This window comes from Sitophilus oryzae, unplaced genomic scaffold, assembly GCF_002938485.1.
Source record: "Sitophilus oryzae breed Bouriz unplaced genomic scaffold, Soryzae_2.0 scaffold_1178_pilon_pilon, whole genome shotgun sequence".
Lineage (NCBI taxonomy): Eukaryota > Metazoa > Arthropoda > Insecta > Coleoptera > Curculionidae > Sitophilus > Sitophilus oryzae.
In genome coordinates, this window is record NW_022145813.1 from 1181525 (window position 1) to 1469882 (window position 288358).

The 288358-nt window shown below is 32.1% G+C and overlaps 4 protein-coding genes across 8 annotated transcripts in view; 2 read left to right on the plus strand and 2 right to left on the minus strand.

The window, feature by feature from the left end:
* Positions 1 to 86247: 86247 nt before the first annotated feature.
* Positions 86248 to 87366, minus strand: LOC115890233 (melanoma-associated antigen B10-like). The gene is made up of 4 exons (XM_030910411.1): positions 86989 to 87366; positions 86744 to 86927; positions 86477 to 86691; positions 86248 to 86412 (listed from the first exon to the last, which is right to left on the minus strand). Exons 1-4 carry the CDS (start codon positions 87205 to 87207, stop codon positions 86296 to 86298), a joined length of 735 nt encoding a protein of 244 aa, XP_030766271.1. The 5' UTR covers positions 87208 to 87366; the 3' UTR covers positions 86248 to 86295.
* Positions 87367 to 88285: 919 nt separating this feature from the next.
* Positions 88286 to 186110, plus strand: LOC115890806 (zinc transporter 1). Of its 2 annotated transcripts, none has more exons than XM_030911158.1 (9): positions 88286 to 88530; positions 149222 to 149412; positions 150149 to 150371; positions 160776 to 161035; positions 163653 to 163912; positions 167384 to 167512; positions 167573 to 167678; positions 177850 to 178059; positions 184856 to 186110. In XM_030911158.1, exons 2-8 carry the CDS (start codon positions 149236 to 149238, stop codon positions 178051 to 178053), a joined length of 1359 nt encoding a protein of 452 aa, XP_030767018.1. In that variant the 5' UTR covers positions 88286 to 88530; positions 149222 to 149235; the 3' UTR covers positions 178054 to 178059; positions 184856 to 186110. The 2 variants fall into 2 exon arrangements, with proteins under 2 accessions (XP_030767018.1, XP_030767024.1); XM_030911164.1 differs by lacking the exon at positions 88286 to 88530 and adding an exon at positions 139282 to 139433.
* Positions 186111 to 193015: 6905 nt separating this feature from the next.
* Positions 193016 to 213618, plus strand: LOC115890820 (zinc finger protein 711-like). Its single transcript, XM_030911170.1, has 5 exons — positions 193016 to 193499; positions 194244 to 194399; positions 199434 to 199586; positions 203995 to 204617; positions 212171 to 213618. Exons 1-5 carry the CDS (start codon positions 193293 to 193295, stop codon positions 212772 to 212774), a joined length of 1743 nt encoding a protein of 580 aa, XP_030767030.1. The 5' UTR covers positions 193016 to 193292; the 3' UTR covers positions 212775 to 213618.
* Positions 213619 to 227471: 13853 nt separating this feature from the next.
* The window catches only part of LOC115890830, a 253104-nt gene continuing 192217 nt past the window's right edge, over positions 227472 to 288358 (minus strand). For 2 of the 4 annotated variants that reach the window (XM_030911182.1, XM_030911192.1), the window contains 8 exons: positions 256436 to 256510; positions 252740 to 252806; positions 252560 to 252687; positions 252325 to 252406; positions 247048 to 247391; positions 243347 to 244986; positions 232468 to 232833; positions 227472 to 230591 (listed from right to left, as the gene is read on the minus strand). In XM_030911182.1, the coding sequence (XP_030767042.1) occupies positions 230099 to 230591; positions 232468 to 232833; positions 243347 to 244986; positions 247048 to 247391; positions 252325 to 252406; positions 252560 to 252687; positions 252740 to 252806; positions 256436 to 256510 (3195 nt within the window). In that variant the 3' untranslated portion in view covers positions 227472 to 230098. The remainder of the gene's footprint in view (positions 230592 to 232467; positions 232834 to 243346; positions 244987 to 247047; positions 247392 to 252324; positions 252407 to 252559; positions 252688 to 252739; positions 252807 to 256435; positions 256511 to 288358) is intronic. The other 2 variants (XM_030911185.1, XM_030911197.1) reach the window with 2 other exon arrangements.

Here is a 288358-nt window from a genome sequence, read left to right on the forward strand (position 1 = left end):
CAGTGCCGTTGCCGAAGGATATATTGGCGAGTCCATTGAAAACAAAATACAAGTATATAATAAAATAATAAAGTCTGTCGAGCCATCATCGTCCAACATTCCCTCAAAAATCCCTTTGCAGCCTTTGCCAAGGAATGACCCAGCGACCTAATCATATTCGTCCGAATATTCTCTGACTATTACAGAAAATTATGAAAATATAAGGGATAGTTCAATAATTAATTTTAAAAACTTTTCCAAAGTTACCATTAATTATAATTTTAATAAGTAATTCAATTTTACTGTTATTTCAAAAATGTAAAAAATAGAAAACTTGTTCACCTGTTATTGTCATTAAATAATATTGTTGGAAATTTAAGTAAATTTACAAAGAATATTTGTTATTTTGGGATATGCAGTCGTAGAAAAATTATAGTGTGCAACACGTTTGAAAAAGGCTCTTTGCACACTCGTGTGACTTATGGTGTGACAATAAACCGTCACACCCGTGTGCAAAGAGCCTTTTTCAAAACTTATTACACAGTAAACTATTAATTATAACGCATAAAATACGATATACTATTATATTATAACGCCCAATTAATTACACAATATACTATTATATTATAACGCGTAAAATAAAAAAAAATAAAATTAGGTTTTTACACGTAATATTTGATTCACTATTGCAAAATTTGTATTAAAATATCAATATTTTTGATAAACACGTGGACTGCCCATAAATACACATTCGCGTCACTACGTATTTCTAAGCCGTTATCACTTTTCGTTACCACTAGTTCGTGTGTCAAGGCCGTTACGCTAGCTCATATCTATGTTACGGTTTTGAATTTTTACTACCAGTATGCGTAAAGAAGTTTTACATCAAAAATTTTGATAAATCATGTCCTAAAATGCGTTAGCAATTAGTAATATTTACTACTCTATTATTTAATTATAATTATTTATTATATTATATTATTATTATAACACACAAGTAACCACAAAACTACAACATAAAAAATCTATACACAAATAAACTAAAATTCGTAAAATAAATGGCAAATAATAATAATTATTATTTTTGCGCACACCACTGGCACTAGCAGTTGATTGCGTTTGTCGTCGAATGCCCAGCCCGTTCAACGTTCGATCACTGAACCAAAAGTCGACATAAATATAATGAAAAAGTTCATTAATATAATGAATTAAATCATTAATTTTGAGCCGATGAACGATTTCATTGGCATAATGAAAAGTAATTCATTAACTCTATGAAATGTAAGTTCATATAATTAATAAACAGTGTTCATTAATTTGAAGAACACATTCACTGGTACAATGAACAGATGTCATTAATATAATGTACCTAAATCCTTATATTAATGAACCGTATCATTAATACAATGAAATAATTTCATAATCTATTTTGTTACACATTTAAAAGTCGACACTATTAGTAACTCTTGTTACACCGTATAACCGATGATGAAGATCGCTGTCATTGATATGAAATGTCATTGATAGTCATTTCCCAGCCAACTACCTGAAATAATTCTACTATAAATAGATTTCCATTTGAACAAGCCCTTAGCTACAAAGGTAACAAAATTACTAATAGTGCCGACTTACTTACGAGCACAGTAAATTTTTCCATTAGGGATTAATAATAAAAAACAAGTGCAATAAACTAATAATAATTTATTAAACTCGATATAGCATATACAAATTAAAAATTAAAAAAATCGAATCGACGAAGAGAAGAGTAATGTTATTATTAATTTTAGGGTAAATTATAATAAGAAAATTAATAATTTACCAGTCGATATCCTGAGGGATTTCTATAAAAAGACCATTTCGTCATTATATTAGCTGTATCCTTAGACTTGATAACGTCTAGATGAATTTGCAACAAACTTTCCAAGCGAGGGCTTGAAGGCAGGTTTCAACATCTTCTTCCGGTTCTAAAAGACGTATATCAAAATAATTAAAATGCCAAATATTAAAATAACATTCGAATTTACCACAATCAGTTCCATGCCTCGATTTGTTACTATGTTTTTCTTCTTTTTGTTTTTTATCTTCTGAAACATATTTGGAAACCGTTGTTTTAATGAATACCCACACAAGAGATCTCACACAGCGGAATTTGATTTGACAACACAACAAATTAACTACAATACGATAGAACTTTTATTTAAAATATTTCAAATATTGAAGAGAACACTTACCGCTCTAATGAAACTAAAATCTCACTGAATAACTCAACCACACAGACGTTATTAAAGTGCCAAAGTAACCGATCAACATGGCAGACATTTAAGCCCTAATATTTTATTCATGATATTAATAACCGCGTACATTAATATAATGTAGTGTGTTCGTTGTATTAATAACATTGTTCATTGTCACAATGTACAACTCATTAATCAATGATTTAGTACATTAATATAATGAATATGTGTTTATTAAAGTTTCAGCACTAAAATAAAGAACGCGTTCATTGGAACAATGAACGCGTTCATTATATTAATGAAAATCTTACATTAAGTTAATAACCAGATTTTCATTATATTGATGAAATTAGATTTATAGTATTAATAAATCGGACATCGATCTATGATTAACAAATCATTATATTAATGAAAAAAATCATTGTCCCAATGAAACAACAGTTAATAATCAATGTTCATTAATATTATGAACAATATTTTTTTCAGTGATCCTAGCATATCTTTCATCTTGGTTTTTTCAACGCTAACCGCGCCGATCTTGCCTATCTCTTTCCCAAAGGATTCATTGTTGAACGCGTCGGGAATTTCAAGAGCTTTTTCGTTGCTAATCAACAGCTTAATAGAAACTGGAGATCTGCCGCTTCATTTGTCTGTTTTTAATGGACACAAATCGAAATAAAAGCTTCAAACGGTAAAATCGGAAAAGCTCTTCACACTCAAAAAAGCCCAAAAATCGCTGTCTGTGTGGCCATGGGCTTAGGGCCTTGACAATAGCCAGTACCTGAGACGGTTTTACAGAGGTTTTTTACATTTTTCCTACAGTATCTGCATTCGCCGTTGTTTCTTAGCTTCAATCTACTGAGGTGTTTGTTGAGGAGACAGTGTCCTGTTAAAAACCCCGTCGCAATCCGAAGATTGTCCTTACTTAAATGTAAGATCTTAATGGTGAATGGGGAATTTTATTTACTCTGTATAATACACTGCCGGGCATAAAATTAGGTTCACCTCCAAATTTGCGATTATTTTTGAAATTTTCGGGTTTTAGTGATTTTTACGAAATATGGCATAGTTTACTCACATAATTCAATGATTTTATCGTGATTTCGCTTGGATAAAAAAAGTTGTTATGGTTTTTTCAAAGGTTTGATAAAAAAAAGGGCCCCTCTCCTAAATTCCTTAGTCCCATTATCAGCGTATTTCTGCATTCCATGTATGGTTTATCTCTCAGTTGCGGATTGGTTGCGTTAGTATTGATATTGTGTTAAGTAAAATGTCCATAAATCCTGTTGTTGCGGCACGAATTGTAGCGAGTCTAGAAGAAGGCCATGGACAGCGTGAAACTGGAAGAAACCTGGGTGTGAGTCTTTCCAGTGTGCAAGAAATGTTTCAACGGTACGAAGAGACTGGTCTGCTCACCCGAAGACCTGGTTCGAGACGAGGAAGGAGTACAACAGTAATGTGTTAAGAAACCGAACGAGTACAGCAGTTTCCCTACGAAATCATTTGCAAGAAGTTAGAAATGTAAACATAAGTGAGTGGATAGTTAGGAGGCGACTTCACGCTGCTGGACTATCCTCTCGAACCATGGCTACCGCACCGCCCCTTTCCCGTGATCATCGAATTGCAAGATTGACTTTTGCACGAGAGCACTTGGCTTGGACAATTGAAGATTGGAGCCGCGTATTGTTCTCCGATGAGGCACGATTTTGTCTGACATGTTCAGACAGACGTGTGAGAGTATGGCGACGACAAGGCGAACGATATGCTGGAGTATGTATCGCCGAATGACTTGCATTTGGAGGAAGATCAGTTATGGCATGGGGAGGCATATCCTTTCAGGCTCGCCCGGAGTTAGAATTTTAGAATTTAGAATGAGTGGGAGGGGGGTAATCACTTCGACCTTACAGATCCATTGTGTCCCCCTTTCTTGAATCATAACTCATCATACAGTCCCAGGGCTTTGACAAAAGCCAGTATCTGGGACGGTTTTATAGAGGGTAGTTCTCCATCTCCAATATCAGTCGTACCAAAATTCATGGCACGAATGGTTGTCGTCTCGGCGCACTCAGTGATGAGGTGTACTGGTGTTTCACCATCTTCCCCACAAAATCTGCATTCGCCGTTTCTTCTTAGTTTCAATCTACTGAGGTGTTCATTGAGGAGACAGTGTCCTGTTAAAAACCCCGTGACAATCCGAAGATTGTTCTTACTCAGACCCAGGAAGATCTGTGATTTTTCTTGATCATAAGCCCTCAGAAACTTCTTCGAGTGTCTTAGACCATTGCAAGATTTCCATTTCAGGTTGCGGATGGAATCTTCCAAGTTCTTGAGTTCCGCCTTGAGTTGGTTACCACTTGGAAAGCAGAACGGTTCTGGTCGTGTTAGTGGGGTGTTCGCTCCTTTTAGGAAAGGTTTTTAAACCCTTTTAGCTAGGGCTAGATTATTTGCTTTTTCATTGCCTTCTATCCCTTGGTGAGCAGGCACCCAGTGTAGGAGGACTTTGTTTTCTTTGCCTAATTTATTCAGCTTCTCTATGCATTCTTTGACCAATTTCGAATTGATTGATACTGAGTTGATCGCCTTTAACGCTGCTTGACTATCAGATTAGATGGCTATTTCTTGTTTCCGATAGTTCCTATCTAAGATAAGTTGTACGGATCTCTCGATACCGTAGATTTCTGCCTGTAGGATACTAGGGTAAGTGTCCATTGGTTCGGAGTAATTAGCTCTCGGCCCAAACACTCCGATTCCTGTTCCCGTATTGGTTTTGGAAGCATCAGTATACCAAGTTATGGTATGGTCTTTTAACTGCTGGGCAAGCGTTTCGCTCTTCCAATCCTTCTTATTGCTCAATACTACATTGACATGTTTGTCAAAGTTGTACGTTCTTGGCATATCGTCCACTGGGAGTTGCAGGAGTGGTTTGGTTTGGTTTGGTTTGCAGGAGTGATTTGGTTTGATTTCCTTTTTGAGGGTGTTCCAAGCCCCTGATCTGACAATTCTCCCAGTACTAATTCCGTTTGTATTGTATTTGACTAAGAGTGGGTCCCATAGGGGACCCTCCTCCAAGTGGTAACCAACTCAAGGCGGAACTCAAGAACTTGGAAGATTCCATCCGCAACCTGGAATGGAAATCTTGCAATGGTCTAGGACACTCGAAGAAGTTTCTGAGGGCTTATGATCAAGAAAAATCACAGATCTTCCTGGGTCTGAGTAAGAACAATCTTCGGATTGTCACGGGGTTTTTAACAGGACACTGTCTCCTCAATGAACACCTCAGTAGATTGAAACTAAGAAGAAACGGCGAATGCAGATTTTGTGGGGAAGATGGTGAAACACCAGTACACCTCATCACTGAGTGCGCCGAGACGACAACCATTCGTGCCATGAATTTTGGTACGACTGATATTGGAGATGGAGAACTACCCTCTATAAAACCGTCCCAGATACTGGCTTTTGTCAAAGCCCTGGGACTGTATGATGAGTTATGATTCAAGAAAGGGGGACACAATGGATCTGTAAGGTCGAAGTGATTAACCCCCCTCCCACTCATTCTAAATTCTAAAATTCTAGGGGACCCTCCACTGAGGCCGCGAGGGCCTATTGTGGCTCAGTTTCTACAAGCTCTAATTTACAAGAGCATCAAAGTTCATCCTCAAGACCCAGCCTCTTAATATAGGCCGTTATGTCTGAGGGCGATATGTCTCCTAGGTCTGATAGGTCTAGCATGGGTTTGCCAAACATCTCAAACCTGGTCCTGCTCCCAGCGGGGCAGGTACACTAATTCCGTTAGTGACCATTCTAATCATTGTCGCATTGGCATATCTACCAATGACAATGTGCAGTGGTGTTAGATCTAGAATGACCTCCATTGCTGCTGTTAGACAGGTTCTCATGGCTCCTGTGATGCAAACACATGCTAGTCTCTGGACTTTGCATAGGTTTAGGCTTGCCGTCGCCCGGAGTTAGTGTTCATCTTGAATGGGACTTTGAATGCGAACATCACCAAAATCCTAGAAGACCCTGTTGTACCATTCATGGGTTTTCTTGGGGAAAAGGCAATTTTGATGCAGGATAATGCACGGCCCCACACTGCTAGGATGACTTCTACGTAGCTCGATAAGGTTCATATCACGCGATTTGTTTGGCCACCGCGAAGTCCAGACTTGAGTCCCATCGAGCATATTTGGGATTAGATGAAGAGACGTTTACGGAGACATGTACCGGCTCCCAGAAACTCTCAAGAGCTTCGTAATGTACTGGTGCAGGAATGGGAGGATCTTCCGCAGGGTGTAATCCAGAAGCCAAAGCATACCGCGTCGTCTACAAGCGGTTGTCACAACTCGAGGAGGAAATACTCGGTATTGAAACCTTGAGATGTTTTTTCTTTAATTTATGAACTATGCATTATTTCAATAAACCGTTAACAAAACCATAACAACTTCAAGCGAAATCGCGATAAAATCATTGAATTATGTTAGTAAACTCTGCCATACTTCGTAAAAATCTCTAAAACCCGAAAATTTCAAAAATAATCGCAAATTTGGAGGTGACCCTAATTTTATACCCCCGGTAGTGTATTTATATATTATTATACTGCATAATATGTTATCATTTAGTTGGAATAGAGTAACAGATTGACAGTTATCTAATTTATCACTAACTGTCGCTCTCTACCAAAACAAATATGTTTATTTCAAAATAATATTTTCTGTTATTATTTACTTCATTATTTTTAGTTTTAATTTTACAAACATCTTTTACTTACTTATAATATTTTAGTGATTATTTTAAAGTGCATTTAAAGTTTCTATACTTATGAATCAATATTACAAATAAAATCCATCTCTAAAAAACTAATACGCTGCAAAATGGGTACAGAAATTTCAGCACTAATGTATTGATTTTACGGTTCAGCGAACTACACCATACCATCTATTTATTGATAGGATTTTCTAATAAAAGCAAACTTATTTTTTCAATAAAAAATAAATTGATGCGAAATATGTTTTTTTAATATCTACGATAATATAGTTGATTCAGTATTTATATTAATTATAGGTATGTAGAATATTTTTTGTTTCAAAATAATTGGTTGTATTTAACTGATCATTGATAATTAATTATATATAAACATTATATTCTTTATAATATTTGAATTCATAACTGGTTAGGACGTGATAACCATATTCTAATAAAAATTTTATGTTGAAATTAAAATAAACAAATATAGTTGGTATTTATATTTAATATAATAAAATTATATAAGAGTTTCTTGCCTTGAACTGCTAATATAGAAATTAATTCCACGCTGTGTTCGACATAATGTGGATCAACCTGCTCTCACTACCGGTTTCGGGGCCCTACCCCATCATCAGGTGAGCTTGGGTATTTCCACAATATGTCGAGCACAGCGCAGAGTTTACTATCGATAGTTGTGCCTCGGTGGTACGAAAGTGCTACCATTGCACGCAGGCCGCTATCTCGCGATGCGGGACTTAATATCTTACCGCTACTTTACGACAAGTCGTCTTTATATACTCTGCGCTGCAACCGCAACTTTCTATCTTTTCTCTAACCGGAGATATTAAGAGAACAAATCATGTTAGACTGCCGCTTAGGATTATATGGTCTAAACATATAGTAGTAGGCTAGGAAACAAAAAGGGGTAAATTGGTTACGTCAAAATATCAAAACATATATTTTAATTTCAATTTAATATCATTTAATTCTTATTTATTCATGTTCGTTCTTGATTTGACCCCATGTATTAAAACCCAACGGTATATTGAATCCGATGACCTAGCTGGCCATGGAAATATGCCACTCCAGCTATCTATTAAAGTTAGTGGTATCCAAGAAGCCCCACACATTCATAGCAAAATAAGTAGTATAACTGCATTCATGCTGTTGAAATTGCAACAAATGCAATTTTGTAATGATGGATCCCCTAACAAAATTGATAATTCATCTCGTAGAAATTATAGATAGTTCATTTCATTCAGATAATTAAAAAAGTTCAATCATTCTCCATCCTAGAATTCCTGAACTACTTGGATCATGGGTAGATTTGGACCAGTAGTACATATACAGGGTGAGTTTCCTACTATGTTCTCTATGGGTATCTTGGAAACTACTGGAGATAGAAGGTCGGTTAAATAGGGAAAGAATTGCAGTTTTGTGGGATCATAAATATGCGCATTGAAACATATGTGCATTTTTGAAAAAGTTAATAATATAACAATATATTAATAATATAAAAATATATTTTTATATTATTAATATATTTTTATATTATTAATATATTTATATTATAAATATAAAATAAATTTTATATTATTAATTATTATAATGCCAACTAAGTGAAATTAACCAAGAAATATAAGAATTGGCTATAACTCAGCAATTTTTCCAAAAAAACATATTATAGCTATATCGGTGAAAAGCTTAAAAAATGGCGCTTTTTATGAAGTCATGGCCAACTATGGTTTCCATTTAAAAAAACACAAGTTTGTGTCATATGTCAATAATGACAGACTTTAGAGAGAAACGGGGAACACAGTCTAATTAAGTATGTGATTATCTACAACTTTTATCTGAAAACTTTTTGTCTAAAATAGATTATAATGGAAATAGAGACCATTTTTAAAATAGCCGAAATTTGTTTTTTTCGAAATATCTAGTAAGCCATGAACTTTTTCAAAAATCTGAAAGGCGCATATTTATGACCCCACAAAACTGCAACTCTTTCCCCATTTAACCGAGTCTTTATCTCCAGTAGTTTCCGAGATACCCATAGGGAACATCGTAGAAAATCACCCTGTATAGCTAAGATTCGCACCTTCGGTGCTATATTAAAAGTGACCCAAACGCCATAAACTTTATAGTATAATAATAAATATTACAAACAACAGGTAAAACACGAAAACAAGTGAAATCAAGGACGAACTTGGATTAATAACTAAATGACGTTACATGAAATAAATCCCTAGTTTTCGGCCATACGAAATTCGGCTGTTTTCTGTTAAAAGCAACATGGCGATACAAAATTCGTAGAAACTTTAATAAAATTAATAATCGTCCGACTTTCGGACATATTAATCTGAGGACTATCCACTTATAATTAACCAAGAATTCGTAAATATTGTATGGATGGAAAATAATTTTACATGAACACGTTTAAAAATGTATTCATTCAATAGTCATTTTTTTGAGAAAACGCCCGAAATTCGGATCCATGAAAACTGTACTTAAACGTTTTGACATTTTGACGTAACAAATTTACCTCCTTTTCGATTCCATTTCGATTCCTATACAATTAATAATATAATCAAAGCATCATCAATTTATGAAAAGTTTATTTTTCAGCCCGATTCCACCAAATGTGACAAAAACTCCAAAAATGAGAAGGCGCTGAAACGAAGCTTTAATAACCTTTCAAATGATGTGCTACTCGACCCCGCATTACATTTAAGATTTTAAAGGTGGATATCACCCCCGCGTAGGGTTTGAATTAGGGCTTTAAAAATAGTCGCATCTTATTTCCCCTTTGAAAAAAAAGTAGAGGTGTTTCACCGTTTTGTCCTTTTCACACCAGAAATGCCTTTAAATTGCCTTGTTTCGTCTGAACTGGGACACCCTGTATAATAGCCTTGGTAGAACGGTAGCGAAATACATGCATACATCAATATATGGCGATAGAAAGTTCAATTATTCGCTTGTTAATGGCTTTAACCAAAAGCTAGTTTCAAGCAAAACCACACAGGACGCTGTTGTTTCATAATTACCAATGTTACCTGAAAGTTGAAAATTAATAAATAATACTGATATTTTGATAATGAGACGCATGTATAATAATGTCACAAAATATACGAAAGTTATATTTTCTAAATTGTCAATTTTGTGTTTATAAGATACAATTTATTCAGTTCAAAAGATGTTCATTTAATTCATCGTAAAATACTTATACAGGGTGGCGCCTCTCATACGCCGGCGCCGCGGAGGCTCCAAGGCAAACGACAGTTTGTACTGAAATGAAATTTTGTGAGCATATGTAGGTTAATTCAGAGCACTTTTTAAAAATATAGAGAGTTCTACATGGTGTCCGCAAAAAAAAGTTACATATCAAAGTTGTGTTTTTTGTAATAGAACACCCAATATATTAATTCATTTTTATGGATTCTGGGAGAAAAATAAAGGTGAGTTTAATAGAGAAGTAATGGACTAAAATAAGTTTTTGACATATTTAACATTTTCTAGAAATAAAGAACAATTTGTAAATTATAATACTTCCCCTAGGAGATGCAAGACCTTGTCGTTGGTGGGGAAGCTCCTGGTCAGGTGCTGGGGGAAATCCCCCCTAGCACTTGGTTTGGTCTAAGAAGCATCTCACTCATCGTCTTGTCCCTGACTGTAGTGTCGTGGCCAGGGAATTGCACCAAGACATATAACGATACCGGGCGGGGCTACGGACAGCCTCAACCTTGGGGCATCGGAGGGCACCTCATTGTATTTTACCCCTTACTTCTACATGCGGGGCTCTGTAGAAGTGGACCGACTGTCCCAAGCGACTCATGGGAACACTATGAGATCTGGTAATAATAGTAATAAAAACATCACCGGTGAAGCTGTGGGGAAACCCCCTAGCGACACTGGGAACAGTAACAATGAAAGTTCCAAGGGGTCAAACCCAAAAAGAACTACAGGAGAGGTGGCTGACACTTGCGTGAGACCATCCTCCGCAAGTGACATACAAGCTACTACCAAACTTTACAGAATCTACTGCCTCCTCCAAGGGTCGGGAGCCTACCTCCTACCTCTAAACCCAACAGGCGACACAAGCTACCGTTTCGTCTACCCGGCCTGGGTCGTAGCTCCTCGACTGTGAAGGACACTTCTCCGTAGGAAGTCCTGGGACTGTATGATGAGTTATAACTCAAGAAAGGGGTACACAATAGATCTCTAAGGTCGCAGAGATTAACCCTCCTCCCACTTATTCTAAAATTCTAAAAAAAATTACAATAAAACTACCTAAATTGGAATTTACCCGGTATAGCCTAATATGTACTTAAATTAACTATTGTACTTTATATCAAATTAAAACTTGATCCAAAAAGTTATACAGGGTAAGACAAAATTAATATTGAACATTGGTCGCCTTTAAAAGCATGTTACTCTTTTATTTTAAATGGAACACCCAGTATATTATTCCGATATTCAATGGAGAATTCATGTCTCTTCAAAATACTGTTAAGGTTGCCTACCCTTCAAACAAAGATTTTCCTAGATATTTTCATTTACATGATTTGATCTGAGTAGATCTTTATTATTTGATAAAATCTAGGTGGCTGTGATATGTCTGACGTTACTTCAACATAGCTGTCTAATTAATCCAACTTTAACAACTAGTTATCATTTTTTGTCAGTTAAAACAAAAAAAATCTCAAAAATCTGCGGAAAATGCAAATTTATCCTACATAGAGAGAATTGATATGATTTTATTAGTTGGTGAAAGCAGTGTGCATTCACCAATTAATAGAATACTTAATTGCTCCTGATTTTATCTAGTCTGGTTTTTTTAATTATTGTAATAATTAAAATATGTTTTAAACGTGTATCTTTTTATAACCGTAGAGTATTTTACTCGGCAATCTTTATTTTTTGTGAACTAACAAAAGGTCAGCCACCTAGATTCTTTCAAATAATAATCTGATCTAAGATCATTGATCACTGATCTAAGATCTACTGACGCAAAATCATAAAAATTAAAATAGGAAAATCTTTGTCTAAGGGGTAGGCAACCTTAATAATATTTTGAAAATATATAAGTTCCCCATTGAACACCGAAATACTATACTGGGTGTTCCATTTAAAATAAAGGAGTAACTTGCCTTTATGTATCTGCATCACAGGTGCCATGAGAACATGTCCAACAGCAGCAATGGAGGTCATTCTAGACCTAACACCACTGCACATTGTCGTCGGTAGTTATGCCAATGCGACAATGATTAGAATGGTCATTGACGGAAACAGTACTGGGAGAATTTTCAGGTCAGGGGCTTGGAACATCCTCAAAAAGAAAATTCCACTTCTCCAACTCCCAGTGGATGACATACCAAGAATTTACAACTTTGAGAAACACCTCACTGTAGTATTGAGTAATAAAAAGGATTGGGAAGAAAGAAACGCTTACTCAGCATATAAAAGACCATACCATCACGTGGTATACTGATGCTTCCAAAACCAAAGCAGGGACAGGGATAGGAGTATTTGGGCCGAAAACTAAATACTCCGAACCAATGGGTACCTAAACCAGTATCCTTCAGGCAGAAATTTGCGCTATCGAAAGATGCGTATAATTTATCTTAGATAGGCACTATCGAAAACAGGAAATTGCCATCCTATCCGATAGTCAAGCAGCACTTAACCTACATATGCTGCCAAAATTTCATTTCAATATAAACTACCATTCTCCTTGGAGCTTCCGCGTATGAGAGGCGCCACCCTGTACAGATATATAAACATATCATTATCCTAGTGTCCTAGATTATTATCGAAATAATTAAAAACACAAAAATAACATCAATTCATTTTAAAAGTAAAAAAAACATTTTAAAATTATTTTATGGGAATAGCTTGTTTTATTGGAAAAGTTTTTTTATGCAACTGAAATGTTTGACTTTCTAAAATAAATTAAAATATTTGACGTAAAAAGCCGCGTCAATAGAAGTTTTATAAACGATATAAAGTTTAATAAAATTGAACTAAAAATGTATTTTATGCTTGGTTTGATTATATTTGTTTAAAATTAAATAAAATTAGTTAAATTATTAACCTACTAAATTTCCCTACAGAGCATCCTGATGATCCTCTGTAGAAAGAAGTTATATATTTTTTTCCATAGCAACTGTTAAAATTGCCTTATATCTATCAAAAATAGTAGATAAAATAGTACTTTAACCTCAAGGGTAGATTAAATGATACTTTAACAGCGAGGATAGGTTAAAAACTTTATTTCTTCTCGCACGTTTTTAGTTGCTTCCATTTTTGAAAATTGTTGTATTCCTTTTCATAAGTTATTCGGGATTTAAATGGAAGTAGTTTGGATATGGCGTTTGTCGAGTCAGCCTGAATATCTGTTGGTAATTTACTTATTTCGTTTTGAGCCATTTCTTGCTCCAATTCAATCAGCAATCGACACGAAAGAAAATTAAAAAATATTGACTCAAAACTGACAACCGCTGACAACTAAAGATATTTATTTGTCAAATTACATAGAAACCAACGCCAACCCAGCACAATATTTTTTCTACTCGTAATAAATTCCTTGAAATAATTATTTCTGAATATTTTTTAAAACGTAACTCGCTATGGAAAAAAATATTATTTTATACACGACTATAAAATTGCAGGAAGACGATAACTCCCGAAATTAATTCACTCGCGATTTCATCGCTGGTGAACTAATCTTTTCGATCGACGATAAAATACCATTTTATCGTCTTATATAAAAAATAACTATTAGTTTACCAAACAGGACCTGATTTATTTATGTCAATTTTAATCCAAATTAAAGCTGAAACTATAGCCGAAGTCAAATTTCGTCTAAGACAAGAAATAAAAGAATATCATATAATGCGAAATTTGACAAAAAAAAAATATATATATATATATATATATGCTGTATAAGTATGCTATATGTATTTGCTTAGCAAAAAATCCTTTTCGATATAACTAGAAAAAAAAGTATTGTATTCTACTTAATTAGAACATTGCATGAACACAGTTTCGATTATTGCAGGAAACGCAGTCTCCTATATACGAGTATTGCCGCTTGTTGCTATATTGACCGCGATTGTGTTTTGCTAACCTCATTAACAGCGTAAACAGCTTTAATTATCGAAGGGTATCAAAGTGCTAAAAAGAAGCGTGCCCTTTCAAATATTAATTATAACATGGGTATTACATCAAACAATGTAAAATTAACTATTATTCTAATACTGTTATAGATATAATTTTATTTATACAGGGTGTTTCAAAAAATATGTGCCATCTCTCGTGGGGAGATTCCTCACGTAAAAATAAGATTTATTTTTCATATCAACATAGGTCCGATTCTGCTTTGTTTCGTAGCTACAGGGTGTTAGGTTAGGTCTTAATAATCTTTCGATTTATTATAATTTCCTTCCAAGTACTTTTAGTGATTTGGATGAAATTTTGGCGGTAAAAGTTACTATACCTAAGTGTTGTAATTTAATGCTAAAAAAGTATCAATAAATTTATCAGGGACGTGCATATGGGTTATCACTGGAATATTTTTCAAAAAAAATATGTGCGCCACTGACTTTTTTCTTTTGATATCAAAATTGTGTAGGCCGTTTAATGCCAATTAAAAGTTATCTCTTGATATTTTGTCCAATTCGGCCTCCTTGATGAGATAAACGCAATTTTATTAATCACAATCAATAAAATTAAAATAAAAATAAAATTAATAAATTTCACAATATTATTACTATTAGTCCAACATTCAGCAGTTTCAAATAAAAAAAATTATGGTATTTAAGATAATTACAAAAAACCTAATTTTAAAAAGTTTTAACATCCTGTAACTCTAAAACTATGCCTTTCCATATCCATGTTTATAGGAACTTTTTTTCATATTTTTTGATGAGGAATCAATGAGTACTTATTTAAAACTTGCGCAAGTTAATGATATTAAAAAATGTTAAATATAGTAATGTTGCTATTGACTTGGACCAAGGCAAATTAATAAAATTGCGTTTATCTCATCAAGGAGGCCGAAATCGACAAAATATCAAGAGACAACTTTTAATCGGCATTAAATTGCTTACACTATTTTGCTAACAAGAGAAAACAAAGTCAGTGGCGTACATGCTTTTTTTATAAATATATTCTAGTGATAACCCATATGCACGTCCCTGATGAATATGTCGACACTTTTTTAGCTTTAAAATATGTCGCTTTATAGTTACTTTTAGCATCAAAATTTCATTCGAAACGCTAAAAGTACTTGGAAGAAAATTATAATAAATCAAAAAAATATTAAGACCTTAACACCCTGTAGCTACGTAACAAAGCAGAATCCGACCTATGTTGATATGAAATATAAATCTTATTTTTATGTGAGGAATCTCCCCACAAGAGATGGCACATGTTTTTTGAAAGACCCTGTATATATTTTTTATTAACAATAATAAAAAATTAGAACTTAACCAAAATCTGAAGATGCAACATAATGAGAAAAGTATTAAACTTGAGAAGATATTTCTTCTTTTTCTTACCGTGTAACGTGAAAAAAAATAATGAATTCAAATCATATTTTACAATTAACAATTAACAAGTGCTATATGAACTTAAGATTACTCTATTCATATAAACAACTATTATCCCACGAAATGAGAGTGAGACTCTGTCAACAGCAAGTTCTCTCCCGATTATTATATTGCATTTCTGTCTATTAACCGAGTCTGGACAGTATCGCTGCCAGGCGACTTCACGACAAAAAATTCAAAATATCTGCTGTAGATTTGTGTATAACTTACGATCATGTATCAGCAGCTATTCAAAATCTTAAGTGGTTAAGGGTAGAAAACACTTACATATATAATTTTTATCGTCGCTCAAACGTGTTATAGGAACTTCATTGCCTCCCTATTTAAGACAAAAATTAATTTTTAGGCAAAACATACATAAGTTGGATTTAAGAAATAAAATTTTTCTTACTATGCCTCTACATAGGACAGCCATGTTTGGGAAGTGTTTCACCTATAATGCTGTCAACCTGTTTAACGCCTTGACCAAAGATTTAAAATCATATACAGGGTGTCCCAGAAATGAATGCAGATATTTTAAGGGGTGGTAGATCTGGTCAAAATAAACATATTTTCTCTTTACCATTTTTAAATTAAATTGAAAATAAGCGAGTTATTTAACTTTGAAAATTTAAAAAAATAATCGTAACATTTTGAGAACCGCCGGCAGATATCGTCAACTACATCCAATTACCCGGATCAAGCCCGGATTTCAGTTAATTCGACGCACTGTGTTGCCATAGGGACAAGAAAGTATATGTTAAAAGTAAGTCATAAAATCACAACACACCTGAGGAGTTTGCAGAGATGCATTACATTTTTAAGATTGTGATATTATTACATAAAATAAATTAAAAGTTAAATATTTAATAATGTGTTAAAAAAGATACTTATGACAGATCGATGTAACTGTGACAGTTCTCTTTTTCGATATACACTTAACTAAAATACACTTCACTGTGCTGCTTAACTTGTACATGCTATTATAATAACTACTAAAATAACAGTCCCCATTTTTAACACATTAATTTCATATAGGCCTCATCACAATTTGAACCACTGATTTACAAAACACCATGAAAAGCACACATTACTATGAATACCTTTGTGAATGTCTCTTATCGCCACTTTCCGAACTACTTTTAATCTTAGAAAATACATGTTTCACCCAACAATTTTAAATACGTATTTTGTTTTTTCGCTATTTTTTCTATGTATTTCAACAATTCTATCGACAGCGCAACCGTCGGGTCGGCCGTCGGCCAAGAGAGCGGCGCATCACTGGTAACTGCTCCTTTGTCGCGCCGCCGTGTCGAGCTTGCGTCATGCGAGGTTGCCGTAGTTTCAACAATTTCAAATTCAAGACACTCGAAGCAATCAAATTCTTATTAAATTTTAAAAATAAAACAGAAAAACATGAAAGAAAATAAACAAAACACAAATGAATTGGTTATATATAAGGTCACAAAAAAGAAATTTCTAAAATGTTTACGTAATTCAGAATTCAATACATCGAAAACAGCCCGACGAATAATCAATTCATTTTTGTTTTATTTATTTCCTTTCATGTTTCTCTGTTTTATTTTTAAAATTTAATACGAATTTTATTGCTTCGAATGTCTTGGATTTGAAATTGTTGTAACTACGGCAACGTTGCTTAACATCGTCGTCTGACGCAAGCCCGCCACGACGGCGCGGCGACCGGCGACTCAAAAGACCGGTTCACACGCGGCAGTTCTTGGTTGACGGTTAGGCTGTCGATGGAATTGTCGAAATACATCGCCAAAAACAAAAACCGAAATACATCGCCATCAACAAAATAGCCAAAAAAACAAAATACGTTGTCAATAATTGTGGAGTGAAACATGTATTTTCTTAGATTGAAAGTAGTTCGTAAAGTGGCGATAAGAGACAATAATTCTCAACATTTATTCATTCAGAAAGGTAAAAAGGTGTTTTGTAAAACAGTGGTTCAAATAAAACAGAGAAACATGAAAGAAAACTAACAAAACAAAAATGAACCGATTATTCGTTGGGCTGTTTTCTAAATTTCTTGAATTGAATTCTAAATTACGATAAACATTTTAGGAATTTCTTTTTGTGACCTGATTGTGAATAATATGAATAATTTTATTAAATTTATTCCAAAATAAAGTTATTTTGCAGCATAACAAAGATTTTCGTAAACGTCATAAACGTAATGTTTTAGTTAATTTTCGGTGGTTTTTGTTAAGTTTTCATTGAAAGGAGTAAGTACTACAAATAATTAATGTCAATTTTTTTTATAATTATTAATAATGAGCACTGATAAAAGATTAAATTTAACATTCCCTAATTTTTTTGAGTAGAAATTTGTCTATGAATTTATAAATGTAGAACTATGTTCCGCCGAACTATGTAGAATGTGGATAACATAGGAGCTTGAAACACTGCAAGGTTTAGATACACCGTAGGGAAATCTCAGGTGAATAAACAAGTGGCACTAAAAAGTTTTTTCAAATTTCCCGGAAAATGTCAAGAAAAATTTTAAATTTTCAGCTTTTTTTTTCGCAAAAAAAACCTCATAGGCGTGTTTCTGGGGTTGAACTATACTACCAGTTAAGTTTTTTCTATAATTATTAATAATGAGCACTGATAAAAGATTAAATTTAACATTCCTAATTTTTTGAGTAGAAATTTGTCTATGGATTTAAAAATGTAGAACTATGTTCCGCCGAACTATGTAGAATGTAGATAACAAAGGAGGTTGCAACACTGCAAGGTTTAGATACACCGTAGGGAAATCTCAGGTGAATAAACAAGTGGCACTAAAAAGGTTTTTCAAATTTCCCGGAAAATGTCAAGAAAAATTTTAAATTTTCAACATTTTTTTTTCGCAAAAAAAACCTCATAGGCGTGTTTCTGGGGTTGAACTATACTACCAGTTAAAATATTTGCACTTATTTCTGGGACACCCTGTATATTCATACACTCAAAAAAATTTAAAATCATATTTATTAGATATTCAAAAGGATTAGGTTTAGGTAATTATTTAATACTGTTATTGTGTAACTTATTTTTTTTTTCTTTCTTTTAATTTATTATTAAAATATTTATTTATTAATTTATTAATCATTATCTTTTCGTATAGATCATTAGATTATAATATTAGTGTTAGACTGTAAGCATCACTGTAATTTTTTGGATTAAGTGTGAGTGGCTTTTTTAGCCAGACTTCGCCCATTTATTTATTAAATAAAGCCATTTTTTTTTCACTGCTCAGAGCAGGTTTAAAGCTGCCGGTCCATGGGGACAAGACAAGGTGCTATTGTTAATCACCTAGAAACGAACGAACAATGTTGGCAGCATCAAGCAGCACAGATTTCTGCATTAGGCGGTAAGTATTTTCAGGTATTCCAATTACTTTTAATTGTTCTTTCAGGTTGACCGGGATAATTCCAATGGCTGAAACAATCAAGGGGACTACCTGCACCGATTCCATTTGCCATATATTTTTTTATTTCTATTCTCAAATCTTGATACTTTGTTATTTTTTCTGTAAACTTGTATATTGTTGTTGTTAGGAATATAGAAATGTCAATTAGTAAAACTATTTTTGAAATTTTATTTGTAAGCGTGATATCCGGTCTGTTACTTCTAACGGTTGTAGCGTTTTTTTATAAACATTACCACTGCGAACGGCAGCTTTTCATCGGAGAGCAGTCGTGGATAAGGTATTTCACTGGAAAGAACTAATTAATAACAATAAACAAAAAAAATACAGATATTGGGCGCCAGGCATGTACAGAGAAAGAAAACACAGTTGTATATTACTTAAAACTAATGACTATATTTATTCATGATGGACTGTGATGGTAAATAGCATTGTACAATTTTAATAATTATTATAGATGGTTATATGTCAACGAAAGTGGTGTTAAGAATTGTACTAAATATCTATGAAAACAACTATGATAAAATACAAGACATGTAACGTTTAAGAGAATATATGAAATGTAGCATTACTTTAATTAATTTGATATACTTTATATGATGTTAGTGCAATAATATCTATAAAAAAGTAATACTATTACAAGGCGTAATGTAATGAAATCTAAAATCTAAATCATATTGTAATTACTAAATCGACATAAATGTTCTTAATAATCTAACCACTAAATATAGTCTGTACGATATTATTTAAAATGTACGTTATTAAGTTAAGACTGAAAATCGACTGAAAACCAGAACCTAAATCTACACATAGCAGTTCTTGAGGCAATCCTGTTTCGAAGAGTAGCAGCGTGAGGTAGGCTCATATCTCTGTACTGTCTGTCGGCGATCCTGTTGGCCAAAACAACAAAAAAGGGGCCAGAATGAGGACACCATGAATCAATACAGCTGTAGCTACTAGGCTTAGAAATGGGAGCGAAGCAGAATGGGGCTTACGCTGTATCCATACTGTGGCAATATGGGGACACTACCCGTACCTTGGAACACTACTAGGACCTTGGATAATGTCCGTAACTTGGACCATAACCTTGGACCATAACCTTGGACACAGTCCGTCCATAAGATAACGGTACAGGGGAACACTACCCGTACCTTGGATACTATTAGGACCTTGGATAATGCCCGTACCTTGTAAATAGTCCGTACTTTGGACCCTCGAAATACGAAACTCTTGTTTAAAATCGAACAAGGTCTAACAAACAAAATGAACCTACCTCGAATTACTTCCGAGGGCTCACTAAATAATAAAGAACATGTCCTTTCTTCCATACCATTCTGGAGGACAAAAGAAAAGGGACGCCAACGTGCCAGCAAAATACAAATTCAAGTTAGGTTGGGACATCCAAAACTCTACCCTAAAAATACGCAGTAATAATAACGAATCAAAAAAGATAATATCTCATTTTTACCTGTAACTTCGAAATAGCAGCTGATTCAAATTATACAGCAAGATTTTTATAATTGCAGTTTCTCGAAGCAAGGATTTTTTGATGGTGACAGTCGGACGGTCAAAGCTATGGGTCAAAGCCAAGTGAAGTTAAACACTGGGAGAGTCGACAGTCGATGTTGACAGCGTCTCCACAGAACAGTGAAACGATAGCAGGGTGCCGACTAGAGAACGTAAAAATTACGCGTCAAATAAACTATCCGGCCTGAACGAGAGGGAATCCGGTGATGATAGGCCCAGACATCATATATTATATATAAAAAAGACATGTAACGAACTAAAAACGTTACACGGTTTTATTTGTTAAGATTGTTTTATCCCAGTATATTTTGAAACTATTATTTTCGACTACGGGTGGTGGATGGTATTTGTAGTAGGGCTCTTGGATTTCTCGGTCAATGTTGAATTCTTTGAGGATCTCCAAGTAGATGATCGATGCGACTCTGTTGTGTCTTTCCAGATACTTTGTACTCGCCTGATTACTGCACCCTGATAAAATGTGTTCTATGTTTTCACTTCCAGAATCACATCTACGGCACTTATCTGATATATTCTCCTTTAGGATGAATTTCCGGTAGTTGCGTGTTGGAATCACTTGGTCTTGCATAGCCACTATGAATCCCTCGGTTTCTGGGTAGAGATAACCCGATGTTAATCAGTGCAATGACGCCGCCTTTTCAATGTGATGTTGATCTAGCTCATTTGGGTACCGCCCGTGTAACTCCTTGGCTAGCTATTTTATTAGTGATTGATGTAGTAGTTGGAAAGGCATCATATTGTTTACTACTGAGGTTCAAGGGGGTGTATTTGACATCAGCTGAAGACACCGTGACGTAAAGGTTGCTGTTCTTGGTATAAAAGTATTCTCTGAGGCTCTTAAAATAAAGCCATTATTATTATTATTATTAATGACTTGGCAATTGCACGGCGAGATATTTTACTATTTAAAATACTTTATTCTTAAGTGGAATCTTATTGGAGGTAAGATTTTCCTAGATATTTTCATTTCATATGATTTGATCTTGAGTAGATCTTTATTATTTGATAAAAATCTAGGTGGCTGTGATATGTCTGACGTTACTTCCACATATAGCTTCGTCTAAATTTAACCAACTTTTTTAACAACTAGTTATCATTTTTGTCAGTTAAACAAAAATCTCAAAAACTTGAAAATGCAAATTCCCATCCTACATAGAGAGAATTGATATGATTCTATTAGTTTGGCTATAAGCAGTGTGCATTCACCAATTAATAGAATACTTAATTGCTCCTGATTTTATCTAGTCTGGTTTTTTTAATTATTGTAATAATTAAAATATGTTTAAAACGTGTATCTTTTTATAACCGTAGAGTATTTTACTCTACAATCTTTATTTTTTGTGAACTAACAAAAGGTATATCACAGTCACCTAGATTTTTTTCAAATAATAGTCTGATCTAAGATCACTGATCAGTGATCTAAGATCTACTGACGCGAAATCATAAAAATTAAAATATCTAGGAAAATCTTTGTCTGAGGGGTAGGCAACCTTAATAATGTTTTGAAGATATATAAATTTCCCATTCAACACCGGAATAATATACTGGGTGTTCCATTTAAAATAAAGGAGTAACTTGCCTTTAAAAGTGTCTAATGTTTCATATTAATTTTGTGTCACTCTGTATAACTTTTCGGGTCAAATTTCAATTTGGTTTAACATACAATGGTTACTGTAATTAAATATCAGGATATGCATGGTCAACTAAAATTTAGGTAGCTGTTATCGAAATTTAAAATTTACTCTTCATTTTCACAAAATGTGAAATATGTCAAAATCCTTAGATTTTATGTATGTGCTTCTCTAATAAAACTCACCTTTATTTTTTCCTAGAATCTGAAAATCAATTAATATATAAGGTGTTCTATTAGAAAAAACACAACTTTGATGTGTCCTTTTTTCAGGGACACCCTGTATAATTCTATATATTTTTATAAAATGCTTTCAGTTATCCTACATATGCTGCTAAAATTTCATTTCAATATAAACTACCATTCTCCTTGGAGATTCCGCGGCGTATGAGAGGCGCCACCCTGTACAGATATATAAAGATATCATTATCCTAGATCAATATCGAAATAATTAAAAACACAAAAATAACATCAATTCATTTTAAAAGTAAAAAAAACATTTTAAAATTATTTTATGGGAATAGCTTGTTTTAATGGAAAAGTTTTTTTTATGCAACTAAAATGTTTGACTTTCTAAAATAAATTAAAATATTTGACGTAAAAAGCCGCGTCAATAGAAGTTTTATAAACGATATAAAGTTTAATAAAATTGAACTAAAAATGTATTTTATGCTTGATTTGATTATATTTGTTTAAAATTAAACAAAATTGGTTAAATTATTAACCTACTAAATTTCCCTACAGAGCATCCTGATGACGCTCTGTAGAGAGAAGTTATAATTTTTTTTCCATAGCAAGTGTTAAAATTGCCTTATATCTATCAAAAATAGTAGATAAAATAGTACTTTAACCGCAAGGGTAGATTAAATGATACTTTAACAGCGAGGATAGGTTAAAAACTTTATTTCTTCTCGCACGATTTAGTTGCTTACATTTTTGAAAATTTTTGTATTCCTTTTTATAAGTTATTCGGGATTTAAATGGAAGCAGGGGCGCATATACGGGAGGGGTAAATTACCCCTCCCAGAAAGAAATTAATTTATTTTAATTATTACTTTCGAAAATCGACAACTATGAAACTATGAACCTTTCCCGGACACAAACGGTACATTGTGAGACAGGAAATTGTAGAGAGAAACATGCCCTATAACATAGGATACAACATTTTAATGAACAGTTCTTTCCATAAAATCAATAAAATGAAAAATGTACAAAATAATATACATGTACTGATTTCTTTCGAAAATCGACAACTATGAAACTATGAACCCTTCCCGGACACAAACGGTACATTGTGAAACAGGAAATTGTAGAGAGAAACAAGCCCTATAACATAGGATACAACATTTTAATGAACAGTGCTTTGCATAAAATCAATAAAATGAATAATAAACGAAATAATATACATGTACTGATTTTTTTCGAAAATCGACAACGATGAAACTATGAACCCTTCCCGGACACAAACGATACATTGTGAGACAGAAAATTGTAGAGAGAAACGAGCCCTATAACATAGGATACAACATTTTAATGAACAGTCCTTTGCATAAAATCAATAAAATGAATAATATACGAAATAATATACATGTACTGATTTCTTTCGAAAATCGACAACGATGAAACTAGGAACCCTTCCCGGACACAAACGGTACATTGTGAAACAGGAAATTGTAGAGAGAAACGAGCCCTATAACATAGGATACAACATTTTAATGAACAGTGCTTTGCATAAAATCAATAAAATGAATAATATACGAAATAATATACATGTACTGATTTCTTTCAAAAATCGACAACGATGAAATTATGGACCCTTCCCGGACACAAACGGTACATTGTGAGCCAGAAAATTGTAGAGAAAAACGAGCCCTATAACATAGGATACAACATTTTAATGAACAGTGCTTTGTATAAAATCAATAAAATGAATAATATACAAAATAATATACATGTGCTGATTTCTTTCGAAAATCGACAACGATGAAACTAGGAACCCTTCCCGGACACAAACGGTACATTGTGAAACAGGAAATTGTAGAGAGAAACAAGCCCTATACAGGGGCGCATATACGGGAGGAGTAATGGGAGTAATACCCCTCCCAGAAAGAAATTAATTAATAAGATGAAATTTGGTATAAAATAAAATTGTTACAAAAAAGTTAATAATACAAATTAAAACAGAATATCCAAACCAATCCAAGTAGATTTTTTCCACAGTTACAATACCTTCCAACAAAAATTTAATTCAAATTTAGTTTTTTTTTTTGAATATTCACACTACCCCTCCCAGACTCAATCTCTAGATGCGCCACTGAATGGAAGTAGTTTGGATATGGCGTTTGTCGCCTCAGCCTGTATATCTGTTGGTAACTTACTTATTTCGTTTTGAGCCATTTCTGGCTCCAATTCAATCAACAATCGACACGAAAAAGAATTAAAAAATATTGACTCAAAACTCACAACTAAAGAGACAGCTTTATTTATTTGTCAAATTGGATAGAAACCAACGCCAACCCAGCACAATATTTTTTCTACTCGTAATAAATTCCTTGAAATAATTATTTCTGAATACTTTTTAAAACGTAACTCGCTATGGAAAAAAATATTGTTTTATACACGACTATAAAATTGCAGGGAGACGATAACTCCCGAAATTAATTCACTCGCGATTTCATCGCTGGTGAATTAATCTTTTCGATCGACGATAAAATACCATTTTATCGTCTTGTATAAAAAATAACTATCAGTTTACCAAACAGGACCTGATTTATTTATGTCAATTTTAATCCAAATTAAAGCTGAAACTATAGCCGAAGTCAAATTTCGTACCAATTATCGGCACCTTAAGCACCTTGCATACCAGAAGCACCATTTAAATTAATTTAGTAAATAGAATCTCGGAAGATGCCACATTCTAATTATTAATTTGGCTAATTAAAGGTATCATACTACGAAAAAACAATTTATTTAAACCTAAAGAGAACACATAAAATTTACAAACGTATTTAAATACAAAATATGCTGTGCTTGTATTATCGGCATACTAAAATAAATCAATGTTCTAGTTTTCGGCACACATAAGACCAGTTTATCGGCACAGAAATGAATGGTTTGAATATTATTAACTAAATACTAATATTAGGTACCTATTCAGTCTTTATGATCATTTTTAACTACGGTATATCAGGGATATTTGACATTTTTTGACAAATATTCCCGATTGAAGAGTTGTTTCCAAAATAGGCGCGAAAAGGTCTTTGGTAATCTTTTCACTTTCATTTTCTTTTCTCCATCGGTGCACGCTCTTTTTCCATTCAAGTTTTAATGGCCGAAAAACTGTTACGTCCAATGGTTGTGGAATATGTGTTGCGTTTGAGCAAAGAGCTATAAGAACAATATTATTTTTACTGCAAAACTCACTGACGGCCATCGTTAGATGGGATGTATGTCCGTCCAAAAACAAAATAACGGGGAACTGAACTTTTTGGGCGACTAGCCAAGGATAAAATATATTTGCGATGTACTCAAAAAATTTTACACCGGTCATCCATCCATTTTCTGACTTTCCTATACCCCAATGTTCTGGTACTTTTTCGGCAACTGATTTGGGAACTCTTTTGTAATTAAAAACGATCATTGGTGGTAAAATTTGACCGGAGACACTACAAGTTACCAAAGTCGTTACTCCTTCTCATTATTACTTACAAATGAGTAAACTGTTCTATCATCCTTTCTAACTAAAACTTTGTCTCCTGTCCTCTGTTCTAACTAAAACTTTGGGACTGAGGAAAAAAGCCGTTTCGTCGCAATTAAATACGGGACCAGGGTCATTAGTTATACGAAGATAGTTCGACTCCTCTAAGAAGGCCGCTACTTCTATGAACCACTGACGAATGCGATTTTCTCTAAGGCTATTTCTTGCAGATGAGAGGTTTTGAGAAATCTTTGTAGCCAGTTCTTGATGCCTTCTAAGAAACAATTCGTACCATTTACGTCCAGGCCTATTGTCTGTAAAATTATTCGGTCTATTCAGTTCTTTAACCAATAGCTGAACACTATCTAACAACATTGTTTTTGTTGCAGGAAATCCACAGGCTGCAATCCGAAATAGCCATGCTACCAATATATTTTCTTCTTCTCTTATTAGTATGGTTTCTGGTCCACATTTCTTCTCTAAAGCCGTTCGCCTTTAACTTTGTAGGGTCGACTTGGATACTAATAACTTACCAGCTGCTTTAAATGGCATTCCAGATCGAATGGGGCTATCAGCGTTATTTAGGTCTTCCACAGAATAGAGAATCGGTTTTTTCTTTTCCATTGTCGTGAAATTTAAATCTAAAAAAAAATAATTTCTAATTATCGGCACGTGAGTGTATGTATTATCGGCACTACTATTATGTCAAAGTTAGGTTTAATTCCAATAAAAAAAGGGGTGCCGAAAATTGTAAATGTGTAAAATCTCGTGGCTTGATATTCCATAGAATGACCAAACACTTCTTTTGGTACCTTAAGAGCTAAAGACAAAATCAACCTAAATACAGTTCAATGCGTATAACCAATTATCGGCATATCTGCCAAAAATTGGATCATTCACTAATATTTATGTATACCCATTATCGGCACCCATTAAATAGTCATAAAAGCTACAGAAAAGCAGTTTTTGACAAGCAATTAATAAAAATAATACATCCTAACTATATGAGACCCAATTAAACGCTTATAACAAACATTATTCAGAAATTATAACACAATATAGGTTACCTGTTTCTTAACACGTAACCAAGAAAAGTTTTATACAAGAGTTTAGCGCACTGACCAGTATATATATATATATATATATATATATATATATATATATATATATATATATATATATATATATATATATATATATATATATATATATATATATATATATATATATATATATATATATATATATATATATATATATATATATATATATATATATATATATATATATATATATATATATATTAGACTGCATCCCCAAGACACCTGTTTGAATATTTTTCTCAACTAGTCAGTCGCGTAGACTACCCATCTCTTTATTATATATATATATATATATATATATATATATATATATACATACGGTTTCACAGCTTGATCCGCCTTCCGGTTCCTTGCCGCCATTGCCTTCTGTCCATCCAATCATCGGCTTGTAAATTGCGCAATGACATTGCCTTTGTTACCCCCTTTAACCATGTCTCTCGGGTCTTCCTCGTTTTCTTTTTTTCCAGTTGGGATCCATTTCATTATATTCTTTGGTAGCCTTTCTTCTCCCATTCTGTTTACATGCCCATACCAGATTAATTGTTTTTTTTTTGGATTTCTTCTATGATGGTTATCTCTTTCTTCGTTATTCTTCTTATTTCTTCATTTCGCACTTTTTCCAATTTTGATTTTCTTGCCGATCTTCTGAGGAAGTCCATTTCAGTTGCTAAAAGCTTTCCTTCCATGGACTTGCTCATCTGCCATGCTTCAGCGCCATAAGTAAGTGTGCTCTTAACTATAGCTAAAAGTATATAATATATGCGGGTTTTTGTTGTGGTATTTATATTTTTTTGCCAAAGAATAGAATTTAGTGCCCCTGTAATGTTTCTGGCTTTGTTGATTCTATTATTGATGGTATTGTCGCTTTTTCCATTATTATGTATGTTAGTACCTAGATAATATGTGAATTCTGTACATGATTTTATTTTGTTGCCGTTTTCCATTTCTAGGTCTTGTCCTTTGTTGCCCACGCATAGATATTCTGTCTTTTTAAAATTTATTTGTAAACCCCATCTATCATACCTACTCCTCATTTAATTTTCTAAACATGTACTCAATGTCATCTACATCTCGGGCCAGTATTACTTGATCGTCGGCGTAGTGAATGGTATATATTGTTTTATTTTCGAGTGGTATGCCCATTCCACTACATTTTCGTCTCCATGGTTCCAATGCTGCATCTAAGTAAATATTGAATAAAATTGGAGATAGACCACATCCTTGTCGGAGGCCCTTACTTATATTAAATGATGTTGTGAGTTCGGCTTCAATTTTAACTCGTGCTAGCGGGTTTTTGTAGATTTCCTTTATTAGGGTAATATTTATTGGTGACCGGTCGAGTCCGTGAAAAAGTTGTTTTATTGGGATACAAAAATCATGTGTATCTGTCCACCTATAGCCAACACTTTCTCACTTATTTGTGTTATGCAGAAAATATTATCTACCGTTAAGCGACCGGCTCTGAAACCCGACTGCTCTTCTGTCTAGTACAAATCATAGTCATTTGTTATTAATGTGCTAAGTATTTTTCCATAGAGTCTATACAATGAACAGTTAACAGAAATACCTATATAATTCTCACATATGTTAATTGCGCCTTTTTTATGTATTGGAGTTATCCATCCTTCGTTCCATTCCTGTGGTATTTGTTGACCATTGATACAATTTTCAAAGAGTGTTTTAATAATATTGTGGAGTTTTGGTGTGCCACATTTTATTAATTCATTGGGGATTCCTCCTGGGCCGGCTGATCTTTTATTTTTAAGTTGGGTAATTGCCGTTTTTAATTGATCTAATTCGATGTTAATTTTTTCACCTTCTAAATTAAATGGTAGTTCATGAATATATAAACTATAATGGTAGTAGGATGAATATAAATTACAACCAGAAGAACTACCATTTAGAACTTTTATTTAATGATCTTGCCATAAATATCTTATTTTTTGAAATTATGTAGAATTAGTGGCGATAATTGGGGTGGTGCTGATAATAGGTACGTTTACCTTATGCTATATGTATTTGCTTAGCAAAAAATCCTTTTCGATATAACTACAAAAAAAACTATTGTATTCTACTTAATTAGAACATTGCATGAACACAGTTTCGATTATTGCAGGAAACGCAGTCTCCTATATACGAGTATTGCCGCTTGTTGCTATATTGACCGCGATTGTGTTTTGCTAACCTCATTAACAGCGTAAACAGCTTTAATTATCGAAGGGTATCAAAGTGCTAAAAAGAAGCGTGCCCTTTCAAATATTAATTATAACATGGGTATTACATCAAACAATGTAAAATTAACTATTATTCTAATACTGTTATAGATATAATATTATTTATACAGGGTGTTTCAAAAAACATGTGCCATCTCTCGTGGGGAGATTCCTCACGTAAAAATAAGATTTATTTTTCATATCACCATAGGTCCGATTCTGCTTTGTTTCGTAGCTACAGGGTGTTAGGTTAGGTCTTAATAATCTTTCGATTTATTATAATTTTCTTCCAAGTACTTTTAGTGATTCGGATGAAATTTTGGCGGTAAAAGTTACTATACCTAAGTGTTGTAATTTAATGCTAAAAAAGTATCAATAAATTTGTCAGGGACGTGCATATGGGAATATTTTTCAAAAAAAAAATGTGCGCCACTGACTTTTTTCTTTTGATATCAAAATTGTGTAGGCCGTTTAATGCCAATTAAAAGTTATCTCTTGATATTTTGTCCAATTCGGCCTCTTTGATGAGATAAACGCAATTTAATTAATAACAATCAATAAAATTAAAATAAAAATAAAAATAATAAATTTCACAATATTATTACTATTAGTCCAACATACAGCAGTTTCAAATAAAAAAATTATGGTATTTAAGATAATTACAAAAAACCTAATTTTAAAAAGTTTTAACATCCTGTAACTCTAAATCTATGCCTTTCCATACCCATGTTTATAGGAACTTTTTTCAATATTTTTTGATGAGGAATCAATGAGTACTTATTTAAAACTTTCGCAAGTTAATGATATTAAAAAATGTTAAAGGTTGCTATTGACTTGAACCAAGGCAAATTAATAAAATCCGAAATCGACAAAATATCAAGAGACAACTTTTAATCGGCATTAAATTGCTTACACTATTTTGCTAACAAGAGAAAACAAAGTCAGTAGCGTACATGCTTTTTTTAGAAATATATTCTAGTGATAACCCATATGCACGTCCCTGGTGAATATGTCGACACTTTTTTAGCTTTAAAATATATCGCTTTATAGTTACTTTTAGCATCAAAATTTCATTCAAAACGCTAAAAGTACTTGGAAGAAAATTATAATAAATCAAAAAAATATTAAGACTTTAACACCCTGTAGCTACGTAACAAAGCAGAATCCGACCTATGTTGATATAAAATATAAATCTGGTACATGTTTTTTGAAAGATCCTGTATATATTTTTTATTAACAATAATAAAAAAATTAGAACTTAACCAAAATCTGAAGATGCAACATAATGAGAAAAGTATTAAACTTGAGAAGATATTTCTTTTTTTTTCTTACCGTGTAACGTGAAAAAAAATAATAATGAATTCAAATCATATTTTACGATTAACAATTAACAAAGACGTGCTATATGAACTTAAGATTACTCTATTCATATAGACAACTATTATCCCACGAAATGAGAGTGAGACCCTGTCAACAGCAAGTTCTCTCCCGATTATTATATTGCATTTCTGTCTATTATCCGGGTCTGGACAGTATCGCTGCCAAATCGACTACAAAAAATTCAAAATATCTGCTGTAGATTTGCGTATAACTTACGTAAATATGATCATGTATCAGCAGCTATTCAAAATCTTAAGTGGTTAAGGGTAGAAAACACTTACATATATAATTTTTATCGTCGCTCAAACGTGTTATAGAAACTTCATTGCCTCCCTATTTAAGACAAAAATTAATTTTTAGGCAAAACATACATAAGTTGGATTTAAGAGATAAAATTTTTCATACTATGCCTCCACATAGGACAGCCATGTTTCGGAACTGTTTCACCTATAATGCTGTCAACCTGTTTAACGCCTTGACCAAAGATTTAAAATCATATACAGGGTGTCCCAGAAATGAGTGCAGATATTTTAAGGGGTGGTAGATCTGGTCAAAATAAATATATTTTCTCTTTACCATTTTTAAATTAAATTGAAAATAACCGAGTTATTTAACTTTGAAAATTTTAAAAAATAATCGCAACATTTTGAGAACCGCCGGCAGATATCGCCAACTACATCCAATTACCCGGATCAAGCCCGGATTTCAGTTAATTCGACGCACTGTGTTGCCATAGGGACAAGAAAGTATATGTTAAAAGTAAGTCATAAAATCACAACACACCTGAGGAGTTTGCAGAGATGCATTACATTTTTAAGATTGTGATATTATTACATAAAATAAATTAAAAGTTAAATATTTTTTAATAATGTGTTAAAATTTTAATAATGTGTTAAAAAAGTTAAATTAAAAAACTTACCCAACGTTAAAAAAGATACTTATGACAGATCGATGTAACTTCTGTGACAGTTCTCTTTTCGATATACACTTAACTAAAATACACTTCACTGTGCTGCTTTACTTGTACATGCTGTTATAATAACTACTAAAATAACAGTCCCCATTTTTAACACATTATTTTCATATAGGCCTCATCACAATTTGAACCACTGATTTACAAAACACCTTGAAAAAGCACACATTACTTTGAATACCTTTCTGAATGAATAAATGTTGAGAATTATTGTCTCTTACCGCCACTTTCCGAACTACTTTCAAGCTAAGAAAATACATGTTTCACTCAACAATTTTAAATACGTATTTTGTTTTTCGCTATTTTTCCATGTATTTCAACAATTCCATCGACAGCGCAACCGTCGCGTCGGCCGTGGGCCAAGAGAGCGGCGCATCACTGGTAACTGCTCCTTTGTCGCGCCGCCGTGTCGAGCTTGCGTCATGCGAGATTGCCGTAGTTTCAACAATTTCAAATTCAAGACACTCGAAGCAATCAAATTCTTATTAAATTTTAAAAATAAAACAGAAAAAACATGAAAGAAAACAAACAAAACACAAAATGAATTGGTTATTGATAAGGTCACAAAAAGAGAAATTTCTAAAATGTTTATCGTAATTCAGAATTCAATACATCGAAAACAGCCCGACGAATAATCAATTCATTTTTGTTTTGTTTATTTCCTTTCATGTTTCTCTGTTTTATTTTAAAATTTAATACGAATTTGATTGCTTCGAATGTCTTGAATTTGAAATTGTTGTAACTACGGCAACGTTGATTAACATCGTCGTCTGACGCAAGCCCGCCACGACGGCGCGGCGACCGGCGACTCAAAGGACCGGTTCACACGCGGCAGTTCTTGGTTGACGGTTAGGCTGTCGATGGAATTGTCGAAATACATCGAAAAAATAGCGAAAAAACAAAATACGTTGTCAATAATTGTTGAGTGAAACATGTATTTTCTTAGATTGAAAAGTAATAGTTCGTAAAGTGGCGATAAGAGACAATAATTCTCAACATTTATTCATTCAGAAAGGTATTCAAAGTAATGTGCGCTTTTCAAGGTGTTTTGTAAAACAGTGGTTCAAATAAACAGAGAAACATAAAAGAAAACAAACAAAACAAAAATGAACCGATTATTCGTTGGGCTGTTTTCTAAATTTCTTAATTGAATTCTAAATTACGATAAACATTTTAGGAATTTCTTTTTGTGACCTGATTGTGAGTAATATGAATCATTTTATTAAATTTATTCCAAAATAAAGTTATTTTGCAGCATAATAAAAGATTTTCGTAAACGTCATAAACGTAATGTTTTAGTTAATTTTCGGTGGTTTTTGTTTAATGTGTTTTTTTCTATAATTATTAATAATGAGCACTGATAAAAGATTAAATTTAACATTCCTAATTTTTTCAGTAGAAATTTGTCTATGAATTTATAAATGTAGAACTATGTTCCGCCGAACTATGTAGAATGTGGATAACATAAAAGGTTGCAACACTGCAAGGTTTAGATACACCGTAGGGAAATCTCAGGAAAATAAACAAGTGGCACTAAAAAGTTTTTTCAAATTTCCCGCAAAATGTCAAGAAAAATTTTTTTTTCGCAAAAAAAACCTCATAGGCGTGTTTCTGGGGTTGAACTATACTACCAGTTAAAATATTTGCACTTATTTCTGGGACACCCTGTATATTCATACACTCAAAAAAAATTAAAATCATATTTATTAGATATTCAAAAGGATTAGGTTTAGGTAATTATTTAATACTGTTATTGTGTAACTTATTTTTTTTTCTTTCTTTTAATTTATTATTAAAATATTTATTTATTAATTTATTAATCATTATCTTTTCGTATAGATCATTAGATTATAATATTAGTGTTAGACTGTAAGCATTACTGTAATTTTTTGGATTAAGTGTGAGTGGCTTTTTTAGCCAGACTTCGCCCATTTATTTATTAAATAAAGCCATTTTTTTTTCACTGCTCAGAGCAGGTTTAAAGCTGCCTTATCGGTCCATGGGAACAAGACAAGGTGCTATTGTTAATCACCTAGAAACGAACGAACAATGTTGGCAGCATCAAGCAGCACAGATTTCTGCATTAGGCGGTAAGTATTTTCAGGTATTCCGATTACTTTTAATTGTTCTTTCAGGTTGACCGGGATAATTCCAATGGCTGAAACAATCAAGGGGACTACCTGCGCCGATTCCATTTACCATATATTTTTTATTTCTATTCTCAAATCTTGATACTTTGTTATTTTTTCTGTAAACTTGTATATTGTTGTTGTTAGGAATATAGAAATGTCAATTAGTAAAACTATTTTTGAAATTTTATTTGTAAGCGTGATATCCGGTCTGTTACTTCTAACGGTTGTAGCGTTTTTTTATAAACATTACCACTGCGAACGGCAGCTTTTCATCGGAGAGCAGTCGTGGAAAGGTATTTCACTGGAAAGAACTAATTAATAACAATAAACAAAAAAATACAGATATTGGGCGCCAGGCATGTACAGAGAAAGAAAACACAGTTGTATATTACTTAAAACTAATGACTATATTTATTCATGATGGACTGTGATGGTAAATAGCATTGTACAATTTTAATAATTATTATAGATGGTTATATGTCAACGAAAGTGGTGTTAAGAATTGTACTAAATATCTATGAAAACAACTATGATAAAATACAAGACATGTAACGTTTAAGAGAATATATGAAATGTAGCATTACTTTAATTAATTTGATATACTTTATATGATGTTAGTGCAATAATATCTATAAAAAAGTAATACTATTACAAGGCGTAATGTAATGAAATCTAAAATCTAAATCATATTGTAATTACTAAATCGACATAAATGTTCTTAATAATCTAACCACTAAATATAGTCTGTACGATATTATTTAAAATGTACGTTATTAAGTTAAGACTGAAAATCGACTGAAAACCAGAACCTAAATCTACACATAGCAGTTCTTGAGGCAATCCTGTTTCGAAGAGTAGCAGCGTGAGGTAGGCTCATATCTCTGTACTGTCTGTCGGCGATCCTGTTGGCCAAAACAACAAAAAAGGGGCCAGAATGAGGACACCATGAATCAATACAGCTGTAGCTACTAGGCTTAGAAATGGGAGCGAAGCAGCATGGGGCTTACGCTGTATCCATACTGTGGCAATATGGGGACACTACCCGTACCTTGGAACACTACTAGGACCTTGGATAATGTCCGTAACTTGGACCATAACCTTGGACACAGTCCGTCCATAAGATAACGGTACAGGGGAACACTACCCGTACCTTGGATACTACTAGGACCTTGGATAATGCCCGTACCTTGTAAATAGTCCGTACCTAGGACCCTCGAAATACGAAACTCTTGTTTAAAATCAAACAAGGTCTAACAAACAAAATGAACCTACCTCGAATTACTTCCGAGGGCTCACTAAATAATAAAGAACATGTCCTTTCTTCCATATGACATTCTGGAGGACAAAAGAAAAGGGACGCCAACGTGCCAGCAAAATACAAATTCAAGTTAGGTTGGGACATCCAAAACTCTACCCTAAAAATACGCAGTAATAATAACGAATCAAAAAAGATAATATATCATTTTTACCTGTAACTTCGAAATAGCAGCTGATTCAAATTATACAGCAAGATTTTTATAACTGCAGTTTCTCGAAGCAAGGATTTTTTGATGGTGACAGTATGTCGGACGGTCAAAGCCTTTGGTCAAAGCCAAGTGAAGTTAAGCACGGGGAGAGTCGACAGAAGCGATGTTGACAGCGCCTCCACAGAACAGTGAAACGATAGCAGGGTTGCTGACTAGAGAACGTAAAAATTACGCGTCAAATAAACTATCCGGCCTGAACGAGAGGGAATCCGGTGATGATAGGCCCAGACATCATATATTATATATAAAAAAGACATGTAACGAACTAAAAACGTTACACGGTTTTATTTGTTAAGATTGTTTTATCCCAGTATATTTTGAAACTATTATATTCGACTACGGGTGGTGGATGGTATTTGTAGTAGGGCTCTTGGATTTCTCGGTCAATGTTGAATTCTTTGAGGATCTCCAAGTAGATGATCGATGCGACTCTGTTGTGTCTTTCCAGATACTTTTTACTCGCCAGATTACTGCACCCTGATAAAATGTGTTCTATGTTTTCACTTCCAGAATCACATCTACGGCACTTATCTGATATATTCTCCTTTAGGATGAGTTTCCGGTAGTTGCGTGTTGGAATCACTTGGTCTTGCATAGCCACTATGAATCCCTCGGTTTCTGGGTAGAGATAACCCGATGTTAACCAGTGCAATGACGCCGCCTTTTCAATGTGATGTTGATCTAGCTCATTTGGGTACCGTCCGTGTAACTCCTTGGCTCCCCAAGTAGCTATTTTATTAGTGATTGATGTAGTAGTTGGAAAAGCATCATATTGTTTACTACTGAGGTTCAAGGGGGTGTATTTGACATCAGCTGAAGACACCGTGAAGTAAAGGTTGCTGTTCTTGGTATAAAAGTATTCTCTGAGGCTCTTAAAATAAAGCCATTATTATTATTATTATTAATGACTTGGCAATTGCACGGCGAGATATTTTACTATTTAAAATACTTTATTCTTAAGTGGAATCTTATTGGAGGTTTACTTAGTAATCAAAATAGTAGATTATACTAATATATTAAATCCTTAAGTGACTCACTGATTAATCACGATCCTGCTCAAACGTAAGAAGCTCAATTTTGGCATACAGGTTGATTCTAGAGTGTACAGGTTCGATAAGAAGGGATTTTTCGTAATTCCAGTTCCAAGGGGGCGAAACCACCCCTCAAATATTACAATATTTTTTATTTAAAAAACGGTCAAGTTTCCGAAAAAACGCTTAAACACGTATATTTTATTTTGTTTTTTTTACATTATTTAAGATTTTTTAAAAATGTATACAGGGTGTTTCGAAAAATCTGGTCATTGATTAATTACGATCCTGCTTAAAGGCTTGACGTAAAAAGTTGATTTTTGGAAAACGGATTGACTTTAGGGTGTAGAGTTTTTCGGAAAAACTCTTAAACACGTATATTTTATTTTGTTGTTTTACATATTTTAAGATTTTTTATAGATTTATACAGGGTGTTTCATAAAATATGACCATTGAGTAATCACGATTCTGCTTAAACTGCTTGACGTTTAAAGCTGATTTTTGGCAAACGGATTGACTGTGGAGTGTAGAGGTTCGATAAGGAGGGGTTTCTCGAATCTCAAATTCCAAGAGAGTGAAAACGCCCCTCAAATATTACAATATTTGTTATTTAAAAATCGGTTAGTCTTTCGGGCAAACACTTGGACACGCATAATTTATTTTGTTTTTTTATATATTTTGAAATTTTTTAAAAAATCATACAGGGTGTTAGGTTTAAAGTTGGGTAATTGATTAACCACGATTCTGCTTAAACTGCTTGACGTAAAAAGCTTATTTTTGGCAAATGGATTTTTCGAAAGTCAAATTCCAACGAGATGAAACTACCCCTCAAATATTACCAAGTTATATAATAATATCGCCATATTGTTTTTTCTCATGCTGATATAAATGTGAGAACATTTTATCCAGTTTGTATGTTAATGGAAATTCTTGCTTTGCTTTATCATCACCATTACAAATGATTAATTCGACGCGAACGAAGTCGCGGGTACACGCTAGCAATCACTATAAATGTTGATAGGTAAAAGATTAGTTAACAATCTATTACAAAGTTGTTGAATAGTTACGTTCATAGACTAGCTAACTAAAATAGTAAAAAAATTATAAACAAGCTGAAAACTGCTGAGTAGCACTGGATGATGCCTTTTTTCGATCATATGGTATTATTTGGGATTAAATTTATTAATTCGTAATAGCAATACAATAATGTAAATCATGTATTTATAGCCTTGTACGAATAATGAATTTATCGATGTAGTCTGTTCAATAATTTTATTATTAATAAAATAATATTACGGCTTGCACATTCTACACTAATCTATATTTACAAAACAATGCATGTTAGTAGAACAATTGCATTGAAATTATTTTTAAAGCTGGAGACATAATGTATTATTTTCTTCTAACGTTTCCGATACATGTTTGTTATCCTCGTTCTCGGTATATGTATATTATTTCCTAGTTATGGATAAACATTTCTATGAAACCTTTGTCAGTTTGAATCTAGAATAATAACTCTATGAGTTTATTTTTTCTGTATTTTATTCATTACATTTGTTACTACATAATAATAAACTACTCAAAACAACTATCGCATATTTTCTAAAAAAAAATATTAATTTGAAAAACAAGACACTTTGAATTCCCTGATTTAGATTTTAAATAGTATAGATACTGTAAAGGGAAATTCAATACAATAAGCCTACGCACTAACCTGTAATTTTTAGTCGGCCGACTATTTAGTTGCAAAAGTAAAAACAATACATACTTATGGAGCCGATCGGCCGACTATTTGGTTGCATGTGAGCGCGGCTTCATAAAAATATATTGATTACAAATATGCAACTAAATAGTCGGCCGATTAAAAATTGCCTGTCAGCGTATAAGGGTATGCAATGCAATCAAATTTTGGTCCGATCGGCTCCATAAAAATGTGTTATTTTCGCTTTTGCAACTAAATAATCGGCCGACTAAAAGTTACATGCCAGTGCGTGCCCTAAGTATCCTAAAAAACTCACAAGAGAAAGGCAGGAAAATGCATGCTTCATTTAGAAATGTAGTAATTACTTTTATTCAAATATGCGATAATAATTGTTTTGAGTAGTGTAGGTTAGGTTAGGTAAGGTTGCTGGGGTTTGGGTTAGGTAACGCATTAGGTATGTGATTATCTACAACTCTTATGTGAAAACTTTTTGTCTAAGATACCGTATGATCGAATAAAACGGCGTCAGCGATGGCTATGAAATGACTATCGATGATATTTCCCATATAATTTTACATATAAAGTGACAGCAATCTTCATTTCATAGACATCGTTGACGCCGTTTTTATTCGATCACACGGTAGATTATAATGGAATTAGAGACAAAAGTTTTAAAATAGCCAAAATTTGTTTTTTTCGAAATATCTAGTAAGCCTTGAACTTGAAAAATCCGAAAGGCGCATATTTATGACCCCACAAAACTGCAATTCTTTCCCCATTTAACCGACTCTCTATCTCTAGTCTCCAGTAGTTTCCGAGATACCCATAGAGAACATCGTAGGAAACTCACCCTGTGTAGTATTTAGAAACTAACTATTATTATTATTTGACTAGATTAATTTGATTAATAAGACTCGATTAATTTAATTTAAAATAAATTTGACCAGATTTTTTTTTCGTATATTCTACTACCAGAAAACCAAAATTATATGATAATGCACTTTTCAACGAAGTTGAAGGAAGATATATAGTGTATCTATCACAATACTTAATAGAATTACTACAATTAGAAGAAAAACAATAAGAAAAAATACCTAAATACCTTCACCTACTACTCATCTACAAAATAAACTAATATAATATCTTATAAAAACACTACACAACTACTTCTTGTATTCTACACTGAAAAAATTATCAAACTTACTAATTAATCAAACAAAAAGAAAAAATAACCAAATTATCCCTTCACCTACTACTTAACTACAAAATAATAAACTATAAAAACACTACTAAACTATTTCTGGTATTCTACACTAAACATTATAATTAAACTTAATAAAATTAATCTAATTTTACGCTATAACCGTTGTAGTGGTTGTACAAAGAAATAAGAACATTTTTTAAAACTAGAAGAAACAGAACTTCCATACGTGCGACCAGTATAATAAATCAAGCGGACAAAGAATATAAAATATTTTAAAAATGTGCATTCAGAAAGAAAAAATATCTCGAAAATTATCTAAACAAACATTTTTTTTTCTTATCAGTGAAAAGCATCGGCCTCGTCAGCCTTGCGGAATTTGTCGGGTATTTACAATGGTCGAATTGTATAATTACCAGCTTTTATAGCATATCTAATAGAAAAAAAGTATTTGGTCGATTAGTAACCAATTGGCACAGTCCGAAAATCATCGATTTTTATTTTCTCTGTTTTTATTGGTCGCTTCAAAATTCATAGTAACAAAAAATATTTTTCTGTAGTAAAAGACCGTGAAATACACCCCGCCATCTGGTGCTTTACATCCATAAACGTCTTAGGTTGAGCTACTTTAAAAATCCATATACAAGGGTTTTACCAAACCTTCCTCTCATTCTTTCTTTGCGTTAAAGCACTTCCAGCTCTTTGCAAAGTTCCCGATGTCGCTGATGTTGGCTTCTGCTGCTTCCTATAGTCCCTGCAAAAAACCTTGCCCTAAAGTTTTAAAGCGTCGGTATTCCAGTGCCGGACAGTGGCACAGCAGGTGCTATATGGTTTCTTCTTCCTCTCCGCATTTTCTGCAGTCGTCGTTGGAAATTTTCCATCTCACGAGGTTTACCCCCGTGGGACAGTTTCCAGTGACGCCACCTACAATTATGCGTACTAGGTCCTTTTTGTGCTCTAGTAGTTGTTTTGTCTTTTTGCTATCTACCACTGGCCATAGTCTTCGAGCTGTAGCGCAGTCCTCACGGTGTTGCCACGTTTCTTGCTGCTTGGCTTTGATGGCAGTTCCTATAGCCTCATTCAGTGTGTTGATCGTCACAAGTGGTGGGTCATCTGCCACGGCCTCTCCACTGGCCCCGTCTTTGGTGAGTCTGTCTGCTTCCTGATTGCCCACCAGTTGAGTAGTGTATAATTGAAACAATTTTTAAGAACTGTATTTTTTATAGTCCGTTCAATCTAGATATTCGAAGGTATATAAATTTACAACAAGCTGAAAATGCTTGTAATTGTTTAAAACATAATTAAAAAGACAAAAGTTATAGATCATAAAATTCTCTATAAAAAAATGTATCATTACTTTTTTCCTTAGAGCCACTGTTTCTGAGATATAACGAGTCATAGAGTTGTAACCGTCATAATATGCACACGTTTCCACGCTACCTATGAGGTAGTGTACTTAGCGCGTTTTTTTTTAACTTGGGATTGAAAGTTGGTCGACAATACATTAGAACCAATTCAAACTTTACTCCCACCTGCGCCGGAAAAACTGCTAAACACAATTTTTTGCAACTGTAAAAAAGGATGCAGTGTTACCAATTTACCTCTTTTTGTTTCCTAGTCTACTACTATAATTTTTAGACCATATATAATCCTAAGCGGTAGCCTAAAATGATTTGTTCTCTTAATATCTCCGGTTAGAGAGAAGATAGAAAGTTGCGGTTTGCGCTGATATTTTTCAAATTTTGTGCTCTATTTAACTGTGCAAAGAGAAATATAGCCTCCTATTTAATTTTTTTACGCAAAAGCGCAATATCTGTTATGATGTCAAACAGCGCCCTCTAGCTACCACGAAAGAAATTGTGGAAACAAAATTTATACTGGAGATCGTTAAGGAAAAAAAGCTCTTTTAAACGAGGCCTAGTTTGTTTAAATCGCATAATCTAAACCGGAGTTATCCTTATTTTAATAAAAGCAAGTTTAATCTTCCCCCACCACTTTATTTTATGAGATAGAACAAAATACTCTATATCAAAAAAAATACAAATTTCTCGATTATTACAATAGTCATATTTGAAATACCTCTTCACCTGCATATTTTTGAGAAAAACCCTGTTTTCTGATTGGCTATAAGAGAAACGCCCCCTAGCGGGCATTTTTCGAACTTTTTCGAAATTATTAGAATTTTTTTTCCAAAGTTACACGATAAGTAGTTTCTAAGAAACAGCCGGCGTCCATTCTTTTATATTCTATAATAATTTTTGTCTGAAGTAATTTTATGGTAAAACTTATTGGTTTTGCTGAATATCGCGAAAAAACATTTTTTTTTCGAGATTTTTGACCGTTGGCCTCTCATAATTTTTTTTCCAGGCACCGGAATGATTTTGAAATGGTATTTTTAATTATGTTGTAAACAATTATATACACGCACTTTCTCTTATTTCCTTGATCTAATTTGACCAAACTATTAATAAAATCTAAAAAAAACATTTTTTCTTTATAACGATAAAAAATAAATTCGTCCACTATAAACACAGTATCGAAGTAATTTAATATTCCATTTCTATCGTCAACAATATATCGTCAGTGAAACGCGATAACCTGCTAACTCCATTTTTTACGTTAATAAGTTTTTTTATACTATTAGAAAGAGAAAAAAATACTCTATAAATAGGCAAAGCAAATGCATTTTTTCCCATTAAAGAAAATTTGCTATTTTAACTCAATAAAATCTGCTAACTCCTAATGATTGGAAATAGCCACCGAAATACTGCTATCTCCGTAATTTCCGTTACGATCACGCTAAAGCAAACACACGATTTCTTATTCGTATGTTTCTTTTGTACAGTATGTCAATCCAGGGTCGAACTAGGCCAAAGGGACCCGGGTGGCAATGTAAGCAATTTTTCCCTATTATATACAGGGTGAGTCTTAAATAAGTGCAAATATTTTTAGGGGTAGTATATTTCGACCCAAGAAACACGATTATGAGTTTTTTTGCGCGAATTCTTTTTTCAAATTTGAAATTAAAAAAAAATTGGAATTTTTTTTAATTTTTAGTTTAAAAACATATTTTCTTTGTAATATGGCAATATAGGTAGTAGATTAGATTTACAAGAAAGAAAATCCAATGATTTTCAAAATTATAGCAAAAAATTGGAAATTTTAAAAGTGAAATAACTCGGTTGTTTTGGATTTATTTGAAAAAACGGCAAAGAGAAAATATTATGTTTCTTTTATCGAGATCTATCTGTAAATACGGGGTATCCGTAAAGGTTAAGGGGAAAAACGAAATTTTCTATATACGAGCAATTCATCGGCGTGCTATAAAAAAATAGTTTAAATAACATTACTTAGTTGTACAAGAATTTCCATAATACCTAATCAGTTTTATTTTTTTAAACGTTTTTTCCACGTAAATGATACATAATTTTTATAAAAATTAAAAAAATAAGGAGAAAAGTAACAAAAATTTAATAAAATCACGCACTATTTTTCAAGTCCGGTCTATACTACCGTTATATATAAATTAGGATAAGCATGGAAGGATTCTACCATATCTTCTAAGAATTATAAGTTTAATTTTTAAATTATTTTCAACCTAACCTACTTCAGTTCTTTAAACATTTATTCGTTTTTGGACTTGTATGTTTTGCTTCTAGACCGACGATATTCTAAATATATGGTTATGGATATCATATTTTTTAAATTTAATTCATTATTTCTAAATCTGTTTGGGTAATATTCAATTCCATTTTTAAAATTTCAAACAATTTTATTGTGTATCAACAATTTTTTTTTTAAACAATATTATCGTGTATCTCCAGAAGTATATATTTATTTCTTATTTCTGCAAGACGAATATCTGCTATCTCCCTATTTTGTCTTGTCTGAAAAAAATTATGTAACACGAAATATTGAGTTTTATTGTTCCCCAGCAAATATAATTCTCATCTCTTTATCATATTAACGCATGAAAATACTTCCTACATGTGTACATATTTTTTTGTATCGTTTTTTTGCTCTCCTGTAAAATTAGAAATAATGGAGTTCGCAGTTTATCACATTTCACCGACGATATTTGTTTATATTCCATTAACAATATTTATTAACAAAAGTATTAAACGCATATCGAATCGTGTATAACTAGATTATCGTGTACTGCCTGTCTAATAAACATCAAGGGTAATACGATTTCAGATTCGAAATGAAAAGCAGAATTTTTTAAATACATAATCGAATTTTCCAACTATTTAAATAACGAAGTTAGTGATATGCGACGGCATTCGAAACTTCGGATAAAAAAAATAATTATATCAACCTGTGGACGAGGATGGCCGTGAAAGTGTAAATTTATTTTGACGTAATCCTAAGGCTATGTTTCCACTGGAGGAATACTGAGCATTTTTGTTTTCGATAGTTTTAAATTGCTTCAGACAAATAATACAATACGATCGAAAAAAAACGGCGGAAGAAATAGCTTGGAAATGACGATTACTGTTTTTTATACAGGGTCCAGGAATAGTGCGTCGGGCTTCTGTAGCTCTCAGAATAACAAAAATTGAGAATTTTATTTAAGTGCAAAGTTAAAGCACGGCATATAAATCACACGGCAGGCTAACTCTCTTTGGCGGGAATGCTACGCGCATACCGTCGCGCACGCCGCCATTAGGGTTTCCATCAACAGAAAGTAACCAGTGTCGTAGTTTCTTTCATCGACTGCGCACACTTTCGGCTGATTCGAGTCAGTAGCGTACGGATTAATTTATTTTGTTTATTTCTTGAGTTATATTTTATAGTTGTTGTTTTATTTTTGTTTATTGTGTTATATATTTGGTTTTTCTAGTTTATTTTCGTTTCTTGTGTTATATAATTTATTTTTGTTTTTCTGAACATTTTTAAATTGTTAATTTTACATGTTTTTAAAATGCCTGGGCGAAGTTGTGCAGCAAAAACTGCCCGAGTAGAGGACTAAACTGCAATAAAAGTTTCTTTCTGTTTCCTAGAGATCCGATTAGGTATGTATATACATATGTGATTAATTATTTTAACATATTTTAGTTAAAAAACAGTAGTATACATATTGGGACATTCAGCTAAATAGAAAGATCTAATTAAAAATATACAAGTTCAGCATCTATATTAAATGTTAACAAACTTATATACAGGGTGAGTCTTAAATAAGTGCAAATATTTTCAGGGCTGGCAGATCTCGATAAAAGAAACATATTTTCTCCTTACTTTTTCAGATAAATCCAAAATAACCGAGTTATTTAAGTTTAAAAAAAATGTTTTTTTTTTAAATGTTGAGTTGAGAGCCACCGGATTTTTTCTGTATTTGCATCCCTTTTAGTGCCGCAACCATAGAGTAAAGCCGTAACTATGGTAATATCAGAGATTAAGAAATTATACCGTGGGAAAATTTGCGGTGAACAGGCAGTTCTAAAAAGTTTTCGAAAAATATACAGGGAAGTTAAAAGAAAATGCACGATTTTCAATATTCTTTTTTAGCGAAAAAAAAACTCATAAACGTGTTCCTGGGGTCGAAATATACCACCCCTGAAAATATTTGCACTTATTCAAGACTTACCCTATATGTATATAAAATATTAGCAAGATTAAAATGTTAAATATTTAGTAAAATTTAATGTTGTATCTAGACATTCAACATTAAATTTAAAAATAATTATATTATTAATTTAAATAAAATTATAAAAATAAATAAAATGAGTATATCGAAAATAACAATAGATTAGTAACAAGTTAACAATACATTTTTAGGGCAAGAACATGGGCAATTGCATCTAATAGAGAAGACTTGGTTGAAGATATAAATAAGGCCCAGAAAAGGTACAGGTTGTGTTCTGATCATTTTGAATTTAAAATGTTTATAAATTCACTTTGTAACCGTATAAAATACAATGCGGTACCTACTTTGTTTCCTGCCATGAAAAAAATCTCTCAAAGTTTCTCAAAAAAAATTGTGATTAATTTGTGAAATTTGAATATTAATAAAATTTGCTACGCCCATTGATGGGCATAATTTGTACGTAGCCTCTTTATATTGTTCAATAAATATTTTATTGGTATTTTTTTAATTCTTGTTTGTAACTCCTGGCATGTTTTTGTTAGTTGCATGTTTTTGAATTTTAATTGTCTATTCTCTACAGTGAAATATTTAATTGATTTTTTTATTTTTACTTTTCGAGAAGTATGCGCGGTTAACGATTCATTTGTTTGGACAAAAGTATTGTAAATAAAATTCAGTTTCAGTCAATTACAGTATTTTTTTAATACGACCCTGTCGTATTTTCTGAGAAATTTTTTAATACGTTTTAATCCGGCCCTGACTAGGAAACCATAATGGCGCCGACAAGGTCAAATTTTATAGAAATTTTAAACAATGGAATCTGAGTAGAGTTGGCGTGCCGATTGTTTTATGTGCCGTGGTTAAAGTATGTACGAAGATGTATTTCGGGAAAATATTTGAACTTTTATAGGGTGGCTCAAAAAATGGAAATGAATTGGGATAATTTTTTTTAAATGGAACACCCCGTATATTATCATTTTTTTATTGCTTTACATAGTCCTAAGATATGACTAAATATATTTCAATAATTTCAGAGATATTAATAAACAAATAAAAAATATGTATTTTTCAACCTTTCTTAAAAAAAATAATTACTAAACCAATAGGTATTTACTTTAGATGATTTATGCATAACTTTGCTATAAATATCGTCATCTTAAATCATACAGGGTGTTCAAAATTCTACACCAAACTTTCTAAGATATTAAATAATTTTTCTTTGTTTTTTTTTAAATGGAACACCCTGTATATTATTTTCCTATTAGATGGAGTGTTAAAAAATGAACATTTTTTGTATTTATTTATTTTTTGTTTATATTTAGAGTATTTCAAATTTTTTAATAGTTTCGCAGATACACGCAGTATTATTTCATATGGCTCTTTCGATGGTAAAATACGAGAGAAAAATCATTGGGTGGTTTTGATAAAAATGTACTGTGGAAAATTCCATATGAAATATAAAAGCGCGAATATCTGCGAAACAGTTAAAAAAATTTAAATACTCTAAATACAAAACATGTTAATTTTTTAATTCTCCCTCTATTGAAAAAAAAATATACAAGGTGTTCCATTAAAACAAAACGAAGAAAAATTATTTTATATTTTAGAAAGTTTGGCGCAGAATTTTGAACTTCCTGTATGATTTACAATTACCATATTTACAACAAAGTAAGAACAAACCATCTAGTAAGTAAATACCTAATACAGCATTGATTTCAGAACAGTTCTTGTATTTTTAATAATTTTTTTAAGAAAGTCTGAAACATTCAGGGTAAGTCATTATTGTTTAATTTTTGTATTTTTAACTGTTTTTGTCAATAAATAATTATTATATAATTATATAATTAAACACCAGACCTCACACCAAGAATAAAATTTACTTAAAAAAAGTTATTATTATTTGAGTAATATGTATCAGTATTTTATGTTCTGCAAAATAAAACAGATGATCAAGACTGAATAGTCTTCATTAGTCATCATCAGCAGATGATCGCGACTATCATTCAGTCTTGATCATCTGCTGATGATGCTAACATGGTTAGCGAAACGCGCGTCCAGTGTAAAAGTAAAAGTGTTTTGGTGTATTGTGGTGATTTAGTGTTTTATTTTGCTGTGTAACACAACCATAAAATAGATTACAGTGGGGGGTTCCAACTCCCAACTGTAATCTATTTTATGGTTCTATTATACCAATTTTATATATTAATAATAAAATAAACCATAATTTAATGTCGTCTTCATAATTATGAAATGCGTACTTATGTAGTAGGGCATCAATAGACTTGAACAAAAACCCTTATAGACCATGGGCCACATATAAAACCCTCCCCTCCCCGTGGGAATTTGTGTGTGGGAATTTATTTTGTTTGTTTTGCCATATAATTTAAGATTTTAGTTGTTTGCCTCATATCAATTACAGCATAGTCCGGTAAAACACGGAAAACCGAAGAAAAACGGTAAAATTTTTCACTTAGTTTTTGATGGTGTGTTTATTGTGGAAATAGTAAATCATCAGGTTCCAAATTCTTAATTTTATTTATTTATAATATGAAAAAAACACAGAATTTTAAATTATGGATGCAGGCATATGATAATAAACGAATCAGAAAATTCCAAAATTCCATCTGTAATCAATAGCTTTCTTTTTCATCTTCATCATCCTCATATAGTATATCAGTAAAGTTAAAGGATGGTTCATCTCCATCTTCAAACTCATCTGGATGATAGATTTCCAAAACATCAGTTAGTTCGGGCGGCAACGGATCCCCTTTGATCCAATCAATTTTCAGTTGTCCATTTTACAATTTCCAGCCATGTCCCACTGTCCCACAGCCATGTAGCACTGGTAGTTTACACGACGGATGTGGTTTTCAAGAGAAGCTTTGCAAGGCGGTAGTAAACTTAATTCAACACCTTGTGGATCTGGTGACGCAGATGTCACTATGGGAGAGTATTTTTGTGTGAACAAATCGTACCATAGCTTATTTATATCTGTGTATCCTTTATCAGTGTACAAGTAACACACGAATTCCTCTAGGTCTGACTTTAGACTTTCTGTAAGTGTAAGTGATTCTCCTAATGATATAATGATAGGCACGAATTTAAAATATTTTTCTAATTTAGATTTTACCGACAACTTTCCACGCCGAACAAAAGAACTGGTGGTGTCACATCCTGATAATGCATGCATATTCAACATAGCATGACTCTTTGCTACATCTAAATATCCAGAAATAGTGGTGACATTAATGACCCTTCATTTGTGTTTCCAACCCCTGTATCAAACAGTAAAACATTTTCAATTTCGTTGGCGTACCTTAACAGCAACATAAAAACATCTGTGTGTGTCTGGTGACCTAATTCTGATAGGCAATTTATCTTGAAAAGTTTGAGAAGCATGGAAGCAATGTAAAATAATTTTAGTATCCGTTTCCTCTTCCGAAGAACATAGCTCTTCTTGTATGTACAGTACAATTTACAGTTAAACCGTCTTCGCTAGTAAACAACGTGCACTGGTCATTGTGTGATAAGTAAACGTCTTTACCATGAAAATAGTGGGCATATTTGTCTTGTATTATATAGGTTGACCAGTTGTTCTTTGTTTTTACCGTTACTGAGGAATTTTTTCCAATCGCGGGGTATTTTGGTCTTGGACGACCCTTTTATTAGGAATGTTTTCCCAGACCCTCTTCTTAGCCTTCCAATGTTTTTAATAGATATATCTAAGTAAGTATCTGTCACAAAATCTATCCTTATGTTATTTTGAAAAGCAACTTAATATTATCTCGGCAAGCTCACCAAAGGTTTCTGGAATGTTATTGAGAGCTTGAAGTTGTTGTTATTGAATGTGATTGTTATTGAGAGCTTGAGTGTTATTGAGAGCTTTCAGTCTCCAAGTTGCTAAACTTGTTTTCATAGCTTTTTGCAAAAAGTTTCATAGCTTTTTGCAAAACAATATAAAAACTCTATCATTTTAAGAGTTTTGATTATATAGTTTTCTTTCAATAACTTATGTGTACCTTCCGTCTGAATCGATACATTAAATATAGTAAATAAACGATTATTTAAAATCTAAATCCTACTTATAAAGTCGCACAAAACAACAAACTTATTTTCCAACCGAATACTACTTCCAAAGTTGAAGGAAAGTCGCGATCTTTTTTTAAATTTGACACAGTATGTTCTATCGATCGGTGCTGCTTCTATCTTTGTCGTCCGTCCCTCGTCCTCCACAAATTCATTCACAAAAGTTACGTTTAATCCATATTCAGACCTATTTTAAGCACTTTAAAGCGTTTCACGAAACACAGATGCTTAAATATTCCTTTAATCATTGAGCGCGTCTAATTGATTTTATTTTTAGACGCAAGTACTTTCTAGCAATTAAACAGGGTTTCTACAAATATTATTTTAGGGTTTTTATGAAATTGAAGAGAAATAGTTTTTCGTATTTGTGGATATTCTGTAGGAACAGTTAGTTTTAAAGTACAATATACTTTTTCTAGTGCACCGATTTTGATACATACATACATACATACTGCCATTACTCACTGACGAGTATTCGACACACATCAGGAGATGGTCACGTAAGACATTTTCTTTCATGACCTCCTTTGTGACTGAAAAGCCCGATACGTGATGTTATCTGCCTACCGCACTCCGGACATTCAAAAATCTCATTGCTTTGTTGCCTCTTTACCTTTTGGTTGTCGCTGTTAACTGAGTTTACAATTCTTCTCCATTGAGTTCTATTGGGAGCTGCTTCTTCCCACTCATTCTGCATGTTAATCCTCTTTAAATTTTCGTGGAAAATGTCCTTGTACCTTTTCAGTTGTCCACCAGACCTCCTCCTACCGTCTACAAGCTCACCGTAAAGCATAGATTTTGGTATGCGGTTTTCTTGCATTTTGCATACGTGAGCAGTCCATCTTAAGCGAGATTTTGTAACCGTGACTTCTCTCAGTTAGCTTTTTCAAGGACCGATACGTTTGAGACATGATGGAACCATCGGATTCTTAAGAGTTGTCTAAGGTGTCCCTGTTGCAACTTGTTTAATGCGATCATGTGTCGGCGGTACGGCACCCAGGTTTCGCTCCCATATGTAAGAGCGAGTAAGAAAAATATAATATTTTTTTTTGTTTATATAGCATAATATATGAATGGTGTTAATATCAATTTAATATTCAAACAACATTAACAAAAGAAGCTAAACTCACCTTAGATGCCGGGACACTTGTGTATTGCTCTCACTCTATGATCACGCAATTTGCAATCTATAAAAATAAAATATACTTGAGCATCACTGGAAAACGCACATGATCACATCACCATAATCGAGTATATAAAATAGTTAAATATTTTAATATTTTTTCGTAGCTAAGCGACAAGGCGTCTGTCCCACACAAAAAAGGGATGGCCACAAAGCGACATAGTTTAATATTGTTGTTCCGCAGCTAAGCGAAAAGGCGTCTGTCCCACGCACAAAAGGGATGGCCACAAAGCGACAAAGCTTATTATTGTTGTTCCGCAGCTAAGCGACAAGGCGTCTTTCCCACGCACAAAAGGGATGGCCACAAAACGATATAGCATAATATTGTTGTTAAACAATTTGGGTCATACGTAAAAATATAAAACACTCCAAAATAAGAATACTAAATACCATTTGATAATTTGCCAGGTATTATAAATCACACCCAATAAATATTACTAAAATACTCTTTGATAAATAGCTGTCCATTACGTATCTATAATAAATAACACTAAAACACTCTTTGATAAACATCTATCTTTTAACTAAACTATATTAAAATGCCCTTTGATAAACACTTGTCTACTATAAAACACACACACAGAAAAGTAATACTAAAATACCCTTCTCTATCTACTACTAAAGCTCAATAACTGTTAACTAAATAATATTAAACTACTCTCATAAAAATCCCAGTAATGCCCGTGAGTGAACAAAATACACTCACCTGTATAATACTTCATTCCTTCTATTCAGTCCCAGAAATATTTTCCACACAATTATAATCTGAATTTAATATTTTTTGATAAATGTCGACGTCAGTCAAAATAATCATCAACAATGCAAACAGCATCGTCTAGGAAACGACAATTTATAATTTCCATTGTAATGCGGCCAAGAAAAGTCAATTAGAGATTCAAATAAAATGTTATTTCTTAAAATAACACAATTTAATATAAACAATTTTTTTAACGGAAAACAAGACTCTTACACATATAACATGGTGGGGATTATAATTGCTCGGTACACTGCGAGTTTATCGCAGTTATCGATTTTGATGATTCTTTAAGCAATGTGTAGATAAATTATTTGACCACAACACAAAAATTAAATATTTCTAAATGAAAAATACAAACAAAAGAAGAATAAATAATCAGCATCATCATTTTCAGCTTAATCAACCATTTCCAATTATGGTGTAGCCTCCCTCACATATTTAGATAGTCTTTTTGTAGTTGGGCCCATTGTTGTTTATTGTTGGCTATGTGGGCCCAAGTTATCCCTGCTTATTTCCTAATATCATAGTAGAAGAAAAAGAGTAGTTGCACTCTCCCAAATATTTTCTGCCAGTTTTTACAATCTGCCGAATATCGGCAGATTGCAGAGCGTTTCAGTTGAGTTCCGTTCGTCGACCTGCGAGGTTCGAGCGTTGCGTCCCAGCACAGAGACGGATTGACAAAAAATAAGTACCTTACTGTGTGCTGCTATTGGTTGTAGTAATAATTCAAAAAATTGTGCTTTGGGTTTTTTTTTGAGAGTCATTTGTGATCATGTTTGTGTTCAGGTTAATTTTCTCATGACTGATTACTACTTAATAATTTGGTATTATTTTCATTTAAACCTTAATTTTTATCGATTTTACTTTTGACGACAATCCGCTGCTTGCTGTTTAACGAACTGCATCATCATTGAACAAGAATTTGCTAGTACCGAAAGTATCGAAAAAAAAACTGGAAATGCCGGTTCCTTAGAGGCATGGTACCGAAATTACCGGTTCCGAAAAACAGCTCCAGTTCTGGAAACGCTATAACGTACTATAACCGTGAATCGCCCTGTACAAGGTAAGTTTTAAATAAGTGCAAATATTTTTAGGGGTAGTATATTTTGGCCCTAGAAATATAAGGATTTTTCTGCGCAATTTATTTTTTTAAAAGCTGGAATTTTTTTTATTTTTTAGTTAAAAAACATAATTTCTTGATAATATGGTAACTAGGGTTCAGAACCGGAAATTCACGGTTCTTTGAGATATCAAAGAACCGGCACTCGAAATTATTAATTCCCGGTTCTTTCGGTACCTTCGGGACCCGGTAACAATAACTAACCAATTATTCTTTTATTGCGTGAGAAAGTAGTGATGCTATTTCTCATTGTTCTTGCTTCTTTCCTCTTTTGAAATTTCTGTAATATTTATTAGCAATTATTGAAGTTTAAATATGTTATTTTATTATTTAGTACAATGTGTTGTTCAATGTATGAGTTATCCAATGAAAATCACCTAACCAATATATTACTACAAAACAAACACATTAAAGTTAAAATTAAACTTGTTTTAAATTAAAAAAAAGTTGTAGAAAATCTTTGAAATAGATAATAATATAAAAATATGTCATTATATATTTTTTCCGCATTTCTTCCCATCAGAAGATTTTCAGATACAAAAGAATCTGATTTTTTTTTCAGATACAAAAGAATTGTTACTTACACGAAGGGGGACATGGAAGGAGCCTCCACGATTGCAATAGTGTATCAAAATTAGTAAACAAAAAATACTATTGTTGGCGTCCCCTGGAAACGTCTTCTTTTAGACGGCCAATCCTTCCACCACCGGACCGAAGTGTACGAACCAACATGAGAAATAATCATCAAGGGTTCTTCTCAGAACCGACCTTGACGATGGCGTCCATAAATATAGAGGGTATTACGAATAGCAAACAGGAATTATTATCCGATTTTTGCAGAATTAATAAATGCGATGTTCTGTGTATTCAGGAGACACACAGGGACCACACACAAAAACAACCTAATATCCCTGGCATGCGATTGGCCATTGAACTACCTCATAACAAACATGGGAGTGCAATCTTTGTCAAACCTGACAAAGTAATTACATCAGTTGGGTCATCAAACACAAATAACATCGAAATATTAACAGTGGAAATTGGAAATTACACTGTCACTTCCGTCTACAAGCCCCCGGCAGAAACCTTTATCTTTACACCACCATTGAATTTCGATTCTCAGAAGGTTAAATTCGTCTTGGGTGACTTTAATAGCCATAGCCCAGCCTGGGGATATACAGATTCCGACACGAACGGAAGCCTGGTCGAAGAATGGGCAGAATCATGTGATCTTACCCTTATACACGATAATAAACTTCCACATTCTTTCCACAGCAACATCTGGAAACGTGGATATAACCCCGATATATGTTTCACTAGCCTCGCATTGGAAGGGCAGTGTATTAAAAGAGTATACCATCCCGTGCCTAAAACTCAGCACAAACCAATAGGAATTGACGTATACGCAGCCGTCAGATCACCAAATATTCCATTTAGGCGTCGGTTTAATTTCAAAAAAGCCAACTGGCAGAATTTCTCTAGTGAATTGGATTCAGCTATTAGTGAACTGGAGCCCATACCAAAGAACTACGAACGATTTATTGATCTAGTGAGGCTAGTCTCAAGACATACAATACCAAGGGGTTGCAGAGAACAATATATTCCTGGTCTTTCTAACGATTCTAGAGAACTGTTAACCAGGTACAAAGAACTCTTTGAGAAGGATCCTTTTAGTGAAGACACGCTAGAATGTGGCTCAATGTTAATGCAAGAACTGAGTAATTCCAGACAGCAAAGATGGATAGACAAGATAGAGCAAATTGATATGACTCACAGTAGTAAGATCGCATGGAATTTCCTAAAAAAACTTGATGGCGACCCAATTGAAAGGAAACAAATCGGTAACATCAAACCTGACCAGATTGCCCACCAGCTGCTGAAGAATGGAAAGCCCGAAAAGAGAACTAGAATACCAAGATTAGAGAGAGATCGAGCAAACGAGATTAACATCCTGGAGAATCCCTACAGTTTAAAAGAACTCAATTACGCTTTAAACAATATGAAAAACGGAAAGGCAGCAGGCGTAGACGATTTGTGTACCGAGCAGATTAAAAACTTCGGCCCAGCAACAAAAATGTGGGTTTTGAAATTTTTTCAAGAATGTACCGACAGCCACAAAATCCCGAAATCTTGGCGAAAATCTAAAGTTGTAGCACTGCTGAAACCGGCTAAAGATCCAGGACTGGCCAGTAGCTACAGACCGATCTCCCTGTTGTGTCATTTGTACAAAGTTTACGAGCGAATGATTCTCAGACGCATGGAGAAAATCGTAGAATCGAAACTTATTCCTCAGCAAGCGGGCTTTAGGCCGGGAAAATCATGCACTGGGCAGGTCTTGGCTCTTACAGAGCATATCGAGAGGGGATACGAGGAGAAGCTGATCACTGGAGTCGCTCTTGTCGATTTAACCGCCGCATATGATACCATCATTCATAAACACCTCCTAACTAAAATATATGCTACAATTAAGGATTATAACCTGGTAAAAGTGATCGAGACAATGATGCAGAACCGACGCTTTTGTGTCACTCTGAACAATAGTAAGAGCAGATGGAGAACTCAAAGGAATGGGCTGCCCCAAGGAAGCGTCCTGGCGCCAATGCTATTTAATATATATACCAACGATCAACCTCTCCCTGCCTACTCAAAACATTTTCTTTATGCTGACGACCTGGCAATAGCTGTACAAGATACCAGCTTTCACAGCGTCGAACAAAAACTGGAAGGTGCACTTAACACAATGGCTAGTTACTACGACCGGAACTCACTTAAACCCAACCCTTCCAAGACGCAGGTTTCCGCTTTCCACCTACGCAATAGAGACGCTGCAACAAAGCTTAATATCTTGTGGAGAGGTAGTTTGCTGGAGCATACAGAAAAGCCGAAGTATCTCGGAGTGATACTAGACAGGACCTTGACATATAGGTACCACTGTCAGAAAACTCGCCAGAAAGTCAGCGCTAGAAATAACATTTTGAGAAGGCTAACTGGAAGCAAGTGGGGCGCAAATCCATCTGTCTTAAAAACAACTGCACGGGCTTTATGTTTTTCAACGGGAGAATATGCCTGTCCTGTATGGAATAGATCGAGCCATGCCAAACAAGTTGATGTTGCTTTAAATGAAACGTGCCGAATAACAACAGGGTGTATGAAAGCAACAAGCTTATTTCAACTTTACAGAGCCTCCGGATTTGCAGCTCCCTCACAGCGGCGCAAAGCGGCTGAACACACTGAAAAGTTTAAACAGATGTTCGACGAGCGCCATCCGCTTTTTGGCGAGTTCCAAGGATCAAGCAGACTCCGATCTCGGAAAAACTTTTTAAAAACTGTTCAAGAAGATCCACCGCTTGATTATCCTCTTAGAGAAGAAGATTCTGCAGGCCAACATCTTGATTGGGTCACGTGGAAGTCCCTAAACCGCATCAGAACAGGAGTAGCGCCTGTTAAAACCAACAAAGCGAAATGGGGACTTATCACGGATGAGACACAAAATGTGAATGCGGCGAAATCCAAAATATGGAGCATCTGCTGTCATGCATAAGATGCCCTCATACATGTACCCTTGAAAATTTATGGAACGCCGATGAAAATGCTTTAGACGTCGCCCGGTACTGGGCTAAAGAATTTTAAATTATAATTGTACATTATGTACCTATATGGTCCGGATACGAAAAAGAAAAAAGAAAAGAAAGACTTACACGAAATGTGAAATGATCTGTCAAGTCGATGATCAATTTTTTTTATTTGATTTTATTGTGAATTCATATTTTCCTAAATACATCTCTGTAAAACTATGGCGAGTGCCACGACTATACTTTGCCTAGTTATAGACCACGGCTATACAGCTACGTCAGTGGTCACGGGACGCGAGAACAAGGTCATATAAAGGGGCAGAAAAAGAACAAAGGATTTGACAAGGAGTAAAGCTACTAGTTTCCTTATACTATATACTAATATCATGGTCCCATCTCAGGTTCGGTCTTCTTCTAGGTCTCTTAATTCCTCGTGGGTACCATGCTGTAATTTTCTGTGATCTGATTTTCTTGCCAGGTGTCCTGACCACTGCCATTTGAGAGATTTGACTCTATGGATGACATCTATTACATGGGTCTTTTGCCGTATCCACTCTATTCTTTTACGGTTGCTCTTGGTTATTCCCAGCATATTTCGTTCCCTTGAATGCTGTACGACCTGCAGTTTCCTTATGATGTTCGTTTTAAGGGTCCAGGTTTCGCATGCATAGGTCATGACTGGGAGTACACATTGGTCGAATGTTTTCTTCTTGAAAGAAGACTTATAAAAGCTAATAAAAAGTAGTATAAAGCTTGTAATAATATCAGTCAAATGTTATTAAAAATCTGTATTAGTTTTTTGATACTGTCCCAAAACCAGCCCAGCTCTACGTTAGTCGAACGAAAGGAAAGGCCCTGCTCTACGATCATCGAATGAAAAGAAGAGAGGAGAACTTCCAGAACAATGCGATCTTCGTCACGCATCAGAATAATTCAATCATGAGCCTTCTGGGCTATCTATTTCACTCCTATAAGTAGCGATGACCACCGTGTAAAAGGGACAGACTATCACAATTAGTTTTAAATGTTATACAGGGTGAGCCATAAATAAGTGCAAATATCAGGGCTGGTAGATCTCGTAAAAAGAAACATATTTTCTCTTTACCATTTTTAAAATAAGTCCAAAATAACCGAGTTTATTTATTTTGAAAATTTTCAAAAAAAAACATTTTTTGCTTAAATTTTGGGAACCATTGACTATTTTCTGAGCTTTCTTTTTTGTAAGTTTAATCTACTATATATTTTGCCATATTATCAAGAAATTATGTTTTTTAACTAAAAACTAAAAAAAATCAAAATTTTCAATTTTTTTTCTCGAAAAAAAACTCATAATCGTGTTCCTGGGATCGAAATATACTACCCCTAAAATACTTCCACTTATTTAAGACTCACCCTGTATAGTTAGTAAGTGTTTGTAAGTTAACATTTAGTATAACTGAGATAAACAATTATCTTCAAATATTCTCAAAATTGTCTTGATCTTAAGTGTTATTTATTACGATACTTGTGACCTGAATTAACGATATATTTTAACAGTTTACATAATTGAGAAATATATGATGGCCTGTTTGTATATCAGAATATTTTTATAAATAAGTTAATTCTTATGCTCTCAAAGTTTCTTTCCTTTAGAACAATGATTTTCAATGTCGCTTTAACAATTTTTAATGCAAAAATATAACTTAAAAGAATAATTAAAAGCTCTTATAAAAAATATATAGCTTGTAATCATTCGGATATTAAAAAATCTGTTATTTTTTTCAAACGATATTCTTTTTAAAAGGTATGGAAAATAACGTTTCTTTGATGTATGTGACGCCTTCGGCAAATTTAAATTACTTTCTCTTACCTTGCACCCACGAGCGTATATTCACAATATTCAAAGTAAAATGGAATAAACAATAACTTTAAAAATACCTTTGGTTTATTAAAATTTTTATTTTATTAATAAAATATCTGGTTTGTGTTCGTCTAATTACAATAAGTTAGGAGTTAATACTATAGGATTATCAGACTTAATGCAAAATAGGATGACTATAGTTCTATACAGGGTTGTTCACCACTTACGACTCGGAGTATTGTAGCTAAACGATTAGATTTTTACAAATTGTAACTTTTGGGTTCGTTGAAGGACTATTAGAGCTACAATTTAAAAATATTGTTACCAGATACAGAGTGTCCCAAATAAATAAAAAAATATCAAAGTTGTATTTTCTTAAATGGAACACCCTGTATATTATTACATTTTTAGTTTCTACGATTAAAATAAAGGTAAATTTGATTAAGGTTTATTACACTTAAACCTTACCGTTTTTGAAATATGTTCTATTTTGTCAAATTGCAGCAAAAATTTTAAGGCTCCATTTCTCCAAGGGGGTATCAAAGTTTTTATTACTAAATATTTACTGAAGTTTATTTATTGATCAGTTATTGCGTTGCAATAATAAAAATAATACCACCTCATACAGAGTGTCTAAAAATTAATTTTAAATAATTTCTAGCTTTAAACGACAATAACTTGTTTAATTTAAATGGAACGCACTCTATATTTTAGGAGAATCAGATGCACAATTTAGTTGTCTATCAAATTGTATTATACCATTTTTTACCCTTCAAGTTTTCGTAGAAAATGCATTTTCTTATAATTTAGACCTCATTTATCAATATACCCATGGAATATTGACATTTTAGATTGTTTTTAAAGCAACAAATGTACAAAACGTACAGGCTATTAATATTATCGTTTTTAGCAAAACGATAATATTACCAGCCCATTTGTATGCAAGAAGAAAACTATTTAAATCTTTATAAAAGAGTATACCATTAATTAAATATACTACCATTATTTCCGCCCAAATACTGATTAATTACATACTTAATTGTGTTCGTTAATAAATTATTCTGAATAAATGTGAATTTGAATCAGAAATGATTATAATAATAAGTTATGAAAAATGAACGTCTCTAGCATTTGTGAAAAAATTAAATATTTTTAAGGTGTTACTTTTTACCATACTGTCTAATACACATACAAAATTCAGTTTTTTAGTATTTGCAGCAATTATTATTAGTCAACGCAAACAGACAATTAATATAGTTTGAATACTGGAATCATATTAATTGGTCCTCTTTAACAAATATTTAAACAGTTTTTTTTTATTTTTTAATGAAATAAACGAACTATATCGACAATATTAGTATCTGTACTCTTTAAAAATTTGATACATCTTTAAAAATAAGCTAAAATGTCAGTATTCCATGGGTATATTGATAAGTGAGTTCTAAATTACAAGAAGGAAGATAGGTAAAAAATGGTGTAAGACAATTTGATAGACAATTAAATTGAGCATCTGATTCTCATAAAATATACAGAGTGTTCCATTTAAATTAAACAAGTTATTGCCGTTTAAAGCTAGTAATTATTTAAAATAAATATTTAGACACTCTGTATAAGGTAGTATAATTTTTATTATTGCAAGACAAAATTCAGTAAATATAAATACTTCAGTACAATATTTGGTTTTAAAAACTTAAATACGCTTAGAGAAATAAAGCATTAAAATTATTACTGTATTTTGACAAAAACCTAAATATTTCAAAAACGGTAAGGTTTAAGTGTGATAAACCTTAATCAAATTTACCTTTATTTTAATCGTAGAAACTAAAAATGTAATAATATACAGGGTATTCGATTTAAAAAATACAACTTTGATATTTTTTATTTATTTGGGACACTGTATCTTGTATAAATATTTTGAAATTGTAGCTCTAATAGTCCTTCAACGAACCCAAAACTTACAATTTGTAAAAATCTAATCGTTTAGCAACAATACGCAGTCGTGTCGTATGTGGTGAACAACCCTGTATATTTTAAATAAAAAAATTAGCAATTTTTTTAATTCTTTAAAAAATCAACAAGCAACCATAAATCACTAGTTCTCATATCTTAATGGATATTTTCTTGACAGTCGCTGGCAATTGTTGGCATCAGTCGATTATAATTATATGGCTGACATAGGCAGTCTTCTTCGCAGTCATTGGCAGTCGCTTGGCAGTGACTATTTTTTATCACTTTACTGTTATTTTTAACTCTAAAATTATTTAATTTTATTCTGTTATCTGGGTTTTCCATCGCTGTTGTAAACGTTACTTGTGATTAATTAACGATATTATATTTCAAGTTTACATAATTTAAAAATATATGATGGGCATTTATATATTAGGATATTTTTATAAGTTAATTAATTTTATGTCCAAAATTTCATTGCTAAAACAAAAAAAATATATAATATCTTATTCCATTTCTAAACGAACTTAAAATAAAAATTATAATTTACTTTTTAGTTGATTCTGTTACAAAAAATGTATTTTTAATTTTTAAAATATAATTTATTACGCGTTACTTGTAACCTTAATTAACGATATATTTTTACAGTTTACATAATTTAAAAATGGGTTTGTCTATTTGTATATTAGATACCGTATGATCGAATAAAAACGGCGTCAGTGATGGCTATGAAATGAAGATCGCTGTCATTTTATATGTAAAATTAAATGGGAAATGTCAGCGATTGTCATTTCCCAGCCAACTGGACGCCGTTTTTTTTTTTCGATCATACGGTACTTTTCATAAATAAATTACATATTGATTACAAACGTTCATTGTTAAATCCAAAAAAAAAATAAACATTTTTAAATATTTGTAAACCAAAAATATAAATTTAAAGAAGTATGATAACCTATTTTAAGAATATAAAGCATGTAATCATTTGAATGCTATTAAAAAAATCTATATATCTCTCAAACGATATTATTTTTAAAAGGCATGAAACATAACGTTTCTTTGATGTATGTGGCGCCTTTGGCAAATTTAAATTATTTTCTGTTACCTTGTACCCACGAGTGTATATTCACGATGTTCAAGGTAAAATGAGATAAACAATAACTTTAAAAATAAGTTTGATCTGTAAAAATTTGTATTTTTTCAGTAGAATATCTGGTTTCATTGTTGTGTTTATCTAATAAATTAAGCGTTAATATGCACAATTATCAGACTTAATGCACAATAGAAAGCTTAGATAATTACTTTTAAATAAAAATTTGCCTACCCATTTAATTCTATAAAAAACAAACAAGCATTCGCTACTTCTCATAAAAAATACTTATTGTCGGGTGCACCAAAATTCTTAAATATTAAACAATAAAAAATTTATAGAGATTTATATGTGTTAATATAGAAATTCTCGGATATTAATTTTTACAGAAATTTCATTAGTTTGAGCATTTAGAAAACTTGAGCTAGTATAAAAGTATACAACAAAGCTCTATCTTTTTTATATACAGGGTGTCCCAGAAATAAGTGCAGATTTTAACTGGTAGTATAGTTCAACCCCAGAAACACGCCTATGAGGTTTTTTTTGCGAAAAAAAAATGTTGAAAATTTAAAATTTTTCTTGACATTTTCCGGGAAATTTGAAAAAACTTTTTAGTGCCACTTGTTTATTCACCTGAGATTTCTCTACGGTGTATCTAAACCATGCAGTGTTGTAACCTCCTATGTTATCCACATTCCACATAGTTCTACATTTATAAATTCATAGAAAAATTTCTACTCAAAAGTGAAATGTTAAATTTTCATCAGTGCTCATTATTAATAATTATTATAGAAAAAAAACACATTAATTATTTTTAGTGATACTTACCCTTTCAATGAAAAACTTAACAAAAACCACCGAGAATTAACTAAAACATTACGTTTATGACGTTTACGAAAATGATTCATCATATTATTCACAACCAGGTCCCAAAAAAGAAATTCCTAAAATGTTTATTGTAATTTAGAATTCAATATATCGAAAACAGCCCAACGAATAATCGATTAATTTCTGTTTTGTTTGTTTTCTTTCATGTTTCCCTGTTTTATTTCAACCACTGATTTACAAAACACCTTGAAAAGCGCACATTACTTTGAATACCGTCTCTTATCGCCACTTTACGAACTACTTTCAATTTAAGACATGTTTCACTCAACAATTTTAAATACGTATTTTGTTTTTTCGCTATTTTTTCGATGTATTTTGACAGGCCGACCGTCGCGCGTCGGCAAAGAGTGCCACGTGTGAACTGGTCCTTTGAGCCGCGCCGTCGTGGCAGGCTTGCGTCATACGACGATGTTAAGCAACGTTGCCGTAGTTACAACAATTTCAAGTTCAAGAGATTCGAAGCAATCAAATTTGTATTAAATTTTAAAATTAAAACAGAGAAACATGAAGGAAACAAACAAAACGAAAATGAAATTGATTATTCGTCGAGGCTGTTTTTCGATATATTGAATTTTGAATTACGATAAACAATTTAGAAATTTTTTTGTGACCTTATCAATATCCAATTCATTTGTGTTTTGTTTGTTTCCTTTCATGTTTTTCTGTTTTATTTTAAAATTTAACAAAATTGATTACTTCGAGTGTCTTGAATTTGAGAAGTATTTGGCTTGCAACGGCAACCTCGCATGACGCAAAGCTCGACACGCCGGCGCGACAAAAAAGCAGTGAGCAGTTACCAACAAGTGATGCGTGGCTGTCTTGGCCGACGGATGGTTGGGCTGTTGACGGTATTGTCGAAATACATCGAAAAATAGCGAAAAAGCAAATACGTATTTGTTGAGTGAAACATGTATTTCTTAGATTGAAAGTAGTTCGTAAAGTGGCGGTGAGAGACAATAATTCTCAACATTCATTCATTCAGAAAGATATTCAAAGTAATATGTAATATGTGTGCTTTCAAACGTTTTGTAAATCAGTGGTTCAAATTATTGATGAAGCCTATACGAAAATAATGTGGTTAAGTTAAAAATGAGACTGTTATTTTAGCAGTTTTTATAGTAGCACGTACAAGTAAAGCAGCACAATGAGATAATGTTAATTAAGTGTGTATCGAAAAAGAGAACTGTCCCAGTTACATCGATCTGTCATAAGTATCTTTTATAAAAAAAAAAAGTTTTTTAATTTAACTTTTAAACATTTTTTTTTTTTTTTTTTAAATAATAAATATATCACAATCTTAAAAATGTAATGCATTTTTGCAAACTCCTCAGGTGTTGTGATTTTATGACTTACTTGTAAATATATACTTTCTTGTTCATATGGCAACACAGTGCGTCGAATTAGCTGAAATCCGGGCTTGATCCGGGTAGTTGGATGTAGTTGGCGATATCTGCCGGCGGTTCTCAAAATGTTGCGATTATTTTTAAATTTTCAAGGATTAAATAACTCAGTTATTTTCAATTTATTTTAAAAATGGTAAAAGAAAATATGTTTATTTTGACCAAATCACCACCACCTCTTAAAATATCTGCACTCATTTCTGGGACACCCTGTATATGCTCATAATATATATATATATATATATATATATATATATATATATATATATATATATATATATATATATATATATATATATATGCTCTGCTGCTATATATATATATATTATTACTTTACTGTTATTTTTAACTCTAAAACTATTTAATTTTATGCTGTTACCTTTTTCTCCATGTTGCATAATGTCACAATAAATTGTTGTTACATTACTAATTAATCATAGCCAGTTTTAACAGTTTACATAATTTAAAAATGTATGATTGTCACAATGTTTTCATAAGTAAATTAATTTTTATGTCCAAAATTTCATTGCTAAAAACGACATTTCTAAACCAAATATAAATTAAAAAAGAAAATAAAAGATATTATAAACTCAAGATCTAAGGTCTTATTTTCGACCGTGCATGGGCGAATATCTTAGCACGCAAAGGGCAAGCAACAATAAATAAATAATTGTGAACTTATAACTGACAGAATTATAAGATATTGGCACCAAACCTTCAACTTTAGCGTCGATTCCGCAACAAGGGACTTCATACCTAAGGGTGGGGTACCCGTTAAACTAACAAAAAACTCTTCAGTTTTGAACGATATAAATGTCGCATGTTTTGAATGTATTAAACTATAAACCAAGGTATGAGAACAGTTTCTATATTATTATTTCTCTTTTATTAATGTTCAGGACAGCATAGTTAGATTCTCTGGAATAGTGATCATGGTTTCCTCTGCCGTGCTCTTTGTGAAATGTGAATTCCAGGCAGAGTAAGGCACTCCTTTCATTTCATTTAATAAAATAAGTGGGGCTATTTACAATTTGGCGTTTATTTACATAACCTATTCTCCTTAAATTTCCAAAATATTCTTCTGAGGCGCATCCGAGGTAATCTGACAAAAGAATCATTAGCACAACGTAGGTTCCTTTCGTTCATTTAAATTTCTTGTTGCACAGTTGGCCAAAATATTACCGCTTCAACTTTGTTGACAATTTGGGTTGTATACGGAATAAATTTTAAAAATAATTTTTGCAGATAATCAAATAGCAAATTATTAAAATTGATTAATTTTTTTTTTTTTTTTTTTTTTTTTTTTTTTTTTTTTTTTTTTTTTTTTTTTTTTTTTTTTTTTTTTTTTTTTTTTTTTTTTTTTTTTTTTTTTTTTTTTTTTTTTTTTTTTTTTTTTTTTTTTTTTTTTTTTTTTTTTTTTTTTTTTTTTTTTTTTTTTTTTTTTTTTTTTTTTTTTTTTTTTTTTTTTTTTTTTTTTTTTTTTTTTTTTTTTTTTTTTTTTTTTTTTTTTTTTTTTTTTTTTTTTTTTTTTTTTTTTTTTTTTTTTTTTTTTTTTTTTTTTTTTTTTTTTTTTTTTTTTTTTTTTTTTTTTTTTTTTTTTTTTTTTTTTTTTTTTTTTTTTTTTTTTTTTTTTTTTTTTTTTTTTTTTTTTTTTTTTTTTTTTTTTTTTTTTTTTTTTTTTTTTTTTTTTTTTTTTTTTTTTTTTTTTTTTTTTTTTTTTTTTTTTTTTTTTTTTTTTTTTTTTTTTTTTTTTTTTTTTTTTTTTTTTTTTTTTTTTTTTTTTTTTTTTTTTTTTTTTTTTTTTTTTTTTTTTTTTTTTTTTTTTTTTTTTTTTTTTTTTTTTTTTTTTTTTTTTTTTTTTTTTTTTTTTTTTTTTTTTTTTTTTTTTTTTTTTTTTTTTTTTTTTTTTTTTTTTTTTTTTTTTTTTTTTTTTTTTTTTTTTTTTTTTTTTTTCCGGCGGTCCAGTTAAAGTCTAAGCCGGTAATAACGTCTGTCACCCGCAACAATGACTATTTATTGTCAGTTGGACTTTTCAAAATTGGGAAAATAGAACATAGCGAGATGTCGCGAGAAATTCCGTTGTACAGGAGGAAGCGGCTGCGGCTACTCAAAATTATACTTCCGAATAACCAAGAGAGAGATATTCAGCCAGGAATATGACAATTTTTTGAAGTGGCGGCAGGATAGAAGTATAAACAGCGTAAATGAAGCGGCATTGCTGGCTTATGCTAAAAGAATGTCTGAAATGTAATCTCCTACATCACTGTGGACAAAGATATCCATGCTGAAGCTTGCGTTTAGAGTATATGAAAACATCGACATATCAAGGTAAAAGCCATTATATTCTTCGATATTTAATCATATTCATCTAAATTATATTTGTTCATAGATTTTGTAAACTGTTCATGTTTCTGAGGCGCAAAACGAAGGTTATTCACAAAAAGCCAAAGTTCATTCGGAGAGTGACATAAATAATTTTCTAGTGGATGCCGATGATTACACCTGGATACTCGAAAAAATTGTATAGGTGCTTGGTATTCTTGGAGCTTGTAGGCCGGCAGCGAGCCTTTGGGTCACTTACAGTTGATGATTTCGAAGATTCGGAGAAAAATATTCTTTCTTCATTAAGAAATACTAAAAATAAGAAAGATAGGAAATTTATTATTCCAAAAACGGGCCTTCCGTTTGATGCCTATGGTTTATACTAAAAATACATCAACCTGCGTCATCGTAACTTTGACAATCCGAAATTTTTCATTGGTTACAAGAAGGGCAAGTGTGTTTAAGCAAATCGTCGGTTTACATACCATCGGGAGCGTACCGCAGAAATTGCAAAAAATTTTTTGAACTTGGAGAATCCAGGACGTTATACAGGGCATTCATTCCGTAGATCATCAGCAACCATGCTCGCCGAAAATGGTGGGGATTTACTATCGCTAAAGGAGCTAGGAGGATGGAGTCTTCAACAGTGGCAGAAACTTACATAGAAAAAAAATCAGTTTTCCAAAAGAATGAAAATAACAAATCAACTTTTTCTATGATTTAGATCCAAAAATAATGTGTCTTTAGTGGATACAAATATTTGCCATTCTTCAGTTGCATCATTTCTTTCTATAAAATCTGTAAATCCCTGGGAAGGATTACAGATTTCTAAGAACAACAAGTGCACTTTTAATTTCCATGTTCATTATCATTGAAAAATGAAATTTTAGTATTTAAGACATTATGTATTTGTTATCCTTACTTGTGTTATTGTTCAATAAAATTTGTTATTAAATAGTAGTGTTTATTGCTCTAAAAAATCTGCAGTATGACGAAAAATCTAGAACGCAACACGGCCGATAAAAAATAACGGCCTTGGCTGCTTATGATCCTCGGCTATCGCCTCGGATCACAAACTTCAGCCCGTCCGTTATTTGTTGTTTGATGGCCTTATTAACGTTAATAACTATAAACAGTATTTCTAATATTTCCTTAGTTATGAGGGGGAATGTTCCCAATCTTGCTGAAAGTATATTTCACGGTAAATTAGCCTAAAGCGATTATCTAAATTTTCCGATACGATAGATTATTTTTACGTATACACGTATTCCAAGATTTACAAAAAAAAATAAAAAAAGAAAAAAACTATTTACAAATTTAGCGGTAGGAGAGTTAAGTTTCCCTAATATATAAAGAATTTATACGGCTGCCCAAAATAAAACAGAGGACAGATAGCGTCTATGGTACAAAGAATACAAGTTATGAATTGCGCAGGTTGGTCGCTACGTCACAGGTGATAACAGGCACTATTGGTCAGCACGCTCCGCGCCCCAGTTCAAATCGTCAAGATATTGTTATAACCCTGTTTTTTTTGTTTATATACCGTCATTGAATTACCGCTAAGCAAGTTACTGTGGAGCAGTGCATAAGGAGTCGGGTTAGGAAGCGAGAGACCGGAGTTCGAAACTCGGGCCGGAACATCAGTTTTATATTTTTTTGTTATCCTATAGTTTTATTTTTGTAGTATAAAAAAAAGAACTATTTATTCTTTATTTTTTAATCTCCGTTATTAATATAAATTGATTGTTAGTACAATACCTCATTTATTAAAATAATATTCTACTTTTTTTGAAATGTATCGGGCCCTAATTGTACCTAAAAGTAATATATTTTTAGTATATACCATTTTGTAAACCATTTAATATTTCAGTCACTTAAAAAAGTTAATTTTTTTTTAAATTAATTAAATTAGGATTATTTTAAAATTTGAGCTATATAACCCTTGATGGCATATTCTGGGTATGCAAATACTTCCCTTTAAATTTTGGGTGTCGTTCAACCGAATTATTCTCTCAAAATCAGAAACATCTACATATAAAAAGAAGCACAGGTCACTAATTATAATAAACTTCACCCTTTGTATTACTTCCACTAATTATTATAAACTTCACCCTTGGAATTACTTCTATTACAATTACAATACGTTCATCTGCATTGGCATTTCTACTTTTCGATGGGAAACATACACTTTCCAAACATTTTTTTAAATGATGCTAAACAATTCTTCTTGTGGTTACTTTTCCATAGATACCCTCATCTCTGTCCTCATCTGAATTCAGAGGCAATAAAAATTGAAAATTATTTACCATTTAAAACATCGCAAACTAAAAAACCTACTAAAACTACTTAATAACCCAATTTTATACAGAATATTAGAAATAAAATTTAGTTATTTTTACCTATTATCGTCCAAATCCATGTAAATAGATAATTATTATTTTAAATATATTTTGGAACTGCTGGTTTTATTAAATTAAACGAACTTAAAAGTCTTAAAAAAATAAACAATTTTCTTTTAACCATTAACCCCAAAAAATGCAGTTCTCCTGTCAACTTTCTTTTATTTTTATTTATTTCATTATATTTCCTAGTGACGTCACAGGTGGTAGGCGCAAACTTAACGAAACTAGAGCCGCTATCGATCATACCTTGTATTCTTTGTTACCATGGATAGCAGTATAATTTTAATAATTCTTTAGTTTCTTTATTATCAATCATGGCCTACTTAAATAAAAATATTGATCTTGTTAATAAAAATCTTTTTAAATATTTCAGTTAAATAGTGAAAATTAAATTATAGAGTGATATATATTTCTTTGAGAAGCCTATAGGCAAGACAGATCATATGATTTATAAATATAACAGGGTGTTCCATTTAAAAAAACATAACTTAAAATAAAAAAATATTTTTCAACATATTTTTTTGGTAGAAAAACAGACTACGCCAACTGTATTTCTACGTAAAAAGTTCTACAATAACCAGTTTTCACCTTCTCGATAGCTTTTACCAATAACAAAAGATACAGGGGGAGTCCCAAATTGCAAAATTTCCAAAAAGACCCTGTAGCTTTCGGAACGAAGAAGGCTATGAAAATTTTGTTTACGGCATCTTTCGTTTAACAAAAAAGAGACACAGGTTTGTGCAAACCGCACCCTTCTATCTTCACTAATAACGGAGATACCGTATGATTTCAACTAAAATGGGACACCCTGTACATAGTAATTTAATTTTGGTGGCCGGTTATGGGCTTGGTGCATTCTCCGCCGGTGCTGCCACCATCGGAGAATATCGTAAATAACTGATATATACAAACGGATTCAAAATATACAACACGGGTTCAAATAGGGAGTATACGAAAAATTTATTATACAGGGTGTTTCATAAAACATGTGTCATCTCACGTGGGGAGATTCCTCACGTAAAAATATGATTTATTTTTCATATCAACATAGGTCCGATTCTGCTTTGTTTCGTAGGTACAGGGTGTTAAAATCTTAATAATATATCGATTTATTATAATTTTCTCTCAAGCACTTTTAGTGATTCGAATGAAATTTTGAGTTAAACAGTCACTATAAGTGCTACATATTTTAAAGCTGAAAGTGTCAATAAATTCATCACGGACGTGCATATGGGTTATCACTGAAATATTTTTCATAAAAAAATATGTGCGACACTGATTTTTTTTCTTTTGATATCAAAATTGTGTAGGCGGTGTAATGTCAATTAAAAGTCATATTTTGTCGAATTCGGCCTCGTTGATGAGATAAACACAATTTTATTAATCACAATTCATAAAATAAAAATAAAATTAATAAATTATGTATTTTACCTAATTTATTATTAAATATTATTATTATTAGTTATTATTACTATTAGTCCACCCTACGGCAATTTCAAATACAAAAATAATGGTACTTAAGGTAATTACAGAAAACATAATTTTATAAAGTTTTAACATCCTGTAATTCTAAAACTATGCATTTCCATACCCATGTTTATAGGAACTTTTTTTCATATATTTTTGGTGAGGAATCAATGAGTACTTATTTAAAACTTTCGCAAGTTAATGATATTAAATTTTTTTAAAGGTTGCTATTAGACTATAATCAAGACTAAGTAATAAAATTGCGTTTATCTCATCAAAGAGGCCGAAATCGACAAAATATCAAGAGACAATTTTTAATCGGCATTAAACTGCTTACACTATTTCGCTAACAAGAAAAAAAAGTCAGTGGCGTACATGCTTTTTTTTAGAAAAATATTCCAGTGATAACCCACATGCATGTCCCTGGTGAATATGTTAACACTTTTTTAGCTTTAAAATATGTCGCATTTATAGTAACTTTTACCCTAAAAATTTCATTCGTATCACTAAAAGTACTTGGAAGAAAATTATAATAAATCAATTTTTTTTTAAGAGTTTATCACCCTGTAGCTACGAAACAAAGCTGAATCGGACCTATGTTGACATGAAAAATAAATCTTGTTTCTACCTGAGCAATCTCCCCACGAGAGATGGCACATGTTTTATGAAACACCCTGTGTTAAACAGCCTCTACACTATACGGAGAACTCTTCGAAGCAGGTCAAGGTCGCATTTCGTCGCCCAACTTTGTCGCATTTTCGTTTTTTTGATCCATTTCGATTTGCCTCTACCTACTTTCGATTCTTAAAAGCGCCTGAAAACTACTCGTGAGGAGGGCGTGGGGGATTTTTTTTGTATCCTGTTGCCTCGTTCAATTTTCTTTCGTTTTGAACTATTTACAAAACATGGCTGTATCTGTACCCGAGGCAAAGGACTTCAATCAATCTGCCGGAATATAATTACAATATGTTTATTATTTAATTTTATTATAATGACTTGGTATATTGTACATCTTATGATTGTTTATGCAGCTATAATTGATTAATATAACAGTAGTATCGCTTGATGAGTAATACTGGCGACATCATCAATATATCGAGCGGATTGGGAAAATTATTGATTGACCCGATGTCATTAAAAGATACTTTTATATATGTTATGGCTACAATGGATACTTGGCTAGTTTTCAAACTAGCCAGCTATTTTGCAAACAAACAGCACAACCACCACCGCAAACTAACACCTAACCCACAAAATAACAGCGTTTTTTGCAAAATAGCTGGCTAGTTAGAAAACTAGCCAAGTATCAATTTTAGCCATAGGATGTATATTATAATAATAACATGTTTTGATTTGTTTTATAAATCCATTCAAAAATAAGAAATAATTAGACGATTTTTTAAATGGTTTAATACCGTGGATTATAACCTATAAACGGCGGACGCCAGCACAGTTAGTCACTGCGTATTGCCCTGCAGTTTTACGATTTTAAGTTCTGGAAATATATTATTTTACTATATTGTTTAGAAAATGATTAAAACTAAATAATACCATCGGTAACTGTTTTCTAAATTCACTGCTTTTGATTTTTCATATTTTAGAACAATTTTCCTTTTTTCATGCATAAATTGATACAAAAACGAAATTCTTTCCCGTCATAAAAAATAACAATAAAGACGCACTCGAAGACGCATAAATTCCATAAAATAATTTTCTTATTTAGTGTGATTTTGCCTTCTTGATCGTCAAAACTGGTGTTAAATATGGCAAATTTTGATGTTTTGGAAAGACTGAACGGTGTTAGAAGGTGTTTAAATATTGAGAAATTCATCAGAGTCACAACTTTATTGCAGGAGGGTCGGTCGCAACGATACGTGTCGTAGCTTGTTCATGTTACATAATCGGTCATTTCCAGACTATCCAATCGACACAGAGAATATAGTTTTGTGGTCCGCTGACCATATTTTCAACGAGTAAGGCAGATAACGAGGCGGGAATATCGGTATCTTGTTCAAACCGCTCTTCGTGAAAGAACACTTACCGCAAGAAACCTACAAAATCTTCTTCTTTGCTACAGGAACTCGAATTTCAAATCAGACTGTAAATAAGAGGCTGCATGAAGTTAACATTCGATCAAGGTGAGCAGCTGTTGTGCCGCATTTAACTGTTAATCATCGTGGGACACGAAGAATATTTGCTAAAAAACATCTTCACTGGGGCGTAGATCAGTAGGGGCACGTCCTTTTTATGGACGAGTCCCGTTTTCGACTAAGTTATAATGATGTTCGGCGGTGAGTATACAGAAGACGGAATGAACGGTATCTGGACACAACAGTCAGAGAAGCGATTCATTTTGGTGGAAGTTCCGTCATGGTATGGGGAGGTATAACTTCAAATGGGCGTACGGACTTACACCATAGATTTGCCGCTCAGCATGATCCAGAATTCATCTTACAACAGGATAATGCCAGGCCTCATACTGCAAGAGTAGTTACTCCATTGAGCACCTTTGGGACCTACTAAGGAGAAGACTACAAAGTCGCCAACAAGCACCAGATCTTCAAACTTTGGGAGAAAATCTTTGAGAGGAATGGAACGCCTTTCCTCAAGAGATTATTCGGAGCCTCATTCAGTCTATGGCAAATTGGTGTGTTTGTACGTAGAAACCGCGGAGGACACACACATTATTAGGAAAAAAAATTTTTGGTTCGTTGAAAATTAAGATAAAAATTGTTTAGCATTGTTTTCGATACATATTGTAGTCATTCATAACGTAATAAAAATACAATTTTTAGCAGTTTAGCAAATTTTTTCGTCATAAACACCAAGGTTTATATGGCTAAATTTATATGTTTAAATAAATATATTTTTTTTGTTTAAACGAAATTTATCAAAGTGATCCCTAATTCGTTTTAACTAGTTTATATTTATACACTTGCGTGCATAGAAATCGGCCCAAGGCAAACTTTTGAAGTTAAGTATATATTTTTTAGAATCTATTTGTCAGATTAAGAAAACATATATGCTGTTTGAAAGACAATTTCATATTCTTTGAAAAGAGTTTAGAGATATTAATTTGTATTTTGGTTTCTTTGGATTAATATTATTAAATTAATGTATGAAACAAATTAACGTTTTTTATTACTAAGAGGTATGTTATTATTTATTTATTTATTTATGGCCAATTAACTAAATTAAAATTTCAATAATGGGTATGACCCCCTCTTGCTCTAACAACATCTCTCATACGATTTGGCATAGATTCGATCAAATTTGATATTGTTTCTTGCGGGATGTTAAGCCACTCTTCCTCTACTGCAACAATGAGCTCTGGGATAGAAGTTGGGGCTCTTCGTCTAGCACGAATTTTTCGTTTTAGCTCATCCCATAAATGTTCTATCAGGTTTAAGTCTGGACTGCATGCTGGCCATTCTATAACCCGAAATCCGACTTCTGAAATGCAATCCCGTACGATTCTTGATGTGTGTGCCCTCGCATTGTCATGCATAAAAGCGAATGCGTTTCCAATGTAGTCGACGTCAGGTACTACATGAACTGCTAAAATCTCCTCAATATACCTAGCACCAGTTAAACTTCCTCTTCCGTGCCGACGGTCGCCCCAACAGATGAAAACTGAATCGGTTCGCACAGTCATAGAAATTGCACCCCAGATCATGCAGGAACCACCTCCATAAGTAATCCGCTCCTCAATGCAGCATTCTGCGAATCGCTCACCGGGCCGCCGGTACCCTTTTCTTCTTTGGTCGCTACCATAGAGGCATATCCGGGTCTCATCTGAGAATAAAACAGATTCCCATTATTCTAATATCCAATTCAGATGTTCCCGTGCAAAAGGCAGGCGTGCTTCACGATGAGCTGGGGTAAGTTTTGGACCAATTGCCCACTGACTTGGACTTACTGCCCACTGACTAATAGTCACTCCTCGTGTTTCGCGGAACTGTTGTTGCACCTGAATAGCATAAGACGCCGATTTCTTAACACTGTTAACACAATAAAGCGGTCATCACGATCCGTTGTATTTCTTTTTCTACCAGTTCCAGGTCGCCTACAAAAGTATCGAGTATCCTCATATGATCCTCATATCGTTCACACACTCTTCAAACCGCTCCGCGTGTCATATGTAGTTGCCGAGCTACAGCTCTCTGTTTAAGTCCATTCTCGATAAAGGCGATTACTTGGGCGGCTTTTTCCAGTGATGTGTGCATTAAATTGAAACACTAATCAAACAATGAAACACAACTAATCAAAGAATAAAAGAACAATGTGAAAATTTCGATTACAAAGGTAGTAATTGCAATATTTGACAAGTTTGATATTCTTATTGTCACCACAACACAAATACCAAAGACAAATACCTCATTTACCCATTGCTACGCATATAAACGATAAGTACTCTGGATAAATTTATACTCATATTAAAGAATGTTAAATTGTCTTTGAAACAGCTCATATTTTTTACTTGCTCTGATAAATAGATTCTAAAAGACACAGTTAAAACCAAAAGTTTACAGTGGGCCGATTTCTATGCACGTAAGTTTAGTTAATTTATTTTTGTTTCTTTAAATATTTTGACTAAAAGAAAATATGTAAAAGTGGGCAACGCTGTGCCGGTCAAGCTTAATCACGTGACTAAAAGTTTATTTGATATGAACTATAGATAAAAATTAATTTATTTATAAAAATATTCTTTTACAGAAATAGCCCATCATATATTTTTGAATTATGTAAACTTATTAAATACCACTAATCGATACTTTCCTATCTAAACTTATTTCATTCTTCTATGATCACCATTGCCCGCCTACTTTACTATTTTTCGGAACACTATCTTTTTTCCACCCTGTTTACAAAGTGAGATAAGTGCAAATATTTTCAGGGGTACTATATTTCGACCCCAGAAACACGATTATAAGTTTTTTTTTTTTTTTAGTTTAAAAAACGTTATTTCTTGATAATATGGCAACATAGGTAGTAGATTAAATTTACAAGAAAGTTTCAAAATTTAAGCAAAAAATATTTTTTTTTTGCAAATTTTCAAAGTAAAATAACTCGGTTTTTTTTTATTTTTTTCACTAGAGAAAAATATGTTTCTTTTATTGAGATCTACAACCCCTGAAAATATTTGCAGCTTATTTAAGACTCGCCCTGTATATTCCACTAGTTCGAATTTAGTTTTTTTGTTTTAAGGGTGCGTGTGTTTATTAATATTATTTTGAAAATTATCCCGAGTCGAAGACGAGGGATAATTTTCAAAATATTCATGAGCGAGAAAAAATGTCCGGATTTAATTTCACCTCGTGTGGTATTCGGTAAGAAAATTCCACACCAAATTGTGTTTGAAAATCAATATAATCAAAAATGTGTATTTTTCGATTTTTGGTCGAATTGATTATTTAGTTACTATGACAACTAAGTGACACCCAAACCTAAAAACTATTTCAAAGTTTTGAAGCTGTCAAGCGGCACGGCTTAAAAAAATATTTGCTTCGGTCATGAAAGCAAAGAAAATATTCGCCAAGAGATTAAGCAGTTGACCCCTCGTGAATACTAGGGAAATCGAAGTCAAGCGTATGGAAGCAGTTTATGTAATTTCATCTCAGCTTTGTAATTGAATGTATCAAAATTATCATCATAAACAACAAAAACCTTGACTCTCAAAAAAGATATTCTGTCATTATAAACGTCAAAAGATTTCCAGTATAATTCGCTGTTGGGTAACAAGGCATGGCAAATTTTCACTTATAATATGGTCAAAGAGCTGGACTATTTGCGGGTGCTTTGAGGGTCATGTTCATTTCCTTCAACTTCGTCTTACTGCCCACTGACCAATAGTCACTCCTCAAAGTTTCGCGGAACTGTTGTTGCACCTGAATAGCATTAAGACGCCGATTTCTTAACATTGTTAACAATAATAATAAAGCGGCTCACGGTCCGTTGTATTTCTTTTTCTACCAGTTCCAGGTCGCCTACAAAAAAGTATCGAGTATCCCTCATATGATCCCTCATATCGTTCACACACTCTTCCAAACTGCCCGCGTGTCATATGTAGTTGCCGAGCTACAGCCTCTGTTTAAGTCCACATTCTCGATAAAGAAGGATTGTCAGCGGCTTTTTTCCAGTGATGTGTGCATTAAATTGAAACACTAATCAAACAATGAAAAACACAACTAATCAAAGAATAAAAAGAATGACGTGTGAAAATTTCGATTACAAAGGTAGTAATTGCAATATTTGACAAGTTTGATAATTTTATTGTCACCATTAAACACAACGAATATAAAGACAAATATCCTCATTTAAGACGATTGCTACGTTTCCTAAAATATAAGTGCCCGAAAGAAAATTTCCAGTAGTCAATTTATGCTTGCGTGGTATTCTGGTAAGAAAATTTCACACCTTAAATTTGAAAAAAAGATATTAATCCAACATGACATTTTAAAATAATTTCAATTTGTTACAGTTGGCCAAGGTATTGATGTTTTTGACATTATTATGTGTTTGTCATTTTTGTTTTGCGATTCTGTTCATTGTAGTTCAGCTTTAGTTAAATAAAGGCGGCAGGAAAGCTATATTTTTAAGAACATGGCAATTTCGAAGAAATTCATATGTAGGTATATTCTTAACATATTTCCTTAAATAAAAAATATTACTAATAACTTTAGTTACATCAAATGCTAAACTCAAATGGGTAATATTTCAATATATAGACATTGTAGTTCATTCACATTATGATTGTAGATCTTTATAAAGTTTAATACTTTTTCAACTGTCAAAAAAATTTCCACTAAAGTTTCGTGGCGCCTCGAAAAATTTTCGGAAATTCTTTCTCAGTTGCCATGGCAACTGTCAAAAAATTTCCACTAAAGTTTCGTGGCGCCTCGAAAAAATTTCCGGAAATTTTCTCAGTTGCCATGGTAACTAGTCAACATTAAAGCATGTTATTGGTTGAAAAGTAGAGGTGTGAAATTTTCACTAAAATTTATCCGTTGCCATGGTGATTTGTCAAAAAAACACGTTTTGATTGGTTAAAAATTACAGGTGTGGAATTTTCAAAGTAAAATAACTCGGTTATTTTGGATTTATTTAAAAAACGGTAAAGAGAAAATATGTTTCTTTTATTGAGATCTACAACCCCTGAAAATATTTGCACTTATTTAAGACTCGCCCTGTATATTCCACTAGTTCGAATTTGGTTCTGATTTCCAATCTATCAACACCGGCAACACTGGATCGACGTAAGCCAAGAACTGGGACAAAGAAATAGCACCATTCATATATTTCGGTGGCCCGACGTATACTCGGTATAAAATTTGGGGGAGTAACTAAAATGATTATTTAGTATGATTAACTTTCGGAGAGAAAATAACATGAAAAGTGTATGCGCACACAGGAAAAATATTTTTTAAAATGTCTTAAAGGATTTTGGTTCGTATAATAATTGTCAAAAATAAAATTTGTATTATATAAGCAGAGAGTATAGACTTGGAGAAATGTCATCAGTGTATTTTATAAATTAAATTGATCTAAAAAATTGGTTTATTCAAAACATTTATTATTTACAAGCTTTTATTTAACTAGTGTTAGTTCGGGCTAAAATGAATGAGAATATGGCATACAAAATGAATATGAATCACTTCTTGGCGTTCAATTGGGCTCAAATTTGGTATACTTCCGGTGACAATGCAATATTACGGTACCATAAAGTTGGTATGAAGATAGAGTGGCCAAGGGAGCTAGTGATGTCTTACTCAAATACCGACGTATTTGAGTAAGTAAGCGGTATTTTTTTGCGTCGTGTCGCGCTCCACAACGAAACAGGAACCTATTACTGAAGAACAACGATCATAATAACAACGAAATTATAAATTATTTATAATTTGCATATAAATTATTTATAATCGCTCTTGGAGTTGGCGTGAACCGCAGTAACTGTACAGAGTGGGTCAAATTCGACGCTTTTAAATGGAAACACCTTTTCTATAGGAGATAGACAAAAACTAATATCGGTGTCTGAAGCTCAATTTTTGTCAAAAATATTATGGTGAAAACCGCATATCGATATCTGTTACCGTTTCGGAGTTACGGGGTGTTTTTCAAAAATATGCATTTTTAACAAATCGCTGTAACTTTTTTGCTATGGAAAATTTTGTATTTTTATGTAAACATTTCCAAAGCACCTTTTTACGTAAAATTTATTGGTTTAAGTATATATTTTTTTTTAAATTAATAATTTAAGAATTATCAACAGAAAATTTAATTTTTTATATGGGATACCCTGTATATTTTTAATTTATTGAAAATAATTTAAAATTACCTTTCCAAAAATATAAAACACTTGATATTTTGGTCGCTTCCTCTTTGAGATATAGAGTATATAAAAATTCGCTCGCTTTAAAGAAGTAGGCTTTGAACGGCCCCGGCTGTAATCCAAAAAAATTCTATCTGTGAGCATCAATTAAAACGAAAATAATATTTGCTACGAGAGATGCAGAATTTTATAACAATTTAAAATATATTTAACCAACATCAACACATTTAAACTATATCTAATAACAATAAAAATAAATAGCAAACCAAGACATGATATTTTGCTACAGGTGTTCGACATACCGACCGTCTTCTGTTATGGACACTGGACACACGGGACAGTTTTTGAACATTTCTCGCGGAATCATTAACTCAGTGGGGGTGAAAGATACCCTATCATAACTACTAAGTATTTCTAATTCTTGTCTAGATTATACGGAAGAATAAGGAGCCTTTATTCTTCCACAAATATATTAGATCTATGGGCACTAAGTCAGGCGGCCTCGACGGCCAACGGCTGGGATCTTGGTTAGCTATTCAATTATTCTTGAAATTGGCTGCAAAAATTTGCTGATAACTTCAGCGTTCAGAGGCGGTGCGTCGTCTTGCTGGAAAAATATGTTCCATTAAGGGCATATATTATCATCAATAAGGGGTCCAAAGCCTACTAGTTAAAAGTGGCGAACTTTTAAAAATTCTGTATTTCGAAGGGAATTATAACAAAATATCAAGTTTGCTATATTTTTGGAAAGGTAATTTTAAATTCTTTTCAGTTAATTAAAAATATAGAGGGTGTCCCAAATAAAAAATCAATTTTTCTGTTGATAACTCTTAAATTATTAATTTAAAAAAAAATATACTTAAACTATTAAATTCTATGTAAACAGATGCTTTGGAAATGTTTTCAGAGAAATACTAAATTTTGGTTGTGAATACTAAATTTGTTAAAAATGCACATTTTTGAAAAACACCCCGTAACTCCGAAACGGTAACACATATTGATGTGCGGTTTTCATCATCATGTTTTTGATGAAAATTGAGCTCCAGACACCTATATTAGTTTTCGTCTATCTCCTATAGAAAAGAGTGTTTCCATTTAAAAGCACCGAATTTGACCCACACTGTACATACAGGGTGGCGCCTCTCATACGCGGCGGGGACTCCAAAGAGAACGACTGTTTGTATTGAAATGAAAATTTGTGAGCATGTGTAGGTTAATTCAGAGCACTTTTTAAAAATATAGAGAGTTCTACAGGGTGTCCCCAAAAAAAGTTACATATCAAAGTTGTGTTATTTGTAATGGAACACCCTATATATTAACTGATTTTCGGATTCTGGGAGAAAAGTAAAGGTGAGTTTTTTACAAAAAATGTAAGATTTTGACATATATAACATTTTCTAGAAATAAAGGACAATTTTTAAATTACAATAAAAGTTACCTAAATTGGAATTTAGCCGGTATAGCCTAATATGTAGTTAAATTAACTATTGTACTTTAAATCAAATTAAAACTTGATCCAAAAAATTATACAGGGTGAGACAAAATTAATATTGAACATTGGTCACCTTTAAAAACATGTTACTCTTTTATTTTAAATGGAACACCCAGTATATTATTCCAATATTCAATGGAGAATTTATGTCTTTTCAAAATACTATTAAGGTTGCCTACCCCTCAAACAAAGATTTTTTTTTGTTGATGTTTAATCATGAACAATTTTGAATTTTAAAATTTTGATCATCTCACACACTGGTTAAAGGTCTAGTATTTAATATTTAATATTTATAACTCTTACATGATTATATCCATTTACAATTTTCCTATTGTAAACTTTTATTGATAACGCCTTTTTTGTGTTCTGCAATGACTATGTATGTTTTATTTGTAATTTTAATGACGTAATTTTTTTTTGAATTGATTTGTATTGTATGATATTTTTTATTATTTATATATTTTTTGTGCTTTTGTTTGTTTTGTAAATGCTTTGTCGGTGAAGCTATTTAGGCTTTTTGTACAATAAAGCGTTGTTTATTGTTTTATTTATTTTTATTTGATACGTTTTTGTACCTCATAGTATTTCTCTGACTAACTATATAGGCAGTAATAGTGCTTTATACTACTGACTGAAAAAATTCAACTAAATTTTAATGTTTTTTTTTCTCTAAAACGGTACGGAAATTTGGAAAAGTATAAAGGAAATTAAATATTTAAAACAAGCCAAAGTTTTTATGAAGAATGCATTTTTTTCTCAAAATGTTAATAATAAAAAATGTTTTCCTCTTGTAAAGACAATCCGGGGACATACTTTAGATAAAAGATATAAAATAAAAGGTTAATAATTTTACTTTAAATAGACCATTATTCCTAAAAATAACTGACAAATTTCAAGAAAATCGTCTACAGAGTATTTGAGATACTTACATAAAAAACTATTTTCTGTTTGATGTTTAACATCCTGTATCTCTAAAACGATGCCTTTCCAGAACCATGTTTACGGAAACTTTTTCCCATATTTTTTGATGAGGAATTTCCTGCTGAAATTTTGCCGTATATTTTTTGAATACCCTGTATACATAAACTAATCGGCATTTAACTGAATATTAAACCGAGAGAATCCAATTAAGATGAAAAAAAAATGAATTTATTTTAGAACATCCTTCCAAGTTCGATTTTCTCAAAAATAATGAAATAACTTTTCTATAACTTTTGCTAAACTAAAGCAATAAATCTGATAGTGTCAATTTCCAGCGACGAGACTTTACGGTGCCGAACGAAGAAAAAAAATATCAGAAAGGACGGGTTTTCGCCTTCTAAATATAAGAAATAGAAAATATTTTTGTGGAAATAAAAGTAACTTCTAGTTAATTTTAAATTAATAAAATTATAAATAATAGAGGTATTATTATACTGACGGTCGTATACATCAGGGTTGTTTACCACATACGAACTCGGAGTATTGTAGCTAAACGATTAGTAGATACTCTCAAAATGTTCTCTGAACTTCCTGAATGCACATTAAACCATCTTACTACTTTAATTAACGAGTCATTCCAAAAAGGAGTTTTTCCAAACTGCCTTAAGACAGCAAAAATTATTCCTCTGTATAAAGGAGGTGATAAAGATGAAGCTTCGAACTATCGACCAATTGTGCACTCCTGCTCACATTATCTAAGATCATTGAAAGATTGGTTAAAAAAAGGTTTCTATCTTTTCTCCTTAAATATAAAATACTTACTACCCATCAATTTGGATTTCTAAGTAACAGTTGTACAAATGATGCTATGTTCGACCTTTTTAATAATGTATACTCTAGTCTGAATAACCATCACTCTACAGCTACAATTTTCTGTGATTTCTCTAAGGCTTTCGATTGTGTAAATGATAATATCTTAATTAACAAATTGCAATACTATGGTTTCAGGGGAGTGCCGCTCGAATGGCTTAAGTCATATCTTGGCAACAGAAGGCAGCTTGTGAGGATTGATACGTCTATGTCTTCTTGTAAGCCTATAGAATGCGGTGTCCCTCAGGGTTCAGTACTTGGCCCTATTTTATTTCTGGTGTTTATCAACGACATTGCAAATCTGGACATTAGCGGTAAAATCTGCCTCTTTGCGGACGATACTAGTTTCACTTGGAGCGGCCCAGATGTTGCGGCGCTATATGATACTATATCCAATGACTTACGCACCATTAAGCCTTGGTGCGATTCTAATCTCCTATGCCTCAACCTATCAAAAACTAAAGTTTTGTCATATAAAAGTACTATACAACCTTTTGTACTTAGCAACACTACTATTGACGTCGTGGACTCTGTGAAATTCTTAGGACTTCTTGTAGACAACTCGTTAAAATGGGACTTTCACATTGAAGCTCTATCAAAGAAACTAAGCGCTGCCTGTTTTGCGCTAAGATCAGTTTCTAAGGAACTTAACTTCTCAACCTCTAGAATAGCCTATTATGCCCTTTTTGAGTCACATCTTCGTTATGCCCTTCCATTCTGGGGTACTTGCTGCGCAACAAAATTTGATCGTGTTTTCAGACTTCAAAAAAGAGCAGTTCGATATTTATTGGGACTGAACAGTAGAACTCACTGCCAGAATTTCTTTAAAAATTTGAAAATACTGACTCTTCCTTCTTTATTCATTTTTGAATCCGTTTGCTTAATCCGCAAGCACATATCTGCTATTCCCGAAAGGCCATCTCATAACTATCCACTTAAGAATGCAGAGCACGATCTTTATCTGCCAACCCCGAGCTCAGAACTAGTTAAAGGTTCAATACTGTACAATGCCAAAAAAATGTACAATCATCTGCCTTTGAATATCAAATCGCTTTCATTCTTTCCCGTATTTCGCAAAGCTCTAAAATCATACTTACTGGAGAGAGCCCTATATGCGGTAAACGACTTTTTTGTTGATGTTTAATTTTATGAACAATTTTGAATTTTAAAATTTTGATCATCTCGCACACTGGTCAAAGGTCAAGTATTTAATATTTTATAACTTTAAAATTATATCTATTTACTGCGTACTGTTCTAAAATTGTCCATGTATATTCTTTTTGTAATTTTAAAGACTTAAATTTTTTTGAATTGTATCATTTGTATTGTGTATTTTTTGTTGTTTGTATTTTTTTGTGATTTTGTTGTTTGTGAGTGCTTTGTCGATGAAGCTATTTTGGCTTTTTGCACAATAAAGCGTTGTTTGTTTGTTTGTTTGTTTTTGCAAATTGTAAGTTTGGGGTTCGTTAAAAGACTATTAGAGCTACAACTTAAAAATATTTTTACAAGATTCCGAGTGTCTCAAAAATAATAAATAAAAAATATCAAAGTTGTATTTTTTTAAATGGCACACCCTGTATATTATTACATTTTTAGTTTCTACGATTAAAATAAAGGTAAATTTGATTAAGGTTTACCGCATTTTAATCTTACCGTTTTTGAAATATTTAAGTTTTTGTCAAAATACAGTAATAATTTTTATGCTTCATTTCTCTAGGCGTATTTAAGTTTTTAAAGCCAAATATTAAGGCTTCATTTCTCCGAAGGTATCAAAGTTTTTAATACTAAATATTTAGTGAAGTTTATTTATTGATCAGTTATTGTGTTGCAATAATAAAAATTATACTACTTTCTACAGAGTGTCTAAAAATTTATTTTAAATAATTACTAGCTTTAAACGATAATAACTTGTTTAATTTAAATAGAACACCCTGTATATTTTATCAGAATCAGATACACAATTTAATTGTCTATTAAATTGTATTATACCATTTTTTACCTATCTCTTCAAGTTTTCGTAGAAAATGCCATTGTCTTATAATTTAGACCTCATTTATCTATATATATATCCATGGACATGACATTTTAGATTATTTTTAAAGATGTAATAAATTTTTAAAGAGTACAGATACTAATATTGTCGATATGTCGTTATAGTTCGCTTATTTCATTAAAAAATAAAAAAAAACTGTTTAAATATTTGTTAAAGAGGACCAATTAATATGATTCCAGTATTCAAACTACATTAAGCCCCATACTCACACTTCGCTCCTTCCTCGCCTTACTTCCTCGCGTTCCTTCGTCCCTTCGCTTCCTTCCTTCGTCCATTCGATGCTTGGAAATTAGTCAGTTATGCAACAACACACCACAAAATATTTTTAATATAGCAGCTACATGTTTAATACGAAATATCTAGTAACCTCTAAAATTTTTAAAAAATCCGAAAGGCGCATAATTTTTATTTTATAAAACTGCAATTCTTTGTCGTGTCAAAAATAAAAATTGAATTTTAATTATATATTTTTTTTAATAAATCCGAATATTTCAGTATCATGTACAAGGTATATCAGTATGAATGTACAAGGCGAGTCAACAATAGAGTAAACTTTATTATGTAATTTATATCGAAACCATGAAATATGACATACTAATTAAACGTTAATGATGTCAATCGCCATTGCTTCAGATATTTTTGTAAAGGCATCATGTACATTATTTCTATTTTTTTATTTTTGTCGCTACGATTACATAAATATGGACATGCATTTTTTCACAAATATGAAGACAATATTGTTTTTTTCTTCGATTTTTTAGACTATTGTGTGTGAATTATTTTTATATCGACTGGCGATAGCTAGATGTACAGGATGTCTCATTTGTGTGTGTTTTATGGGGTTTCTGGTTTATGAGTAGAGATATAAAGATGCTGTTTTCACATCATTGTTCTACTTATTATGAAACTAAATATGCCACATAAGAAATAAGAAATAATTTTAAACTAAGAAAGCTAGGATAAATATGTATTTATCCTAGCCTTCTTAGTTCAAAGTTATTTCTTATTTCTTTCTTTTACTTTTTATTTTTTAATTAGTAGAAATTTTTGCGTTTTTCGATAACCTTTATATCTCGATTATCTTATAACTTATCGAAAAGGTGAAAAGGGTCAGTGATGGGCGGTGGGTAAGTACCCAATTTGTAGATAAATAAAATCTGGGTATATACATATGTATATACCTGTAGATTTAGATGAACATCCTAATTTTAATAAAAGGAGTTTCCGACGACCGCATAATAAATACCCGGTATAATACCGGGGAATAGAAATATACCAATATATAATATCTATAATATATATATATATATATATATATATATATATATATATATATATATATATATATATATATATATATATATATATATATATATATATATATATATATATATATATATATATATAAGAAATATTGTAGATATACTCGTATTCCTGACATTACTGGTATTATATCGGGTATTTACTATGCGGTCGTTGGAAATACCTTTATAAAATTAGACTGTTCATCTAAATGTACAGGTATATACCGGATACCCTGATTTTTGTTTTGTTCTACCTATTGAGTACTTATCCACCGCCCGTGTCTCGTTTTTCAGGTAGAATGGCAGTGACGAAAGTGGTTCTTCGTTGGGAGCTGTCTATTTCGAAAATTGACTCAAACTTATGTTCTTTTTTTTAAACAGGACACTATATATTATTTTTTATTTTATTTGCCTTGTTATGAGCTTTCGAAAATTATAATATACTCTATATTTATTTATTTAGGTACTGCTAAACTGCTAAACGGCTCTTATTTTATTTAACTTAATTTTACCAGATAATTTTGCTTTGCATCGTGATATTTTGATAAGCTACACGGAAACTGAACTTGTGCTGCTTTTAAATAACATGCCAATAACCAACATTTTACGTCGAATAAATTAGTTGTTTGTTTTGATTACCTAATTTAAACCGGCCGACTATGTAATAAAGTTGCATTTTTACCCCGTTTATGAAAATAAGTATTTTAGAAAGCTCGTAACAAGGAAAATAAAATAATATACAAAATATCGTATTTAAAAAAACATATAAGTTTTAGTCAATTTAAAAAAAGACAGATTCCAACGAAGAAATAGTTACGTCACTGCATTCTACGTGAAAAACTGTACGGGAGACCGTTTTCACCTTTTCGATAAGTTATGATACAAAAGGGATCGAAAAATGCAATAATTTCAGATTCGCCCTGTATTTTAGGAAGTAAGAGAGCTAGGACATATCTGTATGTAGCATCTTTAGTTTCATAAAAAAGTAACAGCGTAATGTGAAAACCGCATCTTTGTATTTCGACTCATAAACGAGAAACCTTGCAAAACACACGAAAATGGGACACCCTGTACAGACGTACTGCCAAATCAAGAAATCAACTACGAATCAAATCCAAGATCGATTTATATATTTTATATATTTTAATATTTTTTAGTGATAATTCCTTTGCTACTTCCTCCAAAAACCGACAATACGTGAAAGGAGCGTTTTGAGGAAGTAAACGGACGAAGTAGCGTTTTGACGAAGGAGGAAGGAAGGCATAAACTCGATATTTTCCCATAGTAAATATATGATTTTTGGATGAAGGGACGCGAGGAAGGAACGAAGTGAAGTAGCGAAGTGTGAGTATGGGGCTTTAATTCCAAATACTAAAAAACTGAATTTTGTATGTGTATTAGACAGTGTGAAAAAAGTACCACCTTAAAATAATTATTTCATATTTTGACGAATGCTTATTTATAACAGAGACGTTCTTTTTCATAACTTATTATTATATTGATTTCTGATTCAAATCCATATTTATTTAGCATAATTTATTAACTAACACAATTAAGTATATAATTAATTAATATTTGGGCGGAAATAATGGTGGTATATTTAATTAATGGTCTAGGTACTCTTTTATAACAATTTAAATAGTTTTCTTTTTGTATACAAATGAGCTGGTAATATTATTAATTCTCGTTTTTAGCACCTGTACACTTTGTACATTTCTTGCTTTAAAAACAATCTAAAATGTCAATATTCCATGGGTATATTAATAAATGAGGTCTAAATTATAAGAAAATACATTTTCTACGAAAACTTGGAGGTATAGGTAAAAAATGGTAAAATATAATTTGATAGACAATTAAATTGTGCATCTGATTCTCCTAAAATATACAGGGTGTCCCATTTAAATTAAATTTTACCGTTTAAAGCTAGAAATTATTTTTATTATAACACAATAACTGATCAATAATATTTAGTATTAAAAACTGATACCACAGGATACCCTTGGAGAAATGAAGCCTTAAAATTTTTATTGCAATTTCATTAAATTGAAAATATTTCAAAAACGGTAAGGTTTAAGTATGATTAACCTTAAACTAATTTACTTTTTATTTTAATCGTAGAAATTAAAAATGTAATAATATACAGGGTGTTCAATTTAAAAAAAAATATCTGATATTTTTTATATATTTGGGACACCCTGTATCTTGTAATAATATTTTTAAATAACTAATAATAAATTTATTTTCATATCTTATTTCCTCTAAAATGGTAGAGAAATTTTGAAACAAATAAACGGGAATAACAATTTTAGAACAAGTTAAAACTTTTATAAAGAATGCATTTTTCTCAAAATGTTAATCTGATAATATACTTATAGATGCCCGACACACTGTTGCAGGTTGCAGCACATAGTATAGTAATATTTTCTTTCTATTGTAAATATAAGACATCTTTGAAAGAAAAATATGATTGTGAAAAACCTAACATTTCTGCTTAAATTAAAAAAAACCTCTGTTGCATAATAAAATATTTATTTATATTTGCCTTGACATTAACATATTCAATCGTCCAGAATTTGAGTTTCAACAATTTCATTTTCTGTTTGACTTGGAAGAGATTGATTCCTAGAAATCTCGTATTGATTGGACCAGTCTTTTGGCAGCCTATCTTTGTATATCTGAAAAACAATAAATTACCAACATTTGTTATTTGTTGTATGTCTAATGTGTTAAACTACTTACCTGACAAACAAATTCTAAAACAGCCATCTTTGAAACTTCTTTTTCTGCTCTAGCACCCCACTTAAATGTTTGTCTCCTTGATTTGATATCGAGTTCCGATTGCAGGTATTGTTTCTTTAATAATATTTTTGTAATATAATCTTTTACTTTACCAAATATTGGATGATCAACTTCCACATCAATTCCAAGAGAATTCAGAAAACTATATAGTGAAACTACAAGTAAAATTTATATAAAAAAATACATTTTAAGTATAAATGTTCATACCATCTGAAACTGAATTATTAGACATAAATATGTGGGCTAGAATTAACAAAATCAATATTCTATTAACATCATCTGGAATATCTTCTTCATTAGTGTTCTTTATGTGTGATAAAGTATTTGTAATAATGTAAGATTTTTCTTTCCCTTTTATTGTGTCACATATTACCATATTATATCCATAGACCTTAAATTATAAATACAAATTAAAAAAAGGAAAATTATAAAATCTCTTCACAACTGCATACAGAATTTAGTATTTCGTTCGTTCGGGTAATAATGTCTTCATATCGACTGGTTTTGTGTATAACGTTCTTCATCAAATCAGATTTACTGAAGACTGTATGTTCTCCACCTTTATAAATAATATACCGAACAAGATCATTTACAGTGTCTTCTATATTCCCTTCAACCAATGAGTTGTTTTGGCTAAGCTGACTGCTTCGATTAGTTCTACGTTGTGACATTTTAACTTTAAATTACTAACAACTTAAAATACAAAGCTTAAGCTACTTAAAGCCTGGGAATATAACAATATCCATAAAATAAATCAGAAAAATTTACTGACGGCTTGTTTTGGTTTAAAAAAATAAACAACAAGACAAAATTGACGTAAAACTGACATTGACAAACAAGTGTCGCCGTTGCCGTTACCAAAGCAAAGATATAGAGGTAGGGAGAAAAAGCATGGGCGTGGACAAAATTTCTAATTATGGTGGCCGCCATGTTTGCGCCTTTGTTCGCGCATATTCTATAGGGGGAGGTCAGAAACTAATAGTGATTATAACAAACCATCTTAGTTAATCTTAAAAATATGGCAAAATATTATTTAGATTACTACCGTAAATCACACAGTACCTATTACAGTGGAATAATGATCTTTTGATCAAGACAAGAACGAAACAGAAAGTACTATAAATAGTAAAATTACTAAAACAATCATTAAAGTAAATGATTATCATAGTTTGGCGCACTGGGCATGTATAAATTAATATTTCTGTATTAGTTATTACAAAAGTTTACAAATAAGAATGTCTTATTTTTTATTTTAGTACTACGAACCATCATTAAAATACTAAACAAATAAAATAAATAAAATTTACTAACATAACTACCTACTAATTATTAAATGATTACACATACTAAAAACAGTTCAGAAGAATACCAAAGCCGTTTATACTCGTATCTCAATTTATAAGTCCAAAAAAGCTAAAAAATTAAAACACATGCCCAAGGGTGCCAAACTATCTCAAAAAATCTAAAAATTCAGAATATCGATAGAACTAAATAATAAATTAAACTGAAACAAATTAGAAATTATCAGCTGTGATTATTACTTATTTGATTCCCCCTGTAGGCGTAAGCGGTACTCGTCAAGGTTCATTTCCTTACCTCTATATTTTTGGTTTCATCAGAAAGTAACTTTTTTTAAGTAGATCTGTGGTTTTATCAAAAAGCACAGCTCTAATATGCATGTATTACTGGTTGACTACACTAAATTCAATTAAAAAAATGTGAAACGTCAATTTTCTGATCCGTGATCTGTGTTCTGTCAGTTTAGTAGTTTAGTAGATATTTTTTGATGTGCTTAGTTGAAGAAAGTGAATTTGCATTTGTTAAAAAAAGAATTAATTATAAATATTAAGGAAGCGTTTGTGCTTCGTTACTTAATGTGTGTAAAATCTGTTTGAAGTGGAGTAATAAATATTTTTCTGAAACTGACTCAAAGTGCTGAAATATTTAATTATTCATTATATGGACTGAGGACAATGTGTTATTAAAGGAAGAAGGTAAGGATTTATATTTAGTTAAATACCAAGAAATAGCTTGCTATAGATGTGAAGCATAGTCATTTTATTCTACGTAAAAATATAAGTATTATTAAATTCTTAAACCGGTTTGGAAACTCTTAGTAAATGTGCCAGTGGTTTTATATTATTTGGAAAAATAGGTTTATATCTGGTATTTACATTGATAGATTATTATGTATTATTTTTAGTGCTATTTTTCAATGACTGCGATGTTTTTACTCTGTTCTATAGGTAGAATACAATGAAAAGAATTTTAAAACTATTACCTGTTATGAAACTCTATTGTCAGTACCACTTGCCTAGCCTAGATTTCTCTATTTTTTTACAAAAATTGAACAGTTTTATGTATATTATTCTTAAGTCTAGTTTGTTAAAAAATAATACCTAATAATGTTGTGCATTTATTTTTGATTACTAATTACTAGGGTGAGAAATTGTATTCAGACATTTTAATATATGAGAAAGAGAAGCAGGTATACCTAGCTAGAAATAATTTCTTTGATTTTAGTTACTTGAATACATTCAAATGATTAAATGTATCTATCAGAGATATAAACATGAAATTATTACTTATAATCAATTAGCAATCAATACTATGCACTTTGTCATAAAAAAGCTAAATTCTTTTTTATTTGAAATAAAAAAATGGAGCTATTTTGTTATATATATATATATATATATATATATATATATATATATATATAGATTTATTAAACCGCTTATACGATATATATATATATATCTTATTTATTGCCAATTAGGTACATGGCCAATTGAACTTGATTAATTTCATCAGTTATTAATTATTTTATTGAGGATTTACTACCAATGACGTTTAGTTTGTTAAAATTATTTCCTTTCAATAGAGGTAGAAAAGAAGGACCATGGTAGTTGATTTATGATTTTGACAAAGCACAATTTGAATTTAGAGCTTATATTTATGTTACTTATTTATGGTTGAAAAATAGTAATAATTAAGAATGTTTTGACAATTTTATTTATTTATTTGTGTGTAATTAGCAGGGTGCAATGATTTAAATCAATGGATTTTTTGTTTTAATCATGGATTTAAATTAAAAAAAATCAGCTAATTTAAATACTTATGATAAATCGAAAGATAACTGTAAAAGTTAGAAAAACTTTTCCTATAAAGCTATAAAAAAGTATTCCTATATCAAATATGGCCTATGAGAATTAAGATATTCTTTGGCCCTATTCATCAAAGTTACAAGTACAAAGTTACACTTGCTGTTGTAACGTTTAAATATTTTAATAGATCGAAAAAAAATTAAAAAAGGTATATACCGTATGATCGAATAAAAACGGCGTCCAGTTGGCTTGGAAATGACGATCGATGGCATTTCCTATATAAATTTACATATAAAATGACAGCGATCTTCATTTCATAGCCATCGCTGACGCCGTTTTTATTCGATCATACGGTATAAAAACACATATCCCTAATATCTATTTATCTATTAAAATGTTTGACCGATTTTTGAAGTTATTTCGTGGGAATCCATTACACTTCTAAATAGCTGAGATTTATTTTGAAATTGGGAAGTGCCAGAAATCCGGTATTTCAATACATTTCATTCCCAAACTCTAGTGCAGGACTAGCTTCTTCTGATGTCAGGTTATATTTTTATTCCCGAGGCCTAATCAATGTCAAAAGATAAGCTGGAGTCAAGGTTATTTTATACCTTTTTGGAAACAGCTGAATGTTGATCAAGCTAACTTCCACTTTCCCTAATTTATCTTCTAGTTCATTCCAAATTTCTACATTTTGTTCGGCAATAAGTAAAGCACTTTGAACATTAGATGGTACCAATTTTATTCTCAACTTAAGACAGTCATGACTATTACCAAAAAAATCCCTTTGATCTAAGGGGCCGATTTTTTTGGCGGAAATAGGGGCATCTCGGCCAAGTTTACAGAATAAAATATATCGGCAACGGATATGGAAAAAAGACAACGCGCCGTAGGAATGTTATTATTATCGATATCGGGCAGATTTACGAAGATTTAGCCATTTAGGATAGGACTTTAAATAGAAAATTGATTAAAATCAAAAGAAATCCGATTAAAATTAAAAAAATCTGATTAAAATAAATAAAATTGATTTTTTTTATTTAAAAAAAAATCATAATTTTTTTGCACTCTGGTAGTTAGTAGGTATACATACCTTAGTAGAAGAAGAAAATTCTAACTAACCCTGGGGCGCTATTCTGTACAATCGTCGGTAACGGTAAGTTACCGACAGCTATCGGTACGTATTTGTATATAGTAAACATGTGTTGCTTGTTGTTGTCATAGTTACCGATCGGCCCTATGACAGATATCGCGAATTTGTACCGACGACTCTCGGTATCTCTACCGTGAGGTTAACAAGGGCATGGTAGAGATACCGATTTTCGTCGGTACAAATTTGCGATATCTGCCATAGGGCCGATCGGTAACTATGACAACAACAATTAACACATTTTTACTATATACAAATACGTATCGAGAGCTGTCGTAACTTACCGATATCGACGATTGTCGAAGCCGTGTACAGAATAGCGCCCCTGGGGCGCTATTCTGTACAATCGTCGGTATCGGCAAGTTACCGACAGCTATCGGTACGTACGGCCAATGAGCGTCGTGTTGATTGTTGTCATAGTTACCGATCGGCCCTATGACAGATATCGCAAATTTGTACCGACGACTCTCGGTATCTCTACCGTGAGGTTGTCAAGGGCACGGTAGAGATACCGATTTTCGTCGGTACAAATTTGCGATATCTGCCATAGGGCCGATCGGTAACTATGACAACAACAATTAACACATTTTTACAATATACAAATACGTATCGAGAACTGTCGTAACTTACCGATACCGACGATTGTCGATGCCGTGTACAGAATAGCGCCCTTGGGGCGCTATTCTGTACAATCGTCGGTATCGGCAAGTTACCGACAGCTATCGGTACGTACGGCCAATGAGCGTCGTGTTGATTGTTGTCATAGTTACCGATCGGCCCTATGACAGATATCGCAAATTTGTACCGACGACTCTCGGTATCTCTACCGTGAGGTTGTCAAGGGCACGGTAGAGATACCGATTTTCGTCGGTACAAATTTGCGATATCTGCCATAGGACCGATCGGTAACTATGACAACAACAATTAACACATTTTTACTATATACAAATACATATCGAGAGCTGTCGTAACTTACCGATACCGACGATTTTACAGAATAGCGCCCCTGGAGCATGCTTCCTTAACTATAACCGCGACTATAACTGTAACACAAGTTTTTATAGAAAAAAAAATACGGAAAAAATAAAATTTGGAAGGTAATTTTATTTTTTTTTGTGTCCCAAATAAAAAATAAATGTTTTTTTTGATAACTATTTAATTATTAATTTAAAAAAATAATTAAACCATTAAATTCTACTTAAAAAGGTGCCTTGGAAATGTTTGCATAAAAATACAAAATTTTCCATACCAAAAAAGTTACAGCGATTTGTTAAAAATGCACATTTTTGAAAAACATACCGTAACTCCGAAACGGTAACAGATATCGATGTACGGTTTTTACCATCATATTTTTGATAAAAATTTAGCTCCAGACACCTATTTTTTGTCTATTATGTATATGTTTTCGTCTATCTCCTATAGAAAAGGGTGTTTCTCTTTAAAAGTGTCCAATTTGACCCACCCTGTACAGGGTGTCCCATTTTAGTTGAAATCATACGGTATCTTCGTTGTTAGTAAAGATAGAAGGATGCGGTTTGCACAAACCTGTCCCACTTTTTTGTCAAACGAAAGACGCTGTAAACAAAATTTTCATAGCCTTCTTCTTTTCTGAGCTACAGGGTCTTTTCGAAAATTTTACAATTTGGCACAGCCTCCGTATCTCCGTTATTGTGAATGATATCGAGAAGATGAAAACTGATTCTTATAGAACTTTTTCTGTTGAATACAATGGCGTAGTCTGTTTTTCTACGAAAAAAATATTTTTGAAAATATTAACTAAAGGTATGTTTTTTTCAAATGGAACACCCTGTATATTTATAAATCCGTTATATATCCGTTTATAGATCCGTCTTGCTATGAGCTTGTCAAAGATATACATATGTCACTCTATATTTATTTTCACTATTTACTGCAATATTTAAAATATATCATTTTTTTATTGGTAGGCCGTGATAAATAACAAAAAAATCAGAATGGTATGTACTAAAATAGTCATACACATATTAAAATTTTATTTGGTATTGATATATTTTACTTTTGAACTGTTACCACTGCATCTCTGAATATATTTTTCTTTTTTTTATAACGGAATTTATTATAGCGGGATGAGTTTGCAAATATCTAAAAGCATGCATTATTAGCATTATTAAAGCATTATACAGGTGTTCGACATTGTTAGTAATTAGTCGACTTATATTTCACGTAAATTAGCTAAAGGAATATCTAGCAATTCCGATAAGATAGCTTCCAAGATTTACAAATAGCGGTAAAGATTTAACTTTCCGTAATATATAAAGAATTTATTAGTGGTTCCCAAAATAAAACAAGAGACAGATAGCAGTATACTTTTAATAATTCTTTAGTTTCTTTTGTTATCAATCATGGCCTACTAATAAATCAAATATTTGAACAAAAACTTTTAAATACTGCTGTAAATAGTGAAAATAAATATAAAGTGATATATATTTTTGAGAAACTTATGGCAAGCTAGATCATATAATTTATAAATATACAGCGTGTTCCATTTAAGAAAACATAAGTTTAGATCATATCTTTAAAAATATTATTTTCGTAGAATAACAGACTACGCCACTGCATCCTACGTAAAAAGTTCTACAATAAACAATTTTTACCTTCTCGATACCCTTAACAATAACAGAGATACAAAGGGTGTCCCAAATTGCAAAATTTTCAAAAAGACCCTGTAGCTCAGAATCGAAAAGGGCTATGAAAATTTTGTTTGCGGCATCTTCCGTTTGACAAAAAAGTGGCACAGGTTCGTGCAAACCGCACCTTCTATCTTCACGAATAACGGAAATACCGTATGATTTCAACCAAAATGGGACACCCTGTACATTGAAAAGTACTAGTCGAAATATTGATTATAAGTTAAATTTTACTGCAACTTTAACATAGTTATCTATATCTTGTTATCTTGACAACTGATAACATGGTAATTTACAGAAATAGTCCGAGCTCATCTTAAAGTATCTTAAGATATCTCATTATACCTAATTGAGTGTAGCATGTTATCTTTATAGATAATTCCGAGGACAATTCAGATACAGATAATACTCTATTTATAAAATTAAGAATGCATTCTTTTAAGTACAATAGTTACAATCTTTTACCATGAATATCGAGATGAATATACTATAATAAAATGCATAATAAAACAAATTAGATTATTAAAATATACAAATAAATAAATGTTTATTAACAAACTTGCCAATTTTTACAAAAATAAAAGATAAAAATACAACGACATCCTTATTATATTTTTAATTTTCGATCAGCATCTACTGATTTGGTCATTTTAGTAGTGTGGTCTGGAGTTTAACGTGTAAGACAGAGAGTAATATTAATGACCGGTTGGCAGACAGAGAGACAAAATCAAACGCGGCATACAGGGTTGCTGGTTTTTACGTTTGTAGGAAAATTTGCGTAGAAAAAAAAGTAAACTATTTTAAAAACTTTCATGTATACTGCTGAAATGAAGATAATATATCTAAGCTAAATATAATTTATCACATCTGTAGTAAAATGAGTATCTAATTGTGAAAAATAAGGTTGGGTTGAATCGAGTACTCGAGTTTCAAGCGATTGCAATAACCGAGTGATCGCTCGAGCGAAATATCACAAATACGGTTTTCTACCCGTCGCACAGTGCTTCGAACATATGGCTCTAGAGGACAAAAATCCAAAACTTCTCTTTTATTGTAAGCAATTTATTCAAACTAGGTTTATTTGACACAAATGATGAGTACTCTCATTGTACTAAATGATGATGTTCTTAGTCCCACGTTTATGAAAAAAAAATCTTATAAATAATAAAAATATTGGAGCTGTGTTCCATCTAAGCAAATAATAATTTATAGTATGAAAACGGTGTAAGTATTAAATAAATTCCTGTGATAAAAAAGAATTGAAATAACATTAGAACATGATTCCTACAATATAAGCCTAATACGTAAGATAAGATAAAAATGTTTTTGTTTAATGAAAAAGAAACATTAATGTTATATTTAATTAAAAAAAAAACTTAAGATACTATAAATTTACTTTAGGACAACAAAATGCATAGATCGTAACTACTTTGATTCAGAAGAATTACTGCTGACAGAATCTTCCAAATTTATAGTATCCAAATCAGGTAGATGAAGTATCCTCACATATAAGATATTTCTGTACATCATTTTCTAATATGTTACTTTTTCGCGTTGTTACTGTTCATTTTGTCGCTATGAGGGGTTCGGATGTTAATAGTTACCTCTTTAATACAGCATATCCATATATTATTTTTTCCTTTTCTTGGGTATGAGATTATATAATAAATTGAAAGATGGACACTTTTTTTATGCGACGTTTCGCTCCAACATAGTGGACTTTTTCAGGCACCAGTGGTGTCTCATTTGACTGGAAGGTTCATCAATATCTAATAAGAACATATTTTTTGAAATACAAATAATTTTGAGTTCTTGTCTTTATGATCAAGCCAAGTATAGCCAGATCGGCATTGCTTATCAATTTTACTCCATCTGAAAAGTATTATAAAATAAAGTTCGTCGCAAGCAGACGCAGGTGAACTATACAAAAATTAAAAGTGTATGAATATGGGAACAAAAATATTCAATAAATACGATATGTTTTGATATGTTTTTTTTAAATGCCTTTTTGAAGTTTGAAAACGTAAAATTTTTATACCCATTTAAGAATCATCTTAAAAAATAAATAAGAACTAAACAATCACGAACTTGTTTAGAAATAAATTTAAAGTACATACCTTGTTTAACAATATCCATAGTGGCTTTCAATTAAGTACATACCCGTTTAACTTCATAATATACAGAACTACTATGAATGTTATTCTTTTCACTGATGAGATAATGATCGCAAAATTAATTTTTAGTGAAAATATTTGCTAACAAAAACGCTGTTTATGAAAAATAATATACAGGATGGTTGAACATTGCTATAAGTATAAAATTATATATTCAGATATTAGTAAATTTTGACTTATTTTTTGATTTTTGTCCATGGGACGAAGCACTGTGCGTCGCTTGTAAGTAGTAAGTACTCGTTAACGCCAAGCGCCAAGCAGTAAGTTGCGTGCGCAGGGCACATATTCTTTCGGTGATGAATGGCAAGTAGCAAGCGGCGAGCGATTCGCTTGATCGCCTGGTTTAGTTTATTTCAAAGCATTGTCGATGTAGGTCGTAAAATGTCCCTCAGATACGCAACGGATAAATACATATATATGGCGTCGTATAAAGTTGCTATACTCTGTTTTTTTTTTCTCAGGTAAGATTTCGACAGACGATGACAGAAGAAAAGCAGATGACGTCCCATACCAATCTATTTATTTTACTAAAAAAAGTTTCTAATAATTTTTAAGTTAACTATGGATGGGTTTAAATATAAATCCGTCATACGTCGTCTCTTGTTGTTTTTAACCAGATCGTATTTCAATTTTATTGGTTTGACGGAACGATGAACGACAAACGGATGCCGATGCGTATGAACTCGCCTTTAGATTTTTGACGCTTGTCAAAGTCTTGCCAAATTGTAGGTTATAATTTTGTGTCAACTTTTGTCAAATACCCTGCGTTTTGGAAGATGATGCATTTTGATTCGTGTTATTACGTGTGTTTTGTGTCTTTTGAAGTCAAGTGGAGGAAAAATCAAGTGAAAATTAACTGTAGACCCAGAGCACAGTTTATGGTTCATACTCGCTGCCCAGGCAGAAAGTCTTATACACCAATAAAGTTACCATTAATAAAGTTCGTATACCATCTCGTCGTAGATAAGTGCATCTCGAATATGGTAGAAGGAACCTACTAAACACATACTAAAAACTGGAGTAGCTGTAAAATATCGACATCACACGATAGGTAAATAATGGATTTTAGTACTGCAGAAAAATAATATCAAAAGGTACTGGTTTAAAAAAATTAAGATTAAAGTTAAGTAATCAACCTTTAAGGTATAAAATTTGGTAAGTGTTATTATTAATAAAATAGTTTGTTTTATTTATGTTGTTTTATTTATTCCTGTAGAATATTACAAATTTGTATTTGTACATAAGTTATATTGATAAATATAATCGTAAATGCGGGTTTCAAAGTTTCATAAAGCTTGAAAGTAAGAAATAGTTCTTTTTTATATTTTTTTGGTATGTGGTGTCTTGTTCTTGTTTGTTTTGTATTAACACACCGTTTTTTTGTTAAATAAAATAACTCGATTACATTTTTTCAATTTTATACAGTTTTTTTCACAATATTTTGAAGTAATCACTTGTCTTGTCAGTCAAATTTTGAATATATTAATTTCCTGCTATGTGTTCCAGTTGTACCAACTTATTTCTTTGTAAAATAAAATAAACTACTTTGAAAATAAAATGACAGACACATCTATCACTGTCACGGATCTTCTCGTTGGACAGACTATACCTGGAATGTATGTAGAAAATTCGCTCGGCTCTTTATCGAGTATGTCACATTAAAATCGGATTTCAATTTATTTCATTCTAGGATCGCTTGCGTTCGTCGCTTGGTACTCATCACTTTTTCAATAATCGAGTACTCAATCGAATTTTTGCTCGAGTTATTCCATAACTAGTTGGAACCTTATGGTGCGTTTATACTTGAGCACGCACGCACTGATCCTCCGCGAATGCTCAAGTGTAAACGGCTGTGCGCGCACGCTCACTCTGAATCTGTCTGTGCGCGAGCATCCGCGAACGTGAGCCGTCTGGTGTCGGTTTTTGGTCCGTGATCAAAGGGATTTTATGTGTGCGCGAACGCTCAGTTTGCACCGGCAATATGTTTTGTCTGCGTTCGTGCGTGCGTGTGTGATTTTTTTTCGTTTTCTTTATTAAAATTATGGGGTGGATCATCAATTATCAATTATGGGATGAATCTTCCTTATTATTAATTGAAGAATGTGAAAAGTTGCCTATATTATGGGATGTTAAACATTCTTTGTATTATTAAAAAATAAAAAAAAACGCATGGCAAGACCTTGCAAATAAAATTAATATTGAATATGTCGATATTAATGAAATTGCTATTCTAAAATTTGTATCTTTTGTTCGTAATTTTTGGTGTTATTAAATTTTGTAAATATTCAAAGTCGGGCCTGGTCATTCTTGTAAAGTTTTTGAACTTATCATAGCCCTCCTCAGACACTAAATTGTTGCAGTAAATTATATCGATTTCTAAAAATTTGGGTTTGCCACCAGCGACGATATTTTCGACTTTTCTCCTTTTTAATAATTAAGCTGCGTTATGAATGACTGCAGCCTCGACTATTTCTTGGTCATCCATTATTTTCACCAACACAACTCTGCTGTGCGCCCACAAATGGATCACTTCATTCGTCGAAAAATAAGTTTTTAATTTGAACGGAGCCGAGAGCGCGAACGAATGCCGTGCACGCTCAGCTCGTGCGTGCTCAAGTCTAAACGCACTATTAGATGCAACATTTTCCATAAACGCCTACTTGTGCGGTTTGAACTTTTGATTCAAAATCCGGCAATACCGCATAGAAGAAATGTATCAATCCAACTTTACTTTCTTTTTAATACATTTGATTTCCATTAAGCTGCCTACATCACTGTCTTACACGTTAAAATCCAGACCACACTTCTAAAATGACCAAATCGGTATAGTCTCAAACATATTAGACATAAAAATTATTATTACCTATTAACAATCAATCGTCCAAAAAATAAATTATTTTTGTATTAGCCATATTTGGAAAAAATATATTTTTATATGAATGACATACGACATAGGTAAGTACATGGAATAAATAAAGTCTAGTATAAATAATTGTCCAATTCCAATTACAATTGTGTAATATAAAGATGTCCAAGCCAATGTTCTAATAGATGATACACCTATGGAGAGAGTACAAAAATATAAATATCTTGGCAGTTGGTTGACCGAAAACTTGGATCAATCAGCAGAAATAAAAGCTCGAATAGAAATAGCCAGAGCATCCTTTGTAAAACTCAAAAAATGTCTCTGCAGTGAAGACATCAACTTAAAGCTTAGATTAAGAATGCTAAGGGGTTACATATTTGCAACTCTACTCTATGGTTCATAGGCTTGGACCCTTAAAATAGAGAAGCTTGAGGCATTCGAAAGATAATGTTATCGGCGTATGCTGAGGATTGCATGGACTGACAAGATTACAAATGTAGAACTGCGACGCAGAATTGAGAAGGACGAAGAGGTGATTAACACCCTTAAAAAGAGAAAACTTGAGTACTTTGGACACATAATGAGAGGACCTAAATATGCCCTGCTGCAGAACATAATAGAAGGAAAGATAAAGGGCAGAAGAAAGGAAGAAGAAGAACAAGGCTCAGGAATTTGAGAGAATAGTTTGGAATGACTTCAAACCAGTTATTCAGAGCAGCCGGTAACAAAGTTAGAATTGTCATGATGATTTCCAACCTCCATTAGGAGATGGAACCCGAAGAAGATAAATAATTACTAATTTTTGCTAATGCTGTAGTATTTTTCACCACATCTGCCGTCACTATATGCTTTAGAACATACGGCTTTTATGTGTATCGCGAGTAACAGTTTGCATACAATAGTTAAAAAATGTTCAAGTACGTGAATCGATTTTTACTCTCCAAGTTGATATCTCATTACGTGCGATAAATACATCCTAAACCACTCAAACTAAATGAAACACGAATAAAGTACAAATATATTTCAGTACGGTCTTAAAAATCTATTATATTTTTATTACAAAAGTTTGTTTCGTGTATAGACATAGCTCTTATCGTAACCACCTCTTATCCGCTCTTAACCTTAAATACAGCTTAGAATAAAAAAGTAGCATTTGGGTATAAAAAAAACTATTAGCGTTGATTGAAGAAATAAGAAGATGCGCCACCTTATGGGCGATTTTGTGGCACAAAACCTGTCCGAGATTGTAGCTGACGTTACCGTCAGCATGTCCAAGATTTCGTTTAGCTGGTTTAGCTCTGCGCCGCACATTGGTTCAGATTCAATAAAATCGACGCATAGGGGGATCAAGAAAAAAATTTCGATAATTTCAACAATGATATTATTTTCAACAGATGATGGGTCCGTTTATTCAAATTTATCACGATCCACTTTTTAATCGTAATACAAAAGCGTACGGGAATGTTGTTTTCGTTAGATTTTGTAGTTTAAATATATCAGTTATTTGCTGATAATGGTTTAGTGTTGCTAATATATTTTGGTTCTTAGTTCAGAGACTTGGAAATAAATTAAATTATAATGGATTTTGAAGATCAAGGTAAGTACTTTTTAAGAGAATTTTATTAACTTAAATATTTTTTTTATGAAGCTAGTAGTTACCACAAACATAGCAGAGCGTTCCTTTGAAAAAAATTAAACTTTGAAATTGTGTGCAAGAGACCCCGAGGTAGATGATATATAAATTAAAATTTTAAATTGACCAGTAGTCTGATTTTTGTTCCATGGATAATTTCTTAAATTATATTATTATACTAATATTTTTTGAGTAACTCTGGAATGGTAAAAGTGTAACTACAGAGACTCACATGTTCCTCCCGTACTCTATTCCTTTTATTATAGGAATAATAAGCCGCAGATCAATATGTGAGCAGTTTTTGAAAATGGGTTTTAATAATAGGTCAGAAGCGGATATTATTGATGAAATTATTTCATTTTTGTGTGATAATAATATTCCTAACATATTATCGAAAAATAAGCAAATTGAAAATTTTGTTTATAAATGGTTAGAAAAGTGGAGGAAATGTAGTTATACTTGGAGCAGTTTTATTTCCAACAATTGTCTCTGGCTGAATAAAAATTTACTTCAAATGGAAGAGAATCAATCTTTTGATGACCCTGGCCCTTCAAGAAGATTTTTTTTTCAGAGAATTGTCCAAGTCCCAAAAAATAAAGAGACCAAAGGTATACATATATTGCCAAGGAATTAATTTATAATGTTTACAGAAAAAAACATGTTTTTTTTTTATCTACATAATGCTGCAAATATTGCATTAATGCTTTTAATTAATGGCAAAGATTAAAAATCAATTTATTTCTAGAAATTAGAGATTCTTACACCTCGGAATCTCGTTTCTAATTTAAGGAAGGAACATAACAATAAGACGGGAAAAGCAGTCCAACTAGGGTTTGAATTCCCAGAGAAAGTAGTTGCCACTAAAATAGGTGAAGATTTACCCTCAGATGACATTCATATGGCAACAGAATATTATTGTCAATCAGATAGTGAAGAAGAACTAGAAGAAAGTGGTGGTGAATCATGTCATGAAGAAAATGAGTTTGAAGACTCCATTTAACGCATATTGCAATTTATGTTTTTTTTCTTTAATTTAGACCAGATAACCTAATGGGTATTCTTTTTTTGACTAGGTTCGAAACATTTTTCGAACCCTTTTAAAAACTATAATTTTTTAATAAAATTCATAGAAAATCCCCCTTTTTTAATATTTTTATACTAAACAAACATAGTCTGAAATATATTTTGTTTATTCCTTGGACTATCTTTGTCATGTTAATAAATCCGCCATTAAACCTAATAAGTCTAGAATTTGTAATAAAATTAAAAATATCCTATGCGCCACTTTTTGGCAATCTGAACCACTGTGTGCCGCTGCGCGCTGATACAGGGTGTTCCATTAAAAAAACAAAGAAAAATTATTTTATATTTTAGAAAGTTTGGCGTAGAATTTTGAGCACTCTGTATGATTTAAGATTATGATATTTATAGCAAAGTAAGGATAGACCATCTAAAGTAAATACCTAATATAATTTTGATTTCCGGACAGTTCTTGTATTTGTAATAATTTTTTTAAGGAAGGTTTGAAAAATAAATATTTTTTGTTTATTTATTAATATCTCTGAAATTACCGAAATGTATTTACTCACATAGGATTATGTAAAGTGATCTGAAAGGAAGCCAAAAATACAATAATATAGAGTGTTCCATTTAAACAAAATCATCCCGTTGCACTCACACTTTTTTGAGCCAACCTATACAAGTTAAAATATTTTCCTGAAATACATCCTTTTACATACTTTAGATTTGTACTTAAACAAAATTCCCAAGTTTTTTATTCTAAGAACTACAGATGCCCAACGCACTATTGCCGGACCCTGTACAAAAGAGTCCGAGCAAATGGGTCAAGTGAAACTAGGAAGATCTCAAATATATATCAGGGGATCGGAGTTCAAAAAACCTTAAACCAAAGTTTTCCTGTTTTCCTGCTTAGTAGTTAAGACGTTTAAGACATTTTTTTTTGTTTAATACAGTTACAAAGTCAAATACACACAAACGAAAACGTTTGTCAGGTAATTCAGGTTTGTTTGAATTTGCTGGTTGTTTTCGGTGGAGACGCATTTGCAAATATTTATGACATAGGGATTTATTTGTTTTCGTTTATCAATCGATAGAAAATAAAATAAATATTGACCATTAAAAGGACCACGAACATTAGTGAATATGTGTAAATAGAATTTTTGTGGGATCTTAAAAATATCTCCAAATATTTTTAAATAATCTACAATTATTAGTTTTTATATGTGGCGTCTGGCAAAAGTTTAAGCTAAAGCTCTCATTTTTTGAGCTTAAACTCTCGTTTGAAAAAAATGGACACCCATATTCTACGTGTCTGTTTCTTGTTTTTTTCTTTTTCTAATAAACGGTAACAATTTAGAAAAGATGCAGCACAGAAGGCAACTTTATTTCTTATTTTAAAATGAGACAATTTTTTTTCCTTTTAAGCCTGTTTTACATTGACAATTTAATCGTGAATTTCTTTATGAAGTAGGTTGGTTTACACTAGCCATAAACTTCGCCAACATACGACTTCCGGTATCCGGATCATCTTTACAAGAGGAAAAACTTTTTTTATTATTGACATTTTGAAAAAACGTATTCTTCTTAAAAAATGTTGCTTTCGGCGTCCAGTTTGGCTGGGAAATAACTATCGATGACATTTCCCATATAAATTTACATACATATGAAATGACAGCGTTTTTTTTTCGATGTATTGTTCAGTTTATAGAGAGCAAGTTTATAAAAAATGACAAGCATTTACAAACGTATGTAAACCTCTTTGGCAATGTTTCTTTGGTGTTAAGAGAAATTATCAATTGCTAGTATTCAATGTTTTACCTTGTATATTTTTAGGGTTCCGTACCCAAAGGGTAAAAACGGGAACACTATTACTAAGACTTCGCTGTCCGTCCGTCCGTCCGTCTGTCACAAAGGTCTATCTTATGAACCGTTATAGCTAGACAGTTGAAATTTTTACAGATAATGTATCTATGTTGCCGCTATAAGCAGGGCCGTTCCTGGCGAGCGTGCAGTGCGTGCACGCACGTAGGCGCAACATTTTGGGAGCGCAAAATCGAAGTGTCAATCAGTACTTTGTAACAAAAAACCGATACGCTTCTTGTTAATAAACAAATACTTAAACATCCAGTTTGACAAATATAGGAAGAGACTTGGGGATAGCACCGGTCGCGCACACGATAGAGAGAGAACGCATTCGGCGGAAGAGAGATGCAGTTACGCTACGACAAACCTGATTAAAGCAAATTTGTGTGCTGTCCTGTGGTGCTGTCCACTGCTCATCGAGGGGCGTCTCTTATTTTATATTTCTCACGTCTCTAGCTATACTTGTTAAGTCTTACATCATAGGATAAAGTTTGCTTGGCGTCTTTTTTGCGTTGGCCGCACCGAATAAACAAGTCTAGGGCAATCTGCCGGCAACACATTAATAAATTGCCTTTATTTTACAGAAAAAAAAATACATAAGACGGTAACGAAATTGCAAGTCTGGCGTAGTCTCATTAATCTCATCTATTTATTTTTCATTTTATTGATTTTTTGGAAAGCACTGTTCATTAAAATGTTCTATCCTATGTTATAGGGCTTGTTTCGCTCTACAATTTCCTGTCTCACAATATACCGTTTGTGTCTGGGAAGGGATCATAGTTTCATAGTTGTCGATTTTACAGAAATCAGTACATGTATATTATTTCGTATATTTTTTCATTTTATTGATTTTATGGAAAGCACTGTTCATTGAAATGTTCTATCCTATGTTATAGGGCTTGTTTCTCTCTACAATTTCCTGTCTCACAATATACCGTTTGTGTCGGGGACGGGATCATAGTTTCATAGTTGTCGATTTTCGAAAGAAATCAGTACATGTATATTATTTCGTATATTTTTCATTTTATTGATTTTATGGAAAGCACTGTTCATTAAAATGTTGTATCCTATGTTATAGGGCTTGTTTCTCTCTACAATTTCCTGTCTCACAATATACCGTTTGTGTCGGGGACGGGATCATATTTTCATAGTTGTCGATTTTCGAAATAAATCAGTACATGTATATTATTTCGTATATTTTTCATTTAATTGATTTTATGGAAAGCACTGTTCATTAAAATGTTGTATCCTATGTTATAGGGTTTGTTTCTCTCTACAATTTCCTGTCTCACAATGTACCTTTTGTGTCCGGGAAGGGTTCATAGTTTCATAGTTGTCGATTTTCGAAAGAAATCAGATCAGTACATGTATATTATTTCCGATTTTTAGTTTATTGTTTTTATGTATTTCATGTAAAATGGGTCAGTTTTTTTCTTTAGGGTACTATTTTTGTTACTAAATATTTTTGTGGTTTTGTTTGTTTTCTTTATTTAATAAATGTTTTTATACTTTAATTATTAGAATAGTTTTTTGACATTTCCAATTACATATTGCTCGTTTGTCGCAGAATATAAATTCTTTAAATTTTTGAGATTAAGATTAAAATATATAATTGATTTAAATATAAAAAGGGCGCACCAAAGAATGCTGCACGTAGGCGCCAGATATCCAAGGAACGGGCCTGGCTATAAGAACAAATATTAACAACAGAATTAAATAAATGTTTATCAATAAAAAAGTACTTTCACTAAACATTATCTTTTAAGTAAGAATTTTACGTAGAATCTTTCAAGTCCTTTGGTTAGAGCGTTAAGACCTTAAGCTAGAGGTGTGTAGTTCGTGAACGAACTAGTTCCAATGAACTATTCTGACCCCGGAATGAAAGGAACTAGTTCCTGGTTTCTCAAAGGACTAGTTCCTCAGGACCTATTCCGGGATCGAGACTGTGTCGGATATAGAATAATATGCGACGGCGACGGATCGGCTAGCGCGCGTTGCCCGATGGTAGGCAGAAGTGGGGAGTGCCAGACGTACGTTATCGGATCCGGACCAGTGTTGCCACACCCTATTTTTATCGCGTACCACATTCTAAACTAAAAATGTACCACTTTGGTACAATTTTTTAAAACACAACAAAATGCATCTGCAAATGACTTTAAGCGGTTTGGCCGTTGTGAATTTCTTCATAAATTTCTACATAAAAAAACTTCATGGAGAAAGACACAAATCGAGACGAAAAACATGAAATAGAAATTCAGAAAACCCAATTTTAAGTATAGGTTGAAGAAATTTAATTCTAATACTACACACGATACTTGGAAAACTTAAATTTTATTTAAAAAAACGCAAATATAGAAACATATCAGAAACAGCAAATTTCCCAAAAAAAAGTTTTTTTGGGTTATTTAATATAGGCAACCATAGACTTACAACGTTTACACGTCGTCAATAAAGGAATTTTCAAGTTTTTTTTCGGTTATTTAATATAGGCAACCCTATAGACATTACAACATACGTCGTTAATTAATGCGGATTGTCTCCGAATGGTATCGGTAAGCGCGTTTAATGCAATATCAACGACAATAATTATTAAATATCTATTCATTTTCGGTGCGCGTGGGCAGTAATGTACCAAAACATCCTGGATTTGAAAATGTTTTACCACTGTACCAAATAGAATCAATAGGATCAAATTTGGTACAAATGAACCTATCTAATCACGAAAGTGGCAAAAAAAGTCGTAACACGTGGGTTTTTTTGTTACATTAATAAAACATCATTCAATATTACAATATTCAATATATTAAGATAGCTATTCAAAACATGATTTAAGAACTTCTTAAGCCTATATACCGATTATATTTTTATAGTTTACACTCCTCAAACATTACTATACCTAAAAAGTACAAAAACAATCGAAACGAGATCAAAACATAAACAAAACTTTTACTTTTTCCTTTCATGAGGGACCGCGTCTTCTCTCTTCAAAACCAACAGTAATCACCCATCATGGCTGGATCCCATCGTCCTTGATAACGAATTTCCATTGTCCTTATGTCTTGATGGAATCTCTCACCTTGCTCATCACTGACAGCACCCATATTTTCAGGGAAAATGACAAATGAGAATGGAGAAAGTGAATTTTTAAAGACATTCGGGCACCAAGCGATTTATAAGCATCTAAAAGCTCATTAACCAATTGTTCGTAGTTCGCATCCTTATTGTTTCCCAAAATCCCCTCACTACACACTAACAAATGAGGTCCATGCTCTGAGTTCCTGCCTGGTAAGCGTGTCTGTGAAATTTGTGTCGTCCAACAATTTCCTGATTTGTGGTCCAATAAAAAGCCACCCTCTTTCAATTTGGCATCACTCAACTGGGGGAAAGACTTGCCTTAGGTATTTAAATCCATCACCTTCTTTATTCATAGCTTTCACAGAAGTTTTTCATGAGGCCAAGTTTGATATGAAGAGGAGGCAGGAGGACGTCTTTGGGGTCTACAAGAGGATATACTTGACATTTTGGGAACCCGGTTGAAATTCACTTCTTTCTGGCCAAATTTTCTGTACATAATGATGATTTACTGCACGACTGTCCCACAAACAAAAGAAAACAGCAATATTTTGTAAATCCTCCCTGAAGTCCCACTAAAAATTCCTATAACTTTCAAGTCCCCACATATCTGCCATTTATACCTGTTGTAGTTGATTCTATCTAAAAGCATGCGCATATTTTCATAAGTTTCCTTCATTGTCACTGAATGGGCAACTGGTATAGAGGGTTTTAAATTTCCGTTATGCAATAACACAGCTTTTTAGGCTATATTTCGACGAATCTATGAATAAGCGCCACTCACAGGGAGTGAATGTTCTATAGAAAGTTCCTGCATTAAGCCATCGATATCAGTACATGCACACAACGAATCCTCCATACTGTAGAATGCAGAGAACGGAGCATTTCTTTTTCTAAAAAGTGGTGATTTTTGTTTCATTGGCTAACAGATTCCATTCCTTAAGCCGGGATCCAGAAGTTCTGACTGCTGCTTTGATAACCCCAAGTCACGCACTAAGTCATTCAACTCGCTTTGAACAATCAAATGTGGCTTGTCGGAACCGCCCTCTCTGGGGTAAAGGTAGGATCAGGATACACTGGTCTCCAGAGCTGTTTGATTCAATATCTTCCTTATCTTCCAAAACAATACCTTGCCAGTCTAAGGGCGCGATCGGCACTGGGAGATCTGCACCATGAAGAACAGGTCGTATGGCAGACGGCAAATTGGGATACTCGATCTTGTGCTTTTTTTTGGAAAAACCTTCGAGTTTTCGTCAGGCAAAAATAGCAATCGTCAAAATGGTTAGTTGGTTCTCGCCATACCATTGGAACCGCAAATGGCATTTTTTTCCTCTTCCCTTTCATCCACTGCACAAGCGACACGCTACAAGTAACGCAGCACACATGAGGAGCCCACTGCTTGTCTTGATCTCAACCAAAACTCCAAAATACTTGAAGTAGGCTTTCTTCACATTTTCAGAAAATGGTCTGGCTTGTGATTGCACCATAAATTCTCCACAAATGTAACAAAAAATCGATCAGGAGACACTTTACAACTGCGGCGCGTTTGACTTGACATTTTCGTACTATTTATCTACACGCATAGAACAACTCACGTCGAAAATCAACTGAAAACTGAACTCTCTTATGTTTTTCACAATATATTATAGTGCACAAAATGCGTCCCTTTCAATCATCCCATCATAAAATTTACCTGTATGTAAACGAATCTACCTAGACTTAATACCTGACATCTATAAAATTGACTACCTGCAAAAAAGAGGCGTAATTAGGCAACTGAAAAGTGGTACGTGTAGGAGCTTCAGGAGTATTTTTTCTGTTATTAGAAGCATATTTTTATGAAGAAATTCTGCAACTGACTCGTGTTACAAAAATCATGTCGGCCTGTGTTATTATTGTACCAAAACATCCTGGATTTGAAAATGTAGTACCACTGTACCAAATAGAATTAAAAGTATCAAATTTGGTACAAATGTACCACTGCGGCAACACTGATCCGGACCTAGAGGAACTAAACTAAATAAGACTAGTTTACGTACGAACGGATCGGGCCAGCGCGATCGATGCTAGGCAGGAGTGGGGAGTGCCAGCCTTATGCCGTATGTTATCGGATCCGGACCTAGAGGAACTAAATAAAAGACTAGTTTACGTATGGATCAGCACTTGTGTCTAGCCCTAGCAGGCAACTGTTAAGCCCGACCAATCACGTTAGAGTTTTTGACAAACACGAATTAATTAACACACTCCAAATAACCACGCTAACCAACCTGATTGGTCAAGCTTAATAGTTGACTGCTAGAACTAGACACTTCTTGGATCAGCCAGCGTGATTGATGCTAGGCAGGCGTGGGGAGTGCGAGCCGTATGTTATCGGATCCGGACATAGTGGAACTATTAAAAGACTAGTTCACGGGAGTCTATTCAGTCGGCAGATCCGAGATATAATACAAGGCGACGACGATGGATTCGGCCTTGTCTATTGCCGGATCCGGCGCGGCGTAATTACTACAGAAAATTGTCGTGGATACTGTTTTTGATTTTTAGTTTGTTTTTTAAATATTTTATGGGAATGTTTCACTTTAAATCCCTAAAATTAAGAAATATCTGGAAATATGAAGTAGATATTCTGAATTTTTAGACAAAAACAAAAAGCTTGAAGTGAGGAAAAATGCAGTTTTTCGTAAAATTTTTGTAATATTTGCTCCAATTGATTTGTGATATAGTTTTTTAAATTCTGATTTGAGTTCTTTTTATTTTTTTTTATCTGCTATAAAACTTACCTGTATGTTTTTAACATACACAATTACACGTCTCGTTATATCTCCGTACATTATAAAAATTATACCGATCATACTGTGAATAGTTCTGACTGACAACGAAACGCATTAGCAAGCAAGGGGGATGTCAATGTTAGTCAGGAACTATTGTGAACTAAAGACCTAATTCAAGGAACTATTCCTATGGAGGAACTAGAACTAAGGAACTAGTTCTTCCTAAGGAACTAGAATTCCCACCTCTACCTTACGCTGCTATGACGTTGGAGCCGTAGTAAGGCACTTTCGAATCCTAGTCAAGGCGGTTTTTTTTAATCTTTTTTTTTAATTTTTACATATTTTTACATATTTATTTTTACTTTTTACATATTTATTATTAATTAATACAATTTTTAGTAATGTGTTTCTTCATTTTTTTTTAAATTACTTATACGCGCATTCAAAATTTCAGCTAAATCGGAAAAAAGTTTATAATAATATAGTGTCTAATAATGTATAGATAATGAATGGTCCGGAACCCTTCGTGCGCGAGTCCGACTCGCACGTGACCAATTTTTTAATTCTTAATTTATAATTAGTTATAGGTATATACCGTATGATCGAGAAAAAACGGCGTCAGCGATGGCTATGGAATGAAGATCGCTGTCATTTTATATGTAAATTTATATGGGAAATGTCATCATGTTCATTTCCCAGCCAACTGGGCGCCGTTTTTTTCGATCATACGGTATTTATGTTCTCGCTCTTGTTAGTGCAAGAAAAAAATCTATTTTCAATTAGGTTTACCAAGAAAATCAGTTAAGGACAAACCATATTCTACCACAATAAAATCGATAAAACTTATTGTTTAACAACAATCTAATGTTTGCTTACTATTTAGAATTTGGGTTAGTAGAAAGAGGCCTGATATGAAAAATATATTTAATTTAGCTAGGTAATCAATGTTAACATAGATTTTATTTTAGCTATACCGGGTGTTTCTCAATGTATTAGTATATATTCTTTAAACTGTGATTATAGTGCCCGGATTTTATATTTTATTGTAAATTAATTGAAGCAATATTTAGCTACGGAACGCTTCTGTTTGATATTGTATAGGGATTCATAGAATTTTTCGTTATAAACAATTTAATTCTAATTAGCACTATCTGTGTGAAATTTTACACTAAAAATACGTGTCTGTCTTCTTCACATATTTAACGTTTTCTAAAAATGAATAACAAATTTCAAACATCAATAAAAGCTAGTAAAACGGAGTAACTTCGACAGCGGGGGTAACTTCGACATGTATATTATAATGCTTTTTTTTCACGTTTTTGTTGTTTTTCAGATGTTTTTGTTGTTTTTCAGGTTATCCAAAGTTTTTTCTATTGTTTTTATTTGTTTTTGTTTTCTATCGTATTTTAATAACCTTTTTGTATTATAATTTTGTTTTATTTATTTACTTTTATTATCTTTTTTATTATAATTTGTTTTTTTCTTTTATTGTCATTTAATGCAGTACTCCGAGTATACAAATAGAAAGGCGTGGATCAAGTGTGTCACCTGTGGAAAGTGGGTTTGTGGATATTGCAACGGTGGTTCCAAACAAGTGAGATACGAATGTCCTCCGTGTTTCGACGATGATTAGAATTTCGTTCCTAGTGTTTGCTTTGTTTTTTATGTTTTAAACTTGTTTTAAATGTTGTGTATTTATGTTTTTTACTTTGTTCAATGAGTTTTAGTTAAGTTAAAATAAAGTCTTTTAAGTTCTGTTAGTTCAGATGCAAAATGTGCTAGGTAGGTATACCAAAGTTTCTGAAAATAGATGGATGTATTTTTTTGTTTCGTTTCTTTAATTTAGGCCTATAAAATATTCCCTAAATTTTCTAGTTAATAAATCATAATGAATTTTCTTTTTTTTTTTGGTGTCGAAGTTGCACTGGAGACGTCCAACTTCGACTTCATGTAGAATTTTGCCTGGTGTCGAAGTTACCCCAGATGTGGGGTAACTTCGACACCAAAAAAATAAAATAAGAAAAAGTAGAAGGAGGGGTGGGGGAGTTGTTTGTTCGGCTATGAAGAACAAAGGCTTCAATTGTTACGACGACACATAAGTCGCGGTTCTCAAGACAATAGTTTTCTTCACAGAGCACGAAATACAGGTGAAACCTGTCGAAGTTACCCCGTTTTACGGTACTTAAATTGTAAATTACCCTTATATGCAGTTAAAATAATAAATAATAATAATAAAATAAATATGGATATAGCGTTCATCATATTAATAATATTTCAATAAATTTCATGATTTCATTGCTTTTCGTTTTTAATATATGTATGTATTTAATATTAACATAAAATAATTAATTTCGTTTTTCCGCCATCTTTGTACTGCATTCAATTCGGACCACCCTATTTATACAGGGTGAGTCTTAAATAAGTGCAAATATTTTTAGTGGTAGTATATTTGTAGTATATTTCGACCCCAGAAACATGATTATGAGATTTTTTCGCGACAAAAAAATTTAAAAATGTTTTTTGGATTTTTTTTAAATTTTTGTTAAAAAATATTATTTACAACAATAATATTAACAACTAATATGGCAACATACGTAGTAGATTAAATTTACAAGAAAGAAAATCCAGAAAAGATTCAGTGGTTCTCAAAATTTTAGCAAAAAATCTTTTTTTTTGGAAATTTTCAAAGTAATAACTCGGTTATTTTAGATTTATTTAAAAAACGGTAAAGAGAAAATATGTTTCTTTTATCGAGATCTACCAGCAAAATATTTGTAGTGATTTAAGACTCACCCTGTATACAGGGTTTTCCGAACTGTATCCGGGAAACTTCGCCAGCATTCTGCAGATAAAAATAAGTAAAAAAGTTCGTATACATTTAAGTCCTAAAATGCTTCGTTTCGGCGATACAGGGTGTAGAAGTTTCATTTTTATTTCGTTTTTTTTTTCATATAATTTCTGAACTAACGTTAATATTTGGATGAAAATTGGGATTATGACACATTTGATTTTTATGTCAATATGGCTCCTTGTAGGGAGTTTGTAGGGGGCACCACCTACATGTATTTTAATGGTAACTTTTCGTCCGTACCTGTATGAAACTACTTAGTAAAAAAATATACATATCCGTAATTTTTACGAAAAAGTGTCTCTTGTTCAAATTCGCTATGAGTTCAGCGACGGACCGTCCGCGACTTCGAGCAAGTACCATGAGTTTTAGCTATACTCTCTGTATTTATTATTATACAGGGTGGTCCGAACCATTAGCGTAACTAGCAATTTATCCTGGGGTGGGCCTGGGGTGGGGGGGGGGTACTGGGGTTGAGCTCAGGGGGGCCTAGGGCTTTTGTTTTTTTAAAAATGAAAAATAATTTTAAAAACACATTTTTTGAATATAACGTTTACATGAATTTCTCTATCAATAAATTTCATAGATTTGGTTGTCAAACCGTGTTCCTGTAATAATAATAATAGTAGCTCCCGTATATAGCGTTTAACGCCTTGGGAGTAGCAAGGTACAGCTTGCCATACTAGAGTCGTTCGGTGTACAAGGAAGGTAATGTGGCTAGTACTACGCTTCAACCGCCTATTATTACTTCAGGATTGTGAATCCCAAGTACTCATTTAAGGCTGAGTCGACCTAGGTACCCAAACTATTTTTATTTTAATAAAAATAGTGGGCTGATGAAATGCCGGCTGTGGGATTCGAATCCACTACCTTCACATTGGTAGACGAGAGCCTGTACCTCTATGCCACCGGGCACCTTTCTGTATATTCTGTGGGTTCCTGTATATTACTTAAATACATACAAATTGAAAAAAAATAAAATTAACATATTTTTTGAACACAACAAAATAATACTAACTAAACAAAACTGATTTTTACTGCATCACAAGCAAATAAAAATTAATAAGTAGCCAAGAGTTATAATTCAGGATTCTCTGGGGGTGCCCAGCAGTACCTGGAGGGGGCCGGCACCCCCGGGCTTCCCTGTAGTTACGCCAATGTTCCCAACTGTATTCCGGAAACTTCGACAACATATTCTGCAGATAAAAGTAAGTAAAAAAAATCGTATAAATGTATGTCCTAAAATGCTTAGTTTCGGAGATATAAGGTGTGGAAGTTTCATTTTTATTTCGAGTTTTTCCAAATAATTTCTGGAAGTAACGTTAATATTTGGATGAAAATTGGCGTCTGGGAGTTTTTTGACATAATATATTTGGGGATTTTGATGTCAATATGACTCCTATTTGTAGGGGGCGCTACCTACATGCGTTTTAACTGTTTTGAAGAGTAATAACTTTTCTCTCGTCCGTACCTGTATAAAACTACTAAGTGAAAAAATATACATTTCTGTAACTTTTTACGTAAAAAATGTCTCTTGGTAAAAATCGCTACGAGCAACCGTTCTCAAAATATTTAGAATGTAAATAGCCAATACAATATTTGTCATTATTGACAAAAAATAAACGTTGAGTTGATAGCTATTTGACTGAAAAGTAATTTATTCTGCGAAAAAATGGTAATAAAACAGTTTAAAAACTTACATAAAAAACGTCGTAAATGTATATTTTTTACTCAGTAGTTTTATACAGGTACGAACGAAAAGTTATTACTCTACAAACCAGTTGAAAAATATGTAGTTGGCGCCCTCTACAAAAAGGAATCATATTGACATCAAAATCGAATTTCTCATGTCAAGAAACTCTCAAGCACCAATTTTCATTCAAATATTGACGCTATTTCATAAATTATTTGGAAAAAATCCAATTAAAAAATAAACTTTTACGCCCTGTATCTCCGGAACTAACATTTTAGGACATACATTTATAGGAACTTTTTTACCTATTTTTATCTGCAGAATATATGCTGCCGAAGTTTCCGGAATACAGTTCGGACCACCCTGTATCATAAATCTCCAATGTTTTTGTGCCAAAGGTTCAACAGAAACTGTTTTATCATAATTTTTTCCAGAGAAAATTATGATTAATTTAATAAAAAATAAAGTAAAAATAAAAGTTGTCAAATTTATCATTTCAGTCGAATAACTAGATCTAGACAACATAAGGTTTGTTCCCAACATGTTTGTTACTTCTTCCAAACCGGTGTTAATGCGCAGGTCTCAAATAATGCAGTTCCTTATCGATTTCAAACTGTCTGAGCGAACAGCGAATCCCCTACTCTTCTTTTTTGATCTAAGAATACCACTAATTTTAACTCCTACTTAATACCGAATAAAGAAGAAAACGAACAGGGAATTAACCAAAGACATCTGTTAATGTTTTTGGTTTTGTTCTTTTTAATGTTTTGTAATTTTGATTCTTGGGCCTGACCCGTTCCTCCATTAGCTCTTCTAGGTCTGTGTCTGTATCCAAAAATTCGGACGCCTCATTTCTTTTCTTTATTTTTTCAAGAAAAAAACACTAAACAAAAACAACACACGTTTTGTATGTTAAGTTTACCAATATTAATGACGTCGGGTAGCAATACGCATGCGTCGGACACTTTACTTGCAAAAGATCCGCGAACAGGTCTGACTGTCAGCTAACAATCAGAATTTTCTGTGCGAACAGCGTACTGTTGGTTGGAAACCAATCAAAAATTTCTGTGCGAACGCGTTTTACCCTATTGCGCATGATTATCTGTTGGAAATATGTTTCTTACAGCTGTGAGAACAAACCTATAAATGTTTATTTTTTGTCCTTGGTGACAGGTATTGACTATTTCCATTTTAAATATCTTGAGAACGGTTACTCGTAGCCGATTTGTACCAAGATACTTTTTTTACGTAAAAAATGTCGTAAATGTACATTTTTCACTTAGTAGTTTTATACAGGTACGGGCGAAAAGTTATTACTCTTCAAACCAGTTAAAAAGTATGTAGGTGGCGCCCCATACAAGTAGAAGTCATATTGGCATAGAAATAAAATTTCTCAAGTCAAAAAAGACCCAGACACAAATTGTCATCCAAATATCGATATTAGTTCATAAATTATTTAAAAAAAAACTAAATAGAAATGTAATTTCTGCACCCTGTATCTCCGAGACGAAGAATTTTGGGACATACATTTTATAGGAATATATATATATATATATATATATATATATATATATATATATATATATATATATATATATATATATATATATACGAACTTTTTTACATATTTTTATCTGGCAAAATATGCTACCGAAGTTTCCCGAATATTCGGGAATCCTGTATATTTAGTGTGATTATTTCATTTATACAGACTTGTCCAAAAAATATGCTAGAGAAAAGCATGTTGTTATATTGTTTATACTTTTAGCTACACTTAACACTTATTAATGTTAACGACTTGTTTGAAATTGATAAATTTGCGCTCTCTGTACTATTTAATATGGTTTAATTAGTTACAATTAGTATTTAATTTGGTCTAGCAGCTATGAGAAATTACTCTTCTGTCAACTTCTATTTAGTTTCTTTAAATTCGTTTGATATTCAGCACAAGGTTTACTGTATAGGAATTGTGCCAAGGGCGTCATAATAGTCTGATAGGACCTAAAGGGTTAAAATACTTAGGACATAGGGTAAGGAAGTGAACAAATTATACCGTGTGTTGTGCCGGCCTGGACATAGGAAATCCTATATAAATTGAAAAATTATCGATAAAAGTTTCAAATTATATTATTTGAGGGTGAAAATTGTATGAAACTTTTTCAAGAACTCATTAATGTATATAATGTGACGCAAATTAGTTATTTTGAATTTCAACGATTTTGTTAGTTCTCAAAAACAAAAGTTAATTAATAGGCTTAGTACATTCTCCGCCGGTGCTGCCACCATCGGATAATATCGTAAACAATGGTATATACAAATACACGGGTTTAAAAGCGAGTATACGAAAAATTTATTATTTAATTATTCTAAAAATGTTAGGATGTATAATATTTGTGAAAATTCTAAGAATAAAAATAAAAAAGTAAATATTTTGATATTTTCAGAAGGTCTACCTAACTTGTATTATAATTTATTATTCCAGCTAAAAAAAATTAGATTATAGATCAACTTAGATTTTAGATGAACTACGATAGGAAGCGAAATTTTTTATAACGAGGTATGTACCACCACATTTTTATGACGATCGTTGACATCCCTCATATAATTTTACATATAAAATGACAGCGATCTTCATTTCAGTTGGCGCCGTTTTTTTCTCGATCATACGGTACTAAACACAAATGGAAGATGGCTGCCAGCACCAACAATTTGAATATTTTACTTTCCACTGGTGTGCATAAGAAAATGTTGCCTATATTATTTGCTTGCTGGAAAATGGAGTTACAACATTTGCGTACTATACCGGGTGCGTCTCAAAAGTGGCTCACCACTATAACTTTTTTTTATTTTTTTGTATATGACATAAATTAGGATTGATTGACGTATTCAATTGTTTTCGGTCACTTCCTGTTTCACCGGAAATGACTACAACTTTTGATTTTTAAATGGCACCCTCGGTATTTTTTTACTCTATTCGATAGACAATGACACTCTGAATCGAATGACATATCATATGTCAACTTTTGACATTTTCGCATATGGTTTATTTGAAATTGTAACATGCGGTTTATAACGACAATTTGACTCGAACTACCAAGTGTGTGGTATCAAATTATTCGTAAAAAATGTTTTTTCTAAATATGCTAATGAGCCACCCTCGTCCCATTTGAAAAAATTGAGATATAGTCTGTCCAACGAGAAGATCCTTGACAGTGATAGATGTATCTGTCATTTTTTTTCAAAGTAGTTTATTTTATTTTACAAAGAAATAAGTTGGTACAACTGGAACGCATAGCAGGAAATTAATATATTTAAAATTTGACTGACAAGTGATTACTTGAAAATATTGTGAAAAAAACTGTATAAAACTGAAAAAATGTAATCGAGTTATTTTATTTAATAAAAAACGGTATGTGTTATAATACAAAACAAACAAGAACAAGACACCACATACCAAAAAAATATAAAAAAGAACTATTTCTTACTTTCAAGCTTTATGAAACTTTGAAACCCGCATTTACGATTATATTTATCAATATAACTTATGTACAAATACAAATTTGTAATATTCTACAGGAATAAATAAAACAACATAAATAAAGCAAACTATTTTATTAATAATAACATTTACCAAATTTTATACCTTAAAGGTTGATTACTTAACTTTAATCTTAATTTTTTTAAACCAGTACCTTTTGATATTATTTTTCTGCAGTACTAAAATCCATTATTTACCTATCGTGTGATGTCGATATTTTACAGCTACTCCAATTTTTAGTATGTGTTTAGTAGGTTCCTTCTACCATATTCGAGATGCACTTATCTACGACGAGATGGTATACGAACTTTATTGATGGTAACTTTATTGGTGTATAAGACTTTCTGCCTGGGCAGCGAGTATTAACCATAAACTGTGCTCTGGGTCTACAGTTAATTTTCACTTGATTTTTCCTCCACTTGACTTCAAAAGACACAAAACACACGTAATAACACGAATCAAAATGCATCATCTTCCAAAACGCAGGGTATTTGAAAAAAAAGTTGACACAAAATTATAACCTACAATTTGGCAAGACTTTGACAAGCGTCAAAAATCTAAAGGCGAGTTCATACGCATCGGCATCTGTTTGTCGTTCATCGTTCCGTCAAACCAATAAAGTTGAAATACGATCTGTCATTTTTGAAATAAACCAATAAAACTGGTTAAAAACAACAAGAGACGACGCATGACGGATTTATATTTAAACCCATCCATAGTTAACTTAAAAATTATTAAAAACTTTTTGTAGTAAAATAAATAGATTGGTATGGGACGTCATCTGCTTTTCTTCTGTCATCGTCTGTGGAAATCTTACCTGAGAAAAAAAACAGAGTATATTATTAAAAATATGATTTGGGCATCTTTTAACCGGCCAGGACAAGATCAATCAATCCTAATTTATGTCATATACTAATACACCAAATCTCGTTGTTTTATCTGAAAAAATAAAAAAGTTATAGGGGGTGAGCCACTTTTGAGACGAACCCGGTATAGACCATCGATTTTATAATTTAAATAAAAAGGAGAATTTGCTTATTTTTTTGGATTTTTCACTTGGACAATTGCTACCTGCCATAATATGTCAAAATTATTTTATTTTGTTAGGTTTATTTGGTTGCTGAATTGACTTTTTTCAGTAAGTCAATAAGACAATTTTTTTTCATTTATTGTAACATTTTAGGGGTCACAATTTATGAATAGGAAAAAATAGAATATAGCCGATCATGTTATATATAGAACAAGATTTATAAAGAATTCAGGGTATTTGGCAAAATCACAATGTTTCAGGTTGCTGTTATTATTTTTTTTTTAATTTAATTGTGTTTAGAATAGTTTGTTTTATACAGTCTGTTACATCGCCGACCTGGAAATCCTATGTAAATTTTAAAAATGATTAATAAGTTTTCCCCATGTTATTTTACAGATAAAATTATTTGGAACTTCTTTTTGAAGAAACTCCTTAAAATGAAGCAAATTATCCATTTTTAATCAATTTTATACGAATTCTTTTTGAGTTATGAGATATACAAAAATACTAAATTAAGAGTCTATTACGCTGTACTTTTGGGTCGCTCTCAAGTGTCGGGTAAAGCGGGTGTGTGGCCAAAGGAAATATACAGGGTGTCCCAGAAATTAGTGCAAATATTTTGAATTTTGAAAATTCGAAATTTTTTTGGATTTTTTTTTTTTTTAGTTTTTAGTTAAAAAACATAAGGTGCCCGGTGGCGTAGAGGTACAGGCTCTCGTCTACCAATCTGTAGGTAGTGGGTTCGAATCCAACACCCGGCATTTCATCAGCCCACTATTTTTATTAAAATAAAAATAGTTTGTGTACCTAGGTCGACTCAGCCTTAAATGAGTACTTGGGATTCACAATCCTGAGGTAATAATAGGCGGTTGAAGCGTAGTGTACACCGAACGGCTCTAGTATGGCAAGCTGTACCTTGCTACTCCCAAGGCGTTAAACGCTATATACGGGAGCTATTATTATAGTTAAAAAACATAATTTCTTGATAATATGGCAACATAGGTATTAGATTAAATTTACAAGAAAGAAAATCCAGAAAAGTTCCAGTGGTTCTCAAAATTTTAGCAAAAATCATTTTTTTTGGAAATTTTTAAATTAAAATAACTCCGTTATTTTGGACTTATTTGAAAAACGATAAAGAGAAGATATGTTTCTTTTATCGAGATCTACCACCCCTTCAAATATTTGCACTTATTTCTCTGTATATTATATTTAAGAAAACTGCCTTAGGCTTAGCCCGACCCTGTCATGTTAAACCACACCCAAAATTCCAAACACACGTGCTTTGATTAAGGTATGATTAAGGTTTGCAGAGCTTCAGCATTATTTGCAATAAAATAGCGCGCAATTTGTTACCAAACCATATAAATTATACAGGGTGAGTTTCCTACGATGTTCTCTATGGGCATCTCGGAAACTACTGGAGATAGAGAGTCGGTTAAATGGGGAAAGAATTGCAGTTTTGTGGGGTCATAAATATGCGCCTTTCAGATTTTTGAAAAAGTTCATGGCTTACTAGATATTTCGAAAAAATCAAATTTTGGCTATTTTAAAAATTGTCCCTAATTCCATTATAATCTATTTTAGACAAAAAGTGTTCAGATAAAAGTTGTAGATAATCACATTCCTAATGAGTTTGAGTTCTCCGATTTTTTCTAAAGCCTGTCATTTTTGACTTATGACACAAACATATGTTTTTTTTAATGGAAACCATAGTTGGCCATGACTTCATAAAAAGCGCCATTTTTTAAGCTTTTCAGCGATATAAGCTATAATATGTTTCTTTCACAAAATTACTGAGTTATAGCCAATTTTTATCTTTCTTGACTAATTTCACTTAGTTAGCCATGGAAACAAGTTCAATCGTCGTTGCTCTCAGAAATGTGAAATTGTCACATCCAATCTTTGTAAATTAAAATAAACAAAAATTGTAAATAAAAATTTTTAAATGAAGAAAAGCGTGTAGGATTATTGGTTCAACTTTTCTTGGCCATACAGTTTCGAGGATACGTTGACCGGTGAAAATTATTAACGTTTTTTTTTAGAGAACGGTTTTCAATGGTGTTCTAATTTTGTTATGATTTATTACTTATAAAAAGACAAAATATATTATTAAACGGCTCTTTACAATTTGCATTACACAAACTAGAACTTAAAAAAATAATATCACTATAAGTTATTTTAGAAAATTTTCAAAAAATCCGCAATTGTTTTGAGTACATAAATGCATCTTTTTAAAACTGAATTTCTAGCTATTCTCACAGAACGACCGGTCTTCGAGTGCCTCTCCAATTCATAAGTTCTGTTGTAAACCTTGTTGTTAACCATACCGCATAAAAAATCTAAAATGGATAGGTCAAGTGACCGAGGAGACCCATGCAATTGGTCCACCTCTTTCTATCCCTGAGTCTACATAATTATGATATAAATACTTTTTAATTCATTTCTTTCATTGTGTGTGTGTGTGTGTGTGTGAGGGGGAGTTGGGGTTGGTGTGTCATAATGAAAGCGGGAGTATTAATAAATTTAACTTTTCTAACATGTCTTGAAAACCTTTCTCTAAAAACGTAAGTAACGTTCACCGGTCAACGGTCAACATCCTCGAAACTGTATGGCCAAGAAAAGTTGAACCAATAATCCTAATACACGCTTTTCTTCATTTGAAAAACTCTTATTTACAATTTTTGTTTATTTTAATTTACAAAGATTGAATGTGACAATTTCATATTTCTGAGAGCAACGACGATTGAACTTGTTTCCATGGCTAACTAAGTGAAATTAGTCAAGAAAGATAAGAATTGGCTATAACTCAGTAATTTTGTGAAAGAAACATATTATAGCTTATATCGCTGAAAAGCTTAAAAAATGGCCCTTTTTATGAATTCATGGCCAACTATGGTTTCTATTTAAAAATACATATGTTTGTGTCATATGTCAAAAATGACAGGCTTTAGAAAAAATCGGAGAACACAATCTCATTAGGGATGTGATTATCTACAACTTTTATCTGAAAACTTTTTGTCTAAAATAGATTATAATGGAATTAGGGACAATTTTTAAAATAGCCAAAATTTGTTTTTTTCGAAATATCTAGTGGCCATGAACTTTTTCAAAAATCTGAAAGGCGCATATTTATGACCCCATAAAACTGCAATTCTTTCCCCATTTAACTGACTCTCTATCTCCAGTAGTTTCCGAAATACCCATAGAGAACATCGTAGGAAACTCACCCTGTATATCACTGTAATCACAAAACTTCAATCTATTTCCGTATTTTAACGGAATTTTAAAATATGTCTTTATTTTCGAGAAAATTTAGTCCAAACATAAGGAATATTTTGTTGATGTTCGACCATCAAAATCTTAAAAATAAAGAAATTGTCTAAAAATGTGATACAATACGGATATAGTATAATCCTTTATCTTTAATTTCCTTCTTCATTTGTGTAAAAATACCTAGCCAGTTTTACATAAAACGTTAAATGCCGAACGCTTATTTTGTTACTTCTTCGCATTAGTGAAATGGACTCTTAAGGGAGAATTGAAAATAATCATGTTCTGATAGGAATCTGATAGGAATAATAAACATAATGTTAAGGTCAAGGTGTATTACTGGTTGCATAACTGGCGAATTCGCCAGAAAATAAAAGAAAATGTTAAGGTCAAGGTGTATTACTGGTTGCATAACCTGGCGAATTCGTCAGAAAGTAAAAGAAAATTACAGAATTCTTTAGAAAATTCCAGAAACCATCGCCAGGGGGTATATAAGGCCCGCGCTTTGACAGTTGGACCAGTCTGAAGATAGTCTGAAGTTTGATAATACCGTGAAATACCGTTAGAGTAATAGTAGTTGCATAAATTGTGTTGTAAATAGTATAAGTTGTGTGTACAGAGTGAGACAAATAAATTCGTTAAGTATTTTATCGTGAGTTTAAATAGTGGACCCACGGAATCCGTAACAATAATTTAAATATTCCGAATCCCCAGAATTATTGGACAGGGGTGAAGAACGTAGGGCAAATTGTATCCATTTTATAATTAAAAAGTAATTTAATTTTGTGAACTGTTTAGTGTTTAATAAATGAATTTTCTTTTCAAGCATTTTGTATGATTTCTCTCGGAAACTGAAGATTTTGCAGTGCGTCCACTACACGATATTAATTGGGTAATTGCCAATTGCACTACGCCTGCTAATATGTTCCATTTGTTGAGAAGGTAAATTGCTCTACCATTCAGGAAACCTTTAGTCATTATGACGCCTAAGAGTTTGTTAAGACACCCAGAAGCAAGAAGTTCATTTGGCGATATGGTTGAAGGTATGTTGATATTAATGTATATTTTGATATTAATGTATTCTGTTGCCTTGTGACTTGGTGTTCGGATCACCAGACGACAGCACCACGAACGTAGAGGACTACGCGGATGAACTGAAGGAAAGGTTATTGGAAATTCATCAGACCGTTAGAAGTAAGATTGCGCTAGCCAGTAATCGGATGAAAGCTCGTTACCACCTCAGAGCTAATTCTACGGGATTTCAACAGGACGATAGGGTGTGGTTGTATAACCCACACCGCAAGAAAGGAAGGTCCCCAAAGTTAACTCCAGCATGGGAAGGTCCTTATACAGTCATCAAGAGGATAAATGACGTTGTGTACCGGATTCAACGCAGCCCTAGAAGTAAGATGAAAGTAGTTCATCTGGATCGATTGAAGAGATACCAGACAGGAAACCTTGATCGGGACGATCAAATTTGAGAAGGGGGCAATGTTAAGGTCAAGGTGTATTACTGGTTGCATAACTGGCGAATTCGCCAGAAAGTAAAAGAAAATGTTAAGGTCAAGGTGTATTACTGGTTGCATAACCTGGCGAATTCGCCATAAAGTAAAAGAAAATTACAGAATTCTTTAGAAAATTCCAGAAACCATCGCCAGGGGGTATATAAGGCCCGCGCTTTGACAGTTGGACCAGTCTGAAGATAGTCTGAAGTCTGAAGTTTGATAATACCGCGAAATACCGTTAGAGTAATAGTAGTTGCATAAATTGTGTTGTAAATAGTATAAGTTGTGTGTACAGAGTGAGACAAATAAATTCGTTAAGTATTTTATCGTGAGTTTAAATAGTGGACCCACGGAATCCGTAACAATAATTTAAATATTCCGAATCCCCAGAATTATTGGACAGGGGTGAAGAACGTAGGGCAAATTGTATCCATTTTATAATTAAAAAGTAATTTAATTTTGTGAACTGTTTAGTGTTTAATAAATGAATTTTCTTTTCAAGCATTTTGTATGCTTATCTACGAAATATACCTATTTGATGTTCTAGAGATTCTATTATGTTTACAGTGTACTCCAATAGGTAAGCCTGCAAGGTATCGCACTAAATATATCTGAAAACAAACCCTGTACATTCTTTATTACAGCTCGCGTATTAAATTAACTTATTTACTTACTAAGAACATTGTTTGACTATAGCCGAATAACTTTATAGAATGAGCTTGTTATAGGCCATAAAAGCAAATTAAATGAATTGAATTAAATGTTTCCCAGTGAGAGATTTGCTTATCTAAAAATAGACAACCTAAACCAAACTACTTAAACTTAAATACCGTGTGATCATAAAAATGCACTCAATTATGCAGAAAGCGGAATTGCATTTTACGTTTTGATAAAGTTTTGTTGTAGATATCTTTAAAAGCGCTTATTGTGGACTCGTGGTGGCGTTTCTTTTACAAGAGACAAATATTTAATAAATACTAGGACAATTATACGAAAAAAAAAATCGGTGGAGTTGGAAAATATTTCTACTGAAATGTATATACAGGGTGGTCGAAATTGGTCTGTTTTAACAGAGAAAACCTATTTCCAGACGAGATAGAGCAAAACCGACGTAGATGTCAGTGGTCGATTTCTGAGACACGTTTAATGTCATAAACCGCCTGTTGATATTTTCACTGCCAACTGAGATACGGGGTCTTTTGAATTTCTTACCATTTTGAAAATTGCCCATATTTTTTTTATTTCCTCGAATAATAAAATGCTGTAAAGACATTCTTAAAGCACTTTTTTAAGCACAATCCAGTGGCGTAGTCAGTTTTTTTCTATACTTGCTCTTTTTGTCAGAAATAATAAAAAATATAATTATTTAAATGGAAATCATAGTTGGCTATGAACTTAAACAATGTTGATGTTTAACCCTTTCCAACGATATAAAGTTATGGGTATTTTTTTCTAACAATGAGAGGAATATTAGAGTTTTTTTATATTTGTATCAAAGCGGGCCTTGATTTTGTGTTGACCTAGTTGCCTAATTATTTTTAATCGCAATTTAATATTCTAAATTATTATTTTTCTGCAAAATTAAAGACTTTTGAAAAGATAAATCAACATTCTTTATTAGTTTTACCAATTACAATTAAAACGCCATTAAATGGAGAATTTAGAGAGAATCGGATTGGAACAAGGGGCCCCATATCTTGATCTGCTAGGTCCTGTGGTTTAACTTCTTTCGACTTTTTTTATGTGGGAAATTAAAAGACCTTATATATAAGAGAAGAACCATTGGAACGAGAGAAGAATTGCAGAAGGCTACTAGGCAAGCTTTTGGACTTATTACACCAATTCGCCTAATAAATCGCTGTAACTCAGTGCGAAAAAGATGTTTATTATATATTCAACAAGGAGTTGCTCAGTTTGTACGTCTTAGATGATTTTTTTAGAAAAGTATATTCGTCGCTCAAAAAATACGATTTTTAGCTCTGTTCTTTGTTTATTGTATCGATTTCAATTGTAATTACTAAAACTAATATAGACTGTTAATTTACCTTTTCAAAAGTCTTTAATTATGCAGATAAATAATAATATACAGGGTTGTTCACCACATACGACACGGAGTATTGTAGCTAAACGATTAGATTTTTACAAATTTTAAGTTTTGGGTTGGTTGAAGGACTATAAGAGCTACAATTTAAAATTATTTTTACAAGATACAGAGTGTCCCAAATAAGTAAAAAATATTATAGTTGTATTTTTTTAAATGGAACACCCTGTATATTATTTTATTTTTAGTTCTACGATTGAAATAAAAGGTAAAATTTGATTAAGGTTTATCACACTTAAAGCCTTACCGTTTTTTGAAATATATTTTCAATTTATGAAATTGCAGTAAATATTTTAAGGCTTCATTTCTCCAAGAGTATCAAAGTTTTTAATACTAAATTATTACTGAAGATTATTTATTGATCAGATATTGTGTTGCTATAATAAACATTTTACTACCTTATACAGAGTGTCCAAAAATATCCAAATTTATATTAAATAATTACTAGCTTTAAACGGCAATAACTTGTCTAATTTAAATGGAACACCCTATATATTTTACGTAAATGCACAATGTAATTGTCTATGAAATTGTAATATACCATTTTTTACCCATCTCTTCAAGTTTTCGTATAAAATGCATTTTCTTATAATTTAGACTTCATTTATCACTATACCCATGGAATTGACATTTTAGCTTATTTTAAAAGATGTAACAAATTTTCAAATATGGATGCAGATACTAATATTGTCGCTATAGTTCAGCTTATTTAATTAAAAAATAAAAACTGTTTAAATATTTTTTGTTAAGAGGACCAATTAATATGATCCCAGTATTCAAACTACATTAATTGACTGTTCACGTTGATTAATAATAATTGCTCAAATACAAAAAAACTGAATTTTGTGTGTATTTAGACAGTGTGGTAAAAGTAACACTTTATATATTGTATTTCATTTTTGACGAATGTTTATTTTTTAAAAAACAGAGACGTTCATTTCATAACTTATTATTATATTGATTTCTAGGCCAAATGCATATTTATTTAGAACAACAGTAATTAAAACAATTTAAAGTATGTAATTAACTAAAATGTTTGGTGTTTTTGGTCGAAAATAATGGTGGGATATTTAATTGTTATACTCACTTTACAAGATTTAAATAGTTTTTTTATATGCCAATGGGTTTGCAATATTTACCACCTGTATATTTTTGTACATATATGGTGCTATAAAAAATCTGAAATCAATATTCCATAGGTATATTGATAAATGAGATAAATTATAAGGGAAACGCATTTTCTACGAAAACTTGAAGGGATGGGTAAAAATGGTATATAATACAATTTGATAGACAATTACATTGTGCATCTGATTCACGTAAAATATAGAGTGTTCCATTTAAATTAAACAAGTTATAGCCAAATTTAAAGCCAGTAATTATTTAATATAAATTTTTGGACACTCTGTATAAGTTAGTAAAATGTTTATTATTGCAACACAATATCTGATCAATAAATAATCTTCAGTAAATATTTAGTATTAAAAACTTTGATACCCTTGGAGAAATTAAGCCTTAAAATTTTTACTGCAATTTCATAAAAAGGTTTAAGTGTGATAAACCTTAATCAAATTTTTTTACCTTTATTTCAATCGTAGAATCCAAAAATAGAATAATATACAGGGTGTTTCATTTAAAAAAATACAACTATAATATTTTTTACTTATTTGGGACACTCTGTATCTTGTAAAAATAATTTTAAATTGTACCTCAACGAACCCAAAACTTAAACTTTGTAAAAATCTAATCGTTTAGCTAGAATACACCGTGTCGTATGTGGTGAACAACCCTGTAGAATATTAAATTGCAATAAAAAATAACTAGACAACTAGGTCAACACAAAATCAAGACACGCTTCGATACAAAGATGAAAAACCTAATATTTATCTCATTCTTAGAAATAGGTACCCATAACTTTATAACGTTCGAAATGGTTAAACGCCAGCATGTTTTTAAGATCATAGCCAACTATGATTTCCATTTAAAAAATTATATTTTTTATTATTTTTGACAAAAAAAGCAAGCATAGAAAGAAACTCACTACGCCACTGGATTGTGCTTAAAAAAGTGCTTTAAGAACGTGTTTACAGAATTTTATTATTCCGCGAAATAAAAAAGTTATGGGAAATTTTCAAAATGGTAAAAAATTCTAAAAGACCCCGTATCTCAGTTGGCAGTGAAAATACCAACAGGCGGTTTGTGCCATTAAACGTGTCTCAGAAATCGAGCCCATGACATCTATGTCGGTTTTGCTCTATCTAGTCAGGAAATAGGTTTTCTCTATATAGTTTCCATAATAGTTTTCATCCTTCCCGTACTTTTTTTGTCAATTTTTTGTGAAAATCAAATGTTACAGCACTTAGCAAAACATACCCACCCAAAATCTCATACAAGTCGGAATAACCGTTCTTAAAATATCTGAAGAACTGTGTTTATTTTTTTAAAGTTTGATGCCCTCTAGCGGACAAACGAAGCACTTCTGTATAGAGGTAAATTGTGTCCAATGAACTTATTTTGATTCCAAAAATACGTAGTAGTTCTATGTCCACGGAATATTGGGAAACCCTGCATGTAATGTGAATTTCATAGAATTAATGTGCATTTGATTTGCAAATATAATCAAGAATTTGTTTATACCTTAAAATAAATCTGGTACTACCTGCCAAAAACGAAGCAATCCTCAGATGAGTTTATATGTTAGAAACATTAAAACAATAACAATAAAATATCAAAGTTTACTTAGTATATTATAATGTTTAAATTTTACAACATATACAACTAACATGCGTCTTTATTATTTTTTATGCAGCGCACATAGATTGTTTCAAATTAAAGAATTTTTCTTAGAAAGAATAGGTACTTTGTGCGATAATATCTTGGTATGTTAATACATTCAGAGAATGACGTACAATAAAAATAAAATTTAAAGCTATTGCTCTGCAATACCAGTGCGATTTATGCATAATGCTAAGTAGGTAGTATTTCGTAAAATTAATTAAATTATTTAGTCCAAATTTAATTTACGACAATGTCTCATTATGACACATTTAACATTGTCATTTGGATGTCATTATGGCTTTCATAATAGCACTAGTGCACTTGTGTCTAGCCCTAGCAGGCAACTATTAAGCCCGGCCAATCACGTTGGAGTTTTTGACAAACACAAATGAATTAACATCCTCCAAATAGCCACGCTAACCAACCTGATTGGTCAAGCTTAATAGTTGGCTGCTAGGGCTAGACACTTCTGCTAGTGCTATTATGAATTCATAATAACAAGCAAATTTTAAAATAAGAAACAAGCAAAAAAAGGTACCTAAATACGTTATTTATTGTAAACATTAATTATAATATCAGTACAATTGGTTAAATTAATTCCAGACGATGACAGGTGAGTTGAATTTTTTAGAAAGTAAATTTATTTCCTGAGTGCTTGAACTTGTTGAAGACCCATCATTGCCAGAAATGTTACCCAAAATATTGCATGACACTTTTTTCTTATTTTCTTTGGACTGTCTTATTTCTTTGCACTGTGTTAGAGCACCAACCACCATGTCTTTTAACAGTTAATAAATCTACTCCTGAATCTGCAAGCAATGACGCAGAGGATCTACGGAAACCATAATAATCATTAAATTCACACACGCATTTATATAGCAGTATCCGACCAGATTAGATTAGATTTGTTTGAAGTGGTTATCAGCCTGCGACCTTTACAGATTCATTGTGAGCCATTTCTGATGTCTAGATTACATTCTCTAGACCTATCATTTTTTCAGTCTAATAACTTGTAGACTGAACCTTCCATATATGTAGTTCTTTATCAGTGGTTTATTATTGCCTAATACAAGGAACCGCACATTTGCCAGGCTGTCGCACTGACATAAACTGTATTCTGGCATTTCATTTTCTTAGTGACAAAATCTAGACATGACTTCGTCCGTCAATCTCATCAGTTTTAGATGCTTATTAAACTTACCCTGTGAGTAGATCCACTACAGTTTGACAACATTCCTGTCTTTGCTTATCAAGTTTACCATACACTGAAAAAAATAATTTGTGAATTTAATAACAATATTGAGGGTTATTTCTTGCCACAGATTATTGTAGTAAATTTACCATCCGTTCTCTAGTTTTACAACTCGTTTGTAAAATCGCTGTATAGCTAATTTGTGGCATGTATGTAATTATGTTATAATCCTTAATCTTTATATTCACCCATATTCTTTGTGAATTTATTTACAATGTGTTATCTCATTAGAATTTACTTATTCATTTGATAAATTTATCTTTTAATATCATTACAATCATTACAGTTGAGCGTTGTGGGAAGAACCTTGATGTTACACGCACAAATAAAACACTAATCACCACAATTACACCAAAAACACTTTTACTGTTACACTGGCGACGCGCGTTTCGCTACCATTGTTGGCAATATCAGCAGATGATTAAAATATAATACATATCTACAATTTGGCGTTTATTAATTACTCACTCAGTGGGCACGAAGTGGGCGTGGCAAGATTAAACAAACCGAGTCAGGGCCCACCGAGCGTAACAGTTAGATTTTCGCTACTAGAGTAGTAGGAACAAAGAAACTTGAAGGATTGTACTTTGTCTCATGCTTCATAGCTATTTTCCATTTATTAATTTTGAGCTTTTCAATATGCATCTATTGCCTGAATTTGAGACTATGTTTATTAATTTTAAATTATTAAAATCTATACAGATGTTCTTTATCAACAAATGTTCTGCCAACGCAAGATTTTATCCGATCTACCATATATTATCTGGGGAGCTAAATCTTTAAATTCTAGTTATCTTGTTCTTCCTGTTTGGCCCAACATAATTTCTTGATTACAATCTTTACAGAAAATTCATTAAGATACCCGACCTTTCCAGTGGAGGGTGTTTTATCCTTTGGATACCTAATAATTGTTGTATTATTTTAGCGCTATACACAAGTTTATAATTTGACATTCTTCAAAAATTCTTTTTCTGACCACGGGATAACTCTGTATCAAACGGCATTGAAAATATTTTGACGTATCTTTCGCCACCTGAAAAGTCGAATTTTCAGAAATCATTAACCCTGATACCTACGTTTCTAAGTATTTTTATCAACTAGTGAGAGGCTAGGTTTGTTTTTATTAAACTAAAATATTTTTAATTTAAATCTCTTTCTATTTCATATCTTTCGTTGGAAACTAAAATGCAAATAATTATAATAAATGGAGATTGTGTTTTCTAAGGGGGCTGGCATTATGTATACAGAAACTACATATAAACTTAATTAGTATAATATACTTACCCTTAAATTATAATAACACTAATCACCCACGCACTGAGACTCCCACCTGTTCAAAAAACTAATTAGATTAAGAAATGTTCTTCGTCATTTCGTTGTTTCTCTCGTCGATTATTTACTACCTTCGCTTCACAAGAAGTCAGTGAGTGTAAATTCACACAGGTTGGAATATGTCCAGAGACATTGCACATTTACTACAAGATTATATTTATTGATTTAACTTAATTTTTTAAACTCACAAAAATCATTGTAAAATAATTCATTTAGTAAACCATTTATATTAATAAACTGTTTTTGCAAATTACTTTTTTTTAAAAAAAAAAAAAAAAAAAAAAAATTTTTTACAATTTCTTTATTAAAAATTACTCTAATGTATCAATAAATTCTGTTGTAAAATAAATTTAAAAAAAAACTTATATTTTTTTCAATGTATTCTGCGCACGTATACAAGTTGTCCCAGGCTGAGCGTGCATTGAAGTTTCTAGAGAACTCTTTTCTAGAACACACTATATCGAGTTGCAGTTTTTTGCTCATATGTTCATTGTTGTTCACAACGAATCTACGATTTTACATAAATTGTCGAAATGGCGCTTCCGCCAGAAATTAAAAATGTATTACTGGTTGCCTTCACAACCGCAACGTATCCGCCAGAAATTAAAGGACTTTTTCAGGCGCCATCTTTTTGTCAAGTCGAGAAGTAAGAGAATCAGACAATAGAATTTTCTGGTATGAAGAAGTACGCTTTCCGGAACTTGGGGAAATTTCGAGAGCAGTCATAGAGTATATAGCGGGCCATGACAACTGAACAGTGTGGTGTGGAATTTGAATATACCGCGTTGAAATTGAAAATCGGACAATTTGGTGGAGGAATCTTATAAATAGTTAGTTTGTTGTGTGTTATAGTCTATAATCTGTGACTTAAAGTGAGACAAAAAAATTCGTTAAATATTTTCTATCGTGAGTTTAAAAATTAAGTGGACCCACGGCATCATGTACCAATTTGGTGTCGGAAGTGCGATTAAAGAGGATTTTAAGAAGAATTTTTTTTTTTTTTTTTTTTTTTTTTTTTTTAATGTATTTTTGTGGTTGGTACAAGGGAGCAGGCAAAGAAAATGGAGGAAGTAAGCAAACTATTAGGCGATTTTATTGAGGAATATAGAAGGAAAGGCAGAAGAACAAGAGAAGCTGCGAAAAGAGAAAGCAGAAGAACAAGACCGCCTACTGAAAATTCTGGAAAATCAAAGACAAACAATTTTCAAGATTTGAAAATTCACGACAACAAGACAAAGAAGAAGAACAGGACAGCCTTGAGGAAAATTTTAGAAGGTATGAAAATTCAACGACAACAGGACAAAGAAGAAGAACCGACCGGCTTGATAAAATTTTCGAAGATTTGGAAATTCAACGACAACAAGGCAAACAAGAAGAACAGGACCGGCTTGAGAGAATTTTTGAGATTTAAAAATTCAAACGACAACAAGATAAACAAGAAGAACAGGGCAACCGACTTGAGAAATATTAGGTAATTTAGAAATACGTTTGGAGGAGCGACGTCATAGGGAAAAAAAAGACGAAGATCCAAAATAGTCTTAAAAATAACTTCGAAAGTCTGGAAAATACAGATACACCTTCAAGAAGCCCCCGTTCGTAGAAGATCTGGAGGATCGCCTTCAGCAGGAAATGGAAAAATTAGAGAAGGACCTACAGAAGACCAAGGCACATGCAAGGACACCTGGCGTTCCTGGAACTGCAAACCTCAAGGCACCGACCTACGATGGACAAACCACATGGACAATGTACCACCGCCAGTTTGAAGCAGCCGCCGCTACCAACGGATGGACCGACCAGGAGAAAGCAGCAGCACTTGTCATCGCGCTGCGTGGCCCTTCCTTGGAACTGCTGCAAACTATTCCTGCACCCCAACAGCAGGAATACGAAAAATTGGTTGCTGACTGGACAGAAAAATATGCGCCACATCGACGTCAACTTTACCAGGCCCAAATCAAGACACGCCTGCAGAGGTCCGGAGAAAGTCTGCAGGAATTCGAAGCAAACTTACGTCGGCTGGTACAACTGGCATATCCAGAAGCACAGGAAGGATTTAGGGAGGAACACGCTGCTCAGTGCTTTATAAGCGGACTGAGGGACAACAAATTACAGAGGGCGCTGCAAAAATCCCGATTTTCTACCAGAAGCGAAGCACTGGTCAGGTCGCTGGAATTGAAGCTGCTTTTTGGGCACCATCCCTAGGACCGAGATAAGATCCGGTAACGTTCGCGGAAACAGCCCGGAATTCTCCATCGTTGGAGGAGACGTTACAAACTATGTGAGTTACTAGTGAACAAGAGTAGCAACAGCACCCAGACAGAGAACCATAGAATATCCCAGGACATAAGTTGCTTTAGATGTGGCAGGAGTGGCCACATTAAACGGGATTGCCGCGTCCAAATGCGATCCAGAGAACATAGGCACCAGAAAATAAATAGTAATGAGCGAGTATTGACTGGGGAGAACAGAGCCTCCAGGATTTTTTCCATTTAGAAGCTAGAAGACCGCTTGACGTTTTGGTGATCGACGGGAAAGTTAATGGAAAGGGAATCCGAATTACAGTGGACACTGGCGCTTTGGTATCGTTGGTGCGGGCAACTCAGTGCAAGGATTGAAGCTTATGCCTCTGAGAAGAAGAGTGTGTTTACGTACAGTTCCGGGGGAAATGGCCGTTGTAGGGGAGGGGCATATCTCGAAAACTGTAAGTAGGAAATTGAAGTTCTAGCATTAGCGTTTTAAGTGCAGATATGAAGTGACTTCATCTTGGGCTATGACGATGTGATTTCTTCAACATGGATTTCGTTCGATCACCAGAGAAATATCCTGTATATCGGAAATGAAGAGTTTATTTTATCTCCAGACGAGGGACCAGGATGAATGGATGTAAGATCAGCCGAAACTGTGGTGATACCTGTTAATACCGAGAAGATCGTATTCGGAATGGAGAAAAATCGCTGGGTGCTGTGTTGGACTGGTACAAAGTGGCGACAAGAAACCGATAAGTACTTAGTAGTGAAAATCATTTGGTGAACACCGAAAGAATATACCGATCTGAATTGCGAGTTTTCCCGAATTGGTGTCAGATCCAATAAAAGGTGTCAAGATAGCCATCTGCGACCTGTAAGAAGTGTCACACGATGTGATGAAGTGTCGTCAGCTGTTATACAAAAGGCATCCCAAGAGACACTAAAACATCTAGAACAACCATGGGATCACCTAACACCGGAGGAGAAACAGAAGGCCAAGCGGTTCCTGCTAGAGCATGGCAGTTTTTTGAGAAGAACAACAGTTGAAGAACGGATTTTGTGAGGCACCGGATTAATACTGGTCATGCTCAGCCGATTCGAAAACGTCCTAGAAGGGTGCCCCTTTCCAAACAACAAGAATTGGAGACAATGGTAGATAATATGCTAGAAGATGGAGTTATCGAAGAATCATCGAGTCCATGGTCATTTCCTGTTGTTTTGGTGACGAAGAAAGATGGCAGTACACGATTCTGCGTGGAATATAGGAAGCTCAATGACGTCACTATGAAGGATAGCTACCCACTGCCACGTATAGATGACACATTAACAACTCTCACAGGTTCGTGCTGGTTCTCAACTCTCGACTTAAAGAGTGGATACCGGCAAGTTGGTCTAGACGAGGAACAAAGAAAAGACGGCTTTTTCTACAGGAAGCGGCCTATACCAATTCAAGGTCATGCCGTTTGGATTATGCAATTCTCCAGCCACTTTCGAACGTTTCATGGAGGTAGGTGTTAAGAGGCTATTATTGGAAACGTTGCTTGGTTTACCGCGACATGTTTTGGTTTATGGGAGAACTTTTTGAGGGCATTTGGCGAAAATTTAAAGAAGTCTTCTGGCGCATACGAATAGCTCACCTGTAACTTAAACACGAAGAAGTGTAGCTTATTACAGCGACAAGTGGAATTCTTAGGTCATGTAGTCTCGGCAGACGGAATTTACACCGACCGGAAGAAAATCGCTGCGATCAAGGAATGGCCTAAACCTCGCGACAAACATTAACTTAGAAGTTTTCTGGGTTTATGGACCTATTACAGAAGATTTGTCAAGGGATTTGCCAATATAGCTGCACCCTTACATAGACTTACAGGTGATGAAGTCGGCTACGAATGGAACAGCGATTGTGATGTAGCCTTGGGAAGACTCAAGGCGGCTTTATGTTCAAGTCCTATTCTAGCCCACCCGCAACAACAAGGGAAGTATATCCTGGATACCGACGCCAGCAACATCGCATCGGTGCAGTGCTATCACAAGCGCAAGATGGCGAAGAACGACTGATAGAATATTACAGTCGAGTTCTATCCAAACAAGAAAGGAATTACTGCGTTACCCGGAAGGAGCTGCTGGCAATTGTAAAAGCAGTTGATCATTTTCATAAATATCGGTATGGCCAAGAATTTTTATTAGGACAGATCATGCGTCTCTCAAATGGCTTATGGAGATGAAACAAACTGAAGGCCAAATAGCACGATGGCTCGAGAAGCTCCAGCAGCATCACTTTACCATCCAACAACGTGCTGGAAAAATGCATAGTAACGCAGACGGTTTATCCAAAAGACCCTGTCAAACCGATTGTAAGCACTGCTGTAAAACGGAACAACGTGAAGGCACTGTCATGATAAGAAGTTTTAAACTTGGAACCAATGAACAGTGGACGACGACACAATTGAGGAAAGACCTAATGGAAGATCCAGACATCTGGGCAATACTACGGCTCAGGAAGGTAACGGCGAGAAACCACCGTGGCAGGATATAGCAGACAGAGGGCTCGTTTTCAAAACTCTCTGGGCTCAGTGGAAAAAAAAGCTCTCTCTTTTCAGTGCTTCACTGGTGATTGAGAATGGATTGTTAAAGCGCAGGTGGGAAAGTGCGGATGGCAGAACAGTAACAACTCAGTTACAGGTACCAAGGAAGAAAGTTAACCAGGTATTGGAAGAAATTAACGGTGGTAAAACTGGAGCCCTTCTTGTAGTAACATGACCTTTGAGCAGGCTAGAATCGTTTTTACTGGCGTGGATTATTGCGAAGTTGTCAAGAAATGGTGTCGATAATGTAAAACTTGTGCAGGCAGCCAAGGACCAAGCACTCTATCTAGGGGAAAAATGAATCAATATAACGTTGGACTGGCATTCGAAAGAATCGCTGTTGACATTGCAGGCCCATTTCCTGAAACGCACAAGGGCAACAAGTACGGTTTAGTAGCGATGGATTATTTCAGTAAATGCCCAGAAGTTTTTGCCATTCCAAAGCAAGAAGCATCGACTGTAGCTGAATTCAAATTAAAATTTGGGGTTCCTTTTTATTTTCAAGTTAGGGGATTTGGGGAAGATTTTTTCTTTAGAGCTTCACACTGCCCAATAGGAAGCAACTTCGAGTCAAGACTGCTCCAGAAGATGTGTGATCAGCTTGGTATTCACAAGACAAGGACAACAGCAGAGATGCTCGGATATTCAATAAGACCATTGAGGAACATCTCTCGAAAATGGTGGATGAACTTCAAAGAGATTGGGATCAGTATATACCACTATTCCTAATGGCATATAGAAGTGCAATTCACAACACCACCGGACTTTCAGCATCGAAGATTTTATTTGCTCGAGAATTACGGTTGCCTTGTGACTTGGTGTTCGGATCACAAGACGACAGCACCACGAACGCAGAGGACTACGCGGATGAACTGAAGGAAAGGTTATCGGGAATTCATAAGGCCGTGAGGAGTAAGATTACGCTAGCCAGTTACCGGATGAAAGCTCGTTACGACCTCAGAGCTAATTCTACAGGATTTCAACAGGACGATAGTCGGTATGGTTATATAACCCACAGCGCAAGAAAGGGTGGTCCCCAAAGTTAACTCGAGCATGGGAAGGTCCTTATACAGTCATCAAGAGGATAATGATGTTGTGTACCGGATACAACGCAGCCCTAGAAGTAAGATGAAAGTAGTTCATCTGGAACGATTGAAGAGATATCAGGCAGGAAACCTTGATCGGGACGATCAAATTTGAGAAGAGGGCAATGTCAAGAAAAATAGGCCTATCCGCCAGAATTAAAATGTATACTTGGTTGCCTGCACACCGCCCAACGTTCCCGCCAGAAATTAAAAGGACTTTTGCAGGGCGCATCTTTTTAGTAAGTCGCAGAGTAAGGAATAGACAATAGACTTGTATATATTAGGAGGTATATTTTCTCAGAAATTTCGGAAATTTCGAGAAGAAGTCAATAGAGTATATAAGTCGGAGCCATCGACAACTGAGCTGATATTCGTTTTGTTTGTAAGTTTTGATATCTTCGCACATGCGGTGTCGTATAAATGCACTCTGTATGTTGTTGGGTGATCAGCTTGTAGGATCTTAATAAATTCTTTGTTTTGTTTGTGTGTTTATAAGTTATAATTGTGTATAAGTTGAGAAATAAAATTTCTCGTTTAAAGTATTTTATGGCGTGAGTTTAAATAGTGGACCACGGAATCGTCGTAACAATATTTTCATATGGCGCACTTTCGGAAATACCTGATGTTGACAGCAACATTCTTATTACATATGGGTGCCCCCGATTTTGTTTATTACATACTTTAAAAGTTCCTCTGTGCAAATTTATATGAATTTCTGATATTAAACACTCTACACCTTAACTTTAACCGGTTTTGAGAGAAAAAATATTTATAAACCTATTTTAACTAGTGAAGAAAAATTTGGCGGTTTCCATTTGAAAGAAAATATTTTGGATTAATTTATAAACGAGTTTTAAAAGTAAAGAAAAAAAAAAAAAAATTCTTTAAATAATTTATTTTTTTAAACAGATAGCCACATTGTCATGAGAAAAAAAATAAGAGAAAATAAGATAAAAATAACAAGAGAAAAGGTAAATTAAAAAATATAAAAGTATTTACGAAATACAAAATATTACAGGTGTCACTAAACCTTTTTTTCTATATGACAACAGAAAACTATAATTTGCATATCTATACTGTATATTAAATTAAATAATTTTTTTTTTATTTTTTATTCTATGTATATGAATTAAAAGATAAAGGAAAAGAGACAGCAACAAACTAATAGTAACAAATAAACTTAGTAACTCAGAACAGTCATACTAATGAAAATAATTAAAAATTAATGAAAAGCAAGTTACAAAACGATACAGCTCAAAAAGTATCAGCAATACATAAGTGGTAACTTGAACGATAGTGTCTAAACTTAATACGGTTATATCGATCTCATAAATCTCAAAATAGTTACGCTATGAATTTCGGAAACTAAATACGTACTCGCGATACTTACTAGTAAGTTCACAGATCGAGCTGCAAGTAGAATTTAAAGAAATTAATCCATAACTAATTTAAATACGCATTTAAACTCAATAAATGACTAATAAGACTGTTCGACGGAAATAACTCAAAACAGTAAAATGAAATGAAATGGGTACTTATCAGGACATTCCAGAATCTCGGTGGTCGGTGACTCAGATTGTTGCTGACTTTTGACTGCTTATGGAAACGGCGGACTGTGAGCTGGCTTCAACATCCCATAGTGGTCGGTCTCGGAAGGTCTTCTGGATCAAATGAGCTAGGTGATGAGGTGATGGTTAGCTCAGAACCACATGGTGAACACGGACGGGTGACGTAGGGACCTCATGGCAAGAAGAAACGGCAGCAACGGCAAGAAATAATAGATCCAACAGTACAAAAGGTAAAATGGAATTTACATGGAGATTAAATTCAGAATTAAATCAAATTAAATCCAACTAAATGAAATCCAAATTAAATGGCCTGAGATGTCATGTGGCCATTCATCAACTCTTCTCTTCAAATTCAGACGGTTCAAATAATTGGATAAATCGGAAAACTTCCACTTTAATAGTGCAAACGGCAAACTATTCACTAAATAATTATTTACCAGAATTTGCTATAGAACATATATCAGCACAAGGCTTGATCCCAAAACGTGTCTACACGCAAAGACGGATCGTTCTAGAAGAAAGACTCATGGATAAAGCTATAGCATTTTTATAATAATGGTACATTCCAAGGAATCAGTGTGAAATATGAGAATATAAACCAAATTTAACTTGTTGAAATAGAAGGCATCGTATTTAGTTTCGAAGAACTATAAAGCAGTACGAAACAGAGAAATTTACAGTGAAATTAGATCCTTTTTTATGTTGTTAAAAGAAAAAGTGTAATGCAACAGTAAATAAACATATTTTAGCCTAGAAATTATATTTTTTACCAATTTGTTTTTAGATTTTAAAGAAATGGCGAATGCTCCAGGTTTGATAAAACAATAAATTAAATTCAAGAATTGTCTCTAAAATTACAATATTGAGCCCAAAATAAATAAAATTAGAAAAGAAATGTATGAGAATATAAATCCCGTAACAACATATCTTCTCGTTATGTCGCAGTGGTTGTGGTAATCACTAAATTTGACTTTTAGGCTATACAAATTTTTTTGACAGATAGTTTTTTTCATCCAAAATATATAAAAAAAATTCTCAAAAACGGTTAATGTTAGGTATAAAGTGTTTAATATCAAAATTCATAAAATTTTACAGAGAATTTAAGTATGTAATAAAAAATGGGGGTACCCATTTAAAATAAGAAAGTTGCTGTCAACTTCCAGTATTTCCGAATGTGCCGCCATATTGAAAATATTTTTAATCGACAGATCTCGTTGTAAAACAATGATGTGCAAAAAATCTCCGATCTAGATATTGTGGTTCTTTAGAAACTTCTAATGCACGCTCAGCCTGGGACACCCTGTATAGGTTTTTTCTTACTAATGAAAATTAAGAAGACTTATTATACTTACAATTTTTTTTAAAATTTTGCACTAAAACATCATATTCATCGTATTTGACAGTTTATATGTATAATGTATTCCTCGTTAAATAAATTAATATTACAACAATGTAATTCTGTAATCTGCTTGTCTAATTTCAAATATTTATTCAAATTGCCTTTGGAAGATAAGTGAACTGACATTGAATAGCTCCGATGATAACTACTACCTGATAACAAAATTGCAGGTATTTTTTCAGTGGATCCTCTATAGTAATAAAATTGGATTGTTTTATGTATCGTGTTTAGTTCTGTGTCATTGGATTAATAGTTTGGTGTGCAATTTTTTTTTGTTTATTTTAAAATATGTTTCTTTGAGTGTTGCTTTTTTAATTCATCATCATATTAAATTAGTAGACGAAGGTGAGGATAAATATTTTAAATTTTATTTTTTTATATACAGGGTGAGTTTGTGAGTTTTCTACGATGTTCTCTATGGGTATCTCGGAAACTACTGGAGATAGAGAGTCGGTCTAGTTGGGAAAAAATTGCAGTTTTGTGGGGTCATAAATATGCACCTTTCAGATTTTTGAAAAAGTTCATGGCTTACTAAATATTTTGAAAAAAACAAATTTTGGCTATTTTAAAAATGGTCCCTTAATTCTATTATAATATATTTTAGACAAAAAATTTTCAGATAAAAGTTGTAGATAATCACATCCTTAATGAGATTGTGTTCTCCGCTTTTTTCTAAAGCCCGTCATTTTTGACATATGACACAAACATATTTTCTTAAATGGAAACCATAGTTGGCCATGACTTCATAAAAAGCGCCATTTTTTAAGCTTTTCAGCGATATAAGCCATAATATGTTTTTTTCGACAAATTACTGAGTTATAGCCAATTTTTACCATTTTTAAACAATTTCACTTAGTTAGCCATGGAAACAAGTTCCATCGTCTTTGCTCTCAGAAATGTCAAATTGTCACATGTCACATCCAAACTCATTGTAAATTAAAATAACCAAAAATTGTAAATATGAATTTTTAAAATGAAGAAAAGCGTGTGAAAGAAATGTAAAAAATTATTTATATCAACTTCAAAACTCGGGGATAGGCAGAGGTGGACTAATTGCATGGGCAATTGCATCCTCGATCACCTGATCTATCCATTTTAGATTTTATGTGGTATATTTTTGAACATTTTCTAAAATAACTTAAAGTGTATGTAGTGATACTATTTTTTCAAGTTTTAGTTTGTGTAATGGAAATTACAGTTGAGGGTTGGAACCTTTGGTGTTACACAGCAAAATAAAAACACTAAATCACTACAATACACCAAAACACTTTTACTTTTACACTGTAAAGTAAAAGTGTTTTGGTGTATTGGTGTAATTTAGTGTTTTTATTTTGCTAATGGAAATTGTAAAGAACCGTTGAAAATGAAAATATTCTGTCTTTTTATAAGTTATAAATTATAATAATTAAATAAATAACAGAATAAGAATACCACGCCCGAGACCACGCCAACTAAGTGAAATTAGTCAAGAAAGATAAAAATTGGCTATAACTCAGTAATTTTTCGCAAAAAAAACATATTATAGCTTATTATATCGCTGAAAAGCTTAAAAATGGCGCTTTTTATGAAGTCATGGCCAACTATGGTTTCCATTTAAAAAAAACATAACTTTGTGTCATATGTCAAAAATGACAGGCTTTAGAAAAAACGGAGAACACAATCTCATTAAGGATGTGATTATCTACAACTTTTATCTGAAAACTTTTTGTCTAAAATAGATTATAATGGAATTAGGGATCATTTTTAAAATATTGAGCCAAATGAAATTTGTTTTTTTTCGAAATATCTAGTAAGCCATGAACTTTTTCAAAAATTTGAAAGGCGTATATTTATTATTTATAACCCCACAAAATTGCAATTCTTCCCCCATTTAACCGACTATTTGTCTCCAGTAGTTTCCGAGATACCCATAGAGAACATCGTAGAAAACTCACCTTGTATTTAATTTTAAATACATATGACACAAACAATTTTTTAAATGGAAACCATAATTGGCCATGACTTCATAAAAAGCGCCATTTTTTAGCTTTTCAGCGATATAAGCTATATTATGTTTTTTTTTTCGAAAAATTACTGATTTATAGCCAATTCTTATAATTTTTAAATAATTTCACTTAGTTAGCCATGGAAACAAGTTCAATCGCCGTTGCTCTCAGAAATGTGAAATTGCCACATCCAAACTTTGTAAATTAAAATGAACAAAAATTGTAAATATGAATTTTGAATGAAGAAAAGCGTGTAGGATTATTGGTTCAACTTTTCTTGGCATACATTTTCGAGGATACGTTGACCAGTGAACGTTACTTACGTTTTTTAGAGAACGGTTTTCGAGACATGCTAGAAATTAATTGTTTAATAATAATAATAAAAATAGTTTTTAAAAAATTTAGGGACTCGCGCATCAATAGAGTTGTTTCAACATGACTTTCACTAGCCCCCTTCTTAATAAAAGAAATGTTAAAAATTATTTATATCATAATTATGCAATCTAAGGGATAGGAAGAATTGGACCAATTGCGTGGGCCTCCTCGATCACCTGACCTATCCATTTTAAATTTATTTATGCGGTATGGTTAACAAAGTTTACAAAATCTATATTAATATATAAAATCCTTAAGTGACTGACATACTGATTAATCACAATCCTGCTCAAACCACTCAACGTAAGAAGCTCAATTTTGGTATACAGGTTGATTCTAGGGTGTAGAGGTTCGATAAGAAGGGATTTTTCGAAATTCCAGTTCCAAGAGGGTGAAACCACCCCTCAAATATTACAATATTTTTTATTTAAAAAACGGTCAAGTTTCCGAAACACGTATATTTTATTTTGTTTTTTTACATATTTTAAGATTTTTTAAAAATGTATACAGGGTGTTTTGAAAAATCTGGTCATTGATTAATCACGATCCTGCTTAAAGCGCTTGACGTAAAAAGCTGATTTTTGGAAAACAGATTGACTTTAGGGTCTAGAGGTTCGATAAGAAGGGATTTTTCGAAATTCCAGTTCCAAGAGGGTGAAACCACCCCTCAAATATTACAATATTTTTTATTTAAAAAACGGTCAAGTTTCCGAAACACGTATATTTTATTTTGTTTTTTTACATATTTTAAGATTTTTTAAAAATGTATACAGGGTGTTTTTAAAAATCTGGTCATTGATTAATCACGATCCTGCTTAAAGCGCTTGACGTAAAAAGCTGATTTTTGGAAAACAGATTGACTTTAGGGTCTAGAGGTTCGATAAGAAGGGATTTTTCGAAATTCCAGTTCCAAGAGGGTGAAACCACTCCTCAAATATTACAATATTTTTTATTTAAAAACGGTCAAGTTTCCGAAAAAACGCTTAAACGCGTATATTTTACTTAGTTTTTTTTATATTTTGAGATTTTTTAAAAATGTATACAAGGTGTTTCGAAAAATCTGGTCATTGATTAATCACGATCCTGCTTAAAGCGCTCGACGTAAAAAGCTGAATTTTGGAAAACAGATTGACTATAGGGTGTAGAGGTTCGATAAGAAGGGATTTTTCGAAACTCGAATTCTAAGGGGGTGAAACTATCCCTCAAATATTAAAATATTTTTTATTTAAAAACCGGTGGGTTTTTCGGAAAAACTCTTAAACACATATATTTTATTTTGTTGTTTTACATATTTTAAGATTTTTTATAAATTTATACAGGGTGTTTCATAAAATATAACCAAATATTAGAATATTTTTTATTTAAAAACCGGTGAGTTTTCCGGAAAAACTCTTAAACACGTATATTTTATTTCGTTGTTTTACATATTTTAAGATTTTTTAAAAATATATACAGGGTGTTTCATAAAATATGACCATTGAGTAATCACGATTCTGCTTAAACTGCTTGACGTTTAAAGCTGATTTTTGACAAACGGATTGACTGTGGGGTGTAGAGGTTCGATAAGGAGGGGTTTGTCGAATCTCAAATTCCAAGAGGGTGAAAACGCCCCACAAATATTACAATATTTGTTATTTAAAAAACGGTTAGTCCTTCGGGAAAACGCTTGGACAAGCATAATTTATTTGGTTTTTTACATATTTTGAAATTTTTTAAAAATTCATACAGGGTGTTCCAAAAAGTTGGGTAATTTCTTAACCACGATTCTGGTTAAACAAAAAAAAAGTTAAAAACATGTTTGTGTCATATGTCAAAAATGACAGACTTTATAAAAAATCGGAAAACACATACTCATTGGAGATGTGATTATCTGAAAACTTTTTGTCTAAAATAGATTATAATGGAATTGGGGACAATTTTTAAAATAGCGAAAAAAATTTTTTTTAATATCTATCTTTTTTTCGAAACATCTTCTAAATATCTAGGCGCATATTTAGGACCCCACAAAACTGCAATTATTTCCCCATATAACCGACTCTCTATCTCCAGTATAGTTTCCGAGATACCCATAGAGAACATCGTAGAAAACTCACCCTGTATATATTTAAAAAAATTAAATATATCAACTTTAATTCGTAAATTCAGTTTATTATCAACTTTAGTATTTGACTTATTATACGGGGTTAATAGTTAGAGTTGTTTTTTATCCTATCTTTAAAACACCTGGTGCAATAATTTTGTGAGCAAATTTTCCTAAAACCTTCGATCAGAACCATATCTCCTGACCATTTGGTTTTTTGACTCATGTTAACACATGCTTTGGTTGATTTTTAAGAGCGAAATGAACTTGCCACGAACAATTTGCAATGTTTTCAATTATGGTGTATACTTTATGATGTTATTTTTTTTTAATATCATGAGGTGGCTTTGGTCACTATTGTTATAATGCCATATCGACCCTGCATTAGAACTCTTTAAAATTTAAAAAGTAACGACATAGGTTTGATTTTAATAAATATTAGTAACACTAACAGAACTAGGGATATTAAAAAAACTACATTACTTCATATTATACACTCAACAGAAAAATTTAAATTAATTACTCCACTGTGTGTTTAAACAATTAGTAGGCCTATTCGTCTGTGATTTTTTTTAAATCTATTAAGCGGATCACAAGTTAGCAGATCTTTCTCTCTGCAAATGTCATTTTTAATATAAAATTGTTATCATTTCAAAACCGGCTAATCTTAGATACATATAAGACATTATACACAAAATGTGCTTAGACTTTCATGTAATATCCAAAAATTACAGTGTTTTTTAAATAACAAATTGGCAACCACAACCGCTGTTTATTTTTTTAATGAATTTATTAATAAACAATCACCTAGATTTTTTTCGTACTTATTTCTTTACACTCTGTAGCATATTAAGTCTCTTCTTAAGTTTATAATCCTTAACTTCTTCATTCTGTTTAAAAAATGAACCTAAAATAATGATCACTCACAATCTCGTATTTTTTGAATGGTTTAAAGCAATGAAAAAAAAACATTATTATGTTATTCATTAATATTTTGAATAGTAGAGACTAAATAATCCAAAATAGATCACTTGATTTCTCAATATTAAGGTTAGTGTTTCATTATTTGTTAATAGCCGACTGGGTAAACAATACTAAATGCTAATAATTATTGCGATTACATTATGACACTAATTTAATCACTTTCTTCACCTTGACGCAATTAGAATATGTGATGACCGTCCAAAAGTGACCTTACGATATTAAAATGTTAAAATGCATTGGACGAACTTGTATTATTTCAATACTAATATTTTGGCAGGCTTATTTGGATTTTTTAAACGTTAAAATTCAGATACATTAACAATGTACTTCTCCGATTGATGTAGGTCCAATTCTGTTTTTTTTTCTTAGCTACAGGGGGTTAAAGTCTTCATTTTTATTTCGATTTATTATAATTTTCTTCCAAGTGCTTTTAGTGATTCGAATGAAATTTTGAGGGTAGTTATCACTGGAATATTTTTCTAAAAAAGAAACGTGCGCCATTACCTTTTTTTGTTCTTGTTAGCAAAGTTTTGTAGACCGTTTAATGCCGATTAAAAGTTATTTCTTGATATTTTGTTGATTTCGGTCTCCTGGATGAGATAAATGCAATTTTATTAATTTACCTTAGGGTGGGGCAAATGGTGGGGCATCTCGATGCGATGCTCGCCGCGATCCATCCTTCGCATCGAGATGCTTCTAGGTACTGTTTCTTAGGCACCCTAAGGGTACAAACCACAGTTTAAAGAATATAATATTTATATTCTTTAAACTGTGGTACAAACATAGTGGGGCATCTCGATGCGATGCTTGCTGCGATACATCATACGCGCACGTTTTAAGCACTGTTTTAAAACGGCGATTAAGTGCACTGTGTTTGTACCCTTATTCCAAGTCGAATATCAACCTTTAAAAAATTTTATGGTCATTAACTGGCTACAGTGATTGATTCCTCATCAAAATATATGAAAAAAGTTCCTATAATGCATACTTTTAAAGTTACAGAATGTTAAAACTCTTAAAAATAAGCCATTTGTAATTATCTTAAATACCATTATTTTTTTAACTTGCTCTAGTTATAACTGAATATCAATGTTATAGATTTTAATAGAATTTTATAATAAACTAGCTTGTACCAGCGACTTCGTTCTCGTCGAATTAATCATTTGTAATGGTGATGATAAAGCAAAGCAAGAATTTCCATTAACATACAAACTGGATAAAATTTGCTCACATTTATGTCAGCATGAGAAAAAACAATATGGCGATATTATTATATAACTTGGTAATATTTGATGGGTAGTTTCATCTCGTTGGAATTTGACTTTCGAAAAATCCGTTTGCTAAAAATAAGCTTTTTACGTCAAGCAGTTTAAGCAGAATCGTGGTTAAGAAATTACCCAACTTTTTGGAACACCCTGTATGATTTTTTTTAAATTTCAAAATATGTAAAAAAAACAAATAAATTATGCTTGTCCAAGCGTTTTCCCGAAAGAGTAACCGTTTTTTAAATCACAAATATTGTAATATTTGAGGAGCGTTTTCACCCTCTTGGAATTTGAGATTCGAGAAACCCCTCCTTATCGAACCTCTAAACCCCACAGTCAAACCGTTTGCCAAAAATCAGCTTTAAACGTTAAGCAGTTTAAGCAGAATCGTGATTACTCAGTGGTCATATTTTATGAAACACCCTGTATAAATTTATAAAAAATCTTAAAATATGTAAAACTACAAAATAAAATATACGTGTTTAAGAGTTTTTCCGATAAACTCACCGGTTTTTAAATAAAAAATATTTTAATATTTGAGGGATAGTTTCACACCCTTAGAATTCGAGTTTCGAAAAATCCCTTCTTATCGAACATCTAGAACACCCTAAAGTCAATCTGTTTTCCAAAAATCAGCTTTTTACGTGAAGCGCTTTAAGCAGGATCGTGATTAATCAATGACCAGATTTTTCGAAACACCCTGTATACATTTTTAAAAATCTTAAAATATGTAAAAAAACAAAATAAAATATACGTGTTTAAGCGTTTTTCGGAAACTTGACCGTTTTTTAAATAAAAAATATTGTAATATTTGAGGGGTGGTTTCACCCTCTTGGAACTGGAATTTCGAAAAATCCCTTCTTATCGAACCTCTACACCCTAGAATCAACTTGTATGCCAAAATTGAGCTTCTTACGTTGAGTGGTTTGAGCAGGATCGTGATTAATCAGTATGTCAGTCACTTAAGGATTTTATATATTAGTATAGATATGTTTTCACTGGAATATTTTTCTAAAAAAAACATGTGCGCCAATGCCTTTTTTTCTTTTGTTAGCAAAATTGTATAGGCCTTTTAATGCCAATTAAAAGTTGCATATTGATATTTTGTCGATTTCGATTTTAGCATTAATAAATTATTTACATAATTTAATCTATACTAATATATAAAATCCTTAAGTGACTGACATACTGATTAATCACGATCCTGCTCAAACCACTCAACGTATGAAGCTCAATTTTGACATACAGGTTGATTCTAGGGTGTAGAGGTTCGATAAGAAGGGATTTTTCGAAATTCCAGTTCCAAGAGGGTGAAACCACCCCTCAAATATTACAATATTTTTTATTTAAAAAACGGTCAAGTTTCCGAGAAAACGCTTAAACACGTATATTTTATTTTGTTTTTTTACATATTTTAAGATTTTTGATAAATTTATACAGGGTGTTTCATAAAATATGACCACTGAGTAATCACGATTCTGCTTAAACTGCTTGACGTTTAAAGCTGATTTTTGGCAAACGGATTGACTGTGAGGTGTAGAGATCGATAAGGAGGGGTTTCTCAAATCTCAAATTCCAAGAGGGGGAAAACGCCCCTCAAATATTACAATATTTGTTATTTAAAAAACGGTTAGTCTTTCGGGAAAACGCTTGGACAAGCATAATTTATTTGTTTTTTTACATATTTTGAAATTTTTTAAAAAATCATACAGGGTATTCCAAAAAGTTGGGTAATTTTTTAACTACGATTCTGCTTAAACTACTTGACGTAAAAAGCTTATTTTTGGCGAACAGATTTTTCGAAAGTCAAATTCTCACGAGATGAAACTACCCCTCAAATATTACTAGTTATATAATAATATCGCCATATTGTTTTTTCTCATGCTGACATAAATATGAGAAAATGTTATCCAGTTTGTAAGTTAATGGAAATTCTTGCTTTGCTTTATCATCACCATTATAAATGATTAATTCGACGTGAACGAAGTCGCTGGTACACGCTAGTATATTATAATGGTTTAAAATAATTAAAATAGTTTATTGTTTTTTTAAGAGTAAAAATTAGAGTTTATGTGGCTTTTTTTTTCAAACGTCACCAAATTTTTTTTTAAACAATTTCATACGTTGCAAATAATATAAAAAAGAGTTAAAAATAATACCTTGTAATTATACAGGGTGAGTCTTAAATAAGTACAAATATTTTCAGGAGTAGTATATTTCGACCCCAGGAACACGGCTATGAGTTTTTTTTTCTCAAAAAAAAAGATGTTGAAAATCGTGCATTTTCTTTTAAATTTTCCTGTATATTTTTCGAAAACTTTTTAGAACTGCCTGTTCACCGCAAATTTCCCCACGGTATAATTTCTTAATCTCTGATATTACCATAGTTACGGTACTAAAAGAGATGCAAATACAGAAAAAATCCGGTGGCTCTCAAAATATTTCCAAAAAAAATCATTTTTTTTTAATTTTCAAACTTAAATAACTCGGTTATTTTGGACTTATTTTAAGAATGGTAAAGAGAAAATTTGTTTCTTTTATCGAGATCTACCAGCCCTGAAAATATTTGCACTTATTTAAGACTCACCCTGTATATCGAGAAACTATGGTTACACTCGTTGAATTTGAGACTTGATGTCAGTGTAATAATATATTTTTGTGAAAGCGTTTCGAAATTGACAGTTTTTGATATTTATTTGAAATTCGAAATGACATTCTTTTAGGCACTAGTATGTAAAAGTGACACTTGTTTAGGCACTAGTGCCTAAAAGTATGTCATGTTTTTCTTTGACCCAGGTTTCAAAGTTGTTGTAGGTGGTTTTGTTGTTCTCGTATAAGTTTTTCGACTTCTTGGGCACTAACGTGGATAGCGCAGTTTCAGCAGCTTGTTGAATATCCAAAGAGTCGTCATTATCACACATTTTTTCACAAAACTTTTTAAGAAATACGGCTACGTTTGAATCTGACAGAACTTTGTCATTAAACAATGCATAAACAATGCCTTAGAAACCATTCATTTCGCCACTTGTTACATAAATAGCTATTTCGTACTTTTATGCTTAGGTATAAAAGTACTTCATTTTTAAGCCCAGGCGTTAAAATGACGTTTTTTTATTGTCAATCACATCGCAAAAATTAATACTTTTGTGATGTTTGAAAAAAAAAATATTTATTAGACGTTATTATGTGATATTTAAGGTTAATTTATGATGTACAGTTTAAATTTATTAATTGCTGTTTTAATTATTATTATTAAACAATCGAAATATATTTATTGGAAAATTTTATATTCAGAAACAAGTATTAAAATTATTGTTTTTAACAGTATTATAAATAGTAACTATTCAGACTTCAAGTAAAATTTTGCAGAACGACAACGAACAAAACTGACTGACTTCTGTGTTTTTGACAAGTTGTATTAATTTTATTGTTTTTTTGTTCCAGAGTAAACCATCGATATGGGTCGATTTACTGGGAAAAAATGTCGGCTGTTGTCGATGTTATGGCTTACTACTTTTTTCTTTTTCGTGGAAATAGTAGTCGGCTACATTACCAACTCTATGGCATTAGTAGCAGATAGTTTTCATATGTTAAGCGACGTGGCGGCATTGGTAGTAGCGTTTGTGTCAGTACGAGTAAGTGTATAAATCTATATTCAATAAGGACATTATTTATGATATTAATATGTATTACGGCTTACTTCGGGTTGTTCATAATTACCGTTTCTGAACTATCCTAGAACAACAACTACAACGCATGCACAAATAAAAAAATTCCGCATATTTTCTGTTGCGTAACATATGTAGTTCTACAGGGTGGTCCGTAGTTTCGGAGATACAGGGTGCAGAAGTTTCATTTTTTCCAAATAATTTCTAAAGTATCGTCAATATTTGGATGATAATTGGTGTCTGGGAGTTGTTTGACATGAGAAATTTGATTTTGATGTCAATATGACTCCTACTTGTAGAGGGCGCCACCTACATTTTTTTAACTAGTTAGAAGAGTAATAACCTTTCGTCCGTACCTGTATAAAACTAGTGAGTAAAAAATATACATTTACGACGTTTTTTTTACGTAAAAAAGGTCTCTTGGTAAAAATGTAAATGTAACGTTTAATTAAACAGCGTAATAACTGGGCCGGTCAGGCGCTGTGCACAATTTTAGAGGCCATAAGTGGGCGTGCTATGTGCGCAAACTAGTAACCTAACTAGTGCGCGACTCCGAAAATTGGAACCACGAAAAACAATGCTTTTGATGATAAGTTTATAATCTGTATAATGTGTGCTACAACATAGTTCTAGGACGGTTCAGAATCGGTAATAAGAAAAACCCGAAAGAAGTTTATATTTATTTGGTTTATTGTTGTTATAGATGTCGCCAAAAAAGTGGTCCAAAAACACATTCGGCTGGGCCCGGGCTGAAGTCTTAGGAGCCCTTGTAAATGCAGTATTTTTAGTAGCACTATGCTTCTCCATTACAGTGGAAGCGTGTAAGAGATTTATAGAAGTGGAAACTATCCACGATCCTCCTCTGTTAGTCATTGTCGGAGGAATAGGTCTTTTAGTCAATCTTGTAGGTTTAGCACTATTTCACGGTAAGTTCCCCTTTCCAGTGCATTTGATTTAATAATATACTATTTTAATAAAAAATAAAGTTTATGGGTCCTATCACTTGACTTGTTTAACAGGAAAAATGACTAAACTGTATTCAAATTCAAAATGCACCAGTATAAACAAATGCACAGTGGGTGATCAGCACGTGTCAGGCGAGAGCCAGCGGCGAAATCTACCCTGATTGGCCGGCCAGCCATAGAGCCGTTGAGGAAGGCGGTTGAGATTTTTTACAGGGTCGGCTTGCATAGCGCGTTAAGGAATACTGTTTGGTAAAATAAAAAAAAAATGCTTTTTTTTAAATTTAAAAAAAAAAAAAAAAAAAAAAAAAAAAAAAAAAAACTATTTCAATAATAATTGTTGATCACTTCGTACAAGTTACAAGTTACAATAGAGAAAATAATATTTATGTTTTGCATAAAATATTCTTTACAATTCAGTTACACACGTTATGTTGTATATAATCTGCAAAAGGTTAGGAAAAATAGTGGGCAACATTTTTATAACGTTTATATTTGGCTTTGGTATAATAAAGGCAGTCGTTAGCTGATGCTCGTGAGAGTACGTATCGTTTGTATTATTTTTCCCGGTCCAAAGTGTTTTCTATACATTTTATAAAAGCGGTTATGGACCCAGAACGTGTTTAAAAAAAGCGAAGAAAAGACCCGGGAAACGAGTCATTCTTTGAGTGCTACACGCGGGGGGGGGATTGGGCAGTGAACTAGTTATTCTAGTGTTCCTGCGGGCTAACGGGGTCGTAATTATCAGATGCTTTTTTGCAGTGAAAGAGTGTGTTCGTTCCGTTGATGGGTCTTGACGAGCGATGGTCTTGATGGCTCAGAGACAGATTCTGATTGTGTAAGCTAAGGCCAAAGCTAAGTTAATTTTAACAGTTGATCCTACGTTATTTATCCATGTAAAGGACACTAAATCGGCTAAAGATGTATGGGATAAGTTAAAAAAACTCTATGAAGATTCGGGTTTCGCGCGAAAAATTAGTTTAGTTCGGAATTTGAATTTCGTTGAGACTTGAAAATTGTGAATCGATGGAGTCTTATGTTAACAAAATAATCGATACAGCTCAGAAACTAGAAAGAAGTGCTTTTAAACTGACTGAAGAGTTTATTGGAAGTTTGATGCTTGCTGGTTTAACCGACAAATATGAACCGATGGTTATTGCAATTGAACACTCCGGAATTGTATAACTGCAGATTCCGTCGAGTCAAAATTATTGGGCAATACATCTAGATGGCGTTAGTGGGGCGTCAACGTCAAGTGCGGGTAGTGCGTTTGCGAGTAACATTTCGGGCAAATGGAATCATCGAAATGACAGCGGTCGTGGTAACAGTGGCAACAATGGAAAGCACAAAATGTAAATAAAGGAAAAAGTGAGGTTATCTGCTATAGATGTAAGAAGATGGGGCATTTTATGAACCGATGTCCAGAGAAGAAAGCTTACAGTAAAGATAATACATCTAGTGCTTTTAATGCTGTTTTTCTTACTGGAAAATTTGAGAAATCAGACTGGTACATTGATTCAGGTTGCAGTGCTCATCTTACAGCTCAAAGAAATTGTTTAAAAATGTAAGAAGTTCCAGTCAAAATTACAGTGGCAAATGGGAATAGTTTAGCTATTAAATGTGGTGGTGACACAGAACTCACGACATTAGTGAAAGATAAGCAACATTTAATTAAAGTGAATGATGTATTCTACGTACCGGACTTAATGACTAATTTATTGTCTGTGAGCCAGTTAATAAAGAATAATAACAGAGTTGTTTTTCACAAAACTGGGTGTAACATTTTTAATAGCAGAAACGAACTGGTAGCTACAGCTAGTTTAGTAGGAAATGTTTACAAGTTAGATATTGTGGAGCCACATACAAAACTAGTAGCAGGATTAGCAGTCCCAGGAGAAATTTGGCACAGGCGTTTTGGACATTTAAATTACAAGTACCTGAATTCTATGAAGAATGGCTTAGTTGAGGGTTTTGATTATACAGGAAGTTTATCACAAAGTGACTCAGGCATTTGCGAAATCTGTTGTCAAGGTAAGCAAATGAGACTACCGTTTAATCATAAGGGCAATAGAGCAAAATCTATTTTAGAAGTTATTCATGGGGACTTATGTGGTCCGATGGAAGTGACATCTATAGGGGGCTCAAGATTTTATGATATTAGAAGATGACTACTATACGAAATTTAAATTGTTTACATATTTTTCTTAAAAGTAAAGATGAAGCTTTTGAAAAATTCAAGGAGTTTAAAGAATATGTAGAAAATCAAAGGAATTGTTAGACAGATAAAAGTTTCGGTACTGATCAAGGGACAGAGTTTGATGGGAAGTTTTTTCAAGAGTATTATAAGAATCAAGGAATTTTGCATCAGCAAACAAATGCTTATACTCCGCAGCAAAATGGTATGAGTGAGCGGATGAATAGAACCATAGTGGAAAAAGCTCGTTGTTTGTTATATGACGCAGAACTTTGTGGATTCTGATTGGGCTAATGATTGTGATAGGAAATCATACACAGGATATGTATTTAAACTATGTGGTGGGTCTATTTCTTGGCAAAGTTGTAAACAAAGAACTGTTGCATTAAGCAGTACTGAGGCAGAATATATAGGTCTTAGCGAGGCTTCAAAAGAAGCAGTTTATTTGAAAATATTCTAGGTGAAATAATTGATTTTCACGATAGTGTTACAATATATAATGACAATCAGAGTGCACAAAAACTTGCTTTGAATCCATTGTTCCATAAGCGAACAAAACATATTGATGTACGCTATCATTTTATTAGAGAATGTATTACAAACGGAATGATAACAATCCATTACCAACAAACTGATGAAATGGTAGCAGATATATTAACGAAGGGTTTAGCTAGAATTAAGCATTCTTATTTTATTAAGAAACTGGGTTTTACCTCTTAACCATTTGAGATAGTGGGGGTGTTGTAAATATAATCTCAAAGGTTAGGAAAATAAGTGGCAACATTGTTTTATAACGTATATATTTGGCTTTGGTATAATAAAGGCAGTCGTTAGCTGATGCTCATGAGAGTACGTTCGTTTGTATTATTTTTCTCGCCAAATGTTTTCTAATACATTATAACAACAACGTACCTACTACAAAAAGTCAAAAGTTATATATTTTATATAAAATTATTATTTTGTAAATGTTAATAAAATTATAAATTTTGTAAATCTAATGTTAATAAATGTTACGTTTAAAAATAGAAGTTTTTTTTGACTAGTTTTTCAAAAAAAAGTCGTTATACTTTAAAACGGATAATACAGCAGGCTACGAAAGCAAGTTAAAACTAAGTGCTTTTTTGTCAACTAAAATGTATTAAATTATGTTATAATGCAATGGGTCTTTTAAATGATGTAAAAACATTTACATCATTGCATTTTTTGCAAATAGTATTATAGAAACAGATACCTATTTATACCGATATTCAGATATTGCTGTCAATAATGGAAATAAAAAAAATCAGTAGTACCAAATAAAAAGATAATTATTTTAAGGACAAATTAAGCCCTTTTAAAAAACACCAAATTTGTTAAAATCGGTCGTGCCAAAGAGTAATGTAATATTTTAATATTCCCGCCCCTTCCCATCACTTTATTTCTCTAATTATATGTAGTTAATAATTAAAGGTAATTATTGAGAAAACTGGAAATCGTCCGATTTTTACCAAAATTGGTATACACCCTATTTTGAGGTCGTAGATTACGAATCTGAACATTTTTCCTGGCGGTCTCTTACCGTTTTTCAGAAAAACGGAAAATAGTTTCAACATAGAATTTTACTTAATTTCTCATATTTTTAAGGTTTTTTAGCACATACTTTGTTAGGTATTCAATAAACAATGATGTTTTTGCTATTTTCTGTTACTTTTTTGACCAATTCTATGCATAATGGAGGAAAATTTGCAAAATAAATTTGTAAACAATCTGAAAATGTTGGGTTATGTGTTTCTGGCATTTAAAGCAACGTTGCCAATGATGAACGTAAATTTAGCGTGTTTTTTCGCTCATTCTGGGATTACCAAAGGCGGTTGCCTGAGGAACGGCTCCTTCCCATAACTGCTATTTTACCAACGAGATCTGACTATTTATAACCACGAAGTGGCACGAAAGAGTTTTGTTCGCATTGGTTACAACTTCTATGCGGAGGGTGTTAATATTTTTTTGTTATATTATATAAAAAAAGACTAACCCCTCCGCAAAGAAGTTGAAACCAGTGCAATCAAAACTCTTTCATGCAACTTCGTGCTTATAAATAGTATTTATATAACTTCTTTGCGAAGGGGGTTAATCTTTTTTTAATATAACATAAAAATATCAACCCCCTAAGCATAGAAGTTGAAAGCAATGTAATTAAAACTCTTCCGCGTAACTTTGTAGATACAGGTATATTTAACTATTGTCAAATCTCATAATAGGTAATTTATTTAAAATCCCTAATCACCCGAAAAAATTCAAATATTTGTCTCTCTCATTACATAGGAGAGAGAGAGAAGAATATATGAAATCTCAAACTTCCATCTGGTCCCAATTTTCTTTGTTATTTTGTTAAGAAAAGTGTTTTTCAGTAAAATTTTGGACATTTTTCAATCCTCAATCTAGTGTGGCTTTTAGATAAACTATGATATAATAAAAATATAGTGAAATTATTACTTTATAGGGCTGAAATAAAGAAAAATTCAATGTTGAAATTATTTTCCGTTTTTCTGAAAAACGGTAAGAGACCGCTGGTTGGTTAGGTTTGGTCAGATTCGTAATCTACGACCTCAAAATAGGGTGTATACCAATTTTGGTGAAAATAGGTCGATTTCAGTTTTCCCAATAATTACCCATTTATATAATATAAATTTCCATCATAAAATATAAACAATAGTAAAAAAAATCATAAAAATATACATAATAATTTTATGATTTGAAATATCCGACCTTAGTGCGGTCCTGGTTATATTACTACAGCGTTCCTGTTCACGTGCTTGCCTCATGTCTCTGTTTACGTTTGGTGCATCTTGAGGTTGAATTTACTATAGTTTGATATTTTGACACAATTTAGTTCTATTTGAGGAATAAAGAAATATCAGTTTGCCTATGAATTTGTTATGAATACTGTAGAAACTTGAATTGTCTTATAATATGCTTACAATATACATAAACCAAATAAACTTTTAGTTACTTAACAAAACTCACCCCCCTAACAACACTTAAACATAGGGGGGCTTAAACATAGGGTCATAAGGGGCCATTACTACCGCTTTTCCGTTCAATATATTCTAATAAGTTTGCGATCAGTTTTTTTTTCAACGGCAATTAAGCTATCTTGTACACTTAGCACTAAAAGAGGTGCTAAAAAGAACAATGTCTGCTAGTAAAAATGTTTAAGCTTAAAGTATCGCAACACAATTCATATAAACCAAAAACTCGTATTACAAAACAAATGTCTAAACGAATGACAATGTCAGGTAAATTCCAGTTAGTCAACCTGGCGCCGAATATGTCCATGGTTGGCAACAATGAATTTAAAAATTGCACCCTCGATTGCGTAACTAAAAGTTTAATTGGTATCGCTTATAGTGGATTTTATAAAAAAAGCTAATTTTGGATAGTAAACACTTCTCAAAACTGTTATTCTTTCATACGTTTGTCAAATAGAAACAAACTGTCTGAAAAGTTTTATGGTTGGTTCATACTTCCAGTTATTCTTACCCTTAATATTAACCTTAAGAACTTAATGAGGAAAATGCATGTTTTTAAATAATGGTTTTAAAAAATAGTTCATATAATTATAAATTGAACAAAAAAAAATCGTTGATATCGGTTAAGAAATGCCTCTAATATAAAATAATTAAATATTGTTAATTTAAAAGGCCGGGTAAACGCTCTCTACCGCGCCTTGCCGCTGTGACGTCACCCGCCGTTCTTCTGGTTGAGTGGAGCCAGACGCGTGTTTATTTTACACAGTTTGCTTTTAAAGGCTGTTGAATCCGAGTCAAATTTTTAGTTATTTGTGTTAATTAATACATAATTAGTAATTAGTGATATTTATAAATAGTAATGGATGAGCGAAAACAGAAAAAAATGGTCCAAGGCCATGAGAAGAGATGAAAAGAAAAACGTTAAATTATCCTCTATTTTTACGATTTATTGTTGTGAAGATCATTTACTAATAAATAATTAATAATTATTTATTAAGATCCTTAACTGCAAGTTTTAGAAGAAAACATTAAATAAAAAAGTTGCATGGTTTTTCATATACTCTCTTTTAAAATTAATTCTAGTTATACAGGGTGTCTCAAAAAAGGTGGTCCAGAAAATTGTAGGTATTTTCGTAAACATTTGAAGATAGGTATAGGATATTATACATGAAATATATCTAGAACATCTAGAAATTTCCGAAGAATCCAAAAATATATAGGGTGTTTCACTTAAAAAAGTAACTTAATTTTGGCGTTTGCTTATGGGACTAAAAAAACGTTTATGTACGTACATAAACGGAACACGTCTGGCTGCTGCTGGCCATCGCGCGTCGACGAGAACGGGGGGGACGTCAGACCAATAGAATATCGTTTCAATTCGCGAGGCGTCGTTTGCGTTATCCATAGTATTTTAATGGCCCGTTTTATAAAATTGTGGTACTGCTTTCAAGAAAAAAAGTTTTTTTTTGCATTTATACATATTTATTCTAATAAATTGAACAGTTTCTGGCGAAAAATAAAATATATGCATCTTCCTCATTATCAAAAATAAACATCAATCATTTCTAAACCAAAAAATAGATAATTTGTTAACATACCATTTTGTTCTAGATATTTTCTATGCTTTTCCTGTAATGAATTAATTCTCAAGACATTAATGATGTAATTCTAATGTTTAATAATAATAGACAACTATTAATTAGTAATTCTAATGTTTTAATAATACTTGACAACCATCTTTATTTAGGTGTTCATTGAATAGTCGCCAGTAACTTTGCGTAAACGCAATTATCTTCAAAACCTTTCCTTTTTTACGTAAAAAAATTTTAGTTTTTTATTTATTCCACTTGTTGAAATTACTGTATATACAAGGATTAAAAGTACAAACAATAGTACTATCTACCCTAATGTAAAGTACCCTTTTAGGACTATTACGAAATTTTACATTATCGCCATTTGCTTTGGCATTAATATATGTGTAAGAGTTTCAAATTTCAAGAAAAACGGTTTAGGGAAATTAAAATAACTTTGGTTGCACATATGTCGATAGGAACTTTTTGTTTTATTTTTACATGTAGAATCACCCACCGAAGTTAGATACACTATTTTTTGACCCCCTGTATACAGGAAGATTCGGGCTTCAAACAATCCTTATATTAGGTTTTTGGTTTGTGAATTTAATTTCAATTTTTTAACATAATATGGGGGCAACGCACATTTTGAAAATATTTTTGTCGACATGTGGGTGATTCCAATATATTTTCAAACCAAAGTTGTATATTTTTAAATGGAAACCTATATATTTTTTTAGCTCAGTGGATATGCCTCTATTTCTGGGTGCTACTTATTTCGGTCCAAAAAATCATAATATACTGTAGAGGGTGGGTCAAATTCGACGCTTTTAAATGGAAACACCCATTTTTATAGGAGATAGGCAAAAACTAATATCGGTGTCTGGAGCTCAATTTTTGTCAAAAACATGATGGTGAAAACCGCATATCGATAACTGTTACCGTTTCGGAGTTACGGGGTGTTTTTCAAAAATATGCATTTTTAACAAATCGCTGTAACTTTTTTGCTATGGAAAATTTTGTATTTTTATGAAAACATCTCCAGAGCACCTTTTTACTTAGAATGTAATAATTTAAGAATTATGAACAGAACATTTAATTTTTTATATGGGACACCCTGTATATTTTTAATTTATTGAAAAAAATTTAAAATTACCTTTCCAAAAATGTAACACACTTGAGATTTTGCTCGATTCCTCTTCGAGATATAGAGTATATAAACATTCGCCCGCTTTAAATAAGTAGGCTTTGAACGGCGCCGGCTGTAATGTAAAAAAATTCTAGCTGTGAGCATCAATTAAAACGAAAATAATATTTGCTATGAGAGATGCAGAATTTTATAACATTTTAAAATATAATTAACCAACATCAAGACATTTAAACTATATCTAATAACGATAAAAATAAATAGCAAACCAAGACATGAGATTTTGCTACAGGTGTTCGACAGATCAACCGTCTTCTGTTATGGACAGACGGTGCAGTTTTTGAACATTTCTCGCGGAATTCATTACTCAGTGGGGGTGAAAGATACCCTCCCATAACTGCTAAGTATTTCTAATTCTTGTCTAGATTATACGGAAGAATAAGGAACCTTTATTCTTCTGCAAATATATCCATATGATTAGATACATGGGCACTAAGTCAGGCGGCCTCGACGGCCAATGGGTGGGATCTTGATTAACTATTCAATTATTCTTGAAATTGGCTGCAAAAATTTGCTGATAACTGCAGCGTTCAAAGGCGGTGCGTCGTCCTGTTGGAAAAATGTTTTCGAGTTCCATTTTAAGGGCATTATCATCAATAAGGGGTCCAAAGCCTACTAGTTAAAAGTGGCGAACTTTTAAAGATTCAGTATTTCGAAGGAGATTATAACAAAATATCAAGTGTGCTATATTTTTGGAAAGGTAATTTTAAATTCTTTTCAGTTAATTAAAAATATAGAGGGTGTCCCAAATAAAAAATGAATTTTTCTGTTGATAACTCTTAAATTGTTAATTTTAAAAAAATTATACTTAAACCATTAAATTCTACGTAAAAATGTTTTCATAGAAATACAAAATTTTCCATAGGAAAAAAGTTACAGGGATTTGTTAAAAATGCACATTTTTGAAAAACACCCCGTAACTCCGAAACGGTAACGGATATTGATGTGCGGTTTTCACCATCATGTTTTTGATGAAAATTGAGCTCCAGACACCGATATTAGTTTTCGTCTATCTCCTATAGAAAAGGGTGTTTCCATTTAAAAGCGTCGAATTTGACCCACCCAGTACAGAGTGGTTTTTGAAATATAATCGTTTTTAAACGAAATTTACTGCTTATAATATAAAATAAAAAATACGCCTCTTAAAATACTAAATTCGAAGAATTAAAATTTTTTAACAGGTAGTACTGTATAATAGTGGCTTGGTTTGTGTGATATACAGGGCGAGTCTTAAATAAGTGCAAAATAACCGAGTTATTTTACTTTGAAAATTTCCAAGAAAATGATTTGTTGCTTAAATTTTGAGAACCACTGGATCTTTTCTAGGTATTCTCTCTTGTAAATTTAATCTACTATCTAGGTTGCCATATTATCAAGAAATTATGGTTTTTAACTAAAAATTTTAAAAAAAATCCAAAAGAAATTCTAAATTTTCATAATTTTTCTTTCGCGAAAAAAGCTCATAATCGTCTTTCTGGGATCGAAATATACTACCCCTAAAAATATTTGCACTTATTTAAGACTCACCCTGTATACAAGTCAAGTTAAAACTAAATGTTGTATTTTTCTCCACTATTTTAAATGGAACATCCTGTATTTTGTATCATTATTTAATCTTTTTGTTTTATTATGCACTTCCTATACCTAAATCGATTTTTAATGAGAAAATTGTTTTTTTGAAAATATAAGACAAGATCTGACTTTCGCTCTTTCAATGGTAGTGGCCTTTATATGTATATGTGAAAAAAAATATACAGGGTGGGTTTCCATTTAAAAAAACATATGTTTGTGTCATATGTCAAAAATGACAGGCTTTAGAAGAAATCGGAGAACACAAACTCATTAGGAATGTGATTATCTACAACTTTTATCTGAACACTTTTTGTCTAAAATAGATTATAATGGAATTAGGGACAATTTTTAAAATAGCCAAAATTTGTTTTTTTTCGAAATATCTAGTAAGCCATGAACTTCTTCGAAAATCTGAAAGGCGCATATTTATGACCCCACAAAACTGCAATTCTTTCCCCATTTAACTGACTCTCTATCTCCAGTAGTTTCCGAGATACACATAGAGAACACCCTAGGAAACTCACCCTGTATGTAAAAAAAATTAAATGAAATTCACAATATAGAGCTTTTTCGGAAGCCTGAATCACCCTCTACTAGTATCCTATAATCTTGGCTCTCTGTGTTGTTACAATTATTCAAATTATTATACGAAGTGCATTTAAATGTATTTAATAATAAATATCTTTAAAGAAATTTTGAGTATTAAAGAATACTATTAATTAATAAATTTGAAACGCATTTTTCAATGAACACCAAAACATAACCTCAATTCAATCGACTAACTAATAAACTTACAGCTCGTTTTTTTCATATTAGAACATGGGGCGTCGCACGGTCACTCGCACTCACCGGCGGCCGGCCTGTCGCACTCTCGCAATCGCCTCACCCAGCTCGCCCTCACCGACGATAACGAGAACGACGAGGCTTTTCCCTCGCCGCCACCTCCTCCGCCTCCCAAGGCCATATCGCACCACGGTCATTCGCACGGCGGCGCAGGTCAGATGAATATGCGCGGCGTGTTCCTGCACGTGCTCAGCGACGCTTTGGGATCCGTCATTGTGATCGTGTCCGCTTTAGTAAGTATTTGCTACTATTTGTAGGGATCTCTATTAAAAAATCTTATCTATCTTTTTTGAGCTATACAATATACGTATATACCAAACAGGCTATACTTTTTTAAGCTCAAACCATAGACTAATGTCATGTACTAGATATAGATTGAACACTGATATAAAACAAGTAGGTCCGTTGTTGAAAGCCACCTGGTGATCCGGAAGAAACTAATGGAGAGTTTTGGCATAACATAATTTTAGCGTTCCGTTACTTATTAACGCTAACTAAAACGGTAACGTTATTCAAGCGCAAAATTATTTCTTATAAAATATAAATTAATACATATAGGCTTTCTTACCACATTTTATGTTTTATTAGATCATTAGAAGTATAACATAGTCAAAACAAAAATAAATCTGTGAATACATACATTTTAAACACCAACAATAGAGCACATACCGACTATTTTTTTGATTTAAAAAATAAATTATAATATAGTAAAAATATTAGACTACTAATTAACTGTTACTAAAATATTATATTATTGTATTTCCAACTATGTACTTACTTATTTATGATTAATAATAATAATAGCTCCCGTATATAGCTTTAACGCCTTGGGAGTAGCAAGCTACAGCTTGCTATACTAGAGCCGTTCGGTATACAAGGAAGGTAATGTGGCTAGCACTACGCTTCAACCGCCTATTATTACCTCAGGATTGTGAATCCCAAGTAGTCATTTAAGGCTGAGTCGACCTAGGTACCCAAACTATTTTTATTTTAATAAAAATAGTCGGCTGATGAAATGCCGGGTGTGGGAATCGAACCCACACCTTGAGATTGGTAGACAAGAGCCTGTACCTCTACGCCACCGGGCACTTTTTTTTTATAATTAATTATTAATTTAATATTTATGATTAAACTATTATTTATTTGGTTCATAAATTTGTTATTTCTAAAATGTCCAAATGTCTTTAATAAACAAGTTTAGTATCTAACACGAAAATGATGATCTACTGTAAATATCAAAATGCACAAACTAATAAAAATACAAACTACAAATCACTGAACTTTCCGATAAATCAGGAATATCTTAATTAATAATTATTAAAAAACGATTTAAAAATAACTTCATGGATCACTAACATTTTGTCAACTAGATCACAACTAGACCATAGACGGTAGTCAAAATAGCTGCTGCCATGTGATCTTCATATATAAATTATTAGAAACCTGTATTTTAATGTTTATTGCGCCGTCTGGCGATGCGGAAGAAACTAAATTTGTAGGTCTATCAAATTACCATTGAGTGTCTAGGGCTTGGCTCAAACCAATGTTATTAAATAAAAAAAACTTGACTATGGTTTCATTCTAGCTTGGCCATGATGTCATATACAGGGTGTCCCAGGCCGAGCGTGCATTAGAAGTTTCTAGAGAACTACAATATCTAGATCGGAGATTTTGTGCGCATCATTGTTTCACAACGAGATTATCGTTAAAAAATATTTGCAATATGGCGGCACTTCCGAAAATACCGGAAGTTGGTAACAACTTTCTTATTTTAAATGGATACCCCTTATCTTATTTTTATTACATACTTAAATTCTCTGTAAACTTTTATGAATTTTGAAATTAAACACGGTTAGGCATTAGCCGATTTTTGAGAGAAAAAAATTGGACAAAAAAAACTGCCTGTCAAAAAAATGTATATAGCATAAACGTCAAATTTAGTGATTACTACAGCCACTGTGACATAAAGAGAAGACATGTGGCTGTCTATTTCAAAAATTAAATTTTTAGTGTCATATAATATTGGCCGTAGCTGTCATGGAATTTTAGCAATTAAAATTTTATCATAAATATTTTTTTTTTCAAATAGAAACCCACTTTTTATTTCATTAGCGAAAAGGCTCTTCAATTCGTTACTTTTTGATTATACCTAAAATAAATTATTCCTGTACCTAAAATAAATTGTTTTTAAGTTATTTAAGATTTAGTTTTAAAGCGTATATTTTTCTTGATTTTATCTAGCTTCCTTTGACATTAACTGTCAAATAATCGAACAATTTATTTCCGAAAACTAATTATTTGAATTTTGTATATTATAAATACTGCTGTTTCAAAATTTATAAAGTGAATTTATAAAAAATATATGTATCTCGCATTTTTGCGCTTTAGTGATATTGAATAGTTGATATTATTAATAATATACCGTATGATCGAAAAAACGGCGCATAGATGGCTTGGAAATGACGATCTATGACATACTGATTTTTCAACATTGTTTTACATCACTTGACGTTTAAAGTCATAAGCTACTGGTTAAAATCAAGAAAAATATACATTTTAAAACTAAATATTAACTAACTCAAAAACGATTTATTTTAAGTATAGGAACTTGTATAATCAAAAAGTAACAAATTGAAAAACATTTTTACTAGCGAAATAAAAAAGTGGGTTTCCGTTTGAAAAAAAAAATTATTTATGATGAAATCTTTTTAGATAGATGAGTTTTTTGGATATCCTCTGTCAGAATTGACCCTTTTCTAAACGAAGAAACTTTATTAAGCCATACTGTGTGTTTTGATTAATCACTATTATTAAACCGTATTAAAATTGGTGTATTTTATTTTTTTCTAGATATTTTGGTTGACAAATTGGAAATATAAATTCTACATCGATCCGGCTCTATCTCTGCTCCTGGTACTGTTGATTCTCCATTCCGTGTGGCCTTTGCTGCGCGACTCAGCTCTAATTCTACTCCAAACCGTGCCGACGCATATTCAAGTTGACGCGATTCAGCAGAGGTTACTGAAAAACGTCGACGGCGTATTGGCGGTCCACGAATTTCACGTGTGGCAATTGGCTGGTGACCGAATTATTGCTTCGGCGCATATAAGGTAAGGATTAGTGATGGGATAACTCGAACGAAAATTCGCTCGATTACTCGATTATTGAAATAACCGACATCGCTCGATTATGAACGAGCGGCGAACGCAAGCGATCCTATCGAGCGAATTTGCTACATACATTGCAGATTGGTAATATTTTATCAGTATTTTTGGTAAAACATCTTCATACAACAGATTGTTCTTTTGATTGGGACCGCATTGTTAATTTTAGGACTATACGACGTTATCTGTTACGTAACTGTGTGACAAAATTTTACCACCTTCATCGACAAGGCTTCGATGCATGATCAAGCGAAACTACTCGTCGCTTGTCGCTTGCCATTATCATCGAAAGAATATGCGATCTGCGCACGCAGCTTACTGCTTGGCGTTACGAGTACAAGGACAAGCGACGCGCGACGGCGATGGAGAAAAACCGTATATTTAAATACAAGCGAAATTCCACTCCAGTGATCGCTCTATTATTGAAATCGCTTGACACTCGAGTACTCGATTATTAAAATTCATCGGTTTTTCCCATCACTAGTAAGGATAGGACACACTGATATACAGGGTCGCTGATATGAATGGAAACGGTCGATTATTAGGTAAAATGTACGAGGTACCGCAAAAAGTTAAATATAAAAATTATACGGTTTTTAAATGTCTATTGGCTAATAATGCATTTAAGTATACAGGGTCGCTCGTAAAGTTCTGCACGCTTTTCTTCATTTAAAAAATTCATATTTACAATTTTTGTTTATTTTAATTTACAAAGTTTCGATTGAACTTGTTTCCATGGCTAACTAAGTGAAATTGTTTAAAAATTATAAGAATTGGCTATTACTCAGTAATTTTTCGAAGAAAACATATTATAGCTTATATAGCTGAAAAGCTTTAAAAATGGCGCTTTTTATTGGCCATGACAACTTGTTTTATTGGCCATGACAACTATGGTTTCCATTTAAAAAAAATATGTTTGTGTCATATGTCAAAAATGACAGGCTTTAGAGAAAAACGGAGGACACAGTCTCATTAAGGGTGTGATTATCTACAATTTTTAACTGAAAACTTTTTGTCTAAAATAGCTTATACTAGAATTAGGGATAATTTTTAAAATAGCCGAAATTTGTTTTTTTTTCGAAATATCTAGTAAGCCATGAACTTTTTCAAAAACCTGAAAGGCGCATATTTATGATCCCACAAAACTAGAATTCTTTCCTCATTTAACCGACTCTCTATCTCCAGTAGTTTCCGATATACCCATAGAGAACATCGTAGGAAACTCACCCTGTATATAGATGTATAAAATGAGATTGAATCAAGTCTGGAAATTACAAAATTTTCGTTTGACATTTCAAAATTTACATTTAAATTACCATTTTTGCTTAAAATTGGAAGAAGAATTGAAATGTACAATAATATACAGGGGGTTGCATTATTATAGTGGCCGGCCGTAGCTCCAGCGTTAGTGTGTCGAGCTGCGGAGCGGAAGGTACTGGGTTCGATCCCCAGCCAGTACGGTCGCTTTATTTATTTAAATAAAAATATTTATTTATCTAAATTGAGCGACCAACGAGCCGCCACCTCAAGGAAGGCAATGGCAAACCACCTTGAGTATATTTGCCTTATACAGCCTCTCAAATAGTGCCGTTCGGATTCGGCAATAAACTGTAGGTCCCGTGTACTTGTGAAACACTGATAACACACATCACAAGTACATGCGAGAGGTAGCCGACGCTCTATATAGAGTATGGCACTGTAAGAAGAAGAAGCATTAAAAAATAAAGTTTGATGTGCCACAGCTTTATGACAGACCCTGTATACTTAAATTTACTATTAGCTAATAGATATTTAAAAACTATAAATTTTATATTTAACTTTTTGTGGTACTTTTTATATTTTACCTAATAATCGACCATTTACATATAGGTATATCAGCGACCCTGAATATATACAAAGGAGTGCAAAAAACAAATTCTTGCGTTCAGAGCAAAAGAGAAAATAAATAATGAGATTTAATAAGGGTGTGTTCCATATATATCAGATGGTAACCAATTTTGATTAGCAAAGACCAGTCGCGAGGTACTTAGGCTTGATAAATTTTGAAATAAGATTGCGATTAGTTTTTTTGCAACAGCTATTAAGCAGCTTTGGCGTCTTGTACACTTTGTTCCGAAAAAAGTTCTAAAAGGAACAATTTTCGACTGCAAGATCTGTTGAAATACAAAAAAATTGTAAACTTAAAGTATCACAACACAATTCACTTAAACCAAAAACTCATAATACAAAACTAAAGTGTCAAAACGAATCAAAATGTCAGGATATAAATAAATAAGTGTAGCAATGAATATGTCCATGGTTGGCAACAATGAAATCGTGCTCTCGTTGATGCAACTAAAAGTTTATTTGGTATCGCTTATATATAGATGTAGCTACTGATTTACCGTTTTAAATGTGCAATATAAATATGCCTAGAAAGAAGGATCTCAATTGGTTTCTTCTTTTTCTTCAAGATGTTTTAAAAATTATAAATTCTTGGCATTTGCTCGCTTATTCTTGTTTGTTCTCGTTTAACGCTCTCCAAAGATAAATTCTCTAGCATTTTACAACACAAAAAATATATTTACTAATGCGCCATTGCCGCCTCCAACGGTATCAGGCCCGGAGGTTCGACGGCGCAAACAGCTACTCCAGCCTCGAGAAGTTTTCTCTTGCCGGTCGTGAAGGCCAAGTCCACAGAGAAAAGAAGAATCGAGTGACAGTCCGCGCTGTCATCCGTCAACGAAGAGTCTCGGGGAGCCAGTGAAGATCATCGTCTCTGTTAAATTTCAGTCCAATTTATATCAATGTTAAATAAAAAGTTAGAACACGCGCCGCATTTCAATACGACCACGGTCACATCCCTAAAGATATATTCGGCGCCAGGCTGACTAACTGGAATTTAAATTTCCCGCTGGGGATTCATGTGGTAGCTCTGCTGCAAAAAATGTCAAGTTGCCACATCTATTTATTTATTTCCTGACATAGTGTTGTGATACTTTAAGCTTAAAAATGTTTACTAGTAGACCTTGCAGTCGAACATTGTTCTTTTTAGAACCTCTTCTAGTGCGAAGTGTACGAGATAGCTTAATAGCCGCAAAAAACTCATCGCAACTTTATTAGAATATTTTGAACGGGAAAGCGGTAGTAATGGCCCTTCGTGTCCCTTACGTGCTGTTAAGGGGGTGAGTTTTTTTGATGTCAATAATAACTGTTTAAATATTTATAATTTATTTATTTTTGTTTCCTAAAATATTTTGATTAAAAGAAAATATATAAAAGTGGGCAAGTGGGTCAAGCTTAATCACGTGACTAAAAGTTTATTTGGTATGAACTGTAGGTATATTTATGTGGCAGCATCCGATTGTCGTATTGGATTGGTACAAGTACCATTTTACCGTGTCAACCAGGCTTTACAAAATATATAAATATTTTCAGATGTCGTAACTTGTCAGAATACATGAAAATTGCCGAAAAAGTTAAAGAATTCTTCCACAATGAGGGAATTCATTCAACAACTATTCAACCCGAATTTATAGACTATACAGATATCCCGACGACATCTAAGTAAGTGTTAAATATTGTTAAAGATTACTACAGAAACGAATTATATCTTTAAATTTAAAGGGATGGAGCTCAGGATTCCGCTACAGAAGACTGCGTTTTAGATTGTCCAAAGACTTCAGATCAGCCAGCCAATTGTGTAAAGAACACATGTTGTGGTCCGTCCAAGGTAAGAAATTCTAAGTTTAATTAATTTAACCGTAAAATATCGTATGATCGAATAAAAACGGCGTCAGCGATGGCTATGAAATGAAGATCGCTGTCATTTTATATGGGAAATGTCATCGATCGTCATTTCATAGTCATCGCTGACACCGTTTTTATTCGATCATACGGTAGTTTTGATTAGGAGCAGTATGAGTTGAATGCGTTGAATAAAAAGATTAAGGAAGGAGCATATCAAAAATCTTAGATCGAACGCGACGGGCTTCTAAAATGGCCGACTTAAATTCCGGTTTATCAGTGCCGTTCTAATTTTATTCAAAACGTGTAAAAATATGATGTAGGGTCATAGACTTAAAATAAAATATAGACTACACTATTTATATCTAAACACGGTCAAACAATCTTTTTTGTACACATGTTTACTTCTGGGTACAGTCGACCGAGCCTGCCTCATCCAGCCTATGTTGTCACGTCTTTAATATTATCAATATTTTTTTTCTGGTTATACACATATGTATATTGAGATATTAATACTACATTTTAATAAAGTAGGTTTTAATATTCCATAGATGTATTAAATAGTCCTTATACTACTAAATTATAAGTCGGATACTATTTAAAAAGGATAAGTTCTTTACAATATGGCAACACCGATTAGAGGCGAGGTCGCCTATTCATTCATTTATTACCTTGTAGTACGTGTCGCACGTGTGCGGTAAAGCTTTGTTGCCGCTATCTCCCCAGCTGTATTAACGTATTTGCTTAGCTTGTAGTCCTTAAGTGTTTATTTTGTTTACTTTTTTGTTCAAGAACTATAAAATATGGTTCGCCATTGCCAAATTTGCAAGAAATTTGACTTAAATAATCCATTTAAGTTTTGAAACGACTTTCGACCGGTAGGCAACTCTCAATTTACCCATTGGGAGTCAGTGGCGTTGTTGTAGAAAGGCGCTTATTTAGATAATATTTTAATAAAATGTAAAATCTAATTTTTTTCTTTTACATAATCATTTATATAAAGGTTTTTAATAAAATCATAATTATTATAGCCCTGTTAATAATTAATAATATTTTTATTAAAAATATATTCCGGTTTATTCTAAAATTATCTTCAGAATCTAAAATAACATACAAGAATTTTAAAATGATATTACATTATGAAACAATATTTTTAATATACCGGGTTCGTTTTTAAAGGCACCCTTGGTATATTTCTACTTTATTCGATAAAAAATGACACTCTAAATAGAATGACATATGTCAACTTTTGACATTGTCGCTTAAAAACAAATCGTATTTTAAATTTCAATCCAGGGTGCCATAGTGTTGTTAAAAACACTAAGTTTTAATCAAGGAGCCTTGGAAAAATAGTTTTGATCATCTAATGGGTTTCGTGTCTTGTCTAGGCCGGTTAAAAGATGTACAAATCGTATTTTTAATCATATGTCAATTTTTTCAAATTGAATAAGGGTGACTCATTAGCATATTTGGAAAGAGCATTTTTTTTATGAATATATTGATACCAAACCCTTGGTATTTCGAGTCAAATTGTCTTTATGAACTGAGTGTTACAATTACAATTACACCATATGCGAAAATGTCAAAAGTTGATATATGTCATTCTATTGAGAGTGTCATTTTCTATCGAATAAAGTAGAAATATACCGAGGGTGCCATTTAAAAATTAAAAGTTATAGTAATTTCCGGTGAAACAGGAAGTGACCAAAAACAATTGAATGCGTCAATCAATCCTAATTTATGTGTAAACTAACTAGCATACTAAATGTTGTTTTTTTATTTGAAAAAATAAAAAAATTATGGGGATTAGCCACTTTTGGGACGCACCCGGTGTAATAAAGACTGTACCGAGTTAAATAAATGTAGTTTTTCATTTTATCCACTTTCTATCACCTTCCTTGCTTTAATGGAACAGATTTATGTTTTCTCTAATTTACATAAATAAGACATCACTTAACCAGAAAAAAAAAATTACAACAAGCATATTTTTTTTTCCCCTGTCGCCGATTCTATTGTATCTGTAGAATAGATCCTGTTTTGATTAACATTAGGGGTTGTAAATGTTTGACTAAAATTAATATTTTTTTTAAATATTTCAAAAATTACATAATTTCGCTTATAAAATTTCTTCTATAACATGTATTTTATTATTTTTATCCTTTTTGGACTCTAAAGACGTTTTTTCTAAACCTTTATTTAAAAAAACCTGTCCTAAATCTTAATAAAACATAAAAAAGTTTAAATTTGATATATTGTTAATTTAATTATAGCTTCATTAAAAAAAAAATTACCCGGCTATGATACGGAGAGTTCAGGTGTACTCGAGAAACGAAAGACAGTGTTGCGTTTCTCGTCAGAGTCGTCAGGGAACGACCGTTACGACAGAGACAACTTATCTATCGCTCGTGTCGCACTCGTTATAACCTAAAACAATAACACAACAATAACCAGACATTGCTGACCGCATGTTCCAGCTATTTATGAAGGAGATGCTCAGTCTATATTTTATTTTAAGTCTATGTGTAGGGTAGACTCAATAATTTATTGTTTTATTTTACGTTCTAAATAAAAATTGGTAGTTATTAAAATTTTTATAAAAATATATAATTCTAATAAAAATACATAAATTATAATACGTAATTATTTATTAACACAAACATCCGATACGCTAGTGAAGTCACAGTTACACGCAAGTCAAACTAAAAAAACGTAATATCTACGAAATAAAGAGATCTACAGAAAATTGAAAGAAAGCAAAAATATTGCAAAAAAAGGACCTTTAATTTTACTCTGTTGCATTTTTTACGTATCTTGCTTAGTTTTTGAGATATGTCAAAAAAATTTAAATTTAAAAAAAACAATAAGAAAAATGTTCCGTCATTTTCAACTTTTTTTCAAATTTAGGCATTCTAAACCGCTCGAACTGGCAGAGCCCATTGTTAGTACCTAAATATAGCCAACTGTACATGTATTACGCTTAGTTTTTATTTTTATGATTTTAGTCATAGATTTTGTTGTTAATTTTTTCCGCAAAAATGAGGTGACCATTTTATTTTTATCATAACACCGCGAGTTTTTTAGCTACTTTTTTAAAAAAGCATTAAAAAGGCCTTTTCAGGCACTTTAAAAACGGTCATATTCGTTTTCTTCGAAAAATGTGTTTTTTCGCCATTATTTTACAGTAAAAGGTTGCAATTTAGTTTTCAAAAAATAAAAAATCACCTTTATAGAGTGATAACTCGGCTATTACACCTACGGCAATCAACAAAAAATCAGTCGTTTAGTTGTTCCAAAAGCTTCATTTTTGCTTTATATGAGTTTTGCGATAAAACGCAAGGTTTTCGAGTTATTTATAACAAATGGCAGAAAATATGCAGTTTTTAGATGAAAAATCAACATTTTCAATCCTAAATAACTAGGAAAATATTAATTTTCTGGAAAAGGTTATAGAACATTTTAGAATTCATCCCTATATTGATTTTTGCAATTAAAATGGGTGATTTATTTTTCACCCCCGAGAAGGGTTGCACTCACCCCCAGGGTGAATGGACACATAGCTACTATGTAACTTTTGTTTCTTACATATATCTCTATTCACTGTTAAAATTTCACGTCAATCGGTGCAGGTGTTCAGAATTCAGTCCCTAAAACACTCACTTACTAGCCTATATTCTTAGTTTGCTGCAATAAGTTCCTGCACTGAATTTCCTCCTTTGTATTTGACAGTTATTATTTGTATCTCCACTCAGATATGGAATCTTTAGGAAGTACCTGGCATGGATCAATAACCGCATAGAGAACCTTTATTATTATACCACAAGGATTTTCCATTAGGGTAGCATATTCAATTATTAGAAACTATCAGAAGTTCATATAATTGAGTTTGCTCTATGTTTGCGATCTAGAGTCCACCATTTTAGAATTTCACTATTAGAGAGCATAATTATTCGTTTAATAGGAAATCATTGAATTTTGTATGTATATTTCAATATAAATTTGTTTTTGATGACTGATAACAGACAAATAAATTAAACCACAAAAGACACAGATAACAAATTGAACACAGTAAATATAGTATAAGAAATATAAATAACTAATAATTGTAAAAATTATACCGTATGATCGAATAAAAACGGCGTCAATGATGGCTATGAAATGAAGATCGCTGTCATTTTATATGTAAAATTATATGGGAAATGTCATCGATCGTCATTTCCAAGCCAACTGGACGCCGTTTTTTTTCGATCATACGGTACTACTTATTAAAAACATCTTAAAATATTTACTTTTTAGGATATCGACGATAGTGATGAAGATGATGAACCGAGTATTAATTCTGGCATAAAGCAGTTATTTCAAAAAGTTTCCGATTTTCCTGGTAATAGAAACAGAGATCGGTATCGAGTTTTTCTATATTTATAATCGCTAAAATTGATACCAAAAAAAATTGTGTGTGCACTATGTGCGCACATTTGAAGTGACATTTAAAGTCTTACTAACAGCTATTAAATTGAGGGATTTGAAGGACATATATGTTTGAAAAAGTGTAGTTTGAAAAAGTAATAAATTAAAAATTAATAAAGAATTTGATTCACGTTTACATAGTGATGGGAAAAAATTAAATTTTTAGATAACAGTTGAAACTGTTATAGTTATTTATAAAAAACAGCTTAAATATAACAAGTTTCTTTATTTTATTGCTAAATATCTGAAAGACTATGAGGCGGTCACCGCCAGGCGTATTAACGCAGTTGCAAGTTGCAACAAACGTGCTCGGTGGTAGTATTTCCAGGGTGTCAAAACATTTCTAAATATCGATTGTTATCTACAATACGTCTCTAAAAACGGTGGTTGTTTACGGAAGCGCTGTTACAAATTGCGATATAAAAAAAACCAAAATGCCGCCACCCGTCTATACCTATACATTACGATCTACCAACGCCCTGACCCTCGATCCGCCTGAATTGTGTAGCACTGTACAGGGTGCATCTCACTCGACGGGCGAGAAGTTCTTAGTTATGATTTTACCATTTGCGGCCAAAAAATAGCAATATAAGAAAATGTGTAGTATATTCTTTATAAGTAAACCAACTACACACTAGAGTTCGAATTAATTTTACACTTAAATTTGCAAGGGAGAATTTCTACTTAGGTATTTATTCTGAAAATTTTTCAGAATAAATAAATACCTATATATTGAAACTTAATAACAAAGTACTGAAACATACAGCGCCATAATATCTCGACCTCCGCCCGTTATGCTCGGAACAGGTTGAAAAACAATGTATCTAAAACAACTGATGCGTTATTCTCCAACCTGTTTCGAACCTCCATCGACAATCGACCGATGCAGCAGCGTTACTTTCCCACTCCGATTATCTCGACCGCCGCCTGTTATGCTCGTAACAGGTTAAAAAACAACGTATCTAAAATGACTGCTTATTTTCTATACGTTATTCTCCAACCCGTTGCGAGTCTCCATCGACAATCGACCGATACAGCAGCGTTTCTTTCCCACTCCTGTTATCTCGACCGCCAGGCGTTATGCCCGCAACTGTTTCAAAAAAGCTGCTTCTTTTATATCCTATTATTTTTAAGCTGTTGCAAGCACAACACGACCATCGACCTATGCAGCTACGTTCGCCGCGCCGTAGCGCATTCCCCACTCCGTTGTCCGTTGTATCTCGCCGCCTGTATCGATGGTTGTCCAAATAACATGTTTTCCATCCATACTAGTTGTTTTTTGGAATTGCTTCGAGCAGCATCGAATTTCGTGGCGGTGCAGAGCGCCGACTTCGTTTCACGAACGGTCGATCTCTACTTGTCGTTATTTTATATCTGTTATTTTTTAGAAGTAGTAACGGTTGCGTTATGTTATTTCTAAATAATTGTTATAAAATAACAGATATAGTTAAATAACAACCCATCACTACGTTTACAAAATTGTATGTGAAAATGATTTAAATGTATTATAATATCCGTCTGTCCATCTGATGACTCTATTCGGGTACCTCTATCCACGTGCCGAGTTTGGTTCCAATCGACCTATAACTAAAAAAAATCCTGATGATTTCGTTCATTTAAAGGCATCGGTTCGAAACATCGAGGGTCGAAAAAGAGAAACATCGACATGTCTCCAATTATGCCGAAATCTACACACATTTTTATTCAATATCAAATCCTTAGTCCCACCTTGTTGAAGATGTAAACGAAACGTCGTATCCAACTTTGCATGGTGGGACTGTGTGTGCCGTCGCTCACATAGCCTACCTACCAAATTTGGTCGCTGTCGGACGACATCAACTTTTGACGTTTCTTACGCTTTACTGTCAGAGTGACACGTGTCGTACACGGTTGGCCTTAGTCCAATCTATCGACATACCAAATTTCATTTAAATCGGACGTTTTTTTCTCATTGATGACGGGGTTTCATAGTGCACGAAACGTCGTCAAAATATCACGAAAAGATGGAACTCTTTGAGCCCCATCTACATTCCGAGTTTCATCCACCTCTAGGGCCTGAGTTACGACGCTCTAAAGACCCATCTCGACTTCCTCATTGGCTTACCATTTTTTCAATCGTTACCACTTCGTCTCGCCAGCTCGTGTGTCACGGCCTTGAATTTTTACTCCCAGTGCGCACAAAGAAGTTTCACTTCAAAAACTAATATAGTCGGACACTCGCCAGTGTTAAGCTTCATTCAGAACCTAGCAATTAGTGGAATAAATTAGTGGTTTCAATTAGCGTAGAAGTTTGTTACTCTAATTTGAATGTAACCATTCAGAACGTCAAAATTAGTGGTACGAATTTTCAATTAGTGGAAAAAGTTGCCAGACTTTTACCCTTTTACTAATTATACTTCAAAATTTGCGAAGAATGCCATTTTGGCCTTTGATTAATATCCGTCAAGAGAAAATATGGTTAGAAATCAAAAGTTTATTATTTTTTTATAAGCGAAATATTGGGCTCTCTCTATGGATACAACTGATTACTGCAAGCTGTTGCTAGGATATTCTATTAATTTTAATTGTGTTTTTTAGACGTTGTGAATGATCGTAAACTAAAAAGTATAAAGTGTAATTGAAAACACTAATTTATTCCACTAATTGCGAGGTTATGAATGAAGCTTTATTTAGAATATATGAGTACTAAGTAATAGAGAGTAGTATAGAGTATTTAGGAAAATATGGGGGAGTAAACAAAATAAAATAAAGGTTAAGGGATCTTTTGATGTATAAGTTCCACTGTGATTAACTAATCGGCATTTTAGTTGGAAAATAGTAAAAAAGTAAAGGTTTTCTCAATACCTTTATTATTTTTGGATATACGACTTTCAAAATACTGCCCATTTTTCTTTCAGTTCTACAATTCATATGGTCGTGATTCGGCTTCATTGTTTAACACTTACATTACTTTTACTTGGTCCGAAAACGAGAATTTGTTCAAAATATTCTAATTATTTGTTCATAATCTAATTATTTGTTCATAATATTATTATAATTTGTGAATATATTTAAGAACAAAGGAAGTGCATCAGACTGCGGAAATTACCGGGGAATTTTACTATTGGCTATCGGAGGAAAAATTCTTGCAAAAATTATGTCAAATCGCCTTCACCCACATATAGAAAGAATCCTTCCAGAATCGCAAACGGGTTTTCGCACCAACCGTGGCACCGTCGATTCCATATTTTCAATCCGCCAACTACAGGAAAAAGTAAAAGAGCAGCAGTCTAAACTTTATGTTGCATTCATCTGTCTAACAAAAGCCTTCGACTCTGTGTACAGAGATGCACTTTGGGCAATTATGAAAAAGTTCGGAGTACCCAACAAATTCCTTACAGTGTGTAAAAGCCTCCATAACAACAACCAGTTAAGAGTGTCACATCATGGATCACTGAGCGATCCCTTCCCGACTAATAGAGGAGTTAGGCAGGGATGTGTCTTAACGCCTCTTCTATTCAACATATTTATATGACGGCGGTCTGTTCAATATAAAAAGACTGAGGGCAAAAACACGTACAAAATTCATCACAGAACTTCAATACGCTGTTGACTGCGCTCCAGTTGCAAATACGTTACAACAATTACAAGAAATGTTAAACACATATACCTGGGCATACGAGGCTTTGGGCCTTAAGCTAAACATCGACAAAACCAAAATCATGTGCACTCCCCCGGAAGATCATAACAATGCTGTAAAAATCGGAGAGGAACTATTGGAATATGTAGCGGAATTTAATTACCTCGGCAGTTTGATTTCGGAAAAGGCCAATATCGACTCTGAAATTCAGCACAGGATTAGCAGCGCCTCAAGAGCATTCTGGAAATTAAAAGACAGGGTTTTCTACAATCATGACTTGAGTACAAAAACGAAACTGGCAGTGTACCGAGCAATTATAATTGCCACAGCGTTGCTCACTTTTACATATTTTATGAAGCAAAAATAAATTAATTATAAATATATAAAGAGTTATTATTTACATCAACAAAACTCACCTTCTTAACAGCCCATAAGGGACATAAAGGGCCATTACTACCGTTTTCCCTTTCAAAATATTGTAATAAAGTTGCAATGAGTTTTTTTACGGCTATTAAGCTATCTTATACACTTTGCACTAAAAGAGGTTCTAAAAAGAACAATGTTCGGCTGCAAGGTCTGCTAGTAAACGTTTTGAAGCTTAAAGTATCACCACAGATTAGGTATACTATATGTATACAGATAAAAATCTTATCCCTAATTCGTGGTGCAAAAATTGTTTTTTATCACGATCTGCAAACGAGTAAAATTTCCTGTGCGCAAAAATAAAATCGCGTAAAATAACAATAAACAGCGTAATAGAGAGATATCGCTAAACCGAATAGCGTGCATGGACGTTAATAAGGCCAGGTTTGGCCAGCTGTTATTTCTTTTACGTGAGGTGGTATTAACTCTCTTTATTTATAGTTATCGGATCGGAAAGAATTCTGTTCGCGTCGCGTCCGCTATTTAAACTTAACCTAACTTTGAATTTAAAACTTTGAAATTGTTTTGTTTACTAGGTATTTTAAAACTAAATGGCTAAAGTGCTTATTTCCAGTGCTTTATTGTTCAACGTCTGCCAGTGGGTTTAGGGCAACAAGCAACAAATTCTCTTAGAAGGGCTAAGTCTTCATCTGCTGTAAACCTAAGCCTCTTTAGAGGTTCTTTAATATTGGAAGAGGCGGAATCCATATTTTGGACCACTATTATTTAAATAAAACTAATTCCAGCTACTTAAATATCAAATTACCTAATAAAACTAAAGTAATAATTCAAAACAATTCAAACATAACCTAAAATAAAAGATCTCGCCGGCCGGCCCCGGTTGTCAAATACCCACACATGCCCATTTAAGCAATTTTTAAACGTTATTTAGATATAGCGCTTGGTGTAATTGATCCGCAAATTACTTCAGGCGGTAACGTTATTAGCGGGTGTTGCGTTAAAAATTGACTCGCGCATATCGTAACCATGATAAGGTACGCGTAAATACTGCATGACGCTATTCGGTTTTCCGATATCTCTCTAATAACTGTGCCGGCCAGGCGCTGTGCACAATTTTAGAGGCCATAAGTGGGCGTGCTATGTGCGCAAACTAGTATCCTAACTAGTGCCCGATTCCGAAAATTGGAACCACGAAAAACAATAAAGAAAAAATAAAGTTTATAATCTGTCTAATCTGTGGTATCACAACACTATTTTTTTAAACCAAAAACTTATAATACTATACTAAAGTATCAAAACGTATGACAATGTCAGGAAATAAATAAATAAATATGGTAACTTGACATTTTTTACAGCAGAAGTACCACCTGAATTACCAGCGGGAAATTTAAATTCCAGTTAGTCAGCCCGGCGGAATATGTCCATGGTTGGCAACAATGAATTTAAAAATCGCGCTCTCATTTTCGTAACTAAAAGTTTAATTGGTATCGTTTATAGAAACATACGTAAATTAATAAATTTTATTAAATAACCACGCCTTATTATAATTCTACGCCATTTTTATTTGTCGATGCAAAAGATATTTTGGCAAATGGCGCTACTTGTTTATTTATACTATGCTACTATTATGTTATTGTTCGACCTTAAAAACGATTGAAATAATAAATCAAACTATTTTTTATTTGTTCAGGGAAAGGATAGTCCCTCCCCCAGCAACACCCCCTACCTCTGTAGACAGCGAAACTCCACGAACAGTGTGAATCAGGGAGTGAGCGACATGGAAAAGGGAGATCTTCTGGAAAAGGGAAACCTTCTGGAAAAGGGACCTGAAGGATCTTTACAAGGTGACTGTGATTGCAGTTTGAGAGGCTCGCAATATTCGCTTAGAGGTTAAATAAATGTAGGTATCTAACATTTTGTTATTATCTCGTAGAAATAAATAAACTTTGGGGGATTCTAAATACTTAATTAGCAAAGCCGTTTTCACATTAAATAGAATAAGAAGTTAAAAGATAAGTATAAATTTTATTTTATTTTGAATGCCTGAAGGCAAGTGTATTGTTCCGTGTATGGTGTAACCACAACTTTCTTAATTCACTTGACTAATGTACACAGAATACCTTACAGAAGCCGTCTGGTCGTGCTGCTTCTGTAAGGTATTCTGCTAACTTTAAAAACTATGAGAAGTATTGATTTAGCTTTTCAAAAATATTTTTCACATGCTATATTATGTTTTTTTACGCGTTTATCCCTGGTATTTAACAATCAACTAACAATATTTGAAAACCAACGTCATTAAATTTATAGCTTAAAAATATAACAAAAATATACTCACTTAAAATTTGTTTCACAAAAAACTTGTGTCCCTTCTGTATAGTTTACTTATTTCTTTGGAGAGTTTAAAAAAAATAAAAAACAAATTCTTCAAACCGTTTTTAACACAATAACGTCATAGATCAGACATACTTAACTCCGCTTAATATACTATAACACTTCTAAAAATAAAACCTTTTAAATATGCAATTCTAATCTTTCAAACAAATTTTATGGTTTTGGTCTTCTTTGACACGTCAAATTATCATTTTACACTTTTAATACGTAGTTTAGACGGAGTTTAATATACATCTGTATTGCGTCGTTTGTCATATCATATTTAAGTTTGAGCTGTCGTTTTTGAAATAAACCTATAGAATTGCTTAAAATCAACGAAGGACGCTGCATAACGGATGCATGTGAACCCACACTTAAATAAATTGTATAAAACATTTTGTTAATACTACATAATTTGACAAGCAAATTGTCAGATGTAAAACCATTTTTTTTTAATCTGTCGCTTTTTGCGGTTGGTATTAAGGAGTATAACCGGGTTTTATCGACCAAGGTTATTAATCCTTTACTAAATATCTTCTAATTATATGACAGGTGCCCAGAATAGCTGCCTTTTGTGCAATTCCTGCTAATGAGTTCTTTAGATTCAGCGTTTGTAAGTTGTTCATGAATCTTCTTTCAATGAGTCCGTTGCACGATATGATGAACGGTAATATTTGAACTTTCTTCAGTTTGTACACGCGTTTTAATTCGTAGCTTAGGTCTTGATACTTATTAATTTTTTCTGCATATGTTTTTCCCAGATTATCATCAAGTGGTACAGCTATACCTATCAGTTGTGCTATTTTTTGTTTTTTATCAATAAGAAGTATGTCGGGTTTGTTGTGTGTTATTTCTTTGTCGGTTATTATTGATGTGTCCCAGTATATTTTCCAGTTGTCATTTTCAACGACTGCTGACCATTATTAATATCATTATCATTTTCAGCTTATTCAACCATTTCCAATTATGGTGTAGCCTCCCTCACATACTCTCTTTGTAGTTGGGTCCATTGTTGTCTATTGTTGGCTATGCGGGCCTAAGTTATCCCTGCTAATTTACTAATATCATGGTCCCATCTCACTTTTGGTCTTCCTCTAGGCCTCTTAATTCCTCGTGGGTACCATGCTGTAATTTTTGTGGTCCATCTGTTGTCCGTTCTTGTTGCCAGGTGTCCTGCCCATTGCCACTTGAGGGATTTGACTCTGTGGATGACATTACCTGGGTCTTTTGTCGTATCCACTCTATTCTTTTACGATCTCTCTTGGTTATTCCTAGCATATTTCGATCCATTGAGCGTCGTGCGACCTGCAGTTTCCTCATGATGTCCGTTTTAAGTGTCCAGGTTTCGCATGCATAGGTCATGACTGGTAGTACACATTGGTCGAATGTTTTCTTCGTTAGATAGAGTGGCATTCTAGATTTGGCATTCAAATTTTAATTTTGGCATTGATCGATGTCCGTCACGACGACCATGATTTCGTAATTTACGAAATGCCGCATTGACGCCACCAATCTCATTCATCTGGTCGGCAAGTGATTGTGAGAGTTCGAATCACATTGGAGAAAGATATGCTTATGCGCAACTTATACGATAATCTTGTTCTAGAAAGAAAAAAATAGAAAAATGCACGTGGAAGTCCCGTAAACAAAGTCGTGTGTAATATACATATGGCATAGCTCGAGGGGTATTTCGCAGGGGAGTTTTGGTGTACAACCTCTAGGAATTAGTGGGGAATTAGTACGGAATTAGTGAGGAATTAGTAGGGAATTAGAGGAATTAGTGGGGAATTAGAGGAATTTAGTAGGGAATTAGAGGAATTTAGTGGGGAATTTGTTCGTTTGTAGATGATAATAACTTCATTGATACAAATACCTCATTGAAAAAATTACACAAAATCGATATCCAGAATGAGGATAACGTTCTATCTAAACAGAATAGAAAAAAATATCAAAGGTGTGAGAGGGAGAGACGAGCTAGAGAAAAATTGGTAGATGACCAAAGTTTAATCACGGATTACTTTTTCATCGCTGAAAAAGTGAGCGAAATAGTCATTAAAAACAGTAAGCTAACGAAGGAACTTTTGGAGAATATAAGTGAATTAGAAACTGACCAAAAGACTGATATACCGCGACTTCTCAAAACATTGCAAGATGAATCACTCAAAAATTCTACTTGCTCAAACAATCAAAATAGGTGCGATGATGGTACAAAAAAAATTGCGGTGTATCTCTTTTATATTGGAGGCAGGTTACTTTACGAAACACTACAATCAAATTTGAAAAATAGCTTACCCTCAATTTCTACGCTAAATAGATTCGTGGACGCTAAAAACGACGCCCTACAAGAAGGTGAATTTGATTTCAAAGGCCCCTCGTCTTTTAAGAGCTATGCTTTTAAATACTGATTTGGTATCTTCTTTAGCAGAAAAAAAACATATTCCACACACAAGCTGCAGAGCCCCTATATTCTTCGTCAGTTCCAGACTGGGAATGGTATCAGTGTAGCATAGACAAAATGAAGAATGCTCTGTACAGGACACCACTCATATTTTAACAAAAATGCGTACGCGTTTCTTAAAACCGAAAATAAATCTACCGATTGGAAAATATACTGCCACCTCGGATCATTTCTGGGAATTGGCCCTAAAGGTTTCAAAAGATAAACACCTTCTTACAGATTCTGATCTCAAAAATGAAGACAAAATGAATTTTGCCTCCGCAGAAAAAATGTGCAGTCTGATGGTAATTGAACAACTTAATAAGGAAATTCCACAAAGTAAAGGTAGTGTGGCGTATATTAAACTTATGAATTACGTTAAATCGTCGTTCCTCGATTCCAGCACTGTTTTGCGTATTCGGCTATATCGCATCTGGTATGTAGTCACTAATCTTCACTAGAATCTGGAGAGCTTGGATTAAAAAAAAAGAATACAAAATATCAGAAAAATTTTTGACCAGTAATTGTTACCTTTGCAACGAGATGAACGCCCACGCTTTAATTAAACTGATACTGAAGATTAAAAACTGCCAGTTAAGACCAGAAATGTTAAGCATCGGCATTCTTGGTAGCCAAGCCTGTGAATCCTTATTTCGTTCTGCAAGATCCATGACCAAACCAAACCATTAATCAATTTTAGGATAAAGGATATTTATGCTGAACCGAATTGAAAGAATTAGCACAATAAATGATACCATAAATGATCTAAGGGGAACTTTTGCATTTCCAAGAGAAGACAACAGATTGAAAAACAGACTGAAGGAAGAAAAATTACCACTGGAAGAAGAAGTCCCCAATTTGGATATCAAACCTACAGTTGAAGCTCTCCAAATGGTCGTAGAAGATATGAATCGTTTTGGAATCAATGCCAAGAAAAACGACTGGAAATATATGCAAATACCATTATTTACAAGACTGAAGAAAAACGGACAGGACAACGAAGATGATGTTGAACTTAACGAAAACTCCGAGGAAAATGAAATTGACCAAGATGTAGCAAATTGTGTTAATAATGAAGATTGTATAATTATGGACAAGGTTGCGGACTTAATTTCTAACGAGATCCCAAATCGCGAATGTGATGATTCTTTGGAAACAAATTCCATAAGTTTAAAAGATTTTTCCCAAAAAGTACATAGCATCTCGGAAAAATCACCGTATAGACAACTCACTCTTGGCAAGAAATCTTCGATTATTAAAAAGTCATCGTACTGCTGGCTTTTAGATCAGTCAGATCAGGTAGAGCGAGTACTGACCGACTGAAAAAATTCATAGAAAATGCAAGCAAAACACAGAAAAAAAACAGCTTCTAAGAAGTCCCAGTTGCCCTTGGCAATGAAAAAATCTAAATAGAAGTTACCTATGGATCAAGCTGATAGTACGAGCACAGACTCCTCTACTGATTCGGACGTGATGGAACTCGACGACTCCGATGATTCGGAAGAGTTTTCAGATAGAATGCTTCCCTCCAATTTATCGGAAACTGATGGACTCGATATACATTTAGAAAACTATTACGCGGTTTTCTATGACCAGTCGTGGTTTATTGGTCGAATTATTGAAGATTAGGGGATGTGCAAATTATAAATTCAGGTTTCTGAAAGCAGAGCTCGACAGTTTAACGGTCGATTCTCACTATACCTTCCATATCAGCTCCCTTCCGTTTCCCTTCCGTTTACATAAAATATTATATCATGTAAATGAATAGGACAATGCACACTATCCGTTCCGTTTCCCTTCCGTTCCATATCCTCTCCCCCCATACATTTTTTTGTCAGACGGACTGAAGCGTATCGGAAACAGCGTTGTCGAGTTCTTACATTTGTACCAGCTCTGTTAAAATGTTGCTGATATTTATTAATTTTTTCACCTCTTAATTAAATCTGTTACCTTTTTCAAAAGATACAAATTTTTGAAATAAAACTTTCGTAATGATATAATTTGTATAATAAAAAGTATGGAACTGATACGGAACGGAAGCTTACGTATAGCGTCCATACAATAAAAAATACGGAACGGATATGGAATGGAAACGGAACGTATAATGAGAATCAACTTTTATTTGACCCAAGAAGGAAGACACCGATATCGTTCATCAAGAATTTATTTTTTTGATAATATCATAATATTCAATTAATTTTTTTTCGATAATATAATATTCCACAAGAAATGTGTCCAATACTTTAACTTTTTTATGTTTTTTGATAGAAAAAATATGGTGTTTTTTTATTTTAAAACCGAGGGTTATATCTACAGCAAACACTATAGACATTTGTTGAATACCTTATCATCATGTGTGGCCTAGTTTACGTAAGTTATTCGAGGAGGAAATTAGTAATAGTAGGGGAATTAGTTGGGGAATGAGAAGAATTAGATGGGAATTAGAGGAATTAATTGGGAATTAGGGGAATTAGTTGGGGAATTAGCGGAGAATTAGTATACATCTTGAGAATTAGTGTACACATTTTATCCTGCGGTTTACCCCTCGGTATAGCTTTATCAACGAAGTTTATAAGATCTAAGAACAAGATTACATATTCGGACAGTTCCGCGCGTTTTATAATTTGCGCATATCCGCATCCACTGTGAGAGCAAACCTAATGCTTGCAGAAAACTTCATTGAATCAATATTCATTATAGTGCGTCCAACGAGAAGATCCTTGACAGTGATAGATGCGTCTGTCATTTTAATTTCAAAGTAGTAGTAAGTTTATTTTACAAAGAAATAAGTTGGTACAACTGGAACGCATAGTAGGAAATTAATATATTTAAAATTTGACTGACGAGTGATTAGTTCAAAATATTGTGAAAAAAACTGTATAAAACTGAAAAAATCTAATCGAGTTATTTTATTTAATAAAAAACGGTATGTGTTAATACAAAACAAACAAGAATAAGACACCACATACCAAAAAAATATAAAAAAGAACTATTTCTTACTTTCAAGCTTTATGAAACTTCCCACGTTTATGATTATATTTATCAATATAACTTATATACATATACAAATTTGTAATATTCCACAGGAATAAATAAAACAACATAAATAAAACAAACTATTTTATTAATAATAACACTTACCAAATTTTATACCTTAAAGGTTGATTAATTAACTTTAATCTTAATTTTTTTAAACCAGTACCTTTTGACATTATTTTTCTGCAGTAGGTACTAAAATCCATTATTTACCTATCGTGTGATGTCAATTTTACAGCTACTCCAGTTTTTAGTATGTGTTTAGTATGGTCCTTCTACCATATACGAGATGCACTTGACTTCAAAAGACACAAAACACACGTAATAACACGAATCAAAATGCATCATCTTCCAAAACGCAGGGTATTTGATAAAAGTTGACACAAAATTATAACCTATAATTTGGCAAGACTTTGACAAGCCTCAAAAATCTAAAGGCGAGTTCATACGCATCGGCGTCCGTTTGTCGCTCATCGTTCCGTCAAACCAATAAAATTGAAATACGATCTGTTATTTTTGAAATAAACCAATAAAACTGGTTAAAAACAACAAGAGACGACGCACGACGGATTTATATTTAAACCCATCCATAGTTAACTCAAAAATTATTAAAAACTTTTTTTAGTAAAATAAATAGATTGGTATGGAACGTCATCTGCTTTTCTTCTGTCATTCTCTGTCGAAATTTTACCTGAGAAAAAAAACAGTATAGTATATCATTTCAAATTGATCCAAAGTACATGATTTTCTATTCTATTTTTGTTTATTAAAAATGTTATTTGTACCTCATTCGTTATTTCATTTAGATATTTATAATTGCACGTTAATTTTTATTTTAATATTGATGTTTTAGATAAGCATCACGTTAATGGGAAAACTCCAAAGGACCCTACAATAGGAAATACAGTCAATATTACATAAAACTATTTGATAGTGTGATATCTGCCAAGAATATAGTACTTAAAAAGTATTGAATTTAAATTATACAATTTGCAAATAGATGAGAGAACTATTTGCTACAAATATTTTTGAAACTGCATTCAGAGATTTTATGCTGTAATTATAGCCTGTCTCATTCAATATAGTATTTTCTCGTGTTCTAAAATATTGAATAGTATATCTCAAACTGTTGATAATAATACTCTTATCTTTTTGTTATCTGTGTATATGATTAGTTAATGTTTGTTAGAAATAACTAGGTTGCAGAATTTTAAATTTACCAATACGTATTGATTTTATGAACTCTCCACTTCTGTTAAAAGACCAAAGTAAATTGTACTCTGCCATTGTACTTTGTCCTATGTTAGACTATAACCCAATGTGAATTTTACTTAAGTTTTAACAATTATAATGATAATTTTATTACTATTTCAAATTTAAATAAATCGATCTAAAATAAAAAAAATTAATATCTTTGATTTAATGAAAAATATCTATTATATTTATTATAATTTGTATTGTACTAATTTTGATTTTTATAGTTATTGTTTATAAATCACTGGACCAGCCACAATATCTTCTTTTAAAATAATCCTTTACTATATATCAGAACATCAAATATTCAAAAATCTTATAGTGTATACTATATGATAAGACTGCCTCGACATTGACTACTTAGCAAAATTTCTGTCTAAAATCTGTCCAATGAGTCAGAGATGATTTTGAGAGATTTTTTACCTGTGGATGACAGATACTGTCATGTATCCACTCATTGAACAGATTTTAGTAAGACCAGCAACATTTGAATCATGTGGTATTTCTTCATATGCACTTTTAATTTTAAGTCTTTTAGTACATAAGGTGATATAGTTGTTATCTTTTATGTTTTCCTATTGTGACGGAACACGAGTAATTTTATTAATAAAAATGAAGTATTAAGTATGAATTTCGTAAAAAACTGAAATTTGAGGTCGTTAATATCAATTTATTTGTATAGTGTTTTATTTGATTTAAAATAGGCTAAGTTAATCCGCAATGTCAAAAGTTGTATTGAGGAAAACTTAAAAGATTTATTCTATATAGGTATATGTGTATCCGTCTCATCTAGTCATTTGAGATACAGTATGTGTGAAAAAGATTGTAACAAATGAATAAAGATATCTATTTTATTTATCGCGTTTAAAAAAGTTAATTCTGGTTATTTTTTACCTGCGAGCTTGTATATAATGACATTTATTAAAAAAATCTCGCTTTAAAAAATGCCATATAGCTTCACAAAAATTGACTGAAGGATTTGTATTAAAACACATAATTTCTCTAGCTATTTACACCTAGCTGATCCGCTTTTTCGTAAAAAAAATACCACTTTGTAGTATTTTTTGTCAATCTTAGGAATTACGCCGTTGTTTAGATTTGACAGTTGCTGTCATATGTTCTTTATATTTTTGTTTGCACTTCTTTGTATTTCAATTATTTTCTGTTGAATTTCTATTCCATAATGCCAGCTTAAAGTAATTATTATAATCTTCAGGATGGCTTTTATTAATCTCCTGTAAGAGGTGTTAATCTCGTCTTAATTTTTACAGTTTTTTGTCGTCTTAATTTTTACATTCTCAAAAGTGGCTCACCTCTATAACTTTTTTATTATTTCGGTTAAAAAAACGAGATTTGGTGTGTTAGTATATGACATAAATTAGGATTGATTGGCGTTTTCAATTGTTTTCGGTCACTTCCTGTTTCACCGGAAATGACTACAACTTTTGATTTTTAAATAACACCCTCGGTATTTTTTTATTTTATTCAATAGAAAATAACACTCTGAATAGAATGACGCATATGGTTTATTTGAAATTATAACTTGCGGTTCGTAATGAACATTTGATTCGAAATACCAATGTGTGGTATCAAATTATTCGTAAAAAAATGCTTTTTCTAAATATGCTAATGAGCCACCCTCGTTCCGTTTGAAAAAAATTGAGATATGATTAAAAATACGATTTGGGCATTTTCTAACTGACCAGGATAAGACACTAGTGATGTAAAAATTCTAAGTAATCGTTACAAAGTAACAGTTACTTTACGAGGACTCGAAGTAACTATACTTACTTATGGTGGGTTCATACAGCCAAATAAAATAAAATAAGAAATAAGGAATTCTTATTTGTGTGCGTTCATACAGTCAAATAAAATAAAATAAGAAATATATATTTGCTCATGCGCAGTACGATGAGGCTGGATAAAAGTTAACTTTTACGATTGTTTATAGTAATTTTACTATTTATAGTATATTTATTTATTCGTTGCCTACTATATTATACATTTTACTTATATATAAAATAAATTAAATCGAAACTGAAAATATTTGTAGGTTAGAATTAAGCGTGCGCAAAGCCGTTTTCACATAAAATAAAACAAGAAGTTAAAAGATAAAGACTTCTTATTTTATTTGTTATTTTATTTGGCTGTATGAACGCATGTACGGTATCCCATATAACCAACTTTCTTATTTTATTTTATTTTATTCTTATTTTATTTTATTTGGCTGTATGAACCCACCATACTATTTGAATTTAGGACTCGTTACTCGTTACTAAGCTAATTCGTTACTTTTGCGCCGGCAGTAATCGTAATCCCTGAAAATGCACGAACCGAGGACTCGAAACTCGATACTGAAATATGCCTTACTTCGACGTAGGCAAAGTTTACAGACGTAGGTCTAGTTGTTTTCAATATGTTTATGTTTAAATTTTTGACTTGACGCCGGCCGGTGTTTTGGATGGCAAATGTGTGATATTTTTATTACAATTATTATGATTGGCTCATGCCGACCCGGAGGCGGTCTGTCCCTTTGCCGTTTGTTGTCGCTTTTTATTTATAGAATAGAATTGTTTATTTAGATTAACATGTCTTAGATATTAATTAAAAATGGATTCACGTTAGTCACAAAAAATGTTAACATCTGAAAAAGCAGAGCAAATATTTTTCTTCTTCAAAAGTGAATAGATATTTCGCCACTTACACTGTAAGAAAATCTACAAAATAAAAATAGTAATTTTTAGTAAACACTGGGGGCTGCGTTAATCCAAAGGACTTTTTTGAAGAGATGAATCCGCCACAGAGGTGGAATATACATTTTTTTAATATTTTTACATTTTAACAAAAATATATACATTTTTTTATTTCTACTCTTTAATGTTTGCCTATTTATTAATGTAATACAAAGCGAGAGAGAGAAAATATAAAAAAAATACTTTATATTTATTATACACATATTTTCTTTGTTTGATTTGTTTTCTTTTATTTTTAATTTTATTAATAGTACATAGTTTTATTTAACATATCATTATAAAAATATTATACATATTATTAAAAACATATTATTCAGTACTTGAATACCGAGTATTGAAATTATCCTATTAAGCTCTTACACTAGAAGAAAGTAGGAACCCCTTATAGGTTAAACCGAGCATGCAACGAAGATCGCCGCGCACAATAAGTAACGAAGTTCCACGTCAAGCCCAAGTCTTCCAACCTGTACCTGTACACAAAACAACGATTATAAAGTAACGATACTAAGTACCAAAGTAACGAGTAACTAAAGTAACGAGTCCTATTACCAAAAGTAACTAGTAGTTCCGAGTCCATAAAAGTAACTAAAGTTTACATCACTATAAGACACTAAAAACATTAGACGATACAATCTATTTTTCCAAGGCTCCTTGATTAAGACTTAATGTTTTTAACATAGCCATGGCACTCTAGATTGAAATTTAAAATACAACTTTTATTAAGCAAGAATGTCAAAAATGACATATGATATGTCATTTTCTATCGAATAAAGTAAAAAAATACCGAGGGTGCCATTTAAAAATCAAAAGATTCAAAGTTTTGTTCTGATACCGAAATCGTCGTGTCTATTGCTGAGCAGGCTTTTTATTCTTAAACTCAATATATGAATTGAAATAGATCTAGAATTCCAGACAACGCTTTATTGTACAAAAAGCCAAAATAGCTTCATTGACAAAGCATTACAATACAAATCAATTGAAAAAAAATTTACGTCATTAAAATTACAAATACCGTATGATCGAGAAAAAACGGCGTCAACGATGGCTATGAAGTGAAGATCGCTGTCATTTTATATGTAAAATTATATGGGAAATGTCATCGATCGTCATTTCCCAGCCAACTGGACGCCGTTTTTTTTCGATCATACGGTATAACCAGGGTATAACCAATGGGTATAACCTTGGTATAACAATTAAAACATACATGGACATTGTAGAACACAGGCGTATCAATAAAATTTTACAAAAGGAAAATTGTAAATGGATAAAATCATGTATAATAAAATGAATATCTTCGGAAAAATACCGTATACCGAAGCTGGAAGCTTGTTAACAATTGATTTTGGGTTATCCTAAAAAAATGTTAATCGCCCATATTTTCCGACAAGCAGTCACCTGCAGGGTTGTTCCCAGAAATTATTCGAGTTTCGAGTATGCATCAAGCAACCTCAAATTATGTATATTCAGGATTCAGGCGAAGGTGTGCACCATGGTGTTTACTTCTTTTGTAAGGTTGAGGGAGGAGGGGTTCTACATCGGATTCTGAATATAAATTAAATCATAATTTAGTTATAGACTTAAAAATATGAGTTGTGTATTATTTTGAACTAAGTCTACAAATTATTTTTCCTAGTACTATTATAGCATTCTCTTCAGTATATTCAGTAAGATTATAGAGAGGCTTTATAATTTTTGATATTTTGAAATATGATAATTGTGCATATTTTTCCATTGTGATGCATATTTTGCATATTATATTTAAAATTAAATTAATGAAGTAAATTGTGCATAATATCCATAATTGTGCCATCCAGGAATATCCCTAGATATAGTCTATAAAATGAATAACTTTGAATTTTGACCGTTATTTTTTGCCAACATGGCAAATATAAAATCCCTCTATCAAAAAAGTTACTGATATCTCTGCTGATATTTTTTAAGTATTCTTTAAATTGAGTGCCTGAACGAATCAGATAGGTAACTCTTTTTACTTTCGTGAAATAGAAAAGGAAAATAATAAAACAAGTGACAGTTCTTCCTCTTCTTGCAAAAATCAACACGAAATGGCAGAATTGTCAAAAGCAAAATGTCATTAGCTTTTGACATTTCTAAATATCAGACCAATGCCGTCTCTAATAGAACAGCCATGGAGCGAGATTTATGACGTCACGCTAATTAGATACGGATTAATAAATATGTTGTAGAATACATGGAAAACATAATTATTCCTCGTATTTTTGGTTTGTATTTTAAAAATGATATTATAGTTTACATGAAATATACATAATATACAATTAATAAATATAATATATACCTATTTATAGTAATAAATATTTTGGCAAATAAACTATGAACCATACAAATGCAGCAAATGTTTTACAATATACAAATAATGAATAGGTACATAAGATAATGGGTAAAATGTAAAATATATTTTAAATTTTGGGGTTTGAAAAGCGATCTAATTTAACAAAAAACATTCAATATATACTAATAGTGATTTATTATTATTTGCATTCACAAAATTTATATGTACATATATTTTGCAAGTATCAATGTTCGAAAAATTATATTTGCAAATAATACAATATCATACAAAAAAATGCGTCAGCGATGGCTATGAAATAAAGATCGCTGTCATTTTATAATGTAAACTTATTCTGAAATTCTTGATTTTCTTGGGATTTAGGTTCGGGAAAAACGCTGATTAAGTTTTCATTTGGTTTTTCATTATTTTTTTTTGGTTTAAAAAAACGTTTCGGCTAACATTATAGCCTTCATCAGTGTTGTGTCATATAAAAAAAAATAGTGTCGAATATAATCAAAAAATTGCATATAAAATATTCACACCACAAACCACATAATGTTTACTGCAATTAATAAACTAATATAAACTTGTCAAAAGTTGACCACATATTTTTTTAAATTATTATTCTTAACACTAAAACTATCTACATTGACTATGGAGTACGATTTCAGCCATAGTCAAATATAAGGAATAATTATGTTAGCGTGACGTCATAAATCTCGCTCTGAGGCCGTTCTATTAGAGACGGCATTGCGTCAGCATGGCCGCAAGTTGCTAACATTGCTAACCTAATAAAATTAACACTAGAAAAGCCCGCGGGAACTGTCAAATTCAAAGTTATTCGTTTCACAGACTATATCCTTGATTACCTTTTTTTTTGCACTAATTGTATATGATTTAGGATTTAAAAAATTGTGTTATTTGTTTACGACTAATTATTGATTATTGCTATAGAGGAATATAAAATAATTATGAAATTATATTTTTTTTTGTTTCTATTTATTATTTTATGGTTTTTACGAGTTTTTGCTGCATATAGTCACTGACACTACGCATGCGCACATGTTCGATGTTGCCAGTTTGCAAGTTATTTTGGAATTATTTTCAGTAGAAAACAAATATGTGCTTTTCAGTGTTTTTTTGTCAATATATACCGTGTGATCGAAAAAACGGCGTCCAGTTGGCTGGGAAATGACGATTGAGGACATTTCCCAGGTAAAATGACAGCGATCTTCATTTCATAGTCATCGCTGACGCTTTTTTCCATCATAGTACTCGGTATATTATATTATTATTTTAATATTTCGCACAACACGTGTACGCTTATTATGTATTTTCATAGTCAATAAAATTAAATAGAAATAAAACTCTAGATTCCGATAATTAATCTAATTGCTCTAGATTATTATGCTACGTTTAAAAAGGGCTTTATTAAAAATTCGTGAAATTAAAAGGGACGTGTCCAAGTTTTTTCTTCTTTTTTAAATTTTTAAATGTTGTAGCTCCATGTCATGTTCATAATAGTTTTTTTTTAACATTCCATCAAAACTACGGACGCCTTAAAAGGCCTTTTAGCCTCCGTAATTAAAATTGTAGAATCAGCTTCAGCAACATTAACAGTTATACCTCTTGTTTAATTCTGCTTATACATATATTGCATTAATTTTTCTGCTACCTTAAGATTTCTCTATTCTTACACCTAATTTATGTGATTTTCTTAGCATATATGATTTATAAACCATATTTTTCCTAATGGAAGGATGGAATAGGATATGCAAAATTATGATATTTTAACATTTATTTTCCAGAAAAAGTATAATATAATATTAAGATTAAGACATAACAAGTATTATAAGAAAATGAGACAGATCTTAATATAAATCACAAACTAACTAAGTCTCAATTTGGTCTTGTATAAACACAGGTATAAAACTAATAAGATCATAACTCAACCTTCACCATATTGTCAAGATTTGGCATTATAGGGAACAAGAAATTGCAGTAAATTAAGAAAAGAATATCAAAGTACACGATATTAAATACTGGGTAATTACCAAATACTGTAATGTATTCTACGACACAAACCATCTCCCTTCTAAAGAGAAAAAGATAAAACATAAAGCTTATACCGTATGATCGAAAAAAAATGGCGTCCAGTTGGCTAGGAAATGACGATCGATGACATTTCCCATATAAATTTACATATAAAATGACAGCGATCTTCATTTCATAGCCATCGTTGACGCCGTTTTTTCTCGATCATACGGTATTTTAGTCTTATCAACACACTTTTCGATAAAATATATGTCTAAAATTGCTATTAATCCACTAACTTGATATTTTTAAGAAATTATGATACAAACAAGCAAAGTAAATTAATAATCAAAGTTCACAATCTTCATTATCTTGCTTACCTTAATTTTGGATATCAAGATAAATCTGAAATTATAAAATTAGTTATAGAATTTGTATTATTATTGATTAACACTAAAAAAAAAATTTCAACTGCAAATAATTCGAAAATAAACTGCAACTTGGCAACATCGACGATGTGCGCTTGCGTAGTATTGTTGATCAAATACAGCAAATATAGGCTTCAAGGTCAGCATTCGTATATGATGATTAAATAATATATTAGAATCCGTGATCATATACGTACAATTAGTATATATGAACTAGACGTTAGTTCTATTTGGGCCCTTTTTTTCTAGAAGAGAAGAAGAAAATGACATAACTAACAGTTTAACATTTTAAGGTTATATGTGGATTTGTGATTCCTCCGTGATTTGTGAAGTTAAGATTTTGTTTAGGAAATATGTTTCAATAAAATGTTAATGTAGTAGGTGTTATGAGGTATTATTGTTCAAAACTATGAACATATGTATTCTTTAAACACAACAATTAGATAGTGAGCTACTTGAATGAAGCTAATGTGATAATAGTAAAAGCTGGTCTGCTTGAAATTCAATCAGTTGATGAGAATAGAAGTTAAAATGAGTAATTTCAATAGTACGACTTCTTTTAGTTCTAATAAAAGTTCATCACAATTTAGAAATTCAATTTGCTCTAGTAATATGGAACAGAAAATGTGTCGATTATGTTTACGTCAAATTTTGAATCAAAATTTTAAAGTTGTGGATTCTTCCATTACATGTATGATTAAGTTAATTTTACCCGAATTGGTAAGTATCATTTAAGCCAAAACAACAGCAGGCGATTAATATTATATTCAAAAACAATAAATTAAAACTGCATTTTTAACTTTTGATAAAGTATTTATAAGCTTCCGTTTGTAAAATAAAAAATAGAATATACTATTTGTTGTTTTTATACTTCCACTATATAAAATTAGAAAATATTTCAAAGTAATAAAAACGATAAATCAATAATATTTTTTGTTATATGTGTATTTGCCTGGGCAATATTTGCAGTACACTATTGCTCATCTATTTTTTGCACATACCTTTTATAATGTATTTATATGTGCATAGTTTATTATTATACTTAATTTATAATTAGATCATTAATAGAAAAAGACAAAAATACATTTGCTGCTACCATTTTAAATTATTTGTCAATTGTTTGTTCATTTGATTGGTTGGTATGATGGTTTTATCACATAAATGGGTTTAACCAAAGGTTATTAGACTCTGGTTTGACTCTGGTATAATATTCTTTAGTCTAAGTAAATAGAAATAAGACTGTCATCCTGATACATGAAATGCTACCAAACCAGCTACCTGAACAAGCTCAACCTGCATCAAGTTTTTTTTTAATCATGTTTTTCCACTGGACCCTTCATATGCTTTTGAGTGATATAAAAATATGTACAAAATTCAACTGGAACTCTGCCTGACAAGCATCAGAGTGTTATTTTATAATAATTTAATAAGTAAAATTAATGCATTTAATCATATATTTTTTAGAAATTAACCATATGCGAGAATCCAGTAATTTGTAATAATTGTTTAGACACACTGGAACAGTCATCTAAATTTAGAAAAGAGTGTTTAGATAATGACTTTGAACAAGATTGTATAGAAATGAAAATGGATGTAACTCGAATGTTAGATTTAGGCAAGGTAAGTAGATATAAACGCCTTTAAATAAATAAGTAAGAGTTTATTGACGGAAATATATATTTTTTCTTTGCCATTTTTAAAATAAATTAAAAATAACCCAGTTGTTTAACTTTGAAAATTTATAAAAATATTGGCAACCATAGACTTAGAATAAAATATAGACTGAGCATCTCATTCATAAATAGCTGGAAGATGCGGACAGACAACGTCTTGTTATTGTTGTGTTATTGTTTTTGGCTCTAACGAGTGCGACACGAGCGATAGATAGGCTGTCTCCGTCGTAACGGTCGTTTCCTGACGAATTTTTACTACTTAGAAAGTGCTTGATTGGTGGGCTGGCTCATTAATAAACAGTATACATATAAAAACTATAATGGGGCAATTTCCATAGACTTAAAAATAAAAATATATAGACTACACTATTTACATCTCAACGTGGACAAACAATAGTTTTTTGTACCCATGTTTACTTCTGAAGGTACAGTCTTAGAGTCTAAAAACCCTTCCTCATCCAGCCTGTGTTGTCACTGCCTTTAATATTATCAATATTTTTTACTTATTATTTGATGATATATTATTAATTAATATTAATATTACATTTTAGTCAAACATTTACAACTCTAATATTAATCAAAACAGGATTCATTCTATAGATATAATAGAACAGAAAGAGAAAAACTCTATAATTGCTTAATTTTTTTTCCGTAAAAGTGATGTCTTATTATGTAAATTAGAAAACAGGAATTGTTCCATTAAAGCAAGCTTTTAGGAAGTGAAATAAAAATGAAACTACATTTATTTAACCTGCTAATATGTCTTTATTATATATAAGTATAATAATGGTAATGGTGACTATAATTTCATTCAATGGAAATATACCAAATTCAAACAAATATAAAAAGGCATGAGTATAAACAGAGTATTACTACAGTAATATTGAACATTGGTTCAAAATATTAATATTCCATAGATGTATTAAATAGTCCTTATACTACTAAATTATAAGTCGGGATACTGTTTAAAAAGGATAAGTTCTTTACAATATGACAGCACCGGATTAGAGCAGCATAATGAGCCTATTCATTCATTTTATTACCTAGTAGTACGCGTCGCACGTGTGCGGTAAAGCTTGCTGCCGCCATCTCCCCCGGCCGTATTAACGCATTTTTCAGCTTGTAGTCCACTATGCGTTTATTTTATTGACCTCATTTCAAGTTCAAGAACTATACTTGTAATGGTTTGCCAGTGCCAAATTTGGTGTGAAGAAATTTGACTTAAATAATCCATTTAAGTCTTTGAAACGACTTTTCACCGGTAGGCAACTCTCAATTTACCCATTGGGGAGTCAGTGGCGCCCCTGTTAGTAAAAAGGCGCTTATTTAGATAATATTTTAGTAAAATGTAAAATCTGAATATTCTCGTCCATTATTTACTTACTTACATTGTGAAAAAATTTGGAAAAAATCGAAATAAAATGAAACTTCGCTGACCCTGTAATTCTGAAAACGAAGCATTTTAAAAACTTAGCAAGTTCATTTTTAGAAAGCCAATGCAACATTTCTGAGTTTCAAATAAAGATAAAACAAAACATATAATAATAATATGTAAATTATTTTCTTTGGATGTTACGCCATTATATGGCAAATAATACAGATTGTTTTATTAAAGATTTACGTTTTGGTTAATTCTAAAACTATCTTCAGATTATATGTGATATTACTTATGATATTACATTATAAAAAGAAAAAAATGAAATTATACCTTATAATCGAAAAAAAACGGCGTCAGCGATGGCTATGAAATGAAGATCGCTGTCATTTCATATGTAAACATATGGAGTATGTATCGATGGTTTTTCCAAGCCAACTGGACGCCGTTTTTCTGGATCATACGGTATTACAAATTAATAATAGATTAACAGTCGAGAAAAAAAAAAAGAAAAAAAACTCGTAAGTACTGATAACTTTTAAAATGGCATATTTATTTTATCTTTGTTTAATATAAAAACGAAATATCTACCTGGCTTTCACATAACCCTGTATAATTCTGTGAAATAATAATGGACAAAAATGCAAGGTAAGAAAAAATATTTACAAAAAAATATGTACTTGCTGTATTTCTGACCATTGTTCGTCATTTTGTTATCATAATGGTGACCTCATCATAAAAAACGTAGTTATTTCTTATACCTGATGTGAAACCATAGGAAAAAAGTAATACTGAACAAAATATTTTAGTCTTGAATAATTAATAATGTTTTTATTTAAAATATATTCCGGTTTATTCTAATTTATCTTCAGAATCTGAAAAATAACGTTTATAAGAATTTTAAAATGATATTACATTATGAAACAATATTTTGGAATTCTTGGTATGTCTCAATGGCTCACCCTATAGCTTTTTATTTTTCAGATAAAAAAAACAGATTTGTATAGCTGTAGGTAAATGACATAAATTAATTTATTGACGTATTCAATAATGTGTGGTCTCTTCCTGTTTCACCGAGAAATGATTACATCTTTTGATTTTAAAGACACCCTCAGTATATTGCTACTTTATTCGATAAAAATGACACTATGAATAGAATGACATATCATATGTCAACTTTTGACATTGTCAAAGCTTAAAACAAAACCTATTTTAAATTTCAATCCAGGGGTGCCATGGTGTTGTTAAAATACTAAGTTTTAATCAAGGAGCCTTGGAAAAATAAGTTCCAGGACTTAAATAGTCCAATTCTCTTACAAATTTGCACTGACGAACCATGTTTTATAGTTTTTAAAATAAAAAGTAATCAAAATAAATTGACTAAACCGACACTACTAATACACTAAGAAAATCGAATCCAAAAATACAAAATCAAAACATCCAATAAAAAACAATAAAGTAGCCATGGAGAAACTGTGACAACAAGGTTTTACGAGTCTTGTCTAGGGCCGGTAAAAAATGTACATATCAAAGCCTTTTTAATCATACATATGTCAATTTTTTCAAAAATGGAACAAGGGTGACTCGTTAGCATATTTGTAAAAAAGCATTTTTTATGAATATATTGATACCACACACTTGCTATTTCTGAGTTCAAATTGTCGTTGTTATGAACCGCGTATTACAATTACAATTAAACCATATGCGAAAAATGTCAAAAGTTGACATATGATATAACTCATTCCTATTACAGTTTTTGTCAATTTGTTTCGAATAATTTGTAGTAATCTACTAAGGGTGCCGTTTAAAAATTAAAGTTATAGTCATTTCCGATGAAACAGGAAGTGACCAGAAACAATTGAATGCGTCAATCAATAAATAATTTATGTCATATACTAACATACTGAAAATAACTTAGCTTTTTTATTTGAAAATATAAAAAAATATGGGGGATGAGCAACATTTTGGAACTGCCGGCAGATAATAAACTGACATACCGAGTTAAATAAATGCTGGATTTCATTTTTATCCACGCACCGTGTTGCCATATGGACAAGAAAGTCTATGTTTACAAGTAAGTCATAAAATCACAACTTCCTATCACCTTCCTCGTGTTTTAATGGATTGACTTATATTTTCTCTAATTTACATAAGACATAACTCTAACCAGAAAAAAATTACAACATAATCATATATTATTTTTTCTCTGTGCCGATTCCTATTATATCCACTGTGAAATAGATCCTGTTTTTGATTAATAATACATTAAGGGTTGTAAATGTTTGACTAAAATTAATAATTTACTATTAATTTCAAAAATTACCTAATTTTGATATATAAAATTTCTTCTATAATGTGTATTTTATTACTTTTTATCCTTTTTTGACTCTAAATTGTTTTTTCTAAACTTTTACTTTAAAAACTGTCCTAAATCTTTAATCAAAATATAAAAAAGCTTAAATACGATATATTTTTTAATTTAATTATAGCTTTCGCTAAAATAAAAAAATTACCCGGCTATTCTATGGAGAGTTCAGGTGTACTTGAGAAAAACGAAAGACAGTGTTGTGCTTCTCGGCAGAGTCGTCAGGGTAACGACCGTTACGACAGAGACAACCTTATCTAGTTTGCGTCATGAGGTTGCCGTAGTTTCAACAATTTCAAATTCAAGACACTGAAGCACCAAATTCTATTAAATTTTAAAATAAAAACAGAAAAACATGAAAGGAAACAAACAAAACACAAAATGAATTGATTATTGATAAGGTCACAAAAAGAAATTTCTAAATTGTTTATCGTAATTCAGAATTCAATATATCGAAAACAGCCCGACGAATAATCAATTCATTTTCGAATCTCTTGAATTTGAAATTGTTGTAACTACGGCAACGTTGCTTAACATCGTCGTCTGACGCAAGCCTGCCACGACGGCGCGGCTCAAAGGACCAGTTCACACGTGGCACTCTTGGCCGACGCGCGACGGTCGGTCTGTCAAAATACATCGAAAAATAGCGAAAAATAAAATAGGTATTTAAAATTGTTGAGTGGAAACATGTCTTAAATTGCACTGATGAAAATTTAACATTCTTAATTTTGAGTAGAAATTTTTCTATGAATTTATAAATTTAGAACTATGTAGAATGTGGATAACATAGGAGGTTACAACACTGCATGGTTTAGATACACCGTAGAGAAATCTCAGGTGAATAAACAAGTGGCACTAAAAAGTTTTTTCAAATTTCCCGGAAAATGTCAAGAAAAATTTTAAATTTTCAACATTTTTTTTTCGCAAAAAAACCTCATAGGCGTGTTTCTGGGGTTGAACTATACTACCAGTTAAAATATCTGCACTTATTTCTGGGACACCCTGTATATTTATGGTTTTTGATTATTGTTTTTACTTCATATATGGTTTTTATTATTTCTTTAAATATTAATTATTTTTTAAATGTTAATATGTAGGGCTGAAAACTTGTATCAATTTTGCTGTTTTTTCAGCCCTTTTCTAGAATGCAAATGTTATATGTATTTTTTTTTCTCTTTGTACTTGATTTGAATTCTACAATAAACATTATATTATTATTATTATATTATTACTTTTTCTAGCTTTTAGAAAACAGAGGATATGCATATAGAAAAAATATGAAAATATGTAGGACGTGTTTGTCTTCAAGAGATGAAAGAAGATTGTATATAAAAATAAGTAAAATTCGGGATGATCCCTTACGAAGTATGTTTGAGAAATGCTTCCCAACAATGGTAAGTTTATGTCTCCCATTTAAGTAGAGTTTAGATAATAATAAAAAAGTTATATATATATTTTTTGATTTTTGCATTCTACATAAAATTCAGAGTATAGGATAATTAAACACTTAAGAGTCCATTTCACTAGTCTGAAAAATAGCAAAATAAGCGTTCGGCATTAAACGTTTTATGGAAAACTGGCTAGGTATTTTTACACAAATGAAGAAGGAAATTAAAGATAAAGGATTATACCATATCCGTATAGTAGCACATTTTTAGATAACTTCTTTATTTTAAGATTTTGATGGTCAAACATCAACAAAATATTCCATATGTTTGGACTAAATTTTCTCGAGAATAAAGACATAATTTAAAATTCCGTTACAATACAGAAATAGATTGAAGTTTTGTGATTACAGTGATATATAATTTATATGGTTTTGTAACAAATTGCTTGCTATTTTATGGCAAATGCTGAAGCTCTGCAGACCTTAATTAAGCCTTAATCAAAGCACGTGTGTTTGGAATTTTGGGTGTGGCTTAACACAACAGGATCAGGCTAAGCTTTAGGCAGATTTCTGAAATATAATATATATTTCCTTAGGCCTTACAGCGTAATAGACTCTTAAACATCAGTGCATTTATTTATTGGGTAGTTATATGACCAATATATAATATTGATTTTCAGAAATCAGAATCTTAATTTCATACCTTTGTTTACTTTTTATTTCTGTCAGAAAATAACAAAAAACTAATATTATATATAAAATTTGAGTGACAAGTTATTACTTCAAAATAATGTGAAAAAATACTGTATAAAACTGAAAAAATCTAATCGAGTTATTTTATTAAAAAAAATTATGGTGTGTTAATACAAAACAAGCAAGGGTGTATTTTAAACAAAACACCATGTACCAAAAAAATATATAAAAAAGATTTCTCACATTCAAGCTCAAGCAACTTCCTGCATTTATTATCACATTTATCAATATAACTTATGTAAACCGCATCTTTGTATCTATACTTATAAACTAGAAACCCTGTAAAATATATGAAAATGAGACATCCTGTACATTGTTCCTCTTCCAATATAACGGCCTACACACGTAACGATTTATCGTACTGCGTATTGAACTGCAGATCACAAAGAAAATCGTACGGCTTGCAGTACAGCCATTTTTTGTACACACGATGCAACACATTGTACTGCCGCAGTTCAGATTATTCACTTTTCATCGAGAAGGGCTACCGTTATGTCAAGAATTTCAAAGAAGAAAGCTGCCGTGCTTGTAGCTGCGGTATTGCTGATAGATGTAGATGATGAACAAAAAGAAATCAAAAAGTGAAATGGTGTAAAAAGTGGTTGCTGGAGAGAAAGATTTTTTTTTTCATTTTATTTGCATAATCTTTTGATTTCACGTCCCATAGGCATCTATTTTCTCTATATAAATCAATAAAGTCTTCCCAGAACGTCTTATTTTTTAAATCCATAATATTGATTAAACCAAAAATAAATAAAAATTATATCGTAACTGCGCGCTGCGGCAGGGAATACACTCCACGCGTTCAAACCCCACCCCAGACACCACCCGTTGATACGATATTTTACGGAAGCTCCGTACTGCAAACGATTTGACGACTGCATACTGCAAATCATCCAATTTCCCTACACACGCTACGATTTATCGTTAATGCGGCAGTTTCGATGGATATCGTACTGCATGCAGTACGATAAATCGTTACGTGTGTAGGCCGTTTATGACCTGAAGCATGATACAAAAATCATGGTATGCTTATGCGCATGTATAGCTTCATCTCTCTCGCACGTCATTCGTGCGAAAAAAAACGAACAGAAAGAAACGTTACCTTCGAATCAAAATTTGAAATCGCCAAATGTTAAAGCACAGCTTTTTATAACAATTTTGAGTTAAATTCGAGATTTTGTTGCCTATAAGCTTTTTATATAATTTATGCATCAATTTTATTAATATTCCTTAATTAGTTTATAATTTCACAGAGTGAGAATTAATATTTTGTTGACTAGATGATCTTTAATTCTATGTTTTGAACACACAATACTACACCAATAAAGTCTGATATATTTTTATTTATTTCTTACTGAATTAATATAAACATATCGTCAAATCTCTCCTCGGACATTATTAACGGGAATTAATATGCTATAATTCCCTCTATCTTTTATAGGTAACAACCATGTAATACAAGAGATTTTGAGTAATAATATCAAATGAAAATGGACACTCATCGAACTACTTTAATAATTTATTTACATCATTAATGTCACATATAATAAATCTACAAGAGATAAATCACAACATTTTTGAGTAATAATGTAAAATGAAAGTGGATACTCATTTAATTACTCTAATAATGTAATTTATTTACATCATTAATGTCACATATAATAAATTTACAAGGGAACAGTTTCATCAACATCCCCCAACACGCATTTTCATATTTCTGGAGAGTATCGTTCATTTGTATTTCTAAACTGATCAAGTCCATTTGACCTAAAAAGTTTTTTTTTCATTAAAACTGCTATAAATATACAAAATTAAACTTACTGGGGATTATTAATTCTGGTGGGGGTTTTCATAGTAAGACTAGTCTCTATTGCTTTGGTTAATTCAGCCATCATGGGTCTATTACCAAATGCTTGGTTTTCTTCGTTACTTCAAGATTGCAAATAAGGTTCTTCATATGAAGTCTCAAATGACTCCTTTAATATCTCCGTAATTTACTGTGTTATGTTGCCTTCTTTTAGAAATTTGACCAGATCTTGCAGTAGTCTTAGGTTTATGAGATGAAGAAGGAATATTTAATACTGACACAGTGTCAAATTTTAAATTGCGGCTAGTTTTTGGATTGTATTGTAGCAACCTTTGTTTAATTGCAATTTCGAAGCTATCAGCAAAATGTATGGAGCAGAGACAAGCTAAAATAAATGAACTATATATTTATATATGTCACAAACATATTGTGTTCTATTTAGAATTCTTCACAATGATACTCGATAACTATTGTAAACAAAAAATTGAGTAGGATAAGGATATCCCTAAATATATTAGTTTAGTTATTATTTAAAGTAGATCTATAAATTAAGTGATTCAAAATGTAAGCTCAGCATTTTTTAGATTTATCTTATCCTCTCGACAGCAAGCAATTATCCACTGTTTAGCCAAATCTTCTTGGAAATCCGAAATATTTACTTCGTTTTCCGATTAGTGTTGTTGCAAGTAGCCACCGCACACACAGGCATTTTAAGCTTTTAAAACAAATTAATAGCTAGTCTAGCCACCTAAAATCAATCGTACTGAATACTAGGAACTGAATTACGGAAAATACTAACAAAACTCGCTATATAAAAACAAGCAAATTACCATAAAACCGCGATATAAACCAAAAACCAGATAAAAACCGTTCGATCCTTTGAATAAGAAGACTAAGGAAGGAGCATAATGCTATCCATGTATTCATGCATGGTGGGCGGAAAAGCCACCATAAAAGCTCTCTAGGGTGGGGATCCTTGACAGTTCTGTTTGACGATTCATTTGACACATTTGAATTTGATTTGAAATTTTGTGGATTTGTCAGTCTTTACGGAGCTTATTTTATGTTATTTATTATTTATTCTACTACTGATAGTTGTATAAAGGTAGTAAATCTAGATGGAAATTGTGGCAGAACTTAAATTAACAGTGACACTATCGCGATTTATCGAAAAAGACTCTAAAATAGTTGGTTGTGTAGCGTGCGGTAGATCTCGGCAAAAATTGAGTGAAATAATGGAACAACTTTTCGCTAGTAAGTGACTATATAATATACATACGTGTAGTAAACCGATCATTTATGAAATTCACTTAAGTTAACTAAATTATATATTTTTCTTGCATTTTAGCTTTTATTTATTACTTGTCAATGATTAGATGTCAAAGAATTTAGATACGTTAATTTGACTTACCTGCTTCAGTAGCGTATCGGATGTTTGTGTTAATAAATACTTATTATAACTTATCTATTTTTATTAGAATTATATATTTTTATAACAGTTTTAATAACTACCAACATTTATTCACAACGTAAAATAAAACAACAAATTATTGAGTCTACCCCACGTCTACCCTACATCATAGTTTTACATTTTTTAAATAAAATTAGAACGACACTGATAAACCGGAATTTAAGTCGGCCATATTTGAGGCCCATCGCGGTGTACCTAAGATTTTTGATATGCTCCTTCCTTAGTCTTCTTATTAAAGGTTCGATCAAATGCAGCTGTCAAGGATTTGATTCGAAGGTTACGTCATGCGCAGACATGAACCAATTTGAAACGACAAATAAGTATACCATGTTTTTTGTATCATGACCTGATGTTTAAAGTGAATAAGAATTACGTTTTCAGATAATCGATGAAATAAAAAATCCTGTGGTATGCAATGTGTGTCTTGAAAATTTGGAGGAATACTTTAATTTTATAATGGAATGCCTGAGTACAGAAGAAAAAATAAATTATTATTGCGAAGTTAACAAGTCGATCAAAAAAGTTAACTTGCATAATGTTTATGTATTCTCGGAATCTGTAGATAACGACGATATATCGAATACCTGCGTGGGCGTGGACCAAATTGATGATACACAGATGATAACAGAAAGTGTACCGGAAATAGGACACAATTCGAATTCTTCCAATCCTTGTACTGAAAAGAATTCTGAGATTGAAAAAGCCGAAATTAAAAATTACAAAAATAAACACAAAACCAACGATGTAGTTACGTTCCAAATAACAAAAAGCAATAACGGTGAAGAAATTATAACAGAAACGTTAGAGGATAGCGACGATGAAATGGATAGTGATTTGTATACACCTATGAGTCAAGTTTTAAATGTAAAATACTCTAAAGACCCTAATCAGGACGAAGTTCACACGGAGGAGTTTGTAGATGATAAGCGTGATGATGATATGTTAGTGGATGTACCAGATTATGCTGAAAGTACTGGAGAAGATACAGATGATTCAGACTATGGGTAAGATTTTTTATAACAGAGATCCTTTTTCCTTTTACATTTTTTCCTTTTTGGATTTTACATTTTTTTGCAAGTAGTGTATTGCTGTATTTCACTATAGAGTATGTCTCTGGATTGTCTTTACAAGAGGAAAAACGTTTTTATTATTGACATTTTCTGAAAAATTGCATTTTTGCTAGTTAATCCGGTTTAGACTTTTCCAAATTTCCATACCGTTTTACAGAAAATTAAAAAAACGTAATAAATACAGGGTCAGGCAATAGTGCGTCAATCATCTGTAGCTCCTAGAATAAAAAAACTTGTGAATTTCTAGGATAGAATTTTCTAGAATAGAATAATTTAGAAATTCTAGAATAGAATTTTCCAGAAGATCCGCAGCTGTATAAAACGGCGCGCTATCGGCAGTTGGGCCAGTTTGAAGTTTGATAATACCGCGTTTTAAATTGTGAATTAATTGGCGAAGGTGCCAGAGTTAGAATAATAGTAGTTGCATAAATTGTGTTTTATAATCAGTATAAATTGTGTGTATAGAGTGAAAAAAAAAGTATTTTATCGTGAGTTTAAATTAGTGGACCCACGGAATCCGTAACATTAGGTATTTACTTTAGATGGTCTGTACTTCCTTTGCTATAAAAATGGAAATTGTAAATCATACAGGATGTTCAAAATTATATGCCAAACTTTCTAAAATATAAAATTTTTCTTTTTTTTTAAATGGAACACCCTGTATATTATTTTTTCAATAGATGGAGAATTAAAAAATGAATATTTTTTTGTATTTAGAGTATTTCAAACATTTTAACGGTTTTGCAGATATTCGCGGTTTTATATTTCATATTGCATCAATACAAAAAATGTTCATTTTTTAACTCTCCTTATAATAAAAAAATAATATACAGCGTTCCATTAAAAAAAAAAAGAAAAAATATTTTATTTTTTAGAAAGTTTGGTGTAGAATATTGAACATCCTGTATGATTTACGATTACCATATTTATAGCAAAGTAGGAACAAACCATCTAAAGTAAATAACTTTAACAACAGCAAAAATATGACGTTAATCAAAATTAATAATAACCATCTATCAAAGAATGAAATCGGAATTCTATTACCATAGAAACGCCTTTTGATTTTAAGGATGTCAGCTTCATAGATAAGATACTATATAATATATAAAACAGATAGGAAACTCAATACATTTTGTCCGGACCGAGCGGTGGCGCCATCTCGTGGGTCTAGTAACGAAATAAAACATACATTTAAAACGGATGGTTTCTATTTTTTGGGATTTTTCCATTTATTCCAGTAAATTGATTCAAGGCAGAACCAATTTACTCGAATAAATGAATTTAAGTTAAAATAACAAAGGGGATATATCAAAAACACAAAAAAAACTATAAGAAACGATCCTTATTGAACTGAATATAATAACAAAAACAATACAAAACATTATAATAATAAAATCTATCTAAACCTATAACAATTAGGGCAACCTATTTTACAAAAAATTAACAATCTTAAAAGAAGGGAAACTATCTTGGTTTATATTATGTAACACGTGTTATCACTTACTATTTGATCCTTCGGAAACATATGCATTTGACCATCTTTTTGGTAATTCTTACACCCAGTAACACAACACTTAAAAACCATTGTCTACAGTTACTACTATTTGTCTACAAATATGAACAGAGCCGTATAAAAATCAAAAACAAGTTTAAAACCATAGATAAATGAAACAAGTTTAGATTGGAAAGTGCCCATAAGGACAATGTAAACACTATTTGGCGCTATTCTTGCAACGGTCGCGACCCGAACTTTTGAAAAATTCGGAGTGGTTCGGCTTTTTTCGGAATTATATCGCCAAATATTATTTATTCAAATTTATTATTATTTTCTTTTAATTTTATAAATAAAATACAGTGTGTATAGAAACTTTATTTTATATAAGGACATGTATGAAATACCTATGAAACATTCGAAACCGACGTTGTGCCACGATCCACGATGGTTTTTGCAGTTCACAGTTCAGAGCATAGCTTTTTAAGTTTTTAATGTCACTTTTTCAAAATTATCACGGGTTTGACTAAATAAAACTTAACTTAAACTCACAAGATAGCAATAATTACTTTGAAAATGGACGCTTTAAACACTTTTCGGAATTTTTTCAATGAGAGCGGTTTAGATTTAGAAAGATTTTATAATTTTTGAAGATTCTGACTTTGACAAGAGATATGGACAAGAGAAAGTTATTTTTGTTTTTGTTTGCGGTTGCTTTTAGCAACCGCTATTGCAGCGCCAGATCGCGTACAACGGTCACGACCCAAAATAATTTCGCGACCCAAAATGTTGACGGGCTTTCCAATCTAAACTTGTTTCATTTATCTATGGTTTAAAACACGATCTACGGATAACGGGCAAAATAAAATATAAATTGACAACTGTTGACAGGTTAAATTTTACATTTGACGGGAAAAGCCAGGTAAAAACAGGTAAAAATTTAAATTTCGTATTTTTTTTTGCTAATTGCGCCCCCTCGTGCGTCTAGTACTGGACTATCGGCTACAACCTTTCACTTCCATAAGAGTTTCTTAGGCATGGTCAGCTTTCAAGGAAACATTCAACCGTATTTTCATGTTTTTTTTTAATTTTCTCTAAAACAGTGTGATTTTAGAACAAGCAAACATTTTTATGAAGAATGCATTTTTCTCAAAATATCCATAATAAAAATGCGTTTCCTCTTGTGAAGACAATACAGGGACATACTATACATAGTGTGCTATGGCTGTGTTAGAAACACTAATTCTTAATCAAGGAACCTTGGAAAAATAGATTTGATCGTCTAATGTTTTGGTAGGTTAAATACTGCTCAAATGGTATTTTTAATTATATCTCAATTTTTTCAAATGGAACGAGGGTGGCTCATTAGCATATTTTGAAAAGAATTTGTTTACGAATAATTTGGTACCACACACTTGGGCTTTCGAGTCAAATTGTCGTTAACTTTTATGGCCATGGCACTCTAAATTAAAATTTAAAATACTATTATTTTTAATTGAAAATGTCAAAAGTTGACATATGCTATGTTATTGTATTCAGAATATCATTTTCTATCTAATGAAGTAAAAAAATACCAAGGGTGTCATTTTAAAATCAAAAGTTGTAGTCATTTCCGGTGAAACAGGAAGTGACCGAAAATAATTCAATACGTCAATCAATTCTAATTTATGTCATCTACTAACTTACCAAATCTCGTTTTTTTTATCTGAAAAAATAAAAAAGTTATAGGGGTGAACCACTTTTGAAACTCACCCGGTATGAACCTACCTTAACATTATATAAATGAAAAGTAATTATTATTCTATAAAAGTATTTTATGATAAATAAGAAACATTTTTTGTAGTTTTTAGGTAGGAAATGTCTACCTTGTCTAATCGTACTCTTCGCCACTGAGCAATACCCTATACTATATTAACTAGGGTTCCGTTATTTACCAAGTTGATCCTTTCTCTCACGACGCCCTCTAAATTTTTAGTTCATTGTCTAAAAAAAATAACAACCATTGTAAACCCTTAATATTCACAATAAACCTTGCCCCAAAGACGATTCATTTCCCATTTAATTTACATGGGAATTTGCCACTTTTTGGAAATATCTTTTTTTCTGTCGATCTTTTCGTCTCGCAACCATGACAATCACATATTCTTCTACAGCCTTGAACGCTCTACAAAAAAGGTCTATTACAATTTTTCGATAAATCTACTCCTTCAAAAGTTATTCACTGTTAAAGTTAACCACTCGGTAAATTCCTAAATTTTCAGCTTTTTTGACAAAATTGTGATTATTTTTGAAAAATTTAATCTATTATTTGAAAAAAAAACAATTTTCATGATACCATGATAAACAATTTTGAATCATGGCAAACAATGAGGAAAATGCATGTTTTTAATTAATGGTTTTAAAAAATAGTTCATATAATTACAAATTGAACAAAAAAAATCGTTGATATCGGTTAAGAAATGCCTCTAATATAAAATAATTAAATATTGTTAATTTAAATGACCGGGCAAACGCTCTCTACCGCGCCTTGCCGCTGTGACGTCACCCGCCGTTCTTCTGGTAGAGTGGAGCCAGACGCGTGTTTATTTTACACAGTTTGCTTTTAAATGCTGTTGAATCCGAATCAAAATTTTAGTTATTTGTGTTAATTAATACATAATTAGTCATTAGTAATATTTATAAATAGTAATGGATGAGCGAAAACAGAAAAAAATGGTCCAAGGCCATGAGAAAAGATGAAAAGAAAAACGTTAAATTATCCTCTATTTTTACGATTTATTGTTGTGAAGATCATTTTCATGTAAGTTCATATATTTATGTATATTGTCTTACATAGGTATATGAAATTTGAATGTGTGTGTGTACAGGGTTATTCATTAATTTTGACACCCACTACAGCCTTAACTGCAAGTTTTAGAAGAAAACATTAAATAAAAAAGTTGCATGGTTTTTCATATACTCTCTTTTAAAATTAATTCTAGTTATACAGGGTGTCTCAAAAAAGGTGGTCCAGAAAATAGTAGGTATTTTTCGCTTTTCAACTGTCAATATTTGGTAAACATTTGAAGATAGGTATAGGATATTATACATGAAATATATAAGGAATATCTAGAAATTTCCGAAGAATCCAAAAATATATAGAGTGTTTCACTTAAAAAAGTAGCTTAATTTTGGCGTTTGCTTATGGGACACCTTGTATAATATTTTCATTAGTGATAAACAATTTATTTCCTATAATTTCGTAAAAAAACAATCTTTAAAAATAACAAGGGTAAGGGGGTGTCAATATATAAAAAAACTTTCTTTTTTACGCTATGCTCTGGAGTTATTTTTCCACGTACTAAACAAATATTTTTGTCTCTTTTCACTTCTACATAACCTACAGCATTATCTCCATACGTCTCTCTACCTGATCTGAAAAATAAGTTTATAACATTAATATTTATAACTATATAAAAGTTCGTAACAGTAGGTACCTACTTATACTTAAATATGCCTCAGTACTACAAAGAATAAATGTTACATACCTCTTTGTTTTTTTTCTCGTAATTCAGCACCAATAAATTGGGAATTTGTATTTATAAAAGCTGCCAACATAAAAGCATCGACTTTTGGCAATTTATCTGATTGTGCTTGTACAAACCCGGAATCTGCCATTACTTAAAAAATTCTCAGGACACACAACACATACAAATAATAACTGCACAAAAAAGCATAAAAAGCTCCTTCAATCAACGCTAAAAGCAACAAAAATGTCTTAGTACGCCACCTAAATACGTACATAAACGGAACACGTCTGGCTGCTGCTGACCATCGCGCGTCGACGAGAACGGCGGGTGACGTCAGACCAATAGAATATCGTTTCAATTCGCGAGGCGTCGTTTGCGTTATCAATAGTATTTTAATGGCCCGTTTTATAAAATTGTGGTACTGCTTTCAAGAAAAAAGTTTTTTTTGCATTTATACATATTTATTCTAATAAATTGAACAGTTTCTGGCGAAAAATAAAATATATGCATCTTCCTCATTGAATGTATGACAGGTAGTTAATTCTAATATATACTTATTATTTTTGAGCTTGTATTCTTTTGCAGTACTTAATTAACTAATTTTAAGTAAGTTCGGAAAATTTCTGTTATTTTCCTAACGTTTTTTTTTCTATTGAGTTGACGATTTGAATTTATTTTTACAAACATGCTTGCCAACATACGGATTTTTTCTACGCCAGCGCACTTCAACGCATTTGGTATCTCGAATATAGACACTTAAGTCTAGCCGGACCGTTCAACTCTCCAACTTCCAACCCAAATTTCCGATGGTGGTCGAAGTCTCCCGATCATTTTCCAATGATGCCCGCCAAATTTAAATCGCGAGTTATTTACTTGTCTTTTATTATAAACTTGTAACTTTCGAGAGTAAGTTCTTAAGTAATAGTAGCATAATATAACCTAAATTTCAAAAACGTACAAATTATGATAATGTTACGGATTCCGTGGGTCCACTATTTAAACTCACGATAAAATACTTAACGAATTTATTTGTCTCACTCTGTACACACAACTTATACTATTTACAACACAATTTATGCAACTACTATTACTCTAGCGGTATTTCGCGGTCTTCGCGGTATTATCAAACTTCAGACTATCTTCAGACTGCTCCAACTGTCAAAGCGCGGGACTTATATACCCCCTGGTTTCTTGAATTTTCTAAAGAATTCTGTAATTCCCTTTTACTTTCTGGCGAATTCGCCAGGTTCCTTAATGCACGTTACGGTTATGTAGCAGTAATGCAGTTATGCAATCAGTAATACACCTTGATCTTGACAATAATATATAACAGTTCTACAAAATCGATCGGGTATTTCGCGTGCAATCTACAGACAAAATACGCCTACGGCCTACGGCGTATTTTGATATGTCAAAAAAGGTGAAGAGCGTCGTGAGAGAGATTATCACAGATTATAAACTTTGTTTTTTCTTTATTGTTTTTCGTGGTTCCAATTTTTGGAATCGGGCACTAGTTAGGTTACTAGTTTGCGCACATAGCACGCCCACTTATGGCCCCTAAAATTGTGCACAGCGCCTGACCGGCACAGTTATTAGAGAGATATCGGAAAACTGAATAGCGTCATGCAGTATTTACGCGTACCTTATCATGGTTACGATATGCGCGAGTCAATTTTTAACGCAACACCCGCTAATAACGTTACCGCCTGACGTAATTTGCGGATCAATTACACCAAGCGCTATTTCTAAATAACGTTTAAAAATTGCTTAAATGGGCATGTGCGGGTATTTGACAACTGGGACCGGCCGGCGAGATGTTTTATTTTAGGTTATGTTTGAATTGTTTTGAATTATTAATTTAGTTTTATTAGGTAATTTGATATTTAAGTAGCTGGGATTAGTTTTAATTAAATAAATATGGCCTAAAATATGGACTCCACCTCTTCCAATATTAAAGAACCTATAAAGAGGCTTAGGTTCACAGCAGATGACGACTTAGCCCTTCTAAAAGAATTTGTTGTCGTAAACCCACTGGCAGACGTTGAACAATAAAGCACTGGAAATAAGCACTTTAACCCTTTAGTTTTAAAATACCTAGTAAACAAAACAATTTCAAAGTTTTAAATTCAAAGTTAGGTTAAGTTTAAATAGCGGACGCGACGCGAACAGAATTCTTACCGATCCGATAACTATAAATGAAGAGAGTTAATACCACCTCACGTAAAGGAAATAACACCTGGCCTTATTAACGTACATGCACGCTATTCGGTTTAGCGATATCTCTCTATTACGCTGTTTATTGTTATTTTACGCGAATTTATTTTTGCGCACAGAAAATTTTACTCGTTTGCAAATCGTCATAAAAAACAATTTTTGTACCACGAATTAGGGACAAGATTTTTATCTGTATACTTATCGGATACCTAATCTGTGCTAATATTTACCTTACCTAACCTAACCTAACACTTAACTGTTTTAATTTTTAGGTCAAAAAGCGGTCGATTCCGAACATGTAAACTTTGTGATTTTAGGACCAAATCTGCAATTTTATTTACAACCCATAGAGCGACGCATAAGGTTGTTTTTAAATGTGACTTCAGGATGGGCAAAAAAAGATGCAATTTTATATCTGTAGATAATGAAAAATATCAGAAGCATCGCGAAGAATGTCATGTGGGAAAATTGGCTGCACTTAACACTCCTGTTACTACTGTCACGAAAGCCAATTTATCTAAACATATGAACTCTCATAAACCAGTTTTACAAACCTCTAAGACCAATACACAGACATTGTTAAAAACTTTTAATTTAAAAATGCATAAATGTCAGTTTTGCCCCTATCAAACCAGAAGACGTGCGAATTTGGCTAGACATAATATGTCTGTGCATTACAAAGTTAGCGTAATTCATAGATACAAATGTAAAAAATGCCCCTTCGAAACAATACAAAAAGAGAACTTTTATTCTCATATCCAAAGTCACAAATCGGAAAGTCAAACCAAAAAATGCTTCTTATGTTCGTTTCAGCCGAAATCCGATGAAGATCTTAAAAAGCATGTCGATCTAGTTCATAAGAATAGGCAAACTTAAATTTAACAAATATTTGATGAGGAAAAGTATGTAACATTACATTTTGGATAGTTAAGTCTTTAAGTTCACATATGAAATTCGATTACGTAAACAAAAAATGTTGTAGTGTCTTGTTTTGGTTGTGATCTTTGAATAGAAAGATTAAGGAAGGAGCATATCAAGAAACTTAGGTTTTTTTAAAGAATTTCGACCTTATTGATTTGAAAATAACGATTGTATTTACGACGTTTTTGCTAATCACGGCAGAGCGCGTTGGGGACCTAAGATGGCCGACTTAAATTCCGGTTTAAAAGTGCTGTTCTAATTTTATTTAACATGTAAAAATATAATGTAGGATACGCTCAATAATTTGTTGTTTTATTTTACGCTGTTTACAAATGTTGGTAGTCGCCAAGTCGAGCACAGCCGTACCATTCTTTTCTCGAAGGTATTAGCGGCACTTTTGACCACCCTGTAACCAGTTGCGTAACTAAATTTTTGCTGCGAACTGTCATTCTTGAAATATGGTCCATATTTATGTTTTTAACGGGATACCCTGTATATTATATTTTTATTTTATTTGACTTTTGATATTTTCCAATAAATCTGATAGACAGCGTGTTATCTAAAAGCTGGCAGTTTATTAAGATAACACAATGGAAAGTGAAATTATCTGGTTAAATTAAATAAAATAAAATGATAATACCCTTTATACTAGACTAGTTGAAGCATGGCCCATCCGCCACGACACACAGTGCTTCGAACATATGGCTCTAGAGGACAAAAATCCAAAACTTCTCTTTTATTGTAAGCAATTTATTCAAACTAGGTTTATTTGACACAAATGATGAGTACTCTCATTGTACTAAATGATGATGTTCTTAGTCCCACGTTTATGAAAAAAAAATCTTATAAATAATAATAATGTTGGATCTGTGTTCCATCTAAGCAAATAATAAGTTATAGTATGAAAACGGTGTAAGTATTAAATAAATTCCTGTGATAAAAAAGAATTGGAATAACATTAGAACATGATTCCTACAATATAAACCTAATATAAGATAAAAATGTTTTTCTTTAATGAAAAAGAAACATTAATGTTATATTTAATTAAAAAAAAAATTAAGATACTATAAATTTACTTTAGGACAACAAAATGCATAGATCGTAACTACTCTGATTCAGGAGAATCACTGCTGACAGAATCTTCCAAATTTATAGTATCCAAATCACAGGTAGATGAAGTATCCTCACATATAAGATATTTCTGTACATCATTTTCTAATATGTTACTTTTTCGCGTTACTTTTCCTTCGGATGTTAATAGTTACCTATTTAATAGACCATATTCATATATTATTTTTTCCTTTTCTTGGGCATGAGATTTTATAATAAATTGAAAGATGGACACTTTTTTTATGCGACGTTTCGCTCCAACATAGTGGACTTTTTCAGGCACAAGTGGTGTCTCATTTGACTGGAAGGTTCATCAATATCTAATAAGAACATATTTTTTGAAATACAAATAATTTTGAGTTCTTGCTCTTATGATTAAGCCAAGTATTAGCCAGATCGGCATTGCTTATCAATTTTACTCCATCTGAAAAGTATTATAAAATAAAGTTCGTCGCAAGCAGACGCAGGTGAACTATACAAAAATTAAAAGTGTATGGATATGGCAACAAAAATATTCAATAAATACGATATGTTTTGATATGTTTTTTAAATGCCTTTTTGAAGTTTGATAACGTAAAATTTTTATACCTATTTAAGAATCATCTTAAAAAATAAATAAAAACTAAACAATCACGAACTTGTTTAGAAATAAATTTAAAGTACATACCTTGTGTTTAACAATATCCATAGTGGCTTTCAATTAAGTACTTACCCGTTTAACTCCATAATATACAGAACTACTATGAATGTTATTCTTTTCACTGATGAGATAATGATCGCAAAATTTGAGATAATGATCGCAAAACAAAAACGCTGTTTATGAAAAATAATATACAGGATGGTTGAACATTGCTATAAGTATAAAATTATATATTCAGATATTAGTAAATTTTAACTTATTTTTTGATTTTTGTCCATGGGACGAAGCACTGTGGCAATATAAGGAAAAAAAATACTTTTTATTTTTTTTTAATTAAATGAAAAACAAAAAATCCGGCGATGACAGTTTTTAGAAGAGCCAATTAGCTATCTTTTAGTCAAAAAAGCAACTTTCTAGAGCAAGTCGTTACTTCAGTAGAGATGACACAGATAAACATTAGCATTTTATATATGTAGATACTAAAGTTATGTTAGAATGTTTAAAAAAAATAATTTTCATACTTTGTTTATGAAAATAAGTAAAGAATATAGTATAATTTTAGAAAACTCATGACAAGGCAAATAATTAAAAAAAAAGTAATATACTGGTGTATATTAAAAAAAAATCTTAAAAGATTAAGGAAGGAGTATAATGCTATCCATGTATTCATGCATGATCGACGGAAATAGGACTCTAGGGCAGGAATCTTGGACAGTTCTGTTTGACGATTCACTTGACATATTTGAATTTGATTTGAAATTTTGTGGATTTGCCAGGCTTTATTGAGCTTGTTTTATGTTATTTATTATTTATTCTACTTCTGATAGTTGTTTAAAGGTAGTAAATCTAGAAGCAAATTCTAGCAGAACTTAAATTAACAGTGACACTATTGCGATTTATCGAAAAAGACTGTAAAATAGTTGGTTGTGTAGCGTGCGGTAGATATCGGTCAAAAATCGAGGGAAATAATGGAATAACTTTTCGCTAGTAAGTGACTAGATAATATACATATGTGTAGTCCGATCATTTATGAAATTCACTTAAATTAAACTAATTATTTATTTTTTCCTCCATTTTTGCTTTTATTTACTACTTGTCATAGATTAGATGTCAAGGAATTTAGATACGTCAATTTTACTTACCTCGTTAAGTAGCGTATCGGAGCTTTGTGTTAATAAATAATTATTATAATTTATCTGTTTTTATTAGAATTGTATATTTTTATTTTAATAACTACCAACATTTATGCACAACATAAAATAAAACAGCAAGTTATTGAGTCTACCCTACATCATATTTTTACATGTTATAAATAAAATTAAAACGGCACTGATAAACCAGAATTTAACTCGGCCATTTTAGAGTTCCGTCGCGTTCGATCTCAGAATTCTCCAAAAAAATCCTTTATGGGTATTTCGCCACTGCACTGCAAGAAAATCTTCAAAAATCACTTAAATTTATCTAATTATTTAATTTTTTCCTGCATTTTTGCTTTTATCTACTACTTGTCAAAGATTAGATGCCAAGGAAGTCAAGACGGAAGGAGGTCAAGTCTTCCTTAATCTGCTTATTTAAAGGTCGCTATATTTTTTTTCTACCAGTTTTGACAGTTGTTACTTTAAGAAGTAAATAGTATAATAATAATAATAATCTTTATTTAGCATATTGCTAGTACAAACAATACAACTAACTTATGCCAAAGGCTATTGAGTAATAAGCATTCACAAGTATTACATACAAGCATTACAAAAACAATTTATACTATTCCTAGGCCTTTAAATAAGTAGACAATTTCTTATTAAAACTTACCAGCGTACCTGCGTTTCTCACTGCGTCGGGCAACGAATTATACATAAGCAAACCCTCATATAAACAGTGTCTTTTGTAAAGAAGTCAATTTGACATGATTAATAGTGTAATTTTGCCCGGAACGAATATTATATTCAAAGAAATTTGCTCTTCTTACCAAAAAATTACTTAAGCAGTCATTTGGCCATGCTCTATCTTGTAAATAAGGACGAGGTTTGCCTTATGAACCAATTTATCTACCGGCAGCCAATCCAACAAATTCAACATTGTTCTTATACTAGTATATTTGCTACAATTTAATATAACACGCATTACTTTATTTTGTTGAATTTGCAGCCGGCCCAACTCTTCCCCTATACATGAAATTATAACGAACTACAATATGTGAAATGAGGCAATATTATTGTAATATAAATCAACTTCCTTGCCCACAGTGATAAATTATTTGATATACGCAGAAAAAATCCTATTTTTTTTACCTAATTTTTTACAAAGATAATCAACCTGTTTAGAAAGTGTCAACTGTCAAACGAAAAACCCATAGGAAATTTCTTGATAAACTTGATACTAAAGTCTGGTCGACACAGTCATTGTGTACTTTGATCAAATTCACTTGACCGATTTTAAATCAGTTGGTGCGATCCAAACAGCCTCCAAGTGAGACGCGCGCAGCAACTGTATTTGATCCAAGCACACTTTGACCATGTCTTGGTTGACTAGGCTTAAATAGACAATATAATCTACTTTGACTACAAATCAAATTTTTGTATAATTTGTTTTAGTTCAATGTAAAATTTACCATTAATTGAGCGTCCGGATTGCAAAACGACCTTGGCCCGTGGCCGCGGGCAGCCCAGTAGGCAAGCGAGACATCGACGCTTTGCTGCGCGCCGATTTAACAAAATAAATACTTTTAAAACTACTGTCATTTCGTTAATAATTATCGTATCGTGCTGATTTTTGCATAGAAATACTCATGAGTCTTTAGCGCTCCCGACAAGCCTAAATAACTGGATTATTTTTTATATTTTTGAATTGTTTACATTGCCCAAGCATATTATAACTTTGAGGTAAAAATCTCTGTTATAAATTTTAAAACTGCCAAATATGAATACTATCATTTAATTAGTTATACATTTAGTTACAACATATTCAAAATTTAGGTCTATCGGTTTATGCTAGCAGTAATAACGAGTATAAATAAAAAAAATGGTCAGTACAACGCTCGCTGTTTTTAGCGCACGTTCAGCTTTGGGTTTAGTTTTAGCGCTATTTTTACAGAAAATAAATTATGAACTTTGATCAAATGACAAGAACATTATCATTGCCAATATCTCCTGGTTATAATGTAGTTCTTTTTTAAAAATATTGCATTGTTTTAGCTTAAAAAAACTTGAATTATGCGGGTTTTTTTGCGAGAGCTACCGGATCCGCGTTAATAAAGAGACGGCTATGTACGTCAATCATAGCCACAATAGACTGTAATTTTACCTCGTCACGATTTTTTGGAAATATTGCACTTCCATTTATCCAGATTTCTACTAACTTTTGACCTTTCTTTTTGGTCGCATTTCCCTCTATTTAATAATAAATAATTAAAAAACAACGCACATATACTACTGGTAGTAAACAAGCTGTGGCAAAAATTTTCTATACTCCGTGTAAACAAAAGACTATCTTAAATACTGTCTTTCGATTGACGTACAAAGCCATCTCTTTATTAACTCAGCGTCGGTAGCTCTCGCAAAAAAACCGCATAATTCAAGTTGTTTTTTAAGCTAAAACAATGCAATATTTTGAAAAAGAGAAGTACATTATCACCAGGAGATATCGGCAATGATAATGTTCTTGTCATTTGATCAAAGTTCTGAATTTAATTTCTGTAAAAATAGTGCTAAAACTAAAACCAAAACTGAACGTGCGCTGAAAACGGCGAGCGTTGTACTGATCATTTTTTTATTTATACTCGTTATTACTGCTAGCATAAACCGATAGACCTAAATTTTGAATATGTTGTAACTAAATGTATAACTCATTAAATGATAGTATTCATATCGGGCAGTTTTAAAATTTATAACAGAGATTTTTATCTCAAAGTTATAATATGCTCGGGCAATGTAAACAAATCGAAAATAATCCAGTTATTTAGGCTTGTCGGAACCGCTAAATACTCATGAGTAGTTCTATGCAAAAATCAACAGGATACGATAATTATTAACGAAATGACGGCAGGTTTAAAATTATTTATTTGGTTAAATCGGCGCGCAACAACGCGTCGCTGTCTCGCTTGCCTACTGGGCTGCCCGCGACCACGCGCTAAGGTCGTTGTGTAATCCGGACGCTCAATTGTAAATATAGTATTAGTATTAGGTTTCAACATCACAAAAAATGTTTCTTTTAATTTCTTAAACACCGTTATTTGTAAATATGCTATTTTAATAATAAAAATAAGTATTTATGCAATTAGTTTTATTTCATAATGATAATATTTAACATATTCTTACTATACTAAGTTTATGAAAGATTTCATTCCACCTATATTAACTTGATAGTCTTTTAAAATCTCCATTTACAGACTGACAATAATACCCTGAATGGAATCGGAACTTTTCGAATAATTACATTCCTGTCCTTTTTATTCTATGAACTCTTTAATAAATTTTATAAGAATAACAATTGGAAAGTCGACAAGCCTATAGGCTTGGTGCATTTCAACCGATTTTCAAAAATTCCGACAGCAGCGCTTGATGCGGCAGAAATCAGAACTGTCCGGCTAAGTACTGTATTTCACGGGGTAACAATTGATCGTGTTGAAATAATAATGAAATCATTGTCATAATAGTTAAGTATTTGGTTTTTACTAGTGCAGTTGTTGAAACTAATTTCTCAGGTACGAAATTTATGTGATGTAATATGTGAAAAAGAACCCGAAATGGGCGCTGTGTTGTGACAATTTCAAATTAACGGACTATTTCACAGTATGTCACGTTACTGTTTGTTTTGATCGCATTGAAATAGTATTGAACTCGTGTCTTTATTTTTATATTTCAATATTTTCCTTTTTACTATGCAATTAATAGCTGCCCATACACAGAATGGTCCGGATATGAAATATCATTTCCCAGCCAACTGGACGCCGTTTTTTCGTATCGTACGGTATTTAGATTATATGTACCGTATGATGAAAAAAAAATGGCGTTCGGTTGGCTGTAAATACGGTATATTCTCTTACATGTTCATTGTTGATTTTCGTATCCAGATCCAAAAAAAATCTATAAATTACAATGACATAAATTATGTAAAATTGTTTATTATGGTATGCAACCAATAATACAGAAATATTAAATGTTAGTTTTCTCTATTTTATTTTTTATAATGCAAATCATAGATACACACCACCCTTATTTAAATGTTTCTAAAGCTTCATATTTTTTATTTTAAAATACAATTTATTAAATCCACCAGTTACACAAAAATTATTTTATGTAATGGATTGTGATTGGCCACTTCAGAATTGTCATTTGATTTTTAAGCCAGGGTTGCCAAGATATCATCGAATTCTTGAAACATGCCTGAAACTAATCAAAATCAGTATTTTTGTAAGTATAAAACGAATTGAATCGGTACAAAATCATGATAAATGCAATAAACATACAATAAAATAATTGTTTTGGTAGAATAAATTACATTTTTTTATTTAGACAGAGAATTATTATACAGCAAAAAATTATTATTTTGTTTTACATGTGTTCAATATGACAACATTGGCAGTGCGATTTTCCGTTGTAAGCAGCGTGTTCTTATGTCGATCTTACTATTTTTCTGATTTTTTATTAGAAAAAGTGATTTTTCTGGATTCTATTTGAGTGTATTTTGTTCCTTAACGCCTGCTTAATCTCGTGAAAATGTAAGTATCTATTATTTTGTCTCTTTTCTATAGTTTTATTTACTTTTAAATTTTTCTATTACATCATCATTAAAATCTGATATATTTTTCCTATTTTCATAATTTTCTTTTTCAAAATCGAGTGTATGGAAATATAGATACATTTTTTGATGTTTCTATTGTACATTAAAGATTAAGTTACTTAGAATAATGCTCGATATTTTAGAGATAATTGGTACTTCTTGAACCATTTTTTTTGTAGATGTTTTTGGTTCTTGTAAACTATAAGTACCTCGGAATGTTGCACTTATTCTTGTTTTTTTATTAAAGTTTTACGTAAATAGGTCTGATTCAAATCAAAAAATCATTTGATCATACAGTTTTCTTTTATATTTTAATAATTAACTGTGATTTTGCAAAAATTTTATTAGATTGGTTAGCATTTTAGACACTTTTAAATGAATCTTTTTGGTTCAAAAGTGCTTCATCCAAGGATTTTTTGGATGAAGTCTTTTAAACTGTTCTATAAGTATAGGACTTTCTGCCAAAAAAAATTTGTTAAATTCGTGGGTACTTTTTATTCCTAAACCTAAAAGAATTTTTTAGGTGTTTATTCGTACAGACAAGTATTTTCTACGTCTTTAGAACAAGTCAGTGTGAATCAGGGTTCGGAAAACTACATGTTACTTTTAAAAACTACATAAACTACATTACATGTCGTTAATGTAGTTTATGAAGAGGGTGTAGTTTATGTAACCTTTGTATGTAACTTTCAAATATCATAGGTTTGAGGTGAGGTTATAATAAGTTGAAGCTTTAAAAACAAATAATGTATTTAAGAAAACAGAAGAAATATGGCTTTAAATATAATATTTACATCATATTATCTCTATTACACCTCATACAAAGGAAATTTATTCATAATATCAATACATAATTTATTAACGTAGTTTTCATGTAGTTAATGAACGAGAAAAGACGTAGTTTTTGAAGAAAAACTACACGTAGTTAATCAGGTAAATTACGTTTTAATTAACTACTTCCGAACCCTGCTTATTTTTAAGACTTTTTAGTTCGTTTAATTTAATAATTACTAAAACCAGCAGTTCTAAAAAATATATTTAAAAATAATAATTACCTATTAACATGGATTTGGTCGATAATAGCCTTAGGTAAGAATACTAAATTTATTTCTATATTCGGTATAAAATTGTTTATTAGGTTTTTAGTTTGCGATGTTTATGGTAAATAATTTTCATGTTCATTGCCTCTGAATTCACATGAGGACAGAGATGAGGTTATCTATGGAAAAGTAACCACAAGAGGAATTATTACATCATTTAAAAAATGCTGGGAAGTTTATTGTTTCCCATCGAAAAGTAGAAAATGCCAATGCAGATGAACGTATTGTAATTGTGATAGAAGTAATTCCAAGGGTGAAGTTTATTATAATTAGTGACCTGTGCTTTTTTTTATATGTAGATGTTTCAGGTTTTGAGAATAAATTGGTTGAACGACACCCAAAATTTAGATGAAGTATTTGCATACCCAGAATATGCCCATCGAGGATTATATTATAGCTCAAATTTCCTTTAATGGTAGACAATTATTCAATGCAAATTAACTTTTTAAGTGACTGAAATATTAAATAGTTTACAATATGGTATATCACTAAAAATATATTACTTTTAGGTACAATTAGGGCCCGATACATTTCAAAAAGTAGAATATTATTTTATATTAAATGAGGTATTGTACCAACAATCAATTTATATTAATAACGGAGATTAAAAAATAACAGAATAAATAGTTCTTTTTTTATACTACAAAAATAAATTATAGAATACAACAGTATTTAAAAAATAAATAAAAAGTTATGTCGCGGCCGAGATTCGAACTCCGGTCTCGCTTCCTAGCCCGACTCCTTACGCACTGCTCCACAGTAACTTGCTTAGCGATAATTCAATGACGGTATATAAACAAAAAAACAGATTTATAACAATATCTTGACGATTTGAACTGGCGCGCGGAGCGTGCTGACCAATAGCGCCTGTTATCACCTGTGACGTAGCGACCAACCTGCGCAATATCATACCTTGTATTCTTTGTACCATGCTTAACAATAGGCTTGGTGGAGAATGCCGGTGCTGCCACCGCCCGAGAATATCGTAAATAGCGAACACATACAAATACACGGGTTTAAATGGCGAGTAAACGAAAAAATTAGTGTGTTAGAAAGTAAAAAAAAGTGTTAGAAAGTAAAATTTGTGGAAATTCTAAACAAAAAAATAAAAAGGTAAATATTTTGATATCTTCAGAAGGTCTAACTTGTATTATAATTTATTATTCCAGATAAAAATTTTTTTTAGATGAGTTCAACTACGGTAGCGAGCATAGTGTTATCACCGGTTTTGCTAGTGGGGCATAATTGGAGCTATTTCGGCTATAACGACATTTTTTAAAGGTATATATTTATAATTTTAGAAGATAAAACATTTAATCAGTTGATTAAAAAAAGTATACCATTAATATTGCAAATTATATTGTATCCTCTCATAGTATATGTCTATTTAATTTTTTGATTATGTAACGAGCACTTTGTTTACTCACTTGTTTCGTCGAACTGCTTGAATTCCTTTTTTGCTTTTGATCAAATCGGTGTGAGAAACTATATGAAGCTACAAATAAAATATTGTTTCGGGAGAGTTGAATATCCGAAAAAATTGAGTTATTGAATGTTATTGCACCCAACAACGCCCCTAATTACGCTCTCCTTTACGCGTTAACATTTTTTTGAGCAATTTTATTAACATTTGAAATTGTCACAACACAAAGCGCCTAGTTCGAATTCTTTTTCACTTATTTTTTACTACCCGAAACAGAGTTACATCACACAAACTTCGTACCTGAGTGTTTTATAGTCTCAATAACTACACTAGCAAAAAACTAAAGTACTTAAATATTACGACAAAACCCCGATTTCAATATTATTTTAATGCGATCGACATGACGGCGGCGTGAACTATTTATTGATAATTTCTGATTTCTGCCGTAGAGTGCGTTGCGGTCGGAATTTGTTGAAATCAACTGAAATGCACCAAGTCTATAAACAGCAGACGATATCGCGAAATTTGCTAACGGATTCAACGGATTCAGGATCAACAGCTAACGGATCCAGGATCGCAAATTTTGTTTGTCAACGCAAATTAAATGAGCCAAAAATCAAAAAAAGGGGTGTTTTCAAGCGGCCACTTCTTCTAATAACAACCACGCATATTGCTGCTTACCTTTGGTGATCGTACAAGAAAATACACGTCAACGTGCTGTTGATTCATAAAAATTTCGATTATTATAGAGGATCATAAAGTAAAACCTGAAATCGTGTCAAGAAATCAACAGAACATAGATTCCCAGATGACACTATATTTTATGTTCATCCTTACGTATGGAAATTAGCGATGGGAACTATCGAATGAATTAGACTATCGAATGGTTAATGAATGAATGATTTCAACTATCGAATGGTTTTATTCGAATAAAATCATTCATTCATTTGTATACTAAAGCATATGTGACAACCTCGCCGTGCGACTAAATGGTTATCGTTGAGCCACGACTATCGAATGCTTTTGATAAATGAAATTTAGTATTTGTTTGATTTTTGTATGCGTCGGTGCATTATTAGTTCTTCCAAATTTTTATAACTTCGCCGTATAAATACTGTGCTATTTTTGCGTTTATTAAAATAGTTAAAATACTAAAATAGTAGTTATTTTTTAATTTTATTTATTGACGATTGTGTGCATGTGCAGGTGGTCAAAATTTTTCCGAAAATTTATGTGGTTTTCCGTAGTCCGATCTTTCAATTATTTAATTTTATATGGTATATGGTCTATTTTTTAATGGGAAATTTTGAGAAGTAGCAATTTTTAAGAGAGATGAGATGAACTTACAATTAATTTTAAAAATACATATTTGTATTTTAGATGTTTTAATAATATGAATTAGTTGAACTTAATAATCATATTTAAGTAATGCGGTTGTATAATCATATTTAAGTAAATGGTTATCGAACTCAAACTATGGGGTGAGAAAATTAAAATGAAAGTTTTACACGTGCCAATTTAAAAAAAAAAGTTAACAATGTTTATATTTTGTTTATGCTAATTCTTTTACATGTAGTTTTTTGCGAAGAAAAAATATTTCATTTATTTTTTAAAGTAAATGCCAGTAAAAGTAAATATAATTTTTAAATAGTAATATAAAGCACCTAATATAAATAATTTTGATTTCTAATTTTTTATTTATATTTTCCTTACATTACACTGCATGCTTAGAAAATTAATAAATGTTTATATTTCATGATTTTAAAATTTGTTGTTAATATAACAAATTAGTTCTGTAATTATTATTATTTAATAAACCACCGTTGCCAAAAAATTTAGAGACTATATTATTTTTAAATAGGATCTAATATAAATAATTTTGACATCTAATTTGTTGTTTATATTTTGCTACTACTTAAAAGAAAATATTTATATTAAATGATTTTAAATTTTGTTGTTAATAGGTATAACAAATTATTATTGTTATTATTATTTATTAAACCAGTCTTTGCTAAAAAACATTAAAAATAATTTTCCTACATCCAAAATAACAAGTATTATTGCAGTGTAACAACAGAATATTAATAAAAAAAATGCAGAATAGATAGTATGTCTTTATATTCCCTAATTAACTAAAGCCAAACAATAATATTCTTTGCTAATATCAACTAATACCAAAATATGGCAACAGCGCCTTTCATAAGTATTTTCTGTGTAAATACTAGCACCTCAATAAAAAAAATAATGTGTCCTTATCTATATCTGACTCCGCAAAAAATCAAAGATGCCGGCTTCTTTCATAGCATTGCCACCGACCGCTGTCGGGTTTCTCGGAAAGAAACCTACGTCGCCGGGCGACAACTAAAATTCAGTTAATATTTTATTATAATCGATCCTGACGAACGAATGAATTTCATAAATGAATGAATTTTATAAATGAATGGTTTTTGCTGCCGAATTACTAGAATACAACATTTCAAGGCAGATGACGGATCTATTCGATAATTTTTATTCGAATAGTTTTCAACAAATGTTTTCTTACTAACTATCGAATTATTCGAATGAATTGCAACTATCGAATGTTTCGATAGTATTCATTCGATAGTTCCCACTACTAATGGAAATTACTTAAAACGTATGGAACTTTCGTATGGAAATTACTTAAAACAAAATAGAGATATAATATATTTTCCATAGAGCTCAATATAAATTTCTAATATCTAACTTTTCTTAAAAAAAAATGTGTCCTGTTAAGGTTTATAGTTTATTAGTTATATAAAAAAATATTATATAATATAATATATAATTATTATAATATAGTAAGGTTTATAGTTATATAAAAAAATATTCAAGAAGGAACTAAGTTACAATCTTCTTGTACTAGAAATTCCGATTTGTAAGTCAAATTTTTCCTGCATATCATTCCTGAAACTATACAAAGTGTAAACTACACTTACACTCAGTAGTTATATATACAGGTATAGTAGTTATTATACAGGTACGGACGAAAAGTTATTACTCTTCAAAACAGTTAAAATACATGTAGGTGGCGCCCCCTACAACTAGGAGTCATGTTGACATCAAAATCAAATTTCTCATGTCAAAAACCTCCCAAATTTTTATCCAAATATTGATGTTACTTCGGAAATTATTTATATAGGAAAAAATAGATATAAAAATGAAACTTCTACACCCGAATCGAAACTAAGCATTTTAGGACATACATTTATATGAACTTTTTTACCTATTTTTATCTACAGAATATGCTGCCGAAGTTTCAGGAATACAGTTCGGACCACCCTGTATAAGAGCGTAGCCATAAAATAATGTCTATTCCAGAACAACTTATGTTGTTTAGTTTTAGTATTAGAATTTTTGTGATAAATAGACGGCTTTCTCTATTTGTTCAGAGTAAGACAGTACTTCTAATATGTATTGTATATTTTAGTCAAATAAAACTCATTTATTATTAATTATTATATATTAACATATTATATTTTTTCTTAACAGTGAGTATACTAAATCCAAGGTATTGATGGACATGCCGATGTCTATGTTGACGGGGCCTACTTTGTTTTCACGGAATCTGAACAGCAGTTCTCGGCCATATCATTGTCAATAGCCTACCGACTTGGCGAGTGTCTAAATCGACTCTTACTCACGGGATATCATACTTACTAGTGAATGAGCAACGCGTCAATAGATTTTTACACTCTTACCATGGAACAAGAGCACGACAGATTTTCCAGAGGATCACCCATCCATCCACTCGCAACGTCTAACGTCGCTTAATTTTGGTAATCTATCGGGAACCGGTGTTTCGAAGTAGCCCCATAAATATGCCCCAACTATACGGTGGAGCCTCTACTCGTTGTGCTACCAACACTTATTTTTTCTAATTCGTCTAGCGAAGGCATATCAACGACAGGAACTGAAAGCGACAGCGTTGCCATATTAAAATGTATAATATCTGTAATACGTTAGACGAAAATAGCTTTGGATAAAAAATCCGCGCTTATGTATTGAAAATGTATTCCTGTTAAACATAGAATAAACAACAAAAACAAAAATTCTTTTATAGGTACTGAATATTTGGTATGATCGAAAAAAGTCGTTTAATTGGCTCGGGAATGACTATTGATATTTACCATAATATTTTACATAATATGAAATAACAGCGATCTTCATTTCCAAGCCAACTCTGACGCCGTTTGTTGTTTAATCGTATGATATATTAAATTCTTTTATGATAGAAAATCCGTATTATTTACGCACTGTACCCAAACCCCTGTAAATATCCGGATTAATCGGTAGTTCTAGCAACACTGTCTCCGGCAACCACCCACTCTGTCGACTGAGAGCAAACTACGGTACAGTATTCTTTATCCGCTGCGCTATAAACGACTCGCGAACGATCGCAAACGAGATCATCACCAGCGGCGCAGAGATAACTAAATCTCGGACATATAAAGGTAACACCAGCTAAATCTCGGACATATTTTGTGCCACGAAATCGCTTATAAGCTTGCGCACCTAACCAAACCAAACCAATCAACGGTAGAGTACAATAAGGTATTGTGATTATGAAAACAACTATCAACTTACATTAAACATTTATTTCAGGACATATTGAAATATGACAGTAAATGTAATATACACTGAGATAATATCAACACACAATATACATAAATTCTCTCTCTCAAGCACCAAATATTATCTTTCGAAAGGCAAGCGTGGGTTCACTATCATTTCTAACTTGTTCATCACAATGGGGTTAAAAGATGCATGGAGTTTTAACAGGAAAAGTAAAGTACTTCAGGGTTCTGCAACAGTGCCGTCGGGCATCTATAGGTCTAATAGTAAAGATACAATATTCAGGAAAATATATTCACTTGTAGAAGAGTGTCTCAAAAAGTATGAGTGGACGAGGGGCAATGTGTTTTTTGAATGTAAAATCTCATCAATAAAGCGAATATTATTATTATTACATACGAAACATGTTCATTTGATATTGATTTGAATCATGATTTTTGTTAAAGAACCCATAAATTCCCAGCGCACTATTGTAGGACCCTGATATAAAAACTATTTTAATATAAAGACCATAAATAATACAGGTAATAGAAATATTGGTCTTCTATTTAAACTCCATGTTAAAATGAATATAGTTAATTGAAAAATACTAAAAAGGCACTTACCTAATATCTACAAATAAACAATACAGAGATAATTAAAAGTCTTAATATTTCTTTTTAAAATTAAATGCAACATTTTGGTACCTAATATTTAATCGGAGTTAATCCAATAAACCTTTACTCATCCTGGTCATACCAAATAAAGTATTTTATATTTTGAAAGTAAAAATTACAACATTTTTATTTCTAACAGAGCATCTATCATGAATAACAGAACATATTTTCTATAGGAAAGTATACATTTTTTTAATTGGGGAGGCTAACAGATAAAGTTATACGTGAACCTGTTAAGTGTACAATGGCAAAATCAGTTTCAGAATCTGGTATACAGAGTGTTTATAGAAATTCTTACAAACGTTTTTTTTGTAATATCTTTGTAATACAAAAGAAGCTCTTCAAATTTTTCAGTTAATATTTTTAGAACAATTTCATCTATAGTAAAGAATGGGTGAAAAAATAGAGCTATTTTAACAGTATACATCATATACGACGTTACAACGTCTATTTTTCTAATTATAAAAAACTTAATACATTAAAGTTTTCTAAGTACTGTCATTAAATATCATAAGAATATTTTACAAGTTTCATATTTTATATTTTGGTTTTTATGATATTCTACGCTCTATTTTAAAGATGTTCAGTCAATCTCTCTTGATTCGTTTCATTAAACCAAACAATAAAAAAAGTTGATTTTTTTCAAAATTATTCTATTTAATACTATCACATAAATTTGACTAATAAAATCGTTTTAGTCATGAAATTGTTAGGCCTTATGTGTTTCGGCAAGAAGACTACACTTTTGGCCTGAATCATGGTTAAAGCATGATATAAGTTTGTCAAAAAAAGGTTCTGAAATTATTTTATGTAATTGGCAAGACAAACCAAGACAATAGAACACGAACTATATGTCAAGAGTCATTAAACTAGTAGAAATGATCTGTGGTAACTAAGGAGTGGTATTGGACGCGCGTCCATATATATATTAACTAACTTATTTAATATGTATAAGCGCGCGTCAGAGGATGTCTGAGAGAATATACAGTGACCGCTAGTGACAGTTTTTATTTGTCAAAATGACAAATATCAATTATGTCTTTGTCGAAAGTGTTCCCTTATCTCACTGGATATAATTTATATTATAGGAGATATAAAGAAGTCTGCAGTTTATTATTTCTCATTTTCCTTGCTGTGTACGGTTTTGACATTAAGGGTTGTCGAAAATTGTTATTAGAACTTTATATCAATCGATATTAATATCCTTGTAGAGAAGTTCTTTGGATTTGTAGACAAATTCTTAATATTAGCCTAAGAACTAGGTCTTAATAAAAAAATTATAGAGATGCCAAGCATACTTGCTCACTTATGTTAAGAGTATTATAGTATTGTTTTTTCAAACACAAATGCAAGTTCCCGCACAGCACGAAAAGCAATTGAGTTTTTAAAGCAAGAAAACATCGAATTGTTGGACCATCCTCCATACAGTCCCGACCTAAGTCCTAACGACTTTTTTACTCTTCAAAACATTAAGAATGAACTGAGTGGTGCTTCCTGTGCCCAGAAGACGCAGGCAGCGCCTTCAAAAACGCAATTTTGAAGGTACCAACAAGTGATTGAAATAACTGCTTTCGGAATTGGTTCCAATGGATACAAAAATGCATTTCTCTTCGTGGAGAATATTTCGAAAAACAATACTGTTTAAAAGTTATCTACAGTTTTTTTTGTACCTCTATATGTAAAATATAAAAAAACAACCCTAGTACAATCATCCAAACTAGAACGTTTGGGTACTCGTTTCCAGCATTTGATCTTAGAAATAACAACGTCAAAATTAATATCAAAATATATGGACTATAATACCGTGTCCTAATTGGTCCGTTAGTTACCAGGCAACCTTACTAGTTTAAGAACACTTAAGCTCTAGTAGAAAGAGTATTATATCTGACAATATCCACCATGAAGTCTTTTATTATGAATAACTCTTTATTTCAATAACGTCATATATGTTTTCGAGTCATATCTCTCTAACAAAACAGTTATTTATGTGCTTGCTGTGCTCTTTTCTCCCACTCGGCCTTTCTCTGACTGAAATTCTTCGTAGCCGATTGAATCTCTTCCGATTTCTCAGATATATTTAAAATAATTTCAGAATCCGTTTTCTTCTCTTCGACGACATTCTCGTCCTTGATAGTTTGCCACTGATCCGTTTTTCGCCGTTCACTTAAAGATGGCTGTTTCTTTATGTGAAAATCGGGCACGATGGTCTTTGGCAGACTGAGACTGACCGTTCTTTGACTCGATAAAAAGATGTTGTTGTTGATATTCCTTCGCAACTGGACGTCGGACTCCTCGGTGGTCGAATTCTTGACGGACTCGGTGAGTTTTTTCGTTTCGTGCAGGGGCGTCTTTGAGATTTTCGGTTTTGAATTGGTCGTCGGATCGTCAGATCCATTTTTTTTCTCCTTGGACGATGGTTTCTGTTGTTCTAGCTCGGGGGTGATTTCTTTGATATTCTCCTTGTCAGAGTCCCTGAAAGAATAATAAACATATAGTTAATACTTCAACGTTTTCAAGACACTTGGACACAATACAATTCACGTTCCAGTGGCGCTGTTATGTACACGACATCGACAATCGTCGATACCGGTAAGTTACGACAGCTCTCGGTACGTACGGCCAATGAGAGTCGTGTTAAGGTAGTATTTTTATATAGTAAAAATATGTTAATTGTTGTTGTCATAATTATCAATCGGTCATAGGGCATATATCCCAATTTGTAGAGATAAGGATCTGTATCTCTACCCCGTGCCTTTCTTAACTCCACGGTAGACATAAAGTATACCTTAAGATTACTTTATGACGTTAGAGATACCGATAGTTGTCGGTACAAATTTGCTATATGTCCTATTAATGACAGCTAAAACTATGGCAACAATAATTAACGAGAATGCTCATTGACCGCACGTACCGATACCTTTACTGCGCAAAGTGGCCTGCACAGTGCGCCTATGTTAAAGAACTGAGCGTCTCTGAGGGCTCTTAACGCTGGTTAATATAATAAATAAACTTAAAACGATGACAGTTCTTGAATTATTAAATTACTCTTTTATTAAATAACTGAGAATAGCTGGGTTCGATTCTTTAGAATAATTGAGAACGAAGGATAGCAGTGCCGTGCTCTTTTCCTTCGTCAATTCCAGGCTCAATGCGAGACTATTTTCATTTTATTACTGCCCCCACAGACGCTCAGTTCTTTAGCATAGGATGACTGTGCAGGCCAGTTTGCGTCGCTTAACTTTGTACTGCTGCCTGTGGCATACGCACACAGTTTTTAGCAAAGTTTTGTCTACAGTAAACTGAGTGACGTGCTTATTAATAGTTTCAGCACATTTTTTACAATGAAAATAGCTTCCCGAGATATAGTTCTCTTGCATTCTGCTTATGCTATTAAATAAATATGTTTATTCTTGTCATTGTACTCCTTATGTCAAGCTTTTTGTAATTCGATAAATTTAACTAAAATAAACAGTCTATTCATTTAAGTTCGACACTTTATTTCAAGTTAATAATAGCTAACTTTGTCTACCGACTGTACAAAAATGAACTGAACAAGCACACGTTTATGCTTCAAAACAGCCCAAACAGTCGGTCGGTATGAAAAACTAAGCGTTTGTGAAAGCTTTTAGTGTTTGATTTGGTTACATAATTTATTTCTCGTCAAATTTCCCCAATCTCCCTAATAATTTCTACTGCCAGGTGCATCAGCATCTGAGATAAGTCAATAAAAACAAGATAATTCTAACACACTATAGATTCTATAATATTTTATTTAAACTGTTTGTTATAGGTACAGTTGGCCATTTATACTAGAGTTTGTTAGTAAACAATTAGATTAATTTATTAGATTATTTGTTTTCACGTTACACGTTAAGTAAATCTATTATCGGCACCAAGGGGCAAGAGAATTTTTTACTTTTCTCATTATGTTGCATGTTGCGAGGATAACTGAGTTCTTGAGTTGTATATAAAGATTTTGGAGTTTTTACGGATTGTGAAGGAGCTGCTGGGGGCTGCTGCTTAATTTATTATTAATATTATTTTTTTCTATTATAATTATTATTTAATTAATATTAGTATTTTCTAAAGGCCTAAGTGACAAAATTGTACTTGAAAATGAAGAAAAACGAATATATTTCAAATTAACGATGTCTAACAAAGAAAAAAATAATGGATACACTGATCAATTAAAGCAACATTACAAAAGTTTTATAACTAAGTAAACATTTTACATAACAGAAATTAATCAGTCATGTTGAAATCCCTCCGCGGTCTAGCCAAATTTGGTGACATACTCTGTTATTCGATTGGCCTTTTTATTCAATGAGACAAATAAGTTATTTCTTACCTTAATTTTTCATCTTGTATAGCCTCTTGAAGCTGCTCTATTTCGTTGTCCTTCAATTTCAACGACCTCCTAGCGAACACCTTCATCAATTCCGGTTCCTCTTCGTTGCTCTGCTTAACGATGGACTTCCGTCTCAAAACGACAGTCTCGTTTGTTTTCTTTTCCAGCCTGTCCAAACTGTCTTGCGACGATTTGTCGGGGATCGTGGCTGTGTCGGTGCCGTTTTGGTCCGTTTTTAACGAATCCAATGATATCGAACGCGTTTTCAGGGCTCGATCTTTGATGTGCTCTTTGACTGGCGATTCGGGGGTGATTGATATGACGGACGATTTGCGAGATGACGGTCTGGAATCGTTTTTTCTAAACCTGCGTAAGAAAAAATACAGGTGATTATTTTGTTTTAAATATGTTTTTTTTATTAAGTTTTTAGATATAGCGTTTTTCTCCAACGTCATTTACAAAATATTGGGGTAATGGTAGTGCACGTTTTAAAACTATTTTCACAGATATATAGCTAGGGGGTGATTCAAATACCGTATGATTTGGTTTGGTTTTGTGCGCGTATTTGAAGTGAAACTTCTTACAAACAGCTATTAAATTGAAGGGTTTGATTGAAGGACATGTTTGAAAAAGTGTAGTTTGAAATGTTGAAAAAGAGATAAATTAAAAAAAATATATTTTTTTACGCGATTTCACACAATTTGTATAAAAATATGAATATTTTTGATAAACATGTGGACTGCTCACAAATACACGTCGCATCACATGTATTTCTAAGCCGTAGGCTGTCCTTACCACTTTTCGTCTCGCGCTTGTGTGGCACGGCCTTGAATTTTTACTTCTAGCGCGCAATCAAAATAGAAAAACCAGACCAATCCAAGTTTATTTTATAAAAAGCAGCTTAAAATAACAGCTTAAAAATAACAGGTTTCTTTATTTCCTCTTATAAGATAATCCGGGGACATACTGTATAAACAAGGGTAATATCTAATTATAGTATTTCAAAAGATTAATTTTTCTTAGTGCGATTCCAAATAATTTGAAGTCTGTATAATTTAGCGTTTACTTGTTTTAGTAGTTGAAAAGTAATATATCTTTATTTAGTGTATTTTTAGTATCTATCGTTTGTTGTATCATTATCTCTGAATAGTAAATTTGTTTTTTGAAGAGCTTTAAATCGCAGCAAAACCAACGAATATACATTATTTAAAATAATATTATACTCAATGTGTTTGCTACCTTTTAAACAGTCGTTTCTTAACATAGTGTTTTTATTCTTATCACCATCTATAACAGTAATAGCACAGAATATCTAGCTACGCAACAGAAAAATACTCGAAATGAAAGAGCTAAAATTGCACAAATAGAATACTAGATGGCGCGACAATGTCATAATCAGAATATAATTAGAAATTTTGAACTTTCGGTTTTGGATCGACGGCTCGCCGACTGCCTTGTAGCTCGGCTAAATATGCACAGTTGCCAGATTCAAAAAGACTTGAATTGGCATCCCTTTCTTTTTACTGTGTATAATGCAGTATGTGTTTCTTTCTATTCTTCTTTTCTTGTCAGATACACTTATATTAATTATTCCTTTGGCTATTAAAATAGTTTTAAGTATATTATTATAAAACATATACATTTTTAATATACACTACCTTATAATGTTAACTAAGAAAATACCTTTAATTACCTTTAAAATTAATAATATACAGGAACGTTAGTAATGAAATATAAGTTTAATAATAATGGAAATAATTTATTAAAATGCAGTACAAAAATGTTAACTGACTAAAAAATACTATAATAACAAATTTCTTCCGCTTGCCACGTTATTTATATAGACCTAGGTAGATTTTAAAAAGTGACACAGGTACAATTAATAATATATTAGTTCGGCATAAAAGTTGCTGTCACGACATCGAACAATAAATTAAAAATTCGTAAAATAAATTAAAATTATTAATGAAACAAATCTTTATAAAGAAACGCAAGTATACCAAATTTGGGCCCAATCAAACACCAGGAAATGATATCATAATAGTGTACTATATTATGGTACCACTTGATATGCTTTAAGGTACCATAATATTGCAATGTCACCGAAGATCCGTAGTATACCAAATTTAAAAACAATCGAACGCCATGAAATAGTATCGTAATATGGTACTATATTACGGTACCACTTTATATACATCATAGTACAATCATATTACAATGTAACCGAAGATACGTAGTATACCAAATTTAAGCCCAATCGAACGCCAGGAAATGGTATCGTAATATGGTACTATATTAAGGTACCACTTTATATGCATCATAGTACCATCATATTACAATGTTACCGAAAATACGTAGTATCCCAAGTTTAATCCCAATCGAACGCCATGTACGTAATATAGTACTATATTATGGTACCAGTTGATATGCTTCATGGTACCATAATAATGCAATGTCATCAAAAATACGCAAGTATATATCAAATATGAGATCAATCGAACGCCAGGAAATTGTATTGAAATATAGTACTATATTAAGGTACCACTTTATATGCATCATAGTACCATCATATTACAATGTAACCGAAGATACCTAGTATACCAAGTTTAAGCCCTATTGCCGCCATGTACCTAATATTGCTATGTCATCAAATATGGTACTATAGAAGGTACCACTTTATATGCTCCATGGTACCATGATATTACAATGTCACTGAAGATATAGTATATCAAGTTTAAGCCCAATCGAACGCCATGTATCGTAATATATATTATTATATCTATATTATAGTTATATATTATATCTATATTATAGTATCACTTGATATGCTTTATGGTACCATAATATTGTAATCACAGAATATCTAGCTACGATTCTGTGATTGTAATGTCATGAAAAATAGTATATATCAAATACCGTATGATACCGAAAAAAACATCGTCTAGTTGGCTGGAAAAGGACGATCGATGACATTTCCCATATAAATTTATATATAAAATGACAGCGATATTCATTTCATAGCCATCGCTAACGCCGTTTTTTCCTGATTATACGATATGAACTTGGTATGAACACAATCGAACGTCAGGAAGTGGTATCATAATAGTACCGTATGATCGAATAAAAACGGCGTCCAGTTGGCTTGGAAATGACGATCGATGGCATTTCCTATATAAATTTACATATAAAATGACAGCGATCTTCATTTCATAGCCATCGCTGACACCGTTTTTATTCGATCATACGGTAGAACAATACTTATTATATTGTCGCCGAATTACAATGAAAATTCAGGATTCAATTATACAATCAAACGTCAGGAAGTGATTGTAATTTAGCTCATAAGATTTAATTCCAACTAACATGGCAAATTGAAAAAAACAGCTCTGATCTATTTTAATATGTTTAAATGATGTAGCAAATTTGAAGGTAGGCTTTATCAGGAAGTATAACGATATGAATTAAACAATGGCAACACTGCACAAAATTCTTTTAAATTTTGTTTGTAGAAAACTGTTTTCTTTTAAATTTATTGCCCTCTATTATGTAGTAGCGAAACTACCACATCAAAATATCTGATTTGGAGACAGGCTTTTAAAGCCTGTCTCCTTTTGCTACCTACAATTTTATACATGTAACGAGGCTTCTGTTGCGTAGCTAGATATTCTGTGGTAATAGTCTTAGACAGTGGTGAAAAATACAAAACTATTACTTTGCAACTTCTGTATTGTAATAACTTAAGACTGGGAAAATTTAGAAAAACTCAATTATTTTTTTCTAAAGCATTTCTTTAGAAAAATATATGTATACAGGGTGATTCCTGTAAGTCGGTCATGCTTTTGAGGAATGATAGGGGACGTCGAAATATTAATTTTGATATATAGCACACTATGGGTCGGAAATGCCTCTTACGCAAGATACAAGGTGTTAAAGTTTTTGAAAAATTAAAGATATTCTTTAATAGTTTTTTAACAGTTGAAGGTATCGTTATAAAATTTTATTATAGGAGTCTGCCTAACAGAGACACTTTAAATGTAAAAAGAGCAGGTTTTAGTTTCAACCAGTGGCGTAACTGTGATACGCATCGGGTAATATTTTCAAAAAAAAATAGTACGCCATTGATAAAAATAAATATTTCGAGTTTTTTTATTTACTCGGTTTATTTCCAAGAAAAAATGTCTCTTGCAACTTTCTTCTATCTAACACCATTTTGTCACAATTTAAAAATAAATATTTTTTAATGAGAACCTTAAATATGCGAATTATTATAACTACCTTAAAACTACGAATTTTATTATTAACAATAAAAAAAGTTTAAATTTGTAATTTTTTAAAAAATTATTTAGAGCCAGTAGTAAATAGTACTAAAGTTACCCAAGATGAAGGGAGCTAACGATGCACATGTGTTTCTGTCCTCTAGTTATAATAATTCGCTGTATTTAAGATTCGAATTAAAAAAATATTTATTTTTAAATTGTGACAAAATGGTGTTAGATAGAAGAAAGTTGCAAGAGATATTTTTTCTTGGAAATAAACCGAGTAAATAAAAAACTCCGAAATTTTTATTTTTATCAGTGGCGTACTATTTTTTTTGAAAAAATTACCCGATGCGTATCACATCTACACCACTGGTTAAAACTAAAACCTCTTCTTTTTACATTTAAAGTGTCTCTGTTATGTAGATTCCTATAATGAAATTTTATAACGATACCTTCAACTGTTAAAAAATTATTAAAAAAATCTTTAATTTTTCATAAACTTTAACACCCCCTATCTTGCGTAAGAGGCATTTCCGACCCATAGTGTGCTATATCAAAATTAATATTTCGACGTCCCCTATCATTCCTCGAAAGCATGACCGACTTACAGGAATCACTCTGTATATTACTAAATAATTAATTAAATTGTTATTTCCATTTTTTATTAATTACTTCACATTATTATAATAAATAAATTAATTACTAAATTTCTAAGCACCATTCACAATTTCTTAAAGTAAATCTTAGTAAAATTGTCTTTGAAGAGTTTTAAAATGAAACAATGAAAGTAATGAAAAAACAATGAAAGTATATATTTAAAGATATTAATAAAAATAACTAACTAACTGAAACTTAACAACTAAGTACTGAAACATACAGCGCCATAATATCTCGACCTCCGCCCGTTATGCTCGTAACAGGTTGAAAAACAATATATCTAAAACAACTGATGCGTTATTCTCCAACCTGTTTCGAACCTACGTCGACAATAGACCGATGCAGCAGTGTTACTTTTCCACCCCGATTATCTCGACCGCCGCGGCCGCCTGTTATGCTCGTAACAGGTTAAAAAAACACGTATCTAAAGTGACTGCTTATTTTCTATACGTTATTCTCCAACCCGTTGCGAGCCTCCATCGACAATCGACCGATGCAGCAGCGTTGCTTTCCCACTCCTGTTATATCGACCGCCAGGCGTTATGCCCGCAACTGTTTCAAAAAAGCTGCTTCTTTTATATCCTATTATTTTTAAGCTGTTGCAAACCCAACACGACATCGAGAGATGCAGCTACGTTCGCCGTAGCGCATTCCCCACTCCGTTGTCCGTTGTATCTCGCCGCCTGTATCGATGGTTGTCGAAATAACATGTTTTCCATCCGTACTAGTTGTTTCTTATAATTGCTTCGAGCCGCATAGAATTTCGTGGCGGTGCAGAGCGTCGACTTCGTTTTACGAGCGGTCGATCTCCTACGTGTTGTTATTTTATATCTGTTATTTTTTAGAAGTAGTAACGGTTGCGTTATGTTATTTCTAAATAATTGTTATAAAATAACAGATAGCTAAATAACAACCCATCACTACTTTGGGAGTAATTCTCGTTTTTGCCGATTTTCATAGTTTTTTTAAATTGTAATTTTAAGCACAAACAGTTCTTTTAAGAACTAAATCTTCGAGTTTTTGTATTGTATTTCTTGAAATTGTGTATTGAAAATATGCCAAAGCATTTAAACAATGGGCATGTTTCATGTTTTTCAATTTCCACGTAATTATGCAGATTTCAACCTAATTAGTGCTTGCTACTTAGCCTTTTCTTATATAAAACTTAAAATGTTATGCCAAAAAATGGGGTAAAATTTTGAATTTCACACTTAGCGCGCTGCGATGACGTATGTAGCCCTCGCCAATATAATTGGCTGGTTTTCGTCTCGAAATAAACTTGGTTAATTTTATGATGTTGGCAGCATTGCTGTTTATTCAATGTCGAAATGACATTGTTTACAATTGTTCATTTTTGATTTTAAATTAAATTTGCATTTAAACTATTTCCAATAATGCTAAAAAATTAATTGTTCTATGGTTGAATAACATTTACCAGTAACTATAATAAAATGTTTTTGTACGCGCCGAAAAAAGATGGAAAATCGTAAATGCTGTTTTTTTTTTCAGAAAACTTCTCTTAAGCTATGAATGTAAATATAAAGTGTTTTAATTACAATATTGTAATAATTTACATTTTGATGGTGATAAGACTTACTGAATATCAGGGCAGTCAATTTACATTTAACCCGCTACAAGAACATAAAATATAAATATTATGAGAAGACAAGAATGGCAATAAAAGTTGCTAGAAAGTAAGATGTTATCCATTGTTATCTTCCTTCATTCTACATAAATCATAGCGTGGTACCTTTCTGGATTTTATTTGTTATGTATGACATCATGTTTACATGCCGCCTAAAATTAAAATATAAATAGGCGAGATTCCGGCGCCTCAAAACCGGTTCTCTCGGCTAAGGATGGGCATCCCTACAGAAAGGCCCCTGGTCCTCCAGGTTGGGGGTTGAGGCAACGGGCTAGCGACCTGTTACTCGGAAAAAAACTTAATTGCTCAAAGAACCCTAAACACGCCTCGGAATTCGGACAGATATTCTTTACACGACAACTGGCTACGAAACGGACTATGCGAATAGGAACTTGGAATGTCAACAGCTTTGTCAACAAGACCTCGGAAGTTACATCAGAGATGGCTAGGTTCAACCTAGATATAGTTGTTCTTTCTGAAACGAAGAAGAAAGGGAGAGGAAGTGAACATCTCGACAACTTCCTTCACTTCTGGTCTGGGATAGATAAGGCAAAACGAGCTCAAGCTGGAGTATCGGTACTGATTGCGAAAAAATTATCTAAATTTTACAAGAATTACAACGCTGTCAACGAAAGAATAGTAACTGTCACCTTGACCATTTTCGGATTGGAAACCGTAATAATAGGTACTTATGCGCCCACAGATGATTCAAACCAAGCGGAAAAAGACTCTTATTATGCTGCACTCTCAAAAGTCCTCACAGAAATAAAACCGAGCCAGGAAGTCTTAATCATGGGAGACCTTAACGCAAGAATTGGTAAGAAAGAAGATAGTAAAGTGGTTGGAAAACACTAATAACAAAAATAATAACAAAACCCAAAATGGCTGCGCCCGATATGCATGAGCCAGGCAATCAGTCATACCAACATATGATATGAAACTTCCCTTTCTACGATCTGAAACGTGATTGGTGAAGGCTATTGTACGCCACAACTCAACCGTTGGTGCGTTCGGATGTTCAAGTTTGAAATTATAATTTAATTTCTAAAATGATATCATGGAATTTTTCCTAATTTCCTATGTATTGTAAGTAATGAAGACTTTATCTATGCAGTACAATGATTTATTTGCGAATTTATATTTTTTGGAACATGCCCATTGAAGAAAAGAGCTTGTAGCTTTCTTGATAAACTATTTTCAATGAGAACGTGACAATAAAGGTCCTTTATTACCCTTGACTGCAGTCAAAGAAGGAAGTTTGATTGGTAAGCACCATAGACTTAAAATAAAATATAGACTGAGCATCTCATTCATAAATAGCTGGCACATGCGGTCAGACAATATCTTGTTATTGTTGTGTTATTGTTTTAGGTTATAACGAGTGCGACACGAGCGATAGATAGGTTGTCTCTGTCGTAACGGTCGTTCCCTGACGACTCTGCCGAGAAACACAACACTGTCTTTCGTTTCTCAAGTACACCTGAACTCTCCGTCTCATAGCCGGGTAATTTTTTTATTTTAATGAAGCTATAATTAAATTAAAAATATATCGTATTTAAACATTTTTATATTTTATTAAGATTTAGGACAGGTTTTTTAAATAAAAGTTTTAGAAAAAACGTCTTAGAGTCCAAAAAGGATAAAAATAATAAAATACACGTTATAGAAGAAATTTTATAATCGAAATTATGTAATTTTTGAAATTAATAATAAATTATTAATTTTAGTCAAACATTTACAACCCCTAATATTAATCAAAACAGGATCTATTCCACAGATATAATAGAATCGGCGACAGGGAGAGAAAAAAAAATATGATTGTTGTAATTTTTTTTCTGGTTAAGTGATGTCTTATGTAAATTAGAGAAAACATAAATCTGTTCCATTAAAGCAAGGAAGATGATAGGAAGTGGATAAAATGAAAATTACATTTATTTAACTCGGTACTGTCTTTATTATACCGGGTGCGTCCCAAAAGTGGCTCATCCCCATAATTTTTTTATATTTTCAAATAAAAACACAAGATTTAACATGTTAGTATATGACATAAATTAGGATTGATTGACGCATTCAATTGTTTTTGGTCACTTCCTGTTTCACCGGAAATGACTATAACTTTTAATTTTTAAACGGCACCCTCGGTATATTTCTACTTTATTCGATAGAAAATGACACTCTGAATAGAATGACATATAATATGTCAACTTTTGACATTTTCGCATATGGTTTAATTGTAATTGTAACACGCGGTTCATAACGACAATTTGACTCGAAATACCAAGTATGTGGTATCAATATATTCATAAAAAAATGCTTTTTCCAAATATGCTAATGAGTCACCCTTGTTCCATTTGAAAAAATTGACATATGTATGATTAAAAATACGATTTGTACACCTTTTAACCGGCCTAGACAAGACACGAAACCTATTAGACGATCAAAACTATTTTTCCAAGGCTCCTTGATTAAAACTTAGTGTTTTTAACAACACCATGGCACCCTGGATTGAAATATATAATAGGATATATTTTTAAGCGATGTCAAAAGTTGACATATGATATGTCATTCTATCCAGAGTGTCATTTTTTATCGAATAAAGTAGCAATATACCGAGGGTGCCTTTAAAAATCAAAAGATGTAATCATTTCGGTGAAACAGGAAGAGCCAAAAACAATTGAATACGTCAATAAATCCTAATTTATGTCATATACCTACTAACATACAAATCTGTTTTTTTTATCTGAAAAAATAAAAAGTTATAGGGGTAGCCACTTTTGAGACGACCCGGTATATTAAAAAATATTGTTTCATAATATAATATCATTTTAAAATTCTTGTATGTTATTTTAGATTCTGAAGATAATTTTAGAATAAACCGGAATATATTTTTAATAAAAACATTATTAATTATTAACAGGGGTATAATTATGATTTTGTTACAATGTAAGTAAGTAAATAATGTAATGTAAGAGAAAAAATTCAGATTTTATATTTTACTAAAATATTATCTAAATAAGCGCCTTTCTACAACAACGCCACTGACTCCCAATTGGTAAATTGAGAGTTGCCTACCGGTCAAAAGTCGTTTCAAGACTTAAATGGATTATTTAAGTCAAATTTCTTGCAAATTTGGCACTGGCGAACCATATTTTATAGTTTTTGAACAGAAAAAGTCAATAAAATAAACTCTTAAGGACTACAAGCTAAGAAAATGCGGTAATACAGCCGGGGAGATAGCGGCAACAAAGCTTTACCGCACACGTGCGACACGTACTACAAGGTAATAAATGAATGAATAGGCTCCCTCGCCTCTAATCGGTGTTGCCATATTGTAAAGAACTTATCCTTTTTAAATAGTATCCGACTTATAATTTAGTAGTATAAGAACTATTTAATACATCTATGGAATATTAAAACCTACTTTATTAAACTGTAGTATTAATATCTCAATATATGTATATAACAAGAAAAAAAATATTGATAATATTAAAGACGTGACAACATAGGCTGGATGAGGAAGGCTCGGTCGACTGTACCCAGAAGTAAACATGTGTACAAAAAAGGTTGTTTGTCCGCGTTGAGATGTAAATAGTGTAGTCTATATTTTATTTTAAGTCTATGGTAAGCACATTATATCACTTTCAAAGTTATATCTACTTATTTCGATTTGTAGCGAGTAGCTGCTGCCTTAAATTTAAATATTTCTACTGTGAGTGTTAATGACTACTGTTAATAAATAAATTAATTACTAAAATATTAATTATTAAATTAAAAATCAAATGTAAAAATCTTTAAAAAATAAACGATATAATAAATATGCTGTTTCCCAATTTTACATTAAGATTAATCTCATAAATCCATCACAATCTGGCAGCGCTGTCACCATCGCTTGTTACTCAAAATTGATCACATGCATCGGAAATTGTTTTGCGATTACTTTACATGGTATATTAGGGAAATACGCAACCCGGTCCTGACACAAATTGGTTAATTTTGCCCCGCCCGGTCCCCAGGACCTGTTTACAGACAGGACCTATTTTTCATCTGGTCGGGCCCTAAGGCCCAAGCAAAAATTCGGGCTCTGTTTTCCAATAAAATTCAAAAATTCAAGAAATTATGAATATTTTACAACCTTTAACGGTCCCCCCAGACCACCGGGCCTAAGGCCTGGGCCTTATAGTAAAATAGGCCCTGTTTACAGAAATACGTATAGTAACACCACCCATCTCTTAATCCTTCATGATTTAAAAATAACGAAATGACGATGTTGAATACGATGTTGCACAATTGCGCTATACGTTGTTTAAATCTAACTTACCTATTTTGATTTGGTGTTAACGGAGCTACAGAAACCAATGTTGGTGTTTTCGGTGGCGAGACATCTTTCTCTGCAACACTCTCCGGAGTTTTTTCAATAATCTCCACGTCCTCTTTACTAAATTTTCTCGGTAAATGCTGTGGCCTTTCACTGTCCACACTAACCGACGATTTGGCTTTGGCAGTCTCGGTATCCTCGGGTGATTTCGGCGTTTTCATTGAAAGAATAATATTACTGGAAGGCCGAGATTCAACCTTATTCAACTGCTTATTCAAAAACTCGGGGACGTTTGGTTTTAACACCGTGACGTTTGTCTTTGTAACTTCTGTTGTTTCTTGCTTTAAATGAATCTTCGTGACAGACACTTGACTCTCTCGATGAGAAACTATCTTGGTTTCCTCTTTTTCCGAGTTTTCGCTTTCAGTTTTAACGGAACTTTTCTTGAAAGTCTCTTCTGACTGGCTGGTTACATTAACGACCGCTGTATGACTAGGTCCGGATATAGTGATTGCATCGTTAAATAGAGTAGGCAGAACAGTTGGCTGTTCATTTGTTTTGACACTATGTTCTTCAAATATGCTTGAGGAATGAGTGTTAGAAGTATACGAATTATCTTTAGATGTATATTCAGATTTATCTCCATCAGCGGAAATATTTTGAATGTTTGACTTATTTTCTATTTCTGATGTTTCCCTACAAACATCTGATGTGGTTTGATTTGCCAAAATTGTTTCTTCATGTTTCGGAGATATTAGTGTTTCTTTTATAGTGGGTTTTATATGATTTACATCATCTGTATTATCTGACTTTACTTTAACATCGTCTTCTACAACAGTTACAACAGGCTTGACTTTAACTCGGTCTTCAATAAAAGTTTTAACTGGTTTCAAAGTCATTTTCAGTTCCGATTTTAAAATAGGTTCGTCCAAATTCTTCACACTATCCAACGAAGATGATTTGGTAACGACAGTTTTAGCTTCATTGAATTTTTCATTGGTTTCTACAATTCGATTTTCCGTTACAATCTTTTGGTTTTTAAAACTATGCGACTTAGTGATTAGTTTTTTAGGTTTCTGAGGTATATCAGTTAGTGAACAGTGCGAAGCCTCTTCTTCGGAGTTTAAACTTAAAACCCGCTGTTGCAAAGCAGATAACCCAGCGATCTTAACTTTGCTCCGAATATCTTCGGTGCCAGTTTTAGACTCCCTCTTTACATCAACGTGGCTGGACCTCGATTCGTATAGTTTGTATTCTCTCTTTGACGTTACAGAACTGGACGTCTCCCATAGTTTGGGCGGACTTGGAGACTCGCTTCTCGGAACTGGTGGTTCCTTCAAACCTGAATGCTGCATTTGGCGATGCTTCAGTACGTTCTCCAGCTCGGCTTGTATCGGGGATGTTCCAGACTGGAACCGTTCGGGTGAAACTGGAGATGTCGGTATAGAATTTAAGGATTGCCTGGTACTTATTGGCGAAGAAGGGATGTCAATAGGTTGTACTCTTTGTCTTGACGCAGCGCCGGTACGAGGTGCGATGATGGGTCTCATTTCTTCACGTCTAACATGAACGTGGGAAGACGCTGTTTTACTTTCTGTCGTATGTACTTTTACAGTTACTGGAGTTGAGAACAAATTGGCAGGCTGGAACAATAAGAAATGTTATTAGCAAATTTTCACAGAGACCGTTTTGAACGTATTCTACAAGTTAAGGGAAGATTTGCACTGTAAAGTGATTTATCGTTGGTTTTGTCGGCTTGTAAATATGTGGGAACACGGTGGAAATACGTTCAGAATGGTCACACGAATATACCTGTTAAAACAAACTTCATTAGATGCTAGAATTGCAAATAAATCGATAGGCCAGCAATTCAGTTGACCACAGGGTACAAACAGGCCAAAACTTATATGAAAAAGTTCTGGTTTGCACTAAATATTAGTATTTAAATTGTTGACGTCAGAGAACACAAGATACGAGAATATTTGGCAACTATATTTAAATTTACCTGAAAATTTGACAAGAACTGTCAACCTGTTTTCCGTCAAATAAAAGGTAACAAAGTTTACCTATAACGTTAGGAAATAATGGTAAAAATGTAGAAAACCATCAACATTTATTTGTTAGAGATAAATTTAATTATGGTTAATATGGACACAATTAAAACTGGCCAATATGGAGACGTTTTGCGCATGGCAACAAGCTTGCAAGAAACGCTACCAATCAGGTTGATTGAATCCGCGATACCATGAGGGATCATTGTGCGGTGTTGCCGGCAAGTCGGCAACACCGCATGATATTTTTAGAAAATATTAACCTGGGCGCCATCTTGGCAAGATGGCGGCGCCGGCGGCAAGTCGGGAAATGTGCATTTTATGGATTTTAGTTAGGGACCCCAAAACCTATAAACCTGCAAAGTTTCAAAACTTCCGGACTTTTTTCCAAGCAAAAATCCCCAATGACTGAAATACTTAGACACCGTTGAATTTCAGTAAAAAATATTTTTAAAAATATTTTTTTTTTCCAAAAATATTTTTTATGTGACACTACATCTACGATATGTAGTAGTCATACATTTTTCGAACCTTTTAAGAAAAATATGTGGCTCACATTTACAGATTTCGTACCCGTTTTGTGCCTGAAAAGTTTCCATAATTTATTTGATATTCTGTCAAATATGAGAACATAACCTTACTTTATTGTTTGGATTTTGTTCTGCAGTTTTTGCATTAATGCTTAAATGCTTAAAAAGTTTTTATAGTACTATAATTAAAAAAGCAGACGAAAGGACATATGGTGAGTACAAATGGATGTTGAGCTTTTAAACTCATAAGAACGCGTTCTGCTTACATTGATTTATATATTTTTATTTTCAGAACCATGATATAGAAATAAAAAGAAAACTATATTTCAAACAAAAATATTTTGTAACAACAAATATTGATATATATAGGAGTATTAAAAATATGAAAGTACATTATTAAATTAAACTATGAAATTGCTTTTGCCAGACATTTTTTGTGCGAGAAAACCTAAAAACAAAGATTTTAAGACAAAAAATTAATGCGGAGGTCGACATTGTTGATGGTTGTTTTCATTTTGAAATCCACACACAGACATAGACTATTTTAGTTTGATATTTTGTTTCTTCACATTTAGAAACAGTGGCTGTTGAAAACGGGAACATCTTGGACACAAATTACAGAAAATGTTTCGAAACATTTCCTCTAAAAATTTTGATTCCGCATCGAAACATTTCAGGAAACGGCCAGTGCCACCACATTGGAAACACATGTAATAAAGCCATATAAAATATATATAGGTTTCGAAAATGTTTCCTATTTGTGGCATATCGTTTTCATTTTGTGTTAAGAAACAGACACGATTATTAGAAATATTACCTAAAATGTGTCCAAAAATGCTACTTGGGAAAGATATTACTATCCAGACCATTGACAGATATCTATATGGAGAATATCCAAGTTGAGAGTGAAGAATGTAATCTAAGGATCAGAAAAGGACCACAACAGATCTGAAAAGGACGCAGTGGATCAGGCCGACAGCCATCTCGAAGAATTTAATCTGATTTAAGTAGAGTATGGCACTGTAAGAAGAAGATATCATATTTGTGTTGTCCGAATTCCTTCCGGTGTTTCAGATCTACTGATTAGATAATACATGTGATTCGTGAAAGAATCTTCACTTACTTTTTCTTCGACGACTCTTCTGAAAGAACTCCTTCCATCGACCTCCACGTTGACATCTCCACTTTTAGCCCCACCTTTCTCCTCTTTCTTCTTTTTCTTGGCGCTTCTTCTCGGGAACAGCCTCTCGAACAAACTCAGCTTCTCCTCTCTCTCTTCCCCGTTGAGGACGGCATCGTCCTGGCTCTTTCCGGCGTTGGACTTGCTGCGACTTAGCCGGAACGAGTCGCGAGTGGGCGGCGTGGCGCCCGCTGGCAAAGAGTTACATTTTAGTTTGGTTTCGTAGATGTGCGCGGTTAGGGCGCTCGTCCGCGAGGTGGCGCTGCTGTAAAGCTCGGTTATTGGCTCTGGAAACAGATTAAAAGCGGGAAACAAAGGGATGGATTAGTAAGACGTTAGCACAAATGTATGAGACAAAGGCGTATAAGATAGGAAAATGATACTGTTTTGTTACTTTTTAGATTTTTTTTAAGTCAAAAAGTTTGTAATGTTGAGTTATCGAAAAAAAGTTTTTGAGAAATTTGATATGGCATGCGACAATTTTCATGGCAGAAAATTTCAAAAATCTTTATGCGTACAGGGCATATGTAAAATAGATATAGCTCATATCATAGAATAAAAAACTTGAGAATTTTGTTTAAGTGCAAACCTAAAGTATGTACGAGGATGTATTTCAGGAATATATTTTAACTTTTATAGGGTGGCTCAAAATGTTTGTGTATCGGGATGATTTTTTTAAAATAAAAACACCCTGTATATTATTGCGTTTTTGGCTTCCTTTCAGATCACTTTACATAATCCTAAATATATTTCGATAGTTTCAGAGATCTTAATAAATAAATAATACATATTTTTCAGCCTTTCTTAAAAAAATATTAAAAATACAAGTCCTGTTACGTACTTGTACTAAATTTTGATAATAAATCGCCTATTAAGGTACAATAAACCGGACTTACTCCGAAAAAAGTTTCCTAGAAGATATCCAAGAAGTTCTACATATTTTTATAAATTTTAAAGTCACAATGTACCTTTATGGGCCTATCATATTGTTTCAACTTAGTTTGTTACTTACCGATTAACAGTATTTTGAAGTCGTCGAACTATACGTTTTTTGATATTTAATAAATAAACGGTTCTCAAAACAGCGATTCTGTATTGAAAATTATTTCGCCGATTGCGTTCAAAGCACAATTAATTTTATAAATATTTTTAAAACCCAACAAGAATAATTTCTAATATATTATTTCTTTACTATCCCGTAAATAATCGAAAAAAATAAATAAAAATACCAATATACAGGGTTGTTCACCATATACGACACGGAATATTGTAGCTAAACGATTAGATTTTTGCAAATTGTAAGGTTTGGTTCGTTGAAGGACTATTAGAGCTACAATTTAAAAATATTTTTACAGGATACAGAGTGTCCCAAATAAATAAAAAATATCAAAGTCGTATTTTTTTAAATGGAATATCCTGTATATTACATTTTTAATTTTTACGATTAAAATAAAGGTAAATTTAATTAAGGTTTATTGCACTTAAACCTTACCGTTTTTGAAATATTTTCAATTTTGTGAAATTGCAGTATAAATTTTAAGGCTTCATTTCTCCCAAGGTATCAAAGTTTTTAATACTAAATATTTACTGAAGTTTATTTATTGATCAGTTATTGTGTTGCAATAATAAAAAACTTACTCCCTTATACAGAGTGTCTAAATATTTATTTTAAATAATTATTAGCTTTAAACGGCAATAACTTGTTTAATTTAAATGGAACATCCTGTATATTTTATAAGAATCAGATGCACAATTTAATTGACTATCAAATTGTATTATACCATTTTTACCTATCTCTTAAGTTTCCGTAGAAAATGCATTTTCTTGTAATTTAGAACTCATTTATCAATATACCCATGGAATACTGACATTTTAAATTATTTTTAAAGATGTACCAAATTTTTAAAGAGTTCAGATACTAATATTGTCGATATAGTTTGTTTATTTCTTTAAAAAATAAAAAAAAACTATTTAAATATTTGTTAAAGAGGACCAATTAATATGATTCTAGTATTCAAACTACATTAATTGACTGTTTGCGTTGATTAATAATAATTGCTTCAAATACTAAAAAAATGAATTATGTGTGTGTATTAGACAGTGTGGTAAAAAAACTAACACCTTAAAAATGTTTTTTTGACAAATGCTTATTTATAACAACTGAGACTTTCATAACTTTTCATAACTTATTATTATATTGATTTCTGATTCAAATCCACATTTATTTAGAATAATTTATTAACGAACACAATTAAGTATGTAATTAATTAGTATTTGGACGGAAATACTGGTGGTATATTTAATTAAAGGTAAAAGTGGTATATTTAATTAATAAAATACTCTTTTATAAAGATTTAAATAGTTTTCTTTTTGCATACAAATGGGCTAGTAATATTATCGTTTTACTAAAAACGGTAATATTACTAGACTGTACATTTTGTACATTTGTTGTTTTAAAAACAATCCAAAATGTCAATATTCCATGGGTATATTGATAAATGAGGTCTAAATTATAAGAAAATGTATTTTCTATGAAAACTTGAAGGAATAGGTAAAAAGTGGTAAAATACAATTTGATAGACAATTAAATTGTGCATCTGATTCTCATAAAATATACAGGGTGTTCCATTTAGATTAAACAAGTTATTGCCGTTTAAAGCTAGTAATTATTTAAAATAAATTTTTAGACACTCTGTATAAGGTAGTATAATTTTTATTAATGCAACACAATAACTGATCAATAAATAAACTTCAGTAAATATTTAGTATTAAAAACTTTGATACCCTCGAAAATGAAGCCTTAAAATTTATACTGCAATTTCACAAAATTGAAAATATTTCAAAACCGGTAAGGTTTAAGTGTAATAAACCTTAATCAAATTTACCTTTATTTTAATCGTAGAAACTAAAATGCAATAATATACAGGGTGTTTCATTTAAAAAAATACAACTTTGATATTTTTTATTTATTTGGGACACTCTGTATCTTGCAAAAATATTTTTAAATTGTAGCTCTAATAGTCCTTCAACGAACTCAAAACTTACAATTTGTAAAAATCTAATCGTTTGGCTACAATACTCCGTGTCGTATGTGGTGAACAACCCTGTATAAAATACTAAACTTGTTGCAAGGGCTTATAGAAAAGAAAAATTAGGTTAGGTCTAAAATAGAGTCACATCCTATACAAACTCTATAAAGTTATTTAGAATGTGTTAGTTAAACATTTTTGTTTGCTATAAGCTATACCGGGTGCGTCTCAAAAGTGGTTCACCCCTGTAACTTTCTTTATTTTTTCAGTTAAAAAACTAGATTTGGTATGTTAGTAGGTATATGACATAAATTAGGATTGATTGACGTATTCAATTGTTTTCGGTCACTTCCTGTTTCACCAGAAATGAAATGGAAAAAAATGGAAACTTTTGATTTTTAAATGGCACCCTCGGTATTTTTTTTACTTTATTCGATAGAAAATAACACTCTGAATAGAATGATATATCATATGTCAACTTTTGACATTTTCCCATATGGTTTATTTGAAATTATAACTTGCGGTTCGTAACGAAAATTTGACTTGAAGTACCAAATACCAAGTACCTATATGTGGTATCAAATTATTCGTAAAAAATTCTATTTCCAAATATGCTAATGAGCCACCCTCATTCCATTTGAAAAAATTGAGATATGATTAAAAATACGATTTGAGCATTTTCTAACTGGCCAGGACAAGACACTAAAAACATTAGACGATCAAATCTATTTTTCCAAGGCTCCTTGATCAAGAATTAGTGTTTTTAACATAGCCATGGCACTCTAGATTGAATTTTAAAATACGATTTTTTATTAAGCGAGAATGTCAAAAGTTGACATATGATATGTCATTCTATTCAGAATGTCATTTTCTATCGAATAAAGTAAAAAAATACCGAGGGTACCATTTAAAAAATCAAAAGTTGTAGTCATTTCCGGTGAAACAGGAAGTGGCCAAAAATATTTGAATACGTCAATCAATCTTATGTCATATACTAATATACCAAATCTCGTTTTTTATTTGAAAGAATAAAAAAATTATAGTGGTGAGCCACTTTTGAGACGCACCCGGTATTGCGACAAATAGATTGAACATTGACATTTTTAGAATTACACAATTTATCGCGGGCGCACTTAAATAAAAACACTGCATTTTTATTAGATTCGTTTTTTGTTTTTGACCCTCTACCAAAAAAAAACCATTATTTTTTCTTGGAAAAATAGACGAATAACTAATATTTCTTTTTCTGAAACATTTCGCTACATAGATGTAAAATTCATTCTTGAACAACTTTTCTCTTTGATTTTTTTCACGATATATTTTCTCACTGACTAACATATAAAGAGGATTTTTGTAATTTGTCACCATGGCAGTTGTCGCATGACATGTCAAAATTGTTGTCAAAGTTGTTGGACATTCTGAATAAATTCCGAATAATTTTATTGCAACAGTTTAATAACAAATTTATCCCATTTACTGCAAAGCGTTTTGTACAGCCTGTAGATGGCGCACAGTTATACAATGTCGAATTTATAAATTAGCTTATACCCAAAGGCAATAGTAATTAAGCCAGAATTTAAAATTAAGTTGATATGATATTAACAAACCGTTTGTTTCTTTTAAATGTAATTTTATTTACATTAGGATTTATAGTGAAGTAGTTGGAATCATTGATTTCAACAACAAAAAATACATTTACAGGGAAGTCTAGACAGAGACAAAAGACGATAATAACATTTAAAAAGTAAATTCAATATACACAGAAATAAATGTAACCCCGCGCTCTGAATCGACTCTGGCCAGGCCAGCAACGGCGACTGCGACCATCGTAGATATAAATAAATAAATAATAACTTTATTGTCTGACAGGATTACAGGATTCCAATTAATAGACAATTATAAATACACTTCTTTTTAAACAGAATGTTTAAAATATAATATCCTAGCTAGCAGATGTTTCTTGATTAGGTCAATAATTGGACAGGTAATTTGGAAAATACTTTAAAGCAATTATTATACAAAATCACCTGATTTTAACAGAAGTGTACAGAAAAAAAATCTTATTAGAACTAAACCTGTTTTCTGTACAGTCTGAAAGTGATTTTGATCATCATTTTAAGCTAGATACACAAATACACACAATTGGTTCGAAAATTAAGCACAGTTATTCAGCAAAGCCAGTATCTCTCACCTGTGGTAACACTTTCTGGTGAAATACTTCTTGTGGAAGACTCTTCGTTAACTTCTGGAGTGGCAGGTAGTGCAGTTGAAATCTGTATACCGAAAAAATGTCAGTTTATTCCTATTTAGAAAATACGGAAAATTTAGAACATAATTTACTTATTGCAGCAAAAATACCATAGTGCGAAAAGCGTTCTGTCCGAATTACTTACTATTTAACTAATATTCAACTTTAGCCTTATTACCTTTTTCCTCCTTGGGGCTCCATAAGTTCTCTTTGGTCTAACAGAGACCCTGTGATGTGCAGCGCTGTGATTTAACGGTGCTGTTAGAAGACTTGGACCTAATTCTATATCTGATTCTGTAAATGAAACTAATAATTTACACAAACGTTAATTAACTTATCGGTGACATATTAATAGTACCTGTGTCTGTCCTCTTGTCATTTAATGAAACTTTTGAAGAATTTTTAGACGGCAAACCAATAGAATCCTGAAAAGAACATATTATATAATAACATTAGAACACTTGGTATATCATATTTATGGTCCGTAGTATAAGTATACAGGGTGTCCCAGGCTGAGCGTGCAAAAATTTCTAGAAAACCACAATATCTAGATTGGAGATTTTTTACACATCATTGTTTTACAACGAGATCTATCGATTAAAAATATTTTCAATATGGCGGAGGGTACGAAAAAAAATACCTGTCCAAAAAAATTTGTATAGCCTAAACGTCAAAATTTATCGATTACCACAGCCACTGTGACATAAAGAGAAGACATGTGGCTATCTATTTCAAAAATTAAATTGTTCGAATATCATATAATAAAGGCCGCAGCTGTCATGAAATTGAACGATTGAAAAATTATCATAAATCATGTTTTTCAAATGGAAACCCACTTTTTTATTTCACTAATGAAAAGGTTTTTCAATTCGTTACTTTTGGATTATACATGTTACTATATCCAAATTAAATCGTTTTTAAGTTATTTAAGATTCAGTTTTGAATAGTCAATAATAGCTTCCTTTGACATTAAGTGTCAAACGGTCAGACAATTTATTTCTATCTGTCAGAAAACGAATTATTTGAATTTCCTATATTATAAATACTGCCTGCTTTAAGAGTTTAAAAAGAGTATTTATAAAAATATATTTCGTATTTTCGCTCTTTAGTGATATCTAATAGTGGATATTAATAGTATTCCGTATGATCGAGAAAAAAAAACAGCGCAAAGTTGTCTCGGAAATGATGCTACTTTTTGAACAAAGCGTCACAATATGACATGGCCAGATCTATTGTTTTACATCACTTGATGTTTAAAGTCATAGGCTAATGGTTAAAATTAAGAAAAATATACGCTTTAAAACTAAATCTTAAATAACTTAAAAACGATTTATTTTAGGTAAAGGAACATGTATAATCAAAAAGTACCGAATTGAAAATCCTTTTCACTAGCGAAATAAAAAAAGTGGGCATTTGAAAAAAATTATTTATGATAATTTTTTAATCGTTCAATTCTATGACAGCTGCGGCCACTATTATATGATATTCGAACAATTTAATTTTTGAAATAGATAGCCACATGTTTTCTCTCAATGGCACAGTGGCTGTGGGAATCACTAAATTTGACGTTTAGGCTATACACATATTTTTGATAGGCAGTTTTTTTTCGTTCAAAGAGACTAGATATTGTAGTTCTCTAGAAACTTCTAATGCACGCTCAGCCTGAGACACCCTGTATATTAATTTATGAAACTCTGGATATTATAAAATATACAGGGTGGCGCCTCTCATACGCCGCGGAGGCTCTAAGGAGAACGAGAGTTTGTATTGAAATGAAATTTTATGAGCATATGTAGGTTAATTCAGAGCACTATTTAAAAATATAGAGAGTTCTACAGGGTGTCCCCAAAAAAAGTTACATATCAAAGTTGTGTTTTTTTGTAACAGAACACCCTATATATTAATTGATTTTCGAATTTTGGGAGAAAAATAAAGGTGAGTTTTATAAGAGAAGTATATGACTAAAATGTAAGGTTTTTGACATATTTAACATTTTCTAGAAATAAAGAACAATTTTTAAATTGCAATAAAAGCTACCTAAATTGGAATTTACCCGGTATAGCCGAATATGTAGTTAAATTAACTATTGTACTTTTGAAAAGACAATCATTTTATGCAGTTAACAGGAAAGGAAACATTTTGAGCATTTGATTTCATCTAGTTAATTTTTGTCACATAATTAATAGGTTTATATCTAGTTTTAATTCTGTAATAATTAAAATATGTTTTAAACGTGTATCTTTTTAGTACCCTTGAGTATTTTACTCTAAAATCTTTAATTTTTGTTAAATTAACAAAAGGTATATCACACAGCCACCTAGATTTTTTCAAATAATAAAGATTTACTGACGCAAAATCATAAAAATTAAAATATCTGGGAAAATCTTTGTCTGAGGGGTAGACAACCTTAATAATATTTTAAAGATATATAAATTCCCCATTGAACACCGGAAAAATATACTAGGTGTTCCATTTAAAATAAAGGAGTAACTTGCTTTTAAAAGTGACTAATATTCCATATTAATTTGGTTTAACATACACTCTATAACATCTCACTAACTACATTACTCTAATTAAATATCAGGCTATTCAAGGTCAACTAAAATTTAGGTAGCTGTTATCGAAAGTTAAAATTTACTCTTCATTTTCACAAAATGTGAAATATGTCAAAATCCTTAGATCTTAGGTATATGCTTCTTTAATAAAACTCACCTTTATTTTTTTCCTAGAAACCGAAAATCAATTAATATATAGGGTGTTCCATTAGAAAAACACAACTTTGATGTGTAACTTTTTTTGGGGACACCCTGTATAATTCTATATATTTTTATAAAATGCTTTCAGTTAACCTACATAAGCTGCTAAAATTTCATTTCGATATAAACTACCGTTCTCCTTGGAGCTTCCGCGGCGTATGACAGGCGCCACCCTGTATGTACGTACTATTTTAATAGAAGAATCGTAATGGAGAACCCTCTCGTTGTGAGATTCCTCACGTAAAAATAAGATTTATTTTTTATATCAATATAGGGTGCGATTTTGTTTTTTTTGTTTGGTCTTCTTTTTTTTGGATTGATTATAATTTCCTTCCAAGTGCTTTTAGCGAATCGAATGACATTTTTAGGGTAAAATTATAAGTGTTACATATATTTTAATGATAAAAAAGTGTCGACAGATTCAACATGGACGTGCATATTATGCGATATCACTGGAATATTTTTCGAAAAAGAAACTGTGCGCCACTGATTTTTTTCTTTTGTTAACAATTGTGTAGGTCGTTTAATGCCGATTAAAATTTCTCATTTGATATTTTGTCGATTTCGATCTCCTTTATAATCGCAATTTTATTAATCTACCCTAAACCAAGTCTACCAGCAACATTAAAAAAAATAATGTCATTTACTGGTCAGTATTAACTAAGCACTCCTTTGATTCCTCATCAAAAAATATGATTTTTTTATAAACATGGGTTAACTTTCTTGTATTATTCTAAATATAATTTTTTTAAATTTGCTGTAGGTATCACTGAACATCAGTGTTATGAATTTTAATAAAAAGTAATAATAAATTAGATTAAATAAATAATTTTATTATAATGATTTTTTTTTAATTTTATTGAGATTAATAAAATTGCTTTTATCTAATCAATTTTCACCCTCAAAATATAATTAGAATCGCTACAGGCGCTCGTAAGGAAATTATAATAAATTAAAAAAAAACTTTAACATCCTGTATCTACGAAACAAAGCAAAATTGGACATATGTTGATATAAAAAATAAGTCTTATTTTTACTTGGGAAATCTACCCACGAGAGATGGCACATGTTTTTGAAACACCCTGTATAATGTCCAAAGCCTATACAAATTTTAAAATAACTTTATATGAGCTCAGAACCCTCACAAATAAAATAATTTTATTGACATTTTATTATTTAGACGATTTTTGTAACTGTCTTCTAAAATCATTTGTAACAAAAAATATAAACGATAGAAACAAAAAGACAAGACCTAATAACTTAATAAAATAATGCTGATAATATTATACTTAAAATACCTCTTCCATTTCTGAACCATCCATACTGAGTAAGGATCCATCACTACAGGTACTATGTGATTTTGTCGGGAGATCCTGCAAAGAAAAAACTGCGTATAAGTACTATCTCTACACAAAATGTAATAAAATTAAAATTGTCTATAATCACGATAATAATTTCGAAGCATTATTAATCAGAACAGATAGAAGATTAAGAAATGAATTTATGTCTGGCATTGACAATAAAAATTACAAGGACGGGCGTATTAAGAATAATAAAGACTCCTTCTAAAAATAATGTAATAAGTAAAATCAATAATAGTTAAATAAACATAATAAACGAGGTTTTACAAAGATCAGAGATCAAACTGAAAAGCGAAAAATAACTTTTCATTAGATGATATCCAACAGCGTTGACAAGTCAACTATAGTCTGTTTAACAAGAGCATCTACGAGAGTGACAGTTGTATCGAAATCTACCCGAACTCGTTCGACAGATTTTAGCTCGATTTTTAAATTTATAGTAAATCGATCTTCATTTCATAGCCATCACCGACGCCGTTTTTTTTCTATCGTATTGTATTTATTATATAATTCAAGTTTTAGAAATATCTACCAATGAAATATCTATAGGTTTGGTGCATTTCAGTTGATTTCAAATAGGGTAAGTCCGGTAGAGATGCCCCACTTTTCTTTTGGGGCTAATAATACATATTGGTAGTTAATTTTAAATGAAACTAATGATGCAATCCTAAACTATCTTTAATAATAATTCATAATAGGATTAAGATAGTAATAATATAAGTAAGTATATATAATAGTAAGAGAACAATAAAAAAATAGAAAATTGGCCATCTCTCCCTAAGTTGCGGGAGAGATGGCCTTCCAACATGGGAGAAATGTCCCGCAAAAAAATACATATACGTATTGGTTAAATATCTAAGGTTAATTTTTATTTTTTTAACTAATATCCAAAAGTTAAGGATGGCCCTATGCTTGCTTTTTCTGTGTTGTTTGCCTCCCTACGTCTCAAAGTCATTGCAGGGATTCCAAAAGCATGCATTATGCTTTTATGCCCATTTGGTCGGTATTAATGACTTGCAAAGCAGCAGCCAATGATTTTTCAAACCACTGAGCACTTTCGGGACATTTTATTTTATATTCAGTAGGCATTATTAAAAAAAGTTACTTTTTAGTAAATGAATTAGTAGGGCATCTTTACCAGCTTTCTATGTGGCATCTCTCCCAATACGATGGGAGAGATGCCCCACCGCAATGTTTTAAAATGCAGCGACATATGATTAATTTTTTGTTATATTAGTTATGATACTTCACGAAGCATGTACGAGTACTTTAATATAAAATGGCATGAAATACCAAAAACTTACATAATATTACGTTATTCCCACGCGACCTCTGACAGTAAAAAATACGTACTTATCATAGGTACTTATATAAAAACAGTTCTTTGTAAAAACTAGCCAATTCTTTTATTGACATTCAAATTATGTCAGACCCATGTCAGACCATAATAGCAGCAGGTGAACTACTGTCGTATCTAGCAGGAAGCACAGGTGGATGACACTTCTTATGGGAGAACTGGCAATGGTTGAAAACTTGACTACAAGCGATTTTCTAGGAATCTTCCTTACCGATAAATTATTGACAAGAGTGACAGATAAAACCTTGACGTTCCTTCAGTATTCCAGTTCATCTCTTTTTCTTTCTAAAGTGTGCGTTGAAAGGAGACAAAAACAATTTTTGGTGACCCATAATTTGTTATTCGAACACCACTTTTCTCCTTGTCGGGTCATTGACGTTGACTTGTCGCCATTTTATTTCTTTTGTTTACACGCTGCATTTTGCTTTGCAAATTTAATACATAAATTATTTAGGCAAATATATAGGTTTTTAATAAAACTCCTCGGACTAACGTGTAGGTAAGTGTTGATAATTTTTTTTTCATCTTAACATGCTCATTGTCGTTCTCCTGATTTTAGGTGACAGAAAAGGATCATCAAATCAAATTGAATTTTATATTTTCCTTCCTATTTATCCTTCCTAAATATCAACGAGATGAGCCATCGGAAGAAAGGGACCATAGTACAAAACAGAAAGGTGATCTTTTTTCTTTCCACTTCGGATATTGAAATTATTATATACTGTAGTCGTGTTCGGCATTATGCTCTGAGAAATATAGATAAACAAAGAACAACAGATATAAAGCATCCCAGAGGAAAAGAGAGGCAATACCTGTATGTACTCTCTCTGATATTTGTGAAAGTTACAGCAAAGTATTGTTGTAAATGTCATCTTTTTGATCGACCTGAAAACTTCGAGCAAAAAGATGACACTTTCAACAATACCCTGACAGATATCAGAGACGATACAGGTTTTTCCTCTCTTTTCCCCTGGAATACTTTTAATTTATTATTCTTTGTTTATCTAGATTTCTCAGAGCACTATGAACGAACTCAGCTTGTATGTTTGAAATAATCGTCCAGTTGGCTTAAAAATGATGATCGAAGACATTTCCCATATAATTTTACTTTCAAAATTATGATATATCTTTTATTTCTAAGCCATCTATGACGCCATTTTTTTCAGTTTTGTTATAATTAATTTTGTCTCTTGATCTACTTGTAACATTATTCTTTTAATTTTATTAATTTATTGTGGTGAAATTAATTTCTGTTGTATATTTGATATTGATATTAAACATATTTTTAAAAAATGGTGTATTTTTTGTGTATGTCATAATTAAAAATAAATGAAGAAATAAAATTTTCTATTTTTTTAAACTTCCCGCCATGCGTGACAATTTAGTCCGTAGTTCCTACAAGCGAAATTGGGGGCGCTAGTAGCAGTAAACTTGTCAACAGTGTCAAATTTAAACGTCAATTTTACTTTCCAATATTTAGCAAGGCGCTCGCACTTCTTCTTGTGTATGTGTTTTGTGAGGAAGCAACTGATAAGTCACATGATTAGAAACTTACACGCTGTGGCCATCTCACCCGGTAGGGCATCTGTACCGGACTTACCCTAATGCCCTAATTCCGACCGCAGAGCCGTAGAACTAGGCGTCCGTCGTGTCGTGTTGTGCTGTGACAATTTCAAATGTTAATAAAATTGCCGAAAAAATGTTAACGCGTAAAGTAGAGCGTAATTAGGGCGTTGTTGGGTTCAATAACTCAAAATTCCTGGATATTCAACTCTCCCGAAACAACATTTTATAGCTTCATAGTTTCTTAGACCGATTTAATCAAAAGTAAAAACGGATTCAAGCAGTTCGACGAAACAAAGTGCTTGTTAAATAATCAAAAAAATTAAATATAGACATATACCACAGAACAGATATATCTTAGATTTGTATCTGTTCTGTGCATATACTATGAAAGGATAAAATATAATTTGCAATATTAATAGTATTTTTTTTAATCCACTAATGATTATGTTTTATGAATATCTTCTAAAATTATAATTATGTAGGTACCTTTAAAAAATTTCGTTATAACAGAAATAGCCCCAATTATGATCAATTATATTATTAGCCCCAAATACTACCGTAGTTGAACTCATCGAAACAGTTTTTTGCTGGAATAATAAATTATAATACAAGTTAGACCTTCTGAAAATATCAAAATATTTACTTTTTTATTTTTATTTTTAGAATTTTCACAAATTATACTTCATAACACTTTTAGGGTAATTATATAATAAATTTTTCGTACACTCGCTATTTAAACCCGTGTATTTGTATAATATCAGTTGTTTACTATATTTTCCGATGGTGGGCAGCACCAAGCGGAGAATGCCCCAAACCTATAATAATTTATATCGAGCCATCCACACATGTAATATTTTTATCTTACTTTTACTATTATTTTAAACTCTTAAATACACTTTTAAATTTAAGTTAATTGACTTTTGTATAGCTGTTATTTTTGAGAGTAACCATTACATATCTTGCCCAAGAAAATTTCTACAAAACATGTCATAAATATGAGAAAAATTGAAAATTGGTCCTAGGTGGATACCTAAATACTCATTATTTATAGGTTTTTATAGGATACTAGCGTGTACCAGCGACTTCGTTCGCGTCGAATTAATCATTTGTAATGGTGATGATAAAGCAAAACAAGAATTTCCATTAACATACAAATTGGATAAAATTTTTTCACATTTATGTCAGCATGAGAAAAAACAATATAGCAATATTATTATATAACTTGGTAATATTTGAGGGGTAGTTTCATCTCGTTGGAATTTGACTTTCGAAAAATCCGTTTGCCAAATATAACCTTTTTACGTCAAGCAGTTTAAGCAGAATCGTGGTTAAGAAATTACCCAATTTTTTAGAACACCCTGTATGATTAAAAAAATTTCAAAATATGTAAAAAAAACAAATAAATTATGCTTGTCCAAGCGTTTTCCCGAAAGACTAACCGTTTTTTTAAATAACAAATATTGTAATATTTGAGGGGCGTTTTCACCCTTTTGGAATTTGAGATTCGAGAAACCCCTCCTTATCGAACCTCTACATCCCACAGTCAATCCGTTTGCCAAAAATCAGCTTTAAACGTCAAGCAGTTTAAGCAGAATCGTGATTACTCATTGGTCATATTTTATGAAACACCCTGTATAAATTTATAAAAAATCTTAAAATATGTAAAACAAGAAAATAAAATATACGTGTTTAAGAGTTTTTCCGAAAACTCACCGTTTTTAAATAAAAATATTTTAATATTTGAGGGATAGTTTCACCCCCCTTGGAATTCGAGTTTCGAAAAATCCTTCTTATCGAACCTCTACACCCTAAAAGTCAATCTGTTTGCCAAAAATCAGCTTTTTACGTCAAGCGCTTTAAGCAGGATCGTGATTAATTAATGACCAGATTTTTCGAAACACCCTGTATACATTTTTAAAAAATCTTAAAATATGTAAAAAACAAAATAAAATATACGTGTTTAAGCGTTTTTTCGGAAACTTGACCGTTTTTTAAATAAAAAATATTGTAATATTTGAGGGGTGGTTTCGCCCTCTTGGAACTTGAATTTCGAAAAATCCCTTCTTATCGAACCCCTACACCCTAGAATCAACCTGTACGCCAAAATAGAGCTTCTTACGTTGAGTGGTTTGAGCAGGATCGTGATTAATCAGTATGTCAGTCACTTAAGGATTTTATACAGGGTGTTTCAAAACAAATGCGAAAAACTTCAGGGGGTGATTCCTTGTTCAAAATAAAGGGTAGTTTGCTTCATAAACGTTGGGTCAAAAGTCAACCATTAGGGAGATATTGCGGTACAAAGATGGCGGAAAAATAATGTTTTTATTTTTTATCTTGAAAACGAAAAGAGATAGACTAATAAAATTTTATGGAAGTATTACTGTTATGAAAACACACTTTCTGGTAATTTTTTCACTTTTTTAAAATGAGTGGAAGGGGTTGAAATAAACTACCCCTATCATTCTTGTTAACGAAATTTAAAGAAAAATCTTATCAAACACATGCAAAAAAATTAATTTGGATAGTTTAGTTTGTTTAGAAACTTTTTTATCTCTTCTATTTTTTGATAAAACTCACCGATTTGAAATTAAAAAATAAAATGTAAAGCATTACATGTCAGGACAAATAACATTTTCTTATAAAGAATCTAGTGGGCTGCTGTAATTTTTTAGGAAAAAATCTAGTCGGCCGCTGTTACTTTTTAAGATGTTCCTAATATTATTTTATTTGACATTACTCTACTGCAATACGTTATTATCTAGATGATTATTATTATCGTTATTATCACTAGATTCTTAATCTAAAAATGTTTTTTGTCCTGACATGTAATGCTTTACATTTTATTTTTAATTTCCAATCGGTGAGTTTTATCAAAAAACACAAGAGGTAAAAAAGTTTCTAAATAAACTAAACTATCCAAATTAAAGCATTTGCATGTGTTTGATAAGATTTTTCTTTAAATTTCGTTAACAAGAATGATAGGGGTAGTTTATTTCAACCCCTTCCACTCATTTTAAAAAAGTAAAAAAATTACCTGAAAGTGTGTTTTCATAACAGTAATGCTTCCATAAAATTTCATTAGTCTATACATTATTTTTCCGCCATCTTTGTACCGCGATATCTCCCTAATGGTTGACTTTTGACCCAACGTTTATAAAGCAAACTACCCTTTATTTTGAACAAGGAATCACCCCTAAAGTTTTTCGCATTTGTTTTGAAACACCCTGTATATGTATCAGTATAGATAATATTTCTGGACACACCATCTAAAATTGAAGACTTATTTATTAGAGGAACTAAGTTAGTTTATTCTTAAATGGCCATTTATTAATTATTTTATTTCATTTTATGTATGATATCAGTTAGTAATAGAAAAGCATAATTGCCCTTGAACTTAACATTTCGCTTTCACTGGATTAGTCGGCGACGAGAATAAGAAAAACATTTTATTTTATAATAACATAGGTAATAAATTTAATATGATCTATCGTAACTTGTGTTGCTACAAATATTTTAAATAAAATTAACATTTTAAAAGGCGTATCTTTAAATTATTCGAATATATAATATTGCGTATTGTGTAGCTTAGATCATACTGCTATCAAATAAAATCAAGGGTGTGATAAAAGTTCATGACAATAATTATTTCAAAGTTAACGACAATTTTTTGAAAAAATAACAAATGTTAGGAAAGGTTTTCGACACAACGGATACTTAGTGCGTATTTATATGCATCAGTCTTGCGTCTTCTGGTGTTGATTTCATGGAATTTTATTGGTTTATTTCAAAAATGACAGGTAATACCTCAACACGATTGGTGTGACTTTTGAATAAGAAGACTAAGGAAGGAGCATATCAAACTCAATAATTTGTTGTTTTATTTTACGTTGTGAATAAATGTTGGTAGTTATTAAAATTGTTATAAAAATATATAATTCTAATAAAAATAGATAAGTTATAATAAGTATTTATTAACACAAACAGCCGATACGCTACTGAAGCAGGTAAGTCAAATTAACGTATCTAAATTCTTTGACATCTAATCTTTGACAAGTAATAAATAAAAGCTAAAATGCAAGAAAAATATATAATTTAGTTAATTTAAGTGAATTTCATAAATGATCGGTTTACTACACGTATGTATATTATATAGTCACTTACTAGCGAAAAGTTGTTCCATTATTTCACTCAATTTTTGCTGAGATCTACCGCACGCTACACAACCAACTATTTTAGAATCTCTTTCGATAAATCGCGATAGTGCCACTGTTAATTTAAGTTCTGCCACAATTTCCATCTAGATTTACTACCTTTATACAACTATCAGTAGTAGAATAAATAATAAATAACATAAAACAAGCTCCGTAAAGACTGACAAATCCACAAAATTTCAAATCAAATTCAAATGTGTCAAATGAATCGTCAAACAGAACTGTCAAGGATCCCCACCCTAGAGTGCTTTTATGGCGCTTTTTCCGCCCACCATGCATGAATACATGGATAGCATTATGCTCCTTCCTTAGTCTTCTTATTCAAAGGGTGTGACGGAACGACGGACGACGTATGACGGATGCATCTAAACCCACCTTTAAACCGCTAACCAAGATTGATATCTACGACGGGGACCACTTTGTTTAGGCGGAATCCGAACCGCGGTCCTCGGCCATATCATTATCAATGGCCTACCGACTAGGCGAGTATCTAAATCGACTCTTACTCATGAGATATCCAATCTCATCCAGCTTTGAGTTTCTAGTCACCCGTCTATACAGTCGCATCGTCTAACGTCGTTTAACTTCGGTGATCTATCATGATCTACAATAAGATAGAAGTACTGAACTAAGGAAGAAGAGCAAGTATTTTCTCAAACGAATGAAATATAGCGTTGTCATCATTGATTTTGAAATGTTAAACAAAAATTTTGTAATTTCCAGATTCTCATTTTATACTTACCTATAAATGCTAACTTGAAAACTAATGTCAAATATTATTAAGTATCACAGTTTCCACAGAATGGTTTCGTTAAATGAAACCTAACACATCGAAATTAATTAAATCGAATGAGCTCTCACAAAAAATAAAATACCCAATTTAAGGACAAAATCTGAAATAGAAGACTATTTTCAGTATATTTATCCAAAAAAAATAGTTCCATGACATTGAATAATTTTTTATAGGCCCTCAAAATTGCTTTAATTTGAAATAATTTTAAAGTGCCAATTGATAACGTATGAAAAATACGTCCAATCACATTGCAGAACCGTGCTCGTGCGCCAGCCAACAACTGGCCACATTGCGATTTGATTTGACCAGCACCACCTCAACTCAAGGCCAATCAACATGATATGGGCAAGGCAAATATGGCGGCGAAGGCAGCGTATTATTAAATTGTTTACCTTTAACCTGAAAAGCCGATAGTGGTTTCTCGTTCCGATTGCATACAACAAATAATTAATTATCTCTAGTTTGTTGTGCTTCTGCAACACGTTTGTAGTTCTTAGTGTTCAGTGCATGGTGTGATCAGAAAATTGTGATAAAATAACAGTGTAATAAAAATCCAAGCCAGACATTCCACATTCAAATTTTTGTGCTTGTCGTACTCCTCTATTATTAATTATTTTAAGGTAAGAACTAGAAGTATTTATCAAGATATTATACCTAAATGAGTAAGAAGCCTTCGCCGCCAGTCTGCATAGTACTTTATAATAGTTACTTACAATAATCAAAAGAGAGGTATTAAAGGGTAGGTATTCACATTTTATTGTAGCATGCCTTTTACATGTTCTGTTCCAAATTGTAACGGGAATTATAGAGGGGGTCCCAAGGTTTCTGCTTTTATATTCCCCAAAAATGACGAGCTTCGTAAAAAATGGTTGACAGTTATTAAAAGAGATAATTTCACTCCTACTAGTAGTTCTCGGGTAAGAAGTGCATTAAATATGCCTCAAAAGGTCAAAGGCCAAAGCCTCTGTTACCCTAGTGAGGATGTAGTTATAGCTACTGCTTACACTTACCTCACTATAAGTAAAATATTGGAAGAAGAATCAAGCTTTTTACATCAAAAAGATCACAGAAAGATATTGACAATATTGACATTTGAAAATGTAAATGGCCTGGATGTAAGTCTTTTTTTAGGTCACAATTGGCCCTCTTTTATGTACGTCATAATTTATTATTAAATCCATCTTGTTCAGAATATCCAATATTTTATTGAAGAACTATGCAAAAAAAAAGGAATGACATCTTTACCACAAAGACAATGCCCTATGTAAAGAGAAAGAGTAAAGAAAACTAAGCTAATCGTAAGTTTTACTTACGAACCCCCAAAAAGGTATTTAGTTTTTTTTATATATAATCTTGAAATACCATATTATATTTTTTATTTATCCTCACCTATTATAGTTTAAATTTATTCCCATTTGTGTAATGCTGCAAAACATAGAAAAAATATTCCATATATTTTGACCCAAGCCAGTGTAGTTTACGAGCATTTACCAAGGCATTTACGAGCATTTACCAAGGCTTTTACTTCCTATACTGTCCATAATAGTATAAGACAAGTAACTTCCTATACTGTCCATAATAGTATATATTTATCAAACGTTCAGTAATTTCTAAACTATGGTAGGTAAGTGTTCGCAATTGAATATTTAGTTTATATTGCTATTTTCTGTCATATATTTCTGGTTATTTCTTTTTCCGATGATTTTGAACATCCTATATATGTTACCTCAAGTTTGAATATTTTAACACTACCTATTTTCTGAGAAAGCAGATCGTATTACAAAAAGTAACTAACTGACGTTTTCATAAAAGTAATAATACAAAAAATTCCATACTTATGTGGAGAACTTTAGACTCCCTGTATATTAAAAAATTAGTGAAATATTACGTAATCTAACCCGACATGTGTGCGAAAAATGTATATTTGGAAATAAAACAGGTTTGAAAATACGCGCCCAATCACTTCTCTCTCCGCCATACTGGAAAAGGTTGAATGGCTGGCTTTGTGTGGAGGTGGTGGTGGGTCAGCAGGGTGGCCCGGCCGCGGCCGTGTTGCCGCTTTTCAACATGCCAGGTGTGACGTATTAAAAATAAAGTGCGGATTTTTATTCTAGGCTTCTTTTTTTTATTTTTTTTCTTAAGAACGACTTCAAATTTTTCGAAAGTGAGATAGCAGAAAATTCTGTAATTAATTGCTTTATTCAATTATGCTAATTCCAAAATATAGTGAAAGAGCCCATTGTTTAAGTGATATTTTCAAAAGTCAATAACTCGGAAACGGTTGGTTTGAGGTACATTGTGTGTATCTCGATTTTTGCTTAGAATTGAAGGAAGAACCGAAATATGTAATAATATACAGGGGTTCCATTTAAAAAAAGAAACTTTGATGTGCCACGACTTTATGACCGACCCTGTATACTTAAATTTATTACCCGCTAATAGATATTTAAAAACCCTATAACTTTTATATTTAACTTTTTGCGGTTAGGAATATATTTTCCCTAATAATATCGACCGTTCCCATACATATCAGCGACCCTGTATTCATCCCTGCAGTGTTGTAACGCGGGATATAATTTATTCCTGAAGTATGTATAGTATGCGGCTGGGACAAAGATGTCCGACGTTAGTATACTAAAACGAAAATAAAATATAACAATAGGTTAGATATGTTCTTATTGTACCCAACAATTAATTTGAGAGTAAAAACCGAAAAACATTCAATACCAATTCACAAATATTCAATTTAGAAATAAGTGAAAACAGTAATAAAACAACAAAAACAAAGCTTAAAACTAACAAACAAAGTAACTACTGGAGACTGGAGATAGAGAGTCGGTTAAATGGGGAAAGAATTGCAGTTTTGGGGGTCATAAATATGCGCCTTTCGGATTTTTCGGAGAAGTTCAATGCTTACTAGATATTTCGAAAAAAACAAATTTGGGCTATTTTAAAACTTTTGTCTCTAATTCCATTATAATCTACCGTAGGATCGAATAAAAACGGCGTCAACGATGTCTATGAAATGAAGATCGCTGTCATTTTATATGTAAAATTATATGGGAAATATCATCGATCGTCATTTCATAGCCACCGCTGACGCCGTTTTTATTCGATCATACGGTATTTTAGTCAAAAAGTTTTCACATAAAAGTTGTAGATAATCACAAATATTCAATTTAGAAATTGCTTAAGTGAAAACAGTAATAAAACAACAAAAAAAAAGGCTTAAAACTAACAAACAAAGTAACGATTGGCTAAAATACCTGGTACGGTAAAACAATCCTTATCACTTTGATCCAGGGCAAATCCTGTCGAGTCCCGTCTCCGAACGACGACGCGGCATTTTCGTAACAAAACATTTCGCTACATTAAAAGCGAACGCGAGCCATTATCGCCTTCTCCAACAATAGCCAGCGGGACACAAAACTCCTTTGTTAACACTTCCATTACACAGTTTACGATTATAAATTTGACGTACCCTTTTCAATTTCTCTCCACGAAACGGAATTATTGTTTGTCAGTATCAAGTTAAATGAGTTTGTGGAAATTTACTAATGTTAATTAATTCATTTGAGTAAATAATTCAGTTTGTGAGTTAACAAAATTTTATTTTGGTCTATATTTTTTTAATAAAATCCGGAAAACATTTCCCGTAAGCTTTCCAATTCTCCGTAAGTCTACCCAAAAAGTCACAATTTTCTGGGCAGAAAATTACGGCAACCCGGTATTGTGTAGAAGAAATCATAAGAGCACAGATTAACTTACAGATGTGGCACTTATTTCATCTTACTGATAAACGCCCGCAATTGAAATAACACTTAATCTGTGGCACAGCTTTTTTTGTAGAGCTTTGTATTGAGTTCAGACCCTTTAAATAGGATATTTAAAGGGACCGAATGCACAGTGCCGGATTAAGGTTCTAGGGGGCCCGGGGCTATAGGCTACCCTTGGGGCCCCCAGGTCGGATTATTTTTTCCTCATTGCTGTTATTTTCACTTAAACTAATAATGCTTAAAGTTGAACAGGAAGGCAGTTGTTCATGATCTTGATTTTTATTCAACTCAGAATTTGACGTTAAAGGGGTTTCGCAAATACTAAAAAAGTCTGTTACTTTAGTCAATTTTAAAGTTTTCTTTAGTTTTTCTTCTTGAATCTGAAATTAATTTAAAATATCCCTAAGTTTTCGTAGATTTAAAAATACAGGGTGTTCCGAAACTATTGTATCAAAATCTAAAGGTAGGTAGATCTCGCCAAAACTGATGGTCGGAAATGCGTCGTTTTCAAAATACAGGGTGTTAAACTTTTAAGAAAAAAAATCGATCTTTTTTAATATCTATTACACCACTGTATACCACCCTACGGTACTTAAACAAAATATTATTGAATTGAATATTATTGCACCGTTTTCGCTTAAAAAAATAAAAACCATTTTCGGCATTTTCATACATGGCCAAATCGCTAAAATGGTAATGTAAATTTTAATGGTAAAACTTGAAAAACGACAATTTAGGTTTTTGGGCATTTTAGTTCGTACTATGTTCATAGAAAGAAGTTTTTGGAAAATAAAAAATCTTTTTAAACTTAAATTTGCCGTTTTACAAATTTTGCCATTAAAATTTATGATAACATTTTAGCGATTTGGTCATGCATGAAAATGGTTTTTATTTTTTTACGCGAAAACGGTGCGTCGGACACAAAAAGTCAAGAAATAAAATATGTTGTAAATTGAATGGGGATTTCAAAAATAATATTAATTTTATTTAAAAAGTAGTGGCGTACATTGCAATAGACAACGCGAATTGCAATAGAGACTTCAAACTCTACAGATATAAAAAGACTCAAAAGACCTTTAAAACAAGGTATCACTCGACCCCCTATTCCATTTAAAATTTTAAGGGTGATAGCTACTCCGTCAAAGGGGTGCAAGCAAAGAGGGTGCAAATACCAAAAAAATAATTCTCCCTGAAAAACAAAATCGACGTGTCCGAGCATTTTTCGAATTATTTATTTACAAGCAAGAAATCCGGGGTGGAAAGTTTTCGGTGGACCACCCTGTATAGATTTTTTCTTAAAAGTTTAACACCTTCTATTTTGAAAACGACGCTCTTCCGACCATTAGTATCCAATTTCAAAATATTTTGGCGAGATCTACCAATCCTTATACCTTTTGGCATAATAGTTTCGGAACACACTATATATTATTGAAAAATGTTGCTTAAAATAAGGCATAAAGCTCTTAAAACATCAATATCTCTCATTAATACGAGTATTGTTTAGCAATTTTCAAAATTGGAGTAGTTCTCGAATTTTTTATATTTTATGAGCATACGGGAATTCCTTTTCATTTTTCATAAAGTTTATTTTTAAAAAAGGAATAGTATTTTATGGCCTCTATATAGGTACCTATTATATATTAATGCGCTTATTTTTAAAAGAAGAAACTTAAGAAAGTTATTGTAAATTGAATTGTTAATACCAAAGTTCTTATATATATGATCATATCCAGTAAATGCGTAATAAGGCTAAAACTGATTCCTACCTTACGTTTAGCAGATCCACTAAGATATTTTCTACATGACATTTTTTAAAATACTGCTATACACTACACAATTCAAAAACATATTATTGTTCTTGTTTTCTTAAATCTATTATTGGCAATCACTTACTTCATAGATGCGCTATGCAAAAATAACTAATCAAATAGAATAAAAAGAGGAATCTAATCTGAATAATTCCCCTAGCGCTTTCGGCTTTCGGTAATCCATCCATCCAGAAAAATTTAAAAGAAGAACAAGCCATTGTCTATGCAGCAATCTTGATATTTTTTTTGGGAAAGTGTTTTGCCCAAAAAAAAGAAAAGAAAAGAGTCTGTTTTTTGACATTATGAGAATAACAAGTTGGCTGTTGCAATATATTTAATAAGACTAAATATATTTCTGTTGCACTGTTGCAGGTGTTCCAGGCTGGATTTTATTTTTTTATTGTTTTTAAAATACAGTTTTAGTTACTTTTATAATAAATTGAAGATTTATAACAATATGTGACGAAAAATCGGTGTTTGTTACAAATCGGTATTTTTCGTAATATATGTAAATTTTCATTTAACTAATCTCGATTTAACTCTATGAATCTCGATTTTAAATTCTCCTAATTTGGGGGCCCCTCTCAATGACGGGGCCTGGGGCTATAGCCCCCATAGCCCCCCTCTTAATCCAGGCCTGCGAATGCACCCCTTAGATCTTATAAATTCGTGGATAAGTAAATTCGCTTCATTTTTGTTGAAGACACCTCAGCGACATTCGACTATCTGATTATCTTTGTCTTTGACACTGACTGACCAATCGTCTCTATCTTTCTTGTGTGTATATGTCATTTTTATGTCATAAAATAGAAAATATAAATATATAAATTAGAGAAAATAATATTGTTATTCGTATATTAATTATTTATTGGATAATATTTAGTAGTATATTAATTATTTAAAGAAAAAAGAAGTTCAAAGGTAAATTACCTAATAAATGTTTAAAGTGATTTAAGTTACCTAACTCAAATATATATTTCGCTGAATAAAATCCGGTTTAAAAAACGATTTTAAATAACATATATCTTGATTTGTTAGAAAATATGGAACATACTTCAGAGGTTTTCATACTTTTAGTGTTGTGGAGTTCTTTTAAGGATCAATTTTTTTTTATTGCGAACAGGCTTCACATAAGTATAACACTTTTGTCTATTTATCCACTAACTTTATCACAATACAAACTTTCAAAAAGAACACAAATCTAAAATATCGTCGGAAATCCAAATGAATTCTTTATTATCACGGTTCAAACAGTACCTATACAAAAAGCACAAAAAGTGACAATAATTATTTTAATGTTTCCCTGGTTACTGGATTCTATGTGTTGCACATTCATCATAGCTATTTTTCAAAGTAGTATTTTAAAACATATTTAATAAAGAATTTATCGTTATATTATTTAATTTTCGTTTAAAATTTATATAAAAAGTATATTCAAATAATATGACAATTTTTAAAATAATAAATACACGTATAACTTATATCCTTGTATATGGATTTTTAAAGTAGCTCAACCTAAGACGTTTATGGATGTAAAGCACCAGATGGCGGGGCGTATTTCACGGCGGGGCTTTTACTACGGAAAAATATTTTTTGTTACTCTGAATTTTGAAGCGACCAATAAAAACAGAGAAAATAAAAATTGATAATTTTCGGACTGTGCCAATTGGTTAGTAATCGACCAGATACTTTTTGTCTATTAGATATGCTATAAAAGCTGGTAATTATACAATTCGACCATTGTAAATACCCGACAAATTCCGCAACGCCGACGAGGCCGATGCTTTTCACTGATAAGAAAAAAAATGTTTAGATAATTTTCGAGATATTTTTTCTTTCTGAATGCACATTTTTAAAGTATTTTATATTCTTTGTCCGCTTGATCTATTATACTTATCGCACGTATCGAAGTTCTGTTTCTTCTAGTTTTAAAAAATGTTTTTATTTCTTTGTAGTGGTTCTAGTGTAAAATTAGATTAATTTTATTAAGTTTAATTATAATGTTTAGTGTAGAATACCACAAATAGTTTAGTAGTGTTTTTATAGTTTATTATTTTGTAGTTAAGTAGTAGGTGAAGGGATAATTTTGTTATTTTTTCTTTTTGTTTGATTAATTAGTAAGTTTGATCATTTTTTCAGTGTAGAATACAAGAAGTAGTTGTGTAGTGTTTTTATAAGAGATTCTATTAGTTTATTTTGTAGATGAGTAGTAGGTGAAGGTATTTGGGTATTTTTCTTTTTGTTTTTCTTCTAATTGTAGTAATTCTATTAAGTATTGTGATAGATACACTATATCTTCCTTCAACTTCGTTGAAAAGTGCATTACCATATAATTTTGGTATTCTGGTAGTAGAATATACGAAAAAAAAATCTGATCAAATTTATTTTAAATTAAATTAATCGAGTCTTATTAATCAAATTAATCTAGTCAAATAATAATAATAGTTTCTAAATACTACATAGGGTGAGTTTCCTACGATGTTTTCTATGGGTATCTCGGAAACTACTGGAGACTGGAGATAGAGAGTCGGTTAAATGGGGAAAGAATTGCAGTTTTGGGGGTCATAAATATGCGCCTTTCGGATTTTTCGGAGAAGTTCAATGCTTACTAGATATTTCGAAAAAAACAAATTTTGGCTATTTTAAAACTTTTGTCTCTAATTCCATTATAATCTACCGTAGGATCGAATAAAAACGGCGTCAACGATGTCTATGAAATGAAGATCGCTGTCATTTTATATGTAAAATTATATGGGAAATATCATCGATCGTCATTTCATAGCCACCGCTGACGCCGTTTTTATTCGATCATACGGTATTTTAGTCAAAAAGTTTTCACATAAAAGTTGTAGATAATCACATACCTAATGAGTTTGTTTTCTGTTTTTTTTTCTAAAGCCTGTCATTTTTGACATATATGACACAAACGTTATTTTTTTTTAAATGGAAACCATAGTTGGCCATGACTTCATAAAAAGCGTCATTTTTTAAGCTTTTCAGCGATATAGGTAGGTATAATATGTTTTTTTCGAAAAATTACAAGTTATAGCCAATTCTTTTCTTTCTTGGCTAATTTCCATACCAATAATACCATGCCAATTAGTTGGCATCAAGAATGTAAAAAGTTTTATGTTTTCAAAAAAAATATCGTAAAATTCGTAAAGCACTCAATTTAGAATAAAATAATCTAAGAATGAAATGATTCTTTTATAAACCTGCATTAAATCAAATTAAAATAGGTATGTAACTTTTTTTAAATATTAATTAATAGCATTAGCATTATCATAAATTATTATAAATAATGTACCAACATATCGAAATAATAATTTCTTTGTTAATACGGTCTAGAATTCTTAAAATAACAGGCAAAAATAATCCACAATTTACAATAAAATAAAAGTTTTGATTAAATTTCTTAATCAGCTGATCACTATTAAAGTTCGCGGAAACCCGGGGCTATATTACTACATTACTCTGAGGAAAATAACGAAAATAATCGATATTTTTGACTCCGCCCCGAAAGGTTCACGATTTGTCCTCCAGTTGGCAGCACATTTTGTCTAGTCGGTTGAACAACTTTAAGAATATATAAACAAGGCTTATATCTTCATTAAAAAAAAATTATGGTCTATATTTTTAGTAATTTTTGTCAACGCAGCGACAAAACGCTCCAAGTTAGCATTCACGTCTAATATCGTTCTGCACATGCTCAGTAGCGTACCGAAAAATGCATGTGAGTCTGTAAGCATGTAAGTCCCGTAAACAAAGTCCTGTGTAATATACATATGGCATAGCTTTATCCACGAAGTTTATAAGATCTAAGATGCATCTTTGTTTTATTTAGTTTATCCGCGTCACTGATAAATCCGTGTTAATCTGTGGATAGAGGTACTCGTTAACGGAGCTTTCTTTAAGAATGCTTATGACCACAAAACTGAGATTTTGGCTAAGATTGATGAATAGGCTCTACGGCTCTGATAGTTAGACATTCAAAAACCGCATTAACGCTTTTGAAATGTACTTGCATCGTCGAATACTGCGTGTATCCTGGATGGATAGAGTAACGAATTAGGAGGTGCTCAGACAGGTAGGCGAAGATAAAAAGCTCCTGTCAACAGTTAACGAAAAGAAGCAGGAAAGCACAGTACGTCATGAGGGGTAAACGATATGAGGTACTCAAGATTGCTCATTGAAGGTGAAATTGAGGGCAGGAGATCAGTGGGAAGAAGGCAGAACTCCTGACTTAAATATCTGCGTCGTTGGTTTGGAAAAACATCCACTGAAATTTTCAGAAGTGCAGTTTCAGGCACCATCATAGCCTGTTGGATTGCCAACTTACGAAGAGAGATTGTGGCCTAAGAAGAAGAATAAGAGGTCTTGAAATTCAATTCTAGATTTCGATTGTGCTCTAATGCTTTTGGAGAATGTAGCAATATTACGTTAGGAAAAGGGCAACAAAAAGCAGATAAAACTGCTCAACATGGCTCGTCAATACCATTCATGGGACCAGAACACTTCTAGAATGCTGTAGAAACAATTTCAAAATGGTCTTAAAAGAGTGGCTACCCAATTAATCTCTAGAATTATCGTGGTGATCATTCTACAGAAGCAGGCAAAACAGTTCATAGTACCTAGAACACTCGCCAAAGTTTACGGTAGACCTGATCAGCACATCACAGATGTTTTACTAGATGTTTCTAAATAGAATGAAACATAAAAAATAATGTATAATTATTGTACATAACAATATATTATCTGTTATCATATAAAGAAGAAAGTATAGTAAAGAAATAGTTACGCTATCTGAAGCGATCTAAATATATAATTTCAAGTCAATTTTAGCACGTATTTAATTAGCTAACTTTGCTGAAGTTAGTTACTTACTTAGCTTTAAGTTAATTTCCCATTCGTCTTGAACAGGCTGGCTTTTAACTTTGACATTGCTTTGATTACCGAAAGCGCTGGAGTATTTAGATAGCAAGATTGAAAGCAATTGTTTACTTTGGAAAATAATTTCCTATATAAACGGAAATAGAACTAACTATTCTGACTGGCTATTCTGACGACATAAAAGCTGTTTAATATAGGTACTGGGTGATCCCTTTTCATTTAAACAGAATGGAGAAAATGGCAGTTTAAGTTCGAGTCATTCTAAAAGCGAATAAAATATAAGATTCCTAAATATTGGGTGTTAAACAGAATGCTGGAATTTTCAAGAAATTGTCAGAGAAATATCAAATTATTTTTTGGTAAATTCATTCTACAGATGTTTTTTTATTAACCTGATAATAGAGGTAACTTGATAAGTAACTTTACGTTGCATTCATCGACATAACAAAAACCTTCGACGACTCTGTGAACAGAGATGCACTTTGGGCAATTATGCAAAAGTTCGGAGTGCCCAACAAATTTCTTGCAGTGTCTAAAAGCCTCCATAACAAGAAGTCAAGAATGTCACATCATGAATCACTGAGCGATTCCTTTCTAATAAATACAGGAGTTAGGCAGGGATGTGTCTTAGCGTCTCTCCTATACAACATATTTATGGCAGTGCCCTCTATTATAGTGGACAGCAAACTGTAGGTAAGAGGAATGGGCATTAGATACTTGTACGATGGCGATCTGTTGCAAAAACGTTACAGCAATTACAAGAAATGCGAACACATACCAAGGCATACGAGGCTTTGGGCCTTAAGCTGAACATCGATAAAACTAAAATCATGTGCACTCCCCCGGAAACCTATAACAATGCTACAAAAATCGGAGAATAACTATTGGAATATGTAGCGGAATTCAATTACCTTGGCAGTTTGATTTCAGAAAAGGTAAATATCGACTCTTAAATTCAGCACAGACTTAGCAGCGCCTCAAGAGCATTCTGGAAATTAAAACACAGGGTTTTATACAATTATGACTTCAGCACAAAAATAAAACTTGCAGTGTACCGAGCAATAATAATCCCCACCATGTTATACGGAAGCGAAACCTGGGTGCCGTACTGCCGGCACACGAAGGCATTAAACAAGTTGCAACCTTAGACAACTTAGACAATGTTGAATCAAATGGTTTCACCATGTCTCAAAGGTGTGGGTCCTTGAAAAGTCAAGTAAGTTATGCAAGTCTTGCAAGTCATAATTACTAAATCCCGCTTAAGATGGACTGGTCATGTATGCAGGATGCAAGAAAACCGCCTACCGAAATCTCTTCTTTGCGGTGAGCTTGCAGACGGTAAGAGGAACCCGGGTGGACAACTCAAAAGGTACAAGGACATTTTCCATGAAACTTAAAGAGGATAAGCATGCAGAATTAGTGGGAGGAAGCAGCTCACAAGAGAACGCAATGGAGAATAATTGTAAACTCAGTTAACAACGATAACTAAACTAGGAACCCCATAGAGTTTTTCACGTAGAATACAGTGGCGTAACTAGATTTTGACTGGGAGCTGTCATTTTCGAAATATGATTCAAACCTATGTTTTTTTTAATGGGACACCCTGTATATTATTTTTTTATTATTTAGTTTGTCTTATTAAAAACTTTATAAAAATATACTATACTCTATACTTATTTTCATAAATAAGGCAAAAAATGCATTATTTATCTTTTTAACATAAATCAACCTAGTTTAAAAGAGTATTATTAACTGCTGCTGAACCACTAGAGACGTGCATATGGAATATCACTGGAATAATTTCCTAAAAAAATTATGCGCGCCACTGACTTCTTTTCTCTTGTTACCAAAATTGTGTACACCGTTTAATGCTGATTAAAAGTTATCTTGATATTTTGTTGATTTCGGTCTACTTGATGTGATAAACGCAATTTTATTAATCCAAGTTTAATAGCAACCTTTAAAAATTTTAATTGTCATTAACCGGTTAATCTGTTAAATAAGTACTCATTGATTCCTCGTCAAAAAATATGAAAAAAAAATAGCGCCGGGAGGCATGTATAGCCGCCCATACTAAAATATGTTAATAAAAAGTTGGTAGGCAGTTCTTTTAGTTTCAAAGTAAAGGAATTTTTCCAATTTTTTTTATCTCAAAAACTGCGACTTTGACTGATTTTGATGTCATTACAAATTTTGTTGCAAATATTATTCCTAATCTTAAATTGAAAACCGCGTTTCGCTAGCTACTGTAATTTTGGAGTTACGATTTTTTAAATTTTTAACCCCCTCATATACCCCCTTACCAACCCACCACACCCACCAAAAACTAATGGCCAGATTTTCGGGTGCCACAGTATTTTTGTGCCAAATTTGGTTAAAATCGGTTTAGCGGTTTTTGAGTTATCGTGTTACAGACGAAAAGACAGACAGACACCATGAAAATATTTTGTATTTAGGTCATTCATGACCGAAATAACTCATTTTGAGTGAAATTAAAAAAACTTTTTTTTGGCGATCTTAATAGCCCACCATACCTATTGGTATGGTCGGCTAAAAATTCTTATGAACATGGGTGCGAATACATAGTTTTATAATTATGCTAAGAAGAGAAAAAAGTCAGTGGCGTGCATGTTTTTTTTTAGAAAAATATTCGAGTGATAACCCATATGCACGTCTCTGGTGAATCTGTGAGTTTTTTCAGCATTAAAATATACAGGGTGGTCCGAACTGTATTCCGGAAACTTCGGCCGCATATTGTGCAGATAAAAATAAGTAAAAAAAAATTGTATAAATGTATGTCCTAAAATGCTTAGTTTCGGAGATATAGGGTTACAGTTGGGGGTTGGAACCTTTGGTATTACACAGCAAAATAAAACACTAAATCACCACAATACACCAAAACACTTGTACTTTTACACTGGACGCGCATTTCGCTAACCATGTTGGCATCATCAGCATATGATTAAGACTCAAAAATACATAGAAATGATGATACTGGGTGTAGAAGATTCCTTTTTATTTCGATTTCTTTCCAAATAATTTCTGAAGTAACGTCAATATATGGATGAAAATTGGTGTCTGGGAGTTTTTGACATGAAAAATTTGATTTTGATATCAATATGACTCCTACTTGTAGAGGGCGCCACCTACATATTTTTTAACTGGTTTGATGAGTAATAACTTTTCGTCCGTACCTGTATAAAACTACTGAGTAAAAAATTATACATTTACGAAGTTTTTTTTACGTAAAAATGTTTTCTTGAGATATTTGGAATCGAAATTATCAATACCTGTCATCATTGACATAAATTAAACGTGTTTGACTAAATATTTATTAGACTGAAATAATAAACTTGAAATGTTTTTGTACCAAAAGTTCAACAGAAACTGTTTTATCATCATTTTTTTACAAAAAAAATTATGAGTAATTTAAAAAAAATAAAAATTTCCCAAATTTATTATTTCACTCAAATAACTACCTAATCAAGTTCAAAATATTGTGTATTTTTTGTCAATAATGACATGCATTGACGATTTCCATTGTAAATATCTTAAGAACGGTTGCTCGTAGCGATTTTTACCAAGACATTTTGTACGTAAAAAGTCACGGAAATATATATTTTTTTCCGAAACTAAGTGTTTTAGGGCATGCATTTATACGAATGTTTTTACTTATTTTTATCTACGGAATATGCTGCCGAAGTTTCCGGAATACAGTTCGGACCACCCTGTATAGTAGTTATAGTAACTTTTACCCTCAAAATTTCCCTCAAATCAATAAAAGCACTTGGCAGAAAATTATAATAAATCGGAAAAGAATAGCTACAAAACAAAGCAGAATCGGACCTATGTTAATAATGGCGAGAGATGACACATGTTTTTTGAGTCACCATGTATAATGTAGTTTGGAAAAAATAATTGCGTCAAAATTATTAGCGTAAACTGCAAATACACTCACGCCACTTCAAACACTTTCCGTACATTCTACGAAAAACACCACTTCACCACCGTTCCGTTCGTCGCTACGTAACAACTGACAAAACCTACGAAGTGACGTTTCGCGACCGCGGCCGATTCAGTAACATCAACCAGGAATTATTCGCAATTTTGCGGTATAGATTCGATGGAAAACACTTTCTACCGAAAACCTACGGCCTAGTAATCACGACCCGCCACCATAAAACAATATAACTAACGTGCGAGGCCAAAAACCGTGTGCCAATTGCACCGATTACGTAAGGGAACGTTGCTTTGAAAGTACCATAGGCGGCATAACGATTTATTTATCGTTTTCTAGGACGGCGATTTTAGATCAGCAGTGGCGTGTTTAGGGCCTCTGTGTTATTGTTATGCAGTAATATTTAGTTTAAAACAGCCTCTACACTACCCCCAAAATGTTTTACGAAATATTTCGTAAAACATTTCGCAAAACATTTCCCACGTTTCCTGACATAGATCGAGACCCGCCGTGATTGGTTGTTTTTTATTGTTAACCCAGATTAACAATAAAAAACAAACAACCAATCACGACGCGTCTCGATCAATTTCAGGAAACGTGGAAACTAATTTTTATATCACGGACTTATATCCTGCTATTTTGTGAAATAGCACGAGGCAATCAAAACCAAACGTTGTCAATTTCCACATTAACACATTAGGTATTACCACACCACATAGGGAAGAATATCTAAATAAACATTATAAACACTATACGATATCCTAGATGTATCCAATTATAGTTTACTGAAATTATGCTCAAAAAAATCCTTATCACGAAAGCTTTGGGATAGTTTTGATTTCTTCTATTCAATATGTTTTTTGAGTGCTCTATTCGAAACTGGGATTTGCGAATTCATTTTCGTGGAAGAATATTAAACAAAATTAAATAAAAAAATATAAATCGGATTTGTTCCTGGCATTTTTATAACTCAAAAGCTAACAAGTTTTTGTAAATAATCCTTCTTTCTACAATTCTCGTTTTTATAAATTTCTAAACAAACTGTTTTGGGTCAAGAGCCAGCAAAATTAACAGTTTTATACTGACCGCTCAAAATTGCACTTTTTCTACTATCCACACCCTTTATTTGTTATTAATGGCTGATATGCCCTAAAGTTATATGCGGCAAATATTCATTCACAAGAAGCTGAAGAGGATCCCGATATCCTTAATATCAAAAAAACTTATAAGTTTGCCTCATTAATTAAATTCATTTATTAATAGTAGTGGGAAAGATATCAATCTTTTGGTGGTTTTGATTGTTCCGGATTGAATATGTAGTAATACACTGAAAATAGTAGCAAAATCCTAGAATTTTCTCATTAGAGGAATCACACAAAGAAAAATTTCTCATAAAGAAATGCATCTCAAACATTGGCTGATCCTCATTTTGCAGCCGACAAAACTGTCTGATCATAATACTGATTCTGCACTAAATATGTAATTGTTTGTGAAAAAGAAAGGAAAATTTTTAATAATAAAATATAATAAAAAATAATGCAACTGCTTGCAATTAAATACTGTTATGTTTTCAAAGATCACTTATACCAGAACGAGACTAACAACCTAACCTAACCTACCGAGTGCGTCTCAGAAGTTTCTCCCCTTATAATTTGTTTATTTTTAACACAGCCCTGGCACTATAGATTAAAATTTAAAATACGATTTTTTTAAGCAAAAATGTCAAAAATTGACATATGATATGCCATTCTACTCAGAATGTCATTTTCTTTTGAAATAAAGTAGAAATATACCGGGGGTGCTTTTAAAAATCAAAAGTTTTAGTCATTTCCGGTCAAACAGGAAGTGACTAAAAACCATTGAATACGTCAATTAAACCTAATATATGTCATATACTAACATACCAAAAGTAGTTTTTTTATCTAAAAAAATAAAAATATTATAGGAGTGAGTCACTTTCGAGATCGGTGTAGAAAAAACAACAATCGCAGACTAAGATTGAACGAAGAGAAGAATGTAAAGTTTCTTTAAGTGAAAATTTATTGTTAAAGTAGCATAAATATGCTTAGTTTGTAGTTAAAGTATAGGACTGAAGGAAAAAGAGAGTTAATAACTGTTAAGGAGGGGGGGCGCCAGATAGGGTACTCGCCCGGTCTCAATATTTTCCTTCCGCCGACCCTGCGCCTCATGAACAAAATATAAACAAAGTTATTTAAAAAAACGTCTAATTATTTATTATTTCGTGTTATGGTAAAGTAACATTTATACTGTAGTCTGCAGCAAAGTTTAGTTTACGATTTTGGTTTTGTTTTTCTAGTTTTAATTGTCTAAATCCCTGCATAATAAATACTAGTTCTAATAAAAGTATCGCTTACAGATTTCTCTTAAAATCAATAAAAGAACATTGCTTTTAAATAATGTCAGTGGACCATACTTCTGTTGACATCGGGTCAATTAATAATTTTCCCATGTGGATATATTGATAATGTTATGATGATTTTGATGTTATTACAAATTTTGTTGCAAATATTATTCCTAATCGTAAATTGAAAACCGTGTTTCGCTAGCTACTGTAATTTTGGAGTTACGATTTTTTAAAATTTTTAACTCCCCACCATACCCCCTTACCAACCACCCACACCCACCAAAAACTAATGGCCAGTTTCTCGGGTGCCACAGAATTTTTGTGCCACATTTGGTTAAAATCGGTTTAGCGGTTTTTGAGTTATCGTGTTACAGATGGACAGACAGACGGACAGACAGACAGACACCATGAAAATAGTTTGTATTTAGGTCATTTATGATTAACCAGCCTAGAAAAAAACACGAAAAAACATCAGACGATCCAATTATGATGTCATTCTATTCAGAACGTCATTTTCTATCAAATAAAGTAAAAAAGATACCATTTAAAAATCAAAAGTTGTAGTAATTTCCGGTGAAATAGGCAGTGACCGAAAATAATTCAATACGTCACTCAATCCCAATTTACATAATATATTAAAATAATATAATACCAAACCAAATGTGTTTTTTTTATCTGAAAAGATAAAAATGTTATGGGAAGCACCCGGTATAAAATACAATAATCGTTCCTTTAGATTTATGTTTCAGTAATAACTTGAAACTACCAATTAACTATTAGCAAACGAGATAGATGTCGTACTGAAACTAAATTACCTTTCTTTAGTCAAACAAAGAAAATAAACTTTATGCTAGCCAGCACTGCCGAATACTAAATGAAATACGACCGAAATTAATGAACCAACTAAAATGACACGCTATAATACCGTTTCGATTTCTCTCGTAATAGGTTTTGTAGTTCAAATCAATAGTTGGTAAAAATGGCTAAAAATGGTAATTTAGGTTAAAAGTAATGCAGCTGAATTGAATATTTAAAACATTACAAGGTGATTCACTAATTTACAACTCTTTAAAATGGGACTTGTACATCGAAACTTTATCAAAGAAACTAAGCGCTGCCTGTTTCGCGCTAAGATCAGTTTCTAAGGAACTTAAATCAACCTCTAGAATAGTCTATTATGCCCTTTTTGGGTCGCGTGTCGCATCTTCGTTATGTCCTTCCATTCTGGGGTGCTTGCTGCGCGACAAAATTTGATCGTATTGTTACGGATTCCGTGGGTCCACTAATTTAAACTCACGATAAAAGAGTTAACGAATTTATTTCTTTCTCACTCTGTACACACAATTTATACTAATTAAAAAACACAATTTATGCAACTACTATTACTCTAACTCTGGCACCTTCGCCAATTAATTCACAATTTCCAAACGCGGTATATTCAAACTTCAAACTGTCCCAGTTGCCGATTACGCGGGCTTATATACTCTATTGACTGTTTCTCGAATCTTCTACAATTCTCGGAGAGCGTTCTACTTCCTACTGGACAATTCCACCGCTGCCCGATTCGCTTTTACACTTAGCTAAGAGATGGCGCCATGTTTCTTGACACGTAGGCAACCAGCAATACAGTTTAGCGCCACATACACATATACGTATTACTTTTTACAAATATACTCAGCCTAATCTCCAAAAAGTGAAGCCCAAACAGTGAAAGAACAATATGGAATTCTGCATAAGTCTATTTCACCCGGATATTCATTTAACTGAGCATGCCTCACCTGAAGAAGTTTTCATTGGTCGATGCAGTGCCTTCTATTAAAAGATCAGCCTACGGGCGGACTTTTGTTTACTTCATCAGCTGTACATACTTAGATATTGGGTTAGATTCCGTTTCATATTTTGTCGGTTGATTTTTGGTTTTAACTCTTTGATTTTTGGTATTATTTATTATTGTAGTGCAAAAAACTAATTATTTTGGTGTTTAAGTGACAGAAACTACTACCAGATATATGGTCACTCTCGGTTTCGCATAAAAAAATAGAAAAATTGAAAAATTACACGTTGTGTAAGTGATTTGACCTAAAAGTGCCCATACATTTTTACTTATCGTGATTTTTGTGTGTGTTTTTTAAGACTCTAACAATTCATCAATAAAGCTTAAGTGGAGTGTGTTTTTGGTGCTATGCCTCATCTTTGTTGTGTTCCTGGTCTGGTGGAAAGGATAGTTATACTAGGCAGCCTAAAGTATCCGGAAGAGCAAGAAAAGTGGGTACGGGTTATAAATCAAGAGAATTCTATTGAAAATATCTTTAATAAATTTAAAACATTCTCCCATGATGGTATTAATGAAAACTGGACAATTATGTTTATTTTATTCATATTGGTGGAATCTCCACTCCAAGTGTTGTTGGTATGTTGGTTCAGCTTCGATAGATTCAAACACGTAAGTAGGTATTATGATCTAGGGAAAAATAAAGAATATGTGTATTAAAGATCATGAAAAAGATTATTATTTTGAGTTCAAATTTTAAAAAAGATTTTTGTAAAGACAAGACTGATACAGTTTAAAAGAAGAATGTGTTTTTGTTTGATAATATATAATGTATGTCAAGCATAACATATATTGGTTCAGTAATTTTTAATGAATAGTGTTGATTATTTATAATACCAAATTAATATCAAATATTTAAGTGATGGCTGAATACAATATGAATAAAATAACAATAAAATTGGTATATTTGCATAATACAAAATTAAGTTTTAAGAATAAAGGTGTTACTAAAAATACTAAGAAATTCATATTTCTTTGTTTTAATTGGTCTAATGTTATTTACATTTTACGTAAGAATTATACCATATCATCGAAAAAAATCGGCGTCTAGTTGGCTTGGAAATGAACATCGATGACATTCCCTAAATAACTGTACACATAAAATAATTAACTAGAATTTTACAATCTTGGAAAATTTGATATTCTTGAACCTTGTTTCTAAATATTCTAATTTTTTTATTTTCTTGGGATTTAGGTTCGGGAAAACGCTGATTAAATTTTCATTTTGTTTTTCATTATTTTTATTTGGTTTAAAAAAACGTTTCGGTTAAACATTATAGCCTTCATCAGTGTTGTGTCATATGAAAAAAATAGTGTCGAATATAATCCAAAAATTACATATAAAATATTCACACCACGCACATAATGTTTACTGCGTACTCCATTGTCAATGTAGATAATTTTAGTGTTAAGAATAATAATTTTAAAAAATATGTGGTCATCTTTTGATAAGTTTATATTAGTTTATTAATTGCAGTAAACATTATGAGGTGTGAATTATATTGTATATGTAATTTTTTGGATTATATTCGACACTATTTTTCTCATATGACACAACACTGATGAAGGCTATAATTAGCCGAAACGTTATTTTAAACCAAATAAAAATAATGAAAACCCAAATGAAAACTTAAATCAGCGTTTTTCCCGCACCTAAAAAAATCCCAAGTTAAATAAAAAATTTTAGAATAATTTTATATATAAAATGCCAGCGATCTTCATTTCATAGCCATCGCTGACGCCTTTTTTTAGATAATATTGTATTATTTGTAAATATAATTTTTCGAACATTGATACTTGCAAAATATACATATAAATTTTGTGAATGCAAATAATAATACATCACTATTAGTAGATATTGAATGTTTTTTGTTAAATTAGATCGATTTTCAAACCCTAAAATGTAAAATATATTTCATTTTACCCAATATCTTATGTACCTATACATTATTTGTATATTGTAAAACATTTGCTGCATTTGTATGGTTTATAGTTAATTTGCCAAAGTATTTATTACTATAAATAGGTATATACGTTGTAGTTATTAACTGTATATTATGTATATTTCATGTAAACTATATCATTTTTAAAATACAAACCAAAAGTCTGAGGAATGATTATGTTTTCCATGTATTCTACAACATATTTATTAATCCGTTATATCTAACTAGCGTGACGTCATAAATCTCGCCCGTAGGCTGTTCTTTTAATAGAAGGCACTGGTCGATGTTTTTAAAGGGAAGTGGTTGACTGACATTTCCCCTAACCTTCAATTTTATTTATATTTTTATTATTTATAACACATTATCATGGAGTTGGAAAAATATCAAAAAATAGTTGGAAACAATGAACTAAACAAAATCACTCTTTTACGCGCACAAATAAAAAGTAATCCAAACAGAACTAAAACAACAATCAATCGGAGTTTGGCGCAATCGCAGTTCAATCCATATCCGGGTGAAATAGACTTATGCAGTTTTAATATGGAGCTGGGTTATGTTGTCTTTTTCTTACGGCATAGAAATTGCACACGGGGTTAAATAGGGAACCCTGAGTATATTTGTAAAAAGTAATACGTATATGCACATACACCTTAACAGTATTTTCAAACTTCAAAAGAGAGCAGTCCGATGTTTATTGGGACTGAACAGTAGAATTCACTGCCAGAATTTCTTTAAAAAATTCAAAATACTGACTCTTCCTTCTTTATTCATTTTTGAACCCGTTTGCTTAATCCGTAAGCTATTCCCGAAAGGCCATCTCACAACTATCCACTTAGGAATGCCGGAGCACGATCTTTATCTGCCAACCCCGAGCTCAGAACTAGTTAAAGGCTCAATACTGTACAATGCCAATAAAATGTACAATCATCTGCCTTTGAATATCGAGTCACTTTCATTCTTTCCCGCATTTCGCAAAGCTCTGAAATCATACTTACTGGAGAGAGTCCTATATATGCGGTAAACGACTTTTTTGTTGATGTTTAATCATGAACAATTTTGAATTTTAAAATTTTGATCATCTCACACACTGGTTAAAGGTCTAGTATTTAATATTTAATATTTTATAACTTCCATAATTATACATCCATTTACAATTTTTCTATTGTAAAATTTTATTGATAACGCCTTTTTTTGTGTTCTGCAATGTCCATGTATCTTTTATTTGTAATTTTAATGACATTATTTTTTTTTAATTGATTTGTATTGTATGATATTTTTTATTATTTGTATATTTTTTGTGCCTTTGTTTGTTTTGTAAATAATGCTTTATCGATGAAGCTATTTTGGCTTTTTGTGCAATAAAGCGTTGTTTATTATTATTATTTGAAATAAATTCAGTAATATCCCTGTAATCTAGACGAATTTATAATTTTTTGAAAAAAAATTTGGAAACTTCTTTAAGCGCGTTGGGAGTAAAAAATCAAAGCCGTGACACATGGTCTTGAATGACAGCCGCGAGACGGCCGTGACGGGCTAGCTAGGGAGAGGAAAAATGATAGTGGCAGTGTTGTCACAGCTACCCCATTCGGGGGGTAGATCTACCCCTTTGTGAAACAATTTAACCCCGATATCTCGTGATAATCTACTCCGATGAAAAATAAGCTTGTGGCAACACTGAGCCAACGATCTGTACCAATTTTCATCGATATGCTTGTAGCTTCTGAATAACGGTCTAGGTAAAACATCTAGCGCTCATTTTCCACCTCAGAATTAGAATTTAGAGTTAGTAACTCGCATTTTCATTGGAGGATACTGTCATATTTAGTTCAAACCAATAATCAACGAGAATATTTGTATAATTTAATAAAATTACTGTAAATCACTATAAATAATGAATTGTTTTAACTGAACTGTAATTTCTGTATTATTAATCCGGTAAATGATGGAGATAAACAATTGTGATTGACTAAAATTTTAATTTAAGATGAAACTTTTGGTAACAACATTCTGAGAATTCGAATAATGAATTGAATAATCACAAGACAAGTGACATCTGTCTAAAAAAGACAGCGATTTAGAGGACAATTTGGTTATGTAAAATTACAATTACTGACAATTTTGATTATGCAAAAGAATTAAAAAAATACTGGTTGCTCAACGATTAAAATTAATTTAAAATTAAATCCCCAACATGAATAATGAACAAAACATTTAAACAAAAACAGATTACACAAAACAAATTGTTGGTTAGTAGCAGTTAGTGCTCTTTATTATGTCAGAGAGAGATGTAGTAGTATTTTGGTTTAATGACCACAGCTGCCAGGCAATCCGGCCGAGTGATAGAATTATTGTTATTTAATAAAAATTAAAAAAACATAAAATTATAAAGCTAGAATAGTATACGGTTTTATATTAACTCTAATTTATATGAAGTTGATAAAAAGCATTCATAAAATATATATATATATATATATATATATATATATATATATATATAAATCTGACTGTCCTGACTGATACTGACTCATCAACGCCCAGACCAAACCCTTGACCCTAGAAAGCTGAAATTTTGCACAGGGGTTCCTTTTATGATGTTTACGTGAGATAAGAAAGGATTTTTTAAAATTCATCCCCTAGGGGTGTAAAAAGGGGGTGGAATATTACAATATTTTTTATTTAAAAACGGTCAAGTTTCCGAAAAACGCTTAAACACGTATATTTTATTTTCTTTTTTACATATTTTAAGATTTTTAAAAATGTATACAGGGTGTTTCGAAAAATCTGGTCAATGATTAATCACGATCCTGCATAAAGCGCTTGACTTAAAAAGCTGATTTTTTGGAAAACGGATTGACTTTAGGGTGTAGAGGTTCGATAAGAAAGGATTTTTCGAAACTCGAATTCTAAGGGGTGAAACCACCCCTTAAATATTAGAATATTTTTATTTAAAAACCGGTGAGTTTTTCCGAAAACTCTTAAACACGTTTATTTTATTTTGTTGTTTTACATATTTTAAGATTTTTTAAAAATGTATACAGGGTGTTTCATAAAATATGGTCATTGAGTAATCACGATTCTGCTTAAACTGCTTGACGTTTAAAGCTGATTTTGGCAAACGGATTGACTGTGGGGTGTAGAGGTTCGATAAGAAGGGGTTTCTCGAATCTCAAATTCCAAGAGGGTGAAAACGCCCCTCAAATAATCTATACTAATATATAAAATTCTTAAAGTGACTCACTGATTAATCACGATCCTGCTCAAACCACTCAACGTAAGAAGCTCAATTTTGGCATACAGGTTGATTCTAAGGTGTAGTGGTTCGATAAGAAAGGATTTTCGAAATCCCAGTTCCAAGGGGTGAA

Bases quoted from the DNA above. Each gene is read 5' to 3' on its own strand.
- LOC115890233 (XM_030910411.1), bottom strand. From the start codon at position 87,207: ATGTCACAACGTAGAACTAATCGAAGCAGTCAGCTTAGCCAAAACAAC. The intron at 86,692-86,743 runs GTATGAACATTT...TTTTACTTGTAG, and splicing joins TAATAATTCAGTTTCAGATG to TTTCACTATATAGTTTTCTG. The intron at 86,413-86,476 runs GTAAGTAGTTTA...ATTGTTTTTCAG, and splicing joins TTTTAGAATTTGTTTGTCAG to ATATACAAAGATAGGCTGCC.
- LOC115890806 (XM_030911158.1), top strand. From the start codon at position 149,236: ATGGGTCGATTTACTGGGAAAAAATGTCGGCTGTTGTCGATGTTATGG. The intron at 161,036-163,652 runs GTAAGTATTTGC...ATTTTTTTCTAG, and splicing joins TTGTGATCGTGTCCGCTTTA to ATATTTTGGTTGACAAATTG. The intron at 167,679-177,849 runs GTAAGAAATTCT...TTATTTGTTCAG, and splicing joins CATGTTGTGGTCCGTCCAAG to GGAAAGGATAGTCCCTCCCC.
- LOC115890820 (XM_030911170.1), top strand. From the start codon at position 193,293: ATGAGAATAGAAGTTAAAATGAGTAATTTCAATAGTACGACTTCTTTT. The intron at 194,400-199,433 runs GTAAGTAGATAT...TACTTTTTCTAG, and splicing joins GAATGTTAGATTTAGGCAAG to CTTTTAGAAAACAGAGGATA. The intron at 199,587-203,994 runs GTAAGTTTATGT...TTACGTTTTCAG, and splicing joins AGAAATGCTTCCCAACAATG to ATAATCGATGAAATAAAAAA.